This window comes from Anabrus simplex, chromosome 5 (genome assembly GCF_040414725.1).
Source record: "Anabrus simplex isolate iqAnaSimp1 chromosome 5, ASM4041472v1, whole genome shotgun sequence".
Lineage (NCBI taxonomy): Eukaryota > Metazoa > Arthropoda > Insecta > Orthoptera > Tettigoniidae > Anabrus > Anabrus simplex.
This window is the reverse complement of record NC_090269.1, coordinates 404,925,123-405,213,480: the sequence shown is the minus strand read 5'-3', so window position 1 is coordinate 405,213,480 and position 288,358 is coordinate 404,925,123. Positions and strand designations below refer to the sequence as shown.

The 288,358-nt window shown below is 39.0% G+C and overlaps 1 protein-coding gene across 2 annotated transcripts; it reads right to left on the bottom strand.

The window, feature by feature from the left end:
- Nucleotides 1-92,111: 92,111 nt before the first annotated feature.
- On the bottom strand, nucleotides 92,112-269,071 carry LOC136874575 (gastrula zinc finger protein XlCGF46.1). Of its 2 annotated transcripts, XM_068227956.1 has the most exons (6): nucleotides 268,815-269,071; nucleotides 252,688-252,808; nucleotides 226,512-226,594; nucleotides 133,441-133,569; nucleotides 108,169-108,251; nucleotides 92,112-93,249 (listed from the first exon to the last, which is right to left on the bottom strand). In XM_068227956.1, exons 4-6 carry the CDS (start codon nucleotides 133,504-133,506, stop codon nucleotides 92,250-92,252), a joined length of 1,149 nt encoding a protein of 382 aa, XP_068084057.1. In that variant the 5' UTR covers nucleotides 133,507-133,569; nucleotides 226,512-226,594; nucleotides 252,688-252,808; nucleotides 268,815-269,071; the 3' UTR covers nucleotides 92,112-92,249. The 2 variants fall into 2 exon arrangements, with proteins under 2 accessions (XP_068084057.1, XP_068084058.1); XM_068227957.1 differs by lacking the exons at nucleotides 226,512-226,594; nucleotides 252,688-252,808; nucleotides 268,815-269,071 and adding an exon at nucleotides 137,519-137,578.
- Between the last annotated feature and the right edge of the window lie 19,287 nt (nucleotides 269,072-288,358).

Genomic DNA, 288,358 nt, shown 5'->3' with positions numbered 1-288,358 from the left:
CTCGAACCAGCCCTCAGAGCCAGGTAAAAATCTCTGACCAGGACGGGAATCGAACCCGGGGCCCCCGGTAATAGGCAGGTACGCTACCCCTACACCGCGGGGCCGGCTGGTTACTTTTAGGTCTCCTTATTTTAGAATTTGACTTTAGGCATCCTGCATTGGATTCCCGGCACTGACAAAGTTTAAAAAAGCACGGGATGTGGAAGATACAGCCTTGTTTTTGGGTGCAGGAGAGTTGGCCTTGAATCTCCCGTAATCGAAATATCTACGACCTGGTAGTCACCTTCACGGGGTGTAGTACCAAAGTGGTTCCTTTTCTTAAGAAGACAAATTAAATGAAGATTCTACTTCCCCTCAAACGAAGAAAGATATTATCAATTTTACGAACAGTTTCAATAATGCAGCCGGTTTATATTAAGAGTGCAGAAGCTATGATTGTACATGGTAACAATTAAAACCATCAATAGCTAATGAAGATCCGTCACCGCACTCGGTAGGACAGGGTTTTTTCATATCCACCGGGCGAGTTGGTCGTGCAGTTAGGGGCGCACAGCTGTGTGCTTGCATCCGAGAGATAATGGGTTCAAACCCCACTGTCAGCAGCTCTAAAAATAGTTTTCCGTGTTTTCCCACTTTCATACCAGGAAAATGCTGGGGCTGTACCTTAATTAAGGCCATGGCCGCTTCCTTCCCACTCTTAGCCCATCCCTTTCCCATCGTCGCCATAAGACCTACCGTGCGACGTAAAGCAAATTCGAAATAAAAATTTTAAAATCGTTTTACAACTCCTTCCAAGGAAAATTTGTATCCACGCTACAGGCCTGAACTTACACCCCACCCACTGAAATTATTTTTTGGGTACGCCGCTGCATCCACTCGCCATTTAAGGTCCAAGGTAAGTCCGAAGAATGGTTGGATACTCAAAATACACCACCATAAATGATGTGGTTATGGCTCAAAAGTATAAACAAAAGGTAAGGGACGGGATCTAGTTTTTTAAGTAGAATCCGTATCAATAGAACGTGACTTCCCATTTTAAAAATGTTTCATGCATCGACTGCGATTCCAGCCTGGGCCGTCCTGATGAGACGATAGAACCATTATAAGTGAGTTATCACGCCCGCCAATTAGAAAATAATTACCCGCACTTTTGATGGTGTCATTCGAGGTTCCAACCAGTCCCCAGGTTGGGGACAGCACAAACACCCAGCCCCGGGCCATTGGAATTAACCAATGAAGGTTAAAATCCCCGACCCGGCCGGGAATCGAACCCGGGACCCTCTGAACCGAAGGCCAGTACGCTGACCATTCAGCCAACGAGTCGGACATCCGTTGCTAATTGCCCCTTTCCTCATGTCTTGACCTTTGTCAACACACGGTTACATTCCCAGTACTGAGGCCTCTACAGGGAAATATCCCCGCGCAACACAATCCTAAGTGTTTTCCATTCATTCAAGCAGCACAAATATGGAGAATTATGTATGGCCCTATTGAGCCTTAATAGTAGACTCTTTGTCGCTACGTTAATTTAACATTTCGGCGCAAGTTTTTAAGTTGTTCGTACTGTACGTAAAACTACGGTTGATCCTCGCTCTAGCCTCAGGATACATTTTGGGGCGCCCGCCCTGGGCCCCCCTTGGCTACGCCAGTCGTATAGAGTAATGAATAATTTATAGTACAATATTGTGAGTAACTGCAAAAAGGCCACGACAATATTGTGAGATAGACAGTAGGCGATGGTATGATGAATAACGGGGTTAAATGTAAGATGTGAGTATTGCTAATAGGACAAGTCCTCTGAGTCTTAATTACTGCGTTGATAGGTTGGAAGTTTCCCAATGGGGATCACTCTAGGTACCTAGGTGTTAATATAAGGAAAGATCTTCATTGGGGTAATCACATAAATGGTATTGTTAATGAAGGTTATAGAACTATGCACATGGTTTTGAAAGTATTTAGTGGTTGTGGTAAGCATGTGAAGGATGTGACATATAAGTAGGCCTATCTGGTAAGACCAACTAGAGTATGGTTGCAGTGTACGGCACCCTCACCAGCATTACTTGATTCGAGAACTGGAAAACATCGAAAGAAAAGCAGCTCGATTTATTCTTCGTGATTGACGACAAAAGAGCAGCGTTACGAAAATGTTGTAAAGTTTGGACTGGGAAGACTTGGGAGATAGGAGACGAGCTGCTCAACTAAGTGGTATGTTCCGAACTGTCAGTGGAGAGATCGCGTGGAATGGCATCAGTAGACGAATAAGTTTGAGTGATGTCTTTAAAAGTAGGAATGATCACAATATGAAAATAACGTTGAAGTTAAGGAACTCAACCTGGGGCAAGCATTCGTTTATAAGAAGAGGAGTCAGAAATTAGAATAATTTGATAAGAGAGATGTTCAATAAATTTCCAAATTTCTCTGCAATTATTTAAGAGAAAACTATGTAATCAACAAACACCGTACCGGTAGAGTATCTGCCACCTGGTTGACTAGCGTACAGTGGCAAAATATTCCTGCTTGAACTCTTGAAGCACTTATATTGTCCACATAGATTATTTTTAGCATTTTAAAAATAAAATCACGTGTCCAACTTACATAACTGTACTACTGGTATCGGATTATGTGCGATAACAGTACAATGAAAAGGGGATGTACGCCAACCAGCTATAACTAGAAAACACATACAATTGACTTAATATTTATATTTAGTCCTGTGCTGAACATTATGTCCGAAGGACAATGTTTGTAGCAAAAGCTTTACATTCCTCCAAAACATGCTTGCATATTTTACTGTTCGATTTTCCATTAGATTTATTTGTTGAAAATAATCTCTGTGGAATTTTTTTTGTGTTCCCGAGGCCAGTGATACTAGCTTCTAATCGCTCTGCATGTTCCTTGTTGCGCCTGGCTGCTGGATGCAGTGGTACAAAGTGGTTTTCTAAAGACTTGACTTCTTCTTCTACTTTTTCTATCAGATTTACTTCTTCTGGCGATTGTTTCTATACTAATTACTAATTTTAGTTCTTTTTTTCGTCGAGCGATGTGGATGTTCCCATAACTTTTTCTCAGAGATTATGTAAGCACTTCCAGTCTAGCTCGAGCAGTCGAGGAGAGAGGTTGCGTAGCGAAGTGCGTGCTGTAAACATGGTTGGCATTGAACAGTACCGGGCCGCTATTGGGAAATGGCAGGCAAGGCAGAAGAAGGAGGTCAGGAATGGATTGGTGACGGACGGATTGAAAATGAGTGAAGCGGTGCTGGTGGTGACAGTGATAGCAGTGTTACTGGTTATTGGGGGGGTGGAAGTGAACCCAGGCCCAAATACCAGTGGAAAATTTAGCGCAGAGGATTTAGCCGCACTCAGGGTGGTTGTAAGTGAAGTGATGCAGGAAAAGTGTCAATGGGATAAGGTGCAGGAAATAAAGGACATGATGGAGGAGCAGAGAAGGGAGATAGGGAACATGAAGAAATGGCTTGAAACGAAGACAGAGGAATCGAGCAGGAGAGTGGTCAATAACGAGAAAGAAATCGAGTTATTGAGAGGGGAAGTGAAGCATCTGAAAGACGAGGTGATGAAGATGAAGAAAGAAGCGGAGGGGTACAGGCAGGAGAGATTGAAAAAAGCCATATTTTTATATGGAATTGAGGAAGGGGCGAGAGAGAGCAAGATTGAGCTGATATTTAAGGTGGTGGAAGCTATACGGGATGTTATGAAGGTAAACTTTAGTGAGGTAGACATTGATGATGTAGAGAGAGTTGGTAGAATCAAAGGTCGGAGGCCAATTAGGGTTACATTGTTCTCAACCCTAATGGCAGATTCTGTGTTAAGAAACAGCAAGAATTTACAAGGGCGGAAAATAGGGGTGAAAGGAGACATGGGAAGAGAAGGAAGTGAAAACGCGAAGATCTTGAATAGGCACCTTTGGAGAGCGAGGAACCAGGGGCTAAAGGCCCGAATAAGAGGTCTGAGGTTGGAGGTGACGAACGGGCGATGGGTCAGAGTTCATTCAGTTTCTAAGCTAAAGGAAATGGACGAAAACGAGAGGGTTGAGAGTGGTGAGAGGTCAAGGCAAGATGGGAAGAAGAAAGAAGAAAAGAAGAGGAGGAGGGACGTGGCAGGAGAGCAAGGCATCTCGGAAGAGAATGGGCAGTGCAGCCGGGAGACAGAAGACCAAGATAGTGAAGTGGACGGTGAGAGTGGACCGCAAGAAACTGGGAGAGGAGATTGTAGTGGTGCAGTGAGTAAGAAAGGACAAAGGGAGATGGATTCAGAAGTCCAAAATAGTGAGGGGGAGAGTGGGGGTGAGCAGCAAGAAGAGGTGAGTGCAGGGTGCAGTGGTGTAGCGAAAAAGAAAGGTCAAGAGGAGACAGACCGACAAGAAGGTAAAAAACTTATGAGTAAAGTCAGGAGTAAGAGCTTAAAAGACATATGGGGAAAAGTACGTAAAGGGATGGAGGATACAGAGGGAGAGAGGTCGATAAATACTAGAAGTAAGAATAGAGTAGGAGACCTAGAAGGGAGGGAGGGAAAGTTATAACAATTTTGGAAGATAGGATGTGTGAATATTGAAGGAGTAAGGAGCAAATTAGGAAACAAGAAAGTTAGGGAAGTAATTGAAAGTTTCGATGTTGTGGCACTCTTAGAGACGTGGTTGGAAACAGGGAGGGAGATTACATGGAAGGGGTTTGAGATAAAATATAAATATAGAAGAAAAGAGAGGAATAAGGGACGAGCACCAGGAGGGATGATAGTTCTAATTAGGGAAGAAATTAGTGAAAGAGTAGAGGATATAGAGACCGATATGATGGAAACCATATGGCTGAGATTGAATTTGGGAGAGAGAGAGGGACGGAGGAAGAAAATAAATCTAGCTTTTGTTTACTGTCATCCTAGTAATTCAGAATATGCAAATAAATATTTTTTTGAAGAGTTATTGGTGGATATTGGTAGGATAAGGGGAATGTATCCAGGGGAGGAGGATATGTTGTTATTTGGGGATTGGAACGCGAGAATAGGAGAACAGAGCCCAATTTATAGTAGGGAGGATGGAATGTGTTTGTTAGAAAGCAGAAGGAGTGAGGACAAAATTACAAATAGTTATGGAGAGAAGCTCCTAGAGATGTGTGCTGTGGGAAACTTGTATATTCTGAATGGGTGGATAGAGGGTGACAGGACGGGGAAATTGACATATGTCACGGAGAAAGGGGGTAGTGTGATAGATATGGTTCTGAGCTCGGAAGGGATGATTGAGGAAGTTGTAAGTATGGAAATAGGAGATTGGATTGAGTCACACCATTTCCCGGTGAGGGTTATGCTGAAAAGAGAGGTAGAGAAGCGTACAATGAAGGAAAATGAGACAAAGGATAAACGAGGGAGGGGTTATAATAAGTACAAATGGACAGAGAAGGTAGGCCGGGATTGGAATAGGGTAGTAAAGGAGGAGTTACATCTTCTGAAATATGGGTGGGAAGGGGCGTTAGAAGAGAATGATACTGATAAAGCCTTGGAATTGTTGCTACATCCAATAAAGATGATAGCGCAGAAGGTGAAAGCTAGAAAAGGAAATAAGAAAGAGGGAGAAGAATGGTTTAATAGGGAGTGTGAAGGATTGCGGAGGAGGGTGATGGACGCTTTAGGAGAATATAGAAGGAAAGGTGGAAGCCAAGAAAGGGAGTTTTTCTGTAGATTGAGGAAGGAGTATAAAAAGAAAATTTCTGAGACAAAAAAGACGTGGTTAGAGGAACAAATGGAAGCCATAAATAATGACTGCAAGACTAACAATTTTGAGAGAGTCTGGGATAAGATTAATAGAATTATTAAGGGTGGAAGGAATATGGAGAGAACGAGTATTGAGGAAGTGCAATGGGTCAGGCACTTCGAGGAATTACTAGGAAAAAAGGGGGGTGATAGATGGAGAGGTTCGGGAGAAGAAGTAATTTGGTGTAATAGGGGAGTGGCAATTTATGACTTGGATAAAGAAATCACAAGAGAGGAAATCCGGGGAGTGATAAGTAGAGCCAGAGCGAAGTCGGCCGGGGGGTGTAATGGTATAAATAATAAGTTTTGGAAGGAAATTAGTAAAAATGAGATAATGATAGAGGGCATGGTGAAACTATTCAATAGGATATTCGAGGGAGGAAATTACCCTAGGGAATGGGAAACAGGAATTATATGCCCTATATACAAGGGAAAGGGTAGTAGGAACGATGTGAACAGTTATAGGGGTATATCTCTGTTGGATTCTCTGAGTAAAATATATACGGGGGTGCTAGCGAACAGAATAAGTGGGTGGGCGGAAGAAAATGGGATTTTGACAGATTACCAAGGGGGATTTAGGAAAAAGAAAAGAACAGTGGATAATATAATGATAGTAAAGACTATTTTAGAAAAGTATAAGAATATGAATAGAAGTACGGTTTATGTAGCAGCAATAGATTTTGAGAAAGCTTTTGATAAGGTAAATAGAGAGGCCCTACGAGAGAAATTAGGTAGGCTAGGGATTTCGGAGAAGATGTTGAGGGCAGTGGAAGGAATATACAGGGACGTCAGGTTTTGTGTAAAATTGGGAGAAGAGAGAATGAGTGGACCATTGGAGTCCAAGGTGGGATTAAAACAAGGTTGCAAGTTATCGCCCATACTGTTTATTTTATTTATAAACGATATTTTAGAGGGGTTTGGGGCAGGAAATTGGGCGGTACCGGTAATTAATGGTTTGGAAGTGCCAGGACTGATATTTGCGGATGATGTGTTATTGATGACGTTAACTTCAGGGGCGATGAATAGGGCCTTAGAGTCAGTGATGCTATTTGCGAGGAAATGGGGATTGAAAATTAATGGAAATAAGTCTAAAATATTGATAGTACAGGTGAACAAAAGAAGAAAGATGGAAGGGAATTGGGTAATACAGGGAGAAAGATTGGAACAGGTAAGGAAGCTGGAATATCTAGGAGTTATTTTTAATGATAAAGGAACTTGGAGTGACCAGATCAAAAGAATGAAATATAGAGGCTTGGCAGCCTTAGCCTCAGTCAGAAATTTGCTACTCAAGTTCCCGGGGATCAGTTATAAAACACTGAGACTCGTGTTCAGGTCGGTAATAGTGGGGAGGGTATTATACGGAGCAGAAGTTTGGGGGCTGGATGAAAAAAGAGAGGAACTAAGAAAGATTGTTAGTAGTTTTGCTAAGTTAGTGATGGGCTTACCGAGGTGTACAGCAAATGTAGGGGCGGAATTAATGTGTGGGGAGGATTTGGAATCAGAGGGTGTGAAAAGAATAGTTAGATATTGGATGAATTTAAAAAGACAGGAAGGTGGGAGAGTTTTACAGGCTGCATATGTACAGCAATTTAAGAGCATGTATAAGGGGGGATGGTTAGAAAAAATAAAAGGATATTTAGAGAGGATAGGATTAGGGCACCTGTGGGGGGAGGTTTGGTCAAAGACAGAAGTGAGAGGGATGAAAATACTAGAAAGGAGAATTAGGGATATCCATAGGCAGAAATTATTGGGGGAAAGCAGACTAAGAAATTCGCTGATTGTTTTGACGAAAATAGAGGAGATAGCAGGGTTGAATATTAGATACGTTGATAGGTCAAATCGATATGGGATGATGTGGTGGCTTTTAGGTCTGCCAAGGAATAAGGGCTGGTTACAGGGTAGGGATAAGACAAGGTGTGTACTTTGTGGAGATGTGAATGATGAGTTTCACTTGCTAAGAGACTGTGAGGGAACGAGGGGGTTAAGACATAGATTATTGAGTGCCGAGAATCGGGAAGTACTGGGGAGAGGGGATGAGAACGCAATACTGAGATGGATTCTTAAACAATGGGAAAAAGGGGGTGAATTGAATAGGTATTTTTGTGCGACAAAAAAGGCCTGCGAGAGTAAAATGAAGGAGAGTGAGTTAGAGGGTGGGCAGGGGAATAGGGGGGTAGAATAGTTATCTGTATAAGGGAAGGAGATAGTAGGTTAAAATTTTAATGGTTTAGTGTATATAGGGACTGAGTATTTAGTTAGGGGAGTTGGGTAAGAGGACAGGATGGCATGGTCTGTTTGTTTTATGATATGTCAGTAATTGTTATTCATTGTAATTTTATTAGGCTAGGATGGTAACTATTTGTGAAGACTGAAATATGGTAAATAATATGTGAAGGCTGAGACGTGGCAAGGGTGAAGTAATATATTTATTGTGATATTTGGAGTTGACGCTGATTGGTGAGTCTTACGATATGTCAGTAATTGTTATTCACTGTAAATTTATTAGGTTATGATGGTAATTATTTGTGAAGGCCGAAATGTGGCAATGGTGAAGTGGTATATTTATTGTTGATGTATATAAGAGAGAGGATAGCATGATAGTGTGGTATGAGATTGAGAGGTGGTATATGAAGCGATGTGTTGGTATTGAAGGGTAGCTGTATTAGATTTTGGTTGGGTAGGAGGTTTATTTAATGCTAACTAAGTGAGTGTTAAGAGGGACAAGAGTTTTGGATGGTAGAGATTGGAATGTGGTGTTGGTGAAGAGATGGTATATGAGTGTTTGGTATTTTAAGGTGAAGATGGCCTGGTATCTAGATACGATTAAGGTAAGATGTGTCATATTGCTGAAATGAGGTGTTGGAGAAGTGGTGGTATAAAATGGTCGCAGTTATTGAGGACTATGGTTGAAATATGGTGAGAAGCGGTGTTAAGCGGTGTTATTTTGTAAATCTGAGATGTTGTAAATTTAGATTTAGTGGTGTATTGTGGAAGGTATATGAGGTGGATCTGGAATGGAAATTGTGGATAAGAGGTGGTATCTGAATCCGGGAGTTGGTATGTAGATTGCTGAATTAGTTTAGATTTATCAAAAAAAAAAAAAAAATGTGGTGTGGGAGAAGTGTTGGTATAGGCGAAGATGGTTTGGTAATGAGATGGTTTAATTTATTGCTGAAACTTTTGGAGTTGGAGAGATGATTGTATTAAGTGCGGGTTGGTAAATGTAGTGTATGATGGATTGAAGGGCAATTGCGGAATGTTGGTTGTTATGGTTTGGACAGAGAGTAAGTTAGAGGACAATGAAGATGACGTATGTGCTGAATCCACAAGGACACGGAATGAGTGGTGGTTGCGATAGCAAATGTAATGCTGAGCATGGCTTGGGTTTTAAAATGAGATCAAGCATGGCTAAATAATGGTCAAGTTGCAACATGAGAGGTAGTAATGCATTGAAATAAAAGTGGTATTTAAGGTAAGTGTGGAGGGAGACCAGTGTTGAAATTTGATTGTAAGTTATTATGATTTTCTGCTGGGTTAGGATTGTGTTATTTATTGTTGTGAACGTGGAGGACTTTTGTTTGTGTTATGGCTGGTTAGAATGTAAGTGCTGACTGTCGATGTTTTGGTATTGATCGGGAGTAGGTCAGGGAAAAGGAATGTGACGAAAGTTGCTGTAGGCATAAGGACAAGTGATGAGTTTGCTGGATCCTCGAGCCGAGGACTGCTACAGAATTGTTATCATTTTTGTTATTATTTATTCCTATTATCTCTATTATCATTATTTTATTTTTATGTATTATATTATTATTATCATTATTTTATTATTATTTTTATTATTATTATTTTTTTTTATTATTATAATTATTAATATTGTGTCTTATTGCTTTGTGAACATGTAATGGGGCGGAAAGCCTGTTTGTTCATAAATAAATACTAATGTAAGCACTTCATGCTCATTCATTGCTGTGCCAGCTCCATCTTTTCAGCAAGGAATCCGTATTCACGCTGACTTAAAGCTGATTGGAATCATTCATGACACGGTGCACAAGATTAATATGTCTAGGTACACTTATTCCACTTCATTGTTGAATCAATACAAGTACTTGCGTACTGACGAGTATATTTTTACATGCGCCAAAAACTATTTGGCATTTGCAAAGTTCTGTGACCATCTCTATAAATTATACGCATATCTCGTTCACCTGCGAAGAATATGTTACATCTCACGAGTCACCATTTGGTAATAAAACATCACTCAACATAGAAATGTTGTTTCTTTTTGTGTAATGTAATTGTAAAAGATAGTCGTATTGAACAATGAAGGACATTCTTTCATGTGGTAAAAATTATTAACTCTTCGAAACGCATTTTGTGTGTGTGATTAGTTAAAAATAAGTGAAGGAAATACCATTTACCTTGGAATTGTGGAACAAAACTAAAACTAAGACCTTTAATTCAAAAGTACTCTGTGGATGACCATTGTGATAGTACTCTCGTTATCAAGGCTGTGCAAAAGAAAAAGAAGTTTGGAACTGGTTCTATGTCATGGACTTCATTAGAGTTGGAATTGGTTTTGAATTTTAACTGACTTCAGTCTATGTGATCTGTGTATTATGCGGAAGGTATGGGTGCTTGACATCAAAGTCAGTATTTCTGGTCGTTTAATTATGTGGACTTCATGAACAAATTTAGTTTGCTTCAAGACCACTACACTGGTAAGAGACTATGTTGGTGATTATATCTAGCTCGAGGGGAGGAGGCTGTTACCGAGGTAACGTCCTTGCCTACTCTATTTATGTTTTAGGACTGGCTATCGCTGTGGAAATTAGTGTCACATCATGCTTATCTTTCAAACTAGTTTTCTACTAATACTTCTAAGTTACTGGAGGCCATACTCATAACTTATTATTTCTAACTTGCCTAATACACTCTGTCTTGTTTTAATTCGGGAACTGTCTGTTGGTGTTTCCCGTTATTTGGTGCCAGCCAGCACTGAACTGGTATCTGCATTCTGCGCAGTCGAGCGTGACTGTTAGCCTGACTACGTCGTCGGTTTGAAGCTATCATGGCGAGCAGGAGCATGCTTCATTGTGGCTCTAGGCCAGCAATTAGTGCAACCATAGGTTACAGTTAATAAGAAGAATTGTGCGAGGATGTTGTTCATCCTCAAGAACTCCATTTCTATTTAATACACATTCCTCCCTTCTAGTGGATTAAGTACGGCTGCGGCGGATACAATTTTGTGAGTATGTAACAACGCGTCACTCCAACATGGAAACTACATTGGAACTGTAAGTTACCTTTTCCGCATCAAAATTTTCATCATCAAAGCCTCTGCGTCTTCACGTAAATATACCTCTCCGAAAGTTTTCTGAACTTTAAGTGGTTCGTTGGAAATCTTCTCATTCTTGAAATTAATGTAAACTTAAAAAAATAACTTTTCCGTCTGTTCAGTCCTACTGAAGAATGGGTTTCTCACTTGTAAATTTCAAAATGCTTACTCCCAAATTTCGATTTTGTGTTATTATTTAATGTTGAATGTAATGTTCTCGGGAGTAACGTGATGTTTCTGTTATGATGCTAATGAAAAGTTTTATGATTGGTGTAATTCCTGAATGAGTTCCCACAAGCGTTTATTTTCAGCTTTCGGTCCCTTATTGGTTCTATTTTTTGGGGTTATCCTTTCTCTTCATTTTATCTTATTTATTGGAGTTTCGTTATTCTTGTCTCTCTTTGTTCTTTCTCGATTTCCATTATTATGGGACCTTTGGGATTGGTGCCTTGTAAATTTTGCCTGCACCGTAACCATGCGATGTTTACTAAATTTTGATCACTGTTGATGATTGATTGACTAGATGTTCAGCGTGGATTTTTCTTTTGGAGCATGAATTCTGTATTCTGCACTATTATTAGGGTGTACTTGGTTTCTTTTCAAACGTTTTAATTTCCTTTTCCCTTAATCTCTGTTTATTTTTCGTCCTACTTCTGATGTTGTTTACTTGGCCTATTTCTGGCTCATGATTGAAACCTTTTAAATCTTTGACGCTTGTGAAAGCTCATCGCATTAAACTTGAACCTGCTCAAGTTTATCTAGAACATTTGAAGGGTAATTGCAAATTTTGGTGGAAATTGGTTGAGATTGTGGATCGGTAATTTAACTTCAGCAGTAGGCCAACTTAAGATACCGGATTATTTTTCTTAATTTAACCTATATGACGGCCGTTTTTGAATATTTGAATTAACTGTTAATTTTTCCTTTTCCTAGTAATCTAAGTTTAATTAATTGACTTCATTACGTTGCAGCTCATTGAGCCTATTTTAATTGTATTCTTCTTTCTAAGTTGTTAAACCCTTTCTAATACTTTAATATTAATTTTTTAACTCAATATCTGGTTGGTCTTTCTTTCAACTAGTTGTACCGGTTAATACTCTACCAGTTTTATTCTAAGTATTCACGGCAACTCCCTGTTTACTAAAGGTAAGTTTTCTTTGCTTGTGTAATTATGTTTGTGTGGAGTATGTGCCCAGTGATTAATTTCATCTTTATGTATTAATTTACCTCGTCATGTACTCGTACCAGCTCAAAGGACGGTACCGGCCGGTGCAGAGTTACAAAAATTAATTATATATTCTTGTAGTTCCAAGATTCCAAGTATAAACATAGCCTATATATTTACTGATGAACTTACCAAACAGTCTTTTCTAAACAATTCAATAGAAGGGACAGAGGAGGAAGCTCGAGTAGAAACAGATATCTGACATGTTTTCATAGTCCCTTCTTATTATAATTCTTAGTCTGGTAGCCCATATGACAGCATCGTTTCTTTCTTCCCAGTCCTGCTCAAGTCAATAAAAGCAAAGAACATATAATTTCTGGTATTACTTTATTTGTAGTTTTGGTTTTTATAATGTTCCATTTCCTCACTTGACTATAGCAACACTCGGCGCAAAAAAAGCAGAGTCATCTCCATACAGGCGATGAAGGCGTTTGGAGGGGCACTTAGTGGTGGAGAGCGATCAGCTCTACCTGGTACTCATTGTTGGTGTAGACGGAGTGAAGCCCGCGGTTATTTGCATTTCCGAAAATGAATATATTTCTTACATTGTTCGACTGACTGGGAATTGAACCGACGTTATTCTGGGTGAACCGAGCACGCCTTTACTGACTCTGCCCGCAGTGCAAATGTTGCCATGGATTGGTGTCACCAGCATCCCAATACTTCCTCGCTTTACACCAGAAATTAATGGTGTCTAGAGTTTGAGACTATTTTAAAAACTACAAATTTTTCCAACTGATAGGCCCATATCAATCTTTGCGCAGACGTCCAAGTTACATGATTCAAGAAGAGGAATCAACAACCTTCAGTGCATCTCACTTTGGAAGAAGTGACGTTTTGCTGTGTAAGAAAAAAAAAGACGCACGGATGTGTGCATTGCATTATTTTGAGGGTATTTCCTACACCACAGCTCCACCTACACTCTTCCCCAGCTCCCCTTTTGATTAGATCACCTCCTTCAACGTCAAGTACGTAAATTTTTACTACAGAAAAACCTGCCTTTAGCAGAAATTTTATAAATCGGAAAATTGTCCAGGTCCCGTGAATTATGGTTTAGTGCTCATGTAAATTTACTTGCAATTTTGCGGAATCAGTCTGACGCAGAAACGGAAGAAAATTTCGCTACTATAACGGAAATAATGTGTATATTTCCTTCCCAGTCCTCTTCAGGTTTGTATACGTGTATTCCGAAAGGATCTAATATGGCCGAGATAGCTTTCGACCAGTAAATGTCTGTCTGTGTGCTCGATGCTGTAATTTGTATGGCAGAAGCCGTGAAGAGGCGTGTCCCCAAATACGATATGTCAATGCTTTCACAAAGACAAGTTTGTCTTACACCCTGATTAAGGAACCATTGTAATTGAAAATAATGATGTGCTCCAACAACCTGTCTAACAGCGTATTTATGATTGTACCGGGCGGTACACCTCTACGACACAAGTTCAAATCTTGCGCCAATTGAAACTTCTCTATAGGAGAAACCTTGAACATTAACAACTGAATCAACTCTACGGTTTATCAGAAGATGTCACTGAGTGTTTTTGATTTGCTTTTGTTTTTCATTGATCAAGAAGTGTGGACATTCCCTAACAGATGACTCTACCAGAAAACTATGGTAATGCACTCTGGTGTGAAGGAATGAACTTTCTTGGAGAAATTTTGTGTTCATAAGTTTTGTCTGTACTAAATTTTCTTCTGTCATTTGTGGGTTGGCAATATTAAGCTTTCTTTCCGCCTATTTTGAATTTAACCAATCCTAAATTTCTGTAATTAATTTACCACCGATAACGTGTTTCTTCATCGCCTTGTGTATAAGTTTTTGCTGTTAGCCAATAAAACGTTTGTGGGCGGGTCTTAATCATTCATGAAAGGTCTCGAATTTTCCGCGAGGGTATAAAAACTGCTGATTTTCTTGTCTCCGGGCCATTCGTATAACATCTTTCTCAGTGTGTGAATATGTAGCAGGGGGCGGGACGCGCCTCTTTCTTCAGGCAGCAGCTCTTCAACAAGGTAATGGCCTTTTAACATCTTTATTTCTTGTTAGCTCAGCAGTTTAACTCTCGGAGAAGGTTCGAAACCTTTAATATGTAAACTATTAAACATGTAAACACTTTTCCTGGTAAACTTCACTTTTCTTGAAATTTAATTCGGGGATAGAGAGTGCTTTACCCTCTCGAGCTCCCCTTCATTTGAAATTGAGGTGACTACGTTTTCGAGACCGTTTCTTCTCTTCCTTAATGTATTAAAGTTTTCTCATACGAGTCACCTCCCTAGCTTGGGATTAGCCCCTGTGTATCGGCCTAGCGCCACTTAGGTTTTAAAATGTGTATTTAGGAGTGCAAGTTCACGCCTCCAGTCCTTTCTGTACTTTGGGCCAGTAACTTAACCTGATGTTTTTTTCTTCATGCGAAGGCCCTGTAGGTTGGGTACAAATAACCCTGTTTCTTTGTAAGTGTGTCTTGAGGGCAGTTAGAAGTAAAGTTTGTTGTGGCCTTTGATAGGCTTGTAAAATTGAGAGAAGGTCAGCTCTTTCTGGTATTTTGGAAGGTGCCTCTAGGAGGCTTGACATTACTAAGCGGGAGCAAAAGCACCATGCAATTAAGGGTTTTCTGCCCTTTGGTATTTTGTGGTTTTGAGCTGAGAGCTCAAGAATTGACGAATGTGGGCCCGTAGCCCAGAATTTGTAAAGACCCCTTAACTGGTACTTTCTTTGTAAAGTTGCATTGTACCTGATTTTCTTTGTTTCACCTAGTGGAAACTGTTAATTGTTAAAATTGTTATCAGTTGAAAATATAACCTTTATTTAAATTTTAAATTTCATCTTTCGGACTTGTAGTTAGACCAATTCCAGTCCGCACCTTCTTTCACCTCTGCTGTTCCACAGATACCTCGGAAGAAGTGGTAGCAAAGCGTGGTTGAGTGGGTCTCAATTTAGCCCCTTTTGACGGGCAAACCTTGCTTTTGTTTTGAACTCTAACAATTTTCTCAGTCGCTCGCATTTTTCGATTTTTCAAAATTTGTAAAGTTCTGTCATCTTGTCCGGCCATCGCGATGTCCTCCATCCCGGCTATTTGCGCAAGGAGAAATTGATCTATGAATTAACGATTAGAAATATTCAATCTGGAGGCACGGTTGCGGGCGATACCTCTAAGCTTAAAGATTCTCTTGATTTGCCGATTACCACCCCAACTTTGGGAGAGAAAGAGATTGACGACTCTCTCTCCACGATCACTGACAATACTACTGAGCTAGCATCCGTAGTTAGTTTTTTGAAGGAGGGGATCCATCCCCAAATCAACTCAAACGTGTACAAGATAGATTGTACCATTTTTCCAAGAGTGTTAACGATCTATTGTCTCTAAAGTTGAATGACATTCAAGGGAAGGAGGCTACTGCTCTTCTCGAAAACAATTCTAAACTGTCCAGTAAGGTTAGCCTATTGTTAACCGGAGCAGTACCCCCAAAACCGACCAACCCACTCTGGTAAACGTAGTTAGCGAGGAAGAGCCTTCTAAAGGAGAAGAAAATAGGAAATCAGTAGGAGCCCAACAAACCTCTGCCCTATTAGACAATGAATCTGAACGTCGTACCTCGTTGAATAATGCACCTTCTGAATCTGCTTCTCCGCCACTTAGGCCTCTATCTACTATGTCACCTGGCTTCAGCAGTTTGCCCCATCCTTTAGCAATGTTGCTCAGAGGTATTTCTAAGTTTTCTGTTAACTCTACCAGTGACGTTCTTTCATTCTTAAGGTTTTTGTTGAATTCCAAGATCATGCTCTTGTTTTTTCTCTTTCTCCGTGTCAAATTCTGCAGATTATTTATCCCTACTCCGTTGGTGTTCTCTCGGACAAAATAGTAAGAGCCATTGCTGAACAATCATCTATCGAAGACTAGTTAGATAACTTTATTCCAGCTAGGGCAAGGTCATCTCTAATACAGAAGTACTATTATAGAGTACAGCGGTTGGATGAAAACTTGGCAGACTTCATCCAAGATATTAAATTCTATACTAGGGTATTTGCTACACATTTCCCTGAAGATCAAATTGTACAGGCCACTGTGGAAGGAATTTCACCATCTTACAGGTCATATTTGTGCTTTGCGTCGCGTCCGCAAACCTTTGCCGAGTTGGAAGCTATGGCTGTTTCAGCCGAAGGGGTTAGATACGCCGACACCTTACGTGTCGCGAAAGAATCCCCTCCATCCTCTAGTAATGGACCCGTTACACCCCGTAAATGTTACGCTTGCGGGTCGCCTGACCATCTTCGGAACAAGTGTCCATTAACTAAATCTAGCGGGACAAGGAATGGAGCAGGGTCACCCCAAGGTTGTTTTAAATGCGGCACTTTCTCCCATATTGCCAAAAATTGCACGAAATCGAATAGCATTCCCTCCTGCTCAACTTCGGGTGCAACTTCCACCAACAATCAAAAATGACTAGTGGCTTCGGCTGAGTCGACTAACTCTTCTCTCAGAGGCTCAGCCCCAAGTAAACCTGCCGAAATCTCAGGGAAAACTCAGTCCTCTAATTTATCTTTTGAAGGTCCCAAAGAATGTCTTGGGATTGCGGCGGATACCCCCGCACCTGTTCCATTTCTCAAGATTGAATTGAATAATGAACCTGTAACTGCTCTACTAGATTCTGGTAGTGTTTGTTCCATTATTTCGGCCGAGTGGTACTCAAATTAAAATCTGTTTGTAAACTTCCGGATTATTGTTCGTCTTTGGTTCAATGCGTTTCGGCAAACTCCTCTCCATTAGAAATTTTAGGGTTCCTGTATGCCAAAATTAGAATTGCCAAATTTACTTGGAAATTTAAATTGTTTGTGGCTAAGCACTTGTCTTGCCCCATTATATTGGGAGCGAACTTCATGTCTCACACTGGTCTAGTGCTCGACTTTCAGACCAGGTCGTGCACTTTCAAATTTACTAGTAATTTCAAAATCCCTTTATTAAAATGTAATTATGTATCATGTTCATCTATTTCGCCTACCCAGGATGAGATGTTGTTAGATCTTAGACATCTACCTGAGGACCAGGCTGAGAGTATTCGCAAGTTGTGTCAGTCGTTCCCAGAAGTTTTCTCTGATACTCTTAGTGTTACTGACCTTATAGAATACAAGATCGAGGTTACGGATTCGATTCCAGTCCGGTTTCCACCTTATAGACTGTTTCCACCTAAAATGAAGGCTTTGAAGGAAATCATAATCAGATGTTGAAGGATGGTATAATTCGGCCCTCTAAGTCGGCGTATTCATCGCCTATTTTCCTTGTTCCGAAACCCCAAGGTGGCTTCAGGCCTGTGATTGATTATAGGGCTCTCAATCGGAAGGTGGTGTTACAATCTGTGCCCCTTCCAGACCTTCACTCTTGTTTTTCATAGTTTCGAAAGGCTAAATTCTTTACCATTTTAGACCTCAATCGGGCTTATAACCAGATCCCTCTGGCGGAAGAATCTAAACATCTTACAGCGTTTGCCACGGATTGGAACTTGTATGAGTACATCCGCGTGCCTTTCGGGCTCCCTACGGGAGCAGCTGTGCTTACGAAACTGCTAGATAGGGTCTTCTCCGACATCAAATTTGAGTACTTATACCATTATCTTGATGATGTCGTCGTATTTTCGGAGACCTTTGAAGATAATCTAGATCATCTGAAAGAGGTCCTTAATCGCCTTCGTAAGGCAGGGTTAACTGTGAAGTTATCTAAGGTTGCCTTTGCTAAACCTTCCATGTCATTCCTAGGGCATATTGTGTCACCCGATGGTGTCGCAGTGGATCATTCTAGAACACAGGCCATCCGTGATTTCAAACCTCCCAAGGACATCAAAGGTATTGCCAGGTTCATAGGCATGGTGAACTTCTTCAGGAAATTTATTCCAAATTTCGCTAATAGAGCGGCACCCTTGAACTTACTCCGCAGGAAAGGCGTCAAATTTGAAGGGGGGCCTTCTCAACAAGCCGCTTCCGAAGACCTCAAATTAGCCCTTTGTAATGCCCCTGTCCTCGCTATACCCGATTTATCTAAGAAATTAATCGTACAAACTGACGCGTCGTCGTCGGCGGTAGCTGCAGTCCTTCTTCAAGAGGCTGAACTAGGGAGGCGACCCACCGCCTGTGCCTCTAGGACATTATCGGCCATCAGAATTGATGCCTTCCAATTTGACGTTAGGCATATAAGAGGTACTGAAAATGTTGTAGCGGACGGACTAAGCCGTATGTTTTCCAATGATGTAGAGACCTCTGAACAGGAAGACAGTTCTTCACTTCCCGAGTCCATATCGCCTGGTGTAAATGCCATTGTAACGGATGCTCCCATGTTATTTAGGGATATTGAAAAATATCAACGTGAAGATCCAGTGCTGGCTCCTATTATGGAAACCCTTTCTTCTGGGGAACATGTCGTCCCTTATGTATTGAGGAATGGTGTTTTATGTTGCCAGTCGGGGCATGATAAGAAGATGAAAGTTGTGATTCCAGCTGTTCTTGTGCCCATGATCTTCAAGTACTATCATGAGACCCCATTAGGGGGCATTAAGGCACTTCAAAACTCGAGAAAAGATCAGAGAGATGTTTATTTGGAAGGGTATGGACGGAGAAATACGTGAATTAGTAAAGGCTTGTAAATCTTGTTGGCTTAGCAAACCTACTATGTCCACCAAGCTAGGCTTATTGTCCTCTCATCAAGCGTCGCGCCCCATGGAACGTCTTTACATCGACTACGTAGGACCCTTCCCCCTATCAAAGGGGAACGCCAATAAATATATTTTTGTGTGTGTAGATGGTTTCACAAGATTTTCCTGGTTATTCTCGACTAAGATGGCTACCGCTCAGTCCACTATTTCCTGTTTAAATTCCATCTTCGCTTCTTTCGGTCCTTGTCAATACATTGTGTCTGATAATGCTAAAGCTTTTACCTCCAATCTCTTCCGTAAATTCTGTTTCGATTTATCCATCTCACATGTAACAACCTCTGCGTACTATCCTCAACCATCTTTGGCTGAACGGGACAATCGTAATCTGAGGTCGGCTCTAATTGCCTGTCATCATGATGATCATTCTAGGTGGGACACGTCCTGCATTGGTTAGCTTTCGCTTTAAATTCGGCGGTTCATGAATCTCATAAGTTTACTCCAGCTTCCTTGATGTTTAATTTTGTTCCCAACACGCCGCTCTCTAACCTTTGGACTCTTAGTGATATTCTACCTGAGACAGTAGATCCAGATAATATTAGAGATCTTTGGAAGAAGGCTAAGGCGAACCTTAAAATTTCTCATGAAAAGGTTGGGGAAAGATATGATCGTGGACGGAGGCTCACCAATTTAAAGGTAGGAGACTAATTTATGGTCAAGAACTTTATTCCCGCTGGCAAACTTGCCCCCAGATTTCATGGGCCGTGCATTATTTTAGATTTTCTTACGCCGGTCACATTGTTAGTGATCAATCCAGCCACCAAGAGGATCTTTAGGGTTCACCTGTCTCAAGTGAAACATCTTTAACATCTTGTAAGAACCCAAAAGGTTATATTTTTTGGGGTTTTATTGTTAAGGCCTTCTGCTCTGTGTTTATTCATTTACCTTGTACAACTTTCTCCATAGTTACTCTGCTGCCCTGTCAAAACGGCCATTACCACGCTCCCGTCTCCTGCTAAATCACACAAGTGGCAATAAAATGAAATAAAATAAAATAAAATAAAGGTGTCCACGCTGTTGGCCCCTTAGCCTCGCCACCAAGACAGTACCCTAAAACATTAATGTCCAACACAAATTCTGCCGCTGAGATCTTACTGTTTCAGTGCCCCCACAGCCGTGGGGTACGGGCCCACTCCACTCCCGTGAGGTCAACCAGTGTACGGCGCGCTGGAGCCCTCCTTCCGGCCAAGGCTGATGTGCGGCGCACCAACCGCAAGCTATTCGTGGACTGTAAACAAACTTCGCATCTGCGGCGTGCTTCACCACGACTACCCCTCTCATAGTAGCGGGAGAGGTGTATCTCAGGGTACTTGAGGGGTCCGGGTGACCTCGGCTGGATTCCGGCAGCGGCGGCAGGTCGCGCCGTCAAAACTAATCGGCAGCTACTATACCTCAACAGTTACATGGACACTATATCTGCAATTAATACATTTTCGCTTCAAATCAACCTTTGGTGGACTTAGAAAAATATTACCCCCATGATTAATGTTTTTGGTTTCGCAATTCTACTACAACAAAGAAACTCTAAAGGTGGACTTGGACTAGTCCCATCCATCTATATCAAACAACTTCAGAGACCTCCGACTACTGAAAAGTTGTATTTCCTCTTCTAAATTCTTCTTCAACTAATCAGCAACAAATTTCGACTTTGTTTTGGAAAAAAATTTCTTCTGTGTCACCCCTTGGAAGGACTTTTGGGGGGGAGGTCTGTACCGGGCGATACATCTCTACGACGCAAGCTTAAATCTTGCGCCAATTGAAACTTCTCTATAGGAGAAACCTTGAACTTTAACAACTGAATCAACTGTACGGTTTATCAGAAGATGTCACTGAGTGTTTTTGATTTGCTTTTGTTTTTCATTGATCAAGAAGTGTGGACATTCTCTAACAGATGTCTACCAGAAAACTATGATAATGCACTCTGGTGTGAAGGAATGAACTTTCTTGGAGAAATTTTGTATTCATATGTTTTGTCTGTACTAAATTTTGTTCTGTCATTTGTGGGTTGGCAATATTAAGCTTTCTTTCCGCCTGTTTTGAATTTAACCAATCCTAAATTTCTGTAATTAATTTCCCACCGGTAACGTGTTTCTTCATCGCTTTGTGTATAAGTTTTTGCTGTTAGCCAATAAAACGTTTGTGGGCGGGTCTTAATCATTCATGAAAGGTCTCGAATTTTCCGCGAGGGTATAAAAACTGCTGATTTTCTTGTCTCCGGGCCATTCGTATAACATCTGCCTCAGTGTGAGAATATGTAGCAGGGGGCGGGACGCGCCTCTTTCTTCAGGCAGCAGCTCTTCAACAAGGTAATGGCCTTTTAACATCTTTATTTCTTGTTAGCTCAGCAGTTTAACTCTCGGGGAAAGTTCGAAACCTTTAATATGTAAACTATTAAACATGTAAACCCTTTTCGTCGTCTGTAGGACAGTGAGCTGAGCGGATGTGCTGAGTGGAGCGCGGAGCAATGGGTATCACGTTGACACAATATAGGATAACGATCGGCAGATGGAACTGTAAAAAGGGAAGCAGAATGGAAACAAGAATGGAGTTAAAGGGTGAAAAAAGGAAGATGGTGGCTACGTTACTGGTGGCAGCGGTGGTGATGGTGTTGCTGATAATAGGAGGAGTAGAGATTAATCCCGGCCCAGGTCCAGTAGGTTCCATTGGATGGGAAGAGTACGAGGCGATTAGAGAGATGATAAGAGAGGCTTGTCAGACGGAGCAAATAAAAGAAATTTTCCGAGAGTTATCCAGGGAATTTATGGACCTAAAATTGAGTGTCAAAGAAGATGTAAAGAAGATGTTGGAAGAGGAAGGGTGTAATAAAGATGAATTAGACCTATTGAAGCAGAAGGTAAGAAGTCTGGAGTGGGACCTAAGAGAAACGAAGAGAGCAGTCGAGAAGAGTTTACAAGATAACGTAAGAAAACATATCTTCATATACGGTGTCCAAGAAGAAGAAAGAGAGTCTAAAGTTGAACTAGTGTACAAAGTGGTAGAAGTGATCCAGAACAGGATGAAGATCAACTTCAGTGAAGTTGATATTGACGATGTACAGCGTGTGGGGAGAGTGAAAGGAAATAGACCAATTAGAGTGAAATTACTATCGACACTGGTGGCGGACATTGTAATAAGAAATTCGAGTAATCTAAAAGGAGAGAAAGTGTGGATAAAACGGGAGATGGACAGGGAAGCCATAGAGAAGAACAGAATTCTGAATAGACATTTAAGAGAGGCAAGAAAACAAGGTCTTAAGGCATATATTAGAGGGCAGCAGCTGGTGGTTGGAAACGGAAGGTGGAATCGAGTGTGGGGGTTGGGAAGGCTGAAAAAACTTGATGAAGAACACCAACAGCAGCAGAACGTGTCCTTGGCAACAGTGGAAGTAGCAAGGAAGGTCAGTGACGTAGAAAGGAGTGATATTACGGAAGTGAGCGAAGTCCACATCACATCAGGTGCGGGAAGTAGGGATGTGCTGAACAGCAGTGCCAGCAACCAGATGGGCGGAAATGGAGAGTCCTTGAAGAGTCATCACAACACAGAGAGGGAGGAAGCAAGTAATGTGCCACAACTGGTGAGGAGTACAGTGAAAATTGTGAATGAAGGTAACAGTAGGCAGGGTAAGAATGCATCCTCTCCGAGTAAAAGGAACATAGAAAATAAAATGGAAAAAAGACAGGCGCTAAATAAGGAAAGATCATTAAGTTTGAAAGATCTGTGGGGAAATAAAAAAGGCGTAGGTATGGAGAAAGGGAAGGATGACGGGAGAAAAGAGGACGAGGAGAGATCTGGAGAGGACTCACAGGGAAGAGTGACAAGGAGTAGAGGTGGAAATGGAGAAGCACAGGTGCAAAGAGTGGGAGGGAATAAATAACTAGAGACGGCGATAGGGTTGTGGAATATTGAGGGGTTGATAGGGAAGATAGGGAATAAAGAATTGGAGAAAACAGTAAAGGAGTATGAGATTATTGCCCTAGTAGAGACGTGGTTAGGGAAAGGGATAGAAATTGAATGGGATGGGTATAGAGTAGTCAACGTGATAAAAGAAAAAAGGGGGAGAATGGGAAGAAATCCGGGTGGGATAACAGTTTTAATAAAAAATGAGATAGTAGAGAGAGTAGAGAGAATACAGAATGAGGTAGAAGGGGTGGTATGGCTGAGAATTAAAATGGGAAATGATGCGAAGGAGGCAATTTGCCTGGCTTTATTATACAACCATCCTAAAGACTCAACTTATGCGAATAAAACATTTTTTGAAGAACTGATTGAAGAAATAAACAAAATGAAAGGATTATATGTGAAGATGGAATGATATTGTTAGGGGATTGGAATGCAAGAGTGAGTAATAGGGTACCCGATTATGGGAGAGAGGATAATGAAGTGAGTGAGTACAGAAGAAATAGTAAAGACAAAGATATAAATAGCTATGGGGTAAGATTATTAGAGTTATGTGCTATAGAAAAATTATATATTTTAAATGGATGGATGAAGGGAGATAGTAATGGTGAACTGACATTCATCACACCGAAGGGCGGGAGTATAGTAGATATAGGAGTTAGCACGGAAATAGCTCTAAAGAAGATAATAAGTTTTGAGGTGACAGAATGTGTGATAACAGAACATATGCCCATCAAGATAAAATTAAGAGGGGAGTATGATGGAGTGAAGAGAAGGGTAGGAAAAAGAGACAGGTATAAGGAGGGATGGAAGTACATTTGGAATGATACTACGATCGAGAGATTGAGAACAGAGTTAAAAGAGAGTGAAGAAAGTATAAGGGTTGAAAGTGAAAGGATGTTGGAAGGAGGGGATGTGGATGAAGTTTTAAAACTAATAGAACGCCCAGTATGGAAGGTGGGTAAGAAAGTGAGAATAAGGGAAGAGATAGACAGAAACATAGGCACGGGGTGGTTTGATGAAGAGTGTAAGAGGCAACGAGTGGTTGTAATGACAGCTCTAGCGGACTTCAAGAAAGGAGGGGAACAAGGGAAAAGAGAGGAATATTGTAAATTAAGAAGAGATTACAAGAAGTTACTAAATGAGAAAAAAAGTGCTGGAAAGAGGTGGAAGCTGAGAGAGTGAACAGGTATTGCAAAGAGAAAAGGTTTGATAGGGTTTGGGAAACTATAAATAAGATAAAGAGAACTAGATCGACAGGGGGAGGAACAATGATAACAGAAAATGAGTGGATAGGATATTTTGCAGAGCTTTTGGGTGGGAGGGGAGAAGGTCAGGGGGGTATGGAAAAGACGTATATTATAAAGGAAGTACAAACAGGAGTACAGTTACTAGATGAGGAGATAACAAGTCAGGAAATAGTTAGGGTGTTAAGTAAAGTAAAAACCAAAACAGCGGGTGGGGCAAATGGTATTAACAACCGGATATGGAAGGAAGTAGGAGCAAATGAAGTAATGTTGAAAGTGATGGTGAAATTTTTTAACAAGATATGGGAAACGAATAAATTCCCTAGCGAGTGGAGAAAAGGAGTACTTTGTCCTATATATAAGAACAAAGGAAGTCGAAGTGATCCAAACAACTATAGAGGAATAACACTCCTGGACTCGCTGTCGAAGGTATATACAGGAATTTTAGCTAATAGGATTATAAATTGGGCAGAGAAATATGGAAGGATTTCGGACTATCAAAATGGATTTCGAAAAGAGAAAAATACTGTGGACAATATATGGATTTTGGATACTTTAATTACGAAGTATGTGAAAATAGCAGGGAAGAGATTATATGTAGCAGCAGTAGATTTAGAGAAAGCCTTCGATGCAGTGAATAGAGAGGCGTTATTTACTAGATTAAGAGAGGTTGGGTTATCGGAAAAAAATGAGGCTGGCAATAGAAGGTATATATGAGAAAGTATTGGTGATGATTAAACTAAAAGGGGGTGGGTTGAGTAAGTGTATGGAATCGAAAAGGGGTGTGAGGCAGGGTTGTAAGCTATCACCGATATTATTTCTACTGTTTATAAATAATATATTGGATAGACATGGAGGCGAGAGATGGCAATGCCCTTGGATTGGGAAGAGGAAGATACCGGGGCTGCTATTTGCAGACGATTTATTGATCTTGGCATTAACAGCAAAGGGGTTGCAGGGAGGGCTAAATGAGGTAGTGGAATATACTAGAAGATGGGCACTCAAGATAAATGTACGGAAGACGCAGATAATGATATGTAGGAAGAGGAAAGCCAAAAAAGAAAAGAAATTCTGGACAGTCGAGCAGCAAGAAATCAGACCAGAAAAAAAATGGAGTATTTAGGAGTTATAATTAGTAGTAACGGCACGTGGGAAAATCAGATTAGAAGAGCCAGATATAAAGGGAGGGGAGCACTGGCAGTAGTGGGGATATTAGAAAATAAATTTCCGGATATATAGTATAAAATACAGAGATTGGTGTTCCAATCAATGGTCAAAGGAAAAATGTTATATGGGGTAGAAATATGGGGATTAGAGGAAAATAGAAAAGAACTAAACCAGGTGGTGGCGAAATTTAGTAAGATTATTATGGGAGTCCCAAATTGTTCTGCAAATGTGGGGGCTAGATTAGTATGTAAAGAATCGATAGACACTACTATAGCCAAGAGGGTGATGAAGTGTTGGATGAGATTGGAAGAAGGGAAGGGAGGGGATTTAGTACAAGACACATATAGGTTCCAGAAAAATATGGAGAACGAGAGGTATTGGGGTAAATAAGTGCAAAAATAAATTACGAAAACTGGGGTTTGGAGATATAGGATATGAGAGGTGGAGAGAGAAGAAAGAATGGGTATGGAGAAGGGTTATAAGGAGAGTTGCCGATATAGAGAGACAGAGTTTAATAATGGAATGTAGAGAAAGAGCCTCACTATCAGTATTAAACAAATTGTTAGAAATCATGAACCCGAAAATCGAAGTTGAGGACCGGAAGGGCAAAAGAGGTCTATACTGGTGGACTTTTGGAATTCCTAGAAACAGAGGGTGGATAGGTACAGAAAATGCAGGTAGATGTATTCTGTGTGGAGAAAGATGGTCGGACCTACATATATTCATCGAATGTAGGGAGTTAGAAGAGTTGAAAAAGAAAGCGTTGAGTAAAAAAGAGATAGAAAAAGTAGAAAAAATTGAAATGATGACGGTATGGCTGGCCAGAGAATGGGGAAGAGGAACAAATATTTCGAAATATTTAAATATGGTTAGAATGAGATTTATAAAGAAATTAAGAGAATAAGGGGCAAAAGAGGGTTACAGAGGAAGGAGAGGAAGGAGGTAGACGAAACTGCTAGGTTATATAAAAATTTATGACAATAAGAGGAGTTCGGAGTACAATCTGATTGTATGATGAAAAGAAGATTTGTATTTATTTGGAGAGGATTGCATGTGAGAGAGAACGGAGGTGGTAGTGAATGTTAGAAAAAATGGGATAATAAAGTAACGAATGCTGTAAGATGAACTGTTGGACTGTTTAGAAACGGAAATAAGCGGAAGAAAGAGAAGGAATAAGGGAAAGCCAGGTTTGATTGTTGGCAATTCGATGGTTTAAGATGTAAGTTAAAAACAAAAACAAAATTTAGAGAGTAGTTTTTAGTTTTAGTCTAAGAGTCGTAGGAGCTAGAGAATTGTCAACGAATACATTTGTAAACAGTGTTTGAATATTAACGATAGGGTTAGTGGACAAGAAAAGGTGTTTGGATAACATAATAGTAGATAATTTTAAACACTGGTTTAAAATTTTAATAAGTAATGAGTGGCCGTGAGGAAGAGGAACTGTTGGACTGTTTAGAGATGGAAAGGATTGATAAGTGATGTGAGGAAACAAGGAAAAGACAGATTTGATTTGTGGCAATTCGGTGGTTTAATATGTAAGTAAAACTATTTAAAAAATGCAATTAGGAAGTAGCTTTAGTCTAAGAGACGCAAGAATAAGAAAGAAAAGCGATGAACAAGGAACTGGAAATTGTCAACAAGTACGTTTGTATATAGAGTATAAATATTAACTATACGGTATAATGGATGAATATCTGTAAAAGTTAGCGAATAAGTATTATAAGAGAGATGGACAGAGGCAAGGAAGAGTAAGAGGGGAAGATTGCGGATGGAAGGGGGAGGGGTATAAGAGACAGACGGGTGGGATGGTACAGTCCCATCCCTAGGTGAAGGAGGAAACATATCCGCTCACAGAATAACAAGTGAATCAAGATGGTGGCAGGAATTGAAGTAAGACGACACGATTATAGGCGGAGCAGTAGATAAATGCGTGACGGATCGTATGATGGACCGGCATCCGCCTCTATGATTCGCCACGTAAAATGAGGAGAGAAGTATGAGTTATAGGCGGGGGTAATATCTAAGCCGGGAGGAGTGGCTGATAGCGGCCAGGGTGGGATGGCTCTCTCCTCACAGGGAATGCCACATGCAGCCAAGGTTTCTTTTTCTTTATGTTTAGTTAGCTGTAGAGAGTAGATATGGGTTAGCACATTAGAATTAAGGTAGGGGATGCCCTTACATGCGGAGGAGTTCCTCGCATACCAGAGGCATCTCAATAGTTTTAGACAAGTTGGTTCAGTGCTAGGCCGGATTCCGCCAGCATGGACACCACTAAATAAGCAGAGTAGTTAGTAAATTGTTTTGTTTGGTTTATATTATTTTGTGTGTTTTTTTGGGTTCATAGTTAATAGTTTTAGTGTAGATAGTTAGAGTTTTATATTATATATAATAGTATGTTAGTTTATATTGTTTGTTTGGTTTATATTGTTTTGTTTGGTTTTTTGGGTTCATGTGTATTTTATTTTCTTTATTGCCTGTAACCGATGGTGCAAACTAGGGTGGCAATAAAGAGTTATCTTATATCTTATGTAAACCCTTTTCCTGGTAAACTTCACTTTTCTTGAAATTTAATTCGGGGATAGAGAGTGCTTTACCCTCTCGAGCTCCCCTTCATTTGAAATTGAGGTGACTACGTTTTCGAGACCGTTTCTTCTCTTCCTTAATGTATTAAAGTTTTCTCATACGAGTCACCTCCCTAGCTTGGGATTAGCCCCTGTGTATCGGCCTAGCGCCACTTAGGTTTTAAAATGTGTATTTAGGAGTGCAAGTTCACGCCTCCAGTCCTTTCTGTACTTTGGGCCAGTAACTTAACCTGATGTTTTTTCTTCATGCGAAAGCCCTGTAGGTTGGGTACAAATACCCCTGTTTCTTTGTAAGTGTGTCTTGAGGGCAGTTAGAAGTAAAGTTTGTTGTGGCCTTTGATAGGCTTGTAAAATTGAGAGAAGGTCAGCTCTTTCTGGTATTTTGGAAGGTGCCTCTAGGAGGCTTGACATTACTAAGCGGGAGCAAAAGCTCCATGTAATTAAGGGTTTTCTGCCCTTTGGTATTTTGTGGTTGTGAGCTGAGATCTCAAGGATTGATGAATGTGGGCCCGTAGCCCAGAATTTGTAAAGACCCCTTAACTGGTTCTTTCTTTGTAAAGTTGCATTGTACCTGGTTTTCTTTGTTTCACATAGTGGAAATTGTTAATTGTTAAAATTGTTATCAGTTGAAAATATAACCTTTATTTAAATTTTAAATTTCATCTTTCGGACTTATAGTTAGACCCATTCCAGCCCGCACCTTCTTTCACCTCTGCTGTTCCACATATACCTCAGAACAATTATAATACTAATGCAGAAGATTATGTGGCTAGTGATCTAGATGTTGGGAGAGACACGGCGTTAGAAAACATCGAATAGTTCTTCACCCATCACCTCCATGTAAAGAAAGCAGAAATTGATTGCGATCATGACGGGAACGAAGACGACGGAGAAGCTAGTTTATGTAGGGTGAAGTTCTACCGACATGCCCTATCAGCTTAAAGGATGTTCAGTACTTTTCGCTAGCAAAAAATGACGCAAACTGATCGACATTATTTGCCGTGCCCGCATTTTAACTGAGAAAATTACTACCAAAGATGGTTGTGTCCAGCGTATAATTCTGGATAACTGAAAAAGTAAATTATTGTACAGTATTGTTATTGACGTTATTTATATGAAATAGATATGTGCATTAAATACGTGGACTGCTCTTTTTCAACCACCGATAATGCATATAAGTACATGCCAGATCTGTGAATCGTGTGATCACACAAATTCCCCTCCGCAATCTCTTGCCACTTTTGGCAAGCCAAGCTACGGGCAATGGAATATGGCTGACAAGACTGATACTCCCGCCAAGTGTGAGCCGCGAACTGCGATACGTTTTCTGCAGGCATAAGGATGTAGCGTTTCCGAAATCCATCGCAGAATGAGTGTACTGTTATGGTATGGTGGTGGTAGTGTACGGGAATGGTGACCGAAATATAAAGAAGGGCGAACAGACATTCACTACCGTACGCATGGTTGACCGTGTTGATGAGTTTGAAGGCATGTTTGGGCGGACAACCTTTCGCCTTCAACGAGGAACTTCAGGAGGCTCCCCAGACCGTACCTGACAGGCTGCAGATTTCCTTGCAGTGGGCAGCGCAATGCTGGGGTCATGATGCGACAAATGCCTAAACGATTTTGGCAATTATTTAGAAAATATGTACGAAACTACTAAAATGTTAGTAATAAAATCATTTTATATCAATGTGTCTTTATTTCATAGCCCATCGGAGGTTAAGAAATGCAGGCCTCGTAACAGTATGTTCTGTACTACTGTGCACTGTGAGGAAGTTCTAAGCAAGAACAGAGTTGTGTTAGTTCTGATTAACAAGTCTATTAAAATGCATGATTTCTATTATTATTGTATCCACAACCGCTCAAAAATCTACTGCTGGATTATCCAACGGAGTCATGTACTTATGACTTTTATTTTAATTTAACCACCTCTATAAAACGGAATCCTGCATACAGCGCAAATACCCCTACTTCTTGGGTTTCACTGCACTAATTTATTAAATTTTCCACCACGAAGCATAAAATATCAATCGCAATTCCACCAAAATATCCAATAACCTAAGCAGTAAAAGAACTAGATTTCTTACTGTCCAACGTGCATTAACATATAACTGCTGGCGAAGAGTAGATATAATGGGAAAACCTCCGTGTTGGCAACACTGACTCGCAAGATACTGATTATTTCAAGCAGCCCTAACATCACCCCGAATTCCTTCCAGTCAATGTTGGCAGCATTTTTATAACACTACATTTTTTGTCGGATATCACCAAAAACAAATCGTGCTGCTTTCTTTTGCTTATATCAGGTAACCCTGGAGTGAGTCCATTCTCTAACTGCTGTCAGTAGTGAACCATCCTATTCATTACTTAATAGGCGATATTTAACGCAGTTGTAATATTGCGCAACATGACGCCAAGTATAAGGGTGCAATGCAGAATAGAACGCGGGAGCTTGGAGGTGGTTCCCTAAGTAGGGTGTGACCATGCATGAGTGAAACAGAAGATATGTTGGAGAAGGAAAGAGAGATAAGAATTTTGTTTTGAGAAGTACCATGGCACCTTAACAACATTTAAAGTGGGAAAAGTCAGGTTCACCACATCACGGAAATCGAGTGATCTCTCTTCTACCTGAGGGTTTTCCAGGAAAATGAAATGATGAAAATTATCTCCAGAATTTTATGAACATAATGATATGCCTAACGACATTAATAAGTTATGAAATTGATATCTTCGCATTAATCCAACCACCGTGGGAAGCTGTTTAGTGGCTGCATACCAAACTCAAGAGTGTTTGGAGGGAGTTCACCCGGCGTGGCTTCCCCTTTTGCTCCCTATAAGAGATGAGAGATTGGCAGGGAGGCATATCATTCGACGGTAAGATGCTCAAACTTCAGTGTACATTTCTCTATTAATAATTAATTCGACGGTAAGATTGCTGCTGGTGCGTGTCGCGGTCTGTCTCTGTTATTGCGCCAAAAACCATTGTCTAAAACAAAGACCAAGATTACTTTTGAATGTTCGCGATAATCTTATTTGAACTACAGATATGTAAATAATATATTTTCTAGTGAGATTAGATTTGATTCGTTATAGCGTGGTCATGAGCGCGTAATTAATTAATTTTAAACATTGCCCATGGCATAGACTACATCACAGAAGTGATACGAGTCAGCTAGTAGTATGATTTAGATCGTCAGTAGATTGTAATCTGCGAGCTGAAACTATTTCTGTATTTTTGAAGAACGCACGTATATAGTTGGGTTAGAATTATCAGTTTAACTTAACAAACTAGGCTATGAACTCACGTATAAATAAGCCTTAACACACCTTAGTACGTGATGTTTTTAACGACACAGAAAGCTATGTCAAACGTTCAGTACGATTGATCCTGCTTAGTATACGCCGGAAACAACGTCTGTATGACGACTATGCTGTGTAGATAGATAATTGAATATTTCATTCTAGTAACTCGGAAACCGAGTTTCAAGACCATGTGGACAGGAACGTCAAGGCGGAGCCTCAAGACAATGCCGGTAATGGATCAGCCCGAAGATATCATTACTAGAGGACCAGCATCTATGAACAACGTCGTCACCATGTCGCCTGAAATGGTATAGCCGAGTCCTCAAGGAGGGAGGAGATGGTCACCGAATATGAGATAAGTGAACCAAACTTGTAAGCATGTGGTAGGATTAGAGACAGTTACGCAGAAAGTTAGCAATTAATTACGTAAATAGTGGTTTGTTAAGCCCTTTGGCAATTAGAGCAAGACTTTGTTAAGATGATATGAAGTATTTTAGGTTTTTAATGTACATAGCTTATCATTGGGGAATTTGCACCGTGTGTTATGTTATTTTATTGTTGGTTCAGGAGCTAGGAGTATCTGAAGGTTGTTTACCTTAGTATTAGGTCAGCATTTCTCTATGTTTCGTGTTTTATATTTTGCTGAACATGAGGGTCATCTAAGGAAAACTTGTCACACTTGGATATCAGATAGGATAGTAAGATTAACGTACCGTTGCAGTTGCATGTTGCATGTGCACGATTTATCTGTATGTTTCACTATGAGTAAAGTCTGTTGGGTGTATAGAAACCACGTTGTAGGCCACATCATCAAAATTTATGACCAAGTCAAACACTGCATAAGATATAACTCGAACCAAGGACTAGAGAGCATGGAATCGCGCCATGTGTGAAAGCGCTGTGTTGTTATGAAAAAAATTAGTACGGGATAGTACTATACGAATTAGACCCGCAAGCGGTCTGCTAATCAAGCCTGATCTTTAGAAAGGGAATTGGTTCGCTACTTGTTGTGAGAATTGTGTTTGTCGAGAGAAGATGAAAATGACAGCCTTTATGTGATGTCGAGTCCAGAAATGCAGTGGAGATGAGGTCAATGTTAGCGTTGTTTACGATTTTTTGTGCGGCGGGGGACCTTCACAGAAGAGACAGCCAGGTTATTGGCACAGATACTGCACCCCAGGAAGTGTCGGCCATTTTTAAAAGCCATAGGCTGTAATGCATTCATTCTTTTCAGGCCGATATTTATTCGTTACAACGAATTTTAACTTGCTTGTTCACATTGGTTTGTATTTGAATATGTGATATCTTCGTGTACTAGTAGATTTGATGTTGATTATTAGCTTGTCTGGTAAATATGAAGTTCACCTAGAGGATATGAGTTCATGCTCCTATAATGTTTAAGTGCAATTGGACCACAAGTAGCTTTAGTGTTTTGTTTTATTTTAGTTAGCATTTATAGCATTGAGTGTTTCTGTTTATATGTAAATATCTCCTAAATGTAAGGGAACCTTAATGGTAAATTATTTCTGCGAAACGTCCCTAATGCATTTATTTTTGTAGGTCCAATGGTGATGTTCATGGAAGGACATCTTAACCCGTTCATTTTTCCATCCGTCAGCACGTCGACATTGTGTTTTTGTTATTTGTAAATTATAAATGTAACCCGTTAATGGCATTTTATATTTGCACCACGAGTGTGGCATATTATAATGAAGTATTGTTTCAACAAGGATTCATGAAATGACTATGCTTTGTCAATTAAATAGCGAAAATAATTACAGAGTTCCTCATTTCTAAAATTAAAATTATTAGAGTAGAATCTCTGTCCAATTATACTCTCGTCATAAGAACCCGAAACGCCTATTCGCCGGTTACGGCTAGTCATATATAATTTATTTTTAGGACAGTTAAGTCATGTAACCGACTATTATTTATGTGTTTGATCCTTTCATTTTGCCCCGAAGGGTATATTATCTTAGAAGAGTAATTGATCAAGCGCTGATTGGCTGTTGTCAATCACGTAATTGATGACGTCAGGGCGCAAAATTGCTCCTGATTGGTTTGAGGGGGCGTGACTTCAAGGCGCGGCAAATTTTAAAAGTAGGTGTAGCTATATTTGACAGCTGTCAAGCCACGTCGGCGTGTGCGGGGCTCTCGTGGGTGATTTTCCATCTATGAAGCTACATGTGCAGGTGGGACAACCTGATAGAGGGAGTGCTAAACTTACAGACATTAATGCTATGCTTATAAGACTCCAGAATAACCCTTACCCACCTACTGAGCAAGATGACAGCTATATATTACCTTTATTATAACGTTCTCCCAAAAGTTTATTCAAGATTCGACGTTTTTACCTTTATTTTTTTACTTCTTGCTCCACTCCAGTTCACCATCACCTTGCGCTGATGATTGTCATACAACTGGACTTTGCGAACTCCCTATCACCTTGTAATGGATTTTGAATTACTCCTCGCCATGGTACGATGTATTTTGGAACTCATTCATGCCTTCATATAATTGTCAGCGTTACGGTGAGTTCGAACATCGAGGTTGTATTGCCTTTTCCTCCGATTTGGTGATGGTACGCCTTCTAGCGGTCGACTTGGTACTAGATTTACGAGGAGGCTAGTAGGTGCTGCTATCTAGCCGCGAGAAGATGAGCTTGCTATGTGATGAACTGTAACACGACAATGTAGGAGGTGGCAGTTGTTTCTTCTTCGAATTATTACATCGAAGCAGAGACATTGCAAGCTACGCTCTGGTTGTGCATTAAAGGATAAAATTAATCACTCAAGGACGTGAAGGTGGTATTGGGACTTGATCCTGGATGATGGATTATCCATCTGGGGCATAAGGGCCGAAGAGTTGGTTTTTATTTAGTTTAATGATTTGTTATTATCCGACCTTGTGAGTATACTTCAAACCGCTTTACTACTGGGTTAACCTAGCCAACGAAATCTACTATTTCATGGTGTTAAGAGACATGGAGACCATTCGGCGTTATTATGCGTAAGAAATTCTGCATCCAATCTTCCGGAAATTTGAAATTAGAAAATATTTGAGAAACAGGTCGTCATCGTAACTATGTAATGTCAACCAGCTTGGAGTTTCAATTTTAATTTATAACCTTCTCGATATAGTAATTTAAAGTTTAATGAACGTTAAAGAATAAATTTATATTAAGGAGCTCCTAACAAAAGTAATCATATATGTAGAGTCTGTATAACCTATACGGTGGTCTAATTTCATTTTTGGTTTATGCTAATAATCGTATTTATTATTTGAAGACTTTCAAACCACCATTTGAGTAAGTAAAATATTTCGAAGAAAGCTTTTCTAATGAACTACTCGGTACCTTCGAGTAGCCATTTTGATCATGGTGGTAGTCATGTGTTCACAGCCGTGTAATAGAATGCAAACGGTTGGGGGGGGCGTAGCTCTGTTGTATCTGACATGTGAGTAACAGTTTATTATTGATGACTTGACATTCATCTGATGTGGATATGTATTTTTCGTGCGTGCAGATGATTTTTCTGCAGTTATGAGATACTCACTTAATTAAAATAACGGTTGGATGTATGATGTTTGTTTATTTGACCTTCTTGTGGGTTCATTTGCAAGTTTATTGATTTACTTCTCCCAGTTAATTGAAGTTGGGGAAGTTGGTGGCTTATGACAGTTTTCATGTATCATTGATAACCGAAATAGTGTATTAGAAAGATTTTCAGGTTTTATCCTCTGCTTTGCGTTGAATTCTGTAACAATTGGTGTTAAGACTTTTAATTTTGAATTAATTTTCAATTTATCAATATCTCAAAAATTTTAGTCCTGTAGTTTTGGACATGGTCGGAAGCCTATTTTAAATAATTTTGCTTTTATTAAAGTTTTCTTTCAAAAATTTAATTGAGGATTTATTATAACGGCCAATTAGTAATTTAACTTAGTTTTAATTGATTAACTTGGCATCTTGTGCCCTTGCTTCTACAAATCGTGATGGCCTTTTCATTGGGATTTCGGGGTATGTATTCTGGTTATTTATTATTTCTTATTTGCTTGTTATTATCCCAGGTCGTGCTAAACACTCTTACTTACTGATTTTACTGTGTCGTGAGAGTATGTTTGGTTTTGGTATCAGAGCGAGCGTGGTTGACTGAATAACTGCGTCCTGATATCTTGTGGGGGCATATTTTCCTTTCATATTTCTTGTGGCTCTATAGGCTATTTTGCCAGGTCACAATTATCACATTGGCTGAATTAATAAGTGGTTTGAGACTAGAAATTTTAAAGTTGTGAAGAGAAAGGCAGGCTTGTGTTGGGTGGTAACTTCTGTGTTTTCTGTTGCATATTGATATGGGTGCCCGGTCTGTGTTGTTGCGGAAAGCTGAGCTGCTATACGAAGTCCAGGTCCGTGGGCTGGTGTCCACCGTATCTATGGAGGGTGTCGTTGCCTTACTACTGGCTTCTCTTGATTCTCCAGTTAAACCAGGTGACGTGAACATCGAATTGGGTGAGTCAATGAATTCCGTATCAATTTCAGTTAAAGAATTATTAGTTTTTATGAAGGAGATTAAGGAGTTTAGGGCATCTGATTATCAGATGAGGAGATTAAAGGCTAGAACTAATCACTTTATCAACAGGATTCAGTATTTAATTTCTCTTGGTCCTGAAGGAGAGTTGATGTCTCAGTGCAATTCATTGTTAACTTCTGTCATTAATGTTTCTGTTGAACTTGATCTTATGATTAGTGCGAAAAAAGTTGGTCAATTGTCATAGAGTGATGAGACTGAAATTAACGAACGTAATTGCCTAGGGGAAGCTAATGAGCCTATTACTCCTCAAACTGTTACCAACCCGTCATCTCATTGCTGCGAGTTTAGTCCTGTGTTAGAGAATTTATTAATGAAGTCATGTTCTACTCCCAATTCAATTAAGGATCTCTTCAAAAATGTAAGAGACTTCTCTGTGGATTCTATTGATGAAACGATCAGATTCATGCGCTTTCTGGTAGAGTTAACGGAGTCGGCTAATGTGTATTGCCTGGATGCAATTGGGATTTTAGAGTATTATTTCCCAACTGTGAAGGAGTTCTAAAAAGGGAAATTTCAAAGGCTATAAGTAATAATTTAAGTGTAACCGAATTTCATGAATTGATCCTGGCAAGGTTTATCCCGTCGCTTGCATTACAAAGTCTGGTTCCAAAACATTGTTTTAGGATACAGTTTTTGCATAAAAGTCTGTTGGCCTATGCCCTGGATTTAAAGTTTTACTGTGAAGTATTTAAAATCATGGTACCAGAAGGAGAGATGGTAGCTCGAATCCTTAAAGGTATTACACCTGAATATAGATCCTTTTTATCATTGACTAATTGCCCTAGTAATTTCGCTGAACTTGAGGAAGCTTGTACCTTTGCCAAGGACGTAAAACAGGGGGATGAGTCTCGGCACACTAGGTATCCACCTCCCTGTGTTTCTTATAAGCCTAATAATACCTCCACTCATACTGTCATCTCTTCTTCATCCAAGAAATACTACGCTTGTGGATCTAGAGATCACCTAAGGAATAATTGTCCTTCCGAGAGAAAAAGATGTACATTGATTCAAGGACAAAAGGTAGTTGTTATGTTTGCGGATCTAAGTCGTATATGAAAAGACAATGCCCTAAACTGAGGAATGGTAATTCTCAATGACCCATTGATGTACCCAGTGCAGTTAAAGAAAACTGGTTGGTGGAAGGTCAGGTGAATAATAAGGTTCCCTTTCCTCAAATGCTAGGTATTTCTAGTAATGTCGTTCCGAAAACTTCGACCATTTGCCTTGAAGTCAATAACGAACCTGCATTGGGATTGATTCTGGTAGCGTTGTATCAATCATGAGTGAGGCTTGGTATTTGAAGATGAAAAGTTGTTGTAATTTACCTGAAATTAGGGCTTCTAATCTTAATTGTGTGACTGCTAATGGAGGCAGACTGAGGATTCTGGGTTCCAATTCTGTCAAAATTATAATTGCTGAATTCAATTGGAAAACTGATTGTCTCGTGGCTTCTGATTTATCTTACCAAATAATTGTAGGTGCTGATTTTATGGGCAAGGTTGGATTGATTTTGAACTTACAAGATATAAATTTTAGCTTCAAATTTTGTCCTGGTAGAATTTCCAATTTTCATGAGGATGTAATGTTTTCAAAGTATCCCGCTTGTGCCTTGGATGAGGATATTGAGGAAAGCGAAAGTGATAAGTTAGATCTTGATCAACTGCCTCACGACCAAGCTTGAAAATTCGTGATCTCTGTGCGATGTATACTGAAGTTTTCACTGATAAGCTGGGGTTGACTAGTGTTCTTAAATACCACATTGATGTAACAGGCAAGATTCCTGTTAGATCTCCGCCCTATAGGTTAGCCCCACCTAAGATGGTGGAATTAAAGAAAATGATTGATAAGATGCTCCAGGATGGTGTCATTAGACCTTCTATCTCTCCATATTCGTTCCCGATGTTTCTGGTGCCCAAGGCATCTGGAGGTTACAGGCCAGTAGTTGATTATAGGGAATTAAATCGTAAGATCGTCATGCAATCAGTGCCTTTACCTGATTTGCACACTTGTTTCTCTTGGTTCCATGGTGCTAATTATTTTTCGACCTTCGATTTGAATCAGGCATACAACCAAGTGCCTCTAGATGAGGAATCTATTCCCCTCACTGCTTTTTCCACCGACTGGAATTTGTACGAGTACACTGTAATTCCCTTTGCATTGTCGACAGGAGCGGCCGTGTTAACACGATTACTAGATTCTGTGTTTGGGGATGTGAAATTTTAGTTTGTAATTATCTCGATGACTTGGTCATGTATTCAGCAAATTTTGAAGATCATCTCAAGCATGTACAGGAGGTAGTTGAAAGATTGAAGAAAGCAGTTTTAACAGTCAAGCTTTCCAAAACCAACTTTGCCAAATCTCAGATCTCCTTCCTGGGACATATAGTATCGTCACAGGGTGTTTCAATTGATCATGCCCGTACTCAAGCTATTCATGATTTCAAACCCCCTAAAGATGTAAAAGGGATTGCCAGATTTATTGGCATGACCAATTTCTTCAGAAAGTTCGTTCCTAATTATACGGAAATTGCTGCTTCTTTGAATTCCTTACGTAGAAAAGATGTCAAATTTGTGTGGGAAAATCCTCAACAAAGAGCCTTTGAGGCCTTGGAGAAAGCTCTAAGTAATTCTCCAATACTTGCTATTCCTGATTTCAATAAACGGTTCATAATCCAAACTGATGCCTCGGGGAAGGCTATTGCGGGAGCCTTAATGCAAGGGTCCGAAATGGGTAGACGACCTATCGCCTATGCCTCTAGATCCCTCTCTCCTCTGGAAAGGAAGTATTCTATCTACGAATTGGAGTGTTTAGCGGTACTATTTTCACTGGAGAAATTCCGTGTTTATGTGGAGCATGTTAATTTTGATTTAGAGACCGATAATGAGGCTCTTTCCTGGGTTCTGAAAAGACCCAAAAGAACTGGAAGACTAACGAGGTGGGCGCTGAGAATTTCTGCCTTCAATTTCAATGTTCGGCACATTCGTGGAACAGAAAATGTAATCGCTGACGGGCTTAGTCGCATGTTTGACGGAGATGAGGTTGGTGAAAACATGGAAGTGAAGTGTATATCTCAAGTTGGTTTGGTAACTGTGAATCCTATCTTGACTAATCTTCCCATGTATCAAGATATTCGTCTGCACCAAAATAATGATCCCCAGTTGAAAGAAATTCTGGAAAGAATTAAATCTGGTGAAATTATCAAACCCTATTCCTTAGCGAAAGGCGTACTCTGTTGTCAATCTCGTCATGATAAAAGGATAAAGATTGTGGTACCCAAGGTTTTAATTCCTGTCATATTTCAATATTATCATGATAGTCTCATTGGTGGACACTTGGGAAACTTCAAAACTAAATCGAAAATAAGGGAGTTCTTTATTTGGAAAAACATGGATCGGGAAATCACGTCCATGGTTAAGTCTTGCAAGAGTAGCGCCATTAGTAAGCATAACCTAAACAAACGTGTAGGGTTGTTGTCATCGACTCAAGATTCCAGAGCTATGGAGCGATTGTTTGTAGATCATGTGGGACCTTTCCCACATTCTAGTCGAGGAAATACTCATGCATTGGTATGCGTTGATGCTTTTACCAGGTTTTGTTGGATATTTCCAACTAGGTCGACTAATTCGCAGTCCACTATTTCCTGTTTAAATTCTATTTTCGCCTCTTTTGGAACACCTAAGTTTTTAGTTTCTAATAATGCTGCTGGGTTTATTAGTCACTTGTTCAGAAAGTATGGCCGGGTTTGATCTATCCTCTACAATGTGCCCCTCAGACACAACTATCAAACACTTTTCTTAAAGATCTGGACAAAATTATAAGAAGTTCTGTAGAAGAAATGATGATGCTGCCTGATGATACTCCAAATTCGATGCTGTATAGTGCCAGAAAGGTCAGAGGGATGGGAATAATTTGCGCAGAATTGGAAGCAAATATACAGCATTACAATATTTGTAATCGCTTACTCCATGTTCAGGACGTTCACCTACCATACGTAAGGAAGTTACCTGAAGAACAAGATATGGCACTCCACAGACTTGACATAAAAAAGAAAGTCTCCTCTCAAAGATTGACGGAAGGAAACTACGCGAAATTATGAGAAATCGATCCTTTCAGTGCTGGTGTCAGCTACCACATAAAGGAGAAGGAGTAGTGTTATATTCAGACTGCCCAAAAGCAAACTCCTGGATGACTCATAAATCACCTCTGTCCTCCTCTGAATACATGAATGCAGTGAAGATGACATGCAACCTCACCGCAGTCAGGTTGGTGCCCGGTAGGTCATTCAACACAACCCGTTGCCGCCAAAATGGCTGCAACGAGACAGAAACCCTTGGACATGTGCTGGGATTCTGCTGGAGCACTGAACTAATGCGCAACCACCGCCACCACCGTGTAAGATCGTCGATTGCTCAAGGCTTGAGACAGCGTGGATGGGAGGTGCACGAAGATGTTCACTGCGTCTCTACCGATGACTCTAATCGGAGGCCGGACATCGTAGCCATCAACAGAGAGGACATGAAAGCGATGGTCTTAGATCCCACCATTCGCTTTGAAACGGACCTGGATCAGGCTCGGGATGTGGACCTAGAAAAGTAAGCTATTTATATTCCATGCTTGCCTTACCTTTCATCTAAGTATAAAATACCTATCGATCGGTGGATTGCCAGAGGCCTGCTATTCGGAGCAAGAGGGGCCCTCCCTAGTCAGACATCGAACTTCCTACAAAACTTGAAAGTTCCATTCTGCGAGTTAGAAAATATAGTAATACAGATACTGAGGGACTCTCTGCAAATCATTCACTTCCATCTGTGTCTGAGAACGTGATTGACATTTCTCCCCCACTAACCCCGGGAAAAAAGAAGATAACAACTTCAACGATTAAATCTTCATTTCTTGATATTTTTAAACTCCGTGGAAATTGAAACTGTATTCCGGATCCAAATGGTCACCCTCATTGGAGGACGGACGATTTATTTCTTTAATAAATCTCTCTCTCTTTGACTTGTGTATCTCCCATGTGACTACTATTCCGTATTATCCCAATCCGTCATATTCCGAGAGAATGAATAGGAATTTAAAGTCTGCTCTCATAGCCTACCACCACTCGAATCATACCAAGTGGGACACCTCTCTTCATTGGTTGTCCTATGCTTTCAATACTGCTACCCATGAGTCTCATGGTAAAACCCCCATTGAATTGATGTTCAGTTTTGTTCCATTTTTTCCTCTATCAAATCTTCTTCGAATTGAGGAACTGCTACCTGAAGTGATGTGCGCAAAGTGTGCGATGAGGCCAAAGCAAGGTTGGCTGTGTCATAAGAAAAGGTACGAAAAAACTATGACAAGGGCCGAAGATCCACTAAGTTAAGTGTTGCGACCAAGTCTTCGTAAAATGTTATCCTGTCAGTAAGGCTATAAATAAATTTTCTTCAAAATTAGCTCCAGATTTCAGGGACCTTGTACGATATTACAGTTTTTGAACCCAGCATCTATGCTTGTCAGCGATCCTATTGCTAAAAGAATTCGGATGGTACATTTTTCCCAAGTGAAAGCGGCTTGATGTGTTGTGTGTCTTCGGGTTGAGTTCAAAAATCTTACCGGAAGTTTGGTGGTAATTAGTCTGTTAATTGTTTGATTGAACTGGGTGATGGAAGTGCGGAACTTGTCCTGTCTGTGTGAACATTGGAAACCTGTGTATTGGTGTAACTATATCTTGATAGTTTTATCTCCTGTGAGGTATGAATCTTGTTGAAGTGGCGAAGCATAAGGAAGGCTGCGTTAAATGGTTTCATCCTGTTAAAATATTGTATATCCGTGGAATTAACATTTCGGTGATCAATTGCTGGAAGTTTAACTTATTATTATTATTATTATTATTATTATTATTATTATTATTATTATTATTAATTATGGATTGGTGTGAATTTAATTGGGGACCTGTTATGGTAGAAGATTGAATTTTGAGGACTGGTGTGGTTATCTGTTTGGTAATGTGACTTTGGTATTATGATTCAGCGGTGTACATGTCTGTAAGAAAACCTTCCTGTGATTTAAAAAAATATTGGTGTTATTGGTATTGATATAGTAAGTGTCCAAAATCTTGGTGACATTATTTACCTATTTGCAATTGTCGTTTATAAAGAAGTATGGTCATGGTGGAATATGTAGACGATACCTAATTTTCTGACTCTGGGTGCGTTCGGTAACGTAGTACTGTAAAATGTTGGACGTATCTTAGAAATTAGATGTGATTTTTCTTCTGTGTGGGTACTTATCTGCTGTGACAACCTTATTATGTATCTTGCCTCATGTACTTCTCTGAAACTGTGGCCCTTGAATGGTATTGTCCATCGAAACTCTTGGTTGTAAGTGTTGAAATTGGGGCATACTCTGCTTTAATCCGAGTGGAGTTAATTGTAAAGGAGTACTGACGCCCGGAGCTGGGGAAGAGAGTTACTGTTTGCTGTGTGCATGAACCTTGTGTTCTTACTGTATCTTAATTCTTGGTTCCTGGGGGATGGACTTTTCAATTTAGATGGACTTCATGTTTTCTCTTAGGGGTCATTTGATTCTCAGATTGCATTGTGTTCTCTTCATGGGTCACCTGTTGCTTACACTATTTTATGTTTGGTATGCTGATTAGAAAGCTAAGTTGTCTGTTAGATTTTGGTACATTATTTCTGTAGTCTATACAAGTTTTGTAATGGTGTGGACTTCGTGTTTGAAAAGTGGTCAAGTATTCTGCCTGTACATCGCTGTTATCATTTTTCGCTGAAGTTTTTGGGTCAAAATTAAAATCTATTTTCCTGTGTATTGTTTGGTGTAGAGTTGGAGAATCATATAATGAACCTAGGCTTTGTTAGTTTCGTGTGTTATTTTGAGGTTAAGGTTGAGATAATGAAGGATTCATGACCTGAGGAGCGTAGGCGTCCTTTCACCTTTATGGTATGGTTTCTGATCCTTGTCTAAGGGTGTGAATTTTGGTATTATGGGATTGATTTTTGGGAATTATGTTGGGGTGGCATTATGGTTTCGTTATGAGGTGACTGCGTTCCTCTGAAGCTATGATGGTGGTTATTCCGATGATGATATTGGATAGGCACTCTGTGATTTGTTGGGTTGTTGTCGAGGATTGTGTATGTCCTTTACCCTTTCAGGCTGATGCATCTGCTCTGGTGGTCATTAGAGTGGTGTTGGATTGTTGTGGTGGTAATCTAGTTTGTTTGTAGTTGTGGTGTGGACATCAAGAGGAGGTTGTACATGGCCTTTGATCTGTTTACTTGGTGTCAAGTTGGATTTGGGGAAAACTCATCTAATGTATCTACAACTCCTTTTGGGAAAGATTCTTAGCTAATATGTTTTTCGTGCCTGTCGTCTTGGTCTTGGTTCAACTTCGTATGTTCTCTGCCATAACTTGTTCTTCTGTGGTCATCTTGTTTAATGTCTAGAATCTTAATGTTCATTTCGATTAACCTGTCGTTCTACGGCATTTTATCAAGGGAGCTTCATCTCGGTTAGTGTTGTTGGTATAATAACTTACCGTTCTGTGATGTAGAAGAATAAGTATGGGATTATTCTGCTCATTCGGTCGGTACTGGAGTCATGGATCCCCTATTTGGATATGGGGCCTTGTAGAGGCGTTCTCCGTTTTCATGGTCGTATTGAGCATTGTTCATCCATCGGACTCGTTAGCTACCATTTATAAATTATCTACCCCGTTCCTATGTATTTGGTTGGGTATCTGCTTGTTGCGAAGCTACAGTGTGGGTCTGCGGACATCACCTATGATTAGACCGGTGTTCTTTTTTCAGGCCGAGATTCCTTGTAATAACCGGTAGCGAATCGTGTCAGGTGTCTGCTCCTTATTCTTCATATTGGTCACTTAATTGAGGTGCATTACCTTACTTCTTCATGGAGTGATTTTTTAAAAGGTGGTATTTGATGAATGATTCTGTGAAAACTATGGGGACTCTGTGATTTCAGAATAGTTTTGTCTCCCGTGTTTCTTCTTGCCATTTTCTGTTCCGGTACTCCTTGGGTGTTGATGTAGGTGTTGATATTGAGTGTTATTTGCCTGGTAATTGCTGATAGTTCGGTTGTTGATGACTCACCTTAACGCGTACCCTCCATCTAATTAAGTGCATATGTCTCCAACTGTACCTAGCTTGTTGCCGTTGATCTGAACATCGATATCTCCTATTCTAGGTTATTTCCCTGTACTAAGCATGTTTGTTCCGTGTCTTTTCCATTTATTACTGTTACTAGTCGTTACCTTTCTCCTTTGGAATGAGATTTTGCGTAGTGGGATATGGAAGTTGAAGCTGTAAGTGGAATAATTAATTTTGACCAGAAAATGATTTTATATTTTCAAAGAATGTATTTCAACTCTTGATTGATGGGTTGTGATTTCACGGATGTGTGTTTAAAATTTAACTAGAATTAATATATTGTTTCATTCCTTATACTTACTCTTGGCATAATATTTGATTGTGCGTTCTCTAGCCATTCATGTTATGTTGCCTACTGCGGTATTCTGATCTGTATGGTAAAAAAACTGATGATAAAGCGATTAGTGTGGTAACGTCACTTAACGATTAATGTAGAATTCGTTGCACTGACTTATTTCTTGAAGATGCTTATGTTTCCTTATTTTCTTATTTTTCACTTTTCTTTTCCTTCTCTCTGTGTTTATTAAGTAAAGAATGTGGTGTAAGACGGTTATCATTCAAGGAGTCATGCCTTCCTCTGTAATTGAAGCCCCTGGATTAAGTTTAAGCGAGAATTAGTACTATGTTTTAAGTATTGTAAGACCTGTCTTCTTCATGTAGGATGTATCTGTGAAATTTTATTATGTTTGAGCGAGCTCCAATTACTTATGTGCTACTCGTGCTGCGTTAACTGTTTTGGTGTTATGAGAACATTTCAAGGAAAATAGGCGTCCTGGTTATAAGGTGTGTGGATCCATGGACTTAAATGAAGCTTAACGAACTGAGAGTGATCAGTATCACTTCATTATACATGACCCCAACTATACCTCAACTAACTTCGAGACATGTTAATGTTGATTACGGGAAGAAGGAACATTTTCTTATATATATTTTGAGACAAAATGTTTATTATCATCAGGCTTGCTTGTTATGCCCCACCCCATGTTGATCCTTTCGAAGGGGAGGCTGTAATGGAATTGGAATTACTCCTCGCCATGGTACGATGTATTTTGGACCTCATTCATGCCTTCATATAATTGTCAGCGTTACGGTGAGTTCGAACATCGAGGTTGTATTGCCTTTTCCTCCGATTTGGTGATGGTACGCCTTCTAGCGGTTGACTTGGTACTAAATTTACGAGGAGGCTAGTAGGTGCTGCTATCTAGCCGCGAGAAGATGAGCTTGCTATGCGATGAACTGTAACACGACAATGTAGGAGGTGGCAGTTGTTTCTTCTTCGAATTATTACATCGAAGCAGAGACATCGCAAGCTACGCTCTGGTTGTGCATTAAAGGATAAAATTAATCACTCAAGGACGTGAAGATGGTATTGGGACTTGATCCTGGATGATGAATTATCCATCTGGGGCATAAGGGCCGAAGAGTTGGTTTTATTTAGTTTAATGATTTGTTATTATCCGACCTTGTGAGTATACTTCAAACCGCTTTACTACTGGGTTAACCTAGCCAACGAAATCTACTATTTCATGGTGTTAAGAGACATGGAGACCATTCGGCGTTACTATGCGTAAGAAATTCTGCATCCAATCTTCCGGAAATTTGAAATTAGAAAATATTTGAGAAACATGTCGTCATCGTAACTATGTAATGTCAACCAGCTTGGAGTTTCAATTTTAATTTATAACCTTCTCGATATAGTAATTTAAAGTTTAATGAACGTTAAAGAATAAATTTATATTAAGGAGCTCCTAACAAAAGTAATCATATATGTAGAGTCTGTATAACCTATACGGTGGTCTAATTTCATTTTTGGTTTATGCTAATAATCGTATTTATTATTTGAAGACTTTCAAACCACCATTTGAGTAAGTAAAATATTTCGAAGAAAGCTTTTCTAATGAACTACTCGGTACCTTCGAGTAGCCATTTTGATCATGGTGGTAGTCATGTGTTCACAGCCGTGTAACAGAATGCAAACGGTTGGGGGGCGTTGCTCTGTTGTGTCGGACATGTGAGTATCAGTTTATTATTGATGACTAGACATTCATCTGATGTGGATATGATTTTTTCGTGCGTGCAGATTACTTTTCTGCAGTCTTGAGATACTCAATTAAAATAACGGTTGGATGTATGATATTTGTTTATTTGACATTCTTGTGTGTTCATCTGCATGTTTATTGATTTACTTCTCCCAGTTAATTAAATTTGGGGAAGTTGGTGGCTTATGACAGTTTTCATGTATCATTGACAACCGAGATAGTGTATTAGAAAGGTTTCCAGGTGGTATCCTCTGCTTTGCGTTGATTTCTGTAATAATTGGTGTTAAGACTTTTAATTTTGAATTAATTTTCAATTTATTAATATCTCAAAAATTTTAGTCTTGTAGTTTCGGACAAGGTCGGAAGTCTATTTTAAATAATTTTGCTTTTATTAAAGTTTTCTTTCAAAAATTTATTTGAGGATTTATAATTTCAGCCAATTAGTAATTAAACTTAGTTTTAATTGATTCACTTGGCCTCTTGTGCCCTTGCTTCTACAAATCGCGACGGACTTTTCATTGGGATTTCGGGGTATGTATTCTGGTTATTTATTATTTCTTATTTGATTGTTATTATCCTAGGTCGTGCTAAACAATCTTACTTATTGATTTTACTGTGTCGTGAGAGTGTGATCAATGTGTCAGTGCTACGCCTTATCCTGTCTACTTTCTCAAACAAACTGTGCATACTTCCAGCAACTTCCATACGCCCTATAGAAACTGAGGCTTTTTAACAAGTCCCTCAGTCCAAATTCGATTATGGCTTGTGTGGGGGGCTGAGGATACTGTTATGCTGCGTGCTAGTCACGTGCTATTTCCACCCTTACTATTGGACTTCACAGAAAGCCAATGAGCCAATGATATTCAAAATTGCCAGAACTTTGTAGCCCAGACAGGATCTTATTACTCACCTGTACTCAAGGGACCACGTATTGCCCTCTCACCGTCTAATGCCTGCGAGTGCTGTGATTGAAAATTTGTAATGTAAACTTTGGAAATTGAAACATCGTGATGACTGACTGTTGGAATATTCTGAGTATTATTTTCCCTCGATATTTCATATACTGTACTTTTATACCAAGTGGTGATAGTTCTCTTTCTATTCCGTGTTTTTGTTTGCCGGATGAATTCTTCGCTTCCCATTTCCGCCTGTGTCATTCCTTTCCTTTTATTCCATTGTATTTCTCGTGGTGTGACTTGTTCAATTTTGTTCTGATGTTTAATTCTGTTTTGTTGTCTAACTTCTTGAGGCTCTTGATTGTCAGTGTTTTTTGCCTTTTAAAGCATTAAAATCTGCGTGTTGTTTTCTTTCTACCTACCTCGCAACCTCTGAGTATCGCAATATCCTTGGACTTCATCATTATTTTTGCTCGGCCGGGTAGCCTTCATCTCTATCTGCTACTCAGCCGACCTCAATTAGCATATCGGTTGACGCCTCGTTGGCTGTCGACTTCCCCACGACCTGGCATTTCTCATCATTCCTGGAGTGGATCCTGCCATCCCCGAAGATGAGATCTTGGACGACATTCGCGCCGCTGACCTGCCGGTCCATAATGTCCATAGAATAAGTGATGGCCTCACCTCTACATCCTCCTGATGGCCTCACCTCTACATCCTCTTCACAGATTTTGGTACATCTCAGCCACGGGAACGCCATTCGCTGTCTCTACACTTCGGGCGTGACGATTCACTGTCACCACTACGCAGTGGTGCCAACCACTACGTACATTCAAGCTCAGATTTCTGCCAACCCAGCCCTTGTCCCAGTTATTCATGAGCCTCTATTCTCGACGATGTTTCTGCCCTCAACATCCACCTTCCCATCCACAGAGTTAGTAAATAATACACTAGAGGTAGCATTGACGCCACCGTCTACGAGAGAATCACTGTAGCGAGCGGAGCATGTTGAAATCGCAGCTGTTTGGCAAAAAGCTCACTCCGCCGTACTCATCAATGTAAATTGGGGACTTTAAAACTATGTGGATATAGATACGGTTACAATTTCTTACAAGTAAACATTCTCAGATATTACAGTATACTTGCGTGCTTCTCTCCGGTAAAATAGAAAGCCCTAAAAGCATAATTACAGGAGAAATGCGTGATAAAAGAGGACGGTGTTCAGTTGCAGTTAAGTAATATAAAATCAATTTCCTGTTATTATGTCTTCTAACAACATACGTTTAGAAAGAGGGCACGTATATTTCGCTATCTTTTGTGTAAATGGTCAGGACTTCGCTATAATTCTGCCCAATTACTGAAAATGTTCTCTCTCGTACGAAGCGGGTGAGAGAGTTTTTAGGCCTAAGATTTTGGGGTAAAGTAAACAAAATATTGTCATCGCCGGTTTAGACGCTGGCTTTCTGAGCACAAGTTGGCAGGTTCGAGCCTGACTTAGTACGGTTATACTTGAAGATGCTCAAATATATCAGGCTCTTGTAGATAAATTTACCAGCACATGAAAAAACTCCCGTAGGAAAAATTTCCGACAACACAGCGTCTCTGAAAACCGCGTAAGTAGTTAGTGGGACGTAAATCAATTATTATTATTATTATTATTATTATTATTATTATTATTATTATTATTATTATTATCATCATCGACGTTTTCTAAATGCGATTGCAAGTGAAAATATGACACTCGTTTGTGGTTTCCGCTTATTATGGAGTTTTTATTTAGCTGTTCCTGAAATGTATAATTTGCTTTAAGATTTTAACTTGTAAAATGATTTCTGTTAATGGAAAGGGAAAGCGGTAAATTATATGATTGAAGAGAACTGAAAAAATACAATAATTTTTACAATTTGCTTTACATCGCACCGACACAGATGGGCTTTATTGCGACGATGGGATAGGGAAGAACTAGGAGTCGGAAGGAAGCGCACATGGGCTTAAATGAGGTACATCCCCAGCATTTGCTTGGTGTGAAAATGGGAAACCACGGTAAACCATCTACAGTGCTGGCGACAGCGGGTTGTTAACCTACTATTTCCCGAAATCAAGCTTACAGCTGCGTGGGCCTAACCGCATTGCCAACTCACTCGGTCAATAATTTACATATTATGTTTGTATATAGACCTATATGCCATTTAAGGGAATAATATTCACGAAAGTAAAGGGCTCAGATGTTCACACGGTGTTGCACATTTAGGCTCTAAATTTTAAATGTGGTAAGGAATGAATGGGGACTGCTACATGTATTGTACGAAGAGAAAGCAACAAACTGTATATACAGAAAATATATTCATTAGTTTTTAATACTATAAATACACACAGAAACTGAAGAATGGAGCACAATTCCAGGCTATCATGCACAACTTTTCTTTTCTTATTTTCTTTTTTGTACCAATTTGCTTTACGTCGCACCGACACACATTGGTCTTTCGGCGACTATGGGACAGGAAAGGGCTAGGAGTGGGAAGGAAACGACTGTGGCCTTAATTAAGGTGTAAACATTGGAAACCATCTTCAGTGGGGTTCAAGCTGACAGCTACGTGACCTAAAGCCCGCAGCCACTCGCTCGGTATCATGCACATGATTTTTTCTGCATATTCGCTTTCAAAGGCATGGCCATTCAGTGAAAGGAAAATGTCATCCCTTATATTTCCTAAAAGTTTAATTTCAATCTTCAATATAAGATCTAAAGAATCTCATTCACGCCGACAGGGGAATCAGTCGCGAAGTCAGCCCAAGTAGGACAATTCACATGACAATAAGTGTCACGCAAAGTACTATTGTATACGCACGGAAATGAATTTCAACGAAACATACATGTGAAATGATAGGCCATTGCCCTTTATGAACCTCTCAATGCAGCCATAAACTGCACAGGAGATTGGCATTTTCCTTCAGAGAAGTATAATACTTCAATTTATCGGGAAGCTCCAGTAGTGACAGTGCCAAACAATCCAGCTTTTGCCAAACAGCGCGCTCGTTCAACTTCGCACGCGACTGCAGCGCCAATGCTACTTCTAGTGTATAATATACTAACTCTATGTTCCCAACAGCCACCACCATTACTACCACCATGCCATCCGCTTTTACCCCTTCTTCACTTCCTGTCACCACGGTTACAACTTGTCATCCTTCCCGTGTTATGTTGTCCTCTCTCCCAGTATCTACGCCCCCTACAATGCAGCAATTAACTGCTAGCTCGCCGGCTTCCACTGTCAACGTTTCGCCATCTCCGCCAGCTAACATCGCCCAGACGTCATCATCGACTCAGCCGCTTTCACCGCCCCTTCTGCTGTGTATAGCTGTGTGCTTCGTGGAATCACTCATGACTTCCCAACAGGGGCGTTCTCCAAGAACTTCGCGCAGCGGGCGTTCCCGTCTGTCGTGCCAGTCGAATCCGGAACGCCTACGGCCCAACTTTTATGGTGCGACTCCACCTGACTACTCCCGATGCAGTCCAACAGCTTATCAACACCGGTGCCCGTGTCCACGGACATTATTATCGTGTGGAGCCCTCTCATTCCCCTCCTTCACCTGATCGCCAACCCTACGATCGTCCATATCGTCGCCCCCGGCCAGCTCCTCCTCCAGTTTTTCAACCTCAACCAGTTCGGCCACCCTCTACTCTAACCGGTTTCATCCCTTCTCCCCTTCTAGCATAGGAACTCCTTCGTCTTCTCATCGCCTCTGTTAACCATGTAACTGCTTCCCTTCATCTCCTTACCTTGCACCTCTACCCCGGTACTTCCTTCTGAACTTCAACTTTCCCCTTGCATGTCCCCTCTTCCTTCACTTCTCTATTGTCTCATATTATTATTACTATCATCAAATATTACAGTATGGAAGCTTTTATGCTATTTTATGAACGAACCATTCTACTAACTGGTTATTGTTGATTTAATAGGAGCTGTGTAACATCGTGCTTATCATCCCTGTGTACTTATTGGTATGTAGAATTTGTTTGATAACCTGTGTTACTGTAGTAACTCACTTACGCATTACTTATACGTGAATAAATTTGGAGGGCGAACTCAAGGCTTCGGAGATGAGCTCTAAAATGGTAACTATTCATGGTTCTTATGTGATTAGGGATGTGTTATAAGGGCGAATACGTATGCGCTGCTTAGAGGGAAAAACGTTGGATGGCGACCTGAGGATCTCAGAGCTGAACTCTAAAATAGCTACGAAACATGGCTCGTACGGGACCAGAGAGGCAATGTGAAGTCTAATACTTATGCATTGCTTGTAGAGGAATTACTTGGGTCATCCTCCTGGCATCGCAGCTAAGCTTCGAATTAGGGACTAGATGGCGACTATACAAGGATCTTTGTGGGAGGCGCTGTAAGGTAAATGCATACATTACTGTTAAGTGTGGCTAAATCTGGAGAGCTAACTTAGGGACTCACAACTTGTTACTTCGAGTTAGAAACTCCAGGCTAAACTCGCAGACACGTAGGATATTGTGGGATTTGTTCTGTATATTATAGTACTTCCTTTGGGCATGATCGGACCTTCTTGCGTGCTGTATGACATCGCAGAGGCACTACGGAGCATCTGTTTTTGCTATTTGCTTTACGTCGCATCGACACAGATAGGTCTTATGGCGGCGATGGGATAGGAAAGGCCTAGGAATTGGAAGGAAGCGGCCGTGGCTTAATTAAGATACAGCCCTGGCATTTGTCTAGTGTGAAAATGGGAAACCACGGAAAACCATCTTCAGGGCAACCGACAGTGGGGCTCGAACCTACTATCTCCCGATTACTGGATACTGGCCGCACTTAAGCGCACTGCAGCTGTGAGTGTTCAGTTTTAAATAAAATAATAATATTATTGGCTTCACGTCCCACTAACTACTTTTACGGTTTTCGGACACGCCGAGGTGCCTGAATTTAGTCCCACAAGTGTTTTATGTGCCGGTAAATCTACCAACACGAAGCTGACGTATTTGAGCACCTTCAAATACCACCGGTCTCAGCCAGGATCGAACCTGCCAATTTGGGTTCAGAAGACCGGCGCCTCAACTTTCTTAGCAACTTAGCCACATTTCATGCTATGGGGTCTTAGGAGGATAAGAACAAAGCTTGTTTGGACGCTTTGAGTTTACATTTTGAATACATCACACTGACACCCAACTGAGAACCAAATCTCCCGGTGGAGATGGAGGTAAATGTGGAAGCGGAGGTAGTCGTTGAAGTGGCGGTGTAGGCGGAGGTAGAAGTGGAGTTTGAGGTGGAGGCGGAGGAGGAGATGGACGCTGACGTGGAGGCGGAACTTGAGGTTGAGTTTGGGGTTGAGATTTAGGTGGAGGTAGGAGGGATGAGACATAATTTAACCTATAAACGAGGTATAAATATAATTGGTTCATTCTAAGTACTCCTACCCTATATATTTGCAAATATGCGGATTAAGAGAAGAAGCATGTGCCACACCTCTTTATCTCCATATCTTGCTTTCGTATTTTACAGATATCACATTCTTCATGATATTATAGGTCAGTCTGTTATGGTTGCTTAGTACTCTTTTTGCCAAACGTGACTTGTAGCTCGTCCCGATTAGACAGATGACACCTCATGTGTCAGAGGATTGCCAAAGCATTTATTTCTAGCTTACATTTCATTCGAGTTATCTCTGGTCGTCTGACAATTATAAGTTTGAAGAAAAGATGGAGAGGTTGGTCTGCCAGATGGCTTTCGTATCGTGCAGATGGTACTATAAAAGATTTAAAAGTTATTTTAAATGGCTCTCTAAGTTTATAGTCGTGAACATGACTACTTCAGTCTCGAGGTATTTATCCTACTTATCCTTAGCCGGCTAGGCATAGTTATGCTAGTTTGTTTTCTGACAGATCCCTTCTGTAATGTATTATTATTTTATGATTTTCCTGCAGACTTATTTCACTGTCCTTCCCTTCTTTTCAAATCTGCTTATTTGTACTCGTTCTTGCAAAGAGTGAAAGGTGACAGCGATCAATTAGTTTGTGTGGGTGATGAGCTTGCTTGTTGTTTTGATTTGAGACTTTAATTAGTGTAATTTCAAAATCACTGTTTGAAGAATTGAAAAGAAGAGAGACACTTCCTGTTATTCCCGTATCCAACGTGAAAATTAAAGGGATAATTAATGATAGATCAGCTACATGCAAAGAACAGACCTTCCTTGACTTAATGATTGGCAACACTATATTCTCTCATCCATTGGTGGTCATGCCTAGAATTAATTTCAATGTTATCTTAGGATTCGATTTTGTAAAGGAGCACAATGTTATTATTGACGTTCCCAATAATGAAATCAAGTTCCGTGGATCAGGCAGTACTGAAATGATGTCCTTTACTATAGATAATTCTCTTGTAGGGGAGACCATTGAAATGGAACGCAAGGATTCGGAAGACGTTGATACCCAAGCCTTAAACGAAATACTTTTGTGGGACAGTGAGAACGACGATCAAGACCCGGAAGAAATCCTCGCTGCAATAGAGAAAGTAATGGAAGCCATGGGAGAATAGAAGAAATGGAGACGCACAAACCCCGTACGCTTGGCAGCTACAGTCATCGTGTAAACAAAACACCTCCAACTTTCACAGTCATTGCAAGGACTCACTTAATAACTTCACCTAGGAATTACCTGATGGATCTGAGACCAAAATGCCACATAATCAGACATTTGGAATCATTAAGTAAAATTTTATTGGGAATAAAATTTTAAACTAGCCAAGAGGTGGATGTGACATTTTGGTCTACTGTGATCGGCCGTGAATTTTATAAGACCGGACTGTACCCCAGGTGTCTCGCGCAGAGTGTCGACAGGGGGAATGCAGAGGGATGATTTTTTGTTTGTTTATCTTTTGTGTAACCTGCTGAGGAGTGAAAGACAATGTTATTACCACAAAAGAAGACGAGAATTTTTTTTAATACAGCTGAACTTTTCACCCCCCGACAAGTATTACATTTAAAATCTTTCGTCATATTATCACGTCAGATCCGACATCCTAATAGTCACTCTCCAACAAGTATGCATCAAAACCGTGATACCACACTTCAGGAAGGCACGAATAGTAATAATTGAAATTTAAGTTAATTATGGAATTAATTATATAATTATTTAACAAGAAATTAACGGACATCTCAATTACAACGCCGAGGAATTCAGGACGTCAATTGAACCACGAGGTGTGACGTCAGAGCTCGGAACATAGGTGGCGAGCTAGTACTGGAGTATTCTCATTCATTCTCTCACGTTTGTTTTCGCTTTCGTTCTCTGCTGGCTGCGTGATTGCTCGGGAAGCTACTACACAAGAAGGTCTCCTACAAGCCTGGACACAGCTGTTATTCGCTCTACGAGGGGAGTAGTGTTATTTCAGCGCAGCTTTAACAGATCATTTCAACATATTAACAGACGTCCATAGTGTTAGAAAAGAAGGCACGTATCATCCCTTGCTAATTGTGAAACCACGATTTCGATGCATTTGTGTTAATATTTTTGTGTGAAAGTTCCAGTGTACTGCAAGTAATACGAGTTCGATACCGGCCAAGGAAATGGAAGCCTGCAGTGTGAAGTTCGTGTGCCTTGGAGACATCGCTTGGATCATGATGCAGCATTAAAACCCAGAACCGAGGCCAACGGCGTCCTAATGCCTTGAATCCTGCCTAGATCACCATGGTCATCAAGACATCCAAGTTAAGTCGACATTTCATTTATACTGGGTATTATCTGTTCTATGTAGCTGTAATATGTAGTTAACTTTCTTCTTGAAGGGCTTATTAATTATACAGTAGTTTGAGTAGCTTTTTAGTATCTTTACCATGTTATTTTCTTGCATTATTGCACGTTGGATTTGCAGTTTCACTTACTACGTGATTCTAAGGTGGATGATGACAGGGTGTCAACATCATCGGCCATGCGGGTTTCAAATAGTTATGTCATCGGACATGTATCTGATTTAAATATCAGCCATCTACTAGCCTTTAAGGAATTTTACATTTCTATTCGATTACTATGATATTGAGGATTGTGGAGCCCTCATTTTCATTCTTCGAAATGTATTTCTCTTATATTTTGCCCAAAAGTGTTTGCTATATTTTACAAGAGGCAACAGGCTCATCTGACATATTAACGCTGTGCTAACGATACGGATAGCTTTCTTTGAATCCAATTTTATACTTTTAAGGAAGGATAGTGTCTTATTATTATATTTATATGTGGTTCAAGTCATTTATGTGAATTTTCCCGTAATATTTTGAACGGATGTTGCGATTTATTTTCACTATTTTTACCTCTCACATTGTGCCATGTTGTGAATTATGGCATGAATTATGCTGATTTTTTGTGCTATTCGAAGGCGACTATTCACGTCTCTATGGATAGAGGCACATTTAATATATTTTTGCGATATTGCGTGCATTGATGAACGTAGATTTTGGAATAATTTATCGTCATTTGACGTATGTGCGAGTTGTTGTTTGTGAGAGAATTATAGGCGATAGCGTCTTCATTAAATATTGAACCACGAGATAAACCACATGTCTTCCTTCAAAATACAATTTGAGTGTATGAGATAGTTATTTGTCATACTGGATGAGCGTCATCACCAATAATATTAAATCGAAGTTGTATAATATTATTCACTTCCTCAATATATGCTAGATGTTGGTAACGTCCTGAGTTCGATACAGATATTGGCGATATTTTTTCAGTCATCATTACCTAGGTTGTTTGTACCAGGTGGATTATTTACAGGTGCGGATCATTATTTACAGGAGTCTGCCATTCCCAGGAGATGAATGGAGAACGTGTGGACAGGAGTATATTTGTAAATAATACTCTTAGTTGTAGTTGGTTGCAATTGCTTTTCCTTGGTGGATGATGGTAATGAGAGATCATTTCGTGCATTTTTATGTTGTCATTCCACAGGTTGTGTGATTTAATTTTATTGTGCAATATCGATTTATGTGTGTAACCATCGTTGTTCCGAATTTCGGCGTTGTGTCAGAAGTGTGACACATGGTTAAGGATTTAATTTAAATTAATTTTTTTCTCTTTCTCTCATTTTCTTGCCTTCTTTGCCACGTAATATCACGTGTATTATGTTACACTGAGCAGATAATCATTGAAAGTCGATTTAAATTGGAAAAGTAATAAAATTAAAAAGTGAAATTAAGCGACAGAAGTAATTTGTTAAAACATTTCTTTTGTATTTTCATTTTTTTTTTTTTTGCTCACTCATATAACTTCAATATTTAAAATCTTGTTCCAGATTTTCCGGCATGAATTGACATGCGTGCGAGCATCATTTTCTAGAAAAATCAAAGATAACATTCAAAGTAATATTCGGAAAAATGTGACATGGACAAAACAATTTTGTCAGAATGAAATAGAATTCATTAACATGTACCATCCCATTTGTTTCAATTTTTGGATGTACAGCAAGAGTTGATATAAAATTAAAATTTTAGCGATCACTTCACATAATCATCATTCTGAGAAGGAAGGAATTATTATTATTTTTGGAATAAATCATCCACCATTTATTTGGATTTTGATGGTTCGTTATTTACGAATATCTGCCCATCTCCTTGATCCACACCCATTTTTCTTATGGAACATGTCAATCCCTTACTGAGCACCCCTGAGAGGGTCGCGTGCCTCCAGATGCTAGTCGTGGCTTAAACGGGCAGAGTATACCCTCTGCTTCACATCTTTGGTCTCTCTCTGTGTGTGTGTGTGTGGGGGGGGGAGTGGTTATCGGACCTGTGTTACTTTTCAATATCTTATGGATATTTTTTCTGTCATTATACTTATTTTATCTCGCTCTTGATTCCGGCTCCCTCAGCCGATTAATGTGTTTATTTTGGGATTTTGCTCTCATTTTACTTGTTTTCTGACTCACGTTTATTTGTTTCTGTAACTATGGCAACTCCTTTCTTACCCTCTTGTACGGTATTCCATATTTGTTTACTTTTCTGCAAGTCTTGATTCACTGGCGCCTTTGATGTATGGGGATGTAATCTCTATGGGGATTGTCGGAAGCCATTATTTTTTAAAATAACCTTGACGTTATCTGGAAAGCTGTTGTATTTTATTGTGTGAAGGCTGGTAATTTCACCTCAAGACAATAAATTATCCCCTTTGGATCAGATACAATAAAACAGACTGAGAAATCAAGTGATTTTACCATGGTTGGAGTATCGTTACATACTATGTATATGAGTATTTGAATCCCTGTATCCCCATTAATTTATTTTTATGCTAATATTCAGACCGTTTCCCTTAGCTTTTATGTCAATAAACTTAATTAATTTAAATTGAACTCCGCTCTACATATTTGTCTCTCTGTTTTGGGGACATGCCTTTTACACTTTGTTATTCAGTCTAAGAGGCCCGCATTCAGCTCCTGGCAGTTCTTAGCCAGTTTGGACCGATCCAAAAAGCAGGTAGTATAAATTGTATGCAGAACTTGGTTCGGTCGAAATGTTTCATCAAAAGATTGGATTTCGGTGAAGCAGAGCTGAATTCGTTCATAACCCAGATTACCTTCACGTAGCGTTTGCAGGTCTTAGTCTGTGATTCGTGTACTTCAATCCAACATATTTTCTCTGTACGTATTTTGGTTAAATCCTGCACGTAACCTTCGTTCACTGATTTTGGTTTCCATTATTCTTTTGAGATATTCCCCTCGTGTGCACCGCTTACTTTATCTGTGAACAATGGAGAAAGAAAATGAAACGATACCCAATAGTCCTCCAAGTTCTGAACCACGTAAGAATAACCATATGTCAAATGATTGTACCTCCCCTCAATCCAGTGCAAATCGCAGAGATGCCGAAGTTGACAGTTGCGGCGATGAACATACCCCTGATACAAATATTAATGTTGTAGACCAGATTTCCCATTCGGTTGCACGTAGGCCATCCCAATTCAGTCCTGCTTTGGACATAGTTCATAAATGGAACTTAAAATTCTCTAGAGAGGGAAAGGGACTTTCAGTCGTAGAGTTCTTAGAAAAGGTTGAAGACATAGAGGTATGTACCTCAATGTTCACAGAACTATTTTTCCCGCCATTCCTGGTATGTTACAAGGTTGTACCAGTAAATGGTTTCGGTTGCATAGATACAAAATTCGATGCTGGACTGATTTCGAAAAAGAGCTTACGGTTAGGTTTGGCCTCTGTGATATGGACTTCATCCTTCAGCAAGAGATACTTAGGAAAACGCAAGGTGAGGAATAACCTATTAACGAGTACGCTACTGGTATTATAGCCTTATTCAATCGCCTTGATGGTAGCCTCCACGTAGAAGAAACCATCGACACTTTCTACCGTAATTTAGCCCTCGGTACAAGTTGTTCATAAAGAGGTCTGAGGTAAATTGCATAGACGACATAATCAGTCTTGGTCATGAAAACGAGTCAACACTTCAACTGAACAATTTATATCAACTTCCTCCTCGTGTCGATTGCTTTTTTCCTGATGCCGCGTGCCGTACCGTGTCGAAAACTGTCTCCTTCGCTAGGTCGCCTACCCGTGTGCAATATACTGATAGGTCTGTTGATCGCTTTTTTTAATCACCTCGTTCCTCGAATCAAACCGCTAACGCCCTTCTGAGTCAGAATGTATCCCGTCGTAAGGTGGCGAATTCGGCAAGTGTAGGGACTGTGGGGGGATGGACATGTTTTTAGACATTATAACTCGAAGTCCCGTGTAAAATTCAGTCAATGTGGTTTGTTCGGTGTGTATCGCAACATACGTCCGCGGTGAAACGCAAATCAAGGAAACTGACTTCGCACCAACGTAACGGCCCACCGTCGGTGCTCAAAAACTGTTCAAATTGTAGAATTTGAGGACTTCCTTCAGCCTCATCCTGGGCCAAACTTATTTCTGGTTCAAGCTCGGTACACGCCCTACTAGACACTGGATCTTGTAGTTCCTTTGTAAATCAGTCTTTTTTAGATGTAATGATCTTAAAGTATCTTCGAGATTGTGATTGCTCCGAATCTTACATGCCTGCCGATGGTCATCGCGTACATTCTATAAAGTGTGTCAAAATTCATACGAAAAATCATAATTTCTCCTGGGAAAAGAATTTCAATGTTGTCCCAGAGTTGACTGTTCCTCTTGTACCGGGAGGTACACCCCTACGCCTCAAGTTTAAATATTGTGCCAATAAGTACTCCTCTACAGGAGAAACTCTGAACTTTAAAAACTGGATCAAGTCATTAGTTTCTCAGAAGATGTCACTACAGTAAATTTTGTGATTACGAAGTTGTCAATACTGTGTGGATTTCAACTTGTTTTGTTTTCGATTGATCAAGAAGTGTGGACATTCTCTTATAGATGTCTCTACTAAAAAACTATGACCATGCACCCTGGTACGAAGTGGAAGAACTTTATTTGAAGAAATTTTGTATTCATAAGTTTTCTCTTTACTAAATTTCGTTCTATCGTTTGTGGGTTGGCAATATTAATATTTCCTTTCCGCCTGTTTTGAATTGAGCCAATCCAAAATTTCTGTCATTAATTTTTGACCAATCATGTATTTCTTCTTCGACTTTGAGTGTATTTTCAAGACGGACCAATAAAGAAAGAGGGTGTGGCTTGATTATTCATGAAAGGTCTCGAATCTTCCACGAGGGTATAAAACTGCTGATTTTCTTGTCTCTGGGCCACTCGAACAACATCTAGCATAGTGTATGGAAGTGTAGCAGGAGGCGGGAAGCGCCTCTTACATCCGGCAGCAGCTCTTCAACAAGGTAATGGCCACTTAACATCTTTATTTCTTGCTAGCTCAGCAGTTTAATCCGCGGGGAAGATCCGAAACATTTTCTATGTAATAAACATGTAATCTCCCATCGTTTTTGTAAAACTTCAAATATCTTTAACTGTAATTCGGGGATAGAGAGTGCTTTACCCTCTCGAGCTCCCCTTCATACTAGTTTGAGGTGACTATGTTTTGTAACTGGTTTTCTTCCTTTCGGTAATGTCTTAAATTTTTCTTATACGAGTCACCTCCATAGTTTTGGAATAGCCCCTGTTTCATCGGCCTAGTGCCTCTTAGGTTTTTAAAGGTTTCATGTAGGAGTGCAAGCAACCCCTCCATTCATCTTGGTATTTTGGACCACTTACTTGATATGTTCCTTTTTCACTGAGGCCCAGTAGGTTGGGTACGAGATACCCCCGTTTCATTTGATGTAAGCTGTGCCTTGATGGCAATTTAGTGTAAATGTCTGGTAGTGCCTTTAATAGGCTGGAAAAATTGAGAGCGTGTCAGCTCTTTCTAGTATTTTGGATATGTGCCTCTAGGAGGCATGACATTGCTAGGTGGGAGCAAGTGCTCCATGTTATTACGGGTTTTCTGCCCTTTGGTAAATATGGGGTTGTGAGCGGAGAGCTCAGGAATTGTATAAAGTGGGGCTTGTAGCCCGGTTTGTTAAATTATCTCCATTTCTTGATTTTTCCTGGTCTTGTACCTGCTTGTTAACTTCTTGTTATTTGTTATACTCGGTAATTCTATGTGAAACTTGTTAATTTTTACTATTTTCGAAAATATAACCTTTAATAAAATTTTAATCAATATCTCAGCCTTGTAGTTAGACCCATTCCAGCCTGCACCTTCTTTCACCTCTGCTATTCCACGGGTAACTCCGTAACACCTCTCATTCTAGGTTCTGATTTCATGCTAGCCACTGAGTTATCTATCAATTTCATTAGTCGATCCTTTGCCTTTTAGATTCAATGAAATTCTCCCTTTTGGATATCCTTCCGGAAACAAATCTTTATGCGTTCTGTCAAACTGTAATCCCCTTATCGATCGATCTGATCTTCCTGAAAACCAAGCCCTAGTACTGATCAGTCCTCTTGAATATTTCCTCATGTGCTTACTGAAAAACAAGGGTGCGCTAAAGAGTTCTCTTACTGCAACGAATTAAAAAACCGTACGCCAGTCAGACAATACCCTCTCAACTGCTCACCTCCCAAACACGCTCTCATGAGTAAATGTATGAACGAGTTGTTAGAAAAGGGTCTCGAAGATCTCTTTTAAAAGCCCCACTTTCTTAATCCCCGAGAAAGACGGCCAACTTCTTCTTGTGATAGATTATAGATCTTTGAATCGCCATGTTGTGTTCGATAGTTTTCCTCTTCCCACTATCGAGACCGCTTTACAGTCCTTCGGGAAAGCCCACTTCTATTCGGGTTTTGACTTAAATTCGGCGTATTTTCAGATATCTCTTGATCCTAGTTGCCGTGAATTTATAGCCTTTGCCACTCCTATCGGCTTGCATCAGTTTAAAAGGGTACCCACGGGCATTTCTGCAGGTGGACAGGCGCTGAGCCGCATACTCGATTTGGTCTTTGGAGATCTGAAGTTCTCCGGTCTGTTTGCTTATTTGTACGACGTTCTAATTATTTCTAACACATTCGAGGAACACGTCACTCATCTTCGCGAGTTCCTCATTAGACTGAAGAAACATGGGTTCACTGTCAACCCTGAGAAAGTATCCTTGTGTCCTAGGCGGATCAAATTCATAGGGCACATTGTCTCCAGCGCTGGCATCTCCGTAAATCCAGCGAGAGTGAAGAGTATTCGTTAGTCTACCAAGCCTAAAAATCTCTGAAGTGTCCTCAGGTTTCTTGGCATGGTGGAATTCTACAGCAGATTCATCCCCAATATTTCCGATATTTTGGCTCCGTTAAACCTATTAAAGAAAACACTCGTTTCTGTTGCGGTGACGCTCAAGAACAAGTCTTTTGTAAACTTAAGGATGCTTTCTGTCAAGTTCCCGTGTTGCACAGTCCGGATATTAACAGTGACTTTGTTCTTCAATGCGATGCCAGCGACATTTTGGTCTCTGCCATGCTAAATCAGAGGTTAGAGGATTACAGTTTGGCCCCTATCGCGTACTTCAGAAAGAGGTTTCACGGCGCCGAAGTCAAGTATTCTATGTACGAAAAGGAATGCTTAGCTGTCGTTCTAGCCGTTGAAAAGTTCCACTCGTACCTAGAACATCGTCATTTTTGGGTACACACGGATAATCAAGCGCTATCCTGGATAGCACTAATGTCTAAAAACTAGGAAAGACGACTCGTTGGATTCTTCGCTTTTCGTCTTATAAGTTGACTGTGGTACATGTAGGAAGGCAAGGACAATACTGTTGCTGATTGTTTGTCACGTTTGTTTGAAGGCGTAGAAACACCTGATTATGACGTCGGATGTAGTCCCGACACTCATCATCCCGTCTTTATTCTTCAAAATTATCCTTTATCTTGACAGATCTGGCTGAATTTCGAAAGGAGGGTGATGGTGTGTTCGTATAATGGATGGAATATCTAGGAATGAACAGGAGTAGGAATCTTTCAAGATGAAGAAAGGTCTGTTATGTCATTGGAGTTCCCGAAAGAAAACTACAAAGTTATTCGCTCCCCGTGTCTTATGATCAATGCATTTAATTTAACACCATGATTCTCTTTTGGGTGCTCATATTGGGCAACTTAAAACCTTCCATAAAATCGCTAGGAACTATTACTGGCCAAATTTAAAGAAGGATTTTTTCGAATATGTTAAGACTTGTGACGGTTTTCAAAGATGCAAGACTGTTCAAAATGGTCAAGTCGGCTTTCACTCCACCGATGTTGCTAATTCCCCTGGGGAGAAAATTTTCATCGACGTTTTCGGGCCGTTAACGAAATCCCAAAACGGGAACATCGGTATATTATCTGTCATTGCTCGTTTCTCCTAGTTCATTTGGTTGTTTCCTGTTCGTAAGATTAATTCCAATGTCACTATAAACATGTTAACTAAACATGTGTTCAGCGTCTTTGGCCCTCCCAAGTCTTTAATATCAGACAATTCTTCTCTGTTTTTTGTGCTAATTTCTAAACCATCTGTTTCTCTTGGGGAGTTAAACACTTCCGTCTCAGCCCCCACAACCCCCAACCAAATCTCGTCGAGAGATTTCATCGTAATCTTAAAACATGTTTATCTGACTTTCACCATAATAATCAATCCCGTTGGGATTCCTATCTGTCTTTCTTTATTCCAGAGTTCAAAACAGCCATCCATGAGTCCAGCCGATTTACTCCTGCTGAACTGTTCTTGGGAAGAATCCTCAACGATCCGCTCGCACTGAAATGGAACAATGAATATCTCTCTCAAACTTCCCGCTACATGGATGCTAAAGTTAAGTGGAAAATAGCTCCCAACACCACATCAAGGCCAGAGAAAGGGTTGCTCTAAGATACAATAAGGGAAGAAAATCTGTTCCTTTCCGAGTTGAAGACCTGGTCCTAATCCAGAGATATAACGTTAGTTCTGCTACGGACCACTCAGCGGAAAGCTATGCCAGAAGTGGTCAGATCCTACGAAGATCGTTGAATTTCTGCGGCCTGTAACGGTCATTCTAGAAGACGTCGCCACCCATGTTTTTACAAGGCCCAAGTGTCCTTGTTGAAACTGTACCATTCTTGGTGCCCGTGATGTTTAATTTATCTATTTTTCCTGAATTATTATACAATTTTGATTCTATTGAATGAAATTAGAATAAGCCTGTAGTGAGAGAAAAATACCCTCGGACATTTTCTGTTTCAGGCATGGAAATCCTTTCATTCAAAGGAAAGTTATGATGAAAGGGATATAAACTGAGCCTATTTAAAAACTGGCAAAATTTAAAATAATAAAAATTAATCGGAGTAAGGATGAATTCGACACATTCAAGTTTTCGTGATTATAAAGGACTACAATAGCATTGTTGCCTGGAAATATTGCCTGTAAGTACATGTCATGGGTGACGGACGTGCGTAAGACCGGCTCCTCAGTTTCAGTGAATTAGAAGGTGCTATTCTAAAGGGAGCTATATAATAAGTGGTACACGAGTGTGTGATACAGTGTTGAATTAAACCAGCGAGTATCAGTCATTGTAACAATCAGTTCACCAATATTAAGTAGTGATTTCTCAGGCAATATGGGCCGTAGCAAGCGCAACACCAGTGACCCGAGCAGTAGTGCCAACCGCAGCAGTGCCAATCCTGTTGAAGAGGCAGTCACCAGGGTACTAAACGAATCCATCAGCTCTGGTAAGTCCCTTGAAAAGACAGTAGCCGCCATATCGGAGCGTGTGACAGAACTCGTCATAAAGGAATTAGAAAAATCTCTCCAGTTCAATTCTGAAATTGTGGCAGAATTGAACGCAAAACTCGAGAGCAGGGATAAAGAAATCCGTGAGATGAGGGAAGACTTTGCTGCAAGATGTGACTCACTGGAACAATACAGTAGAAGAGCTAACGTCAGAATTATTGGGGTACAGGAAAGTGTATGTGAAAATACGGACGAACTTGCGATAAATGTTTTTAGGGAGATCGATGTGAATGTGAATTTGCAAGACACTGATAGGAGTCACCGAGTCGGACCTAAATCTCCAGGGAAACCTCGGTCAATCATTGTCAAATTCACATCAAATCGAACAAGGCAGGAAGTGTTTCGCAATAAGCGAAAATTGAAAGGTACCCCAGTAACTATTCGCGAGGATCTAACCTCCAGCGGGTTGTCAATTCTTAAGGCAGCTATTGTCCGCTTTAATCAGAGCAATTGTTGGACCTCGAGTGGAGATATCATTATTAAGAAACCAGATGGCAGTAAAATTAGAATTAACCGGCTGAGTGACATTCCTAAGGACAGTGACAGCAGTTAAATGTAACAATTCACTGAAATGAGTGCACCGAACTGAGTGTTTATATTCCTAGATTAGTCCATATTTATTTCTCTCAAGATCGTTAAATTTTATCTTAGAATAGTTTAGTGAATTATCATTTATTTTCGTTTAGCTTAGTTAAAATTTCTTTTTTGCAACTATTTATCCATATATTTTACTAAATAATTGCATTTACTTTCTTATTTCCTTATGACTAATTTAATAACTTTCAATTTTAAATACTTTTAATTTTTATTTATTAATTTAGACACAACACCCTTAATTTAGTCGCGCTTTAAAATAATAGGTAATTCTAGGAACAGTTGATTATATTCCTGCACCTCACTACTTCAATTAACGTTAAATTCCTCCTAGCTCTTTGTGTCTATCTGAACATTTTGTTAACTTCCATCGTTCCAAGTTGGCAAGAGTTACAAGTGACAAAACAAATTCCTCTGACGTCACTAGTCGATTTCAACAGCCACCGTATGTCGCCTCAGACCAGCTACCCTCTCCCGTCCTTCCGCCGTCGCAACTCCCCTCACCATCTAGCGCAAACCTTGACCAAAGTACCGCTAGAATACTCAAGATTTTCGTCTCGCAACATCCCAGAGCCTTACACGTCTGTCATATAAACGCGCAAAGTATATTAGCAGCCATCCGAATGGACGAGATTGTAGAAATATTCACTCCACCTGTTTTCCATGTCCTGCTAGTGTCTGAGTCATGGTCAACAGATAATAGCCAGTCTTCTTTGTGTCATCTTGAAGGCTACTCGCTTCTGAGAAATGACCGCACTCACAAACGGGGTGGAGGGGTATGTGGCTATTTCCTAACTAGCCTCAAACATAAGCTGGTCGGTCATTCACCGGGCAGGTATGAGAGAAAACTAGAATACATGCTCGTAGAAATAACAACGAACGGGATTAAAGCGCTTGTAAGAGTAGTTTACAAACCTCCGAAAACAGGTCACTTAGAGGATTTTGAAGCTGACTTAACTAAATTACTGCCGGACTACCCTCACACAATAATTATGGGAGATTTCAATACGGACTTAACTGACGCAGCTTCTTCCGAATCCACACGACTCAAAACATTTTTTCAAGCCTATAATATGGAAATCTTACCTCTCTCTCTGACTCAACATACATCTCATTCGCACATACTATTAGATCTTATAGTTACCAGCAACTCAGACAGAGTTCACAATGTTGGTCAAACGTCCGTACCTGGTATATCTGCACATGACGCAATATACATCTCGTATAACCTCCGGCCACCGAAACCCTCCCAGAAATTTGTCACCTATCGACGTTGATCTGCGAGATGGCTTTCGTCCCGTACAGATGGTACTATAAAAGATTTAAAAGTAATTTTAAATGGCTCTCTAAGTTTATAGTCGTGAATATGACTACATCAATCTCGAGTTATTTATCCTACTTATCGTTTCCCGGATTGTCATAGTTATGCTAGTTGGTTTACTGAGAGATCCCTTGTTTAATGTATTATTCTTTTATCGCTTTGCTGCAGACTTATTTCACCGTCCGCCCTTTCTTTTCAAGTTTTCTTATGTGTACTCTTTCCTGCAAAGAGTGAAAGGTGACACCGATCCGATTAGTTTGTGTACATGATGAGCTTGCTCGTTGTTTTGATTGGAGACCATTTATTTCTGTGTATCTTCGACGTTTGGGCCCGAGCTTATGTTCTGCGTTGTGGTTTAACGCTGATACCGTACGATTCATGTTCGCGTGGATGTGTGATATGAATACGTGATGTGCGGCGTGCAAGTTATGTACGTTATGTGTTTAGACTGGGTGGGCCAGGGCTCTTTGCGGCGATCCAGGTTTCTGATCTGTGCTCACAGGTCAAGCTCATGAGCCGTTGACTGAATCATGTCATGCTGTTATGATTTTTGATGTAACGTGTCTTGCTATTATATTTTTATACCCTCTGCTTCAAATGTTTGGTCTCTCTGTGCGTGTGGGTGTGGAGTGGTTATCGGACCTGTGTTACTTTTCAGTATCTTATGGATTTTTTTGGCATTATAGCGTACTTATTTTATCGCGCTTTTGTTTCCGGCTCCCTCAGCCGATTGATGTGTTTATTTCGGGATTTTGCTCTCATTTTACTTGCTTTCTAACTCCTGTTTGTTTCTGTAACTATGGTAACTCCTTTCTTACCCTCTTGTACGGCATTCCACGAGTCTTTATTCACTGGCGTCTTTGATTTATGGGGATGTCATCTCTATGGGGATTGTCAGAAGCCAATATTACTCTTTTAATAACCTTGACATTATCTGCGGAGCTGTTGCATTTTATTGTGTGAAGGTTGTTACTTTCACCTCGAGATAGTAAATGGTCCAGTACAACTTGAGCAACCGACCAGAGTGAGTGTGTGGTAATGTGAGTGCAGTATAACATGATTGGCATTGAGCAATATCGTGCGGCGATCGGTGGCTGGCAGCGCAAGCAGAAGACGACAGGTCATGCGGCGAACAAGGGAGAGCTGGGGAAGATCGACAAGGCTATCTTGGCAGCGGCGGTGATAACTATGCTATTAATTATAGGGGACGTGGAGATGAATCCAGGCCCTGACATGAGCTGGGAGGACTGGGAGAGAATCAAGGGGCTGATAGGAGACGCCGTGAAAACATATACTGGAGATGCACTGGTAAAGGAAATGAGAAAGGAACAAGCCAAGGGATTTGAAGATATGGAGGCATGGTTCAAGGAACAGTGGGGAGTTACGGAAAAAAGAATAGCAGAGAATGAGAGAGCAACGGGAGTGCTAAAAGAGCAGGTTAAAAAATCTGGAAAAGGATGTGGCGCCTCTGAAGAATGAGCTCGGTCTCATCAACCAAGAAAGGATGAGGAAATGTATATATATCTATGGATTACATGATGAGCGGAGTGATAAAGTGAAGAGTGTATATAAATGGTGGACCTCGTCCAAAACAAGCTGAAACTTAACGTCAGTGAAATGGATATGGACGATGTCGAAAGCGTAGGAAAAGTGAAAGGTAGGAGAGCAGTGAAAGTGAAGTTAATGTCAATGACAATGGCGGATATAATGTTAAAAAACGCAAGGAACTTACAAGGTGAAAGGATTTGGATAAACAAAGACTTGGGAAAAGAAGGGATTGAGAATACGGAAAGCTTACGAAAACATTTAGGCAGAGCTAAATACCAAGGCCTCAAAGCATTTAAGAATCAAAGGTTGGTGGTAACAAATGGTATCTGGTGGCGTGTTTGGTCTGTAACAAAACTAAAAGGTATGGAGGAGGAGCTGAAACAGGAAGAGGAACGATCTAAGCAACCAAGAGATAGACAGGAGTACACTCAAGAGGAGGGAGGAAACGTGGTAACGAGGGCTGAAGCGCCGAGACAAGAAAACAGTGCAGGGCAAGATAGTGTGAGTGAAATATATGTGCAGGTTCAGGAAATGTTAAACAGACAGTGTTTCGAAAAGAGAAGAGTATACATTGATTGCCGACCTGGGGGAAGGGACAAGAAAGAGAGAGACCTTATGACCAAGGGGAATAATAATAATAATAATAATAATAATAATAATAATAATAATAATAATAATAATAATAATAATCGTATGGTCTCTCAGCTACCGTGTGCAGACATTTCAATCTGACGCCATCTGGCTGTCTGCTCGTCAATTTCGACGTTCCGTTTTACTCTAGGCCCACTAGATGGCAGACCGAGTAAACCGAAACTCTCTTGGGCGTCTATGGCTGAGATTTAATGAATTTTGTCGAGTAAACACCAAATGTGTCACCAGAGATCCTTTACATGCCGACATCGTACGACATGGAGTGTCGAATGGACTTTTTTCCGCCCTTCAAAAATCCGACTACCTCTGCCGGGTTTGAACCCGCTATCTTGGGATCCGGAGGCCGACACTGTACCACTGATCCACAGAGGCAGCCAAGGGGAGAAGCAGGATCATGAAGGACCTGTGGGGGGAAAGTATAAAGGTTCAGAACATAAAGAGAGGAAGGTTGATGATAAAGCGTCAAAGAATGATGGAAGGGAGGTACAGTAGAAGCTGAGAGCGAGAGGGTGACGAGAAGTAAGAATAAAGATGGTCGTTTGGAAGATAGGGGAAAAAGCTGTAACTAGGCTGGACGACAGGCTTCGTAAATATTGAAGGTGTATTGAGTAAAATATGCAATATAAAAGTGAAAATGTTAATAGAACGTTTTGATATTTTAGCGCTTTTGGAAACATGGCTAGAAGTAGGCAGGGAGATAACTTGGGAGGGGGGGGAATTCACGGTAAGGCACAAGTCAAGGAAGAGATTAAGTAAAATGGGCCGCGCGCCTGGAGGAATAGCAGTGCTAGTCAAAGAAGAGTTGAACGAATGTATAGAGCATATTAAGAGTGACATTGAAGTGGTTATGTGTATAAGATTTAACATGGGGAGAGAGGCAAGGAGAGAGAAACACGTGTGCTTGGCTTTTGCCTACTGTCATTCCAAGGAATCTCCACATACAAATGATAAGTTCTTTGAGGAATTATTATTAGAAACTAGTATAATTACAGGGAGGTATGAGGAGGGCGGGATATTGTTACTTGGAGACTGGAATGCCAGAATAGGCGAGCGATGTCCGAGGTATAGTAATGAAGAAGAGTCGATAGTAGGATCAGGAAGAAGTAGTAATGATAAGGTAATTAATAACTACGGTAGAAAACTTTTAGAATTGTGCGAAGTCGGGAATTTGTGCATTCTGAACGGCTATTGGGAGGGGAGCAGAGAAGGTAAAATAACCTATATTACTGAACAAGGGGGGAGCGTTATTGATTAGTAACGAGTTCAGAGGACTTGCTAGATAACATCAGAAGCATAGTGGCGGAGGACTGGACCAAATCGCACCACGCTCCGGTAAGGGTTAGTTTGGTGAGGAGAGAGGAAAGTAAAGAGGGAGAGAGAAAAAGTACGATAGAGTGGGGTAGTGGTTATATTAAATATATATGGACAGAGAACTCAAAGGGAGAGCTAGACGCATTTACGGATAAAGAAATACAATTAATTAGAATTGGTTGGGAAAGGGCGCTGAAGGAAAATAATATAGATAGAATGCTGGAGTTTTAGAATACCCTGTAAAGAGAGTGACACGGGCAGTCGAGCACAGCAGAAAGGAAAAACAGAAGGGGACGGTTGGTATGATAGGGAATGTGAGATCAGCAGAAAGGCAGCGTTAGGAGCATTAAAATATAGAGCAAAAGGAGGGAGCAAAGATCGTGATGCTTTTTGCAGGCTGAGGAAAGAGTATAAAAGTAAAATTGCAGAGGAGAAGAAGAAGAAATAGCAGTGGTTGAAGGACCAATCAGAGCTAATAAACTGGAAATGCAGAATGAATCGAACAGAAAGAATATGGGAGACAATAAATATGATCAATAAAGGAGGAAAGGGGCTGAAGAAAATGAATATTGACTATGTACAGTGGGTGACATATTTCCAATAACGCACCAACTATATTGGTATTATAAATTTACTCATTTGGGACAAATATTCCAGGTTCCCTGTGGGAGTCAACATCTATATAATCTGATGGCCAGGCAGGCATCAATTTTTGAAAATGAGACAAAGTCTCCCATAGAGCATTGGCACTGCCAATGGCTTCAGGTAGCCTACACAATGGCCTCCACAGTATGCACTACCAATGCATCTTGGTAGGTGTGCTATTTAGCAACTGATGATCCTAATTTGGCACGCTGGGGAGAAACGCTGGCAACTCGGAATGAGCTGGAAAATTTTTAATGTCCAATAACTGAACAACTATATTGGTATTAGCTGGAAAATTCATAATATCCAATAACGGACCAACATATTGCTATTATAAAGTTGCTCATTTGGGAAAAATATTTCAGGTTCCCTATGGGAATCAACATCTAAATCATTAAGAGGGGTGTCAAACAAGATGATCCCATCTCTCCAAAACGGTTGTCAACTGTCCTGGAGATGCCTCTGTCAAAGCTGTGCTGGGAAGAAACGGTAATTAGAATGGGAGAAGACTTAACAGCCTGAGATTGGCAGATAATATTCCCTTACTGGCAAATGTCTTTGATGGGTTACGTTCATTAATTACTCATCTCATATTGGAATGTCGGTGGGTTGGCTTAAGCATGATCCTTTCCAAAATGAAAGTCACGTAAAATAAAATGGGTCCAGACTCGAATACTGTAGTGAAAATTAAGGACAAACCATTAGAAGAGCTCAGTGAATATATCTACATTGGCCACATTTTAAATATAAAGGGAGACATAAAACCAGAAATCTATCTGCGCATCATGCTTGGATGGCAAGCTTTTAGGAAGAATTGATCAGTTTCCAAATTTAAAATGCTAGAAAATGGGAAGAAATAAGATTTGATGAATGCATTCTTCATGTTTTAACATATGGTTGTGAGAAAAAAGGAAAACTTAGGGAAGCTCAGAGAGCCATGGAAAAGGCAATGCTGGGCTATGCAAGGAAAGACAGGAAAAGAGCAGTTGACAACCGATTGATCATTAAGTTTAAGGACATCTTGGAGAGTGTACGGTATGCTCTTTAAAATGGCAGTGGGTTGGCCGTGTTGCACGACAAAATGATAACAAAAAATGGGCAAAGCTAGCTAGTGTTGGAATGGAATACAAATGAATATCAGAAGCCTACAGAAAGACCACCAGACATATGGGACAGAGATATCAGAAAGATTGCTGATATCACCTGGAAGAGAACCGCACAAAACCATACCACTTGGAGAAGGCTGTTACATGCCTATTTGGCTTTGATTAATTTGGCTGATAAAGACTGTGAATATTAACATATTCTCATATACTACATGCCTCATATTACAACCAGTAATAACTTAATGGAACTGTTTTTTTGCAAAGCTAAGAAAGGCATTTCTCAAGACAAAGAAGGTACAACTCTACAAAGATGTTGTACCGGAGGAAAATTTTAAAGTGCCAATGACGAATTCATTGAAGATTCTAAAAGTTACTGTAACACAGCTTAGGCTATAAAAATTAGGCTGAACTTCGATATCTGAAGGTGCTTGTGGAGGCTGAAAATCGTTTGCTATCAGCTATACCATTATTTCCTAATTTTTTATACTAATGCCATTTATCCTATCTGCATCTAAAATTTTCATATTAATAGCTATTGCATTAAGTATTGTCAGTGGAGTCTGAACCAGGTAGGAAACACTAGGAAAGAAGGAGAAGAGGCATTATTTTTTTAAACCAGTTTCATTATGACTTAATTATCAATCTTATTATATTAGGGCATTTAAATATTTGTATATTTGAGAAAAGGTCGATTGTAGTCTATTGCTCGTCAAGCAATGCACTCTGAAATGTAGAGAATGCTTATCCTTGTACAAGGAGATGACCTAAGGTAAGGTTTCTAAACAGGAAAAAGTTTTATGTTGGGATAATTGAGTGCACGCAAGTGTGAACTTCTGCATAACTCTGAGTTACTGAAACATATTTTATACCTTGGCTTAGAATATGCTTCGAGATATCAAAAAATTTATGTACTAGAAAATCAAGTTATATAAAACTTTGCATACTGTGGGAAAACGGACATTTCTTCGAGATATCGAAAATTTGAGTTATAGACCTTTTTTATGGAAGTTTAACTGTATTGAAACTGGTAGAAAGGTAACAAAGAAGCCAATACCCTTTGCACCAAATATGCTGAATGTAAATACTGCAAAAAGTAGTCTAAATTGAAGACAACCTTGGGCTGCTGGAGAAAAATGAGGATACATTTGCTGATATTCTGACTAATCATTGAAATTAAATGGCGTATGGCTTTTAGTGACGGGAGTGTCCGAGGACAAGTTTGTCTTGCCAGGTGCAGGTCTTTCGATTTGACGCCCGTAGGCAACCTACGTGTCATGATGAAGTTGAAATGATGATGAAGACGACATATACACCCAGTTCCCGTGCCAGCGATATTAACCAATCATGGTTAAAATTCCCGACCCTGCCGGGAATCGAGCCTGGGACCCCTGAGACCAAAGGCCAGCACACTAACCATTTAGCTATGGAGCCAGACTGAGTAACCATTAAGTACGAAGAACAATTGATATACATTTTATGTGGCATGAAGTTAACTAGTTAAGTATTAAAAATAGACAAAGAATTTGTATCTCAAAAACAAAAGGCCACTCTGGCCTCATGTCTTAAGCTGTATTTTTAATATTTTAATATGTCCATCCACTGAAACTGGTGGCTTCAGAGATCTTTGCACCCACCCGTTCCCCGCATAGATAATAATTATCAGTTTTGGAGCTACACGATTGCTAAGATCTGCTGGGGCAGCAGTGAAAAAACAAGTGGGCAGAGAAGCGAACACAAGAAAATCAAACAGCAAATCACAGAGAATTCACATAACATATTACCAAACAAAACATGAAACTTACTGTAATTACCACTTCTCCAAAATGCCCATGGTAGATGCCACAATAAAAGACAATAAAGAGGAAGGGAAGGACAAGGAACACACTTTGTGAGAAAAAGAGAAATATCAATGTACATAAATAATAACCAAAATTAACTTGATAAATATAATTTAAATTAAAACTGTAAAGGAAAGTTAAAAAAGGACCAACAACAAATTATCAAACTGTCAAACTTGACAAACCAGCAAGGAAACTTTACATTAAAATATTAGAACTAAATAATAATAATAATAATAATAATAATAATAATAATAATAATAATAATAATAATAATAATAATAATTTAAATGTTCATGTAATTTTTCTAACAGAAATGCAGTTCATAACCTGCAGATCCCACAATATCCAATAAGATCAAAATTAGTTACCACAACCTTAAAAGAGAACAAATTAGAATTGGACAAAATTAATTTAGTCTCAGCCAAGTTGTTGTGAAGCAAAAACCCTGCAAATACGTCACCCAAAATCAACATCAACTCACCATAATAAAAGAATTAAAAATTCACTGGAGGTAAAATTACATATCGCCCACAAAAAATATAAATCACAAAAGACATCCAAATTTTAAATTTAGGGGCAAACTCTCAAAACCTTTTGAAATAAAGTCAGGCATAAGACAGGGAGATGGTTTGGTACCTCAGCTTTTCAACTGCGCATTAGAGAAGATAGCTTGAGAATGAAGGAAAGCCATCAATACTAAAGGTTTTCAATTAGGAATATATCCAAATAAAATAACTGTAGATTGTCTAGCTTTTGCAGATGACATGGTGTTAATTACTGACTCACTGGATAATGTTCAAGAACAATCAGAGAATTAAAAAACAAGCAGCTAAAATAGGCCTACAAATATCACTTGGAAAAACTAAGTTCATGACAAATATCAATGGTGCCTCGCAAAATATGAAAATTCTTGAAAACACAATATGTAAAACAAATTGCTTTAAATACTTAGAAAAGTGGATAATGAATGACACAAAGAAAAAACCGCTACAGAAACTAGAGTGCACAAAATGGAATGGATGCTTCACATGACAAAAAATGTGTATAACAAAATATCCTTATCTTGGAACACAAAATTGAGACACTACGAAACAGTAGCCAGACCTGAAAATTTATATGCAGAATAAACACTTAAACTAACAAGAAAAAACTAGAGAAGGTTGAAAGAAGAATTTTGAGAAAAAAATGGGAGCTAAATGAAATAATAATGCAGAATACAGGTTAAGACCAGAGAGAGAGAGCTATATTTGAAAACTGAAAAACTGACGTAATAAGGAAAAGAAGATTACAATTTTTTGGACACGTTTACAGAATGGATGTCAACAGACTAACCAAACGCATCTTCAACTATCTGAATAGTTACACATCAAAACATACTGTGACCGTTCATAACGTCACCTATGGTATGTCATGATATCCAGGAGATGAAATATGCCGTTTTCCGCGTCATTCTACGATAAAAACTGCCCAAGTTAGAATTTTTCTGCCCGCACTAGGACTCGATTTGCAGTATCCAGAGTCGCGCGACCGAGCTCTAGTTGCTGGTAATTAGCAGCAAGGCGGTGCAAGAGCGCTTGTACTCGAAGTTTTCTCACTCCAACCACGAGCGAGATGAAAGGATACGCGTTGTCACGTGACAGAGGATCTAGCTCACTAGCTGAGCCCAGAGAGTATATCCAACGTGAAAACTAACATTATACCCTGTTTTCCTCGCTCATCCACCACTGCCAACTTATCGCGTTCAGCTGTTTTATTTCTGTTAATTTTTATAAATCGCAAAATACCCAATGGATAATTAAGCGCAAACATTCATTTGAATCAGGGATTTTACGCATAATTATGAGACCGAGAAGTGCTCTACTTAACTGACAGAGCGGTAACTACGCTGTAAACAAGGGCGCGTCTTAATGACTAACAGATGTTGGACCCTAACCGTAACAGCGAACACAAGGAATCCCCTGTGCTCGTCATCATTCACCGCCAGAGACAAAAGGACGCTTTTAAGATTGCTTGAGAATCTACGAAGCTATTTCAAAAACAGTCACTCAGTGGAGATGGGAATACAGGAGCTACATTTTGATATCCTGTTCGTTACTCTAGGTTGCATATTACCGGACCGAGTTCTGAGAAGAAATTGCATTTTCCCCCCACCCTCAGCATTCGAGCCTCTCGCGTAGCTCGCTTATATATTCCAGAGCTGGGAGGCAGACAGCCCAGTGCATTTTCAGTGAAATGCCAGTTCGGTAGTGGTTCGTCGTGATTAGTGCGTGAGAGTCGCCTGTGGAGAAATAATTTATATGAAGTGAGCAGTGAAACGTAATGATTTATTAAAGCCTGTGAACATCTGCGAAAATACCCACAATCTAAGTAAGCTTTTTGCGAGTACAGTGTGTCGCTAATTAATACAGTGGGAACAGCACGAAACCGTAATGACCGCTGTCCGTGTGTCGAAGAGGTCGTGCGTCGAGCCTCATATGTGCCTAAACTAATACGGCTCAATTAACCTCAATAGCCAGGTATCTCGGTGCGTGGAGTTGCGTGTGTGTTCTCGACATAAATGAGAGATACAAAGAAAGTGCGTGAACGTCTCAGTGTCGGCATAATTAAGGGTAGTGTCACGTCTATAAATCCATAATGCAGTTGAGAGCCTGACTTACGCATGACTAGGTGAAATAGGATATACGTGAAGTGCGGTCGTGTGAGACGAGAAATTTTAACCCAGTAGTAGCCTAACCAGTGACATTCTTTATTCAGGACCTAGAATAGCTGTATGCTGTTTATAAAAGAATAGGTACATGAGAAGGGAGCAGTGTCGGGCTACAGAGACAATACCGGCATTGGGTTGGAATGCTCGTGCTATTGAGCAGATCCAACCATATATTCAAATTGTGATGTGTATTAAACTAACGCATTCACTTGAGATAATTTCCCCTCATTAGATGTCTACGAGAACGCCGGAGTGAACGCCGACGTCCAGCTGAATGCTGAACTAAGGCACCTGGAACAAGGCATTGAGACAGTGGATATATTACATCCTTAATTAATTAGTTCGCGAATGCGCAAGTTAATTTGGACCCTGGTGGCAGGAGATCATCATTAAATCTGCATCGTGGTCAATGTACCGAGAGGAAGCGAGCCGGCTGGACAGGCTGTAGCCATAATATATATTATGTAATGAAAATGTGAAGTCCCGTGGAATCTGTTGTTAAGATACGCGATATGGATATCGCGATATGAATGTGCCGAGTATGGCTGAATATAAAGCCGGGATTTGTTGTGATGCCATTGTGGGCAGTATTGAAAGAAGTGAATAGATTATTTGCCGTGAAATAACTGTCTGGGAAGTGCTTGGCAGGGCCGCCCCTTGAAAGCGTGTCACGGGCAGCTAACAGCTGGAGTTTTATGAGCCCCTTTAAACGGGGGAGTGAAGGCGTTTTCTTCAGTGAAATAGAACAGATACAAGTGGCGAGTTTCTTTCCTTTCGGCACAGATATTACGTGTGTTAATTTAAATAGAGCCAACGTCGCAGAGATTCCAGATGAGCATTAAATGAAGGACCCCTCCAATTTATTTCTTTAATTATTCACAGCGTGTAGGGAATTCCAGGTCAGATATACCCTGTCTCAGAAGGTCCTGAGTTCATTGCAGGAGACAGTAAAGCTTACTGTCACAAGCGGCAGGTGACTAAGGCCACCTGTAATCCATTGTGTGTATGTGAAATGTATATATTCTTGTCCATTTGTTGCAGGTAGTGTTATAATACTTTGTTTATAATGTTTTGGTATTGAAGTCGCTAAATGCTTGTCCATAGGTAACATCGTTGAGTAAATAATGTCCTGATATATGTGTTGATAAAATCCTAATGAAATGAGTGTGTTTATTATACTGCATATTTGGCAACGTTTAACTTAAGGAAGGGTTGTAACGCGACTTTCAAAGGATTGGGAGTGTAAATTGCCTATTTCAGTTCATACGATACTAGCTAACTTATATCATAATTTGATGCAAATTGAATATATTAATTCTTGGCAGGTAAACAGATTTACAGCGGGGTGTGTCCATAATGATTAAATATGTGTTCGTAGGCCTATATCACAACCTGATATAGTTTGAATATATTAATTCTCGACAAACAAACAGAATTACAGCTGGGTATGCCTATGTTGAATAGATTTGTGTGTAAAGTGATTAGTGTAAGTGTAAAGTGAAATAATTAGAGAGAAAACTACCTCTCTAAATCTGAGATAGTGTAAATAACCCAAGAGGGAACGCCTTCTTAGGTTTGAATATTTAAACGTATGATGAAGTGTAGAAAAGGGACTACCGAACATTTAAACGTCAAGATCACCCAAATTACTGTATGTAAGGTGTTTGTATGGCATACCCATGTAAATAATGTGTTTCACTAGTATAAGTAAAATTTGTTATACAAGATATTGTCTCTCTTCTCATTAGTAATGAAATGGTATTCCTCTCATAATTAACATTTCCCCCTACTATAGAGACTATTACTAAAGAACTTACCGCCCCATCGGACAGTCCACAGACCCGAAAATGCGATACCGGCTCGGCTAGCGAATTATTCTAGTAGGGGAGGTGAAGCTTCGACAACCGGGCTGAGTTCGAGGCTCACCGATGGTGCTCCATTCTAACGTCATATTTATGAACAATGGTAACTGGTTCATGTACTGATGCCTTGAAAATGTACAATACATGGTTCACTGAAATTGAGAAAGACATAAAAAATGCTGGAATTAAAACAGATTCAATCTAACACATAACACTTTTTGGCGAAGCAGTTTATAAGGCAGCGTTTCAGAAGTGGAAGAAACTAACAACTAGAAGAAAGTGGACTCGAGAAGAGAAAGAACACCACTCTCGAAGGATGAAGAAAATTTTGATGCAAAGGAAATCAAACATAATGAAAAGTAACCGAAGTTGATTCATCGTACCCTCCAAATGGGTTATTCGAAAGAAGAAGATGATATAACAAAGTATGAGTGATCATCTCAATTAGAGACCGAAAAAAATGGTATTAGATATATAAAATATTAACGGACACAATTATATTGAGGGAAGAACTACAAACATACACACCCTTGAAGTTAAATAGAGGAATTTAAGTAACACAATACAATCTTAGCAATAATTTACCAGGTGCATTGTTGAATTGTAATTACCACACCAAACATACCTTGGGATATTATAGTTACTTATTTTGAAGCTATAGCTGAAGCATGATATTTCAAAACACAATGTATCAGATGAAGCACATGTTTTACATTGCACCCATTTTAAAATTTTCCAGTCAACATTAGAATGCATCTGTGGATGTAGTATAACTTCACCTGAAAGTGAGGATGGATTGCGATCACACTAAATCTTCTTGAGGTTCATAAATGTAGGTGGTAACCAAATACTCATGTAAATATCCAGCAGTAGGCACAAACAATCACATATGTTCCATCGCTGACCATCTCCTCAAACAGTTACATGATAAAAAATGACAAATCAAAGTATCCCTCACCACAATATTGCATCTTAGAAATAAAACTTAGAGTAGTAGATTCATTATGGGATCTATCCTATTTTATTTTATTTTATTTTATGGAATACTCCCTCTCATGCAGAGGCTGCCTTGCGACAAAATATACTTTTACATTTATATTTAGAAGAGAAATAGATATTCTGTAATGTTGAAGGTAACCTAATTGTAACAGTGATTTCTTTGAATTATCAGTGAGCCCCTTAAGGCTATGATGGCAATCTCCCGTAACGTTGTAACTGGCAGAGACATTTGTTTCCAGAAATTAGCGGCAAAAGCGGGAATCGTTCCCCTTGCTCCAATCATCAGACCTACTATGTCGATTTCCTCTAACTGGTATTTCTCCCTGTAGTAAGGAATTGTTGGTAAGTATATATTCCTTTTCTCTAGGTTAACATCTGAGGGCTGTGACTTATGGCTTTCAAAGCGAATTGTGGGGTCGATGATGTAACCTCTCTTCTTATTCTTGAAAGCAATGATGTCAATCCTTCTGTGGCTTCCGTTGTTCGCTAAGACATGAACCCCTTCAAATACCTGGAAACCATGCTCTTTTAGCGTCGCCGCAATTAACGAGCGGATGTTATGATGACGCGTATTCCCTAAAAGTTCACCATGAGGACAAGATCCCAGAACATTCGCAAGAGTTTCAATCTCCTTGAGGCAGCGCCTACAAAGAGAATCGTTCTGAGATCTTCCTGGTACCGATCTAACTGCTGAAATGTTTGCTGTCATCTTAATTGCTTCACGCCATTCACTACATGATAAGCCTTGATGGTCTCGAATCCAGGAGTTGGCAGGAGTGTATTCATTGTACAAACATACACCTCTTCCTTTCTGCTGTAAGTTGCACCACTCACTGAATGCCCTTTTTCTCAGTACTCTTCTCACATTCCTGGCATCTGTTATCTCTAGGTGTGGATGTAGTAAATTGTCAGATGGAGGGACATTGAGAGATTGTAGTGAGAGAGTTATTTCTTCTTTCAGATTTCTTGTAGTACGGATGTATTCGTTACCTGAACTTAATAGTACCTTACAGATGTTAATGTGCTGAAGATGAGCTTCCCAAGTGGCGCAGAAGAGTCCCAACCCCTTATATTTTTTCTCAGTGTAGACCATTCCATTAGGAATGTCTGCAGGTATTTGAAGAATTTCCTTAAGAGCACTTCGAATTAGTATGTCTGTATCAGCAAGGAACTTTTTCGGAATCTTCTCTGGCTTGATAGTTTGGAATGGGTATATGAGAGATGGGCATATAACTGTGTTTATTACTTTAAATTTCTGGTCAGCCTGTAATAGTGGAGAGGAAACCAATTTCTCCATTTTATTCTATAATTTTTTAAGCTCCTGTGTAGGTTGAACAATTATTTCATTTGAAAAGTTAACTCCCAGATAGCGGATTGTTTCCTCACGATGCAAACTCGATATATTATAGCTCTTAAATTCAGCTGGGTCTTCGATTAACTTTCCGCGTTCGATGCAGATTGCCGTAGATTTCACTGGGTTGATATAAAGCTCTAATTCATGAAATCCCCTTGTGACTACTTTCGAACCGGGCGAGTTGGCCGTGCGTGTAGAGGCGCGCGGCTGTGAGCTTGCATCCGGGAGATAGTAGGTTCGAATCCCACTATCGGCAGCCCTGAAGATGGTTTTCCGTGGTTTCCCATTTTCACACCAGGCAAATGCTGGGGCTGAACCTTAATTAAGGCCACGGCCGCTTCCTTCCAACTCCTAGGCCTTTCCTATCCCATCGTCGCCATAAGACCTATCTGTGTCGGTGCGACGTAAAGCCCCTAGCAAAAAAAAAACTACTTTCGAGAGCTCAAGTGCTGCTGTTTGACTATTTCCTATGACAACCAAGTCATGAGCGAAACTCATGATTGTTAAAGGTGGAAGATGTGGTACTAAAGAAAATCCATAGTGGCTTGTGAGAGAGTCTTCAGTTAGTTCGTTTAAAATATGATCTGTCGCTAGATTGTAGAGACAGGAAGAAAGAAAATTTTGAAGCAACATCGGGCAGTCTTTATCATCGACGGCATCTTGAGCAAGCATGTAAAGGTTACTCCAGACTGCTCAGTACAGCCACATATTTGTAACTGACGCTGATATAACAGACAATCGTACCCACTTCAAAACACAAGTCCAAGGTCCATGCAGTGGCATATGCTACAATCAACTGCTGCCAGGTGACAACACACTATGTACATAGTCATACAATGCAGGATAACCAAAATCTCGGTAAATAGAAGGAGGATGAGGACACACATGGTAAATGTTTGTGGGCTATAGAGAATATAACCGTTTGGTATATGAAGTTTCACAAGTGGTGAGGCCCATACCACAAATAAATACACTTATTGGGGGATAATAATGCCACATCTTTCCCTCTTCTTTCTGCTATCTATCTTCTTTCATTTTCATAGAAGACAACCATTACCTTCACCATTTCATTCAAAATTTTATATTGAATTCCACTTTATTTCACTTTGCCATTACTCTGACATCACGCTTTTATATCCTGATATCCAATTTCTATTGTTCATCTCCCTGAGGTTGCCATTGTCTTCGCACTCCTATACCACACACAGATTACAAACCTCAATATTTCTAATTGTCATTGATCGAAGCATGTTATCTCCTAAATCCTTTTACGGATTATCAAATAATGATTCAGATAAAAGTATTTTCTGTTGCAGTTCATGATATCATGTAACAAAAATATGGACACCAAAGATGCCCATTTATTGAACAGATTTAAGACAATTTTGTAATAAGTAACTTTCATCACCAACATAAAGTTAAGAGGTTAATTTGTGTTTATGTACATCAAGGAGCTGTAAATCTTTAGGTTAGTTAATGGTACTGAAATTATGATATTCAAATTCAAGAAAGGAAAAGACCTATATCAAATCTTGTATAGGCTCTAATCACAATTTTTTAGGTGTGTTGCTCTTCTCAATATATTCACATAAATCAAAAGAAAAAACAGCCTCAGTCAATAGGGAGCAGGGTGGAGAGCATTAAGGAGACCTAGCTAGACAAACATACTGTACAAAACTGGAAAACATTACAGCCCATCTAAAAACGAGTAGAGAAGTCTGGTTTAGGACAATTGGATTTAGAAAACATGAAATAAACACGATTGTTCATGTGAGTGAGCAGACAGCTGCCACTGATGATATCACCTCTGGGAAAATATGCTATTGCATATATCGCTTTCGAATGGCACTCGTCTAGAGAGGGATATTATAGGTGTGTAAGAAGATATAGGTTTAAAACCATGCGACCTGGCTGAAGTGGGGAAGCTTGCATGTCCCAATGTAGCAGAGAGCCAAGCTGCAGGTGCAACCATATCAGATGAGTATCTGACAAGAGACCTGACTAATGAATCGTTCATTGAAAGAGAGGCAGCAGCCTTTTGGAAGTTGCAAGGGTGGCAATCTGGATGATAGAATGATATGGCTTTGTAATAATATTCCACATGGCTTAACAGCTGAGTGCAATGGGAAATTACAGCTGTAACTAACTCCCAAGGACATGCAGCTCTCTCTGAATGAATGATGTACTTCCTTCCGGGTAAACTATTCCAGAGGTAAAAAAGTCCCCCCTTCGGATTGGGACAAAAGAATGAAAGAGGAAATCAGCAGTTGAATTCTGCACCGATCCTAACTCAGTCCCTGGTAATTCTCGGTTCAAACACTGCAAACGATGGCTGTATACGTGGACAAGACCTATAGACATTGGAAGGTATCAAAGAGGGGGCAATCATCAAGAAGATGGATACCGACATTCAACAAGTCGGAGCATGGAATTTTAGAAGTTTGAATCATTGTGGTAGGTTACAGAATCTGAAAACGGGGACGGATGGACTAAATCAAATGTATTTCATATAAGTGAAGTAAGTTGGCAGGAAGAGCAAATTTTTGGTCAGACAACTACAGAATTATCAACACAAAATTAAACAGGGAAAATGCAATAGTTCGTTTAGTAACAAATAAGAAATAGGGCAGCAGGTAAGAAACTACGACTAGCACAACAAAAGGATTATTGTAGAGGTAGACACCAAAACAATGCCCAACACAATAGTGCAAGTCTATATGCTAATTCAGCAGATGAGGATGAAATCAAAAGAATGTGTGAGGAGATAGAAGACTTTATACAACATGCAAATGATGACAAGAATCTACTTGTGATGGGAGATTGGAATGCAGTGGTAAGCCAAGGAAGAGAAGGTAACACAGTACAAGAAATCGGATTGGGACAAAAGAATGAAAGAGGAAGTCAGCAGTTGAATTCTGCGCCGATCCTAACATAGTCCCTGCTAATTCTTGGTTCAAACACCGCAAACAATGGCTGTATACGTGAACGAGACCTATAGACATTGGAAGGTATCAAAGAGACTTCATTATGACTGGGAAGAGATTCAGAAATCAGCAGTTAGGTTGCAAAACTTTTCCCAGGAGCAGACCTGGACTCTGACCACAACTTGTTGGTCATGAAATGCCATCCTGGAGTTGAAGAAATTGAAGAAAGGAAGGAATGCTAGGAGATGGGATCTAGACAAGCTGAAAGAAGAGGGTGTGAGGGATAATTTCAAGGAACATATTGCACAAGGACTGAATGTAACGGCTGAAAAAAACACAATAGAGGAAGAATGGGCAGTTGTGAAGAATGAGGTCTCTGGGGCTACTGAACAAGTGTCAGCAAGAAAGGAAAAATCAACTAAGGATCAATGGATAACTCGGGAGATACTAGACCTGACTGATGAATGACGAAAGTAGTGCAAGGATGTTGAAGGTTGTAATGTCCTAGGAAAGGTACATACTGAGTACAGGAAAATCAAGGAAACATTCCAAGAAAGGAAAATTAGGTGTATGAATATTAACAGCTCAGGTGGAAAACCACTCCTAGGGAAGGAAGATAAGCCAGAAAGATAGCAGGAGCATATCCAACAGTTGTATCAAGGTAAAGACATAGATGATATGGTCTTGGAAATATAAGAGGCTGTTGATTCTGATTAAATAGGAGACCCAGCTTTGAGGTCAGAATTTGACAGAGCTTTGAGAGACCAAAATAGGAACAAGGCACCTGGAACTGATGACATTCCCTTTGAATTACCAACTGTCTTAGGAGAAACCAATATCGCAAGGTTATTCCAATTAGTGTGTAAAAAGGAAGAAACACCCATCCAATATTTAGCAGAAAGTAGTTACACCTATTCCCAAGAAAGGCGGTGGTGCTGACAAGTGTGAAATCTACTGTACCGTACCCCAGGGTAAATACCCTCTAGGACGATGCCTCCATTCCTGTATGAACATCCGACTAACTCAGGGTTGGGCAGAGTGTGGGTTGGTTGTCGGTTGGGTCAGGATAAAAAGTCGAAATTCTACACTAAAGTATCAGTCAATGACAGGAAATGGAGGTATAACACAAATGAGAAACAATCATAGGGGGTAAGATGGATTTATTGATAAATATCCCCGTTCATATTACGAGAAAACAATTAAATCAAGGAATAATAATATGTCAAAATGAGCTCAAAAATATAGAAAATAAATGGAAATTAAAACGTTACTTGAATGATAATACAAAATTTGAAATCAAAATCAAATTCAACAAAGAACACTTATATACATCAAAACTGAGCTTCTTCTTATTGTCCATTGTTTATATTATATGGCAACAAGTGTACGCAAACACTGACATGTGGTATTTCCGTATGGAGTTACCCACTATCGCATTACAACGATACGGTTTCCAAAATTAAGTTAAAATGAGAGTCGCCGAAATGCTACCGTTAAATAAAAGTTACATTATAAAGAAAAGTTACGACGAAAAGAAAAATAATTAAGACGCTATGGGACGCTATGTAAGTTATGCAAAATACTAGATGCATATCCTATACTATATTTACAACAATTCAAATAATCAAACTAAACACATATATATACATCGGATATCGAGTAAAATCTTAAATGCTACACAGATTCTAATGTGAATCCCGGTTCACTGCAAAAGATCTAGACAGAACTAGATAAACCACCAATACTTCAGCACTCGGGATGTTCCCTTTTAAAACAACGAGACAAGGTATACAACCACAAATAACAATGTAAAACATCATCCTGTAAGGAAAAAAACATAAAAATAACCCTTGATATCACGAAGAAAGCAATGGGCAACATTGCCTCCTTCTGCTGCATTTGAGCGCTCAACAGCGCAGTCATCCATCATGAACTTCCGGGTAGATTACGAGCTGAAAAGAAATGTTGAACTCAACACTATGCTAAAGTTTGGATTCTGTCTCCCGAGCCTGTCACAAGGAAATATTGTGTCATTCGTGCCAACTAATAAACACAAGGCCAGAAATCAGCTTGCCATGAGATAAAGTCTTTCGCCGGCTACACGGAAACTCACGTATATTCATTCCTTCTTAGTATGCTTGTGCCATTTAACAACATCAGACTCAATAGTCTGGAATTAATACTGTCCATTCTGATCACAATATACACTCAGAAGACACTTGGCAGGTACACACATCTGCACAATATTCTTTCTCTTGTCAGGCATACAATCAGCCTGCACCATTACATTATAATTCAGCATGCAATCTTTATCTCTTATTTCTCATAAATCCCATTGGCCTTTCACATTATGAGACTCAGTTCGTGTCCTTTGCAGACCATCAAGCAAAACAGAGTCCAACTTAACTTCAAAGATCCTATTCTAACAACGACGTTCTGCAGCTCCTTCAGTCAGCTTCCGTAAAATCATGTATCATGCAGAATAGCTATACCTGTCTCTCTGAATAACCGAAATAAAATGAAATAATACGTATTTAATGTTGAATAAAGATGAACCTGTCAATCTAGCCCTTCTAGCATATATATAAGGAAAACTCGGAATATCCTACACTAAGTAACATGCATAAATAAACAACTAATCCTATCAATCCCTCATTTTCCCAATCATCTAATCATAATGCAAAATGAAAATAAAATAAACATGCATTATTCTCGTATCCGAATCTATCATAGTAACAAAATTAAACAAACACCTGCCGTCAGGCTTTCTTTACATGAAATTAAAAATCCTATCTACACTGCCCTAGTACCTTAACATAATTTACATATCATGCCATAAATAACACATGCGTCTTAACTGAATTTCACATGACGACTCTCGGGATACCAGGATAGCAACTTACATCCCCGCTGATTGAGGGAATTACACCATGTTAATCACAGCATTACATGTGGGAATGCACTTCCTTCTTCTGCATGCATAGCCATCATCTTGCTGGAAAATAATTCACTGGAACACAGAAGACTTTCGTTGACAATATCTTCGCTGCTCAATGCTACGAGCCGAAATATCTTTCTCTTTACCAGATCAGCTAAACACACTGATAAATTTTTTAATAATAAACTTCACTTAAAGGGTGAGAATACAGTTTTAAGAGCAGCACACGGTTCGCTACGAAAGTTCCTCGCGAAACGCGCCCTTCGCGAAGTACTGAAACAATAGCACGTCTCCTCTACACTTGCTACACAGCGGTCACTAAACACCGTCTTTATATATTGAAAGTAAACTCTGCCAAAATATACTCTTCCATTTACTCAAGAACAGTAAAATTTTCCAACTGCACAATTTAAAATATCATTTAGAACCAGTTACTGTTACTGGAATAACACTACGTTAATCACGATCACAAATCAGAGTTTGTGCTTCCGCACTATCCAAGCATTTAACACAGAGTGACGCTCTCCAGAGCTTGGGTTACTGAGGAGGCTTCGGTGACGCCATTTCAATACTGGGGTTCCCGGGTGTCTGAACGAACCACCAATCAGAAAATTCGTCGTATTTGATGACACAATATTTATTGTGATATATTTACAAAACACAACTCAAACATTAGCAAATCTCTTCCACCAATTTTTATATTACATTTCCAAATATATCTAACTTCTGAAACTGTGGAAAACCGATGAACGACAGAAACTGAATTTAGCAACTGAGCACGTTGGTGATTCTGGAATTAAGACTTGGCGCGGTGTAGCCTCCATGTCTGCCAAATCCTTAAGTTCCCATTGGCTGAAATATCTTGCTTGGTCAGCATCTAATACAAGTATTGATCCTTGCCAACGCTTGGTTATGCCACCCTTTCTCATGGTCACACGGAAATATGAAGCAATGTCCAGCGACTTACTGTCTTGCTCAACATCCAGTATCAACTATCTTGGGATACGATAATTTAACATATTAGACTGTAACTTGAATGAATAAATTTTACATATTTGGTGAAATAATACTCTAATTATTATTATGGGCCACTAAAACACCATTAGTTTAGTATCTTACACCTGCCAAATGTTAATATATATAACTTACAGAATAATGGAAAGACAAGTTAAAACTGAGTTGAGTGAAGATCAATTGAAGGGTCCAGGGAAAAATGATGAGGGTCCAATTTTTTTTGGAGATATTAATGCCATCAGTTACCTCAGCCTTGTACTTTTGCTATGCCATGCGCTAACAGGGAAAACAATGATGGTACTTCAATAAACACGGTGAAAGGTACAGGTTACAGGGGTAAAATGATGAGGGCCCACGCCCTTGTGGGGAAAAACGATGGCGTCCGCTTAGAATCACATGTTTACTTTATTGTTGTGTTCTGATCATCTATATTGTCAGTAGTTTTCAATAATTTTTTGATGAATATCGTTCCTCAACATGATTTCTATCAACATGGAAAGAGATTTCAGAGAAGTGAGTGATGAAGAATGTGAAGTCAGGTCAACAACTACCAAAAAAAGTATGGTCGCATGAGGGATGTTATGAAAAAATTGAGGTTAGGTTCGCATGAGTTAGACCCTGACTATGTAAAAGGTTATTGTGCTTCAATAATGTCGGCGAGAGTCAAGAAAATGCATTACCAGTGAATTTAATGCAATGGAAACATACAAAGAACAAAACTCATATTGAAGTGGCTTGATTATAGTTTTACCGTTAGATAGCGTCAGGCTCGCAACGACAAAAACAAGAGGTTTGACACGTTATTCATTTAGATTGCGCGTTGCAGAGGGTGGTTCCACGGTTGACGAGCAAGTATGTTATAAGGTGTTTATCCATGAAATAACAGCTCGTCGGGTGCAGAGCATTCAGATGTCACATGTCTCCAAATGGGTAAGCCCTTAAGATGAAAGATGTAAGCATAGCAATAGACCACAAAAAAGCTCAAGAGAAACTTGTGGGCATATTTTTGACTTTATTAAATCACATTATTCAATTTGAGACACCAATAAAAATTATCCTCCAGAGACTTTAAATATTGCAAAACTGAGCCATGTGTACAAGGAGTAAATACCAGGAAATAAAGTTTCTTATGAAACTTTCAAAAATATCTTTGAAAGCGACTTCAACATTTCCTTTAGATATCCGAGGAAGGATTACCTGCAGTATTTGTGACGAGTTTAAGGCAAAGAAAAACGCTGTTATTGAAGACATGAGGTCTGCTCCAGCTGAGAAGAAATAAGAGAAGGCAAAAGAACTTGAATGCCTGGAATTCTCTTAAAAACTTCATATAACAAAAGCTAATAAATTTTACTCCATCAAGAGGCAGTTTCGGAAAATGTAAGGTAGAATCCCTCACACCAATTGCCACAGAATTTCAAACAAAATTGTCGACACCAAAAACCACAAGAAACGATGTTTACTACAGGCTACAGCTAAATTATCACTATTTCAATACTCATATCCTGTTCAACAATGATACAGTTTTCTACACCAGAGGACCAGAAGGTGTTTGCTCCTTACTTTACCATTTTGTGACTGAAATTCTCCCCCAAACAATTCGTCAACTTGTGATTTTTGCAACTATTGCGGTGGCCAGAATAAGAACTTCACCGTATTTTGCTTTCTCCATCATCTAGTCATAGAGAAACATCAGTTTGATTGCTTGAAGGACTTCTTCCCAGTTTGGGGCCATTCCTACATGGAATGTGACCAGAATATGGCCATATTCAACCAGAAATCGAATGTCAAAACCCCAGGTAGTGGAGAGAATTGATTGAGAACAGCCGGTCTAAACAGTCTACTTTCAAAGTAATCAACTGCAAATGAGAATTCTTCAAAGGATGGACCAAACCCTTGGAAGCAGTCTATAAACCTAACTGCCCTTTCCCTACACGTCCAATTCATTGCCTGAAAGTCGAAGATGACAGTCCTGCTATGGTTTTTCACCATGACACTTAAGTGGAGTTTATAAAAGTTCCAAAGTAATGTAGCAAGCACAAAAAAAGGAAAAAATAAGGATAAATCACAACCAAGTCTACCATTTTAAACATATTATAATGGACCTTTATCACTTACGAGAGCAAAATACAATGATCTCCAAAATTTGAAAAGGTTTGTAGAAAAACTGAAATCCAGATATTTCTATGAAAATCTTCCACAAAGTGCTGAAGTTGATGAAAATGAAGAAGACATATATTTGTTTAACTATTGGATTAAATACAGTGTATAAAGGTGGTTAGTTTTATACTCCATTAGATATTAATCTTATTCTCCCAGTCATGTTACTAATTTTTAGAGTTGGCTATATTACTAATATTGTTATGAGAAGCTTCTATATAGTGCAGCATTTAGTGAAAAAAATGTATTATGGATAAAATTTTGGATTAACAAGACTGAAAGACGTAGCAGTAATTTCTTTACCTTGTCGAACTTAACTTTCTGACATTTTTAACAATAATATTATTAACAATGTCTTTTTCAAAAGTACTGACTATAAAGTATTAATGTACACAGGCATATGAAACATTTCTGGTACCAAATACCATTTGAAATTGATTATTACGTAACAAAAATGTATAAATATTAGATTTTACTGATGTTTTGAACAAACTGTGCTAATGGAGCCTCATCATTTTTTCCCTGAAAATATGTGCATCACAAAATGTTTTGAAAAACTTCATTAGATTAAGTTTATATTCTAAATTTTCTCTGTCATAAATGCTTTAAGTAGGGTCCATACATACTTTATATTGCTAAAAATCTGTATTTAAGTTGATACTTAAGTACCTCGGATATTTGAAACCTCCTTTTCTCAATTTCTGAAAAACTACAAACAGTGGACCCTCATCGTTTTGCACCTGCACCCTTCAATTTGGCTTCAGATGAAATGTAGGAACATGTGAAGCAAACCTGACTTTACGTTTGATCTTAGAGGATCGAATTCTGAAGGACAAACCCACATACATGGCATTCATAGATTTTGAAAAAGTGTTTGAAAATATTGATTGCACAAAGCTATTTGAGATTCTAAAGGTGATCGAGATCAGATACTGAGCACGAAGAATTATCCACAATCTGTATTAAAAATCAGACTGCAGTGATAAGAATCAAGGGCTTTGAAAAAGAACAAGCAATCCAGAACTGAGTGAGGCAAAGTTGAAGATTGTTCCCTCTCCTTTTAAATTTTTATATAGAACAGGCAGTAAAGGGAATGAAAGAGGAATTTGAAAAGGGAATCACTATCAAAAGAGAGGAAATCAAAACCCTGACTTTTCCTGAAGATATTATTTTATCTCAGAGTGAAAAAATCTAGAGAAATTGCCGAGTGGTACGAACAGAGTTTTGGGTAAGGGGAAAAAGAAAATAAATAAATCCCAAAAGAAAGTAATGGAGTGCAATAGAACAAAGTCAGGTGATGCAGGAAATATTACATTAGGAAATGAAGTCTTAAAGGAAGTAGATATATATTCTTACTTGGGTAGCACAATAACTCATGATGACAAAACTGAGGACATAAAATGCAGACTAGCACAGGCAAGGAAGGCCTCTCTTAAGAAATTTGATCAATTCGAACACTGAAATAGGAATTAGAAAGATATTTCTGAGGACTTTCATCTGGAGCATGGCATTGTATAGTGGAGAAACGTAGTTGATAACTAGTTCAGAAAGAAAGCGAATAGAAGCTTTTTAAAAGTGGTGTTACAGAAGAATGCTGAAGGTGAGATGGATACATCGAATTATGACTGAAGAGATACTGAATTGAATTGATGAAACAGGATCGATTTGGCTAAATTTAACCAGAAGAGATTCTTTTTCTTTATTCATGTCAGAAGTATCAACTTTACTTATAGATATTTAACAAAAAGCAACAAGATATCTACATTCCTACTATACAAATATACAAGTCTATTATACAATCACAGATAGAGCAACAATATCCGAGAGCTAGATGATGCTTGCCCAGTATTGGGCGACGTCAATAGCGCTGGGGGAGGCTGCAATCAAGTCTTTCATAGTGCACATTGAAGGACATAAAACACACTGACATAGATGTTGGATCGTCTGCTGCTCTCCGCAATCACAAAGTGATGAATCACTTGAGAAGCCCCACTTCCGCAAGTTTACTTTGGTTCTGCCGACTTCTGTATGGAGTCTGTTAAGGCCTTTCCATACTGTCCACTTCTCCTGGTGTCCACATGGAAGACTTTCCTTTGGCTCTATCCAGTTGGAAAGGTGGTGGATTCTTTCTTTCCACATTGTGACTCTAGCATTCTCTGCTTTCCCCTCAAGGTTAACTGATGTGCGGAGAAAACTTTTCCTAGATTTTAGCCTCTGTGTGGCTGGTTGGTATCCATAGAGAGGATGTGCTTCTGAAGAAGATGCCTGGAGCCTTTGTTTGTTAGCTGCTACCTCCCTACGAATCTCACCGGGAGCAATACCAGCTAAAAGTTGGACCTTCTCAATGGGTGTAGGTTTCAAACATCCAGTGATGACCCTGCAGCTTTCGTTTAAAGCTATGTCGACCTGCTTGGTATGAGCTGACCTGTACCAAACTGGGGAGGCATATTCTCCTGCAGAATAGCATAGAGCTAGAGCTGATGTTCTAATTGTTTGTGGTTGTGTTCCCCAACTTGTTCCTGATAACTTTCGTAGAATGTTGTTTCTGGCAGCTATCTCTTGTTTCAGGTTTTGGCAATGTTTCTTATATGTTAATGTGCGATCCAGCATAACTCCCAGGTACTTTGGTGTAAAGCAGTGTTCCAGTAAGTTCCCCTTCCATAGTACTTTGAGTTTCTGAGAGGCCTGCGCATGCCGCAAATGGAACGCACAGATTTGAGTCTTAGCTGGATTTGGTTTGAGTTGGTTTTTTCTCATAATAGGTACCTAGCTCTTCTAATGCAGCAGTTAAAGAGATAGTGAGATAGAACACATCATACAACATTCAAGACTAGTGCAATTCGGTTGCGAGGGAAGGACAGAAGGAGAGATCCATATGGGTAGACCAAGGTATGAACATGAGAAGCAGATCAGAGCAGATAAAGGAAGCAGCAGTTACATAGAAATAATTTTAAAAAGCCACACGATAAGGTGGTATGAGTACAGCATCAAACCAATGTATATTCCATTCATACAACACAAACAATTTAAACAACACCACAAGGTGTAACTCTAGAGGAAACGTGCCCTCGTACTCAAGCTGCGTTAACAGGTGTGTTTTAATATTAGAAATACCAGGTATTATTCGTTTTAATCAGTCACTTCAAAGGTGTCGCGGTTTACTAAATAGAACTAACGACGACGCTTATTATGTCTCTGTGACAGCTTCTTAGTGAGTGAGGATGTGGTCTTCCAAATGATCCTTCCTAGAAAAACAACGATCACATTCATTACACACGTATAGGGTATCCACAGAGTGAATTAACCTATGGCGGCTAAGAAAATATTTACTTGGAAATGACCGACCGCATTCATTACAGAGGAGTGGACCTTCATTCCTAAGGTGGACTTTCATATGCTGTCGGAGATTAGTCTTCGCCGAAAATGAAGCCCCACAGTCATCACAAATGAATGGTCGGTCTAAAGTATGCGTAAGAATGTGATTATCCAATGCTTCCTTGAGGGCGAATGTTTTCCCACAATAAGTACATGCGTTCGGCCGCTCTCCAGTATGTATTCGCATATGCCTTTTCAATGAAGACTTCTGCGAAAACACCCTACCACAGTCAGTGCAGGAAAACGAGCGTTCTCCGGTGTGTGTTAACATATGTCTCTTGATTTTGCTCTTAACGAACATACCACAAACCTTGCAGATATATCGCCCTATTCCCGAGTGACTACGCATGTGCTCCTGAAGACGATACTTCAAAGAAAACCTCATACCACATTGATCACAAACATGCGGCCTCTCACCGGAATTACGCAAAAAGTGTTTTTTAAGATTAGCTTTCTGAACGAACTGATAACCACAATCATTACACGAATATTTCTGTTTCCCACACTCGACTATCACAGGTTCCCTAACTTTCGACATATGGTGATTTCCATGTTCAGCATAACGTAGTATCATATCTCCTTTAAGATAGGAGGGCTCCATAGGAGGAGGTATTTTTTGTCCCTCAATGTTCGACTCAGGAGAAAATGTGCTACTGCATTCTTTATTGTTCATTGGAGCAACTGCAGAATGAGGAAACAGATCTTCACTGCAACTGCAGTGGTACAGCACTTCTCCATTATCAGTTGGTTGTACATGACCCGTTCTCACTATCTTGCAGCAACGAACACAAGAGCCCAAGGGAGTTCTCCTGTTTACCGCTATGCTCCCCACACTGAAATACACACAAGGTATTACTCTTTCCAAGGAACAGGACGAAATAAAATATAGAATTCACAATACAGGAACTGAAATGCGTCTCACATTATAAGAGAGTAACCTTGCCACAACTGAAACATATCAACAGCCATAACAAACAGTGAGTAGACAGATCAGCATTATGATGATCTTGTCAGGCAAACTTTTTATATTGTACATCCCCACATTTTTCTCCACAATAAGTAAGAATGTTGTTAAGAGATAACCTCACAGAGAGCAACATTTCAAACAACTGCTCTATAAACACTGATCACAACACACATGAATAAGAATCAGAGAGTCACACCTTGAATGGTCTCAGACTTTACCCTTAGTAAAACCCTTTACTAGTTCCCATACGATGGTAAAGAATGGCACAGATATCTCTACCACAGAGAATGTTTAGCTTGCTATTAGCGATTGTTACACCTTCAGGCCTTCATATCCTAGGAAGCCTGAAGTCATTGTGCAGATAGGGTCAGAATTCTCTAATATTAACATCATTAAATTTGAACCTAAAGGATTCATAACTTTCAGAGTATAAATGTTCAAAACTTCTGCATGACAAATAAACGGAAGCCAAAATTGATGGAAAGCATAAATGCTAAATTTCATTTACAGCAGTCCATGAGGTCATATTCGGTGCGAATGCATCTCTTGAGTCAGGAGCTTTAAGGCAAGACCTGAGTCCAACAACAGACATGGTCCAAGCATCTTTGGAAGAGCCTTCATAATATGATAATTGTAGGATTTCATCATAGGATTTACATCTGGCGAATGGCTATCAGTGCCATCCTTGAGATGCAGAAACAAGGGGAACAGTCTTGTGAACAGATATTCTCCAATAATTGCTGACAACAAAAAACCAAGAAAACAAACTTTTGGTATAAGCCCGACAATCAGAATGGGAAGATTCTGCATCACAACAGCAAAATCGTAGCAGATGATTCCAATGCCATCTAGGGAGAGAATCAATATATCAAGACATAACACATTCAAGGACAGAACAAAAGTGAACCAAAGGAAAGCATCTAATAAAACTGAATAGGCTGTACCACATGCGTTCATGTCCACAGATATTCTTTACTAAAAAGTCAAAATAGCACACCACCTATCAATCTCCGAACCCCATGTTTGTTTACTTCAGATAGCTCATGTTGTAATCAGGGCAAAATACAATCAAGGTTATAATGAATATCAGAGTTCACAGAGGCAGGATAATGGACTCTGACCATTTCTTCACAAAAGCTGTGGATTTTGGATGGAACTCTGTTGCCTTTTGACAGGTTCAGTGCAGGTGATCAACTAATGAAAGTTGTTCATCAGAAGTAGTCCCAAAATGACAAGTACCCACTAAAGTGCCCCACCATAAAGTGATCCTCAATTCATTCGTTAGTATAAACAACCGTTTACAACTGACATTTTGCAGAGAGAAATTAGTTACCGGAACAAATTGCAAGCAATGGTATGCCGAACTATCATTAATCTCAGGCAAACTTGAAGGAAGAGACATCACTAGTGGTAAAACGTTGAATGTGAACATGCAGTCAAAGAACATACCACAGCTTAGGTGAAATGGAATTAAAGTAAGTGACAGGAAAACTAGGAGAAGTTCACAAGAGTGCAGAAACAGTCATGCAAGACTATAAGCATGTAAAGAAATCTTAGGATTGGTAAAGTTAATGTTATTTTTATTTGCTTTATGTCTCACTAACTACATTTACGGTTTTTGGAGACGGTGAGGTGCCGGAATTTAGTCCCACAGGAGTTCTTTTACATCAGACCGGCCCGCGCAGCTGTGAGCTTGCAAACGGGAGATAGTGGGTTTGAACCCCACTGTCAGCAGCCCTGAAGATGGTTTTCTGTGGTTTTCCATTTTCACACCAGGCAAATGCTGGAGTTGAAGCTTTATTAAGGCCATGGCCACTTCCTACCCAGTCCTAGACCTTTTCTGTCCCATCATCGCCATAAGACCTATCTGTGTCAGTATGACATTCTTCTGCAGAACCCATCTAAAAACATGAAAACCACTTTAAAACTAAAAAGGGGTGAGGGACAGTAACACTGCTCTGCAATGTGTCAACTTCAATAAGACTTATGCCTCGATCGACGGACAGACACTCTTGTCTGTGCTGTGAAAACAAGGTGTGCACAATAGGCACCATGCATGCTGCTCTGTTCATGGCTGTACTAACAGCTGGTTGGATCACCAGTGCAGATTGAAGCATATAAGTTAAGCTGAAAACTTGGTTCCCAAAAATTATTAGAAATATGGATGGCCCTAAACAGTATAAGGGCAAGAGGATTTGTTGTGCTGTTGGATGTAGTAGGATATCATACATTGCTTTTTATTCATTCTCAATGAGAATAACATAAGGAGGTACAGCAAAAACTGTAGATTCAAACAAGATGCAGGTAAAAGGACATATTCTCGATATAAACATTATAATATCCTGAACAGACATTTAATATAGGCTACTTACTAAGCAATTTTTTAAGATAGCAGAAACAGTAACTTATGAATGAAAATGCAGTAAGCTATGCTATATGTAACAGTGAAAAATATGCCATATTGGTGTGTTTTAAGTAGATTTTAAGTAGCCAGGAGCTCACCAATTTAAGGGGTTTCAAAATGAGAACATTAAAATTGATTACCTTATAAACATTCTGGTATTGGTATGAAATGCTCAAGTTTTAGTCATGATGGCTCATCTTGGCAGCCAACACATGCACCAAGAAAACATAGTGCTCATTTCATAGGGAGAATGTCAGGACAACCTTAGAATCCAGTATATTCCCTGCACTATTCCACAGGATTATGAGACAAAAGGTTAGAGTGGGATGAAAATTTAATTTGACAAACAGAGGTCAGACTAGAAAGCAAAAAATTACACAAAGTTGCAAAGTTAAGGTTAGAAGAGCACAACAGTTGATCAAATGGTCAGGCGTGAAAGTAAAAAGTCAGACACAGATGCAAGTTTCGGGCTGAAAGAAAACAACGGTTGATTACATGTGAACACACCAAGGGTATGGAGTCAAGCTTGGCATTCAAATTTCATCATGGTCGCAGACCATACTAAAAATAATAATGTTATTTTGCTTTACATCCCACTAACTACTATTACAGTTTTTGGAGTTCTGTTATGTGCCAGTAAATCTACTGACATGAGGCTGATGTATTTGAGCATCTTCAAATACCACTGGACTGAGCCAGGATCAAACCTGACAAGTAGGGGTCAGAAGGCCGGCGCCTTAAATGTCTGACCCACTTAGCCTGGCAGAATAATAATAATTATAATAATTATTATTATTTATTTAAACTTATCTTCTACAATACATTTGCAAATGTTTAGTAAGATATTTTACATTATCTTTGCAAAAATTTACACCTGAAACATTTATGTGCCTATGTGCCGGTGAAGTTATTACGCACATTTATACACTATTGCAATCCTCCCTATTTACAACTTTATTAACACATTCGCTGCTATTGTTACACTGTTGACATTGAGCATGAGTGCATCAAGAGTCACCGATTTCTCCTACCGCACTTCACTGGTGTGCATCACGAGGCACGTGTGACTTGTCCTACGGAAGTAGTTCTATGGGTTGCCGGTGGATGGTGAAAGTATATTACTTCAAAATAATGAGGTTGGCAGCTGCAGGTCATGTCAAGTTCTCACATTCCTCAGCAGGGGCATCCATGGGTGCTTCGTTTAGCGGCAATAATCACTGAAGTTGACGAGTCACCTGTGCCTCGCGTAGCACAGGCCAGACCGATAACATCCCTTTCTACGTGTTTACATGAGCGTAAATGCATTTTTAGGCAAACAATAAATGCACATATTTATTTGCTTTATAATAAAGGCACTGCATATAGAATTTAAAATATTATTTCAAAATAATACTGTTCTCTATTTGAACCCAATTGCCTATTTCTTTTCAGTGATCTCAAAATTCCCTAAACTATTTACACTCGTAATCTCATTAATTTTATTACTATACAATGGCAAATTTTATTTTGAACACAGTAAGTTCAATTTCAGCATTTATGAACTTTATTAAACATCCAAAGCACATGAATGGTTTGTTTGGGCATTTCACGCAGTACGTTGTCCCCTGCTTTGTTTTATTGTCATCATCTTTTGGTGTGCCATATTCTCGCTGAGCTTTATAGCATACCACGCATCGTCTTCAAACTTTTCTGGCTGGTCCTTCCATCTTTCAGAGATTATGCGTGTGCGCACGTCTCCTCCCAGGACTGATCACAGGTTCTGTCTGTGGTCCAACCAAGCTCCTTGCGAACTTCTCTTGAAATTGCAGTAATGGCATTTTTGCAGACGTCATGCTGTGAAGTATCCAAGAATTAACGAAGGGCGTTCCCAGGATTACTTCTAGGGCTACTTTCCATACCATTTTGAACCTTTCCGCAGACCTGAATATTACGAAGACATTTGAACACTGAAATTGAGCCCCTTTTTAGTTCCATTGTAATCAAGAACAGAGAGAGGCTTTCTGACAGGTTCACTGTCTCTGTTTTCCTTTCCAGAGTATTAGAGACAGTCACTATGGCTCGGCAGTGTTGAAAGCATTAGAACAGGTTGCTGGTCAACCCACTTGATAACTCGAGTACCGTGCTGACACATCTTACCCACTACCTCACCTTTCTTCATTTCCTATTTCACTATCATCGGTAGTCCACGTCTATTGCTACGAAGGGTCCCAGACACAAAGGTTTCGTTCCTCAGAAGTTCTTCTGCCAGAGGTACACTGGTGTAGAAATTATCGGCATACAGGATACGTCCTTCATTTAGAAATCCATTTGGAAGCTCCATTACAACAGAATGAGCATGACCTACTCCGCTTTCACCCACATTGGATTTTCCTGCATAGATCTTCATTCCAAGAGTGTAGCCTTCTTTTACACAAAGTTTATTCACCTTAACTCCATATTTGTGAGTTTTGTAAGGAACGTACATTCTGAAAACTAAACGGCCTCTCCAAGCAACCATAGCTTCATCTATAACCATTTCTTTCCCCATTGTCAAGGCATTCTCGAAATGCGAAGTGCCAGAATTCCAAGAGAAGTAGGAAACAATCCTGTGGCATTACCCGTCTAATAAGTCGCACATCATATAAGTCATCCTTAGAGCAGTATGAGTTAATAGTTGGGTAAGGAACAAGACCCATCCACATGATAATTCTTAGAAACTGTTTCATTTCCTGAACATTAGTTTCTTTACATTTCAAACCTCTGATCTTGCTTTTCTCATTATGAGTTTGTTTAAATTGATTGGCATATCTGTTGGTTTTCTGAACCATCATTTCCAATACTGTAGGCTGTCATCCACAAAGTGAGCTGTCACTCTTCTAACTGCAAATGAACTTTTAATTGACTAGGAAAAACAGTGAAGCCTAAATCATTCCTGGTTTTATCACCCCAACTGCAGTCTGATTTAACTTATTGTGTTTTAATTTGTTCACTGTCACTTTAACTGTGACTACCATGTACCTCTGTGTCAGTTCCAGAGGACACTTGTGATGATGATTGAACTTGACAATGAAAAATTGGGAACCACAACATCACTACATTGGATATCTTCACCTCCTAAAGGATACTCAATATCCAACTCCTTTAATGGTTTCTCTAAACGAGATCTCCTGGTTCGTTGTGAAGAGTCCAAACTGGGACATTCTTTGGGTAGCTGGAAGTCTGCTAATCTACGTTTCATCTGAAACAATTCACACACTTTCCTTAGCTTTCTATGCTTATAGTTGAGAATAAGATGAAATCTGTATATAAGTAACATTCTCTCCGTGAGGCTGCATAGAAAAAATGCCCAATTGTAAATTATCATGATGACACGATGACAAGGATATTCACACGCTGTCACAACAGATTTCCGCCAGCCTATAATGACGGCTACCACATGATAATACTCCATCAACAATGTATAGCTCCTATTGTCCACCGCATTTGAGCGCGATGTCCAGTAAAAATGCAAGGCACAGTTGACTCGTATAGCGAATAGTAAAAGCTACATTACGTTCATGCATCATAAGTCACCTGTGCCTCACTGTGTACGGTAGTTGTTAAACATACACCTATTTCATAGAACAATGTAGATACCACCTGTGACTCGTTGTCATACTGTAACGCAAAGTTATCACCGTAGCAGCATAGGAATAAAATGTGTATTTTTGTCCAGCACAACATTTTTGAGCTGTATGAGACATGTGACTCGCAAAGCAGGGAACGTTTTAAAATAAATATTTTACATATGGTCATTTCATGCTGTATTACAAGATTATATCAATGATTTAAATGGATCCCTGAAATATATCATTCAAAATAGATAAATATACAATAAATTTTGCATTCAGAAACTAATATTTAAACTGTGCTTTTATTTTCTATGATCCACAGTTTCACATGTTTTTAAATTGATATTTAGTTTTCCTCCCCTCCCTCACGAATGACGTGACCTTATCGCAGTGGAGACACATGTGAATCCCAGTGTAGCAGATAGCGAAGCTGCATGTGCAACCATATAAAATGGGTATTTGTCGAGAGGTCAGACTAACAAAGGGTCCATCGATAGTGGTGTAGCAGCCTTTTGGAAGTTGCATGGGAAGCATTCTAGGTGATTGACCGAAATGCCATTGTATAATACTTAACATGGCTTAGCTGCATTGATACTCTTACTCAGCTGAAAGCAATGGGAAACCAGTGTCATAACCAAATCCTGAGGACAAGAAGCATTCTCTGTATGAATCATGAACTGATGATAGTTTCCTCTGGGGTACAATATTCTGGAGGTAAAATAGTTCCCCATTTGGGTCTCCAGGTGACAAAATTCACTCTCACCTTTTTTTTTAAATTGGAACCTATCAGCACTATTATATGATTAGCTCACTCGCTCTTTGAAACAAGTCTGGGAATTGGCCTAGAAAAATCTGTACAAAGCACAGCAATCACACCATAAGAAGTATAACTCTCAACATGTATCTTCAAAATTCAAACTTGGTGATTCACTTCTAGTATTAAACCATTCATAAAGTTCTACCATAAAGGATCAATCGCCATTCTTTTCCTATAATGGACAAGAAAATATTAGATTCTGGCCTTTCCTCTCCCATTAATGTTCTATTGCAAAATATTTCTAATCAGACTGATATTAAATGTACTTATTTAACCCCAATAAAACCCTTTAGTACTTAGCTCTCTCTCTCCCTCATGCAGTGTCCAACCTCAGGAACTCACCCAACATACTGTATATTACGTTGAATTTAAGACTAATTTCCCTCAACTATTAGGATAATGAATGTGTGCATGTGCCTTCTCTCCCCCCCTTTTTTGGAGAACTCCCATATTCCTTACTCTCTCTATTCTTCCTTTTCTTCTTCTGCTCTTTATCTTTAAAATTAGAAGAACTACAATTATGAGCCAACATCAGAACAACAATTATGAGCCAACATCATCAGTCGAGTTTCTTAGTCTAGTCTTGTTTTCGGTATAATTTCTTTTGATATCCATGCTGTCATTCTTGGTTGGTGCTGTGTGGATGCATCGCTGTGACTCGATGGAATCCATTTTAGCTGCTCTTCCACCTTACTGTTATTATTATCAACTATGAAAAAATAGATTGAAGAATGACATCTTCTGTCCTGCACCATCAAGACTGTTCTGTTGAAAGTTCTGTTGAAATTTAATCTCTTGCCAGAATAAATGAAACATCAGATATGTGAACTATATCGTACTGTAATATCTACATGTAAATTGTATCCTACATTAAATATTTCACCATCCCCACCAGGATATCACTGTTAAAATGTGTGCATTTCCTCCAGAACTTTGTCCACAAGGCTTGTCAACTACCCCTCTCTACACACCATTTTAGTACTATTATAACATCATAATGACATGCTGCAAATCTCCTGGCTTACCTGCAATCTGGATTCTTCTTGAACACTATCAGCTGATTTAAGTAGTACACCCATCTTCCACCAGCAGTTCTGCTGGCTTGGCACTCCGCAACTTGACTGAGCTGGTTCTCCTCCGACATCAGGATATAACAATATGAGGCGAATAAGAGAGAGGAATAACTTATTTTTAAGAACCCTTAGTTTTTTCAGCCCATTAGCCATGTTAACTAGCCTTAATCTGAAAATGAGACTCAGTTAAGCAAGCAGTTATTCCACCTCCTCTTGTCTCAAGGACTATCCGTTCTACATTTAATGGAAGGACCAGGTAAATTGTTTTGATTATGTAGGTCTTAGGCTGGAAATTGGTAGTACCAATATAACTGGTCCGTAATTGGACATTATAAAATTTCCAGCTAACTCATTCCTGGTTGCCAGCGTTTTGCCCCAGTGTGCTATGTTGGGCTCATCAGTTGGTAAATAGCACACCTACAAAGATATATGGCTAGTGAATTCTCTGAAGGCTACTGCGTAGGCTACCTGGAGCCACCAGCAGTACCAATGCACTATGAGAGACTATGTCTCATTTTCAAGAACTGATGTCTGCCTGGCCATCAGAAGATGTAGACGATGATTCTCATAGGGAACCTGAAATATTTGTCCCAAATGAGTAAATTTCTAACACCAATATAGTTGATATGTTATTGGACATTACATTAATTTTCCAGCTAACTTATTCCTGGTTGCCAGCATTTTGTCCCAGTGTGCTAAATTGGGCTGATTATTTGGTAAATAACACACCTACTACGATGCATGGCCAGTGCACACTGTGAAGGTCAATCTGTAGGCTACTTGGAGCAACCAGCAGTGCCAATGCACTATGAGAGACTTTGTCTCATTATCAAAAATTGATGCCTGCCTGGCCATCAGATGATTCAGTTGTTGAATCCCGTACAGAACCTGGTGTTATAAATTTACTCATTAAGAACAAATCTTTCAGGTTCCTTATGGGAATGAAAATCTACATCATCTGGAAATTGGTGTTACTCCATGTTCATTCGTTTGAGTAGTTTCATACAGACTAAAGTATTTCATGCAACGGACCATGCAAATATGTCAATTTTGTACGTAAAATTTTTATTTCTCCCAATAGCTTATGTTATTAATAGAGTTGAGTAAAATTTACAATGTTTGACATTCATGTCACTGAGTAGCATCTAGTTGATCTGTTTTTTTAATTCAAGAAATAATTACCATCCATCATCATGTTAATCTGTCAGCATGGAGTGCCGAGCACTGCTCATCATGCAGTGAACATCACGTGCGTTGGAGGGACGAGCACTGCTCGCACGGTACACATGTATACTGTACTACAATCTAGCAGTTATGATCGAAGTTGTTTGTGTTTTGACTCATTTTTCCTTGAAGCAGAAGGCTTGAGCTTTTGAACGATATACCTTGATCCGTATTTCGATAGTGTTTTCTCATTGACATTCGAGTGAAATTTCAAGGAATGTTTATCTCTACCACCAGGGCAAGCGCTGTTTTTGTCTGCTACCTGGCAACTACTATGCACACTTCTTGCATTATACCTTCATTTCCTAATGGGGAAAAACCTGACTGTCAATGCATTCATAAATTTTATCTATTCAGGGGTCTCGTGAGACTGTTTTTCTTTTGTCTTTCTCCTTATCACACGCTGTCTTGCATTCTGTTGGTTGTAAGTGGAGACGGATTCTACAGGCAAGTGCGGGTTATCCAGTGTGGAAATTGAGGATGTTATAGAACAGTTGAGTGATTCTGACGAAGGTTTGTTAGATTCAGATGTTGATTTGAGTAATGTGGATGACATCGCAGTATGCAAATTCCTCCACTCGGAATCAGCTATAATTAATACTGCGCAGAATGGTAATCTGCACGTCACGGCTAATACGTTTCGATAGGAAAACGTGTCTAATTACATGGGTCAAATAGAGCAGTTTATAGTGAACCCAGGACCTCACATTGAAGCTGTTGGGGGAATGTGATGGTGTGATGGTTTTCAAGATGTTCTTTATGGACGAGTTATTACAAATAATAGTTCGTGAAACAAATGTATATGCTGAGCAAAGAATCTGATATAGGGGCTTATGACCACTCCGTTCCAGAATGCGGGAATGTAAACCAGACGAAGCTAATTTACTAAAAGCTCTATTCTTACTATGCCAATTTTTGAGATTGTTATTTCAATGGATATATTTGAATCAATTAGTAATTTTGTGCATTTCAACAATAATGAGGCACTTGATAAATATCAGAGAAAACTCCAAAGTTTTCAAAATTTATCTGCTTATGTTGTGTGCTATAAACAGGAAATTTGGAGAGAGACAGTGTTTTGGTGTCCAGACTGCAAAGCGGGTCTCTGTGTTGAGGGATGATTCAAGACATTCCACACCTAACTCAACTATTAAGGTAAGATAGAATCATATTTTTCAAAAGAATGAAGTTTTGTATACATGCATGCAAAAGTTTTATTGAAATCCATAAAATAGTAAAGTTGTGTTGCTTTGAATAAAGCCTCGCATGAATCTGAGAAAGTTTAAATACCATGCTCCTCCCACGGCACAGAGATGACGGGGTATTTAAATCCACTATGCTGAGGGGTTAAACAAGATCCAACTGTGATTTGTATTTAAGATTAGGCATTCAAAACTTGATTATACTAGTCATCCCCCTTTGTCCATTTCTTTTATTTTCATGCTGAAATCCTTTTCACACTTACTCCACAGATTTAACCACTAGGCAGCATCCAGTATGCACAGACTTCTACTGCATTTTGCTTGATATCTTGTGCTGTATTTGGTCAACTTCAGAGATTGCAAGTTTTCCTTCAATGAGTGCAGTCCAGTTATATGACTGGTCCCCTTAGTCATAGTTTGGTAAGGTTAGCTTCGCTTTGCAAGCCACCTTGTCATTATACTTAACACTACCAGCAAGTGATATCTTATGCTGAACTGCGAGATTGGTGTATATTGTGGTTAGTGATTATTTCAAACAGGGTATGTAACGCTTCACGATTCCACGCAACGATACTCTCATGACACCAGGACACATCACTTACACGGTAGCTGTCCATTATAACTTGTGAACTTATGGTAACACCACAATTATGTCACAATTTTCTGACCACTTTTGATCAACTGCTCTTCTCTTCTCTTCTCTTCTCTTCTCTTCTTCTCTTCTCTTCCAACCCTCAACTTCCAACTCCAAGAAGTCAACCTTGTTCTTGATATACTTTTAGTGTGATTGATCTTGTAAGAGTGACAATGTTTGCCTTATTGCACCCTTTAACCCATACAAAAACCTCTAGCTCTTTAGCCAATATCAGCCCTTTAGCCATTTGGTGCAACTTAAATATATAAACCCTTTAGCCCAATTAGAGCTGGTTAGCCCTTTAGTGCCATTTAACCCTGTAGTGCCCGGTGGTCAATATGAGTTGTCTTTTTTTTTGCACATTAAAGCACATAGTCCTTTAGTGCTCTTTAGCCCATTGAAGCCCTTTAGCCCATTAAAACCCTTTAGCCTTACGAGCTGTTTAGCTTCTGATCTCCCTTTGCTCCAATTCTACCTCCACCTCAATTTCATCTTCAAAGATCTACTCCATCCCTGCCTCCGCCCCCACCTCTGACTGTTCCTCCACCTCCTAATCCACCACAGGCTCCTCTTCCACCACTAGCCAGGCTGAGTGGCTCGGACAGTTGAGGTGCTGGCCTGGCCTTCTGACCCCAACTTCGCAGGTTTCATCCTGGCTCAGTCTGGTGGTATTTGAAGGTGCTCAAATACATCAACCTCATGTCAGCAGATTTACTGGCATGTAAATGAACTCCTGCAGGACTAAATTCCGGCACCTCAGCATCTCCAAAAACCATAAAAGTACCTAGTGGGACGTAAAGCAAATGACATTGTTTTATTATATCCTCCACCTCCACTGGATTTGATTCTCAGTTGGGTCAGATGTTGGGTACTTGATTTGAATGTAAAGCACTCAAATGCAGTCCCATACCACTCATAAGAGCCCCCATAGCACAAAAGAAGTGAAGCTCCATAGTGCTCAATGGAGGCTCTATAGCAACCAAAAGAAAACCTACAGCACCAAAACAAAGCCCCATAGCACTCTATAGAGATCCTATTGTACCCTTGATGGCCTTGTAGTGTATAAAAGAAGCTACAAAGCACCCATAAACACCCACAGCTGCTGCAACCCCCAGAATGTTGTGAGCAAAAATATAAAAAACAGCAACTCACACTACCTACATACACCCTTCCCCACGAGCACTGAAAGGATACTCTATAGCAAGAAAGAAAGCCATCTAAAACTAAGATGATGTCTTATAGATCATGTAGCGGGTTTCTAAAATTTGAGTATCTTGAAGAATATCACGACACTACCAAAAGCAGGTTACACCTAGTGTCAAACTTAAAGCAGAGTGGCTATGACAGTAATATGCATGTTGTCATATTTGAGCGCTTATTGATAAAACATTGGAAATTTGTGGTATTTACCCTCTTATTTATTGTATAGGTGTTAATTGTTATTAAGATCCCTAATGCTCATCAATTTATATTGAATTTTCTGTTAGTAGCTGCACATGATCAATCAATGGGACACTGATAATTCACACCCAATGCCTTGGGCAGTAATATGTGGAAATGCAGTTCAAACACAGAGCAGGCAATTTGAATTTTGCTGAATAAATATTTTTGATCGGTTCACATGTCAGCAAAGTCAATAACTTCTGATGTCATCATGACATCACGAGGCCATGACGTCATAACCTAGCAGTCCTATCGTAACCTCAAGGACTCCAAGGAACAGCCCATCAGTCAGGTTAGTGGCTGCTTTTTGGGGAGAGGGGCCCTCCTGCACCATCCATCGATCCACTGAAAAATTGCTGTTGTCTTTAACAATCTCCCTCATGCCTCATACCCAAGGATGGTGGTAGACAAGGAGATCAGCAGTTGCCTCTTCGTCCATAGTGGACAGAGTGGAGTGTTGTTTCATGTGATTTTGTCTTTTACATGCTAATGCCAAGGAGGGAGTGAGGAAATGAGGAGGTGGAGGGCGTACAGAAAGCACTAGAAATCCAGGATGGAGGAATGGGAAGCTGGAGTTCATTTAGTTTGATGACAGATGGCAGCATGCATGTTGTAAGGTGGTGGTAAAAGTTTATTAGTTTGCAACTAGAGCATAGCAGCCTGTGTGGTAAGTGTTCTGGACACGTGCACATTTCAAATGCTGACAGCTGAGACAGTTTGCTGGTTGATAGAGTGCATATGTGTTAAAGATGACAGTATGCCTGAAACAGGAAATGCATATTTTGAATATCATGTTGATAAGAGAATGATTTAGTTAGCTGATAGAACGCATCTGAGATAACGATGGTGGTATGAACTTATATTTCAGAAAAGGGACCATTTATTTTGAATGTCAAGGAGTTCTTTAGATTGCTGATAGTGTGCAGCTCATAACAAAGAGGGCCAACAATTTGATTTACTTTGCACTGACACAGACAGGTCTTATGGCGACAAAGCAACCAGAAAGAGTTGAAAGTAGGGAGGAAGCCAGTTGGCCATTAACTGCCTAACTGAAAATGGGAAACCAAGGAAAACCATCTTCAGGGCTACCAGCAGTAGGGTTCAAACCCCTATATCCCAAATACAAGTTTATAGCCACTAGATCCAAGCCACGTTGCCACTTGCTCAGTAACAAAGAAGGTAGTATGAGCAAATGAGAGGCAGTGTTTTGAATGCTGACAGCCGTAAAGAGAGTGCGTAGTTTGAGTCTATGATGGTCATATATGAGAGCGTGCACACATTTCAAAAATTTGATAGATAATAAAACATTCAATGTAAACTCTCAAAGTGATCACTTGACCTGTTGTGCTAGACCCTAACTACCATGAGGAGGAGGAGAAGGAGGAGGATAAGGCTGCATATGTGCACACTACTAGATGTATGAAGAAGAGGAGGCTACATATGTGCATGCTACTAGGTCTATGGTAAGAGGGGGAAGATGAGGTCTTGCTTTATTATTCAATAATACTTGCATGATGTAATTCTGATCTATTTTATACCCTATTTGACTTATATATCAAGAGGAATTTAGCAGTTACATACATTCTATGAATATTTTTGGATTGTCCCAAATAAGTGTTATTGTGTTTATGTAACCACTATAAGTGGAAATAAAATATTGAATAGGTGGATCAATGAACACCTTTATTATTTTTTAATTGTTCCAGTACGTCACGCCTGTGTGTGGCAACAGAGGCTTGTAGATACCATTGAAACTGTGTGCTGGCAACTGATGTGTCCAGTGCATTTCACTAGAGCCAGGATTGAACCAGTTAACTTCAGTTTGGAAAGCCAACACTTCCAAGAGGTCAAAATGCCAGAATTTTGTCCTATTTATGTAAAACTATGATGCTAATGTATTCAAATACTAGCTACTTTGAGTTCAATAAGCTATGGATTCCAGGTGTTGAAATGCAGGAATGAGTTCTTTCATGCAAATATATGATGCTAACATATGTGATCAGCTTCAAATACTATCAGACTGCACAAGCTATTAGTTCAACATCAAGGTTCCTGAATTAATAAATAATAATCATCATCTTAATGACTCAGCTTCTAAGTGGTACCATATAGCTGCATTCTGATCACTGGAAACTTTCGCTAAGCTATTTTAATTCTGCAGGGTGAAAATGCATATGCCATGAGAATATTCTTACATTTCAGGAGCAAGCCCAATAACGTGGGATCATGAGTCACACGTAAGTGATAGAATTCGAGAATGACATGGATGAACCTGTACCAGGTTTGAAGCCATAATATTGAGATCCAGAGGATAACACACTCTAATTTGTCTATAGAGTGAGTGAGTGGACAGGTAAACAACGACTTCCATATTCCTATTAATCTAAACTGTACTTACGTGTCTTCTTCTTTGAAACATGGGACCAGTTCGCTAACTATGCGCTCTTCTATGAACATTTCATCCTTAACATCTGCAAAAAGCTGTAAGCAAAAGATATGAAGAGCAAAGAGGTAACTATAATACTGATATATTAGTAAACAAAACACAGATTCCCAAATAAATTTCATGCTTGTAAAATAAAACTATCATAATTAATTCTCCCAATGTAAAAATAGGAAAGATGGAAATGAACCAACAAATGTAATGACATAATTGCATAAGGAGACAGGTACAAAAACAGAAAGTCACAATGAGAGGACTTAACTGGAATAGAGAGCAACAGAAGAAGAAAAACTTTAAAGGACAATCTCCACATCACTTGTCTTCTCTTCCATGTCTTCTCATTGTGTTCAACATATCATATGTTTCTTAAATGACTTGTCACTTGTTTGTTCCTCATGTTTCCACAGATGACTATGATCATCAAGCAGACATACTTTGCATCTCTTTCTGGAGAAGGTCGACAGTTTGACTACCAAGTCAAATTTCAGTCTACAAATGATCAGTTGTTGGACATTTTTTGACTCTTACAAAAGCTTATCAATATTGACTTAAACTTACTTTTTCAGATGCTAAAGGAATCTGTGCTGCCCCTGTGGTCTAAAAGTAATGAGTCCACCACATACCCGGCAACCCATGATTCGATTTCTGGATAACTAACAGAATTTACCAGGATTTGAGGGTGAGATTCTGTCCATTTAGACTACATGAGAACCATTGATAAGCTGCCTGAGAGTGAGATAGCATCCCTGGTCTAAGGAAGCAGAGAACAACGGCCGAGAGGATTTGTCGTATTGACCACAAATCACTCCTAAACTGTAAGCATTCAGGCTGAGCAGCTGCTGCTTGGTAGGCTAACAACCATTAGGGCTGTAGCACCGTGGTGTTTGCCTTGGTTATTAAAGGATTCTGCTCATTGTAGTTCAAACCAAACTTACATGTTTCCTAAGACATGACCAGAACTGCCAAGAGATAATTTATAATATTCATTCAACAGACAAAGACTTGACTTTGTATACAATGTTCAGAGTTGTGGTATTTCTTGGCTCATGAAAGAGAGAAACTTTGCATTTTGGTTCCTCCGATATCAATCTTAACTGGTCGAACAGAGATGAAACCCTTCAATTTAGTTAAATGCCATCAAGCATTCCATCAATAGACCAATGGTCAACCGATTTCATCAACCAAAAACATACAAATAAAGTGTGAAGTAACACACCTAATGTCATATATTTTTAGGTTAATGGTAAGTAAAAGATAAGAAAATCTCAGTGGTGTGTTCAGGAAATGCAACAAAAAGATATCAAGGTTCACAGGTACCTGGGTAAAACTGCCCTTGAAACTGGTCATAGCTCAATTCCTCTCAAATGGGCCTCTTCAGGATTGGCTGAATCTATGGGTGTGTCCTCTAGCAGATGTTACATTGTAATAATTTTTATGTTAATCTTTATACAGGAAGGACAACCCAGTTATTTCACAATGGCAAAGCTTCAAGCAACAGCCTATAGTAATTTCACACTAAAACACCCATGCTTACGACTGGCAATTCTCCTGTTATATCACAAATAAGTTGAGGGAAGCAAAGGGAGCCAGCACATGTGATGTTTTCAATGCAAATAAAAAGATTAGGGATCACACATGGATCAAAACAGAAAATGTTCCAAGTGTTCCAAGCTATAATCAGTTATGAAAGTCAGTTGAAGGACAGGACGCCCATGACAAGTGCGTGAGCTAATCCAGCCACTTTTCCTTAACCCTCAACTGCATATTGTTGCCATGACACCAAATGACAAAGAATATCTATAAAAAAGTCTATGAGTATCGGGGCCAAGTACCGAGACTATAAAACAGTTGTAAAACCTGAGGGATTATATGCATCTGAAACTTTGACCTTAAGTAGTAAAGGTGAACCTGACCGGCTGGAAAAAGAGAGCTCAGGATACTAAGAAAAATCCTAGGTATTAGGTGGGTTGATGGACAGTGGCGAATGAGACCAAATGAGGATTTGTACAGCAAGACAGAACCTCTCACAGCGTCAATTATTTATGGTCATCTCTTGAGGATGACTGATAATCGACTAACAAAAAGAATATGGAATTTTATTCTATCTAAGGCAACAAAGCCGAGATGGTTCCAGGAATGCGAAAAAGATCTGAGGCAGATTGGTATTTCAGACCAAGAAATTCATGACAGGAATGCATTCAGAAGATTGGCAAACAACTATCAAGGTTTCAAAATGGCATCAACTTCCAGGAGACGGAAAGAACCATTGTCTGAAGAGCATAAACAGGCACTCGTTGCTGGGCTCAGATGATACTGGCAGGAAGTCAAAGCCGGAACAAGAACAAGACCTACACACTAAAATGAAGTTGGTTGTTATCACGTAGTCCATAGCGGCTCAACTCGATGTATTAAAAAAAAAAGCTGTTGCCGTCAGGCAACATATAACTTTTCACCTGTGTAAATGGATAGAGATTGGGGACATAGGTAGTTTTACAGCACACCTTCAACTGTACAGTCAATCAAACACATATACCTGTGATGCCTTGTTCTTTTTTACATCAAAGATGACAAAACAGCCCTACAACCAAAGGTAATCCTTCCACCCTGTCAACATTCACGCATAAAACCACCGTTTATTTTAAGTGAGCCCTCCCCATCACATTACCACAGGCTTCAGGAGTACCTCTGGCTTAACCTTAAAGACATTACCGAGCTATGGTCGTGCAAGTATACTTGCGCATTGCATTTACATATCCATGGCCAGTAGGCAGTAATGTCATTCTAGTCAACTATTTTAACCACATGAAGACAGTGATGATACCCTTAAGTTGAGAGGTCAACACTAGTATGAAGTAATGATTTTGATCTCTAGAACTGTCTGTGTGTCTACAGTAAGATACGTTGTAACATTCTAGGCAAAATTTTATTTAACTTTTTACATGATTTAATCTACATTCAGCATGATAAAAAAAGCCATACTGCAGTCTCTATATGATACCGTCTTGGCTTACATGTTATTTAGATCTTCTCAATGTCTAGAACATAGCATCATGTAAATACAACTCGACAAATTATTAGTACTACACAACAAGGTTTGAGACACAATGGGAAATGAATCATGGGAGTCAGGGCACATCCGGATTCGATGATCTCTGATGTCATCAAGGTTAAGATCCTGTGATGTCATCATTCAGTCATCATCATGATGTCATAACCTAACTTCACAGGCCCTATGGAGGAGCCTGTTATGATTTGTTTTAGAGAGGAGAGGAAGGCTAACCTCTACCCCCAGACTACAAAGCATAAACATAACACATTGCCAAGAAGCGCTGAGTGGCTAAGACGGTTGAAGCGCTTGCTATCTGGAGGTTATAGAGATGGATCGAATATGGTCACTATTTTCTGTTCAGGACATTTAATTTATGATTAGAACATGATATTATTGATTCTATATCAAGAGACATGTCATCAGGCTACTCTAGTGTTTAGAATAATTACAGATTGAAGAGTTGTGTTCAGAAAACATATGATCAATTTAAGATTATTAAAATTTTATTAGTCAACCTATTCAATACAAATTATATTTGCAAAGTTAGGACTTACATCCTATTAAACTAAGGTCTAAAGGGACATGTTTCGCCCTTTAAAAGGGCATCATCAGCCTTTGTACACTCCTGCTAAAGATAAAAATCAGAATCCTGATTGTCAATATAAGAAAAAATATAAAAAATATAAAAATGAGAATAAAAAGAATGAATATTATACAATATGTGCAGTCATCAGTTCTTAAATGACAATTGACAATTAAAATATCATTTAAAATGTTTGCGAAAAAATGGGAGTTGGTACGATAATTACATCAGCAATCTTAAAATGATCTTATAAAACTGAACAAACTAGGCCTTAACCAAATAAATAATAAGAAAGTCTATGACTAAAGTTGCCGTATCAAGGTTCGTGAAATTCGGCTGGAAGCAACCTGATTTTAAATGTAGAACAAATGGTTAATAGAATCCTATAGCCACTCAAGACAACATAAAACTTCACTCGTTGAAAAGTCGTAATGAAACTGTAGTATGGCACTTGTAGATTATAAAGTTGTATCCAATCAATCCATTAATTTCATATTTTACGAAGTGATATCGCGGTCTCAATATTTTTGTTGAAGGAGCTGTGAGAAGTTAATTAATAAGTGCCGCTGTACAAATTTTGTCAGCTCGTATACCGATGGTTAAATGGGAACATTCTTACGTGTTGGCTGTAGTTTTTAATGTGGATTGACTATTGAAGAAATATAGTGCAGAATCTGTAATGAAAAGGAGAATAAAAAGGTGAGAAGTTTAGAGGAAAAACGGTTAAATTAGGGGAATTGATATAAATTCAATTACTTACGTTCTCGGTTTTTTCGGTGTGAACTACTTGCCTGTGTGGTCTCAGAACGAGTGAGGTTTGAATGGCGTGTGTTGTATCTGTGTGGAACTGAGGGAGGGGGGTGTGATGGATGAACGGAAATAGGCGGAGCGTTGAGCTTGCGCGCTATTGGCTGTTGAAGATGTGGAGTTATGGAAGAGGAGTGTAATGGAGAAGAGGAGGTGGACGAGGGGTTAAACTTACATGCCGTTGGCTGTGGAACATTAGCAGGGGCGGGGACGGAGGGAGTTACTTTTAAGGGGAAGTTGGAATCTTTATGGAAAGTTAATTTAAGGTTTTTAAGGATTTTATTTAAATTTGGATTTAAAGATTGTAATCAATTGGGTAAAGTCTCGTATAGGGGATTTTTTATTTCAATGGGATCATTGAGATTTAGGTCTTTGTTGTAATGTTGATCCAGATATATGTAAATGTTTTCTAATTCGTTCATTAATTTTCCTTTGTCTACTATTTTAATGATTGTTAGGTCTTGTTCGATAGTTGTGAAATGATGACCTGTATCTTTCATATGTGAGCTCATGGCTGAAAATTTATTATGTCTGTTGGCATTATAGTGTTCCTGATATCTAGTAAGGAAGCTCCGGCCTGTTTGCCCAATGTATGATTTTTCACATTGCGTGCATTTGAGCCTGTATATACCTGAGTTTGAGTAAATACTATTGTTCATGTAGAGTGTATTGTGGTTGAAAAACAGGCTGTAATTGGTGTTGGTCGTCTTAAAGGCAATGTTATTGTTTTGTTTTTTCAGAGGGTTTGTTGCTTGGTAAATGCCTGGATTATTGTATGTAAAGGTGGCGAATTTAGATTTTTTAGGTTTTTTCAGGGACGAGGTTTGTTGTTAGTTTATATTTGATTTTATTAATTATTCGGTTGATTGTTTCAATTTTAAAGCCATTGAATTTTGCTAAGTTTTTAATATAATGAATTTCTGTTTTTAGATTCTTGGGTGATAATGGGATTTTTAAAGCTCTGTAAATTAAAGTATAGAAAGTAGCTTGTTTGTGGGAGTTGGGGAGTATAGATGAATTTTTGATTGTTGATGGAGTGTGGGTGGGTTTTCTGTAAATTTGGAAATCAAATGTGTTCTTGTCGCGTGTTATAGTTAAGTCTACAAAGTTAATGGATTTGTTGACCTCGTCCTCCTTAGTGAATTTGCTATTTTGATCAAGGGTGTTTAAAAAATCTAAAATATCGTTGCTATTGTTGAGATTACTGTCAATTATTGCAAATGTGTCGTCAACGTATCTGAGCCACAGGTTGAGTCCTTTTATTTTTGAAGTTATTTTATGATGTTCTAACGTGTCCATGTATATGTCTGCCAAGATGCCTGAGAAGGGATCTCCCATTGCCAGGCTGTCTTGGTGGCAGATTTTGCCATTGAAAGTGAAATACTTGTTTTTTAGTACGAAGTTTAAAATATTGATTAATTCGTCTATTTCGGGGGTGCTGAGGTTGCTGTGTTTGGATAGGTTGTCCTTGATAATGTTTACTGTTTGTTTTATTGGCACGTTAGAATACATGTTCGTGATATCGTAGGAGCACATGATGTGGTTAGGGAGTAGGTTGAATTTCTTTAAAAAAACGCAAAAATCAACCGAGTTCTTCAGAGGGGATTTGTTGTTGAAAGTGTAGTGTTTTTTAAGGAAATGGTGGATGTATTTTGAGGTCTTGTAAGTTGGGCTTTTTCTGCAATTAATTATGGGACGTATGGGTGTATCTTTTTTGTGTAGTTTGGGTAATGCTATGGCTGTGGGAATATTAGGATTCATGGTGAATAGTTTTTGTTGCTCTTGTTCATTAAGTAAAAAAGTTGAATTCTTTATCAGTGTTTCTAAATTTTGCTGGATTCTGGTGGTAGGATCTTTATTAACTATTGAAAAAGTCCCATCAGCAAAAAAGTTTTCTGTTTTTGTAATATATTCATTCTTATCTAATAATACGGTAGTCCCTCCTTTGTCCGCTTTAGTTACTATGATATTGTTGTCGATCTTCGTTTTTAAACTTTTTATTATGTTTGTATGATTGAAGTCGGAAGTTTTAATTAATTCTTTGGTGACTGTTGGTAGTTTCTTTTTTATTTCGTATCTGGTGTGTTTTGCAAATCTGAAGGGAGATTGGTAATGTTAGACTCGATCTCTGCTACAGTGTTGATTATGTCATTTTTTTTTTTTGTACGCTTGGCCAATTATGTTTTAGACCTTTGCTTAGTAGGTCGATTTCCTGTTCTGAAAAGTTTGTCTTTGTCGTTTTAACTATGACTGGTGAGTTGTTGAAGAGTGAATTGTTTTTTATTATTTCTACATTCCTATTGAATGATTTTAATTGGGTCTCCTTTAAGTGTGCAAGCTTTTTGTCCAAAGTTTTTTGTTTTCTGCTTAGGATGTCGTTTAATTTATAATCTACATGTAGCTGAAATGAGCTCCATTCTATTGGGGATACGTATTGAGATATTGCCAAATGTGTTCTGTATAACTGTGAATTTAAAAGCATTTTCTTTTTGTAGGATGTTTTGATTTCATGCTTGAGCCAAATTTCATTAGTTCTATTTTGAGTTTTGGTTAAACTGGATGTGGTTATGTCTTTTCTCTGAATATGTCTCAAAAATCTTGGAACCAACTTTAGTTTTAGACATTCTTTTAAATAAGCTAAGTCTTTACCTATTTTACAGATTTTTACCTTTAGGTTGAGATACTTGTTCAAGTTATAATTAGCCTGGTTAGCTTTAACATTACATGTTACAAACTTCATATTTGGTCCGTATTGAAAATATACATCAATTTAAGATTATTAAAATTTTATTAGTCAACCTATTCAATACAAATGATATTTGCAAAGTTAGGACTTACATCCTATTAAACTAAGGTCTAAAGGGACATGTTTCGCCCTTTAAAAGGGCATCATCAGCCTTTGAAGTTTGTAACATGAAAACATATGAATCGAGCCCCATACCTAACTAATGACAATCCTCTAAGTGTCACTCGTGACCGAGCTTGGTGGATTACAGAGTAGTCCATATAAATCCTGATCTGCGGGTTGATGCATTTATCAATGCTAACAAAGCATTTTGAACACTAATACAGTGATTGTATTGAATAGGTGGGACAATAAATTGATGCCGTTATGCATCAGTACACTAAGCGCCATTTGACGAAAATTAGATTTTAGTGCCATCTTGTAGAGGAAGGCTTGAACTATTTATTAAAAAATCCCAACTGCATTATAAGAGGCCATTAGTTGTTAGTAAACAGAAAACCTAAGCAACAAAGCGGTAATCAGTAAAAAAGTAAATTGCATCATTAGACCAAGCACCACATTCCTCACATTGCGCGCGGATGACAGCGAGGGAGCCCGCGTTTTCAATAGTGCTGACATTTTTACGTGGTGATACACTTAGTGGTTTATCAAGTGACGAAGTTCAGCAATGTATCAAGTACTTCCAAAAGTAAGGAGAAGGACAATGCTACTAACACAGCTTGCTAAGAAGGTTGCGTCTGAGAATCATTCTCTAGAATTTGATGGAAAATCTCAGGAAGTAAATCTAAATAAGTCAAGACATGGACGACCGCGGGAAACTAGAGTTCTCTTTCACCAGGCATTAATACCTTTGTGGCCAAAAGGAAAGCCTATCTCTGAAGCCAAACTAAGAGGCCTTGGTTTGCTGATACACCTAATACCTGCAGATGTCAAACAATTTCACCAGAATCTTCAAGCAGATTCTGACATCGTGGATGACGTAGATGGATTTAATGGAGATCCTGATTTCGAGATTGAATGAACTGAGAGCAACATTCTTATTACCTGTCCAGTAATTTGTGTGTATTCATGGGTAAAAATATCTTTAATCACATTTTCTGTCTCAAGCAGAACAAAACATACCAATAGGCTTAAAAATATCACATCAATACTGTACTCTCAGAATATAATAGGCCTATCGTGAAGGAAAATCCATTCAAAAATTGTATAGACAACAATGGCCCATGTCTTACCATTTGTATTTGACTCAGATAAGTTGAAATTCCTCAAATAAGTAAGTGGTCATACCAACAACTTTAGAGAATAGCTTCCCTTCTAGAATTTCTCCATCTAAAACTTTAATAATGTACAGGAGTTGTGGCGCGGCTCGCGGTGGATCAAGTACTTAGCGGGCCTTTCCAGACATAAGGAGATTCAGTTTTTAGCCATGCCTGCCACCATGTTATTTTTTTTTAAGTTTAACTCAGTAGATACTCAACTGTTAGGGGTTATTGGTGTAGCATTGTGATACATTATTCGCAAGTGAGAAAAACCTTAAATTGCATCAGTAGACTAAGCGCCATTTCTTCAAAAAAAATAAAAAAAATCTATGTAGTGCAAGTATAAAAATGTTGAAATTTGGTGAGAAGGTACAATCTATTATCCTACAACACCAGTAATATTATATTTAGCAAAATTATGTTCGCTTGAATTTACACATAGAACCAAATTTAAACGCGATTATCTCGCAACCAACTTTTGGTGCTTGGTCTAGTGATGCATAACTAAGTGAGATCACTGTTTTCAATATGGATCAAAAATGAGAGTGATGGTTTGTAACACTAATACTGCTGTGGAAATATTTATAGACAGGCAATAATGTGTTGTCATGATGGAAGCAATGCAGGTAAATGATTTTGCCTTTCAACTTGTTTTCAGAGAAAAGGTAGCATTTCTATTAAACTGGACAATTAACCAACACAGTCCACAAACAGGTCACGGAAATTTCTCACCCTAGCATGAAATACGAACAGGACTCCTCCAAGATTAATGTATTTGTGCAATACCAAAAACAAAATGTGTTATCGTAATAAAGAGGACTGTGACTGGTATGCAGGGGTGTCGGCGAGAGAGAGAGATGCACAGTGGGATGGATGCCCCTCCCATAACGTCAGATTTCGTATATTTTAAAATTATAAATTTGAAAGAGTAAAGTATAAAACAAATACACTACAAACCATCCAGCTCAACACAACTCTCCTGCAATACTTAGGTGGGACCAAACATATCTAACACTAGCAAAATAAACTGAAAGTTATTAATCAGTGTTTTACATTTGAAGAGTCCTCTCTCAGCTGAGCCTGTAAAATAGACCCTCAGTTTATATGTCAAATGTTTTTTAGGGGAATGATTATTTATTTTATGATCTAACACTCATTTGAACCCATACAGAAGAATTGGAATGTGTTAAACCCTATCTTATTTAATATCTAGGATGTAAAAATGCCCAACCTGAGAAATTTAATTTTGTACATTGAAAAGTAATGGAGGAATAAATGCCTGTCTAGGGGGTGAACATTTCTAATCATTTGTTAACAATTAGGATATAGAAGACCACCCTCCAAGTAAAATTTTAAGTTCAAGCCTGAAATGGTTTCAGAAGAATGAATAATATGTTTTTGAGAGTCAAAACCGCCTTAGGGGTGAAATATTTTGAAGTACGGTATACAATATTTTACAGCTATGACATAAAAGAAGAACCTTATTGCAAAACTACAACTTTGTTTGTCAAATGGTTTTGGAGGGATGAACAATTTTGTTTTCTGGAGCTAAACTCATTTAAAACTTTAGGGGTTGAATGTTTAAAAATATTTCCTATTTCACACCTAGGATTTAAAATATATACCACTATTTTGTATTTTGTCTTCATGCAATAAAACCATTTTAGAGGAAGCAATGAATATATTTGTTTTCATTAAACTCTCAGAAAAGATAAATTTGTTTCAAACCTTCTGTTATTTACCCCTTAGGTGTGTATTATTTCAAGACAACTTCTTATTTACAATCTAAGACAGAATTTTATGTTTATAGAGTGCAGCATCAATCTCTGATCAAAATCGAGAAGACACCTCCATTATTATTTAGGCCTAGTATATTTATTAAGCTTGTGGAATTTGATTAGTAATTTGAGAGGTTTAAATCTTAAAAATTAGACATTTAATGTGTTTAAGAATATGTAGGTGCCATTAATGGTATAAAATCACAAAAATTTTACATATATATATATTGCAATAAAGAAGAGAAATCAGAAATTTGGTTTTAATAATTATATTGTAAATTAGTAAATCAGTACTAAAGTAAGTAAAGTATAACTAAAGTATAAAGTATAAACTGGAACACATCACAATAAACAATCATATTCACTCTCATTCATGCATCCATTTCACACTCAAGAAAGACTGGAAGTGCTTCTAAGATGATGCTGGCAGAGGATTTTAAACTTTGTCTTAGATTTAGCTTCTCTGATGTCATATGGGAGTTCATTCCACAAGCTTGTGGTGGTGATAGTGAATGATCTGTTATAGGTTGCAGTTTGATGTACAAGAATTTCTAATGTACAGCCTGACAGGGTATTGAACAGGTGTAGTGAACTAAGGTAGCAAAATCTTGTGGATAGGTAAGGAGGAGTGTTTTCACAAAGCACTTGATACACCAAAGTAGTTGCATCGAGTCTAGGTCTGTCATTCAGTTGTAACCGTGATAAATGTCATTAGCATGGGAATACATGGGCATATGGATCTATGACAAATGCATACCTGGTGCATATATTTTGGGCACATTGCAGTCTCATGCATTGCTCATTATTAATATCAATAAAAATTGTATCACAGTAATCGAGAATTGGAAACAAAAGTGACTAAATGAGCTTTATTTTCAGGGACCAAGGAAATAAATTTTTAAACTGCTTCAGGGGATTTGGCACACTTTGATCACATGTTGTGAGAAGTTAAATATTATGCTTATACCACACCAAGATTCATAACTGTTTCACAATTTGGAATAATGGTAATGTTAAGTGCTGCAGGAGGAATTTCGTATTGTTTTAAGACATGTAAGTTACGTTTTAGGAGGATTAATTTTGAGACTGTTAATCAATTCAAAATTACTTATAAGACTTAAATCTGCGTTAACTTGTCATACAGCTCTCAGAATTTTATCAGTTTTTGAGTGGTGGTAGTTCTGCAGATCATCGGTATAAAGATGATATCTGCAGTGTACAATCGAATAGGCAACATCGAGTATGTAAATTGCAAATAGCAGTGGTCCAAGTACAGACCCTTGGGGGATGCCGAGGGGGTTGTTACGTCACTCAGACCTGTAATTATTTACTGTGATATACTAACGGCGATTTTTGAGGTACAAACTGAAAAAGTTTATTACGGTCTTGCTAAAATTTAATGGATCTAATTTGAAAATACCGCTGAGAAACAACAAGCACTAGAAAAATTGAGTAGAACCAGTACAGTCACTTGTCGAGTGTCCAGTGCATGTCGGATATCATCAGTTATTTTCAGTAAGGCAGTTGTCGTGCTGTGTCCTTTCTTGAAACCAGATTGTTAAGGGTCAAGCAGTGAGTAGTTAGAGAAGTAAGCAAGGACTTGTTCGTGCACCAAGTATTCTAGTACTTTGGAAAGGGGTGGGAGAATGGATATAGTGCGATAATCTGATGGTAAACTAGAAGAATCCTTCTTAAGAGTTGGAATGATGATACACTCCTTCCACACAGTTGGGATATTCCCTGTACGAGGCAATGAATAAATGTATGTGTCAGAATAGGTAATATTGCACCAATAATATTTTTTATGAAAGATAAAGATATGTCATCATTACCCGGAGCATCTGACTTGAGGGAGTAAATTACACGCATCATATTGTTCACACTAACTTTTCTGAATGTAAATTTTATTTGATTTACTCAGGAATGAGTATTCATGGTGCTAGTATCAGCAGCAGAAGTTAGGTTGTCAACAGTAGTAGTAGTAGTAGTAGTAGTAGTAGTAGTAGTAGTAGTAGTAGTAGTAGTAGTAGTAGTAGTAGTAGTAGTGGTGGTGGTGGTGGTAGTCCCTATAGTAATTATGATGATGATGCTTGTTCTTTAAAGGGGCCTAACATCAAGGTCATTGGCCCCTAATGGTATGAAATGAGACGAAATGTTATGACAAATTAAAAGTCCAAAATCCTCCACTGACCAGAATTCAAAGTGTGAGGACAAAGAATGAATAGATGGATATGAATTTAAAGCCATCAGTGGAACAGACCCACGGTTCCTCACATGCACAGAAGCTGGCACAAAACAATAGTATTACTGACCAAGGGACTGCTTCTATAGCACGATGATGAATCGATTATGCTTGTAGACGAAACGGGTAAAAAAATCCAGGTTATCGGCCCCTCATAACGGTACTTATCGCTAGGAAAGTAGAACCATGCTATTTGTCATCAGGCAGTACTAATCAAAAGTAGAGTAGACTCGCGGTATTCCACACAATATGGTACTATTCACAGGTAGTGTAATGTGCACATGTAACACAGACTGATGGTGTTTTGCACATTGTGGCGCTATTTACAGGCAACACAAACCTCTAAAGGCAACACAAACTTATGGCGCTCCTCACTTAAGTGGACTAACCACAGGGACCTGAACTATCCTGTGGTATTCCTCACATAGGGGGAACTAAGAATAGGCAAGGCAGAACCATGGTGTCACTCATCCCATGGTGTTGCTCATATAGGGGTACAAATCACAGGTACTGTAAGACCCTCCTCCTGATTTACACACGGTCGCTACCAATCACAAACTATTGCGTACCTAACATACTGGTACTACCCGCAAGTAAATGCGATCCACGGTGTTCCCTGCTTGATGGTACTAATTACAAGTAGTCTCATGGTTCTAATTTGAACATCCCTTGGTAGCCCCTTTTAGTCGCACTTACAACAGGCAGAGGATACCGCGGATGTATTCTACTTGTGCGTCCCCCACTTGCAGGGGTAATAGTTTTTATCATAGTCATTATTATTAGTAATATCATTATTAATGTATGCTGCTTTCATAAAATGAGAATTTAAATCATCAAGTGGTATAAGGGGTGCCAGCTTGATCAGGCTGCGACCTATGCCCAACTGGAACGAAGAATTAGGGAATGGTGGAAAGTTACAAGAGAGCAAATTTTAATTCAGAAGTGGAAGGTCTAAAGCAGAACCAATTTTCATTCTGAGAAGGATCGTGGAAAAGAAGTGGGAAGATGTGATAATAATGCTATTGGCTGTACATCCCTCTAAATACTTTTATGGTTTTCGCAGATACCAAGATGCCAGAATTTTGTTCCGCAAGAGTTCTTTTATGTTCCAGTAAATCTACCGACACGAGGCTGATGTATTTGTTTATTATTGCTGCTAGTGGCTTTACATCACACCGACACACATAGGTCTTATGGTGACGATGGGATAGGAAAGGCAAAGGAGTTGGAAGGAAGAGGCCATGGCCTTAATTAATGTACAGCCCCAGCATTTGCCTGGTATGAAAATGGGAAACCACGAAAAACCATCTTCAGGACTGCCGACAGTGGGTCTCGAACCCACTATCTCCCAGATTCAAGCTCAAAGCCGCGTGCCCGTAATCGCTCGGCCAACTCGCCCGGTCTGACATATTTGAGTACCTTCAAATACCACCAGAATGAGCCAGGATCGAACCTGCCAAGTTGAGGACAAAAGGCCAGGGCCTCAACAGTCTGAGCCACTTAACCCGGCGGGAAGATGTGAAGGATATAGTAAAGAATTTTATAGACTTAGGAAAGGCACACGGAAGCATCCGCAGAAAAATAGTCTTGGAAAACCTGACACAAGGCAATGGCAAGGAGCAAATAGCAATGATAAAAGCAATACATGATAATTGTTGCAGCTGTGTGAAGACAACAGTGGGTATATCACAACAGTTTGGAATTGAAAACAGACTACAAGAAGGGAATATGCTATCACCCTTAATGTTCATAATGGTGATGGATGACATACTCAAAAACAGAAGATTGTAGAACAAAAGGAATGAATGTAATTATGTTTGCAAAAGATGATGTGATCAGGGGAGAAGATGAAGAGGAGGTACAACAACAGTTCAGTGTACTGAATAGAAAGATTGAACAATGGGGGTTGAGGATTGATGTGGAGAAGAGCAAGATATTGGTGATAAGTAGAGAAAGTTGAAAAGGGAAAGAAGCTATAACAATTGGACACAAGAAACTGGAAATAGTACAACACTTCAAATACTTGGAAAGTGAACTGATAGAAATTCAAAGACTGGATATCGAAATTAGTGGAATGATACAACTGGGAAGTGCTTTCTACCAGCAGATACGGAGATTAATATGGAATAAAGATGTACCAATGGAGGCTAAAGAAGTAACATACAAGGGATATTACTTACCAATAATGACATCTGCAGCAGGAAGCTGGACAATGAGTCAAAGATTTGAGAGTAGGGTACAAGTAGCTGAAATGAAATTCTGAGGAGTGCAGTATAGAAGACAAGGAGTGATAGAGCAAGAAATGAACACATACAAGAGGAGTTAAATGTGCAAAAGGTAAGTGATAAACAGGAACAGAACAGATTGAGATGGTTTGGACATGTCAAGTGGATGAAACATGAAAGACAACACAACTGCTGAAACGACAGAGAAGAGAGGACGAGGAAGACCAAGAACAGCAGTTTACAACAGGTCCTCGTATAGAACACAGTTTTGGGTGAGGGATGGTGGAGAGACAGGATGAAGTATACAGGAACCACACTTGCCCCCACTCGGGATATGCTGGAAAAGGGTAAATAAGGATGATGATTATGATGATGACGATATGGTAAAATACCTTCTGGGGAAATACTGCAGCATCAGAGGTGATCAAGTCAGAGCATCCTCAATCTTTGCATCTCATTAAAGTGGTATTAGTTTAATAGAACACATGCCAATTAATGTGAGGTATGTTAATTTTGATGGTGAAATAAAGCACATAATAAAGAAGATTTTCTAGGTTCTGTTCAATTTGACTCTATGAGTCGGATGTTGAAATTGTTACAAAATCTATACTAAATGTTCTGTATCAATATGGATTTGAATTGCCTAAGTAGCAGCTGAGGGCTGTACAACAACATCTGACATACTTAGTTGTTTTGAGTAAAAATAAACAATATTCTAAGGCATTGCATGTGCATTGCACACTCTAAATTTAATGACAAATGATCTCAATAAATTGCAATTAGTTCAGAACTCTACAGCCACCATAATAACTGTGATTAAGTTCCAAACTCAAAGGTGTAACGAGCACTCACCTACTTTACCTCATACACCCGCTGCCGCTTTGCACATCGCCTGACTTGCTCAACACGCCACCACGTACTGAACTACCACTGGCTTATGTCACTCGCCATGACACAATGTGTTGTTTCTTTAAAACTTGACTGCTCCAGGAACCTTCTTTCACCCTATAAATTCTTCCACCAACCGCTCGATTTTCAGTCCAGCACTGACACTGGGTGAGGTTGGAGGGTCGTCGTATAAGTTCCAGTAGTTTGCTGGGAAACTCTACTTTGCTTTCTTTGATATAGGGTGAGCAACAGAGTGTTTTTATTAATATATTATTTGCACAGTGGAGTTTATTATTCGGGCGTAACATTAGCTGGGGAGTGTATTAATGGAGAATGCTCGACTGGATGCTGAGATCAGTAAAAGGATTCAAGCTGGAAGTTGTTTCTATCATAGTGTAAGAAACATGTTATGGGACAAAGATGTGCCAACGGAAGCAAAGGATACTATGTACAAGATGTATTACGTACCCATAACAACTTACGGAGCAGAAACTTGGACAATGACAAAGAAGGATGAGAGTCAAATACAGGCAGCCGAAATGAAGTTCTTGAGGAGTATGATACAGAAGAGTAGAAGAGACAAAATAAGGAATGAGAAAATACGAGAAGAAATTGGAGTGGAAAAATTGAATGATAGAATAGAGAAGAGCCGACTAAGATGGTTTGGGCACATAAAGCGAATGAGCGACGAAAGCATGCCAAAAAAGGTGATGGAAATGCAAATCCAAGGAAGGAGAGGCGGTGGACGACCACGATTGAGATGGAAGGATACCATCCAACGCAGCATTATAGAAAGAAACCTGGACGGGGACACAGTGTTGGAGGAGGAGTGGTGGAAAGACCGAAGAAAGTGGAGAGGAACCATATTTGCCCCTACCCGGCTACAGCTGGATAAAGGGAAATGATGATGATGATGATGAACATTAGCTTCATGAGCATGGGCAGTTTAAGTTATATATGAGTATCTTAACCTCAGTATCTCTTTTAAAACAAAACAAAGGCACTAAGATAATGCACTGAGTGATGAGGCTCGAATGATTGAATGAGGGTCTGAACTTTAGCAAGTAAACTTTGAAAAAACTTTGGCACTTCACATGATTATGTGGTTGGGTGACCCCTGGTATTGTGATTCCGCCCCGTTCCTTCCTGACCTTCTTTGTTACACGCTTTCCCCTTTTATTCTGTTCAAATGGCGTTCTCTCTCCTTGTTAGGCTGAGGCTTGGAAATTCGCAAGATTTTTTTTACCTGTCTTACGTAAATCTTTTGTAAATGGTCTAGGACTATGTTGTAATTACTTCATTTTCATTCAAATGTTGTTGCTGTATTTTTCAACACTGTGAAATATTGAGTTTATTTGGTTACTTTTCTGGTGGAAAGAATATACTATCTTGGTTAACTGTTACAATTATTCTTTTTTGTTCCCTCCACGGACATCTCATTAATCTCAGTTTGCTTAAAATTGGATTGCCCTTTGTCATATCTTTAAAAAGTCACAGGTGGGTACACATTCAAACATATTACAAATTGGCGTACGGTGATATTCTGTCCGACATACTCTAATCATAACAAATGGTAGCAGGGCAAATTTTCCTATTTATCTAGTGTTGTTTCTCTATTATTATTACACTATTTCTTTTCGATAGCCATTTTGCTTTACAATTGACTTTATCTTTTTCTGGTCTTCATAATATTACACTATATAACAAACAAACGACGCACCAGGAAGGCGTTGTCCGATTGTAAGGAAATTACGTATGCAAAGACATTCGGACCGAACATGCAAATGATTATCGTTTCGTGTCCAATGAATGAATGAATAGCGTGAGCTCCCACGCATCTGAACTACGCATGCATCAGGTGTATATAAGGCACGATTCTGAAGCGTATGCTCAAAGTAGCTGTTGCATTCGACTGCGCTATCTTAACGTCGGCTGTAAGAATGCCACGCCGGAGTATTCATGCTCATTATGAGCAGATGTCAGAGTTTGAAAAAGGTCATGCGATCGGATTGAAAGAAACTGGTTGGTCGAATCGAGCTGTCGCTGGACATTTGGGTCGAAGTGATGCGGCGATCAGACGATGCTAGCAAGCGTGGTTCAGCAACGGCAGGCATCAGCATCAGGATGGCAGTGGTCGACAGAGGGCCACAACAGCATGGGCAGACAGAGCAATTGTCAGAACAGCTGTCACTGCACCAGAGTCATCGTTATTAACGATCCAGCGTGTGAGCCGCACACAAGTGTCCAACATGACTATCAACAGACGGCCGAGCGAGAGGAATTTGCGCTCGCACCTCCCGTTACGCCGCTTACCACTCACGCCTGTTCACCGTCAAGCCAGATTACAGTGGTGCCACGCTCAAGCAATGTGAAACTGCACTGACTGGGGACGTCTAGTCTTCAGTAACAAGTCCCGTTTCTAACGGTGCCGTGATGACAACCGAGATGTGTTTGGAGACATCCAGGACAGCGTGGGGATCCTGCCTTGTAACGCTCTAACTCTGCAATAAATCATTCGATTGTTCTGCACTTTGATCTGGTTTATTTTTCTGTCTGTTCCTCACATCCACCGATTTTTATCGCCATCGGAAAATTCCTTGCTGGTGCATCTTTTTTTTTTTTTGTTATATAGTGTATGTAATTCTAACTTGTTAACATGGCAAATTTCTCTGATAATTTTCCATTACACCATTCTGATGACTATTCACCTTCACCCCCATCTTTTCTTTCTTTACCTAATCCACCTTACGCAGAATTAATTTCCTTTGATGGTACTTCATCCATTTCCTTAGACCCTCCACCTGCTAATTCTTCGTTTCCTCATTCCACCACTTCAGATTCACTAGAACATGACCTGAAACCGAAACATCCTACAACCACTCATTATCTACACTCTAAGGTTTCTCGGCCATTACCTATTTCCCCACCAAATCCTCTCACTAACTCACTTAATTTCAAAATGATCAAGCAATCTTTAACATAAGTGCCTAATCTAGCGGATACAGACCCTCGAAACTTAACTATTTGGCTATTTTCCGTCTGTAAATTCTTAAAAGCTCAACTAGCCTCATTTTCTCAGCTCATTAGCTTATTAACTTCCTAAACTACTGGTTATTTAACTAATTTTTGGCTTGAAAATATGATGTATTTTCAGGATAGGGATCAGTTTCGGACATGTATTCATAATTATTTCTTACCTTATGAAGTACGACACAAATTAAGTATTGAATTTGTTCAAAATCATCAACGCTCTGATGAACCTACACATGACTATTTAGATTCCATTCTTACTATTGGTGATGTACTTAACATCACTAATGACCCATCCGAACTGATATCAATTGTTACATTTTATGCTTTACCTTCTTTTCGACAGCTTCTTAACGTACATACCCCTCCCCCTTTACTACAACTGTATACTGCACCTCAAGCTCTTACGATTTACTCCTATGCTAATAACTCCTACTATACTCATGTACCGCCAACCACAAAACATCCTTTAGTTACCCCCACCCCTACGACGGTATCACAACCAAAGCCTAGTCCCCTTACGGTTAGTAAACCTTCTATTATTTGCTACCGTTGTAAAGGTACTGAACATACGGCTAAATATTGCTCTATTAACACTTCGGGAAATGCCTGCAACCCCCCGTCCACAGCCAGTGGATGAGTTCAAGGGACAAACCTGCCTATTCACGGGAACTTCTCTAATAATAATAATAATAATAATAATAATAATAATAATAACCACCTTTCGCAAACAAGTATTTTTTATACTAGACTATTTCCTCGATATACTACTTACTAGCCACCTCACTGAAACGAGACTAGAATATGGTTCTCATATTTTTCTTCCATTACCTAGGATTTCCCATATTGTAGCATTGCTTCACAATATTCTCACTCTTGCACTTCTATACTCTGGTTCTACTACTTTAATAGTTTAGAGCTTTTCCAATCTCTTCAGAATATTTTTTCTCATATTCAACTCTCTCTGTCTTCACTTGTCTGTACTTCTGCATCAAATAATGTACTTCAGACACTTGGCCAAGAAACACTTAATGTAAAATTTAAACATTTTTTCCTGGCAATATTCTTTCCATGTTGTCAAAAAAATCTATCAAATCCATTAAATTTGGGATATGATTTCTTTCATCATACTGGCTTGATACTTGATATTTTCAACTCCGCTATTCGTTTCCATTTTTCAGGCATCAGGGTCCCATTGGTAAATTATAATGATTTTTCTCTTCCATATTCCTTTTCTGTCTGCCAGGATTATGTTTATTGTAATCGTTCTCAGTCTGACCTACTTGTTCATTTATTACTTGAGTTTTCTGATGTTGTGACCCCTAAATTAGGGGCTGTTACCAATTTTAACACCCATATTGATCTCACTAACAGCACTCTTATTCGCTCATCTCCTTACAACTTGAGCCCACCTAGAATGAAAATACTCAATCAACTCATTGACAAAATGCTTGCCTATAAAATTGTTATACCCTCCAATTCTGATTATGCCTCTCCCACATTTATCGTGGATAAACCGGATAGGTTGATTATAAGAAACTCAATTCCAAAATTCTCTTAGATGCCTACCCTATGCCTAAAATTCAAACTGCTTTTCAGCATTTTACGAATGCAAAATACTTTTCACTCTTGGACTCTAATTCTGCATATAACTAAATACCTTGAGACGATATTAGTTTAAAGTATACTGCTTTCATTACTCCTACGGGTCTGTACCAATTAACAAAAGTACCTTTCCGTTTGAATCTCGGTTCAAAAATTATGCAAAGCTTTGTTGATTCCCTTTTTGCCGAAAGAAAATATCAGTAACTATTCCCGTATATAGATGACATTTTAATTTTCATACCAGATTTTGATACTCACATTAAACATTTACGTGAAGTGCTCTCTCGCCTAGGCTCTGTCCATCTTACCATCAATCCTTCCAAAGTTGTTTTAGCTCAGACCTCTATTAAATTGTTAGGACATATTCTTTCAGGTTACGGCATTTGTGTTGACCCTGACCGTGTTTCTGCAATTGATCGTATTACACCACATAAAAATCGGAAACAATTACAAACTTTCTTAGGAATCGTTGGTTTTCATAGCAAATTTATCCCCCATTTTTTGCAGATCACTGAGCCACTCAAATTATTTGAACGTAAACACATCAAATTTCACTGGCGAGACCAGCAACAAAATGCATTTCTCCCTCTCAAACCAGCTTTAACCAAAACTCCTATTCTTCAAATACCTGATTTTGATTTACCCTTTGAAGTTTCCACGGACGCCTCTGATGTTGCTGTTGGGGGAGTCCTAAATCAAAATTGAAATGGTAAACTCCTTCCTATTGCTTACTTTAGTCGTTTGCTCACACCCATGGAACAGAGGTATTCCATTTATGAAAGAGAAGCATTAGCATTAATTCTCACTAATAAGCATTTTTCTGAATATCCAGATCATCGATGATTTCTTGTCCAAACTGACAATCAGGGATTATCTTGGTTATTGAATAATGCTCCTAAAATAGGCAGAACTGGTTAATGGTTGCTTCGTCTCACTCGTTTTAAGTTTTCCATTAAATTTGTGTCTCACTATCAAAACTCAGGTGCTGATGCTCTTTCTCACCTTTTTGATCAACCCCGATGTTTACCATTACATCAATCTATCTCTAATGAATTTAACGCAACCTCCTCTTTAGTTGATTTTCCATTATCTTTTGATTTGTGTTATCAACACCAATCTACTGAATCGTACTGTAAAGAAATTCAGACTCCTCTTTCCAATCCTAACTATAATGGGCCCTTTCTCATCCTTAATAATTTACTGGTTTTTAAGCTTACTTCCAAATCTAGCCCTAGGGTTGTCCTTCCTTCACTTCTACGTTCCATGCTGTTTCAGGACTATCATGGTTCTCCTACCGAGGGATATTTTGGGCGCGCCAAAACTTATTCCCAGTTAGCATCTCAGTTTTTTGGCCGAATATGCGCAGAGACATCTTTGTTGTAGTTAGCCCCATTACAAAGTCCTCTAAAGGCAATGCTTATATCCTTACCATTCTTGATGGCTTTTCTAATTTTGTAATTTTAAGACAGTTGCATAAAATTTCTGCTCATATTATTATTTGGCTCTTGAATGATCAAATCTTTCCTATTACTGGTTTACACAAGTACCATGTTTCTGATAATGCTACCGTTTTTATTTCACGATCTTTTTATGATTTTTGCTTTACCAATGGTATCAAAGTTTTCACTTCACCCTACCATCCTCAACCCAATTTCATCGAATGATATCATAGGAATTTGAAGGTCTTGTTGTATATTCTTTCTTCCACTCTGAGAATCAACGCCATTGGGATTCTGAATTACCTGCTTTTGCATTAGCAGTCAATTCTACTGTAAATAACTCTACCCCGTTATCCCCTGGAATATTATTTTTAGGTAGAGATTTAAAAACGCCTTTGGATTTAACATGGGATTTACCATCTTTACTCGTTTCCTCGCCTAATAAAGTTTCTCAAGCCGATTGGAAAACAGCATTAACCATATTGCGTCAGGCACAGGAGGTTTATACGGATACACAACCGTGGGCATCGTCCTTCAAAAATTAAAGCTTTCTGACAATGTATTGTTAAAAAACTATCCTCAAAGTTCTGCTATTGATCATATATCTGCAAAATTTTGTCCTTTTTGATAATTCAATTCTCAACCCCTGTCAGGGTTTTATTACAGGATGTGGCTGATCCTTCCATTATTAAAAAGGCCCATGTCTCTCAGTTGAAACAGTATTTTCAAGAATCTTTTTTTAATCATCTTTTGCTCTGCACAGTCTGATCCTCCAACCACACTCGGATCAACTGGACTCTCCCATCCAGAAAAAGTAAGGGTATTTTTCAAAATGTGAATGGGATATTTTTTTTTTCCTAGACCATATTCACGTTTGTTTATTGTGTTACCACCTCCATGTTACATCTGTGAAACTGAATTCTCCCGATCTATCCCCCTCCCTCCTCCTTTCCTATTTCTCTAACTATTCTTCCAAGTCTGCTTTTGTTCCAGCCCTCCTTCTATGATGCTGCACTTCTTGTTCCCTCTTCATCTGTCACCACTCATTGGACCTGCACTGACTCTTTGCTCCCAGAATCCTTTGGAATCCCACCCCGTCGGGGAAATATGTAACGAGCACTCACCTACTTGACCTCGTACAGCTGCTGTTCTCCCGCACATCGCTGGACTTTCTCAACACGCTGCTACGTTATTTAATTGTAACAAGCAATCATCTGCTTGACCTCATATGCCCGCTGCTGCTTCGAACATCACCCAACTTGCTCAACACGCCGCCACATACTGAACTACCACTGGCTTACGTCACTCGCCACGTCACTATGTGTTGTTTCACAAAGACCTGTGTGCTTCAGCTACATTCTTTTGCCCTATAAATTCTTCCCCCAACTGCTCGTTCTTCAGTCCAACACTGACATCGAGTGAGGTTAGAGGGTCATCTTATGAATTCCCAGTAGTTTGCTGGGAAACTCTACTTTTCTTTCTTCGATATTGGGTGAACAACAGAGTGTTTTTATTATTGTTATTTGCCCACTGGACTTTATTATGTGGGCATAACTATAAATTCACGAGCATTGGTAATTTAAGTTATATATGAGTATTTTAACTTGAGTATCTCTTTTAAAACAAAACAAAGGCACTAAGATGATGCATTGAGTGGTGAGGCTTTTATGATCGAAATTGGGTCTGGACTTTAGCAAGTAAACCTCTAACAAACTCTGTGCTTGGGGAAACCTCCGGTTTTGTGATCCTGCCCTGTTCCTTCTTTTCTTTATTACATGCTTTCCCCTTTTATTCTGTTCAAATGGTGTTCCCTCTCCTTGTTAGGCTGAGGCTCGGAAATCTGCAAGATCTTTTTTTACTGCATAATGTAAATCTTTTGTAAATGGTCTAGGACTCTGTTATAATTAATTTTCATTCAAACGTTGTTGCTGTATTTTTCAACACTATGAAATATTGAGTTTATTTGCTAAAGAATATACTATTTTGGTTAAATGTTACACTTATTCTTTCTTGCTCCCTCCACGGACACCTCATTAATTACAGTTTGCTTCCAATTGAATTACCCTTTGTTATATATTTAAATAGTCACAGTTAGGTATATATTCAAACTCGTTACAAATTTTTGTACTGTGATACATATTCTGCCCGACATACTCTAATCGTAACAGAGGATGAATACAAAATATCATACAGTTCTGTGAAACTAGATGGACAGAGAATATAAGCATTCAGTATTTTAGTGAACATTTTATACATACCATCAATGAACTTGAGGTAATTTCCAGTTAAGTTGGAGATAATTCAGCTAAGCAGCAAGCACTGGCATCATAAATCACACTCACAAAGTCAAGTTTAATTTTGTGTGAATCTGTTATTGTAAAGTTTTCTCATATATTGGAGCAATTATCTAAAGTTCTATAGAGTGAAGAATTAGATATGTTAGCAAAGGAAAATCAAAACAAAGATTGAGGCAGTAAATGCATTAGCAGTTGACAGAATTTTTGAAAACATTTTTCATGCAAAACTCTGAGATGAAGCGAAGATCCAAAGAATTGCCACAAGAAGATTATACAGGGCTATTGCTGATATTACACATCCAAAGGATTATTTTCAAATTTTATTCTACCTTATTGAGATTCAATATTATCAAGTTTAATGTTATGCCATTCCATGAATATTCTATTCATGCTTTGTTAATACTACATCCTGCACAAATCTTGTCAATTTCATAAGAATAAGAATTATTTTACAAAACTTAATAATCTGAAAGTGAGAGCACTTACAGAAAAAATTATTTAGGAAGAGAGATGTTTAGAAAAGAAGTTAAGAATGTAAAATTACAGCTCTGGCTCTTCCTGTGACAATTTGCTACGAGGAGAGACCTTTCAGCATGTTAAAAAGGCTGGACACAACTCAAACAAGGAGCACTACTTCATACAATCAATTAAATGAACCTCGTTTGTGGAGTGTTTACACACAAAAAAAGGCGTCCCAAAGAGCACAGAGGAATTTCTGGAAAACGGTGACTACATTTCCTTTTTTTAATGTATCAATTATTACTCCACTCGATGTTATAACCTATGGTACTTTAAATGCAGTGGATCATTTAGAATAACTCTGGATATTTATGAACTACCGAGCTCGATAGCTGCAGTCGCTTAAGTGCGGCCAGTATCCAGTATTCGGGAGATAGTGGGTTCAAACCCCACTGTCGGCAGCCCTGAAGATGGTTTTCCGTGGTTTCCCATTTTCACACCAGGAAAATGCTGGGGCTGTACCTAAATTAAGGCCACGGCCGCTTCCTTCCCACTCCTAGCCCTTCCCTGTCCCATCGTCGCCATAAAACCTATCTGTGTCCGTGCGACGTAAAACAACTAACGGGGGATATTTATGAACTTAGAGATAGTGTAGGCTATTACAAGATTTCACTTCCAATTTTAGCACTAATTTCTTTAATATTGTACTTTGATATTTGTACAAGTTAACCACTATAACGTTATGAGAATATTAAAACTCAGTGTTCTTTAACATGAGTTAAAATCTAATCACTACAATGTAATCTAGAATGATACTTACAAATGATGTACTTGCTGTCCCTTCTGTCCAGACTGGCTCCTGTTTCAACTCTACTTTCTGATCCATTTTTTGTTTTTTTTTTACAGCATATGGAGTACTTATATGAGTTGGAGTAGTAAATTACTTCCACTGAAACAACAAATAGAGTATATTTCATTGTTGTTCGTAGACTAATCAAGCAAGCAATTAGCCCTGCAGCTTTCTGTGAATGTCAATTTCCTAATAGCCAACCTCTAGTCTTATATGGAATCCAAATCACAAGGACGTAGTTTTTATTTCAAACATCCCACATGCAATGACTGGGACTAAAGCATGGCTACCTTGATGAGAGACACTGAAAATGGCACTACATTATCAGTAGCCCCTTCAGGTCTGTGGACTAGTTTGAAACAGATCTCCATGTCACAGTACCCTGTGTTACCTCTAGGTCTGCAGACTGGTTTAATACAGATTTCCATGTCACATTACCTTTCACTAACATAATTTCTACATAACTACTCTAACCTGTCCCATCCCCCTACCAAATTTCTACCCCATATACTGCCTTGTGGAAACACCTGATTGAGTTCTGGGACTTTTAATGTGCATCCAATCAATCTATTCTAAGGTCCTATTTGGCCAAACCTTTCTCCTCTTATCAACCTTATTCACTCTCTTTACTTGTGACCCAAACTATCTACGTTACTTTTGACATATTTTGGTAACACCATATTTTACAGTTTACTATTATCCCTTCTCTTATGTTAGTTGTCATCTATGTCTCACTTCCATAAAGTGCATGGTCCATGCTAATTTGTTCATAAAGGTTTTCGTAATATAAGTATCTGTATTAGAGGTGATACCTGGTTTTCTGCTATTACTATTGACATTATCACAGTCAAAATTTCAACGATCAATACCAATTCCAAGTGCTATTCATGATCAGTGTCCCAAGACAGTGAGTAGGCCTACGTTTACTGAAATAGAGTGTGCTTTTGACGTAAATCGTTAGGACTCCTAATGCTCAACTTGGACAAAGTAGTTATTTAGCTTCCATAGATTGTACAATTACATATTTAGAAATATGCCAACAGTATAGTTGTCGAGTGATTTCTTAAAACTAACAATAAAGTATGCACTATAATGAACATTTTGAAAAAGAAGCAAAAGGAAAAAAGCAGAAATGCCAAATACCTCAATGTTAGGACAGCACACCTTAATTTTTTTAGTAATAATATTAATAACCAATATTTACAAGACAAAATAAAAAATAAAAATCTATAATTTTAAGTCTATATACTAGATACTAAGAACGTTTACAAGTTATTTTTTATTTTTTTTTGCTAGGGGCTTTACGTCGCACCGACACAGATAGGTCTTATGGCGACGAGTTTACAAGTTAATAAGTAATAGCATCATTACCAGCACTTCATCATGTCTTCTTCTGTACTATAGAAGAAGCTACTCAGCAATAGATGTTTAAAGCTGTAGTAAATGAACTGACGGGACCAATATCTTTAATCTTATTTGGAAGCTTATTATACAGTCTAATTCTAACAGAGTCTACATGTCTCAAGGCAATTGTTTTACTCTTGTGCTCAATCAAAATATTATTTCTTGTTCACGTCTGTTAATTGTGACTGTCAAAATTCTTTCTGAAGTGATCAATATTTTCTTTCACATGTAGAATGCATTGCATGATGTATTTGCTTGGTACTGGGAGTATCTTTACTCTCTTAAATAATGGTCTGCAATGATCTAACCTGTCACGTCTCGATATAATTCTGAAAGCTCATTTCTGTATTTGAAAAATAACATCAAGATTTGATTTGTAGCAGCCGCAAAGGCAATTGCATAAGTGATGAATGAATGGAAATATCCAATATATGCTATTCTAACATATTCTTCACTACAACTATTATACAAAATCCTTAAGGCAAAACAAACAGAACTCAGAGACTTCCCTATTTTTTTAATATGACAACCACATCTTAATTTTTCGTCCATATGGACACCTAAAAATGTTGTGGTCAACATATTTTTAATTGCATTGCATTTAATACAAGGTTGCGCTTTTTTTGCAGTTTTGTCATGGTAGTTTGATGCCTTGATTTCCATGTATTGGGTCATTTTTAGGTTCAATGTTAATTTGTTTTTCCTGAATCATTAAGTATGCATACCACAGTATCCCTGCTACTTGTGAATACACTAGTTTGTAATCCTTGTCAGTAGATGTCACACAGGAGCACTATTTGGTGAAACAACAACTTGCTGCAACAACAGCTGGGGAGAAAGTGACATCTCCTAACAAGCGCAGACATGATGTTATTAATGACTGAGACTCGACATCAACAAATATGCATTTGAAAAATTGTACAGGAATGGATAGGAGGTGCATAATCATACTAAGAGACGTTCATATCAATGTTCAGAGAGCAAGGCACAATTTTCTAATGGAAGAACTTATGTAACATGATGACAAGTACTACAATAACTCCTGCAAATAATTGGAAAAATAATGAAGTCATTCTGAAATCAAATAAAACCATTCATCATGACCCATTTTTACCTCTTCCACCAAAATAAATTTGGAAAGATAACGTTCTGATTCCTACCTTCAAACAGTAAAATTTACACACTCTACACCAACGGCATACTGTCTTATGCATGATCTTTTATACTATATTCCTTGAATGTAATTTAATTTCTAGTCTAGCGTTTTAGGTACCAGTAGGTATACTTGTGTTTTAAGAATGCAAACTATGGATTCAAAACTCACTGTCTCTTCATACAACTCTTCATTTAAACTGTAAATATTTTATTTCAGTATAAACTATTAATTTCCAGAGAGAGAGCAACTAAGCCTATTAATGATTTAACCTCTTAGATTGCCATACAGTCTTACAATACTACATATTATACACATCAGATCAGTTACCTAGGTATAGGCCACCACAGATCTCACACTATCTTAGTAATAATAATTAAATGAAATATGATGTTAATTCCAAAACTATTAATAAATACATTTAGGAAGTGGATTTGAAATGGAGTGATTGAAAGATGGCCAGTTTGAATGAAGATAATTGCAGTATAGTTTACTGATGCACATTTCAATGCATAAGACATTGTTTTGCAAACTGTTTGTTTCTTATGTGGTTCATTAAGTCAATGATATTGTTACTGTATAGTACATGCTTTCAAATTGTATTTTTTCCATTATTTTTGGACGAATGCTGTTGAATGAAGCTATTAAATACAGAAAATATGACTTAACATATTTGCTTATTTTGCATGCAAACATCAAGTAAATCCTAGTTTCCTGAATTATATTTACAAAGCATCCAATGTTGATTTCCAATACAAGAGTATATTCAAACCCTATTTCTGATGATGTCTGATACTAAAGAGATTAAAATTGGCGAGAGTTGATGAAACACTAACAACAGGTGGTTTTGCACATTAGAGGATATGTTCCCAGTGAAAGGTTCAAGAAATCACAACTCCTGAATGAAATGAACCATAGAGAAATAACTTAAATAACGGAATAGACGAGCACAATGTGTGGCGATACATCAGAGACGCATCTTAAAAATTACATTCATATCAATACTGAACAATATACCCGCCACTTCGAAACCAAACCGGTTATGAATAATTACTTTCCTCGGATATTTATAACCATTATAGTACTCCTTACGCATATCAGTAAATAAATCAGTCAATCAATCTTCATCGTTCTGCATGTAGGACTGTCGCCCAAGTGGCAGATTCCTTATCAATTGTTTAACTTTTCTGTTTTTTTAATGATTTCAAAATACTTAGAATTTTATCGAACATTACCCTTGTTAAATTATTCCAATCTGTAAAGTCTTCTTACAGACGAATATCTGTTCCAATTTCTCCTCTTGAAATCCAATTTTTTCTTTATATATAATAATCTCCATTCAAGCTTATTCGTCTACTAACGTCAGTCCAACTTGCGTCTAGACATACAGACATGGACAAAAGTATTCATACCCCTACCCATCCAATACAAAATGCTTTATTGCTGGACCAATACAGAGTACAGGTCAAAATTGCTAACCCAAACGTATACCTTGTACAACGGTGTCTTGTCTTGTCTTGTCTACATTATTTAATGGGCTTCGCATGAGAGCGGTATACCCAGCCACGTAACCGAACAAAGAAACCATAGTATGGAGGAGGTGGACAAATAAAGTCAAAAGTGTAAAAAAGGTGGGAAATGAAGGAATGAAACAAACACGACCACACAGGAAAAACACAAGGACACAAGGACACAAGGGGACTAATCTTCACGCCAAAGCAACCGATACTTGGCGACTTACTACTAAGCACAAACAGACCGGGTCAACACCGAGGGGAGAAAGAAAGGTATCGAAACTACTAGACCGGGTGGGAGAGAGAAAAGAAATGGATAAGGTACCGGTAACTACGGTTAGATATCGAGAATCGAACACGTCTATATGGTGGTACCGCGAAGTTGGAAATGAATATTATATGAGGTAGATAGACAACCATTATCAGAGGGAATACGTGTTATTTGGTTACATTACTACCGGCATTCCTGGTAGACCCATGCTGTGAAGCAAAAGAAGATTCGAGGTTGCGTAAAAGAGCCACAACTTCCTCCTGTAGAGTAAGAAGCCTTTTTGACCATGTGGCATCGTGCTCAGCTGCCTTAGCATACGCCCCAAGTTTATCGGAAATAGCTGGAATTAATTTCGAAACCGGGTTCAAAGCCCGGGATGTTTCTGGCTTTACGGTCGCAGGCGACACAGCCTGCTGGGAAGGAACGGGAGTGCTCGTCCCGGATACAGAGGCAGTGGAAGATATGGCAGTCATAGCCGAGGGAGGTATTTTGAGGAGTTCCCGATATCCCTGGACATCATACCCTGGTGACCTATCCGGACTCGGAGTGGGGGATGAGACAACCGCCGTAAATTTACGTTTTCTGGGCTGCTGATTCTGTAGAACCGGCGCAGATTTCTGGAGTGGAGGAAATTGTTGTAGGGTCAAAAGGGGGCTGAATCTATTGGACACTGGGGTAAAAAAAGGACTCGGGGGATAAAGGAGAAACTTCCAAAGCCTGCTGTTTTTTCATAGCCTGTTGTCGTTTATGTTCTGGGCATTGTAGAGATCCCACGGAATGCTCCCCGGAACAATTGAGACAAATTCTGGTAGGATTCTTACATACTGTAGTCTCATGATCTTGTGCGCAATTGGCACATCGAGGGAGTTGAGCCCTACAGTTTTTTTCTGGTATGGCCATATCGTTGGCATCGCCGACAGATAGTCGGTTGAAAGACAAACGGGTCGACCTGGGTTCGAACCCGATAAATGGAGACGAAGGCAGGTAAAGTCTGGCTACGAAATGTGAGTTTAATGGTGCCAGTTGGAATATAACTGACGCGGCCATCCTGAACGGAGCGGCGGTTCAATCTCTGAGCTCCAACGATAGGGGCGGTCGATTCAGCAACCTGACAAATTTCCTCTACGGACAAATCTTTATCAACCCCTCGAATAACTCCGATCTTATATAGTGACGCGGAAGGAATAAATGCTTTAAGATTTTTTTCCTTTAAGATAGGATTGGTGAGAAAGTTATTAGCTTTTGTGCTTGTCTGAAACTCAATTTGGATCCTATGGCGACCTAGCCGAGCAATTTGAGTAACACCTGAAAATGTACGGTCATAAAAAAGTTTTCCCAAAGCCATGGGATGTATACTGCCCAATTTCCTACTTACATCAATGGCCTCCACAAAAACTAGATAGGGGTCTTTATGGGTATCATCGTATATCTGCGTTTCAGGTTTAAGAGCATACACATCAACCTTAGTAGAGGAAGCACGGTTTCTATCCGATGGGGTTGGGTCATTTAACACAAGTGTATTGTCCATAGAGTACTCACGAGTATCAACTTCTACAGACTCCTCCTCCATACTCTGACCCCCACTCGACTCCGCCATGATGTGGGGAGTGAGTTAGAATTTAAGACATATAATACAAAACCTCGTACCGCTCCCAAGGAAGCTAAGTAAGACGAAACACTGAACACCCGAACCTACTCGCACCACACGGAGTAATATACTAGCACCGATAGTCACACATCCACTCTCCAACGTGCACTACAGGCAACTTTGTACAACGGTGGTCATTACAAAGCACAAAATAAACTGGAAATAAATAACAGTACACAACAAAGTAACAAATGCGTGTTCCATGACACTACTTGTCAGGACATAAGCATTCATACCTTATGTATAAAAATGGGGTTTGAACGAGTAAACAGAAACCTGTGTTGTTCCATGGCATTAGTTGTGTAATAGATGCAGACAGAGATGGGCGGGTCACAGACGGTACTAGTCCAATTTCGAGGAAACCTAGGGAAATATCTGTTGCAGTCAGACCACTTATTTTACGCCTTCACCACCAAGGAAAATCATATTTCGAGATCGGAAACATGATTGGAAGAAGTAAAATAACTGTGCAAAGCATCATACAATGATTAAAAGGACAGGATGTTCTTATAAGCAAGAAAAGAAGTGGACGTCCGAAGAAACTGACCGTACGAGAAGAGAGGTTCATAGTAACCACAATTAAAAAACAACCACACACTACATCTTTGGCAATAGTATCGCAGCTGGCAGAATATTTCCATCATGCAGTGTCATACAAAACAGTAAGGAGGGTCCTTCACTCCTTGGGTATCGATCTAGGGTCCCAAGAAAGAAACCGCACATAACAAAAGTGAATCGAAGGAAGAGACTACAATTTGCAAAATAATATGTGACGAATGATAATGCATTTTGGTCGACAGTGACATTAACAGATAAGAGTAAATTTAATATTTTCCGAAGTGATTGACGCATTTTAGTGTGGAGACACCCTAACGCAGAGCTCGATGAGCAGAACCTTGTTACCACTGTGAAGCACAACGGGAGTGGGGTTATGGTGTGGGGCTCAATGGCCACTTCGGGTGTCAGGGAGTTGGTATTTATCGAGGAGACCATGGGCAGATTTCAATATTTGAATATCCTGAAAGAAACGTTTGCAAAAAAAGCCAAAAAGCTTGGGATTTTCAATTAGTTTTACTTCCAACACAACAATGACCCCAAACATATGGCGGAAATTGTTCGTTTGTTGTTACTCTGCAACACACCGCACACATTAAAAACACCTCCCCATTTGCCGGATACCAAACCCATTGAACATCTATAGAAAAAATTGGAGTCCAGACTAAGAAAACACCACATAACAAGTAAAGCAAACTTGAAATAGTTACTACAATAAGAATGGGGGAACATCATCTGAACTAACACGAAAACTGGTGTTCTCATTGCCCAGCAGGTTAAAAGAAATAATATACAGGAAAGACAAACTAACGCACTGGTAATATCTGTTTCTTCATTGAGTTGTGTACTCTTCTGGGATACGGTATGAATACTTATGTCCAGACAAGTAGTGTAAGGGAGTACGAATTTGATGCTTTGTTATGTACTGTTATTTACGTCCAGTTTATTTTGTACTTTTTAATGTACACTGCCGTACAAGGTATCCGTTTGGGTTTGTAGTTTTGATCTGTACTCCGTATTTGGTCCAGCAATTGTTGTTGTTGTTGTTGATGAGTTGTGGGCTTTTACCGAGGTAATTTCACCCATTCTACAATCCTTCACTTCTGAAAAACACTAATACAAACAAACACTTTTGTCCATAACAAGTCGTCATTTTGAAGGGACCCACACCAGTATATTCCACTAAATCACTATCACTGAATACTCCAAAAATATGATGAACCACCCCAATGGAATCAGTAGTATCTGAATACGATCCACCATACACCACATAGAGATTTATAACGCAATATTTGCATCATCCAAAAACGTATTTAGAACTTTGATGATCTCAGCAGAAGGATTACAGAGCAAACAAGAAACACTGGTTGGAAAAACCTGCTTAAGTCGCATGAGACTACTAATAAGTTTCCTACGCGTATTGGCATATAGAGGGCACTGAAAAAGTAGATGAATCGCATTTCCATCACTAGCACCACACAAACAGTTTGGCTCCTGCGTCAACTGGAACCGAAATTTATATTGGGGCGTAGGGGCATGATTAAAACGCAACCTAATGATGTTAGTAATATGTCTTCTGGAATATGATCCTCTCATATGCAATGGTTTTACCGGGATAGATGTTTGTAGTTGATAATAAAAGGTACCTTTGACTCTTGCAGTCTGTCGCCATTCATCTTGCCATTCATTACGCGCAGAGTGTTTAATTACAGCTACATAATCTGACGAAAGAATGATATTATTAGAAATCGGAACAGGGAGGCGAAAAGCTTGTTATGCGAAGAAATCCGCTTGTTCATTACCCAAAATACCCATATGTCTGGGCAACCAGACTAATGTTGTACAAATACCGGAATTATCAAGCATATACAAAAGACTTTAAACGTTATATACATACCAGATATAAGATAGAGCATAAGAGGTCAGGGACTGCAACACGCTCAGCGCATCCGTATATATCGTAACTCGCTTATAGTCATGCCGCTGAACAAAGAGTACAGCTTGTTGGATAGGGAATAATTCCGCGGTAAAGATCGAACAATCACTAGGTAATCCATATTGTTTTTTGACATTTATTGAAGGTATACAGAAAGCGGCTCCAACTCCAGTGGTATTCTTGGCACCATCTGTGTACATATCTATGCTTGGAGAGATACAGGAAAATTTCAACCTTTTAGTGGGGAACTGATATGGCTCCTGTGCATGAATGACAGCAGTATAGCTACTGCGGGTAGGCCTGATTATCTGTGGCCGATAATGGAGAACAGAATACGGTAAAGTGTAGGCAATTAAAGTTACACTTTGCAGTACTGTACCTTGGAATGATTTTAAAGCATCGAAGGCATGATATAAAGCAGGCAGTCTTTGCAAACCTTGATGCCGTATGGAATAATACTCATGGAGGAGCTGCAATTTCGGGATTAAAGGATGCCTCGTAGGAGAAAATTTTTAAAGTAAATATTGCATAGAAAGCATTTTTCTACGAACATGTAAGGGAGGTTCGCAGGATTCCACCAAAAGTGCATTAGTAGGTGTTGATTTCAGAGCTCCTATACATGTGCGGAATGCTTTATATTGACATATATTAAGAGTATTCAAATTCGTACTCGCTGCCAAGTCAAAGATATGTGCTCCATAGTCCAGGATCGATCTTATAGTAGACTTGTACAGTATATTGCCACACACGGGTCAGCTCCCCAGTGGCTACGGGAGACAGATTTTAGTATCTGTATATAATGATCACTTTTCGAGTGTAAGTAGAGAAAATTCTGTTTCCATGTAAGCTTATGATCTATAAATAATCCTAGATATTTATGTTGATTAATGATGGGGATTTCATACGCATCAAAAGAAATCGGTGAGCGATCATAGGTACGATGGTGTGTGAAGATCATCGCTCGACATTTGGCGATAGAAAGATGAAGTCCACGAGCATCCAACCATGCCATGGCTTCTCTAAGCATGTATAAGATATGCTGTTTACAAACCTGTAAATTCTCGTGTGTATAATAAACCAAAAAATCATCTGCGAACGCCTGGATACGAGCATAGCGGAGGATGACTGTTTCAAAGTCCTTCATAAATATATCCACTCAGGATATCTCCCTTAGGCAAACCTGTACTCACCTGACGTGGCGGTATTTCATATTGCAATGTTTTAAAGTACAATGTTCGAAATGTAAGTAGATGTCTAAGAATGGTAATAATCCCCACAGGTATTTTAATAAATGCAAGTTTATCCCATAGGATATTCAGTGGTACAGAGTCGTAGGCCCGTTGGATATCTAGAAAAACCGCAATCGTGCTGTGTTTCCTGTGACGAGCTAGTAACAAGTCGATGACGAACATATTAAACGCATCATACGAACTTTGTCCCTTGAAACAGGCATATTGATACTGCGGCGTTAGACTATAACACTCTAATGCCTACAGTATATAATCCTCCAAAGTAAAATCTTTAAAAAGACTTTGCGAATACAAGAACCTAACATTATACTGCGGTAATTGTTCGGTTCAGAGGGTAATTGCCTGTTTTTAAGAATAGGAATAAGAGAAATTCATTCCACATAGGAGGCATAATAAAAGTTCGAAAGATGTCATTGTACATCTATAATAATACCTTCTTAGCTCTCAGGGGTAATAATTTAAGCATCTAATACGATACATTATCAGGACCGGGAGATGAATTCGAACAAGATTGAAAAATCGTTTCTAACTCCTGGTGGTCGCACGGCTGTAATAACACGGAAAAACGTGTATCATGCGTGTCTTGTAAGGGGACATAATGAGATACTACATAAACTGGAGTCTCACAGACAAGAAAATCTGATAACACCTGTCGTGGAATTGTCATGGAAGGGGAATGTTGCGTAACTCTTGTTAACGCCCGGATAGCATTCCACAAGTTGTGATAGAAACTTGACGAGTAAGGGAAGAGATGAACTCTCGCCAAGCTAAACGACGTTTTTTGTGCAAAACTTTCGAGTGTATGCTATATGATGTTTGAGCCGGAAATAATTGTGAGGTATGGAGTGTTGCCTATATTGGTGGAACAAAAGTTTACGAGTTTGTATCAATAAATGGCATTCCTCGTCCCACCATTTAACTTTCGGAGGGCGCCTATAAGTTGGAGGGGGGGCCTGCTATTATGGAATGATGCAAATTAATATAATCTTGTAAAATCTGAAGTAACGATTGATAAGAGAAAAGGTTATCAGGTATTCATCGTAATCTATCCTCAAGGTATGTGGTATATAACTGTGGATTAAATCTCCGTAACGAACGGACAACGTTATTGGCAAGTAAATGCGAAGGTGAGGAACTAGGTTGGCCTAAACCATATGAAATAACAATGGGCAAATGATCACTTGAGTAAGTGTCAGCTAAGGTGTGCCATGTGGTAATAGACAACATACTTTGCTTACACAGAGTTAAATCCACTGCACTGGGAGGAGCGGAGGGCGCAGTAAGACATGTAGGGGAACCGTCGTTCAATATTGCTAGAGAATGCTAGTTAACAGCATTGAGGAAATAATTACCTTGAGCTGTATCCGTACTTCCTCCCCACACAGTATGGTGAATATTATAGTCACCAAAAATAAAAAGATATGGCTCTGTGGCAAATTGCTGAAAAAATTGATCCCATTGCCTTTCTGTGATGGAAACATCTGGTGGACAGTAAATAACCACAAGCAGGATGTGCTTATAATATATTCCTATAACATAAATAGAGGGTAGTCTGAAGATTCGAATTACGTCTATACGTCAGGGAAGAGTGAACCAAAAAGGAAACTCCTCCATATCCTGGTCCGTCGTCGTGAACAACATTATAATTAGGATACGTGATGCGCTGTGAAGGGTCAAACCAGGTTTCTTGTATTGCTAAAAAATGCAGTACGGTTTCCTGAATCAGAGTAAATAGCTCATATTGTTTATTCACGATGCTGCTAGAGTTCCATTGCGTGATTCTGATCATAGAACTGTATAGAATTGTAAACCTTGTCCCTTAACTGATAAATATTATGGGCTAGTGTTGGGTTATCACCCAATAATTGCACCAATTGTGTGATGGGTTGGTAGATTCCACTTTGAAGGTGGTCTCTTTGCCTTTGAAGAGAAGACATCGGTTGCATCATCGAGGCGCTATTAGTGGAGGCAGGTACGTCTATTGAAGCCTCGACCCTCTGGCTAGGAATATTAGAAAAAGTTGATACTCGTGAAGTATCCATCCCATTGCTAGGTGTAGCTCGAATCAAGTTGTAGTACCCATCCCGATCATATTCCGGGGTGGGCACCGGTCAAGGTGATTGCAAAATTACTTGCATAAATTTTCTCTTTCGTGGATTCTCCGGAGTAGGAGATGGCATCTCCCTAGTTAATGGGGGGAAATGTTGGGAATTGGCAGAAGTATTTTATTCAACAGACTGGACTTTTTTACAGCGTCCTTGAACGGTACGTTATCAGTGCTCATGATCTTTTTAATGTGTACTTGCTGCTGGTGTGCCGGGCATTCAGGTGCACCGGTTAAATGGGTTCCCTGGCAATGAACGCATTGAAGAAATGTTTCTGTAGTTCGTAGTGATGTGGTGTAGAGCGCAACGCCCACACCTTGGACTTGTCGCCCTACAATGTTTATCCACATGTCCATATCTTTGGCATTTTTTGCAAATGATAGGGGCAAAAACATATGATTCATCTTCTAAATGTAACTGATAAAGTGAAACATACTGAGGAAGTTTCTGTGCCCTAAATACAACTTTAATAGATCCCACTGGGACATACTGTTTACCTCTTTGCTAACAATCCTACGATTCAGACGTTGAACTGATTTTATAGTTGCCGTAGACTTTAAATGTCGTAATATGGTAGCATCAGTTAGGGTTTTTTCGACTCTCCTTATAATACCCATGCGCAATACATTTGAGCTGGGTATATACGCCTTGAGATTAAGTTCAGCTAATAGAGGATGCTTAAGGAATGAATTCGCTTGTACCAACATTTTGGGATGCGGTAGACTCTACAAAAATAATAAATGGGCCATAATGTGAACTAGGGTAGACTTCTTGTGGCAAAGCCTTCGGAACCTGATCACCAAGTTCTTTATCCGCAAAATTATCTTGCTTTTCAGCATTATTAACTTTATCACTATGTTCACTTGAGCTATCTTCTGTATCTTGCTCAGTTTGAACTGTTTCTTCACGCTCGACTATTAACTTCGAGGGGTCAGGAGCCTCCTCACCCCCCACTGTTCGCTGCCATAGCCTACTTCTTACACTCGTACTATCACACGTCAAGAACGTGCACTGCACCTCGTCACAATGATTATCCACGCGACCACACGCTATCACTGCTGAGAGGGAACTGATCGGTCCAGCAATAAAGCATTTTGGATTGGATGGGTAGGGGTACCGGTATGAATACTTTTGTCCATGTCTGTAACTGTCAAGTCTTCAACTCATTTCCCGTACACGCTTCAGAAGGTTGATGTCATATATAAGATTTGTAGTTAAGCACAACTAATAGCAAGTAAATTCTACTTCCTTGAATGACTTTTACAAACGATCCAGTGTTGATTTCCAATACAAGAGTAAGTTCAAACCCTATTTTTGATTAAGTCTGATAATAAAGAGATTAAAATTGGCGACAGTTGATGAAACAATCACTAAGTTAAACAACAGGTGGTTTTGCACGTTAGAGGATATGTTCCCAGTGAATAGTTAAACAAACCAGATCTCCTGAATGAAGCGAACCATACATTCTTCTTTTCTTCTTCTTTCTTTGTGTTGTTGGGCGCTGCACACACGCAATTTACGCAGTCACCAATTGTACACTCGCTTGAACACTTTAGTCTCTATGTTTTATTATTATATGAAAAGTACATTTATACGATTAGAACAATTAATTATTAGTAACAAGAAAATGAATGTTGAAATTACGTAGAGCGAGATACATCACATTGAGGAATTTGAAGTGTGTGGAAGGATTCAAAGACAAATATTACATTGGTTTAAGTAGTCCGTGATGGCTAGTACAATTTCCGGTGTGGGATTGGATACCAGGCAAGAGACACATGTGGGAAAGGCAACCTTTTTTTCTAATAATCTACGAAAAAGAATATTTTGTTGTGAGTTAAACGTTTTACATTGAAGAATAATGTGATTAGCATCCCCAATAGCGTTACCACAGTTACATATCGGTGAGTCAGTTAATTGTAATTTAAATTTATAAGCTGGTGTTAGTACATGGTTGAAACGAAGGCGAATGATAGTGGTAACATGCCGACGTGTGCAGTTCCCTTTAGCAAACCATGGCCGTAAACAGATAGAAGGTTCACACTAAAATAAAAACCACCCTTAAAAGTCGTAGATCTTTTCCAATCATCCTGCCATTCCTGACAAAGTGCATGTTTGATGAGAGGTTGAATATCAGTAGCGGGAAGAGCAATGTTACAGTTGAACCCATGTCCTAATGCGGCGTCTTTGGCAAGAAAATCAGCTTTAAGATTACCATGAATATTAGAATGTCCTGGAATCCAGACCAACGTTATATCCTGATGGTTTTGATCTAGGTTAAATAATAGTTTCTTTAATATTGAGAACATACCACGAACTGTGATTTTGAGTTGAATGTATGCATTTCAGAACACCCAGTGAATCAGAAAATATGATGGTTTTGGGTACAGCATGAAGTTTGACATATAATAGGGCCTGCCGAATAGCCAATGCTTCAGCAGTGAAGATAGAAGCATGTTTGGGGAGTGAGAATTTACCGGATGTATTGGATGAAGGTATATAGTAGGCTGCTCCAACACCTTGGTCATTGCGAGAACCATCCGTATAAATGCTTAAGGTATCCTGGTGAGGAGATAGGCATACTGGGAAGGGAAAAGAAATATTATGAGATGATGGTATACGTTGGTGGGTATTGAATCCGAAATGGGAGATAATAAGTTGTGGTTTGTACAATGATATAGAGTATGGGAAAGAATAATGAGGCAAAGAGGGACATTTAATGTCTTGAGTGTTATAATCCCAAATGTTTTCAAATGCTGTTAAGAGAACAGGTGGTTTTAATTTTGTATTAGGGTATTTTTGAAAATATTCCGAAAGAAGTTGTAATTTAGGAAATAACAAATAGGAGGTAAGCGAAATTTTTCTTAGTAAGAACTTGTGTGCTAGAAACTTTCTACGTAAGAACAACGGCATTTCTCCAGTTTCAACCAGCAACGCGTTAGTGGGGGTTGATTGCAATGCACCAATACATAACCGTAACGCTTTGTATTGAATTACGTCTAATTTATGAACAAGTGTGGCAGCTGCCATGTTAAAAAAGAAGCAACCGTAATCTAACCTGGATCGTATGGTATTCTTATATATTGTCAACGCTATGACTGGGTCCGCCCCCCAGTTCCTCCTGACGATAGCTTTGAGAATATTTTAAAAAAGGTTTGTTTTATAAGATAGGGATTCAAAATGATATTTCCATGTTAACTTATGATCTAAATATATACCTAAATATTTATAGGTTGTACGAATTGGAATGCTTAAAGTACTACTTTGTATTGGTGATTGATCATAATGTCGTTTATTGGTGAATACCATGGCAGCACACTCATGCTGTGAAACTTCAAATCCATGTTCATTGAACCACTGATGTGCATTGTCTAGTACATGCGAGATGGTTTGTCTGGCTACCAAAACGGTACTTTTAGTAACATATATTAGGACATCATCAGCATACGTAATTATACGAGCATCACGAGTAATGAGTGTTTCTAGATCCTTTAGGTATAATGCGAATAAAAGACCACTTAGGACATCACCTTGGGGTAGGCCCTTGGAAATATAACGAATGTTAGGAGGCTGCCATGATGATTTAACGTGTAGGCATCGATAGTATAAAAGTTTCCCTATGATAGTTATAAAGTTGTGAGGGAAGTTCATAGCCGTTAGTTTTTGTAGTAATACATGAATATTAACATTATCATATGCCTGTTTGATATCTATGAAAAGGGCAATAGTATCATGGTTGCGAAATCTAGCTAAGGTAAGATCAGTTAAGAAAATGTTGATAGCATCAAAAGTACTTCGTCCTTTGATAAGGGCAAATTGGTATTTGGGCAATAAATTATGATATTCTAAACACCATAATAAGCGACTGAGCATTATACGTAGAAAAACTTTCCTAATACATGATCCCAAGGTTATGCCTCGGTACCGTGCATATACTTGTCATTCAGTGGGGGGTTTCTCTAATGACACTAGAAGAAATTGATTCCAGTCCTGGGGAATTGTGACAGACGTTAAAACCGAATTGAAGTACATGATTGGAATTTTTTGAGCTTTGTGAGGAAGATGATATATCATTTTATAGGTAATGCAATCCGGACCTGGGGAAGTGGAAGTCTTACCTTCAACAGCGGTGAGGAATTCAATGAGTTCAATAGGTTGCAGAAGTGTGTCAAATTGAACATTATGTACGGACGTAGACAACGGAAATTGGGGCATTACAAAATCTGGAGTTAGTTCATTATAAAATGTTTGGAGATTATCATGATGAATGGTAACAGTATTGTGTCGTCGGGGAATATGACCTATGGATCGAATAGCAGACCACATAAGTTGAGGATTAGTATTTCTATGAATAGTAGAGATGAATTTTTTCCAGGATTCCTTTTGTTTATGATTAAAGGTGCGTTTCATAAGTGCAGTATACTTCTGATAAAGGACATAGTTATAATAGGTGAAGTTAGTTCGAAGTTTTCGAAAGAGAATTTTGCGGCGTTTGACCATTGCCTCACATTGTTTATCCCACCATCTAAATACAATTTGTTCAGGCTTAGACTTGAATGTTGTGGGGTGTATAGGATGATACATATTGAGATATTCGGTAATTGCGGTAAGAAGGGATGAATATTGCATGATAGGGGAAGAACTGACTTTGAGCTGGGCATTCAAATAGTTATTAAACATATCGAAATCAAAATCATGGAGGGACCTATCAATCCGGTGTTGGTTAGTTGTAGAGGAATCAAAATGTAGAGATCCAATATTCCCACTAATTGAAAGAAGTATGGGGAAATGGTCACTGAGATGGGTATCTTTAATGGTTTGCCAAAAACTTCGGTGACCCAATGAGAGACTACAAATAGAAAGATCGACAGCGCTTTTAGCTTGCCCCGGTGCTGTGAGTCGTGTTGGGGAGCCATCATTTAAGATCAGGAGGTCTAGGGTTTGTGTTACATGAAGAATTTTCCTACCCTTTGTAGAAATGTGGGGATATCCCCATGCAGTGTGATGGGCATTTATATATCTCCGGCAATTATAAATTGAGAATAAGAAGTAAACTGATAGAAAAAAATTATACCATTGTGTGACTGTACCCTGTATACGCGGGGGACAATAAAGATTCACAATGACTAATTCATTAATTTTCACTACTACAAAAAAGGTGCCTGTTATACATTGAGCAACCTCCAACCGTTGATATGTTATTCCAGTGGCAATAAGGGTTAGCACGCCACCATATCCACCACCATCCATACGTTCCGCCTTATAACCAGCAAATCTAAAAGTATACATGGGTTTCAACCAAGATTCTTGAATTAATATGATATGGGGATGATATTCAGTAATAAGGTTAACTAACTCATGTCTCTTACCTAGTATACTTTTACAATTCCACTGGAGAATCGAAATTGCCATGTTCGAAAAGACTATTGACTTTATCATTGATACTCTTAACTAAGTGACTCCACTGGGGGTTACCCCCTAATAATTCCATGAGTAGTACAAACTCAGCACGTAGGGCTGATTGTAGTTTACTCGGGTAAAAGGATAATGAATTATCCTTCTGGGAACTACTTCCAGGTTCATTATTAGAGGATGAAACTGTAGACCGAATCCCGGAACCACTCGGGGCGTGTGTAGTAGGAGTGATGTGATATGAACGATGTTCAGTTCGGGGAGTTCCAATTAATTGAAGATAACTGTCCCTATCATAACCAGGTGGGGAGGGACCCGAGGTTCACGAGAGATAACTTCCGTAAATTTTCTTTTTCTAGGAAGCTTAACAGTTGGGTTGGATTCAGAGGAGTGTAATGGGGGAAACTGCTGCGTAACTGAAATTGGGTTATATACCTTTGGCTGCACTTGAGTTTGTGCCTCTTCGAAAGATATATTTTGAATGCACATAATTTTTTTAATAGTAACTTGTTTGTGATGTACTTCGCATAAATGTGATCCCACTGAATGATTAAGATTACAGTGCAGACATTTTAACATTGTTTGCTGACAGTCCCGTGTGGAATGGGATAGAGAACATCTCCCACAACGGGAACTGCTGGCCCTACAATTTTTGGCACTGTGACCATATCGCTGACAATGTTGACAGATAATAGGATTATAAATAAATACTTCAACCTCTAAGAGCACATTAAAAATAGAAACATGTTCCGGTAGGTGTTGAGATTTGAAGAAGCGAACCATACAGAAATAACTCAAATACCGGAATAGAAGAGCACAATGTATGGCGATACATCAGAGACGCATCCTAAAAATTTACATTCATATCAATATTGAACAACATACCCGCCACTTCGAAATCGAAACGGATATTGGTAATTCATTTCCTCGGATATTTATAACGATTATAGTACTCCTTAAATAAATAAATAAATAAATAAATAAATAAATAAATAAATAAATAAATAAATAAATAAATAAATAAATAAATCAATCAATCAATCAATCAATCAATCAATCAATAAATAAATAAATAAATAAATAAATAAATCATCAGAAACTGGCTTTAGTTACTCATACTATCGGTCTGACTTAAATATTTATATCACTGGTGTATTTACTTAAGTACGTAGAAATTATTTATTGTCTTTGGAATTATAGTGTAAGTACCTTCCCTTTTTTTCTTCATGGGGGCCTCTAAATTTAGTTCTTAATTAGCATCAACCTCTAAGATCTTTTGCTACCATGTTTTTCCTTCATTCCCACCTATAGAGCGTTCCAACCTTAAATTGCAGTACAGCAGTAACGGGATGATTCCGTCTCTCTCCTTCTCTCATGTTTAGCGGGTAGTGCTGTCCTACTCTAATGCAGCGGGTTTGCCAAATATCCGTAATTCAGAATGTTGTCAGTTAAAATGGGTGAATATCGTGTAATGTACAGAATTTCAAGGCGCATTTGATGCCGTTAACAAAAAAAAAAAAAAAATGAAAAAATAATTTAGTGTGAAAATGGTAATATAATGGAAAGTTTCGCCAAATGCAAAATCTACATTGCATAGTACTTATCATGTCATAACTCCTACTCTATATTCATTATTTTCCTAATTTTCTCACTGCTGGTAAAGGAGCATTTCAGCTCGATGCAGATAAGTTTATTTTTAAATTTAAATGGTAACAAAATGCTGTATATGCGTTTATTTTCAGTCATGTTCAGGAAATTTTATGTGCAGGCACGAAAAAGTCAGTCGCTGGCCAGCGTCTTTTCTATTGAATTTGCATGGGGGGTCAAAGCGAGGCAAATGGTCCTCAGATATGGAAGTTATTTTAAAAACAATTCCGAAGTTCTTATCTTGCTTAGTTCTTAAATTTTGGTTTCGCGCGTGACTCGGCTGTCTGTCTGGCTGACTGGCTGAAGTACCGGTAGTGATCTCCCAAACATGCGCTTTTAACATTTCCAGACAGTCGCATGCAGTGCAGTGCTCATTTCGTCAGTGGTATGTATAATAGTGATTAAATACATATCAGTGACATATGTACAATTCTTGAGGGAAAGTGTATTTCGTTTGTGTGGTTCGTGAGTTCGTGCTCGTGCGTGGGGATCTAATTTCGAAGGAAAAGTGCAGAAGATTCATGGCGTGGTTAAAGCAAAGCAAACGGTCTTCGGATATGGAAGTTATTTTTAAATCATATTGTCCCCTTCAAAATTGGTAAAAGAAGGAATATTTTAATATCTCAGTGCGTTAAAATATTATTTCATCAGCCAGGGTGTAAATTTTCCCAGTTCAGCATTACCGTGAGGCAAGCAGCCCGGAACCGGAATTTCCAAGGTGAGAGAGGAGAGCTGGAAATTTTTTATACGCCTGATAGACAGCTGTATGCCACGTGACCGGCGGGGGAGATATCCAAACCCAGTAGATCGATAATGTCAAGGCCGTCCTACGTCTAACTGTACCAACCAATAAAGTTATAACACCAGCTCGAGTGCAAGCTATGAACTAATCAGAAAGGATTACGGCAACACACCCTCATCTCAAGACAATTATAATGTGGTGTTTCCCAAAAGAACTGTTCATTCTTCATTCTGCATTCTTCATTGTTCATTCGTCATTCTTCTACTGTGAATTCTCGTCTTAGCATGCGTCTAATTCTGAATGCTTCTTATGACTGCTGCTATTTGGAAAATCTGCTGATGTTAAATTAATAGACCTCCCTGGATTCGATTATTTGGCAGTTCAGATTATTATAAAAGTTTGATCTACGAATTTATAAGACCATCAGAAAAGATACGTATTAATTCATAACATTTATCATCGCGTGTGTGTTTTGGACACGTTTTAAGACTTGTTTGTTAGTTTCAGCTTATTCTTTACTGGAAAAACAGAAGAGGAAGACTCTGTGGAGCTCGAAATAATTTCAAGATGCCAGCACACCAGCCAATGGAAGTCCACTGTTATTCCATGTTCGTCCTCGCAGCTGCTATGATGTGCTAAAATGTCAGGCAACGTCGGACATGAGGGGGACGGAGTTCGATGGTGGGTGATCTGTCCCATGTCTAAGGTCATCGGTCAAAATCCAGCTTCAACATTGACTTAAGTACCATATTAAAATTAAATCTGTAAGTCTGTGTACCTAAAACGTAGACATTACTCTTCCTTATTCATTTGCTTTGATTTATGTTAGTGTTGCAGTAGTTACACATTTCATTTCTTTTTTCCTGGGTGCGAGATAGTTTGATATTGTGTGTGTATTGGACTCTATTTGATAGTCATTGCTGTGTGGATGTCTTCGAAATGTATTCTTACTGTCCCAATTCAGTAGTTCAGGAGTATATTAAAAATAACAGACCTCTCCGATAATTATGAATAAATTTAAAATTAAATAATAATTTATTTAAAATCATGTGGAACAGAATATTAGTATGTTTCTTTACGTCATATTTTCCTCGATGATATTGCGATATTTGGAGGGATTTCTAACATGTTAGAGTCATCAGATAATTTCATCAATAATAATAATAATAATAATTTAACTTCATCTCGTGTTAAAAGATAAAATAAGGTCATGAGTGTAAATTTTGTTTGCTCTTATATGATGTTAATATGCGCTCTAATTAAGCAGATGCGAGCCTGGAATACGGCCGAATCCTGACGGATCATTTACTGCATTTTTCTGCGTTTACTGTGTTTTTGCATTGTTGCATTTACTGTACTTGTTACAGTTGTGGTACTTGTGATATTTGTGGACTTGGGAGATGGATCAATTATTAGGTGTTTTATTTATGGATCCATTAGTTGAGTCTAATGAGAAGAGAATATGTTACTAAACATAATTTCTTCAACTGGAGCACGTGTTAATTGATAGTCATGATATTAGGAGAATAATAATAATGTCGCAACTCATGGACCATAGACGCGAATATTTATTTTAACCTGCGATAAGGGCGTGATATATAATATTTTCGGATGATATTTATCTCTAACATTCTCTTGAACATCGTTGTTGAATTTAATTTCATTATTGAAGTGATAATCCTGACGTCATCACAGTCCAATTCGTCGCAATGGTATTCCTTTAGCCGATACCGTCATCTGAAATCTTCCGTGATTTAGATTAACATTTAAAAATAATAATCAAGGAATAGTATTCGTTGTAAATATTATTTAATATTCCCCTGTAGCCTAGTGTGAGTGTGGTGTGTTTGATTTATCAATATTTTGTGAATTGTGATATTTTCCTTGACGACATTTGACTTGATCTCTTATCCACTGCGTGTGTTCTGGTCGATTTTTCATGATTTTGTGTCGATCATATCTTATGGAGATGTGAATCTTTAGTAAATTTTATTTCAAAATCAAATAGAATCAGAAAAAAGTGAATAAGCACGGGTTATGCCCGTAGATGGAACTCACGAAGTCAGAAATTGTAACCTTTACATAGTTAAAATTTTTCAACGTAGGTGATATTAATGAAAGACGCTGCGTCCAATTAATGTAAATTTTAGGAAGAATTTTATGATGATAATTGTAGAAATATTCTAATTAATGAATTTAAGATTTGAAAAAAAAATATTGTGAAAAGAACTTCGACAGGAGAATTTTATTTTGATATTTTTCATTAATGATAGAAAGAATTAATCCTATTATTGTCAATTATTGAGTTGAAGAAATATTTATTTAATTTTTAAAATAATCTTATTTAATCAGAGAAGGCCTTCTCATAAAATTTAATTTATCATTGATTTATTCAGTCAATGTAGGCTAATATTTATCTATATAATTACAGATATTCATATTCGTTGATTTGGGGAAGAGATTCCGAATTTTCAAAGAAACCGGCTGAGAAGAAACAAAAATATAATACCAGATATTGTTAAAATTTCAGTTCTTGTGAAGAGTGCTAGTTTTAATAAATGCTAAAACCTTATTTTAGTGTTTATCTTTATTGCCGCTAGTCCTTAAGCGAACCCTGCCCTTAAAAATTTTTGCATAGCCAGAAAACGAACGGTCCGCGACTGAGACTCTCGTTCTCCGGCTGAGTAGCCAGGTAAGAAGGGGGCAATACCTCAAGTCCTTATCTCGTTATCTCTTAATTTATGAGAGGGAGAACGTCTCGTTTGTTTACGTTTCACGAGTGACTCGGCTGGTTGAGCTTTTAAATATACTGACAGCCGTGTGCAGTATTATAAGATTGATTAAATAAAGATCAGTGATATATATAATATTTAATGGCGTGTGGCTTCCGATTGCAGGTCTTTCGAGTTGACGCCGCATAGGCGACTTGCGCGTCTATAAGAATGAGCCCTACATGTGATGAATTATAATGCTGAAGACGGCACACGCACCCAGCCCCCGAGCCATTGGAATTAACCAATGAAGGTTAAAATCCCCGACCCGGCCGGGAATCTAAGCCGGGGCCCGCTGGAACAAAGGCCAGCACGCTAACCATTTATCCATGGAGCCGGACAAGATCAGTGATAAATGTATAGTTCTTGAGGACAAGTGGATTGTGTTTGTAGTGTTTGTGTAGTCTGTGTAGTGTCAGTTCGTGCTCGTGCTCGTGCGGGGGGTTCTTAGTTCGAAGAAAAAGCGCAGAAGGATGTACAATGGATCGCCAAATTAAAATGAAACGTTCCGTAGGTAAATTCAGGGGAAAAGAACGCAATATTATAATGAGTGTCCTGGATTATTTTTAAAGACTATGAATATGAGCAGCGCAGTCAGTGAAACAGCTAAAGCTACAAGTTGTTCCGAAAGAACAATCTATGCTACAAGGAAGGAACACACGCATGGTCCTTTGCGAACTCCCGCAGAAGAAAAGCAAAACGGAGAAGGACGGCAGAAAAATGCAAGGAAAATTGAATATGATGAAATTGTGCGAAGTGGAGTGCGTCGGGTGGTTCACTCTCTTTTATTTGCTAACATACCACCGACATTGAACGTTATTTTGAGTCGGGTAAATAGTGAAGATTCTTTGCCACGATTTTCCAAAACTACGTTGTATCGCTTCTTACATCATATAGGCTTCCGTTATTTAAGACGGGGTAATAAAGCAGCTTGCATTGAAAGCGATGAAATTATTAATTGGAGGCAAAGATATCTCAGGGAGATAAAACGTTTGAGGGCACAAAATAAAGCTATAATTTACACAGATGAATCGTCTGTAAATATTGGGCAGACAGTGACAAAAGAATGGAAGGATACGACAGTGAAAAGTGCACGGCAGGCCGCCATTGAATGGGTGAGTTCAGGACTTAGGCCACCGAAAAGCCGAGTAACGTGATTTGCCTTACTCCACGCGGGTAATGAACATGGTTTTGTTCCAAATGCTGAACTAACATTTTTATGCCATAAAAACGTAAGACAATTAGGCAAATTACGTGAACGAAGTAAAGGAAAATGAAAGAGATTTGTGGAAAGCAGACGGATTATAGGACGATGTCGACGATAAAAAGTTTTTAATACGACTTTCTTCATCGTCCGGATCATCCTCAATTCATCTCCCAAACCCGCTTCACCCAAAGCGGGAAAATCAGGCCTTGCAGATATCATAGAAGGTCTACGTCCAATGTCTGAGAGCAACGCCAGTGATTAAGATATGTTGTATTTATTTTACCATCCTACAATATTCATTTAAGATTGAATGAACTCAAAATTAGAAACGAAAAATGTGGAACTGTGACGCCCTGTATGAGTCACACTCGAGCGTGATCTTCGCGAGTCGATTTCACAACAGCGCGCTCCATCAAGGCTGTACTGCAATTTAAGGTTGGAACGCTCTATAGATATACATGCTCCCTTCACAAAGCTGCAGCTTTAGTGTAAGTATACTTCCGCTAGATAGAACCACAAATATGAATATTATTGAATGTATTTGTTTGATCCGACATTTCGTAACTATTACAAAAGATCAAGGAAATACGCGATGCATAAAAACTACTATAATTATCGAGAATTATAATTCTCAGGACTTGTCACTCATGTCGCACATCATAAAATAAATCTGAATATAAATGTTGAGAAATTTATTTAAGTCATGGGCGCACCATCTTAACAATTGTACAGTGTTTTCATGGTTACAATGATCGTAAAAGTTTACCAAAATATCGGCAGTAATAATATCAGTGATCCTACTACTCCATGATTTGATAGAAAATAGTTTAAAAATATAGGTAACAGACTCCGCAAAATGCTGAAACCTAAGCCAGTACGTAAAAAAGGAGGCCCGTCGGCAACCGCTGGTCGCTGTACTCCGGAGATCTCCGGGGCTTTTATTTTTATACTTCACTCCCTATCCATCCCCGCTCAAAGGAGTGCTATGAGCGTCTTAACCAATAATTTATTTTTCCCAGATAGTAAGTCATATGTGTATCAATTTTGGTTGGCAGCTATGCCCAAACGTACATGCATAATCTAGCTGCTGTAGAATCCTGGAGCTGACGTTGCCATGGTTACGGCCGTTCGTTTCTTTATCCGATTCGTAGAGCAGGGGTAGTGTGGTTCCAACACATCCACAATGGTTGGTTTTAGGGCCTAAAAACATTGTTTACGGACCCGTAGGGTTTACCGAGTTTTGTTTTTTGCGTCAAGGAGCTTAAAATGAGCTTTGTCTCGTCCTTGATAATTTATGGATTGGAATAATTTATCAAGGGTAATGTTCGATTAATTTCAAGGTCCTTTGAAATAATTTAAAACTTTGAAATAATTTAAAAAAGGAAAAGGTAAGCAATTGATAGGGAATCTGCCATCTGGGCGACAACCCTACATTCCCCTCCGTTAATACTTAAGTTATTTGGCGATATTCCAGATAGCATTTTACGCACAAACATAATAATTATGTAACAGAACCTCCGATTGAATTACAAGCGCGTAGTGTGAACTTGGTACGGGAGAAATGAACAAGCATTTTCGAAGGAACTTATAACTTGTCGCTACTATTCTGCGAAAAGTTTGAAGACATAGTGGCATGTACCTCAATGTCCACAGATCTATCTTTCCCGTCATTCCTGGTATGTTACAAGGTTGTACCAGCAAATGGTTGCATAGATGCAAAATTCGATGCTGGACTGATTTCGCAAAAGAGCTTAAGGTTAGGTTTGGCCTATCTGATAATGACTTCATCCTTAAGCAAGAGATACTTAGGAAAACGCAAGGTGAGGAAAAACCTATTGACGAGTACGCTACTGGTATTATAACCTTATTCAATCGCCTTGATGGTAGCCTCCACGAAGAAGAAACCATCGACACTTTCTACCGTAATTTAGCCCTCGGTACAAGTTGTTCTTAAAGAGGTCTGTGGTAAATTGCATAGACGACATAATCAGTCTTGGTCATGAAAACGAGTCAACACTTCACCTGAACAATTTATATCTACTTCCTCCTGGTGCCGATTGCTCTTTTCCTGATGCCGCGTGCCGTACCGTGTCGAAAACTGTCTCCTTCGCTAGGTCGCCTACCCGTGTGCAATATACTGATAGGTCTGTTGATCGCTTTTTTAATCACCTCGTTCCTCGAATCAAACCGCTAACGCCCTTCTGAGTCAGAATGTATCCCGTCGTAAGGTGGCCAATTCGGCAAGTGTAGGAACTGTGGGAAGATGGACATGTTTTTAGACATTGTAACTCGAAGTCCCCTGTAAAGTTCAGTCGATGTGATTTGCCTGGTGTGTATCGCAAAATACGTCCGCGGTGAAATCAAATCAAGGAAACTGACTTCGCACCAACGTAACGGCCCACCGTCGGTGCTCAAAAACTGTTCAAATTGTAGAATTTGAGGACTTACTCCAGCCTCAACCTGGGCCAAACTTATTTCTGGTTCACGCTCGGTATATGCCCTACTAGACATAGAATCTTGTAGATCCTTTGTAAATCAGTCTTTTGTAGATGCAATGATCTTAAAGTATCTTCGAGATTGTGATTGCTCCGAATCTTACATGCCTGCCGATGGTCATCGCGTACATTCTATAAAGCGTGTCAGAATTCATACGAAAAATCATAATTTCTCCTGGAAAAAAAATTTCAGTGTTGTCCCAGAGTTCGCTGTTCCTCTTGTACCGGGAGGTACACCCCTACGCCGCAAGTTTAAATATTGCGCCAATAAATAACAACTCCTCTACAGGAGAAACTCTGAACTTTAAAAACTCGATCAACTCATTAGTTTCTCAGAAGATGTCACTACAATAAATTTTGTGATTACGAAGTTGTCAATACTGTGTGGATTTCAACTTGTTTTGTTTTCCATTGATCAAGAAGTGTGGACATTCTATTATAGATGTCTCTACTAAAAAACTATGACCATGCACCCTGGTGCGAAGTGGAAGAACTTTATTTGAAGAAATTTTGTAGCCATAAGTTTTCTCTTTACTAAATTTCGTTCTATCAGTTGTGGGTTGGCAATATTAGTCTTTTCTTTCCGCCTGTTTTGAATTGAGCCAATCCAGAATTTCTGTAATAAATTTTTGACCAGTCGTGTATTTCTTCTTCGACTTTGAGTGTATTTTCAAGACGGACCAATAAAGAAAGAGGGAGCGGCTTGATTATTCATGAAAGGTCTCGAATCTTCCACGAGGGTATAAAACTGCTGATTTTCTTGTCTCTCGGCCATTAGAACAACATCTAGCATAGTGTATGGAAGTGTAGCAGGAGGCGGGAAGCGCCCCTTTCATCCGGTAGCAGCTCTTCAACAAGGTAATGGCCACTTAACATCTTTATTTCTTGCTAGCTCAGCAGTTTAATCCGCGGGGAAGGTCCGAAATATTTGCTATGTAATAAACATGTAATCTCCCATCGTTTTTGTAAAACTTCAAATATCTTTTAACTGTAATTCGGGGATAGAGAGTGCTTTACCCTCTCGACCTCCCCTTCATACTAGTTTGAGGTGACTACGTTTTATAACTGGTTTTCTTCCTTTCGGTAATGTCTATAATTTTTCTTATACGAGTCACCTCCATAGTTTGGGAATAGCCCCTGTTTCATCGGCCTAGTCCCTCTTAGGTTTTAAAAAGTTTCATGTAGGAGTGCAAGCAACGAATCCATTCATCTTGGTATTTTGGGCCATTTACTTAATCTGTTCTTTTAACACTGAGGCCCAGTAGGTTGGGTACGAGATACCCCCGTTTCATTTGATGTAAGCTGTGCCTTGATGGCAATTTAGTGTAAAAGTCTGGTACTGCCTTTAATAGGCTGGAAAAATTGAGAGCGGGTCAGCTCATTCTAGTATTTTGGATATGTGCCTCAAGGAGGCCTGACATTGCTAGGTGGGAGCAAGTGCTCCATGTTATTAGGGGTTTTCTGCCCTTTGGTAAATGTGTGGTCGTTCGCGGAGAGCTCAGGAATTGTAGAAAGTGGGGCTTGTAGCCCATATCTTGGTTTTTCCTGGTCTTGTACGTGATTTCTTAACTTGTTATTTGTTAAACTCTGAAATTCTATGTGAAACTTGTTATTTTTTACTATTTTCGAAAATATAACCTTTAATGCAATTATAATCATTATCTCAGCTTTGTAGTTAGACCCATTCCAGCCCGCACCATTTTTGACCTCTGCTGTTCCACGGGTAACTCCGTAACAAGTGGTAGCAGAGCGTGGTTGAATGGGTTTTAATTTAGCCCCTTTTGACGGCTAACATAATCTTTAATTTGAACTCTAACAATTTTCTCTGTCGCTGGAATTTCCCTTCTAAAGTTCTAAATTCGTCTACCTTTCGCCATTATGTCCGGCCCTCGCGAAGTCCTCCATCCCGGCTACTTGCGCAAGGAGGAATTAATTTATGAATTAGCTATTAGAAATGTTCAATCTGGAGGCGCGGTTGCGGCCGATACCACCAAACTTAAGGATCCCCTTGATTTGCCGATTAGTATCCCAACTTTGGGAGAGAAAGATATTGATGAGGCTCTATCCACTATCACTGACTATACTACTGAGCTAGCATCTGGTGTTAGTTTTTTGAAGTAGGTGATCCATCCCCAAATCAACTTAAAAGAGTACAAGCTAGACTGTTCCATTTTTACCAGAGAGCTAGTGACCTATTGCCTCTCAAGTTAAGTGGCATTCAGGGGAAGGAGGCTAGTGCTCTTGTTGAACACCTTTCCAAAATGTCTGGTAAAGTTAGTGAATTGTTATCTGGATCTGCTACTCCCAAATCCTACCAACCCACTGTTGTAACCATAGTAAATTAGGAGGATTCTTCCAAGGGGGAAGAAAGTAGAAAATCCGTAGGAGTCCAACAAACATCTGCCCCATTAGACACCGAGTCAGGTCGTCGTACATCCATTCCTCCATTTGTTTTGAATAATGCACTCTCTGAAACAGCTTCTCCACCCACTAGGCCGTTACCTACTATGTCACCCGGGTTCAGTAGTTTGCCTCATCCTCTAGCGATGTTGCTTAGGGGTATTTCCAAGTTTTCCGTTAACCCTACTAGTGATGTAATTTCATATCTAAGTTTTTTGTCGAGTTTCAGGATCACGCTCTTGAGTTTTCGCTTTCCCCGTGACAAATCCTTCAGATTATTTACCCTTATTTCATTGGTGTCCTCTCAGACAAAATAGTTAGAGCAATTGCGGAACAATCCACTATTGAAGATTTTCATGCACACCTTCTGGCAAACTTCATTCCGGCTGGAGCAAGGTCCTCTCTAATACATAAGTATTATTACCGAGTACAGCGTCTGGATGAAAATCTTGCCTACTTCATCCAAGACATTAAATTCTATACTAGAGTATTTGCTCTTCATTTCCCAGAAGATCAAATTGTGCACGCCATTGTGGAAGGAATTTCACCATCCTACAGGTCATATTTGTGTTTCGCGTCGCGACCGCAAACCTTTGCCGAGTTAGAGGCTATGGCTGCCTCAGCCGAAGGCGTTAGATATGCCGACACCTTACGCGTCGCGAAGGAGCCCCCTCCGTTGTCAAGTAATTTTCGACCTCCACCTCGCCGAACCATCACACCCCGCAAATGTTATGCTTGTGTGTCGCCTGACCATCTCCGGAACAAGTGTCCATTGATTAAATCTAGCGGGACAAGGAATGGAGCAGGGTCATCCCAAGGCTGTTTTAAATGCGGCTCGTTTTCCCATATAGCCAAGAATTGCCCTAATACTAATAGCACCCCCTCCTGCTCAACTTCTGGTGCAACTTCCACCAATAATTAAAAGTGCTAGTGGCTTCGGCTGAGTCGGCTAATTCATCATTCCAAGGCTCAGCCCCAAGTAAACCATCTGAAATCTCAGGCTCGGAACATGGTAGAAAGTCTTCTAACCCCACATTTGAATGCCCCGAAGAATGTCTTAGGATTGCGGCGGATTCCCCCGCACCTGTACCATGTCTCAAAATTGAATAAAATAATGAACCCGTCACCGCTCTATTAGCCTCAGGCAGTGTTTGTTCAATTATTTCGGCTGAATGGCACTCTAAATTAAAGTCTGCCTGTAAATTTTCTGATTATTGTTCGTCTTCGGTTCAATGCATTTCGGCCAACCTTTCTCCATTAGCAATTTTAGGTTTTATCTTTGCCAAAATTAGGATTGCTAAATTTACTTGGAAATTAAAATTGTTTGTGGCTAATCATTTGTCTTGCCCCATCATATTAGGAGCGGACTTAATGTCTCACACCGGTCTTGTGCTCGACATTCAGAGCAAGTCGTTCACTTTCAAATTCGCTAGTAATTCAAAAGCCCCTTACTAATATGTAATTCTGTGCCATGTTCATATATTTCGCCTACCCAGGATGAGATGTTGTTAGACCTTAGACACCTACCTGAGGAGCAGGCTGAGAGTATTCGTAAGTTCTGTCAGTCGTTTCCAGAGGTTTTCTCCGATACTCTTGCTGTTACTGACCTTATTGAATACAAGATTGAGGTTACGGATTCGATTCCAGTCCGATTTCCTCCTTATAGGTTATCTCCACCTAAAATGAAGGCTCTGAAGGAGATCATAGATCAAATGTTAAAAGATGGTATTATTCGACCCTCTAAGTCGGCGTATTCATCGCCTATTTTCCTAGTTCCGAAATCCCAAGGTGGCTTCAGGCCTGTGATTGATTATAGGGCTTTAAATCGGAAGGTGGTGTTACAATCTGTGCCCCTTCCAGACCTTCACAATTGTTTCTCATGGTTTCGGAAAGCTAAATTCTTCACCATCTTAGACCTCAACCAGGCGTATAATCAGATCCCTCTAGCTGAAGAATCCAAACATCTGACAGCTTTTGCTACGGATTGGAACTTGTATGAGTACAACCGCGTGCCTTTCGGGCTCCCCACGGGAGCAGCTGTGCTTACGAGACTGCTAGACAGGGTCTTCTCCGACATCAAATTCGAATACTTATACCATTATCTCGATGGTGTCGTCGCATTTTCTGAGACCTTTGAAGAACACCTAGATCATTTGAAAGATGTCCTTAATCGCCTTCGTAAGGCAGGGTTAACGGCGAAGTTGTCTAAGGTTGCTTTCGCTAAGCTTTCCATGTCGCTTCTAGGGCATATTGTGTCGCCCGATGGTGTCGTAGTGGATCATTCTAGAACACAGGCAATCCGTGATTTCAAACCTCCCACGTACATCAAAGGTATTGCCAGATTCATTGGCATGGTGAATTTCTTCAGGAAATTTATTCCTAACTTCGCTGATAAGAGTTGCGCCCTTGAACTTACTCCGCAGGAAAGGCGTCAAATTCGAGTGGGGGCCTTCTCAACAAGCCGCTTTCGAAGACCTTAAATTAGCTCTTTGCAACGCCCCTGTCCTTGCTATGCCTGATTTCTCGAAGAAATTCATCGTCCAAACCGACGCGTCGTCGTCGGCGGTGGCTGCTGTCCTTCTTCAAGAGACTGAAATAGGGAGGCGACCCGTCGCCTATGCATCTAGGACATTATAGGCTCAAGAAGCCAAGTATCCCATCTATGAACGTGATGGTTTGGCTGTCTTACTTGCGCTAGAGAAGTTCAGCCTCTATCTGGAACACGTCAAGTTCGACTTGGAAACGGATAACCAAGCCTAAAGTTGGGTCTTAGCTAGGCCGCGTCGTACTAGTCGCATAGCCCGCTGGGCCATCAGAATTTCTGCGTTCCAGTTTGATATTAGGCATATAAGAGGGTCTGAAAATGTTGTGGCGGACTAAGCCGTATGTTTTCTAACGACGTAGAGAACTCTGAACAGGAAGACTATTCTTTACTTCCCGAGTCCATACCACCGGGGGTTAATCCCATTCTATCTGATGCCCCCATGCTGTTTAGGGATATTGAAAAATATCAAAGTGAATCCAGTGCTGGCTCCTATTATGGAAACCCTTTCTTCTGGGGAACATGTCGTCCCTTATGTATTGAGGAATGATGATTTATGTTGCCTGTCGAGGCATGATCAGAAGATGAAAGTTGTGGTCCCAGCTGTTCTTGTACCTATGATCTTCAAGTACTACCATGAGACCCCATTAGGGGGACATTTAGGCACCTTCAAAACCCGGGAAAAGATCCGAGAAATGTTCATTTGTAAAGATATGGACGGTGAAATTCGTGAAATGGTAGAAGCCTGTAAATCTTGTTGGCTTAGTAAACCCACCATGTCCACTAAGCAAGGGCTATTATCTTCTCATCAAGCGTCGCGCCCCATGGAACGCCTCTATATCGACTACGTAGGACCCTTCCCCCAATCAAAGGGGAATGCCAACAAATTCATTCTTGTGTGTTTGTAGATGGCTCAGTCCACCATTTCTTGTTTAAATTCCATCTTTGCTTCTTTTGGTCCGTGTCAATACATCGTTTCTGATAATGCCTAAGCCTTTACCCCCAATCTCTTCCGTAAATTCTGTTTTGATTTATCCATCTCACATGTAACAACCTCAGCGTTCTATCCTCAACCATCTTTGGCTGAACGGGTCAATCCTAATCTGAGGTCGACTCTTATTGCCTATCATCATGATGATCATTCTAGGTGGGACTCATCCCTGCATTGGTTAGGCTTCGCTTTGAATTCGGCGGTTCATGAATCTCATAAATTCACTCCAGCTTCATTGATGTTTAAGTTTGTACCCAACACGCCGCTCTCTAACCTTTGGTCTCTTAGTGATATTCTACCTCAGACAATATGTCCTGATAATATTAGAGATCTATGGAAGAAGGCTAAGGCCAATCTTGAAATTTCTCATGAAAAGGTTAGGGAAAGATATGATCGTGGACGGAGGCCCACCAATCTAAAAGTAGGAGATCAAGTAATGATTAAGAACTTTGTTCCCGCGGGCAAGCTTGCCCCCAGATTTCATGGGCCGTGCATAATTTTACATTTCCTTACTCCTGTCACATTATTAGTCTCAGGTGAAACCTGTGTAATGTTATTGTTAACTTAGCCATCTACGTTGTGTAATAGTGGGAAGGTTATATTTTTAAGAGGCCTTCTGCCCCAATTTATTTTAATGGTTATAGAAATTAGTATTTGATGTAAGATTTTCCCCTCTGGTTACTCTGCTGTCCTTTTCCGTGCGGCCATTACCAAGCTCCCGTCTCCTGCTAAACCATACCAGTGGCTAACCAAATTTCAACGCCGCTGTCCCCTCTGCCTCACCAACAAGTTTGTACCCTAAAATAACCAATCACCAACAACAATTCTGCCGCCGAGATCTTATTTTTCAGGGCCCCACAGCCATTCGTCGCCTTACCGCCACCGTTGTTTTGTTTTCCATTGATCAAGAAGTGTAGACATTCTATTATAGATGTCTCTACTAAAAAACTATGACCATGCATCCTTGTGCGAAGTGGAAGAACTTTATTTGAAGAAATTTTGTATTCATAAGCCTTCTCTTTACTAAATTTCGTTCTTTCATTTGTGGGTTGGCAATATTAACATTTTCTTTCCGCCTGTTTTGAATTGAGCCAATCCAGAATTTCCGTAATTAATTTTTGACCAATCATGTATTTCTTCTTCGACTTTGAGTGTATTTTCAAGACGGACCAATAAAGAAAGAGGGTGCGGCTTGATTATTCATGAAAGGTCTCGAATCTTCCACGAGGGTATAAAACTGCCGATTTTCTTGTCTCTGGGCCATTAAAACAACATCTAGCATAGTGTATGGAAGTGTAGCAGGAGGCGGGAAGAGCCTCTTTCATCCGGAAGCAGGTCTTCAACAAGGTAATGGCCACTTAACATCTTTATTTCTTGCTAGCTCAGCAGTTTAATCCGCGGGGAAGGTCCGAAACATTTGCTATGTAATAAACATGTAATCTCCCATCATTTTTGTAAAACTTCAAATATCTTTAACTGTAATTCGGGGATAGAGAGTGCTTTACCCTCTCGAGCTCCCCTTCATACTAGTTTGAGGTGACTACGTTTGTTAACTGGTTTTCTTCCTTTCGGTAATGTCTTAATATTTTCTTATACGAGTCACCTCCATAGTTTGGGAATAGCCCCTGTTTCATCGGCCTAGTGCCTTTTGGGTTTTAAAAGGTTTCATGTAGGAGTACAAGCAACGCCTCCATTTATCTTGGTATTTTGGGCCATTTACTTAATCTGTTCTTTTTCCACTGAGGCCCAGTAGGTTGAGTACGAGATACCCCCGTTTCATTTGATGCAAGCTGTGCCTTGATGGCAATTTAGTGTAAATATCTGGTAGCGCCTTTAATAGGCTGGAGAAATTGAGAGCGGGTCAGCTCTTTCTAGTATTTGGTTATGTGCCTCTAGGAGACCTGATATTGCTGGTGGGAGCAAGTGCTCCATGTTATTAGGGGTTTTCTGCCCTTTGGTAAATATGTGGTTGTGAGTGGCGAGCTCAGGAATTGTATAAAGTGGGGCTTGTAGCCCAGTTTGTTAAATTATCTCCATATCTTGGTTTTTCCTGGTCTTGTACGTGATTTGTTAACTTGTTGTTATTTGTTAAACCCTCAAGTTCTATGCGAAACTTGTTAAGTTTTACTATTTTCGAAAATATAACTTTTAATGCAATTTAAATCAATATCTCAGCTTTGTAGTGAGACCCATTCCAGCCCGCACCTTCTTTCATCTCTGCTGTTCGACCTCTCACTCTAGGTTCTGATTTCATACTAGCCACAGAGTTATCTATCAATTTCATCAGTCGATCCTTTGCCTTTCGTTTTAGATTCAATGAAATTCTCCCTTTTGGATATCCTTCCGGAAACAAATCTTCATGCGTTCTGTCAAACTGTAATCCCCTTATCGATCGATCTGATCTTCCTGAAAACCAAGCCCTAGTACTGAAAAATCCTCTTGAATATTTCCTGATGTGCTTACTGAAAAACAAGGGTGCGCTAAAGAGTTCTCTTACTGCAACGAATTTAAAAACCGTACGCCAGTCAGACAATACCCTCTCAACTACTCACCTCCCAAAATCGCTCTCATGAGGAAATGTATGAACGAGTTGTTAGAAAAGGGTGTAATAAGTCCCTCGAAGTCCTCTTTTAACAGCCCCTCTTTCTTAATCCCCGAAAAAGACGGCCAACCGCTTCTTGTGATAGATCTTTGAATCGCAATGTTGTGTTCGATAGTTTTCATCTTCCCACTATCGAGACCGCTTTACAGTCCTTTGGGAAAGCCCACTTCTATTCGAGTTTTGACTTAAATTCGGCGTATTTTCAGATATCTCTTGGCCCTAGTTGCCGTGAATTTATAGCCTTTGCCACTCCTATCGGCTTGCATCAGTTTAAAAGAGTACCCACGGGCATTTCTGCAGGTGGACAGGCGCTGAGCCGCATACTCGATTTGGTCTTTGGAGATCTGAATTTCTCCTGTCTGTTTGCTTATTTGGACGACGTTCTAATTATTTCTCACACATTCGAGTTCCTAATTAGACTGAAGAAACATGGGTTCACGACATTCGAGGAACACGTCAATCATCTTCGCGAGTTCCTAATTAGACTGAAGAAACATGGGTTTACTGTCAACCCTGAGAAAGTATCCTTGTGTCCTAGGCGGATCAAATTCATAGGGCACATATGTCTCCAGCGTTGGCATCTCCGTAAATCCAGCGAGAGTGAAGAGTATTCTTTAGTCTATCAAGCCTAAAAATCCCTGAAGTATCCTCAGGTTTCTTGGCATGATGGAATTCTATAACAGATTCATCCCCAATATTTCCGATATTTTGGCTCCGTTAAACCTGTTAAAGAAAAAACACTCGATTCTGTTGCGGTGACGCTCAAGAACAAGCCTTTTGTAAACTTAAGGATGCCTTCTGTCAAGTTCCCGTGTTGCACAGTCCGGATATTAACAGTGACTTTGTTCTTCAATGCGATGCCAGCGACATTTCGGTCTCTGCCATGCTAAATCAGAGGTTAGAGGATTACAGTTTGGCCCCTATCGCGAACTTCAGAAATAGGTTTCACGGCGCCGAAGTCAAGTATTCTATGTACGAAAAGGAATGCTTAGCTGTCGTCCTAGCCGTTGAAAAGTTCCACTCGTACCTAGAACATCGTCATTTTTGGGTTCACACGGATAACCAAGCGCTATCCTGGATAGCGTTAATGTCTAAAAACTAGGAAAGACGACTCGGTGGATTCTTCGCTTTTCGTCTTATAAGTTGACTGTGGTACTTGTAGGAAGGCAAGGACAATATTGTTGCTGATTGTTTGTCACGTTTGTTTGAAGGCGTAGAAACACCTGATTATGACGTCGGATGTAGTCCCGACACTCACCATCCCGTCTTTATTCTTCAAAATTATCTTTTATTTTCACAGATCTGGCTGAATTTCGAAAGGAGGATGATGGTGTGTTCGTATAATGGATGGAATATCTAGGAATGGACAGGAGTAGGAATCTTTCAAGATGAAGAAAAGTCTGTTATGTCATTGGATTTCCCGAAACGAAACTTCAAAGATATTCGCTCCCCGTGTCTTAAGATCAATGAATTTAATTTATCACCATGATTCTCTTTTGCGTGCTCATATTGGGCAACTTAAAACCTTCCATAAAATCGCTAGGATCTATTACTGGCCAAATTTAAAGAAGGATTTTTTCGAATATGTTAAGACTTGTGACGGTTTTCAAAGACGTACGACTGTTCACAATGGTCAAGTCGGCTTTCACTCCACCGATGTTGCTAATTCCCCTGGGGAGAACATTTTCATCGACTTTTTCGGGCCGTTAACGAAATCCCAAAACGGGAACATCGGTATATTTTCTGTCATTGCTCGTTTCTCCTAGTTCATTTGGTTGTTTCCTGTTCGTAAGATTAATTCCAATGTCACTATAAACATGTTAACTAAACATGTGTTCAGCGTCTTTGACCCTCCCAAGTCTTTAATATCAGACAATTCTTCTCTGTTTTTGTGCTAATTTCTAAACCATCTGTTTCTCTTGGGGAGTTAAACACTTCCGTCTCAGCCCCCACCACCCCCAACCAAATCTCGTCGAGAGATTTCATCGTAATCTTAAAACATGTTTATCTGACTATCAACATAATAATCAATCCCGTTGGGATTCCTATCTGTCTTTCTTTATTCCAGAGTTCAAAACAGGCATCCATGAGTCCAGCCGATTTACTCCTGCTGAACTGTTCTTGGGGAGAATCCTCAACGATCCGCTCGCACTGAAATGGAACATTGAATATCTCTCTGAACCTTCCCGCTACATCGATGCTAAAGATAAGTGGAAAATAGCTCCCAACACCACATCAAGGCCAGAGAAAAAGTTGCTCTAAGATACAATAAGGGAAGAAAATCTGTTCCTTTCCGAGTTGAAGACCTGGTCCTAATCCAGAGATATAACGTTAGTTCTGCTACGGACCACTCAGCTATGCCAGAAGTGGTCAGAACCTAAGATCGTTGAATTTCTGGGGCCTGTAACGGTCAAACTAGAAGACGTCGCCACCCATGTTTTACAAGGCCCATGTGTCCTTGTTGAAACTGTACCATTCAAGGTGCTCGTGATGTTTAATTAATCTATTTTTCCTGAATTATTATACAATTTTGATTCTATTGAATGAAATTAGAATAAGCCTGTAGTGAGAGAACAATACCCTCGGACATTTTCTGTTTCAGGCATGGAAATCCTTTCATTCAAAGAAAAGTTATGATGAAAGGGACGTAAACTGAGCCTATTTAAAAACTGACAAAATTTAAAAAAATATAAATTAATCGGAGTAAGGATGAATTCGACACATTCAAGTTTTCGTGATTACAAAGGACTACAATAGCATTGTTGCCTGGAAATATTGCCTGTAAGTACATGTCATTGGTGACGGACGTGCGTAAGACCTGCTCCTCAGTTTCAGTGAATTAGAAGGTGCTATTCTAAAGGGAGCTCTATAATAAGTGGTACACGAGTGTGTGATACGGTGTTGAATCAAACCAGCGAGTATCAGTCATTGTAACAATCAGTTCACCAATATTAAGTAGTGATTTCTCAGGCAATATGGGCCGTAGCAAGCGCAACACCAGTGACCCGAGCAGTAGTGCCAACCGCAGCAGTGCAAATCCTGTTGAAGAGGCAGTCACCAGGATACTAAACGAAACCATCAGCTCTGGTAAGTTCCTTGAAAAGACAGTAGCCGCCATATCGGAGCGTATGACAGAACTCGTCATAAAGGAATTAGAAAAATCTCTCCAGTTCAATTCTGAAATTGTGGCAGAATTGAACGCAAAACTCGAGAGCAGGGATAAAGAAATCCGTGAGATGACGGAAGACTTTGCTGCAAGATGTGACTCACTGGAACAATACAGTAGAAGAGCTAACGTCAGAATTTTTGGGTGCAGGAATGTGTATGTGTATGTGAAAATACGGTCGAACTTGCGATAAATGTTTTTAGGGAGATAGATCTGAATGTGAATTTGCAAGACACTGATAGGAGTCACCGAGTCGGACCTAAATCTCCAGGGAAACCTCGGTCAATCATTGTCAAATTCACATCATATCGAACAAGGCAGGAAGGTTTTCGCAATAACCGAAAATTGAAAGGTACCCCAGTAACTATTCGCGAGGATCTAACCTCCAGCAGGTTGTCAATTCTTAAGGCAGCTATTGTCCGCTTTAATCAGAACAATTGTTGGATCTCGAGTGGAGACATCATTATTAAGAAACCAGATGGCAGTAAAATTAGAATTAACCGGCTGAGTGACACTCCTAAGGACAGTGACAGCAGTTAAATGTAACAATTCACTGAACTGAGTGCACCGAACTGAGTGTTTATATTCCTAGATTAGTCCATATTTATTTCTCTCAAGATCATTAAATTTTATCTTAGAATAGTTTAGTGAATTATCATTTATTTTCGTTTAGCTTAGTCAACATTTCTTTTTTGCAACTATTTATCCATATATTTTACTAAAAAATTGCATTCACTTTCTTATTTTCTTATGATTAATTTAATAACTTTCAATTTTAAATACTTTTAATTTTTATTTTTTTAATTTAGACACAACACCCTTAATTTAGTCGCGCATTAAAATAATAGGTAATTCTAGGAACAGTTGATTATATTCCTGCACCTCACTACTTCAATTAACGTTAAATTCCTCCTAGCTCTTTGTGTCTATCTGAACATTTTGTTAACTTTCATCGTTCCAAGTTGGCAAGAGTTACAAGTGACAAAACAAATTCCTCTGACGTCACTAGTCGATTTCAACAGCCACCGTATGTCGCCTCAGACCAGCTACACTCTCCCGTCCTTCCGCCGTCCCAACTCCCCTCACGTTCCAGCGCAAACCTAGACCAAAGTACCGCTAGTATCCTCAAGAATTTCGTCTCGCGACATCCCAGAGCCATACACGTCTGTCATATAAACGCGCAAAGTATATTAGCAGCAAACCGAATGGACGAGATTGTAGAAATATTCACTCCACCTGTTTCCCACGTCCTGCTAGTGTCTGAGTCATGGTCAACAGATAACAGCCAGTCTTCTTTGTGTCATCTTGAAGGCTACGGTACTCGCTTCTGAGAAATGACCGCACTCACAAACGGGATGGAGGGGTATGTGGCTATTTCCTAACTAGCCTCAAACATACGCTGGTCGGTCATTCACCAGGCAGGTATGAGTGAAAAACAGAATACATGCTCGTAAAAATAACAACGAACGGGATTAAAACGCTTGTAGGAGTAGTTTTCAAGCCTCCGAATACAGGTCACTTAGAGGATTTTGAAGCTGACTTAACTAAATTACTGCCGGACTACCCTCACACAATAATTATGGGAGATTTCAATACGGACTTAACTGACGCAACTTCTTCCGAATCCACACGACTCAAAACATTTTTTCAAGCCTATAATATGGAAATCTTACCTCTCTCTCCGACTCACCATACATCTCATTCGCACATACTATTAGATCCTATAGTTACCAGCAACTCAGACAGAGTTCTCAATGTTGGTCAAACGTCCGTACCTGGTATATCTGCACATGACGCAATATACATCTCGTATAACCTCCGGCCACCGAAACCCTCCCAGAAATTTATCACCTATCGGCCATTGAAAAATATAAATAAAGATACTCTTAGAGAACGCAGCCAAAATACCCTGGCATGACATAACGAACTATAACAATCTAGATGACAAAGTTGACTTCTTTAATAGCAAAGTAACGGAACTATTTGACAAGCATGCCCCAAAGCGGCGAGCGAGAATATCGAAAGGACCCTCCCCATGGTTAAATGACGAAATTAGACAACTTATGAAACAAAGAGACTGCGCTCACAGACAGTACAAAAATGACCCTACCGTACAAAACTTTGACGAATATGTGAAGTTACGAAATAAGACAACACAACAAATACGAAATGCTAAACTGCGACACGCTTACAGTTTAATTACGCCTGACGGTAGAACAGCGACGACATTTTGGAAATATATTAATAAGCTTGGACTTACGAAGAACAAGACCAGAGAAGAAATTACAGTACTTTCGAGACTCTTAACGAGTACTTTACTGCTAACTGCTCCGCAGTACGACATGACGACAAACAGAGACTTATGAATTATTATGGTACACACCCTACTCCTGACAGAGAGAAATTCTATTTCAGTCACGTGACGCCCCTCCAAGTCAGAAAAGCAGTCCTCAGAATAAGCACGAAAGCAAAAGGGACTGATGACATTGGGACTGACATGGTCAAACTAATTCTCGATTGTATATTACCAACCTTAACTCATATAATCAATTTTTCTCTCCTATTCTCCACATATCCAACTCTCTGGAAGAAGGCTATTGTGCTACCTCTTCCGAAAATTCAAACGCCTTCGAACGAGGGAGACTATCGTCCAATCTGTATTTTATCAGCTTTATCAAAAATCTTAGAGTATGTAGTCCATACACAAATGTCTGAGTACCTTCGAACGATAATCTCCTTAATCCTCTCCAGTCCGGTTTCCGACAAGGAAATAGTACAACTACAGCCTTACTTAAAGTGACTGAGGATGTTAGACAAGCAATAGACAGAGGATGATTCACAGTTCTGGTACTACTGGATTACAGTAAAGCTTTCGACAGCGTAGACATTCACATTTTACTTGTACAGCTGAGGGCTCTACATTTTTCTCAGAGTACGATTGCTTGGATGCATTTTTATCTTCACGGACGTCAGCAATGTGTGAATGGTAATAATGGAATCGTTTCCTCGTGGCGCCACGTGAAGAGAGGAGTCTCTCAAGGCTCTGTACTTGGTCCTCTTCTTTTCGCACTCTTTGTGAATGACATAACATCCAATTTAAGGCACTGCAAATACCATATGTACGCTGACGATCTTCAACTCTACACCGACTCTACAGCACAAGACCTCCAGGAAAATATCGACTTACTAAATATTGACTTACAGTCTGTTAGTGACTGGTCTGCTGCGCACGGCCTGAAATTGAACCCTACAAAGTCGCAAGTAATCCTTCTTGGCCATCAAAGTCAAATAACAAGTATAACCAAACGTCCGTTGCCAAGAGTAACCCTGCAGGATGTTCCAATTCCTTTTGTATCACAAGTAAAGAATCTCGGTGTTATCATGGACGAACGCATGACTTGGTCTGCGCATGTCTTACATATCTGTCAAAACGTTTACTTAGCTTTACATTTTTTATATAAATATAAACAGATATTTCCAATAAAGCTTAAAAAGAAATTAATTGAAGCCCTTGTAATGCCACATTTTGACTATTGTGATGTTGTTTTCAATGACGTCAGGCCGCAATTCTCCCTAAGGCTACAGTGCGCTCAAAATGCATGTGTGATATATACAGTATATTGTACCGGTTACGACCTGTACATAAGTATTTTTTGAGCATAAGTTACGTTTATTTACCACGCGTAATGTTCCGAGCGCGTCTGGTTTGTGTAAAAGCAGCGAGGACCAGCTAGCGAAGTGTATGGCGACTGTGAGCTGTGACGTAGCCACAGGGGCTAGCTAGGCCGCCCGCTCGTCTCAACACGTGGTACCAGCCTTGACTGGTATTTTCTGGATTCCACGTCACTTGTTCTAGTGAGTTCGATGGAGAAAATTTTGAAATTTCTATAATAATTGTGCTAGCGAATCGAGCGATATGTCATCTTATTTGGGATCACCTAAACGTCCCAATGCTCGAGTTTCAAGCAAATTCATCGAGGGATTCGGGAGATATTCAATCAAACCGTATTATGACGTAGACATCCCAGATAGAATAAAAAGGGGACCTACTGTAGCCTATACACACAGTCTCAGCTGAGTAGTCAGCGAGGACACTCTTGCTGCTACTATCATCGTGGAACTCTGTCATTATACAAGTGTGGGAAGACGATTCTTCCAAGTTTTATTAAGTGGACTCATAAGACTTCGAGTGTTGTAGAAATTTTTCTAAGTCTTCGTAATTGAACTTAGAATGTTCACAAGTGTTCATTGAATGGACTTGTATTGTTTACGTGTCTTCGAAGCTGGAATTTTCTAACTGTTCACTAAATGGACTTGTATTATTTCCATGGGTTCGAGACCCGAATTCTTCTAAGTGTTCACTGAACATTATTTACGTGTGTTCACTGAACGGACTTGTATTATTTACGCGTAAACGAGATTGGAACTTTTCTAAGTGTTCGTAAAATGGACTTGTGTTTTTACGTGGAATATTTGCAACTGTTGAGGAACTCATTCTTCTAATAGACAGTGATTGATTAACATTGCCAGTGATGAACTTTAACTTTCCAACGGCTTTGAACAAAGTTAGGATTTCACTTGCATTTACTCAAAGACTTGTACATTTGCCAGTGTTGGTTTAAAGTACTTATAAATTTCGTCAGCGAATTTATTTATGCGAATGGACTTGTGTTTGCGTCAGTGGTCACTCAAAGACTTTATGAATTTTACCAGTGATTAACTTTAAATATATTCAGACTTCCAAGTGAATGGACTTGTGTTTTTTCGTTCGAGTTTAGTCAAAGACTTGCACCTTCGCCAGTAACGAACTTTGAGTTTAACTATAATTTCACAAGAAGGGACTTGTGTTTTTTCGTTGCCAAAAGTTATACAGGGAAGGGGATCTTCCTAGTGATGAACTCTAAAATTATTAATACCACTCATATCATTTTAGGAGTGTTGGAAGTCTTGATGTACAATTATCAAGATCTCTGCTTATACGTTGATCATCCAAGGTGTTCATGGACTCAGTGCTACTAGTGACCTTGGGAACATCAATCCTCTCAGTCTCATTGGGCTGAGGCAGTACATGACTATCTACAACATCGCCTGGATCATCGGGGTTCAACCCGGGCCTCAGAGTTCGAGACATCTCTACTTGCCGTCAATCCAGACAGTCCAGCTGCCTCTGTCTGGAGTATCTGGAGTCCCTGGAATCCCTGGAGTCTTCTGGAACGTGCTTCAACCAGCTTGGCTTAGTGAGCTGGGGAACCCAAGCAATACTATTGGAATACGAGGAAGACAGTCCATTTCCACTTAGAGGTGATGTGCAAATTCATGACTTATTTGAATAAACTCTTATACAATCAGAGTCAAAGATTTTCTGCAGATAGGACCCTACCTCCTGTACCGAGCCCTAGCTACGATTAATCCAGTTTTTCGCCCTGAGATCTCTATTTCATGCCACTATCAAATTTAATCTGAGAGTCGGGCTCTTTTACTGGTACAGAGAGGGAGTAGTATACGTGGCACCCTACACGTAGGGGCTCGATAGCTAGGTCAACAGTGCTTTCAATTAAGAGACCATTATAACACCCTGGACGTGGTGTTCCTTCTTTTCTTATTTATTTGCAAAGTGAAACTTATGCCCTGGACGTGGCACATAATTTGTGTTTTATGTGTTCTGTGTCATATGGTTGATTTCTATGTGCTGATATATGATGAACTGAGTGCTTTCGAACTTTAAAGCCACCGATATTTTAATTTATATTTGAAAATTTCTAAGTGTCACATATTGAAATATTTTCATTACTCTCAACATGGAAAATATATTAGCAGCAATTGAAGCCCTTAGGCTTAATATGAATGAAGTTAACACCAATTTAGAGACTAGGCTTACTGCAACATGTGCTAGCTTAGAGCGACGCCTCACTGAAACTAATACTAATCTTTCTAGCTTGGCTGAGGCTAACGTTCAAACTAATGCTAATCTTGCCAATGTAGACGAGCGTTTAAGTAACTTAGCCCAAGCAAATGTTGAAGCTAATACTGAAACTAAAGCCACTCTTGCCAACCTAGATAAGCGAGTGATGGAATCTAATACCAACTTAGATAGGCGATTAGCTGAATCAAATGCTAAGCTAAATAATCTGGCAGAGTCAAATACCAACCTAGATAGGCGATTAGCTGAAGCTGACGCCAGGTTAGATAAGCATCTACATGACGTGGTTCAATCCCAATTTACGGAAATGAACACAAAATTAGAATCTCGTTTTGAGCAGGCAAGTGTTCGAATAGAAGAAAGGTTCACTGAGATTCATTCCCAATTTATTCGCAATATCGAAGAAATTAAAACCACTATTAAAGACCAAGTCTTAGAAGATGTTAAGGAAGATTTAAAGAAGGTTGCTCCTTCCGTTCAACAACTTTCACAGGGTATTGAGGAATTCAAGGCCGAATTTCAGGAGTCTCATGGTCAGCTTTCGCAAATGCAGGCCAAAATTGTTTCCGTCCAAGATACCTTAAGAGAGACAGTTAAGAATGACATTTCCAGAGTTGGAAACGAAGTTGCTGTATTAAAATCTAAACAGGGCGAGTTCGACAAACGATTCACTCAGCAAGCAGATAATACGACCACACAAATTAGTCGTATTTGCAAAGATGTGGGTGAACTTAAAACCGAATTGAAGAACGATGTCAAACAGGTAGAAGGAGTAGTCCAACTCCAATTAGGAGATGTCAAAAGTAATCTCGAACAATTAGCTACTAAGGTCGTTAGTCTTGAATCTCGAGATACTTCCAGACCTATCTCTAGTTCGATAGAAGGAGTCGAAGGAACATCGTACCAGACGACTATTGTAAAAATCCAAGAGGAAAAACCTCCTAAATTTTCCGGTAAAGAAGACTATACTGCTAAGGAATTTCTGATTAATGTAGCAGAATATTTTCAAGAACATAAGATTGGCGAAGACAGAAAGCTAAGGACAGTTGCCCGACTACTAGAAGGCAAAGCTCTTTCTTGGTTTTCTGTATTCAAGTCCAATTTCAAGGCATATTCTGATTTTGAGAAGGCGTTAATTGATCGTTTTTGGAATGCAGAAACGCAACACCTTATCAAACTTCAACTGTACTCGAGAAGGTATAACACCTCCATCAATACTTCTCGATACGCAGATTTTCTACTATCCCAGTTGAAGAAAAAGCAATACCTAGATCCTCCTTTGCCTGAGAAGGAACTTATTCAGGTTATTACTTTGCAATACCCTTCTCACGTCCAAGAAATTTTAGTAGCTGCTAACATCCAAAACTTGGATCAATTCGATGCTGTATTGCGACGTCTGGATACTGCTCATGCACAGGGTACTTTAAAACCGAGCAAGAATAAAGACATAGCTGCTCACCCAGTGCAGGTTAATGCTTCTGAGCAACCACGCCAGAGTCCAGAACGAATCGATAACAAGGAAGAGAGAGATACTCAATCATCACCTCCGCGGTATAGAGGGTATAGAAAACGCCCATACCGTAGCCAGATGCCATACCCAACCAAACCTACTTGGTTGAAACAAGAAAGAAAACAAGAGAGTAGAGACTCAAACAGTCCGGACTTACACAAACGATGGAAGGAAACACAGGACTACCTCCATCAGTTGAAACAAGAGGGTCAGCAACCTGGAGCGACTTCTCTTGAATATCAAGAATATAATAAGAGAAACAACACCTTTGGACAAAATCCCGAATCCACGGGTGCTGTTACCAAAAAAAATCTTAAATTTTTCCAAAACAAGATTGCCTGAAAATGAGGAGGTCGGGTCATTTCACGTCGATATAATAAATTATTGGCACATCGATGATGACTTACTGTTTGAGGACGAGTCACCTATTCGTCAACAGGTCCAACGAGGTTTACCTATAATTAATATTACCATTGGAGGAGTCCAAGTATCGTCATTGGTGGACTCGGGAGCGCAAGTGACCCTGATTGCTGACAAACTGGTAACATTGTTTAAGGATAAATGTGATCTTCTGATTTTGCCAGTTGCACAAATGAAGATTAAGGGCATTATTCCTGACCGGAATATAAAGTGCAAGCAACAAGTATTCCTTGAGTTTACCATTAATGAGGAAGTGTGTGAACATGTCCTTTTGACAGTTTCGCCTATGAAATTCAACCTTATCTTAGGTTCAGACTTTTTGTCTAAGTATAAGGCTACTATTGACTACTCTGCCAACACCATTCATCTATGTAGGATTGGGTCTGTAGAGTTGCAGCTGGTGGATGGTGAAGACTTTAGGCTTCAAGGGATTGATTTACCCTATACCCAAGTCGATGGTGTGATTGGCGATGCCGCCCCAGTCGACCAGGTATTGAGAGAAGAGGGTGATACCGAGGAAGAAGAGGGACCCGTGTCAGAAGAAGAAGGAGATCCCGATGAAGAGCGACCCATTTTGGAAATTTTACATGACAAAGGGCCCGATTTTCTCACTTATATCTCCAGTGTAACTGAAGCGCCAGATCACCACCCTGACATAGCAGCGGCAGAGGAAGAAATCTATCAGACTTATTCGGACGTTTTTGATGAAAAACCCGGAGAAATTAAGAATTTTCAGCACCACTTCCACGTCAAGGATACTTCGCTTTATAAGCGCAAACCATATCCAGTGCCCGAGAAGTACATGGAAGAAACCAGGACACTGATTCGCCAGATGGAGGCTGATGGAATTATTTCCAAGTGCGTCACACCTTATATTAATCCGCTCACCATAGTAAGGAAACCCGATGGTAAGCTTCTTTTGTGTTTGGACGCTCGTGCCTTAAATGACCGACTGATCCTTGAGTATGACCACCCTCCTCCGCTTAAAGATGTCATTAAGCGATTTTATGGAAAGAAATATTTTTCAGGATTTCTAGATCTTTGGACAACGGTGCTTATGAGATCACAAGATTAGATGGCAACCTTGAAGGCATTTACAATGCTTCTAATCTCAAAAATACTTTGAATAAGGTTCATTAAAGAAAATCCTCATCGTATTTTCTTTTCCCTGAGAGGGAGGGATATGTACCGGTTACGACCTGTAAATAAGTATTTTTTGAGCATAAGTTACGTTTATTTACCACGCGTAATGTTCCGAGCGCGTCCGGTTTGTGTACCAGCAGCGAGGACCAGCTAGCGAAGTGTATGGCGACTGTGAGCTGTGACGTAGCTACAGGGGCTAGCTAGGCCACCCGCTCGTCTCAACACGTGTTACCAGCCTTGACTGGTATTTTCTGGATTCCACGTCACTTGTTCTAGTGAGTTCGATGGAGAAAATTTTGAAATTTCTATAATAATTGTGCTAGCGAATCGAGCGATATGTCATCCTGTTTGGGATCACCTAAACGTCCCAATGCTCGAGTTTCAAGCAAATCCATCGAGGGATTCGGGAGATATTCAATCAAACCGTATTATTACGTAGACATCCCGGATAGAATAAAAAGGGGACCTACTGTAACCTATACACACAGTCTCAGCTGAGTAGTCAGCGAGGACACTCTTGCTGCTACTATCATCGTGGAACTCTGTCATTATACAAGTGTGGGAAGACGATTCTTCCAAGTTTTATTAAGTGGACTCATAAGACTTCGAGTGTTGTAGAAATTTTTCTAAGTCTTCGTAATTGAACTTAGAATGTTTATAAGTGTTCATTGAATGGACTTGTATTGTTTACGTGTCTTCGAAGCTGGAATTTTCTAAGTGTTCACTAAATGGACTTGTATTATTTCCATGGGTTCGAATATTGACTTACAGTCTGTTAGTGACTGGTCTGCTGCGCACGGCCTGAAATTGAACCCTACAAAGTCGCAAGTAATCCTTCTTGGCCATCAAAGTCAAATAACAAGTATAACCAAACGTCCGTTGCCAAGAGTAACCCTGCAGGATGTTCCAATTCCTTTTGTATCACAAGTAAAGAATCTCGGTGTTATCATGGACGAACGCATGACTTGGTCTGCGCATGTCTTACATATCTGTCAAAACGTTTACTCAGCTTTACATTCTTTATATAAATATAAACAGATATTTCCAATAAAGCTTAAAAAGAAATTAATTGAAGCCCTTGTAATGCCACATTTTGACTATTGTGATGTTGTTTACAATGACGTCAGGCCGCAATTCTCCCTAAGGCTACAGTGCGCTCAAAATGCATGTGTGATATATACAGTATATTGTACCGGTTACGACCTGTACATAAGTATTTTTTTGAGCATAAGTTACGTTTATTTACCACGCGTAATGTTCCGAGCGCGTCTGGTTTGTGTACCAGCAGCGAGGACCAGCTAGCGAAGTGTATGGCGACTGTGAGCTGTGACGTAGCCACAGGGGCTAGCTAGGCCGCCCGCTCGTCTCAACACGTGGTACTAGCCTTGACTGGTATTTTCTGGATTCCACGTCACTTGTTCTAGTGAGTTCGATGGAGAAAATTTTGAAATTTCTATAATAATTGTGCTAGCGAATCGAGCGATATGTCATCTTATTTGGGATCACCTAAACGTCCCAATGCTCGAGTTTCAAGCAAATTCATCGAGGGATTCGGGAGATATTCAATCAAACCGTATTATGACGTAGACATCCCGGATAGAATAAAAAGGGGACCTACTGTAGCCTATACACACAGTCTCAGCTGAGTAGTCAGCGAGGACACTCTTGCTGCTACTATCATCGTGGAACTCTGTCATTATACAAGTGTGGGAAGACGATTCTTCCAAGTTTTATTAAGTGGACTCATAAGACTTCGAGTGTTGTAGAAATTTTTCTAAGTCTTCGTAATTGAACTTAGAATGTTTATAAGTGTTCATTGAATGGACTTGTATTGTTTACGTGTCTTCGAAGCTGGAATTTTCTAAGTGTTCACTAAATGGACTTGTATTATTTCCATGGGTTCGAGACCCGAATTCTTCTAAGTGTTCACTGAACATTATTTACGTGTGTTCACTGAACGGACTTGTATTATTTACGCGTAAACGAGATTGGAACTTTTCTAAGTGTTCGTAAAATGGACTTGTGTTTTTACGTGGAATATTTGCAACTGTTGAGGAACTCATTCTTCTAATAGACAGTGATTGATTAACATTGCCAGTGATGAACTTTAACTTTCCAACGGCTTTGAACAAAGTTAGGATTTCACTTGCATTTACTCAAAGACTTGTACATTTGCCAGTGTTGGTTTAAAGGGCTTATAAATTTCGTCAGCGAATTTATTTATGCGAATGGACTTGTGTTTGCGTCAGTGGTCACTCAAAGACTTTATGAATTTTACCAGTGATTAACTTTAAATATATTCAGACTTCCAAGTGAATGGACTTGTGTTTTTTCGTTCGAGTTTAGTCAAAGACTTGCACCTTCGCCAGTAACGAACTTTGAGTTTAACTATAATTTCACAAGAAGGGACTTGTGTTTTTTCGTTGCCAAAAGTTATACAGGGAAGGGGATCTTCCTAGTGATGAACTCTAAAATTATTAATACCACTCATATCATTTTAGGAGTGTTGGAAGTCTTGATGTACAATTATCAAGATCTCTGCTTATAAGTTTATCATCCAAGGTGTTCATGGACTCAGTGCTACTAGTGACCTTGGGAACATCAATCCTCTCAGTCTCATTGGGCTGAGGTAGTACATGACTATCTACAACATCGCCTGGATCATCGGGGTTCAACCCGGGCCTCAGAGTTCGAGACATCTCTACTTGCCGTCAATCCAGACAGTCCAGCTGCCTCTGTCTGGAGTATCTGGAGTCCCTGGAATCCCTGGAGTCTTCTGGAACGTGCTTCAACCAGCTTGGCTTGGTGAGCTGGGGAACCCAAGCTATACTATTGGAATACGAGGAAGACAGTCCATTTCTACTTAGAGGTGATGTGCAAATTCATGACTTATTTGAATAAACTCTTATACAATCAGAGTCAAAGTTTTTCTGTAGATAGGACCCCACCTCCCGTACCGAGCCCTAGCTACGATTAATCCAGTTTTTCGCCCTGAGATCTCTATTTCATGCCACTATCAAATTTAATCTGAGAGTCGGGCTCTTTTACTGGTACAATATGCAATTTAAGAAAATATGACCATGTGTCACCATCTTTCCTAAAATTAGAGTGGTCGCGACTCCACGTTCGTCGTAACCATCATACTTTTTCTCTCCTCCAACGAGTTCTTACTACATCTTCCCCATCTTACCTTTCTTCACGTTTCCATTACTTCTGAGAGTCATACAAGGGCTCAAACATCCAACCTGTTCATCATCCCTCACCATCGAACTGCCGCATATAACAGCTCCTTCTCGGTGTCTGCCGCACGAGTATGGAATCGTTTACCGGACGACGTCAGAGGAATGCCAACTACAGTGTCATTTAAAAGAGCGTAAAGAGGTATAACAGGATGCGAGTGACCTGTGAATTTCTGGCCTTTCAGTGATCGTGCTACTACAATATCATTACTAGCTATTATTATTATTATTATTTTTATCATTATTGCTGTTGTATGTATGTCTCAATGTGGTGGAAATTTATTTCAGTTGTATTTTGATTGTGTTTTAATTGTGTCTTCTAGTATTAATTACGGTAGTATTACTTATGACTTTAATGTATACTAATTGGTTTAGTGTAAGAGAAGGCCCAATGGCCTTAACTACGCCAATAAAGACATTTATCTATCTATTATGTTGGCCTTAGTGAACGAACGCTCATACCAGCATCGTATGAGTATAATCAGCTTTCCTAAATGCCCAGATTGTCCATTCGTGTAAGTTTAGTTATAGATACGCGCGTGCATTTAGCTGTACGTCTTGACCCTTATGTAAAATGACTCCCCCTTGCTTGATCACCAAGGAAAGGGCTCATTTTGCAAGGGGTGGTTGGAATGTTGTGCCGCACCAATTACCTCCATATCTTGCTTTTGTATTTTACAGATATCACATTCTTTACGATATTATATTGCACCCGCTCAACTTTGAGTCGCAGACTAGCATTACTCTCAGGGGTGATCAGTTCTTAATAGATGTCAAAATTTTTACCATAAAATATAGGCGCACAAAATAAACACAGAGATGAACGGGGCATGCCAATTAAGGTAGGGGGAAGGCTCATTCATAGACACAAATTATAGGACTCCACAATAGGACCGGAAGTAACAACTTATATTCAATGGGCAGACTAGAATAACTACAATAAAAAGATGAAAACTGTTTTCTATTGAAATTGCAATAAGGAGCAATTTATTAACTTAATTCGCAAACTGCAACTGATGACAATTATTACACGTTAGAAACTTCCATCCTGAAAAAGAACACATAAATATGGATTCACCTCACTACCTTCGTAGTGTGAATAACATTTGGTGAATTCGCCCCATTGGTCATTGGAGATCGAAACCACGTCCGTATGAGTGGACATTTCACCTCTGGAAATCTTCTTTCGGAGACGTGGGCATGAGAGTAAACCTGATTTACCACCATCTCTACGTTCCGTAGGATATGAGTCACTTCCGGGTATTTACACTCTATTGGGCGGATTCCCACCGTGGAAATGTTATCGTATCTAAAACGGGAACTAATGGGATGGACGAACCCTAGCCTAATATAACCAGATTTTCAAACATGCCAGAGATAGCTCGTAAACTCAAAGCTTAGCTCAATATTTACAGTTGTCAATACGACAATAACGTACGCGAAGGTTACATGTTATGCTCTCCCAATTGTGACATGTGCCGTCCGTGGGTTATTCCGCACATACTGTCAACTATCTCCCATGTGGGGTACCAATGATGGTTCCCAGTAATCCGACACAGGACGACTGTGTCTATAATATTAACCTATGATTATTATCACTTATTTTATTATTATCATTTATTTCGATTATTATCATTTATCATCTGGGATGATTATATGCTAACCTTCGCCGACGTTTCAACGAAAGGTCGTGTTTACTTGTAATTAATCCGCACAAATTAATGATCAGTTTTATAATAAATTAATATTATTATTATTAGTGGAGATCATTTTCGTAACACTGAATCATCATCTATTAAATATTTTAATTTCATTTCCCCATTATTACTATTCTCAGAAATAATATACTACGTTCTTCTTCTTGTCCAATTATTATTATTATTATTATTATTATTATTATTAATGCATAAGCTTTTACAATTTCGGTCTAGTTTGGCACTCAGCAATCAATTAAGACATGATTTACGTGGATTAATATTCTTATTATTAATTTGAAAATTTTATATTTTAATTTGCAATCTTTAGAAATTAGTCAGATACCTTAAATCCCAATATGAACCAGCAAGATACGATTTCACATCAGTCGGGACATAATAACGGTATTCGGAACCGCAACCTACATTTCGTACTGCCGTTAATTTATGGGAACACCATGTTCTCCCAAGACAAATCTCAAATCCCATGCTACCTCGCAAACTGAGAATTTCCACCCAGTCGTTCCGGGTGCTAAATTATTCCATCCTTTTCATTTGAAGTCCATATATTCCACTGGGACTCAGCAAACATTTAATTAATCCTCGGTGCGCGGACTCTTATGCCACTCATAACACCGGAATAGGCATATTATATCAACGTAGGCATTGGGATTAATCTGTTTCCTCATCAACGTCAGTAGGCTCAATTTTCACCTCTGCTGGATTTTTGTCCCGCACGAATTCCAACATCAAAAATGGGCTCAAACCAATTTGGGCCTTTAACATAGCGTGACCAACATATATTAGGGCCTCTATCGCTTCTAAACAAATATTTATGATTATTATAGAGTCCAAAAACGTTAAATCAACAATTAATTTTAAAATCCAATTTATTGCACGAATTAAATTCTTCAACGCCACATGTTATTTAAATATTTAAATTACATTAACTTGCAATCATTCTATCAAACTAAGCCCATACCTTTATTCACCGATTATTATTTAACTAGCTAACTCACAAAGCATTATTATTATTATTTCTCATGACCTTCCGTACGCAAACACATAATTACACACCCTGGCACTTTCATATATCTGGATGTCTGGTAACAATTATGCCTAACTACGGAACAAATAATCGCCGCAGTGATTGAGAACTCAAAATAAACTGGGTAAGCATTTTAAAAAACCCGACACTTGAAATGAACTTCAATCGATGTATTACAAACAGCATGCATTATTTGAAAGATATAACCCATATTTACATTATATACAACAAACAAATAATCAATTAATCTAACCCACAATTACGTTAATGTAAATTAGTTCATACATCTATCTTAATAAAATCATGGATTCGTGAAGCGATCCATGCATTACGTTAAGTAACCATGATTAATTTACATTTATCCCCGTCTAATCGTGATAGCATCCCGAAATATATCGAATATGTGTACTCATTCCTGTGTCGAATTCCATTGCCTCGTGGCGGTTGAGAATCCTCATGGCCCCATATCCGTCTACTCGTTCATCTTGCGGAACTTTATAACACTAACATAAAAAATCACTCCTGGGCGATTACCCATTACTAAAACCTTAATTCTGAAGTTACAATAATTTATACAACGAAACACTTATAGGTGCCTAAAACCCATTACACTTTCACAATTCTTTTCTTTGCTTACGCTCGGGTATTTTAAATATCTCTCCTCGACAACTTGACAACAATATGCCTGGAGGCACTGGCAAATTTATTGCGACATTTCTCCGTATTGGTGATGTATGGGTTGCAGCCTTGTTCAGAAATAAGCGCTCCGTCACTTCCTCGTAGCAATCAGCCCTCTTGTTATGAATGCTCGATTTAATCCTCTTAACTTTCGTCATGGAAATATATCACTCACTATACAGGTTTAAATCTCCCGGTGCTAGCCTGTCGCAGAACGTCTGACAATGTTGAAATCTTTCCGTCCACTCAAGACTTATAGTATGTATTTCAATGTTCTCATATCCCTGAATTTATTTTATCATACCAAATCATGATACCTATGGCCCATCTTACGCGGGTACAATAGGTCAGTCTGTTATGGTTGCTTAGTATTATCTACGCCAGACTTAACGTGTATTTCGACCCTCTTAGACAGATAATAATAATAATAATAATAATAATAATAATAATAATAATAATAATAATAATAATAATTATCATAATAATAATAATAATTGTTCCAGGGATACCCGTGGAGCAGAAAGAGGTTAAAGAAGGTGCCGGGGTGAATGGGTCTATCTACAGTATCAAGAAATGATTTAAAACTTTAACAAAGGTTATATTTCTTTCTTTATAAAAAACAAACTTAACAAATGTCCACAAGGGAAAAAACAATCCAAAATGTAGTGATTTTTATAAAACCTGGGCTTCAAGCCCTTCGCTTTACGATTCCTGAGCTCACAGCTAAAATTTACTAAGAGCACCAATTTATCAAGGGCAGAAATCCCCTAATTCATGGAGCAATTGCTCCCAAAATACAATTTCTAACCTTCTAGAGGCACTCTTTACAATTACAATACTTGAAAAAGAGCTAACAGGCTCTCCGGTTTCTTTCAGCCTCCTCGAGGCAACCTAAAAAATCTTACACTCTCTGGCCTTCCATGGCCCAACTTACAATTTGAAACAGGGGTACCTCGTACCTAACCTAGAGGGCCTTTGCGGAAAAGAACAGGTTAAGTAAATGGCTCGAAACACAAACTGAAAGAAGGCGTATACTTGCACTCCTAGATGAACGCCAAAAAACCTAAGGGGCTCTAGGCCGATGAAACAGTGGCTATTCGCAAACTACTGAGGTGACTCGTATAGAAATTACTTAACACATTACAGTAGGAAAAACAGTTAGAGGAAAATGTGGTCACCCCAAACCAAGATGAAGGGGAGCTCGAGAGGGTACTTCACTCCCTATCCCCGGTTTACAGTTGAAGATTTAATGAAGGTTTTTACATTAGCCGAAGAAGATTTACGTTTTCGAAAAGTTTGTTACATAATAAAAGAGTCAGACCTTTCCCTCGGGTTAAACTGCGGCGGACGCAAGAAAGAATAACATTATGTGGTCATTACTTTGTAGATGTTCTGTTTACCGATGAAAGAGGCCGCCCGCCTCCTGCTTTGACACACACACTCAGTAAGATGACGATCAATTGGCCAAGAAACGTGAAAAGCCGCAGTTTACAAACCCTCAGGGAAGGTTCGATCATTCACAACTAATCAAGACACACCCTCTTAATTTTATTGGTTAAATTCAAAAGTGACACTCAGAGTCGAGCAAAAAGCCTGTGATAGGTTGAAAATTAATTACAGAAATTATTGATTGGCTAGATTCAAAACTGGCGGAAAGAAAAAGGAAATATTGTCAACCCACATCAATCAGTTACAACAACCTAGAAATACAAAACTTCTTTAAATAATAAGTTCTTACACCTTGCGCCAGGGTGCATGATCATAGTTTTTAGTGGTGTCATCTGTAGAGAAATGACTTCTTGCTGAATATCAAAACAAAACGACGGGAAATTCACTCAGTTTAGGAAACTGCAAAATAACAAAATTACTCAATATTTTAGTGGTGACTTCTTCTGATTAAAGTTCCAAGTTGGTGGAGTTTCAGTTTCACCGTTTTACCAATAGAGGAGTTCATTTAGGCGCGGCGTTGAGGTGTACCTCTCGGTACAGTAATAATATGTTCCATTTATTCTGGCAAGGTTAAGGATGTGCTCCCTTTCTTACACTTAACCTGTCTTAACCTAGAACACTTAATAATAACTACTGATGATCATAATATAATAATGTTAACAACAGAAACCGTAATGGTATTAATAAAAGTAACCACACTTAATAAAAAGAAAAAGAAAGAAAAATCATAGATATATATATATATATATATATATATATATATATATATATATATAATACACATCGTACGTAGAGTACATTAAAAATATATGAATAATGAGTACTATAACTACAGATGGCACCTCATGTAACAGAGGATTGCCAAAGCGTTTTTTTTTTTTTAGCTTAAATTTGATTCAAGTTATCTCTGGTCGTCTGACAATTATTATAAACATGAAGAAATGATGTAGACGTTGATCTGGGAGATGGCTTTCGTCTCGTACAGATTGTACTATAAAAGATTTAAAAGTTATTTTAAATGGCTCTCTAAGTTTATAGTCGTGAATATGACTACTTCAATCTCGAGTTATTTATCCTACTTATCGTTTCCCGGATTGTCATAGTTATGCTAGTTGGTTTACTGAGAGATCCCTTGTTTAATGTATTATTCTTTTATCGCTTTGCTGCAGACTTATTTCACCGTCCGCCCTTTCTTTTCAAGTTTTCTTATGTGTACTCTTTCCTGCAAAGAGTGAAAGGTGAAACCGATCCGATTAGTTTGTGTACATGATGAGCTTGCTCGTTGTTTTGATTGGAGACCATTTATTTCTCCGTATCTTCGACGTTTTGGCCCGAGCTTATGTTCTGCGTTGTGGTTTAACGCTGATACCGTACGATTCATGTTCGCGTGGATGTGTGATATGAATACGTGTTGTGCGGCGTGCAAGTTATGTACGTTATGTGTTTAGACTGGGTGGGCCAGGGCTCTTTGCGGCGACCCAGGTTTCTGATCTGTGCTCTCAGGTCAAGCTCATGAGCCGTTGAATGAATCACACTCATGCTGTTACCAGTTTTGTCGTAACGTGTCTTGCTAGTATATCTTTATACCCTCTGCTTCACATGTTTGGTCTCTCTGTGCGTGTGGGTGTGGAGTGCTTATCGGACCTATGTTACTTTTCAGTATCTTATGGATATTTGTTTTTTGTCATTATACCGTACTTATTTTATTTCGCTTTTGTTTCCGGCTCCCTCAGCCGATTGATGTGTTTATTTCGGGATTTTGCTCTCATTTTACTTGCTTTCTAACTCATGTTTATTTGTTTCTGTAACTATGGCAACTCCTTTCTTACCCTCTTGTACGGCATTCCACGAGTCTTGATTCACTGGCGTCTTTGATTTATGGGGATGTAATCTCTATGGGGATTTTCAGAAGCCAATATTACTCTTTTAATAACCTTGATATTATCTGCGGAGCTGTTGCATTTTATTGTGTGAAGGCTGTTACTTTCACCTCGAGATAGTAAATGGTCCAGTACAACTTGAGCAACCGACCAGAGTGAGTGTGTGGTAATGTGAGTGCAGTATAACATGATTGGCATTGAGCAATATCGTGCGGCGATCGGTGGCTGCCAGCGCAGGCAGAAGAAGACGACAGGTCATGCGGCGAACAAGGGAGAGCTGGGGAAGATCGGCAAGGCTATCTTGGCAGCGGCGGTGATAAATATGCTATTAATTATAGGGGACGTGGAGATGAATCCAGGCCCTGACATGAGCTGGGAGGACTGGGAGAGAATCAAGGGGCTGATAGGAGACGCCGTGAAAACATATACTGGAGATGCACTGGTAAAGGAAATGAGAAAGGAACAAGCCAAGGGATTTGAAGATATGAAGGCATGGTTCAAGGAACAGTGGGGAGTTACGGAAAAAAGAATAGAAGAGAATGAGAGAGCAACGGGAGTGCTAAAAGAGCAGGTAAAAAATCTGGAAAAGGAAGTGGCGCCTCTGAAGAATGAGCTCGGTCTCGTCAACCAAGAAAGGATGAGGAAATGTATATATCTATGGATTACAGGATGAGCGGAGTGAAGATAAAGTGAAGAGTGTATATAAATAGTGGACCTCGTCCAAAACAAGCTGAAACTTAACTTCAGTGAAATGGATATGGACGATGTCGAAAGCGTAGGAAAAGTGAAAGGTAGGAGAGCAGTGAAAGTGAAGTTGATGTCAATGGCAATGGCAGATATGTTAAAAACGCAAGGAACATACAAGGTGAAAGGATTTGGATAAACAAAGACTTGGGAAGAGAAGGGATTGAGAATACGGAAAGCTTACGAAAACATTTAGGCAGAGCTAAATACCAAGGCCTCAAAGCATTTATTAAGAATCAAAGGTTGGTGGTAACAAATGGTATCTGGTGGCGTGTTTGGACTGTAACAAAACTAAAAGGTATGGAGGAGGAGCTGAAACAGGAAGAGGAAGGATCGAAGCGGCCAAGAGATAGACAGGAGTACACTCAAGAGGAAGGAGGAAACGTGGTAAAGAGGGCTGAAGCGCCGAGACAAGAAAACAGTGCAGGGCAAGACTGTGTGAGTGAAATATGTGTGCAGGTTCAGGAAATGTTAAACAGATAGTGTTTCGAAAAGAAAAGAGAATACACTGATTGCCGACCTGGGGGAGGGGACAGGAAAGAGACCTTATGACTAAGGGGAGAAGCAGGATCATGAAGGACCTGTGGGGGGATAATATAAAGGTTCAGAAGATAAAGAGAGGAAGGTTGATGATAAAGCGTCAAAGAATGATGGAAGGGAGGTACAGTAGAAACTGAGAGCGAGAGGGTGACGAGAAGCAAGAATAAAGATGGTGGTTTGGAAGATAGGGGAAAAAAGCTGTAACTAGGCTGGACGATAGTCTTTGTTAATATCGAAGGTGTATTGAGTAAAATATGCAATATAAAAGTGAAAATTTTAATAGAACGGTTTGATATTTTAGCGCTTTTGGAAACATGGGTAGAAGTAGGCAGGGAGATAACTTAAGGGGGGAGGGGGATTCACGGTAAAGCACAAGTTAAGGAAGAGATTAAGTAAAATGGGCCGCGCGCCTGGAGGAATAGCAGTGCTAGTCAAAGAAGAGTTGAACGAATGTATAGAGCATATTAAGAGTGGCATTGAAGTGGTTATGTGTATAAGATTTAACATGGGGAGAGAGGCAGGGCGAGAGAAACATGTGTGCTTGGCTTTTGCCTACTGTCATCCCAAGGAATCTCCATATACAAATGATAAGTTCTTTGAGGAATTATTATTAGAAACTAGTATCATTACAGGGAGGTATGAGGAGGACGGGATATTGTTACTTGGATACTGGAATGCCAGAATAGGCGAGCGAAGTCCGAGGTATAGTAAGGAAGAAGAGTTGATAGTAGGATCAGGAAGAAGTAGTAATGATAAGGTAATTAATAACTACGGTAGAAAACTTTTAGAATTGTGCGAAGCCGGGAATTTGTGTATTCTGAACGGCTATTGGGAGGGGAACAGCGAAGGTAAAATGACCTATATTACTGAACATGGGGGGAGCGTTATTGATTTAGCAATCAGTTCAGAGGACTTGCTAGATAACATCAAAAGCATAGTGGTGGAGGACTGGACCAAATCGCACCACGCTCCAGTAAGGGTTAGTTTGGTGAGGAGAGAGGAAAGTAAAGAGCAAGAGAGAAAAAGTACGAGAGAGTGGGGTAGTGGTTATATAAAATATATATGGACAGAGAACTCGAAGGGAGAGCTAGACGCATTTACGGATAAAGAAATACAATTAATTAGAATTGGTTGGGAAAGGGCGCTGAAGGAAAATAATATAGATAGAATGCTGGAGTTTTAGAATACTCTGTAAAGAGAGTGACACGGCCAGTCGAGCACAGCAGAAAGAAAAAACAGAAGGGGACGGTTGGTATGACAGGGAATGTGAGATCAGCAGAAAGGCAGCGTTAGGAGCATTAAAAGAGTATAGAGCAAAAGGAGGGAGCAAAGATCGTGAAGCATTTTGCAGGCTGAGGAGAGTATAAAAGTAAAATTGCAGAGGAGAAAAGGAAGAAGCAGTGGTTGAAGGACCAATCAGAGCTAATAAACTGGGTATGCAGAATGAATCAAACAGAAAAAATATGGTGGAGAATAAATATAATCAATAAAGGAGGGAAGGGGCTGAAGAAAGTGAATATTGACTATGTAAAGTGGGTGACATATTTCCAATAATGCACCAACTATATTGGTATTATAAATTTACTCATTTGGGACAAATATTTCAGGTTCCCTGTGGGAGTCAACATCTATATCATCTGATGGCCAGGCAGGCATCATTTTTGAAAATGAGACAAAGTCTCTCATAGAGCATTGGCACTGCCAATGGCTTCAAGTAGGCTACACAGTGGCCTCCACAGTATGCACTAGCAATGCATCTTGGTAGGTGTGCAATTTACCAACTGATGATCCCAATTTGGCATGCTGGGGAGAAATGCTGGCCACTCGGAATGAGCTGGAAAATATCCAATAACTGACCAACTATATTGGTATTAGCTGGAAAATTCATAATAACCAATAACGGACCAACATATTGCTATTAAGAAAGTTACTCATTTGGGAAAAATACTTCAGGTTCCCTATGGGAATCAACATCTAAATCATTAAGAGGGGTGTCAAACAAGATGATCCCATCTCTCCAAAACGGTTGTCAACTGTCCTGGAGATGCCTATGTCAAAGCTGTGCTGGGAAGAAACAGTAATTAGAATTAATGGGAAAAGACTTAACAGCCTGAGATTGGCAGATAATATTCCCTTACTGGCAAATGTTTTTGATGAGTTACAAACATTACTTACACATCTCATATTGGAATGTCAGTGGGTTTGCTTAAGCATGATCCTTTCCAAAATGAAAGTCATGTAAAATAAAATGGGTCCAGACTCAAATACTGTAGTGACAATTAAGGAGAGCTCAGTGATTATATCTAATTGGCCACATTTTAAAAATAAAGGGAGACTTAAAACCAGAAATCTATCAGCGCATCAAGCTTGGATGGCAAGCTTTTAGGAAGAATTGATCAGTTTCGAGATTTAAAATGCTAGAAAATGGGAAGAAATACGATTTGATCAATGCATTCTTCATGTTTTAACATAGGGTTGTGAGACAAAAGGAAAACTTAGGGAAGCTCAGAGAGCTAAGGAAAAGGAAAGACAGGAAAAGAGCAGTTGACATCCAATTGATCATTAAGTTTAAGGACATTTTGGAGAGTGTATGCTATGCTCTCTAAAATGGCAGTGGGTTGGCCGTGTTGCACGACATAATGATAACAAAAGATAGGCAAAGCTAGCTAGTGTTGGAATGGAATACAAATGAATATCAGAAGCCTACAGAAAGTCCACCAGACATATGGGACAGAGATATCAGAAAGATTGCTGGTATCACCTGGAAGAGAACCGCACAAAACCATACCACTTGGAGAAGGCTGTTACATGCCTATTTGGCTGATAAAGATTGTGAATATTAACATATTCTCATATACTACATGCCTCATATGACACCAGTAATAACTTAATGGAACTGTTTTCTTGCAAAGCTAAGAAAGGTATTTCTCAAGACAAATAAGGTACAACTCTACAAAGATGTTGTACCGGAGGAAAATTTTAAAGTGCCAATGACGAATTTATTGAAGATTCTAAAAGTTACTGTAATACAGCTTAGGCTATAAAAATGGTGCTTGTGGAGGTTGAAAATACTTTGCTATCAGCTATACTGTTATTTCCTAATTTTTTATACTAATGCCATTTATCCTATCTGCATATAAAATTTTCAAATAAACAGATATTGTATTAAGTATTGTCAGCAGAGTCTGAACCAGGTAGGAAACACTAGGAAAAAGGAGAAAAGGCATTAATTTTTTCAAACCAGTTTTATTATGACTTAATTATGAATGTTATTATATTAGGGCATTTAAATATTTGTATATTTGAGAAAAGGTCGATTGTAGTCCATCGCTAGTCAAGCAATGCACTCTGAAATGTAGAGAATGCTTATCCTTCTACAAGGAGATGACCTAAGGTAAGGTTTCTAACCAGGAAAAATTTTTATGTTGGGATAACTGAGTGCATGCAAGCATGAACTTCTGCATAACTCTGAGTTACTGAAACATACTTTATACCTTGGCTTAGAATATGCTTCGAGATATCAAAAAATTTATGTGCTAGAAAATCAAGTTATATAAAACTTTACATACTATGGGAAAACGGACATTTCTTTTAGATATTGAAAATTTGAGTTATAGACTTTTTTTTTTTAATGGAAGTATTGAAACTGGTAGGAAGGTAACAAAGGAGCCAATACCCTTGGCACCAAATATGCTGAATGTAAATACTGCAGAAAATAGTCTAAATTGAAGACAACCTTGGGCTGCTAGAGAAAAATGAGGATACATTTGCTGATATTCTGGGTAACCATTGAAATGAAATGGCGTATGGCTTTTAGTGACGGGAGTGTCCGAGGACAAGTTTGGCTTGCCAGGTGCAGGTCTTTCGATTTGACGCCCATAGGCGACCTACGTGTCATGATGAAGATGAAATGATGATGAAGACGACATATACACCCAGTCCCCGTGCCAGCGAAATTAACCAATCATGGTTAAAATTCCCGACCCTGCCGGGAATCGAACCGGGGACCCCTGAGACCAAAGGCCAGCACACTAAGCATTTAGCCATGGAGCCAGACTGAGTAACCATTAAGTATGAAGAACAAATTATATAAATTTTACGTGGCATGAAGTTAACTAGTCAATTAAGTATTAAAAATATACAAAGAATTTGTATCTCAAAAACAAAAGGCCATTCTGTCCTCATGTCTTAAGCTGTATTTTAATATGTCAATCCACTGTAATTGGTAGCTTCAGAGATCTTTGCACCCACCCCTTCCCCGCATAGATAATAATTATCAGCATTGGATCTACACGATTGCTTAGATCTGCTGGGGCAGCAGTGAAAAAACAAGTGGGCAGAGAAGCGAACACAATAAAATCAAACAGCAAATCACAGAGAATTTACATAACATATTACCAAACAAAACATGAAACTTACAGTAATTACCACTTCTCCAAAATACCCATGGTAGATGCCACAATAAAAGACAATAAAGAGGAAGGGAAGGACAAGGAACACACTTTGTGAGAAAAACTGAAATATCAATGTACATAAATAATAATCAAAATTAAGTTGATAAATATAATTCAAATTAAAACTGTAAAGGAAAGTTAAAAAAGGACCAACAACAAATTATCAAACTGTCAAACTTGACAAACTAGCAAGGAAATTTTACATTAAAATATTAGAACTAAATAATAAAAATAATAATAATAATAATAATAATAATAATAATAATAATAATAATAATAATAATAATAATAATAATAATCTAAATGTTCATACAATTTTTCAAAAAGAAATGCAGTTCATAACCTGCAGATCACACAATATCCAATAAGATCAAAATTAGTTCCCACAACCTTAAAAGAGAACAAATTAGAATTGGGCAAAATTAATTTAGTCTCAGCCAAGTTGTTGTGAAGCAAAAACCCTGCAAATAGGTCACCTAAAATAAACATCAACTCACCATAATAAAAGAATTAAAAATTCACTGGAGGTAAAATTACATATCGCCCACACAAAACATAAATCACAACAGACATCCAAATTTAAAATTTAGGGGAAAAATCTTAAAGCCTTTTGAAATAAAGTCAGGCATAAGACAGGGAGATGGTTTGGTACCTCAGCTTTTCAACTGCACATTAAAGAAGATAGTTCGAGAATGAAGGAAAGCCATCAATACTAAAGCTGTTCAACTAGGAAGAAATCCAAATAAAATCACTGTAGATTGTCTAGCTTTTGCAGATGACATGGTGTTAATTACTGACTCACTGGATAATGCTCAAGAACAATCAGAGAATTACAAAAACAAGCAGCTAAAATAGGACTACATATATGACTTGAATAAACAGAGTTCATGACAAACATCAGTGGTGCCTCACAAAATATGAAAATTCTTGAAAACACAACTTATGTAAAACAAATTGCTTTAAATACTTAGGAGAGTGGATAACAAATGACTCAAAGAAAAATCTGCTACAGAAACTAGAGTGCACAAAATGGAATGGATGTTTCACATGACAAAATATATGTATAACAAAAAATCCTTATCTTGAAACACAAAATTGAGACACTACGAAACAGTAGCCAGACCTGAAAATTTATATGCAGAAGAAACACATAACTAACAAAAAAACTAGAGAAGGTTGAAAGAAGAATTTTGAGAAAAAACCTGAGAGCTAAATGAAATAATAATGCAGAATACAGGTTAAGACCAAACAGAGAGCTACATTTGAAAACTGAAAAACTGACTAATAAGCAAAAGAACATTACAATTTTTAGGACACATTTACAGAATTGATGTCAACAGACTAATCAAATGCATCTTCAACCATATGAATAGTTACACATCAAAACACACATGGTTCACTGAAATTGAGAAAGACATGAAAAATGCTGGAATTAAAACAGAATCAATCAAACACAGAACACCTTTTGGCGAAGCAGTTCATAAGGCAGCGTTTCAGAAGTAGAAAAAACTAACAACTACAAGAAAGTGGACTCAAGAAGAGAAGGAATGCCACTCTCGAAGGATGAAGAAAATTTTGAAGCAAAGGAAATCAAACATAATGAAAAGTAACCAAAGTTGAATCATTGTACCCTCCAAATGGGTTATTTGAAAGAAGAAGATGATATAACAAAATATGAGTGATCATCTCAATTAGAGACAGAAAAAAATGGTATTAGATATATAAAATATTAATGGACACAATTATATTGAGGGAAGGAACTACAAACATAGAGGAATTTAAGTAAAACAATACAATCTTAGCAATAATTTACCAGGTGCTTTGTTGAATTGTAATTACCACACCAAACAAATCTTGGGATATTAAAGTTACTTATTTTGAAGCTATAGCTGAAGCATGTTATTTCAAAACACAATGTGTCAGATGAAGCACACATTTTACATTGCACCCATTTTAAAATTTTCCCGTCAACATAAGAATGCATCTGTGGATGTAGTATAACTTCATCTGAAAGTGAGGATGGATTGCGATCACACTAAATTTTCTTGAAGTTCATAAAATGTAGGTGGTAACCAAATACTCGTAAATATCCAGCAGTAGGCACAAACAATTACATATGTTCCATCGCTGACCATCTCCTCAAACAGTTACACGATAAAAAAATGACAAAAAAAGTATCCCTCGCCACAATATTGGGTCTTAGTAATAAAACTTAGAGTAGTAGATTCATTATGGGATCTATCCTATATCTACAGCAATTGCTCAACATCGGGCAGTCTTTATGATCGACGGCACCTTGAGCAAGCATGTAAAGGTTACTCCAGACTGCTCAGTACAGCCACATATTTGTAACTGACGCTCATATAACAGACAATCGTACCCACTTCAAAACACAAGTCCAAGCTCCATGCAATGGCATATGCTTCAATCAACTGCTGTCAGGTGACAACACAATATGTACATAGTCATACAATGCAGGATAACCAAAATCTCGGCAAATATAAGGAGGATGAAGACACATACGGTAAATGTTTATGGGCTATAGAGAATATAACCGTTTAGTATATGAAGTTTCATAAGTGGTGAGGCACATGTGACAAATAAATACACTTATTGGGGGATAATAATGCCACATCTTTTCCTCTTCTTTCAGTTTCATAGAAAACAACCATTGCCTTCACCATTTCATTTAAAATTTCATATTGAATTCCACTTTATTTCACTTTGCCATTAGTCTGACTACACGCTTTTATATCCTGATATCCAATTTCTATTGTTCATCTCCCTGAGGTTGCCATTGTCTTTGCATTCCTATGTCACACACGGATTACAATCCTCAATATTTCTAATTCTCATTTATTGAAGCATGCTATTTTCTAACTCCTTTTACTGATTATCAAATAATGATTCAGGTAAAAGTATTTTCTATTGCAGTTCATGATATCATGTGACAAAAATATGGACACCTAAGGTGCCCATTTATTGAACAGATTTAAGACAATTTTGTAATAAGTAATGATACAGTACGTTTCATCACCAATATAAAGTTAAGAGGTTAATTTTGTTTATGTACATCAAGTAGCTGTAAATATGTAGATTACTGAATGGTACTGAAATTATGATATTCAAATTCAAGGGAGGAAAAGACCTATATCAAATCTTGTATAATCACAATTTTTTAGGTGTATTGCACTTCCCAATATATTTACATAAATCAAACATAAAAAAGAGCCTCAGCCAATAGGGAGCAGGGTGGAGAGCATTAAGGAGACCTAGCTGGACAAACATACTGTACAAAACCGGAAAACATTACAGCCCATCTAAAAACGAGTTGAGAAGTCTGGTTTAGGACAATTCGATTTAGAAAACATGAAATAAACATGATTGTTCATGTGAGTGAGCAGACAGCTCCCACTGATGATTCCACCTCTGGGAAAATATGCTATTGCATACATCGCTTTGGAATGACACTCATCCAGAGAGGGATATTATAGGTGTGTAACAAGATATAGGTTGAAAACCATGCAACCTGGCCGCAGTGGGGAAGCTTGCATGTCCCAATGTAGTAGACAGCCAAGCTGCAGGTGCAACCGTATCAGATGAGTATCTGACAAGAGACCTGACTAATGAATGGTTCATTGAAAGAGAGGCAGCAGCCTTTTGGAAGTTGCAAGGGCAGCAATCTGGATGATTGACTGATATGGCTTTGTAATAATATTCCACATGGCTTAACAGCTGTGTGCAATGGGATATTACAGCCATAACTAACTCCCGAGGACATGCAGCTCTCTCTGTATGAATGATGTACTTCCTCCTGGGTAAAATATTCCAGAGGTAAAAAAAGTCCCCATTTTGGATCTCCAGGTGAGGACTAATGATGACTACATAAGAGGGAGCAATCATCAGGAAGATGGATACCGACATTCAACAAGTTGGAGCATGGAATTTCAGAAGTTTGAATCATTGTGGTAGGTTACAGAATCTGAAAAGGGGGATGGATGGACCAAATCAAATGTAGTTCACGTAAGTGAAGTAAGTTGGCAGGAAGAGCAAATTTTTGGTCAGACTTCTACAAAATTATCAATACAAAATTAAATGGGAAAAATGCAATAGTTCGTTTAGTAACGAATAAGAAATAGGGCAGCAGGTAAGAAGCTACGACTAACACAACAAAAGGATTATTGTCAAGATAGACACCAAAACAATGCCCAACACAATAGTGCAGGTCTATATGCTAATTCAGCAGATGAGGAAGAAATCAAAAGAATGTGTGAGGAGATAGAAGACTTTATACAATATGCAAATGGTGACAAGAATCTAGTTGTGATGGGAGATTGGAATGCAGTTGTAAGCCAAGGAAGAGAAGGTAACAAAGTAAGAAAATTCGGATTGAGACAAAGGAATGAAAGAGGAAGTCAGAAGTTGAATTCTGCACCGATCCTAACTTAGTCCCTGCTAATTCTTGGTTCAAACGCAGCAAACAATGGCTGTATACGTCGACGAGACCTATAGACATTGGAAGGTATCAGACTTCATTATGACTGGGAAGAGATTCAGAAATCAGCAGTTAGGTTGCAAAACTTTCCCCAGGTGCAGACGTGGACTCTGACCACAACCTGTTGGTCATGAAATGCCATCCTGGAGTTGAAGAAATTGAAGAACGGAAGGAATGCTAGGAGATGGGATCTAGACAAGTTGAAAGAAGACAGAGTGAGGGATAATTTTAAGGAACATATTGAACAAGGACTGAATGGAAAGGCTGAAGAAAACACAATAGAGGAAGAATGGGCAGTTGTGAAGAATGAGGTCTCTGGGGCTACTGAAGATGTGTCGGCAAGAAAGGAAAAATCAACTAAGGATCAATGGATAACTCGGGAGATACTAGACCTGCCTGATGAACGATGAAAGTAGTGCAAGGATGTTGAAGGTTGTAATGTCCTAGGAAAGGTAGATACTGAGTACAGGAAAATCAAGGAAACATTCCAAGAAAGGAAAACTAGGTGTATGAATATTAACAGCTCAGGTGGAAAACCACTCCTAGGGAAGGAAGATAGGGAAGAAAGATAGCAGGTGCATATACAACAGTTATATCAAGGTAAAGACATAGATGATATGGTCTTGGAAATGTAAGAGGCTGTTGATTCTGATTAAATAGGAGACCCAGATTTGAGGTCAGAATTTGACAGAGCTTTGCGAGACCAAAATAGGAACAAGGCACCTGGAACTGATTACATTCCCTCTGAATTACCGGCTGTCTTAGGAGAAACCAATATGGCAAGGTTATTCCATTTAGTATGTAAAATGTATGAGACACCCATCCAATTTTTAGCAGTAAGTAGTTATACCTATTCCCAAGAAAGGCAGTGGTGCTGACAAGTGTGAAATCTACCACACCATTAGTTTAGTATCTTACACCTGCAAAATGTTAATACATATTATTTACAGATGAATGAAAAGACAAGTTAAAACTGAGTTGAGTGAAGATCAATTGAAGGGTCCAGGGAAAAATGATGAGGGTCCAATTTTTTTTTTTTTTGAGATATGAATGCCATCTCTTAGCACAGCCTTGTACTTTTGCTTTGCCATTTGTTAAAAGGGAAAACAATGACGGTACTTCAATAAACACGCTGAAAGGTACAGGTTACAGGGGTAAAATGATGAGGGCCCATGCCCTTGTGGGGAAAAATGATGAGCATCCCCATAGAATCACATTTTGTTTACTTCATTGTTGTGTTCTGATCATCTATATTGTCAGTAGTTTTCAGTATCTTTTGGTTGAATATCGTTTCTCAACATGTTTTGTATCAACATGGAAAGTGATTTTAGAGAAGCGAGTGATGAAGAATGTGAAGTCGGGTCAAGAACTACCAGAAAAAAAGAAGTATGGTCACATGAGGGATGTTATGAAAAAATTGGGGTTAGGTTCGCATGAGTGAGGCCCTGACTATGTAAAAGGTTATTGTGCTTCAATAATGTCGGCGAGAGTCAAGGAAATGCATTACCAGTGAATTTAATGCAATGGAAACATTTGACGAACAAAACTCATATTTAAGTGGCTTGATTATAGTTTTACCGTTAGATAGCGTCAGGCTCGCAACGACAAAAACAAGAGGTTTGACACGTTATTCATTTAGATTGCGCGTTGCAGAGGGTGGTTCCACGGTTGACGAGCAAGTATGTTATAAGGTGTTTATCCATGAGATAACAGCTCGTCGGGTGCAGAGCATTCAGATGTCACATGTCTCCAAATGGGTAAGCCCTTAAGATGGAAGAAGCAAGCATAGCAATAGACCCCACAAAATCTCAAGAGAAACTTGTGGGCATATTTTTGACTTTATTAAATCACATTATTCAATTTGAGACACCAATAAAAGTTATCCTCCAGAGACTTTAAATATTGCAAAACTGAACCACAAGTACAAGGAGCAAATACCAGGAAATAAAGTTTCTTATGAAACTTTCAGAAATATCTTTGAAAGCGACTTCAACATTTCCTTTGGATATCCGAGGAAGGATTACCTACAGTATTTGTGACGAGTTTAAGGCAAAGAAAAATGCTGTTATTGAAGACATCAGGTCTGCTTCAGTTGAGAAGAAATAGGAAAAGGCAAAAGAACTTGAATGTCTGGAATTCTCTTAAAAACTTCATATAACAAAAGCTAATAAATTTTACTCCATCAAGAGGCAGTTTCGGAAAAAATGTAAGGTAGAATACCTCACACCAATAGCCACAGATTTTCAAAAAAAATTGTCGACACCGAACACCACAAGAAACGATGTTTACCACAGGCTACAGCTAAATTTTCACTATTTTAATATTCATATCCTGTCCAATAATGATACAGTTTTCTACACCAGAGGACCAGAAGGTGTTTGCTCCTTTCTTTACCATTTTGTGACTGAAATTCTCCTCCAAACAGTTCGTCAACTTGTGATTTTTTGTGACTCTTGCGGTGGCCAGAATAAGAACTTCACCGTATTCTGATTTCTCCATCATCTCGTCATAGAGAAACATCGGTTTGATTGCATGAAGGCCTTCTTCCCAGTTTGGGGCCATTCCTACATGGAATGTGACCAGAATATGGCCATATTCAACCAGAAATCAAATGTCAAAACCCCAGATGAGTGGAGAGAATTGATGGAGATCAGCCGGTCTAAACAGTCTACTTTCAAGGTAATCAAATGCAAATGAGAATTCTTCAAAGGATGGACCAAGCCCCTGGAAGCAGTCTATAAACCTAAGTGCCCTTTCCCTACACATCCAATTCATTGCCTGAAAGTTGAAGATGACAGTCCTGCTATGGTTTTTCACCGTGATACTTCTGTGGAGTTTACAAAAGTTCCAAAGTAATGTAGCAAGCACCAAAAAAAAAAAGGAAAAATAAGGATGAACCAAAACTAAGTCTACCATTCGAAACATATTATAATTGACCTTTACCACTTACGAGAGCACAATACAACAATCTCCAAAATTTGAAAATGTTTCTAGAAAAACTAAAATCCAGATATTTCTATGAAAATCTTCCAGAAAGTGCTGAAGTAAATGAAAATGAGACATATATTTGTTTAACTGCCTACTGGATTAAATACAGTGTATAAAGGTGGTTAGTTTTATACTCCATTAGAAATTAATTTTATTCCCCCAGTCATGATACTAATTTTTAGAGTAGGCTTATTGTTATGAGAAGCTTCTATAAAGTGCAGTATTTAGTGGAAAAAGAAAAATGTACACTGACTGACAGAGCAAATGCAACACCAAGAAGGAGTGGTCAGAACTTTATGCCAATTGCAGGGTAGACTGACGTCACTGAGGTATGCTCATGATGTGAAATGCGCCGCTGTGCTGCGCATGTAGCAAACGATAAATGGGACACAGCGTTGGCGAATGGCCCACTTCGTACCGTGATTTCTCAGCCGACAGTCATTGTAGAATAATACCAATATAATGGTCAGTTATTGGACATTATAAATTTTCCAGCTAACTCATTCTTGGTTGCCTGCGTTTCACCCTCGTGTGCTAAGATAGGCTCGTAAGTTGGGACTTAGCATACAACCCAAGACGCAAGGCTAGTGCATACCGTGGAGGCCACTGCATAGGCTATTTGAAGCCACCAGCAGTGCCAATGCACTGTGAGAGCTATGTCTTATTTCCAAAAATAGATGCCTGCTTGGCCATCAAATGATGTAGATGTTGATTCCCATAGGGAACCTAAAATATTTGTCCTGAATGAGTAAATTTATAATACCAATATAATGGTCCGTTATTGGACATTATAAATTTTCCAGCTAACTCATTCTTGGTTGCCTGCGTTTTGCCCTCGTGTGCTAAGTTAGTCCAATAACGGACCATTATATTGGTATTATAAATTTACTCATTCAGGACAAATATTTTAGGTTCCCTATGGGAATCAACATCTACATCAGTCATTGTAGAACGTGTTGTCGTGTGCCACAGGACACGTGTATAGCTAAGAATGCCAGGCCGCCGTCAACGGAGGCATTTCCAGCAGACAGACGACTTTACGAGGGGTATGGTGATCGGGCTGAGAAGGGCAGGTTGGTCGCTTCGTCAAATCGCAGCCGATACCCATAGGGATGTGTCCACGGTGCAGCGCCTCTGGCGAAGATGGTTGGCGCAGGGACATGTGGCACGTGCGAGGGGTCCAGGCGCAGCCCGAGTGACGTCAGCACGCGAGGATCGGCGCATCCGCCGCCAAGCGGTGGCAGCCCCGCACGCCACGTCAACCGCCATTCTTCAGCATGTGCAAGACACCCTGGCTGTTCCAATATCGACCAGAACAATTTCCCGTCGATTGGTTGAAGGAGGCCTGCACTCCCGGCGTCCGCTCAGAAGACTACCATTGACTCCACAGCATAGAGGTGCACGCCTGGCATGGTGCCGGGCTAGAGCGACTTGGATGAGGGAATGGCGGAACGTCGTGTTCTCCGATGAGTCACGCTTCCGTTCTGTCAGTGATAGTCACCACAGACGAGTGTGGTGTCGGCGTGGAGAAAGGTCAAATCCGGCAGTAACTGTGGAGCGCCCTACTGCTAGACAACGCGGCATCATGGTTTGGGGCGCTATTGCATATGATTCCACGTCACCTCTAGTGCGTATTCAAGGCACGTTAAATGCCCACTGCTACGTGCAGCATGTGCTGCGGCCGGTGGCACTCCCGTACCTTCAGGGGCTGCCCAATGCTCTGTTTCAGCAGGATAATGCCCGCCCACACACTGCTCGCATCTCCCAACAGGCTCTACGAGGTGTACAGATGCTTCTGTGGCCAGCGTACTCTCCGGATCTCTCACCAATCGAACACGTGTGGGATCTCATTGGACGCCGTTTGCAAACTCTGCCCCAGCCTTGTACGGACGACCAACTGTGGCAAATGGTTGACAGAGAATGGAGAACCATCCCTCAGGACACCATCCGCACTCTTATCGACTCTGTACCCCGACGTGTTTCTGCGTGCATCGCCGCTCGCGGTAGTCCTACATCCTACTGAGTCGATGCCGTGCGCATTGTGTAACCTATAAATCGGTTTGAAATAAACATCAATTATTCGTCCGTGCCGTCTCTGTTTTTTCCCCATCTTTCATCCCTTTCGAACCACTCCTTCTTGGTGTTGCATTTGCTCTGTCAGTCAGTGTATTATGGATAAACTTTACGATTAACAAGACTGGAAGACGTAGCAGTCCTTGTCAAACATAACATTCTGGCAATTTTAACAATAATATTTTAACTCTTTCCGGTCTAACTGCTGCTCACAGTGGCCGAAATTACGTTCAGGACGCTCTGCGGGCATAGCCGGTAGTAAGGTTTGACAATTCCCTAAAAATCGAGAATGAGCTATGCACGCATTCTGATGGTTACATCGTGTTTCTTCATGTATTCGTTAGTAGAGTATTTAAGCAGATGGCAATGTTATATGACTAAGTCTGAGAATTTACAATATTTTCGATCAACATGCATCAGTAGATGTTACTCAGCGGCTCTAAGACATGGTTTCTCGCGGTAAACATGTGCTTGACGAAAGGGATATTTTCGATACTTTATATTATAAGTTTATGCGCAAATGAACATATTATTTACATGAATTCGAAACAACTTCTTACACGTCATTATGACTGGAGTTTGTTTTACGGCCTAGCGCATGTTCCCATGTATTTCATATTTGCGTTAATATGTAAGATTGTCTATATATTAGTAAAGTTATCTGTTCAGAAGACTGTATTTTATCTTTCTCAGAAGTCTTCTGTGGTAAATGGAAAAATAATTTTACATTTGAGTAACTTTTCACAAAAATTTTCAATTAAAATACAATTTAATAAGAGCTCCCATTTTCGTTAAGTAATTATTACAATAATTATTGTAATATTGAAAAATTATTATTTTTATATCATATTTTGTTGTTTTGTAACTGCAATGCATTTTTTTATATTAGCAAAATAGGGTAAATATAACAGTATTTCAGGAAACTGTTCTTGCTTAGTTATCAGTCAGATCTTTTCTCCATTCGCATAACATGGTATAATATATCAAATGACATGATATAAAAAGCGTTTTTCAAAACTAGATGCTGAAATAAGCACAAAGAAAAAAGAATCATGCAAAAATCTTCTACAGCTACAGAGATACAATGTTTTAAAAATCCTGAAACATGCCCAGTCCAGAACATTTGTAAGGTATATTAAGGCCCACACTGGAATGGTTTAACAATGTCTTATTGAAAAGTACTGACTATAAAGTATTAATGTACACAGGTATATGAAACATTTCTGGTACCAAAAACCATTTGAAATTATTACATAACAAAAATGTATAAATATTGCATTTTACTGATATTTTGAAGAAACTGTGCTAACGGAGCCTCAACATTTTCCCCTGAAAATATGTGCATCACAAAATGTTTTGAAAAACATCATTAGATTGAGTTTATGTTCTAAATTTTCCCTGTCGTAAATGCTTTAAGTAGGGTCCATACATACTTTCTATTGCTAAAAACCTGTATTTAAGTTGATAACTAAGTAACTAGGATATTTTAAACTTTCTTCTCTCAACTTTTGAAAAACTACAAACGGTGGGCCCTCATCATTTTGCACGTACACCCTTCAATTTGGCTTTAGATGAAATGTAGGGACATGTGAACCAATCCTGACTTTATGTTTGATCTTAGAGGATCGAATTTTGAAGGACAAGCCCACACACATGGCATTCATAGATTTTGAAAATGCGTTTGAAAATACTGATTGGGTGAAGCTACTTGAAATTCTAAAGGTGATCGAAATCAGATACCGAGAACGAAGAATTATCCACAATCTGTATTAAAAATCAGACTGCGGTGACAAGAATCGAAGGCTTTGAAAAAGAATCAGCAATCCAGAACTGAGTGAGGCAAAGTTGCAGCTTGTTCCCTCTCCTTTTAAATGTTTATATAGAACAGGCAGTAAAGGGAATGAAAGAGGAATTTGAAAAGAGAATCACAATCAAAAGAGAGGGAATCAAAATCCTGACATTTCCTGACTATATTGTTATTTTATCTCAGAGTGCAGAAATCTAGAGAAAATACCAAGCAGTACGAACAGAGTTTTGGGTAAGGAGAAAAAGATGAAATTAAATAAATCCCAAAAGAAAGTAATGGAGTGCAATAGAACAAAGTCAGGTGATGCAGGAAATATTACATTAGGAAATGAAGTCTTAGAGGAAGAAGATATATATTCTTACTTGGGTAGCACAATAACTCATGATCACAAAAGTGAGGACATAAAATGCAGACTAGCACAGGCAAGGAAGGCCATTCTTAAGGTAAGAAATTTGATCAATTCAAACATTGAAATAGGAATTAGAAAGATATTTCTAAGCACTTACGTCTGGAGCATGGCATTGTAAGGTGGAGAAACGTGGTTGATAACTAGTTTGGAAAGAAAGAGAATAGAAGTTTCTTAAATGTGGTGTTACAGAAGAATGCTGAAGGTGAGATGGATAGATCGAATTATGACTGAAGGGATACTGAATTGAATTGATGAGATGAGATCGATTTGGCTAAATTTAACCAGAAGAAGAGATAGAGTGATAGGGCACATCTTACAATATCCAAGACTAGTGCAGTTCGGTTTTGAGGGAAGGACAAGAGAGAACCATAGGGGTAGACCAAGGTATGAACATGAAAAGCAGATCAGAGCAGATAAAGGATGCAGCAGTTACATAGAAATAAACATGTTGCCACAGGACAAGGTGCTATGGAGTACAGCATCAAACCAATATATATTCCATTCATACAACACAAACAATTCAAACAACACCACAAGATGTAAGTCTAGAGGAATCGTGCCCTCGTACTCAAGCCGCGTTAACAGGTGTGTTTTAATATTAGAATTACCAGGTATTATTAGTTTTAATCAGTCACTTCAAAGGTGTCGCGGTTAACTAAATAGAACTAACAATGACCCTTATTATTACCCTGTGACAGCTTCTTAGAGTGAGTGAGGATGTGGCCTTTCAAATGATCCTTCCTAGAAAAACAACGATCACATTCATTACATACGTATAGGGGATCCACAGAGTGAATTAACCTATGGCGGCTAAGAAAATATTTAGTTGGAAATGACCGACCGCATTCATTACAGAGGAGTGGACCTTCATTCCTAAGGTGGACTCTCATATGCTGTCGGAGGTTAGTCTTCGCCGGAAATGAAGCCCCACAGTCATCACATTGGAAAGGTCGGTCTGTAGTATGTGTAAGAATGTGATTATCCAAAGCTCCCTTGAGGGCAAATGTTTTCCCACAATCAGCACAGGAGTACGGTTTCTCTCGAGTGTGTGTTACCATATGGCTCTTGAGACTACACTTTATAGAGACAGAGAAACCACAGATATTACAGGCGTACGGCCGCTCTCCAGTGTGAATTCGCATATGCCTTTCCAGTGTAGTCTTCCGGGCAAACTTCCTACCACAGTCAGTACAAGAAAACGAGCGTTCTCCGGTGTGTGTCAACATATGTCTCTTGAGTTTAGTTTTGACGAATTTACCACATACCTTACAAAAATATCGGCCTTGTCCCGAGTGACTATGCATGTGCTCCTGAAGACGATACTTCAAGGAAAACCTCTTACCACATTGATCACAGAGATGCGGCTTCTCACCAGAATGACGCACTAAGTGTTTTTTAAGTGTAGCTTTCTGAGCGAACTGATGACCACAATCATTACAGGAATATTTCTGTTTCCCACATTCAACTATCACAGGTTCCCTAACATTCGACATATGGAGATTTTCACGTTCAGCACAATGCGGAATCATACGTCCTTTAAGGTAGGAGGGCTCCATAGCAGGAGATATTTTTGGTCCCTCAATGTTCGACTCGGGAGAAAATGTGCTACTGCATTCTTTATCGTTCATTGGAGCATCTGCAGAATCAGGCAACAGGTCTTCACTGCAACTGCAGTGGTACAGCACTTCTCCATTATCAGTTGGTTGTACATGACCCGTTCTCACTATCTTGCAGCAGCGAACACAAGAGCCCAAGGGAGTTCTCCTGTTTACCGCTATGCTCCCCACACTGAAATGCACACAACATATTACTCTTTCCGAGGAACAGAACAAAATCAAATACAGAAATCACAATACAGGAACTGAAATGCGTCTCACATTATAACAGAGTAACTTTGCCACAAGTGAAAATTATCAATAGTCATAACAAGCAGTGAGTAGACAGATGAGCATTATGATGATCTTGTCAGGCAAACAAACTTTCTTATATTGTACATCCCTACATTTTTCTCCACAATAACTAAGAATGTTCTTAAGAGATAACCTCACAGACAACAACATTTCAAACAACTGCTCTGTAAACACTGATTAAAACACACATGAATAAGAATCGGAGAGTCACACCTTGAATGGTCTCAGACTTTACCCTTAGTAAAACCCTTTAATAGTTCCCATACGATGGTAAAGTGGCGTAGATATCTCTACCACAGAGAATGTTTAGCTATCTGTTAGCGATTGTTACGCCTTCAGGCCTTCATATCCTAGGAAGCCTGAAGTCATTGTGCAGATAAGGTCAGAGTTCTCTAATATTAACATCATTAAATTTGAACCTAAAAGATTCACAAACTTTCAGAGTATAAATGTTAAAAACCTCTGCATGACAAATAAATGGAAGCCAATATTGGTGGGAAGCATAAATGTTGAATTTCATTTACAGCAGTTCATGAGATCATATTCAGTGACAATGCATCTTGAATCAAAAGCTTTAAGGGAAGACCTGAGTCCAACAACAGACATGGTCCAAGCATCTTTGGAAGAGCCTTCATAATATGAGAATTGTAGGATTTCATCATTGGATTTACATCTGGCAAATGGCTATCAGTGCCACCCTTGAGCCGCAGAAACAAGGGGAACAGTCTTGTGAACAGATATTCTCCAATAACTGCTAACAACAAAAAACCAAGAAAACAAAAACTTTTGGTATAAGCCCGAGAATCAGAATGGGAAGATTCTGCATCACAACAGCAAAATCGTAGCAGACGATTCCCATGCCCATCTAGGGAGAGAATCAATATATCAGGACATAACACATCCAAGGACAGAACAAAAGTGAACCAACAGAATGCATCTAATAAAACTGAATAGGCTGTACCACATGCGTTCATGTCCTCATATTTTCTTTACTAAAAAGTCAAAATAGAAGACCACCTATCAATCTCCGAACTCCATGTTTGTTTACTTCAGATGTTGTAATCAGGGCAAAACACAATCAACGTTATAATGAATATCAGAGTTCACAGAGGCAGGTTTAATGGACTCTGACCATTTCTTCACAAAAGCTGTGGACTTTGGATGGAACTGTGTTGCCTCTCGACAGGTTCTGTGCAGGTGATCAACTAATGAAAGTTGTTCATCAGAAGTAGTCCCAAAATGACAAGTACCCTCTAAAGTGCCCCACCATAAAATGATCCTCAATTCATTCATTAGAATAAACAATCATTTACAACTGACATTTTGCAGAGAGAAATTAGTTACCAGAACAAATTGCAAGCAACAGTATGCCAAACTATCAATAACCTCAGACAAACTTGAAGGAAGAGATATCACTAGTGGTAAAATGTTGAATGTGAACATGCAGTCAAAGAACGTACCACAGTTTAGGTGAAATGGAATTGAAGTAAGTGACAGGAAAACTAGGAGAAGTTCACAAGAGTGCAGAAACAGTCATGCAAGACTATAAGCATGCAAAGAAATCTTAGGATTGGTAAAGTTAATGGTAATTTTATTTGCTTTATGTCTCACTAACTACATTTACGGTTTTCGGAGACGGCGAGGTGCCGGAATTTAGTCCCGCAGGAGTTCTTTTATGTCAGACCAGGCGAGTTGGCCGTGCGGTTAGGACCATGCAGCTGTGAGCTTGCATTTGGAAGATAGTGGGTTTGAACCCCAATGTCAGCAGCCCTGAAGATGGTTTTCTGTGTTTTCCCATTTTCACACAAGGCGAATGCTAGGGTTGAACCTTTATTAAGGCCACAGCCACTTCCTTCCCATTCCTAGACCTTTTCTGTCCCATCATCGCCATAAGACCTATCTGTGTCAGTATGATGTTCTTCTGCAGAACCCATCTAAAAAAATGCAAACCACTCTAAAATTAAAAGGGGGTGAGGGACAGTAACACTGCTCTGGAATGTGTCAACTTCAAGAAGACTTATCCTCGATCAACAGATGGACACTCTTGTCTGTGCTGTGAAAACAAGGTGTGCACAATAGGCACCGTGCATCTGCTCTGTTCATGGCTGTACTAATTAACTGCTGGTTGGCTCACCAGTGCAGATTGAAGCATATAAATTAAGCTGAAAACATGTTTCCAAAAAATTATTAGAAATATGGATGGCCCTAAACAGTGTAAGGGTTAGGGAATTTGTTGTGCTGCTGGATGTGGTAGGATATCACACATTGCTTTTTATTCATTCTCAATGAGAAGAACAAAGCAAAAAATTGACTACTTTATAAACATTCTGGTATCGGTATGCAATGCTCAAGTGTTAGTCATGATGGCTCATCTTGGCAGCCAACATATGCACCAAGAAAATATAGTGCTCATTTCATAGGGAGAATCTCAGGACAACCTGTGCCGAACCAAGTCTGCCTTGGTGGTGCACTTCCTTTATTCCTACTTCTCCTTGACTGACGTTGTCGCCATTAGCGATAATATTACCCGAATGTGACGTGAAACTTATAGTTTCTCATTGAAGATGGCGCTCTAGCCATCTGTGTTTATACACAGTCTCTTTGACAGAGTCTGTCTCTCGCTCTCCGAGTGTTAAGTTGGTCTGCTCGCGATGCCAACAATGGTCGGATCGAACGTGATAAGCAGACTGGAATTTAATATGTGCTTCTTGATCTGCGAATTGCTATTATCATGGATTTATTTGTTTCAAGGCTCGATTCTCTGCTTGAAGTTATTATTTTGAGTGAGATATATTTCAGACTCCTGATTGCTGCTCCCAGGTATTCATTCATTTCATTTCATTTTCATGCCAGTTACAAAAACTGTTCTGTATGATTGTATTTCGGTAGTCTTTTATCACCTGTCTTTGCAGGCTCTTAATTACTTCATTTTATGTGTGTGTTTTAATTTTTTCTTTCTTTGTGTGCACACGCGTGGGAACGGAGAGTGGTATTTACCTATCTGTTTGTTTGGGCCTGTGTGTGTTTGTGGGTTTTGAGACCATGCATTTTTGTTTACTCATCATTTGAAATCATGGCTGAGCATTGGTGTATTGTGTGATTTGACACTACGGGGTTTAATCCATGTTTGTCCACGTGAGGCGATTTGGATGCCCCGTGTAGCGGGTCGAAGAGTGTTGTGATTGCTACGATTATATTTGGATCAGCCTTGCCTATATTTTGCGGCGGTCCAGCATTGCATCTACGGTGTTCGAACCATGCTCGTGAGCCCATGATATCCTTCGCTATCCTGTGCGATAGTATATGTCGCGTGCCTTTACACTCCGGCCTGATCTGGGTCGATTTTATATTGGGTCTCTCTTCTTGTTCATACGTGTGTGTGTGTGCGTGCGTGCCTGTGCTGTCTGCTTGTGTACGGTCTATAGTACTCTCCGTATCTCGTAATTTTAATTTTTCTTTATTTCATTTTATTTTTCGTTTTAGTTGGCCGGTTTGGGCCATGTGTAGTATGCTATTTTATATTTCTAGGCCGTTATTTGGTCCATTGTCGGCGATTAGTTTTTGTTTTTGTAACTCTGGCAACATCTTCTCCTTCTCTTCTGCTCCTTTTTGGGAGGCTGTGCTTTGCTTCGTTGGAACGCGCTACCATCGTATGGACGCTCGCTGGGAGCGCGGATGCAAACTGTTGATGTGTGCGCGGCCCGTATTACCGCGACTGTATCATTCCTTTAGTGGTTCCATTTTCTGATTCCCTCGATAATGTGTTTCACGTCACATTATTTTTCTCAAACCAATTTGTAAGTTCTATGTTGTCATACGTAAGAGTGTATAGTGCGATCGTGTGTGCTGGTGGCCTGTTACACGAATCTTACTATGTCATTGGACGGGATACTACTTGATGTTTCAATTTTCTACAGTTATGTAAGTAACTTTTAATGCAGCCTCACATTTCTGTTTTCATTCTTATATTATGTGTGTTTATAATAAACCCCAGTTTCCTTGATCCATTCTTTTATTCATGGGGGTTACGGGTTCATGCCTTTCTGTCCTTTCGCTTCCCTTTGTCTACGCACGGATCCAGCTCCGAGCTGTTTTAGCTCGTTCCAGTCCATCCACGGCAATTTATGAAGAGAGGTGAGCGAGGTAAGTATCTACGCGTATTTATCGAGTACTGTGTTGATGTGTAACGGTAGCAGGGTAAAAGGGGTGGTGCAAACCTTAGAATCCAGTATATTCCCTGCACTATTCCACAGGATTATGAGACACAAGGTTAGGGTTGGATGAAAATAACATTTGATAAACAGAGGTCAGACTAGAAAGCAAAAAGTTACACAAGAATGCAAAGTTAAGGTTAGAAGAGCACAACAGTTGATCAAATGGTCAGATGTGAAAGTAAAAGGTCAGACAATGCTGCAAGTTTAGGGCTGAAAGAGAACAACGGTTGATTACATGTGAACACACCAAGGGTATGGAGTCAAGCTCGGCATTCAAATTTCATCATGGTCACAGACCAGAATAATAATAATAATAATGTTGTTTTGCTTTACATCCCACTAACTACTATTACAGTTTTTGGAGACGCCGAAGTGCCAGTAAATTTACTGACATGAGGCTGATGTATTTGAGCATCTTCAAATACCACTGGACTGAGCCAGGATCAAACCTGACAATTTGGGGTCAGAAGGCCTGCGCCTCAAACGTCTGACCCACTTAAAGTGGCAGAATAATAAGAATAAGAATAATATTATTTATTTATTTACAAGTTATCTTCTACAATACATTTGCAAATGTTTAGTAAGATATTTTACATTATCTTTGCAAACGTTTATGCCGAAACATTTATGTGCCTATGTGCCGCTGAAGTTATTACGCACATTTATACACTATTGCAATCCTCCCTATTTACAACTTTATTAACACATTTACCGCTATTGTTACACTGTTGACACTAAGCGTGAGTGCGTCACGAGTCACCGATTTCTCCTACCGTACTTCACTGGTGTGCGTAACGAGGCACGTGTGACTTGTCCTACGGAAGTAGTTCTATGGGTTGCCGGTGGATGGTGAAAGTATATTACTTCAAAATAATGAGAGTGGCAGCTGCAGGTCATGTCAAGTTCTCACATTCCTCAGCAGGGGGATCCACGAGCGCTTGGTTTAGCGGCAATAATCAGTAAAGTCAACGAGTCACCCGTGCCTCGCGTAGCACAGACCAGACCGATAACATCCCTTTCGACGTGTTGGTAAAGATAGATTTACACGAGCGTAAATGCATTTTTAGGCAAACAATAAATGAACATATTTATGTGCTTTATAATAAAGGCACTGCATATAGAATTAAAAATATTATTTCAAAATAATACTGTTCTCTATTTGAACCCAATTGCCTATTTCTTTCCAGTGATCTTAAAATTCCCTAAACTATTTACACTCGTGATCTCACTAATTTTATTACTATACAATGGCAATTTTTATTTTGAACACAGTAAGTTCAATTTCAGCATTTATGAACTTTATTAAATATCCAAAGCACATAAATGGTTTGTTTGGGCTTTTCTCACAGTACGTTGTCCCCTGCTTTGTTTTCTTGTCAGCATCTTTTTGTGTGCCATATTCTCGCTGAGCTTTATAGCATACCACGCATCGTCTTCAAACTTTTCTGGCTTGTCCTTCCATCTCTGAGTGATTGTGCGTGTGTGCACCTCTCCTCCCAGGACTGATCACAGGTTCTGTCTGTGGTCCAACCAAGCTTCTTGCGAACTTCTCTTGAAATTGCAGTAATGGCATTGTTTGCAGGCGTCATGGTGTGAAGTATCCAAGAATTAACGAAGGCCGTTCCCAGGATAACTTCTAGGGCTACTTTCCTATACCATTTTAAACCTTTCCGCAGACCTGAATATTAGGAAGACATTTGATCACTGAAATTGAGCCCCTTTTTAGTTCCATTGTAATCATGAACAGAGAGAGGCTTTCTGACAGGTTCACTGTCTCTGTTTTCCTTTCCAGAGTATTAGAGACAGTCACTATGGCTCGGCAGTGTTGAAAGCATTAGAACAGGTTGCTTGTCAACCCACTTGATAACTCGAGTACCGTGCTGACACATCTCACCCACTACCTCACCTTTCTTCATTTCCTTTTTCACTATCATCGGTAGTCCACGTTTATTGCTATGAAGGGTCCCACACACAAAGGTTTCGTTCCTCAGAAGTTCTTCTGCCAGAGGTACACTGGTGTAGAAATTATCGGCATAGAGGATACATCCTTCATTTAGAAGCTCCATTACAACAGAATGAGCATGACCTACTCCGCTTTCACTCACATTGGATTTTCCTGCATACATCTTCATTCTAAGTGTGTAGCCTTCTTTTACACACAGTTTATTCACCTTCACTCCATATTTGTGAGTTTTGTAAGGAATGTACATTCTGAAAACTAAAAGGCCTCTCCAAGGAACCATAGCTTCATCTATAACCATTTCTTTCCCCATTGTCAAGGCATTCTCAAAATTTTGGTTTAATTTAGTAAGGAGGGGTTTGATTTAATAAAGATGATCACCTGGCTGTTGGTTAACTTTGTTGTCTGCGAAGTGCCAGAATTCCAAGAGAAGAAGGAAACAATCCCATGGCATTACCCGTCTAATAAGTCGCACATCATATAAGTCATCCTTAGAGCACTATGAGTTAATAATTGGGTGAGGAACAAGACCCATACATATAATTCTTAGAAACTGTTTCATTTCCTGAACATTAGTTTCTTTCCATTTCAAACCTCTGGTCTTGCTTTTCTCATTACGAGTTTGTTTAAATTGATTGGCATACCTGTTGGTTTTCTGAACCATCATTTCTAATACTGTAGGCTGTCATCCACAAAGTGAGCTGTCATGCTTCTAACTGCAAATGAACCTTTACTTGACTAGGAAAAACAGTGAAGCCTAAATCATTCCTGGTTTTATCACCCCAACTGCAGTGTGATTTAACTTATTGTGTTTTAATTTGTTCACTGTCACTCTAACTGTAGCTATCACGTACCTCTGAGTCAGTTCCAGAGGACACTTGTGAAGATGATTGAACTTGACAATGAAAAATTGGGAACCACATCACTACATTGGATATCTTCACCCCTAAAAGATCCTCAATATCCAACTCCTCTAATGGTTTCTCTAAACGAGATCTCCTGGTTCATTGTGAAGAGTCCAAACTGGGACGCTCTTTGGGTAGCTGGAAGTCTACTAATCTACGTTTCATCTGAAACAATTCACACACTTTCCTTAGTTTTCTATGCTTATAGTTGAGAATAAGAAGATGAAATCTGAATATAACATTCTTTCTGTGATGCTGCATAGAAAAGATGCCCAATTGTAAATTACCATGATGACACGTTGACAAGGATATTCACACACTGTCACAACAGATTTCCGCCAGCCTGTAATGACGGCTACCGCATGATAATACTCGATCAACAATGTATAGCTCCTATTGTCTACCGCATTTGAGCGCGATGTCCAGTAAAAATGCAAGGCACTGTTGTTTTTTTTAAAGTTAAAAACTTCATTATTGTTCCGTATTGAATAGAGAAATAAGATGTACAATATTATAGGTTAGGATCCACCTTTCAATACTCCGTAATAAGATGGTAAAAAGTAGTTACAACCTGTTTAATGGGACCGGTTTCAACACATTTTAAGTGTCATCATCAGCCAATTTGCGAAGATCTTAAAACAATTAGCACATTGAATACAGGCAAAAAATTAACATTGTATCATAACGTAGCAATTCAGTAAATTCAGTAAATGACACTTAAAATGTGTTGAAACCGGTCCCATTAAACAGGTTGTAACTACTTTTTACCATCTTATTACGGAGTATTGAAAGGTGGATCCTAACCTATAATATTGTACATCTTATTAGGCACTGTTGTCTCGTATAGCGAATAGTAAAAGCTACATTACATTCATGCGTCATAAGTAACCTGTGCCTCACTGTATAAGGTAGTTGATAAACATACACCTATCCCATAGAACAACATAGATACCACCTGTAACTCGCTGTCATACAGTAACGCAAAGTTATCGCTGTAACAGCATAGGAATAAAATGTGTATTTTTGTCCAGCACCACATTTTCGTGCTGTGAGACATGTGACTCGCAAAGCAGGGAACGTGTTAAGACAAATATTTTACATATGGTCATTTCATGCTGTGTTACGAGATTTTATCAATGATTTAAATTGATCCCCAAAATATATCATTCAAAATAGATAAATATACAACAAATTTTGCATTCAGAGATTAATATTTAAACTGTGATTCTATTTTCTTAAATTTTGCATTCAGAGGCTAATATTTAAACTGTGCTTTTATCTTCAATGATCCACAGTTTTACATGTTTTTAAATTGATATTTAGTTCTCCTCCCCTCCCTCACAAGACATGACCTTGTCACAGTGGAGACACATGTGAATCCCAGTGAAGCAGATAGCAAAGCTGCATGTGCAACCATATAAAATGGGTATTTGTCGAGAGGTCAGACTAACAAAGGGTATATCGATAGTGGTGTAGCAGCCTTTTGGAAGTTGCAAAGGAAGCATTCTAGGTGATTGACCGAAATGCCATTGTATAATACTTAACATGGCTTAGCTGCATTGATCCTCTTACTCAGCTGAAAGCAGCGGGAAACTAGGGTCATAACCAAATCCTGAGGACAAGAAGCACTCTCTGTGTGTATCATGAACTGATGATGGTTTCCTCTTGGGAACAATATTCTGGAGGTAAAACAGTTCCCTGTTTGGGTCTCCAAGTGACAAACTTCACTCTCATTTTTTTTTTTAAATTGGAACCTTCTAGCACTACTATATGATTAGCTCACTCGCTCTTTGAAACAAGTCTGGGAATTGGCCTAGAAAAATCTGTACAAAGCACAGCAATCACACCATAAAAAGTATAACTCTCAACATTTATCTTCAAAATTCAAACTTCGTGATTCACTTCTAGTTTTAAACCATTCATAAAGTTCTATCATCAATGATCAATCGCCAAACTTTTCCTATAATGGACAGGAAAATATCAGATTCCGGTCTTTCCTCTCCCATTAATGTTCTGCTGCAAAATATTTCTAATCAGACTGATATTAAATGTACTTATTTAACCCCAATAAAACCCTTTAGTACTTAGCTCTCTCCCTCCCTCATGCAGTGTCCAACCTCAGGAACTCACCCACCATGCAGTATATTACACTGAATTTAAGATTAATTTCCCTCAACTATTAGGATAATGAATGTGTGCGTGTGCCTTCTCTCCTCCCCTTTTGGAGAACTCCCATATTCCTTACCTCTTTATTCTTCCTTTTCTTCTGCTGCTCTTTATCTTTAAAATTAGAAGAACTACAATTATGAGCCAACATCAGAACTGCAATTATGAGCCAACATCGTCAGTCTTCGTAGTCTAGTCTTCTTAATTTCGGTATAATTTCTTTTGATATCCATGCTGCTATCCTTGGTTGGTGCTGCGTGGATGCATCGCTGTGACTTGATGGAATCCATTTTAGCTGCTCTTCCACCTTACTATAATTATTATCAACTATGAAGAAATAGGTTGAAGAATGACATCTTCTGTCCTGCACCATCAAGACTGTTCTGTTGAAAGTTCTGTAGAAATGTAATCTCTTGCCAGAATAATTGAAACATCAGATATGTGAACTATATCGTACTGTAATATCTACATGTAAATTGTATCCTACATTAAATATTTCACCATCTCCCCCAGGATATCACTGTTAAAATGTGTGCATTTCCTCTGGAACTTTGTCCAAAAGGCTTGTCAACTACCCCTCTCTATACACCATTTTAGTACTATTATAACATCATAATGACATGCTGTAAATCTCCTGGCTTACCTGCAAACTGGATTCTTCTTGAACACTATCAGCTGATATAAGTAGTACACCCATCTTCCACCAGCAGTTCTGCTGGCTTGGCACTCCGCAACTTGACTGAGCTGGTTCTCCTCCGACATCAGTAAGGCAAGTAAGAGAGAGGAATAACTTATTTTTAAGAACCCTTAGTTTTTTCAGCCCATTAGCCATGTTAACTTGCCTTAATCTGAAAATGAGACTCAGTTAAGCAAGCAGTTATTCCATCTACTCTTGTCTCAAGGACTATCCGTTCTACACTTAATGGAAGGACCAGGTAAATTGTTTTGATTATGTAGGTCTTAGACTGAAAATTGGTAATACCAATATAACTGGTCCGTTATTGGACATTATAAATTTTCCAGCTAACTCATTCCTGGTTGCCAGTGCTTTGCCCCAGTGTGCTAAGTTGGGCTCATCAGTTGGTAAATAGCACACCTATGAAGATATATGGCTAGTGCATTCTCTGAAGGCTACTGCATAGGCTACCTGGAGCCACCAGCAGTACCAATGCACTATGAGAGACTTTGTCTCATTTTCAAGAACTGATTCCTGCCTGGCCATCAGAAGATGTAGATGATGATTCTCATCGGGGAACCTGAAATATTTGTCCCAAATGAGTAAATTTCTAACGCCAATATAGTTGATATGTTATTGGACATTATATTAATTTTCCAGCTAACTTATTCCTGGTTGCCAGCATTTTGTCCCAGGGTACTAAGTTGGGCTCATTATTTGGTAAATAGCACACCTACTATGATGCATGGCCAGTGCATACCGTGAAGGCCAATCTGTAGGCTACTTGGAGCAACCAGCAGCGCCAATGCACTACGAGAGACTTGGTCTCATTTTCAAAAATTGACACCTGCCTGGCCATCAAATGATACAGTTGTTGAATCCCATACAGAACCTGGTATTATAAATTCACTCATTCAGAACAAATCTTTCAGGTTCCTTATGGGAATTAAAATCTATATCATCTGGAAATTGGTGTTACTCCAAGTTAATTCGCTTGAGTAGTTTCATACAGACTAAAGTATTTCATGCAACGGACCATGCAAATATGTCATTTTTGTATGTAAAATTTTGATTTCTCCCAATAGTTTATGTTATTAATACAGTTGAGTAAAATTTACAATGTTTAACATTCATGACACTGAGTAGCATCTAGTTAATCTATTTTTTAATTCAAGAAATAATTACCATCCATCATTATGTTAACCTGTCAGCATGGAGTGCCGAGCAGTGCTCATCATGCAGTGATCATCACGTGCGTTGGAGTGACGAGCACTGCTCACACGATACACATGTATACTGTACTGCAATCTAGCAGTTACGATTGAAGTTGTTTGTGTTTTGACTCATTTTTCCTTGAAGCAGAAGGCTTGAGCTTTTGAACGATATACCTTGATCCGTATTTCGATAGTGTTTGTCTTTGATATTCGAGTGAAATTTCAAGGAATGCTTATCTCTGCCACCAGGGCAAGCACTGCTTTGTCTGCTACCTGGCAACTACTATGCATACTTCTTGCATTATACCTTCATTTCCTAACGGGGAAAAACCTGACTGTCAATGCAATCATAAATTTTATCTATTCAGGGTTCTCTTGAGACTGTTTTTCTTTTGTCTTTTTCCTTATCACACGCTGTCTTGCATTCTGTTGGTTGTAAGTGGAGATGGCTTCTGCAGGCAAGTGCGGGTTATCCAGTGTCGAAATAGAGGATGTTATAGAACAGTTGAGTGATTCTGACGAAGGTTTGTTAGATTCAGATGGTGATCTGAGTAATTTGGATGACATCGCTGTATGCAAATTCCTCCACTCAGAATCAGCTATGATTAATACTGTGCAGAATGTTAATCTGCACATCACGGCTAATACGTTTCGATAGGAAAACGTGTCTAATTACATGGGTCAAATAGAGCAGTTTATAGTAAACCCAGGACCTCACATTGAAGCTGTTGGGGGAATATGATGCTGTGATGGTTTTTAAGATGTTCTTTACGGACGAGTTATTAGAAATAATAGTTCGTGATACAAATATATATGCTGAGCAAAGAATCTGATATAGGGGCTTATTACCACTCCATTCCAGAATGCGGGAATGTACACCAGACACAAAGGATGAGATCGTTCCAATTGCCCTTTTTATGTTAATGGCTATAATATAAAAGCTAATGCTACGAAGCTATTTTACTAAAAGCTCTATTCTGTCTATGCCAATTTTTGGGTATGTTATTTCAATGGATATATTTGAATCAATTAGTAATTTTATGCATTTCAACAATAATGAAGTACTTGATAAATATCACAGAACTCTCCAGTTTTCAAAATTTATCTGATTATGTTGTGTGCTATAAACAGGGAATTCGGAGAGAGACAGTGTTTTGGTGTCCAGACTGCAAAGCGGGTCTCTGTGTTGAGAAATGATTCAAGATATTCCACAACTAACTCAACTATTAAGGTAAGATAGAATCATATTTTCCAAAAGAATGAAGTTTTGTAAACATGCATGCAAAAGTTTTATTGAAATCCATAAAATAGTAAAGTTGCGTTGCTTTGAATAAAGCCTCGCACGAATCTGAGAAAGTTTAAATACCATGCTCCTCCCGTGGCACAGAGACGACTGGGTATTTAAATCCACTGCGCTGAGGGGTTAAACAAGATCCAACTGCGATTTGTATTTAAGTTTAGGCATTCAAAACTTGATTATACTAGTCATCCCCCTTCGTCCATGTCTTTTATTTTCATGCTGAAATCCTTTTCACACTTACTCCACAGATTTAACCACTAAGCAGCATCCAGTATGCACAGACTTCCACTGCATTTTGCTTGATATCTTGTGCTGTGTGTGGTCAATTTCAGAGATTGTAAGTTTTCCTTCAACGAGTGCAGCCCAGTTATATGACTGGTCCCCTTAGTCATAGTTTGGTAGGTTAGGTTTGCTTACCAAGCCACCTTGTCATTATACTTATCACTACCATCAAGTGACATCTTAAGCTGAACGGCGAGATTGGTGTATATTCTGGTTCCTGATTATTTCAAACAGGGTATGTAACGCTTCACGATTCCATACATTGATACTCTCATGACACCAGGACACATCTCTTATACGGTAGCTGTCCATTATAACTTGTGAACTTACGGTAACACCTCAATTATGTCACAATTTTCTGACCTCTATTGATCAACTGCTCTTCTCTTCCAACCCTAAACTTCCAACTCCAAGAAGTCAACCTTGTTCTTGATATACTTTGTGTGATTGATCTTGTAAGAGTGACAATGTTTGCCTTATTGCACCCTTTAACCCATACAAAAACCTCTAGCTCTTTAGCCAATACCAGCCCTTTAGCCCTTTGGTGCCACTTAACCTATATAAACCCTTTAGCCCAATTAGAGCTGGTTAGCCCTTTAGTGCCCTGTGGTCAACATGAGTTTTTCAGCACATTAAAGCACATAGTCTTTTAGTGCTCTTTAGCCCATTAAAGCCCTTTAGCCCATTAGAACCCTTTAGCCTTACGAGCTGTTTAGCTTCTGATCTCCCTTTGCTCCAATTCTACCTCCACCTCAATTTAATATTCAAAGATCAACTCCATCCCTGCCTCTGCCCCCACCTCCGACTGTTCCTCCACCTCCTAATCCACCACAGCCCTCTCCTCCACCACTAGCCAGGCTGAGTGGCTAGGACAGTTGAGGTGTTGGCCTGGTCTTCTGACCCCAACTTCGCAGGTTTCATCCTGGCTCAGTCTGGTGGTATTTGAAGGTGCTCAAATACATCAACCTCATGTCAGCAGATTTACTGGCATGTAAATGAACTCCTGCAGGACTAAATTTTTGCACCTCGGCATCTCCAAAAACCATAAGAGTACCTAGTGGGATGTAAAGCAAATGACATTGTTTTATTATATCCTCCACCTCCACTGGATTTGATTCTCAGTTGGGTCAGATTTTGGGTACTTGATTTGAATGTAAAGCACTCAAATGTAGTCTCATACCACTCATAAGAGCCCCCATAGCACGAAAGAAGTGAAGCTCCATAGTGATCAATAGAGGCTCTATAGCAACTAAAAGAATACCTACAGCTCCAAAATGAAGCCCCATAGCACCCTATAGAGATCCTATAGTACCCTTGATGGCCTTGTAGTGCCTAAAAGAAGCTACAAAGCACCCATAAACACCCACAGCTGCTGCAACCCCCAGAATGTTGTGAGCAAAAATAAAAAAATCAGCAACTCACACTACCTACATACACCCTACCCCTCAAGCACTGAAAAGAAACTCTATAGCAAGATAGAAAGCCATCTAAAACCAAAATGTCCTATAGATCATGTAGCGGGTTTCCAAAATTTGAATATCTTGAAGAATATCACGACACTACCAAAAGCAGGTCACACCTAGTGTCAAACTTAAAGCAGAGAGGCTATGACAGTAATATGCATGTTGTCATATATGTGAGCATTTTTTGACAAAAGATTGGAAATTTTTGGTATTTACCCTTTTATTTATTGTATATGTGTTAATTGTTATTAAGATCCCTAATGCTCATCAATTTATATTGAATTTTCTTTTAGTAGTTGCACATCATCACTCAATGGGACACTGATAATTCACACCCAATGCCTTGGGCAGTAATATGTGGAAATGCAGTTCAAACACAGAGCAGGCAATTTGAATTTTGCTGAATCAATATTTTTGATCAGTTCACATGTCAGCAAAGTCAATAACTTCTGATGTCATCATGACATCACAAGGCCATGACATCATAACCTAGCAGTCCTATCATAACCTCAAGCTCCAAGGAACAGCCCATCAGTCAGGTTAGTGACTGCTTTTTGGGGAGAGGCGCCCTCCTGGACCATCCATCGATCCACTGAAAAATTGCTGTTCTCTTTAACAATCCTCCTCATGCTTCATACCCACGGATGGTGGTAGACAGAAGGAGATCGGCAGTTGCCTCTTCGTCCATAGTGGGAGTGTTGTTTCATGTGATTCTGTCTTTTACATGCTAATGCCAAGGAGGGAATGAGGAAACGACGAGGTGGAGGGCATACAGAAAGCACTAGAAACCCAAGATGGAGGAATGGGAAGCTGGAGTTCATTTAGTTTGATGACAGATGGCAGCATGCATGTTGTAAGACGGTGGTAAAAGTTTATTAGTTTGCAACTAGAGCAAAGGAGCCTGTGTGGTAAGTGTTCTGGACAAGTGCACATTTCAAAATGCTGACAGCTGAGACAGTTTGCTGGTTGATAGAGTGCATATGTGTTAAAGATGACAGTATGCTTGAAACAGGAAATGCATATTTTGAATGTCATGTTGGTAAGAGAGTTCTTTAGTTAGCTGATAGAACGCATCTGAGATAACAATGGTGGTATGAACTTATGTTTCAGAAAAGGGACCATTAATTTGAATGTCAAGGAGTTCTCTAGATTGCTGATAGTGTGCAGGTCATAACAAAGAGGGCCAAAAATTTGATTTACTTTGCACTGACACAGACAGGTCTTATGGCAACAAAGCAACCAGAAAGACTTGAAAGTAGGGAGGAAGCGACTGTGGCCTTAATTAAGATACAGCCCCAGTAACTGCCTAAGTGAAAATGGGAAACCAAGGAAAACCATCTTCAGGGCTACCAGCAGTAGGGTTCAAACCCCTACCTCCCAAATATAAGTTGATAGCCACGTGATCCAAGCCACGCTGCCACTTGCTCAGTAACAAAGAGGGTGGTAGGAGCAAATGAGAGGCAGTGTTTTGAATGCTGACAGCCGTAAAGAGAGTATGTAGTTTGAGTCTATGATGGTCATACATGAGAGCATGCACACATTTTAAAAATTTGATAGATAATAAAACATTCAATGTAAACTCTTAAAGTGATCACTTGGCCTGTTGTGCTAGACCCTAACTACCATGAGGAGGAGGAGGATAAGGCCACATATGTGCACACTAACTAGGAATATGAAGAAGAGGAGGCTACATATGTGCATGCTACTAGGTCTATGGTAAGAGGGGGAAGATGAGGTCTTGCTTTATTATTCAATAATACTTGCATGATGTAATTCTGATCTATTTCATACCCTGTGTGACATATCTCAAGAGGTATTTAGCAGTTACATATGTTCTATGAATATTTTTGAATTGTCCCAAATAAGTGTTATTGTGTTTATGTAACCACTATAAGTGGAAATAAAATATTGAATAGGTGGATCAATGAACACCTTTATTATTTTTGAATTGTTCCAGTACATCACGCCTGTGTGTCGCAACAGAGGCTTGTAGATACCATTGAAACTGTGTGCTGGCAGCTGATGTGTCCAGGGCACTTCAATCGAGCCAGGATTGAACCAGTTAATTTCAGTTTGGAAAGCCAACACTTCAAGAGGGCAAAATGCCAGAATTTTGTCCTGCTTTATGTAAAACTATGATGCTAATGTATTCAAATACTAGCTACTTTGAGTTTAATAAGCTAAGGATTCCAGGTGTTGAAATGCAGGAATGAGTTCTTTCATGCAAATATATGATGCTAACATATGTGATCAGCTTCAAATACTACCAGATTGCACAAGCTAGCAGCTCAACATCGAGGTTCCTGAATTAATTAATAATAATTATCATCTTAATGACTCAGCTACTAAGTGGTGCCATATAGCTGCATTCTGATCACTGGAAACTTTGGCTAAGCTATTTTAATTCTGCAGGGTGAAAATGCATATCACACGAGAATATTCTTACATTTCTGGAGCAAGCCCAATAACGTGGGATCATGAGTCACACGTAAGTGATAGAATTCAAGAATGACATGGATGAACCTGTGCCAGGTTTGAAGCCATAATATTGAGATCCAGAGGAGAACACACTCTAATTTGTCTATAGAGGGAGCGAATGGACAGGTAAACAAGGACTTCCATATTCCTATTAATCTAAACTGTACTTACGTGTCTTCTTCTTTGAAACATGGGACCAGTTCGCTAACTGTGCGCTCTTCTATGAACAATTCATCCTTAACATCTGCAAAAGGCTGTAAGCAAAAGATATGAAGAGCAAAGAGGTAACTATAATATTGATATATTAGTAAACAAAACACAGATTCCAAAATAAATTTCATGCTAAAAAATAAAACTATCATAATTAATTCTCCCAATGTAAAAATAGGAAAGATGGAAATGAACCAACAAATGTAATGACATAATTGCATAAGGAGACAGGTACAAAAACAGAAAGTCACAATGAGAGGACTTAACTGGAATAGAGAGCAACAGAAGAAGAAAAACTTTAAAGGATAATCTCCACATCACTTGTCTTCTCTTCCATGTCTTCTCATTGTGTTCAACATATCATATGTTTCTTAAATGACTTGTCACTTGTTTGTTCCTCATGTTTCCACAGATGACTATGATCATCAAGCAGACATACTTTGCATCTCTTTCTGGAGAAGGTCGACAGCTTGATTACCAAGTCAAATTTCAGTCTACAAATGATCAGTTGTTGGACATTTTTTGACTCTACAAAAGCTTATCAATATTGACTTAAACTTACTTTTTCAGATACTAAAGGACTCTGTGCTGCCCTGTGGTCTACAAGTAACGAGTCCACCACATACCCGGCAGTCCTGGGTTTGATTTCTGGATAACTCACAGAATTTACCAGGATTTGAGGGTGAGATTCTGTCCATTTAGACTACATGAGAACAATTGATAAGCTGCCTGAGAGTGAGATAGCATCCCTGGTCTAAGAAAGCAGAGAATAACGGCCAAGAGGATTTGTCGTATTGACCACACATCACTCCTAAACTGTAAGCATTCAGGCTGAGCAGCTGCCGCTTGGTAGGCCAACAACCATTAGGGCTGTAGCACCGTGGTGTTTGCTTTGGTTATTAAAGGATTCTGCTCAGGTAGTTCAAACCTAACTTACATGTTTCCTAAGACATGACCAGAACTGCCAAGAGATAATTATAATTTTCATTCAACAGACAAAGACTTGACTTTGTATACAATGTTCAGAATTGTGGTATTTCTTGGCTCATGAAAGAGAGAAACTTTGCATTTTGCTTCCTCCGATATCAATCTTAACTGGTCGAACAGAGATCAAACGCTTCAATTTAGTTAAATGCCATCAAGCATTCCATCAATAGATCAATGGTCAACCGATTTCATACAAAAAACAAAAACAAATAAAGTGTGAAGGAACACAGCTAATTTCATATATTTTTAAGTTAATGGTAAGTAAAAGATAAGAAAATCTGAGTGTTGTGTTCAGCAAATGCAACAAAAAGATATCAAGGTTCACAGGTACCTGGGTGAAACTGCCCTTGAAACTGTCATAGCTCAATTCCTCTCAAATGGGCCTCTTCAGGATCAGCTGAATCTATGGGTGTGTCCTCTAGCAGATGTTACATTGTATTAATTTTTATGTTAATCTTTATACAGGAAGGACAACCCAGTTATTTCACAATGGCAAAGCTTCAAGCAACAGCCTATAGTAATTTCACACTAAAACACCCATGCTTACGACTGGCAATTCTCCTGTTACATCACAAATAAGTTGAGGGAAGCAAAGGGAGCCAGCACATGTGATGTTTTCAATGCAAATAAAAAGATTAGGGATCACACATGGATCAAAACAGAAAATGTTCCAAGTGTTCCAAGCTATAATCAGTTATGAAAGTCAGTTGAAGGACAAATTCCTACAATGGTGGGAGAAGGGGCTGAACACTATTTAACAGATACTGAGAAAGCAAACCTCTTTAGTAGGGAATTTAGAGATTCAGTAGATGATTATCAGGAGTTGGAAACCGAAACAGAAGTTACAGAGGGACAGACACAGAGGGAAACAAGAAGCTTCTCGTTCACAAATGAAGATATTTTCAGAGAAATCCAACTGCTTCAGCAAGGAAAAGCAGCAGGAAGTGATCAAATTACTGGGGAGGTGATAAAGACAATGGGGTGGTACATAGTGCCTTATTTAAGATTTCTCTTTGACTATGTCATAAATAATAGTGTAATACCAAAGGAATGGAAGGAATCTATAATAATACCAATTTATAAAGGAAAGGGTGATAAAAGAAAACCAGAGAACTACAGACCAATCAGCCTGACCAGTATAGTTTGTAAAATACTGGAGAGTTTAATATCAAAGTACATCAGAGGGATATGTGATGATAAAAATTGGTTCATGAGGAGCCAGTATGGATTTAGAAAGAAATTTTCTTGTGAGGCACAACTGGTGGGATTTCAGCAGGACATATCAGATCAGTTAGATTCAGGAGGCCAGTTAGATTGCATAGCCATAGATCTTTCCAAAGCCTTTGATAGAGTGTAACATGGAATATTATTAAAGAAATTGGAGGGAATAGGATTGGACGTAAGGGTTACACGTTGGGTAAAAACATTTCTAAATTCAAGGGTTCAGAAAGTCAAAGAAGGAATTAACGTACCGCAGGAAGAGAAAGTTTGGAAGGGAATTGCACAGGGTAGTATAATCGGTCCGTTACTTTTCTTAATATACGTAAATGATTTAGGGAACAATATAACATCAAAAATAAGATTGTATGCAGATGACATAATTGTTTATAGGGAAATAAACAACATTGAGGATTGTTCAGAATTACAAAGGGACCTTGAGAGTATCCAACAATGGGTTGAAGAGAATAATATGAAGGTTAATGGAGGAAAATCAACTGTTACAACATTTACAAACAGGAGTTTTAAAACTGAATTTGAATATACTTTGGATGGGGTAGTTATCCCAAAAGATGGCAAGTGCAAATACTTAGGTGTGAGATTTGAAAGTAATTTGCACTGGAAGGGTCATGTGGATGACATTGTTGGGAAAGCATACAGATCGTTACATGTCATAATGAGGCTACTTAAAGGATGCAACAAAGAATTAAAAGAGAAAAGTTACCTAAGTATGGTTCGTCCATTATTGGAATATGTAAACAGTGTTTGGGATCCTCACCAAGAATACCTAATAAAAGAAATAGATAGTGTGCAGAGGAAAGCAGCAAGATTTGTAACAGGGGATTTCAGGAGAAAGAGTAGTGTGTCAGAAATGTTAAAGAAACTAGGGTGGGAAACTTTAAGTAAGAGAAGGGAGAAAACTAAACTTATAGGTTTATATAGAGCCTATACAGGAGAAGCAGCATGGGGAGATATCCGTGAGAGGCTTCAGTTGGAAAATAATTATATCGGCAGGACTGACCACAAATATAAAATTAGAAGGAATTTTAGCAGAAGCGATTGGGGTAAATTTTCATTCATTGGGAAGGGTGTGAAGGAGTGGAACAGTTTACCAGGGGTAGTGTTTGATCCTTTTCTAAAATCTGTACAGATATTCAAGAAGAGAATAAACAGCAACAGAGAAAATAAATGAAATGTTAAAGGGCATTCGACCAGTGCAGGTTAATGTAAATAAAAAATGTGTGTGAATAAATTAATTCCATCTCCTGGTATAAGGAGTTTGGACAGCCAAAGTAGGGGACTGCCTGTAGGGGTGAAGTACAGTGGGGACTTCGAGGGCCCTGGGACCGCTAAGGTAGCTGTGAAGGCCCTTCAGGAACTCTGAAAAGTGGTGGTAAAAGGGGCTCTGGTTAAGACGCAGCAGGTCGTTATGCTACTTAGGTTCCAGAATGGGTAAAGAAAAGAAAAAGTAAATAAATGCAATGTAAATTTTAATCTTATACCAGTTGTACAGTATCATTTGAAGTAATTCCACGTGCTGTATATCAGATGACTGTATTTGTAAGTAGTACAGGAGATATAAATAGAATTTTGTAAACAAGGTAAATTCATTAAGGTTGAGCTGTGTGTTTAATAGAAAAAATTGCTAGCGTAAATTATATAATATTGTATTTTAGGAAAATTTTATTCTCTTGTTAATTTAATATTTAATGCTTGACAATAATGTATTTTAGTGTACCATTTGCCACCGAGGTAAACACCTCATTTGCAAATAAAGAGATTTTGATTTGATTTTGATTTGACAGGATGCCCATGACAAGTGCGTGAGCTAATCCAGCCACTTTTCCTTAACCCTCAACTGCATATTGTTGCCATTACACCAAATGACAAAGAATATCTATTAAAAAAGTCTATGAGTATAAGGGCCAAGTTCCGACACTATAAAACAGTTGTAAAACCTGAGAGATTATATGCATCTGAAACTTTGACCTTAAGTAGTAAAGGTCAAGCTGACCGGCTGGAAAAAGAGAGCTCAGGATACTAAGAAAAATACTAGGTAATAGGTGGGTTGATGGACAGTGGCGAATGAGACCAAATGAGGATTTGTACAGAAAGACAGAACCTCTCACAGCGTCAATTAAGAAGAGACGGCTATTATTTTACGGTCATCTCTTGAGGATGACTGATAATCGACTAACAAAAAGAATATGGAATTTTATTCTATCTAAGGCAACAAGGCCGAGATGGTTCCAGGAATGCGAAAAAGATCTGAGGCAGATTGGTATTTCAGACCAAGAAATTCATGACAGGAACGCATTCAGAAGATTGGCGAACAACTATCACGGTTTGAAAATGGCATCAACTTCCAGGAGATGGAAAGAACCTTTGTCTGAAGAGCATAAACAGGACTCGTTGCTGGGCTCAGAAGATACTGGCAGGAATTCAAAGCCGGAAGAAGAACAAGACCTAGACACTAAAATGAAGTTGGTTGTTACCATGTAGTCCATAGAGGCTCAACTCGATGTATTAAAAAACAAAAGTTGTTGCCGTCATGCAACATATAAATTTTCACCTTTGTAAATGGATAGAGATTGTGGACAGAGGTAGTTTTACAGCACACCTTCAACTGTACAGTCAATCAAACACACATACCTGTGATGCCTTGTTTTTTTTTTTTTACATAAACGATGACAAAACAGCCCTACAACCAAAGGTAATCCTTCCACCCCATCCACATTCATGCGTAAAACCACCGTTTATTTTAAGTAAGCCCTCCCCATTACATTACCACAGGCTTCAGGAGTACCTCTGGCTTAACCTTAAAGACATTACCGAGCTATGGTCGTGCAAGTATACTTGCGCATTGCATTTACATATCCATGGCCAGTAGGCAGTAATGTCATTCTAGTCAACTATTTTAACCACATGAAGACAGTGATGATACCCCTAAGTTGAGAGGTGAACACTAGTATGAAGTAATGATTTCGATCTCTAGAACCATCTGTGTGTCTACAGTAAGATATGTTGTAACATTCTAGCCAAAATTTTATTTAACTTTTCTCATGATTTAATCTACATTCAGCATGATAAAAAAAAAAGCCATATTGCAGTCTCTATATGATACCATCTTGGCTTACATGTTATTTAGATCTTCTCAATGTCTAGAACATAGAATCATATAAATACAACTCGACAAATTATTAGTACTGCATAACAAGGTTTGAGACACAATGGGAAATGAATCATGGGGGTCAGGGAACATCCGAATTCAATGATCTCTGGTGTCATCAAGGTTAAGATCCTGTGATGTCATCATTCAGTCATCATCATGTTGTCATAACCTAACCTCACAGGCCCTATGGAGGAGCCTGTTATGATTTGTTTTAAAGAGGAGAGAAAGGCTAACATCTACCCCCGGACTACAAAGCAAAAACATAACACATCGCCAAGAAGTGCTGAGTGGCTAAGATGGTTGAAGCGCTCGCTATCTGGAGGTTATAGAGATGGATCGAATATGGTCACTGTTTTCTGTTCAGGACATTTAATTTGTGATTAAAACATGATATTATTGATTCTACATCCAGAGACATGTCATCAGGCTATTCTAGTGTTTAGAATAATTGGAGATCGAAGAGTTGTGTTCAGAAAACATACGAATCAAGCCCCATACCTAACTAATGACAATCCTCTAAGCGTCACTCGTGACCGAGCTTGGTGGATTACAGAGTAGTCCATATAAATCCTGATCTGCGGGTTGATGCATTTATCAATGCTAACGAAGAGCATTTCGAACACTAATACAGCGATCGTATTGAATAGGTGGGACAATAAATTGATGCCATTATGCATCAGTACACTAAGCGCCATTTGACGAAAATTGAGATTTTAGCGCCATCTTGTAGAGGAAGGATGAACTATTTATAAAAAATTCCCAACTGCATTACAAGAGGCCATTAGTTGTTAGTAAACAGAAAACCTAAGCGGTAAAGCGGGAATCAGTAAAAAAGTAAATTGCATCAGTAGACTATGCAACGGTCCAGTTTGCATCATTAGACCAAGCACCACAATCTACATATTGCGCGCAGATGACAGCGAGGGAGCCCGCGTTTTCGATAGTGCTGACATTTTTACATGGTGATACATTGAGTGGTTTATTAAGTGACGAAGTTCAGCGATGTATCAAGTACTTCCAAAAGTAAGGAGAAGGACAATGCTACTAATACAGCTTGCTAAGAAGGTTGCGTCTGAGAATCATTCTCTAGAATTTGATGGAAAATCTCAGGAAGTAAATCTAAATAAGTCAAGACACAGACAACCGCGGGAAACTAGAGTTCTCTTTCACCAGGCATTAATGCCTTTGTGGCCAACAGGGAAACCTATCTCTGAAGCCAAACTAAGAGACCTTGGTTCACTGATACACCTAATACCTGCAGATGTCAAAAAATTTTAACAGAAAGTTCAAGCAGATTCTGACATCGTGGATGACGTAGATGGATTTAATGAAGATCCTGATTTTGAAATTGAATGAACTGAGAGCAGCATTCTTATTACCTGTCCAGTGATATGTGTGTATTTATGAGTGAAAATATCTTTAATCACATTTTCTGTCTCAAGCAGAACAAAACTTACCCATAGGCTTAAAAATATCACATCAGTACTGTACTCTCAGAATATAATAGGCCTATCATGAAGGAAAATCCATTCAAAAATTGTATAGACAACAATGGCTCATGTCTTACCATTTGTATTCAACTCAGATAAGTTGAAATTCCTTAAATAAGTAAGTGGTTATAGCAAAGACTTTAGAGAATAGCTTACCTTCTAGAATTTCTCCATCTAAAACTTGAATAATGTACCGGAGTTGTGGCGCAGCTCATGGTGGATCAAGCACTTAGCGGGTCTTTCCAGACAATAGGAGATTCACTTTTTAACCATTGCTGCCGCCACGTTATATTTTTTGAAGTTTAACTCAGTAAATACTCAACAGTTAAGGGTTATTGGTGTAGCATCATCATACATTACTCGCAAGTGAGAAAAACCTAAAATTGCATCAGCAGACTAAGCGCCATTTCTCCAAAAAAAAATCTATGTACTGCGAGTATAAAAATGTCGAAATTTGGTGCGAAGGTACAATCTATTATCCTACAACACCAGTAATACCATATTTAGCAAAATTATGTTCGCTTGAATTTACACATAGAAACAAATTTAAACGCGATTATCTCGCAATCAACTTTTGGCGCTTGGTCTAGTGATGCATAACTAAGTGAGATTACCGTTTTCAATATGAATCAAAAATGAGAGTGATGGTTTGTAACACTAATACTGCTATGGAAATATTTACGGACAGGCAATAATGTGTTGTCATGATGGAAGCAATGCAGGTAAATGATTTTGCCTTTCAACTTGTTTTCAGAGAAAAGGTAGCATTTCTATTAAACTGGACACTTAACCAACACAGTCCACATACAGCTAATGGAAATTTTTCACCCTAGCATGAAATACGAACAGGACTCCTCCAAGATTAATGTATTTGTGCAATACCAAAAACAAAATGTGTTATCGTAATAAAGAGGACTGTGACTGGTATGCAGGGGTGTCGGCGAGAGGGAGATGCACAGTGGGATGGATGCCCCTCCCATAACGTCAGATTTCGTATCTTTTAAAATTATAAATTTAAGGGAGTAAAGTACAAAACAAATACATTACAAACCATCCAGCTCAACACAGCTCTCCTGCAATGCTTAGGTGGGATCAAACATATCTAACACTAGCAAAATAAACTGAAAATTATTATAAGTGTTTTACATTTGAAGAGTCTTCTCTCAGCTGAACCTGTAAAATAGACCCTCAGTTTATATGTCAAATGTTTTTAGGGGAATGATTATTTATTTTATGATCTAACACTTCTTTGAACCCATACAGAGGAAATGGAATGTGTTAAACCGTATGTTATTTAATATCTACGATGTAAAAATGCCCAACCTGTGAAATTTAATTTTGTACATTGACAAGTACCGGTAATAGAGGAATAAATACCTGTCTAGGGGGTGAACATTTTTCATCATTTGTTAACAACTAGGATATAGAAGACCACCCTCCAAGTAAAATTTTAAGTTCAAGCCTGAAATGGTTTCAGAAGAATGAATAATATGTTTTTGGGAGTCAAAACCCCCTTAGGGGTAAAATATTTTGAAGTACAGTATACAATATTTTACAGCTATGACATAAAAGAAGAACCTTATTGCAAAACTACAACTTTGTTTGTCAAATGGTTTTGGACGGATGAACAATTTTGTTTTCTGGAGCTAAACTCATTTAAAACTTTAGGGGTTGAATGTTTTAAAATATTTCCTATTTCACACCTAGGATTTAAAATATATACCACTATTTTGTATTTTGTCTTCATGCAATAAAACCATTTTAGAGGAAGGAATGAATATATTTGTTTTCAGATTTTACCCCCCATTAAACTCTCAGAAAAGCTAAATTTGTTTCAAACCTTCTGTTGTTTACCCTTTAGGGATGTATTATTTCAAGACCACTTTTTATTTGAAATCTAAGACAGAATTTTATGTTTATAGAGCACAGCACCAATCTCTGATCAAAATCGAGAAGACACCTCCATTATTATTTAGGCCTAGTATATCTATTAAGCTTGTGGAATTTGATTAGTAATTTGAGAGGTTTAAATCTTAAAAATTAGACATTTAATGTGTTTAAGAATATGTAGGTGCCATTAATGGTATACAATCACAAAAATTTTACAAATATATACTTTTGCAATAAAGAAGAGAAATCAGAAATTTGGTTTTAATAATTATATTGTAAAATAGTAAATCAGTACTAACTAAAGTAAGTAAAGTATAACTAAAGTATAAAGTATAAACTGGAACACTTCACAATAAACAATCATATTCACTCTCATTCACGCATCCATTTCACACTCAAGAAAGACTGGAAGTGCTTATAAGATGACGCTGGCAGAGGATTTTAAACTTTGTCTTAGATTTAGCTTCTCTGATGTCATTGGGGAGTTCATTCCACAAGCTTGTGGTGGTGATAGTGAATGATCTGTTGTAGGTTGCGGTTTGATGTACAAGAATTTCTAGTGTACAGTCTGACAGGGTATTGAACAGGTGTAGTGAACTAAGGTAGCAAAATCTCCTGGATAGGTAAGAAGAAGTGTTTTCACAAAGCACTTGATACACCAAAGTAGTTGCATCGAGTCTACGTCTGTCATTTAGTCGTAACCGTGATAAATGTCTATAGTATGGGAATACATGGGAATATGGATGTATGACAAATGCATACCTAAAATGCTAGAAATATCTATAAGATCCTCTTTTTCTCTCTCAAGTATATTTGTTATTAACATTATCGGGGGTTTGTATATCAATAAGTTATTATTAATTAATGTACCTTTTCTATATGTAATTATGTATGTATGTACATATATTTTGGGCACGTTGCAGTCTCATGCATTGCTCATTATTAATATCAATAAAAAATGTATCACAGTAATCGAGAATTGGAAACAAAAGTGACTAAATGAGCTTTTATTTTCAGGGACCAAGGAAATATATTTTTAAACTGCTTCAGGGGATTTGGCACACTTTCATCATATGTTGTGAACAGTTTAATGTTTTGCTTATACCACACCAAGATTCATAACTGTTTCACAATTTGGAATAATGGTATTGTTTAGTGCTGCAGGAGGATCTTCGTATTGTTTTAAGACATGTAAGTTACGTTTTAGGAGGATTATTTTGAGACTGTTAATCAATTCAAAATTACTTATTGTCATTAAGCTCTCAGAATTTTATCAGTATTTGAGTGGTGGTAGTTCTACAGATCATCGGTATAAAGATGATATCTGTAGTGTATAATCGTTGTTGTTGCTAGTTGTTTTACGTTGCACCGACACAGATAGGTCTTATGGCAACGACGGGACAGGAAGGGCTGGGAGTGTGAAGGAAGCGGCCGTGGCCTTAATTAAGTTACAGCCCCAGCATTTGCCTGGTGTGAAAATGGGAAACCACGGAAAACCATTTTCAGGGCTGCCGACAGTGGGGTTCGAACCTACTATCTCCCGAATACTGGATACTGGCCGCACTTAAGCGACTGCAGCTATCGAGCTCAGTAGTGTATAATCGATTAGGCAACATTGAGTATGTAAATTGCAAATTGCAGTGGTCCAAGTACAGACACTTGGGGGATGCCGAGGGGGTTGTTACACTACTCAGACCTGTAATTATTTACTGTGATATACTAATGGCAAGTTTTGAGGTACAAACTGAAAAAATTTATTACAGTCTTGCTAAAATTTAATGAATCCAATTTTGAAAGTACCGTTGAGAAACAACAGTATCAAAAGCACTAGAAAAATTTAGTAGAACCAGTACAGTCACTTGTCGAGTGTCCAGTACGTGTCGGATATCATCAGTTATTTTCAGTAAGGCAGTGTCCTTTCTTGAAACCAGATTGTTAAGGGTCAAGCAGTGAGTAGTTAGAGAAGTAAGCAAGGACTTGTTCATGCACCAAGTATTCTAGTACTTTGGAAAGGGGTGGGAGAATGGATATAGGGCGATAATATGATGGTAAACTAGAAGAATCCTTCTTAAGAGTTGGAATGATGATACAATACTTCCACACAGCTGGGATATTCCCTGTACGAGGCAATGAATAAATGTATGTGTCAGAATAGGTAATATTGCACCAATAATATTTTTTATGAAAGATAAAGATGTCATCATTACCCGGAGCATCTGACTTAAGGGAGTAAATTACACGCATCATATTGTTCACACTAACTTTTCTGAATGTAAATTTTACTTGATTTACTCAGGAATGAGTATTCATGGTGCTAGTATCAGCAGCAGAAGTTAGGTTGTCAACAGTAGTAGTAGTAGTAGTAGTAGTAGTAGTAGTAGTAGTAGTAGTAGTAGTAGTAATAGTAGTAAGCCCTATAGTAATTATGATGATGATGCGTGTTGTTTAAAGGGGCCTAACATCGAGGTCATTGGCCCCTAATGGTACGAAACAAGACGAAATATTATGACAAATTAAAAGTCCAAAATCCTCCCCTACCAGAATTCAAAGCGTGAGGACAAAGAATGAATAGACGGATGGATATGAATTTAAAAGCATCAGTGGAACAGACCCACGGTGCCTCACATGCACAGAAGCTGGCACAAAACAATAGTATTACTGACCAAGGGACTGGTTCTATAGCACGATGATGAATCGATTATGCTTGTAGTCAAAGCGGGTACAAAATCCAGGTCATCGGCCCCTCATAATGGTACTTATCGCTAGGAATATAGAGCCATGCTATTTGTCATCAGGCGGTACTAATCAAACGTAGAGTAGACTCACGGTATTCCACACATTATGGTACTATTCACAGGTAGTGTAATGCGCACATGTAACACAGACTGATGGTGTTTTGCACATTGTGGCGCTATTTACAGGCAACACAAACCTATAAAGGCAATGCAAACCTATCGCGATCCTCACTTAAGTGGACTAACCACAGGGATCCGAACTATCCCGTGGTATTCCTCACATAGGGGGAATTAAGGATAGGCAAGGCAGAACCATGGTGTCACTCATCCCATGGTGTTGCTCATATAGGGGTACAAATCACAGGTACTGTAAGACCCTCATGCTGATTCACACACTGTCACTACTAATCACAAACCTATTGCGTACCTAACATAGTGGTACTACGCACAAGTAAATGCGATCCACGGTGTTCCCTGCATGATGGTACTAATTACAAGTAGTCTCATGGTTCTAATTTGAACATAACATCCCTTGGTTGCCCCTTTTAGTCGCCACTTATGACAGGCAGGGGATACCGCGGGTGTATTCTACTTGAGTTTCCCCACTCGCAGGGGGTATTACTTTTTATCATAGTCATTATTATTAGTAATATCATTATTAGTGTATGCTGCTTTCATAAATTGAGAATTTAAATCATCAAGTGGTATACTGGGTGCCAGCTTGATCAGGCTGCGACGTATGCCCAACTGGAAAGAAGAATTAGGGAATGGTGGAAAGTTACAAGAGGGAAAATTTTAATTCAGAAGTGGAAGGTCTAAAGCAGAACCAATTTTCATTCTGAGAAGGATCATGGAAAAGAAGTGGGAAGATGTGATAATAATGCTATTGGCTGTACATCCCTCTAACTACTTTTATGGTTTTCGGAGATACCAAGATGCCAGAATTTTGTTCCGCAGGAGTTCTGTTATGTGCCAGTAAATCTACCAACATGAGGCTGATGTATTTGTTTATTATTGTTGCTAGTGGCTTTACATCACACCGACACAGATAGGTCTTATGTTGATGATGGGATAGGAAAGGCAAAGAAGTTGGAAGGAAGAGGCCATGGCCTTAATTAATGTACAGCCCCAGCATTTGCCTGGTGTGAAAATGGGAAACCACAGAAAACCATCTTCAGGGCTGCCGACAGTGGGTCTCGAACCCACTATCACCCAGATTCAAGCTCAAAGCCGCTCGCACGTAATCGCTCGGCCAACCCGCCCAGTCTGACATATTTGAGTACCTTCAAATACCACCAGAATGAGCCAGGATCGAACCTGCCAAGCTGCGGACAAAAGGCCAGTGCCTCAACAGTCTGAGCCACTTAGCCCGGCGGGAAGATGTGAAGGATATAGTAAAGAATTTTATAGACTTAGGAAAGGCACACGGAAGCATCCGCAGAAAAATAGTCTGGGAAAACCTGACACAAGGCATTGGCAAGGAGCAAACAGCAATGATAAAAACAATACATGATAGCTGTTGCAGCTGTGTGAAGACAAGTGGGTATTGTGCCCTTCAATTTTGGTTATATTTTATTCAGAAGTAATATTTTATTATATCAGTGGGTAGAGGCAGTATTGCAACAGCCAGGACAGGAATTTTATCATTTCCGTGTCGTCGAGAGGCGAGCTACTTGGAGCTGGATTTCCCGGTCGAGCAAGCAAAGTGTGAGTTATGAATTTTTTATGTGTCCTTCAGTCAGCTGTGTACCATGTGACCAGTGGGGGAGAGCAGGAATGCCGATCGGTAAATTCAAGGCCGATTCACATCTAACTATTATCAGCCAATAAAAAGATAACACCCGCATGAATGCAGGTGATCAACCAATCAAAAATGATTAAGAAGGCACACCTCTGTCTCAAGACAATTATATTGCGGTATTTCTGAAAGAATTGATTATTCTGAACTTGGACTCTGACTGCTTCGTTTGCTGCTTTTTGACATCTTCACTTCACTGGGGAAGTTTACTTCGCCGACCTCCTTGAATATTAAATACTTGGCAGTTCAGACATGTTATAAAATCTGTCTACAAATTTTAGAAGAATATCAAAAAGTTACGTATTCCAACCAAATTATTAATCATCGAGTGTGGGTTCTGAACATATTCTAAGGCTTGTTTATCAGTTTCAGCTCATTTTACTGGAGAAATAGAAGAGGAAGACTACTTGGAGTTCGACAATATTTCGAGATGCCAGTACACTTGCAAGCTGAAATCCACCGCTGTTTCCTGTACGTCCTCGCAGCTCCAATGAGTTTCTAAACATGTGAGGCATCTTCAGACATGGAAAGGGATGCAGTTCGATGGTGGGTGACTTGACCAAGTCCTAGGTCATCCACCAAAATCCAGTCTTCAACATTCACTTCAGTACCATATTTAAAAATTACTTTCTATCTATTTCTGTACACTTACTGTAAACATAGTCCTTTCTTACTCATTTACAGTAACTTCTCGTAGTATTTCAGTAGTTAGAGATTTCATTCCTTCTTTCCATGGTGCAAGGTAGCTTGTGATGTTGTGTAAATGTGTATTGGATTCTATTAGTTAGTTAGTTTGAGTGAATGTCTTCGAGATTATTCATGACTGTCCCAATTCAGCATAATGGGAGCATTAAAATTAATTTGACCTCTCCGATAATCTATATTTAATTTTAAATGATATTATAATTAATTTGAAGTCAGATGAGACAGTATACAAGTGCATTTCGTTACGTTAGATTTCCCTCAGTGGTACTGCGGTATTTTGATGGGTTTATGACATGCTAGAGTCATCTAAAAATTTACCGTACAGTAGCCTACACGGATGTGACCATGCACAGTCAATAATAATAATAATAATAATAATAATAATAATAATAATAATAATAATAATAATAATAAAAATAATTCAACCTTCATTACAGGTTAAAAATATTAGTAAGGTCATGAGTGTAATTATTATTTATTCTTGTATAAGATTAATGTGTGCTCAGATTATGTAAATGTGAGCCTGGAACATGGCTGTATCTTGATGGATCGTTATTACATTTATTGCACTGTGATATTATTTTGGACTTGGAAATGGATCTATTATTTGAGGATTATTTTGTAAATCCATTAATTGAGTCTAGTGGGAAGAGAGTATGTTGCCCAACATAATTTCTTCAGATGGAGCACGTATTAATTGAAAGCCATAATATTTAGGGAGTAATAATAGTGTCGCAACTCGTGGACCGTAAGCGCGTATGCTTAATTTTGACCTGTGTTATAGGCGTTTTTGGAGGATATTTTTCTGATGATATCTATCATCAACATTCTCTTGGACATCGTTGTGAACTCAGTCTCATCTTTGAAATGATAATCCTGACTATCACATTCCGATTCGTCGCAATGAAATTTAGCCGATACCGTCATCATAAAATTTTCCTCGACTTAGATTAAAATCTAAAATAAAAATCAAGGACTAGTATTCATGATAAATATTTGTTTAATATTAGCGTGTATCCTTGTGTGAGTGTTGTGTGTGATTTATCCATATTTTGTGAATTGTAATATTTTTCTTGTCGTCATTCGACGTGATATCCTTTCCGCTGCGTGCGTATTTTTGATCGATTTTGTGACATTTTGTTGTGGTCATAATTTATTCAGTTATGAACCTTTAGTGAATTTTATTGAAAAATAAGCTAGAATAAGATCTTATTTCTTAAAAAAATGAATAAGTAAGGTCCATGTCCGTGGATGGGAATCACTAACTGAGTATTGTTAACCTTACACAACCATTAATTTTGGAGTCAATGAGATACATTGTGATTGACGCGGCATAAAATTATGCAAATATTGAGGATAATTATCACAGAATAATTGTAAAAATATTTTTGTTAATAATTTTAAAATCTGAGGAAGATGATTTGAAAATAATTTCATCGGTAAATATTTTATTTTAATTTTCAATCACTGATAGAAAGTGATAATTCGATTATTAATAACAAATGAATTACAGAGGAAGCTAATTTAATTTTCAAAATAATTTTATTTAATTTGAGAAAGGTATTCTCAAAAATTTATTTGATTATTCTACCTAGTCAAAGTAGGCTAATACTTGTTCATGTATTTTCAGATTCGCGTATCTGCTGGCTTTTTTCTGAAGAAAGGAAATTCCATTTAATGAGACCAAGGGAGAAGATAATGATTGAAAACGAGAAACCCCGAGATTTTGTAAAATTTTAATTTATTTGTGGAGATTGTTAGTTGTAATAAATGTTAAATACCTACTTTTAGTGTTTCTTTCATTTGTCACTAGTACTTAAGCTATTCCTGCTCTTAAAAATCTTTGCACAGCCTGAAAGCGAACGGTCTACCTCTGAGACTTTCGCTCTCCAGCTGAGCTGCCCGGCAAAAATGGGGCAGTATATCACAACAGTTTGGAATTGACAACAGGCTACAAGAAGGGAATATGCTATCACCCTTAATGTTCATAATGGTGATGGATGACATATTCAAAAACAGATATTGTAGAACAAAAAGAATGAATGTAATTATCTTTGCAAAAGATGATGTGATCCGGGGAGAAGATGAAGAGGAGGTACAACAACAGTTCAGTGTACTGAATAGAAAGATTGAACAATAGGGTTTAGGATCGATGTGGAGAAGAGCAAGATATTGGTGATAAGTAGACAAAGTTGAAAACGAAAATAAGCTATAACAATTGGACACAAGGAACTGGAAATAGTAGAACACTTCAAATACTTGGAAAGTGAACTGACAGAAATTCAAAGGCTGGATATCGAAATTAGTGGAATGATACAACTGGGAAGTGCTTTCTACCAGCAGATACGGAGATTAATATGGAATAAAGATGTACCAAGGAGGCTAAAGAAGTAATATACAAGGGATATTACTTACCTATAATGATATATGCAGCAGGAAGCTGGACAATGAGTCAAAGATTTAAGAGTAGGGTACAAGAAGCTGAAATAAAATTCTGAGGAGTGCGGTAGAGAAGACAATGAGTGATAGAGCAAGAAATGAAATACAAGAGGAGCTAAATGTGCAAAAGGTAAGTGATGAACGGGAACAGAACAGATTGAGATGGTCTGGACATGTCAAGTGGATGAAACATGAAAGACAACACAACTGTTGAAAAGACAGAGAACAGAGGATGAGGAAGACTAAGAACGGCACTGGACAACAGGTCCTCATATTGAACACAGTTTTGGGTGACGAATGGTGGAGAGACAGGACGAAGTATACAGGAACCACACTTGCCTCCACTCGGGATATGCTGGAAGAGGGTAAATAACAATGATGATTATGATGATGACGATATGGTAAAATACCTTCTGGGGAAATACAGCAGCATCAGAGGTGATCAAGTCAGAGAATCCTCAATCTTTGCATCTTATCAAAGTGGTATTAGTTTAACAGAACACATGCCAATTAATGTGAGGTATGTTAGTTTTGATGGTGAAGTAAAGCACATAATAAAGAAGATTTTCTAGGTTCTGTTCAATTCCCCTCTATGAGTTGGATGTTGAAAATTGTTACAAAATCTATACTAAATGTTCTGTATCAATATGGATTTGAATTGCCTAAATAGCAGCTGAGGGCTGTACAACAACATCTGACATACTTAGTTGTTTCGAGTAAAAATAAACAATATCCTAAGGCATTGCATGTGCATTGTTGAGGTCACACTCTAAATTTAATGACAAATGATCTCAATAAATTACAATTAGTTCAGAACTCTACAACTGCCATAATAACTGTGATTAATTCCAAACTCAAAGGTGTAACGAGCACTCACCTACTTTACTTCATACACCCGCTGCCGCTTTGCACATCGCCCGACTTGCTCAACACGCCACCACGTACTGAACTACCACTGGCTTATATCACTCGCCATGTCACTATGTGTTGTTTCTTTAAGACTTGAGTGCTCCAGGAACCTTCTTTCGCCCTATAAATTCTTCCCCCAACCGCTCGGTCTTCAGTCCAGCACTGACACTGAGTGAGGTTGGAGGGTCGTCGTACAAGTTCCAGTAGTTTGCTCGGAAACTCTACTTTCCTTTATTTGATATAGGGTGAGCAACAGAGTGTTTTTATTAATATATTATTTGCACACTGGACTTTTATTATTCAGGCATAACATTAGCTTCATGAGCATGGGCAGTTTATCTTAACTTCATATATTTTAAAACAAAACAAAGGCACTAAGATGATGCACTGAGTGATGAGGCTCAAATGATCGAATGAGGGCCTGAACTTTAGCAAGTAAACTTTGAAAAAACTCTGGCACTTCACACGGTTATGTGGTTGGGTGACTCCCAGTATTGTGATCCCACCCCGTTCCTTCCTGACCTTCTTTGTTACATGCTTTCCCCTTTTATTCTGTTCAAATGGTGTTCTCTCTCCTTGTTAGGCTGAGGCTTGGAAATTCGCAAGATTTTTTTACTGTCTTACGTAAATCTTTTGTAAATGGTCTAGAATTATGTTGTAATTACTTCATTTTCATTCAAATGTTGTTGCTGTATTTTTCAACACTGTGAAATATTGAGTTTATTTGGTTACGTTTCTAGTGGAAAGAATATACTATTTTGGTTATATGATACACTTATTCTTTTTTATTCCCTCCACGGACATCTCATTAATCCCAGTTTGCTTCCGATTGGATTGCCCTTTGTTATATCTTTAAAAAGTCGCTGGTGGGTATATATTCAAACTTATCACAAATTGGTGTACGGTGATATTCTGTCCGACATACTCTAATCATAACAAATGGTAGCAGGGCAAAGTTTCCTATTTATCTAGTGTTGTTTCTCTATTATTATTACACTATTTCTTTCCGATAGCCGTTTTGCTTTACAATTGACTTTATCTTTCTCTGGTCTTCCTAATATTACACTATATAACAAAAAAACGACGCACCGGGAAGGCGTTGACCGATTGTAAGGAAATTACATATGCAAAGACATTCGGACCGAACATGCAAATGATTATCGTTTCGTGTCCAATGAATGAATGAATAGCGTGAGCTCCCGCGCATTTGAACTGCGCATGCATCAGGTGTATATAGGGCACGATTCTGAAGCGTATGCTCAAGTAGCTGTTGCATTCGACTGCGCTATCTCAACGTTGGCTGTAAGAATGCCACGCCGAAGTATTCGTGCTCATTACGAGCAGATGTCGGAGTTTGAAAGAGGTCGTGCGATCGGATTGAAAGAAGCTGGTTGGTCGAATCGAGCTGTCGCTGGACACTTGGGTCAAAGTGATGCGGCGATCAGACGATGCTAGCAAGCGTGGTTCCGCAACGGCAGGCATCAGCATCAGGACGACAGTGGTCGACCGAGGGCCACAACAGCATGGGCAGACAGAGCGATAGTCAGAACAGCTGTCACTGCACCAGAGTCATCGTTATCAACGATCCAGCGTGTGACTGCACACATGTCCAACATGACTATCAACAGACGGCCGAGCGAGAGGAATTTGCGCTCGCGCCTCCCGTTACGCCGCTTACCACTCACGCCTGTTCACCGTCAAGCCAGATTACAGTGGTGCCACGCTCGAACAATGTGAAATTGCACTGACTGGGGATGTATAGTCTTTAGTAACGAGTCCCGTTTCCAATGGTGCCGTGATGACAACCGCAGACATGTTTGGAGACATCCAGGACAGCGTGGGGATCCTGCCTTGTAACGCTCTAACTCTGCAATAAATCATTCAAATGTTCTGCACTTTTGATCTTTTTTTTTTTTTTTTTCTTTTTCTGTTCCTCACATCCACCGATTTTTATCACCATCGGAAAATTCCTTCCTGGTGACTCTTTTTTTTTTTATTATATAATGTATGTCATTCTTACTTTGTTAACATGGCAAATTTCTCTGATAATTTTCCATTACACCATTCTGATGACTATTCACCTTCACCCCCATGTTTTCTTTCTTTACCTAATCCACCTTACGCAGATTTCATTTCCTTTGATGGTACTTCATCCATTTCCTTAGACCCTCCACCTGCTCCTTCTTTGTTTCCTCATTCCACCACTTCAAATTCACTAGAACATGACCTGAAACCAAAACATCCTACAACCACTCATTATCTACACCCTAAGGTTTCTCGGCCATTACCTATTTCCCCACCAAATCCACTCACTAACTTACTTAATTTCAAAATGATCAAGCAATCTTTAACATAAGTGCCTAATCTAGCAGATACAGATCCTTGAAACTTAACTATTTGGCTATTTTCCGTCCGTAAATTCCTAAAAGCTCAACTAGCCTCATTTTCTCAGCTCATTAGCTTATTAACTTTCTAAACTACTGGTCATTTAACTAATTTTTTGATTGAAAATATGATATATTTTCAGGATTGGGATCAGTTTTGGACATGTATTCATAATTATTTCTTACCTTATGAAGTACGACACAAATTAAGTATTGAATTTGGTCCTCATCAACGCTCTGTTGAACCTACACACGACTATTTAGATTCCATTCTTACTATTGGTGATGTACTTAACATCGCTAATGACCCATCTGAATTGATATCAATTGTTACATTTTATCGCTTTACCTTCTTTTTGACATCTTCTTAATGTACATTCACCTCCCCCTTTACCACAACTGTATACTGCACCTCAAACTCATACAATTTACTCCTATGCTAATAACTCCTACTATACTCATGTACCGCCACCCACAAAACATCCCTTAGTTACCCCCACCCCTACGGCAGTATCACTACCACAGCCTACTCCCCTTACAGCTAGTAAACCTTCTATTATTTGCTACCGTTGTAAAGGTACTGGACATATGGCTAAACATTGCTCTACTCCCACTTCGGGAAATACCTGCAACCCCCGTCCACAGCCAGTGGATGAGTTCAAGGGACAAACCTGCCTATTCACGGGAACTTCTCTAATAATAATAATAATAATAATAATAATAATAATAATAATAATAATAATAATAATAATAATAATAATAATAATAATCACCTTTTGCAAACAAGTAATTTTTTATACTAGACTATTTCCTCGATATACTACTAGCCACCTCATTGAAAAGAGACTAGAATATGGTACTCATATTTTTCTTCCATTACCTAGGATTTCCCATATTGTAGCATTGCTTCACAATATTCTCACTCTTGCACTTCTAGACTCTGGTTCTACTACTTCTTTAATTAGTTTTGAGCTTTTCCGATCTCTTCAGAATATTTTTTCTCATATTCAACTCTCTCTGTCTTCACTTGTCTGTACTTCTGCATCAAATAATGTACTTCAGACACTTGGCCAAGAAACACTTAATGTAAAACTTAAAAACATTTTTCCTGGCAATATTCTTTCCATGTTGTCAAAAATCTATCAATCCATTAATTTTGGAATATGATTACTTTCATCATACTGCCTTGATACTTGATATTTTCAACTTCTCTATTCGTTTCCATTTTTCAGGCATCAGGGTCCCATTGGTAAATTATAATGATTTTCCTCTTCCATACTCCTTTTCTGTCTGCCAGGATTATGTTTATTGTAATCGTTCTCAGTCTGACCTACTTGTTCATTTATTACTTGCGTTTTCTGATGTTGTGACCCCTAAATTAAGGGCTGTTACCAATTTTAATGCCCATATTGCTCTCACTGACAGCACTCTTATTCGCTCATCCCCTTACAACTTGAGCCCACCTAGAATGAAAATACTCAATCAACTCATTGACCAAATGCTTGCCTATAAAACTATTATACCCTCCAATTCTGATTATGCCTCTCCCACATTTATCGTGGATAAACCGGATAGGTTGATTATAAGAAACTCAATTCCAAAATTCTCTATGATCCTACCCCATGCCTAAAATTCAAACTGCTTTTCAGCATTTTACGAATGCAAAATACTTTTCACTCTTGGACTCTAATTCTGCATATAACCAAATACCCCGAGACGATATTAGTTTAAATTATACTGCTTTCATTACTCCTAGTGGTCTGTACCAGTTAACAAAAGTACCTTTTCGTTCAAATCTCGGTTCAAAAATTATGCAAAGCTTTGTTGATTCCCTTTTTGCCGACATAAAATATCAGTACCTCTTCCTGTATATGGATGACCTTTTAATTTACAGAGCTGATTTTGATACTCACATTAAACATTTACATGAAGTACTCTCTCGCCTAGGCTCTGTCAATCTTACCATCAATCCTTCCAAAGTTGTTTTAGCTCAGACCTCTATTAGATTTTTAGGACATATTCTTTCAGGTTACAGCATTTGTGTTTACCCTGACTGTGTTTCTGCAATTGATCATATTACACCACATAAAAATCGGAAACAATTACAAACTTTCTTAGGAATGGTTGGTTTTTATAGCAAACTTATCCCCCATTTTTTGCAGATCACTGAGCCACTCAGTTTACTTGATCATAAACACATCAAATTTCACTGGCGAGACCAGCAACAAAATGCATTTATATCTCTCAAACCAGCTTTAACCAAAACTCCTATTCTTCAAATACCGGATTTTGATTTACCCTTTGAAGTTTCTACGGACGCCTCTGACATTGCTGTTGGGAGAGTCCTAAATCAAAACTGAAATGATAAACTCCTTCCTATTGCTTACTTTAGTCGTTTGCTCACACCCATGGAAGAGAGGTATTCCATTTATGTAAGAGAAGCAATAGCATTAATTCTCAACAATGAGCACTTTTCTGAATATCTAGATCACCGACACTTTCTTGTCCAAACTGACAATCAGGCATTATCTTGGTTATTGAATAATGCTCCTAAAATGGCAGATCTGCTTGATGGTTGCTTCGTCTCACTCGTTTTAAGTTTTCCATTAAATTTGTGTCTTGCTATCAAAACTCGGATGCTGATGCTCTTTCTCGCCTTTTTGATCAACCCCGATGTTTACCATTACATCAATCTATCTCTAATGAAGTTAACGCAACCTCCTCTTTAGTTGACTTTCCATTATCTTTTGATTCGTGTTATCAACACCAATCTACTGATTCTTACTGTAAAGAAATTCAGACTTCTCTTTCCAATCCTAACTATAATGGGCCCTTTCTCATCCTTAATAATTTACTGGTTTTTAAGATTACTTCTAAATCTAGCCCTAGGGTTATCCCTCCTTAACTTCTACGTTCCATACTGTTTCAGTATGCCTACTATCATGGTTCTCCTACCAAGGGATATTTTGGGCACGCCAAAATTTATTCCCAGCTAGCATCTCAATTTTTTGGCCGAATACGCGCAGAGACATCTTTGATGTAGTCAGCCCCATTACAAAGTCCTCTAAAGGCAATGCTTATAACCTTACCCTTCTTGATGGCTTTTCTAAATTTGTAATTTTAAGCCAGTTGCATAAAATTTCTGCTCATATTTTTATTCGCCTCTTGAATGATCAAATCTTTCCTATTACTGGTCTACACAAGTAACTTGTTTTTGATAATTTTATTTTTATTTCACGATCTTTTTATGATTTTTGCTTTACCAATGGTATCAAAGTTTTCAATTCACCCCACCATCCTCAAGCCAATTTCATTGAACGATATCATAGGAATTTGAAGGTCTTGTTGTATATTCTTTCTTCCACTCTGAGAATCAACGCCATTGGGATTCTGAATTACCCGCTTTTGCATTAGCAGTCAATTCTACTGTTAAAAAACTCTACCACGTTTTCCCCTGAAATATTATTTTTAGGTAGAGATTTAAAAACTCCTTTGGATTTAACATGGGATTTACCAACTTTATGCGTTTCCTCGCCTAATAAAGTTTCTCAAGCCGATTGGAAAACGGCATTAACCAAATTGCGTCAGGCACAGGACGTTCATACGGATACACAACCATGGGCATCGTCCTTCAAAAATTAAAGCTTTCTGACAACGTATTGTTAAAAAACTATCCTCAAAGTTCTGCTATTGATCACATATCTGCAAAATTTTGTCCTTTTTGATAATTCAATTCTCAACCCCTGTCAGGGTTTTATTACAGGATGTGGCTGATCCTTCTATTATTAAAAAGGCCCATGTCTCTCAGTTGAAACAGTATTTTCAATAATCTTTTTTTTTAATCATCTTTTGCTCTGCACAGTCTGATCCTCCAACCACACTCGGATCAACTGGACTCTCCCATCCAGAAAAAGTAAGGGTATTTTTCAAAATGTGAATGGGATTTTTTTTTTCCTAGACCGTATTCACATTTGTTTATTGTGTTACCACCTCCATGTTACATCTGTGAAACTGAATTCTCCCGATCTATCCCCCTCCCTCCCCCTTTCCTATTTCTATAACTATACTCTGTTTCTTCCCAAGTCTGCTTTTGTTCCAGCCCTCCTCCTATGATGCTGCACTTCTTGTTCCCGCTTCGTCTGTCGCCACTCATTGGACCTGCACTGACTCTTCACTTCCAGAATCCTATGGAATCCCACTCCATCGGGGGAACATGTAACAAGCACCCACCTACTTGACCTTGTACAGCTGCTGTTCTCCCGCACATCGCTGGACTTTCTCAACACGCCGCTATGTTATTTAATTGTAACAAGCAATCATCTGCTTGACCTCATATGCTCGCTGCTGCTTCGAACATCACCCAACTTGCTCAACACGCCGCCACGTACTGAACTACCTCTGGCTTTCGTCACTCGCCACGTCACTATGTGTTGTGTCTCGCAGACCTGTGTGCTTCAGGAACCTTCTTTTGCCCTATAAATTCTTCTCCCAACCGCTCGTTCTTCAGTTCAGCACTGACACCGAGTGAGGTTAGAGGGTCATCTTATGAATTCCCAGTAGTTTGCGGGGAAACTCTACTTTTCTTTCTTCGATATTGGGTGAGCAACAGAGTGTTTTTATTATTGTTATTTGCCTACAGGACTTTATTATGCAGGCATAACTTTAAATTCATGACCATTGGCAGTTTAAGTTATATATGAGTATTTTAACTTCAGTATCTCTTTTAAAACAAAACAAAGGCACTAAGATGATGCATTGAGTGGTGAGACTTGAATGATCGAAATTGGGTCTGGACTTTAGCAAGTAAACCTTGAACAAACTCTGTGCTTGGGCAAACCCCGGTTTTGTGATCCTGTCCCGTTCCTTCCTGACTTTCTTTGTTACATGCTTTCCACTTTTATTCTGTTCAAATGGTGTTCCCTCTCCTTGTTAGGCTGAGGCTTGGAAATCTGCAAGATCTATTTTTACTGCCTTATGAAAATCTTTTGTAAATGGTCTAGGACTCTGTTATAATTACTTAATTTTCATTCAAACGTTGTTGATGTATTTTTCAACACTATGAAATATTGAGTTTATTTGGTTATGTTTCTAGTGGAAAGAATATACTATTTTGGTTAAATGTTACACTTATTCTTTCTTGTTCCCTCCATGGACATGCATTAATTCCACTTTGCTTCCTATTGAATTACCCTTTGTTATATATTTAAATAGTCGCAGTTAGGTATATATTCAAACTCATTACAAATTTTTGTACGGTGATACATATTCTGCCCGACATACTCTAATCGTAACAGAGGATGAATACAAAATATCACACAGTTCTGTGAAACTAGATGGACAGAGAATATAAGCATTCAGTATTTTAGTGAACATTTTATACATACCATCAATGAACTTGAGGTCATTTCCAATTAAGTTGGAGATAATTCAGCTAAGCAGCAAGCACTGGCATCACAAATCACACTCACAAAGTCAAGTTCAATTTTATGTCTTTTTGTTATTGTAAAGTTTTCTCATATATTGGAGCAATTATCTAAAGTTCTATAGAGTGAAGAATTAGATATGTTAGCGAAGGAAAATCAAAACAAAGATTGAGGCAGTAAATGCATTAGCAGTTGACAGAATTTTTGAAAATATTTTTCATGCAGAAATTTGAGATGAAGCAAAGATCCAAAGAATTGCCACAAGAAGATTATACAGGGCTAATGCTGATAATACATATCCAAAGGATTATTTTAAAATTACTTTATTCTACCTTATTGAGATTCAATATTACCAAGTTTAATGTTATGCCATTCCATGAATATTCTATTCATGCTTGTTAATACTACATCCTGAACAAATCTTGTCAATTTCTTAAGAATAAGAATTATTTTATAAACTTAATACTCTGAAAGTGAGAGCACTTATAGAAAAAAATATTGAGGAAGAGAGATGTTTAGAAAAGAAGTTAAGAACGTAAAATTACAGCTCTGGCTCTTCCTGTGACAATTTGCTACGAGGAGAGACTTTTCAGCATGTTAAAAAGGTTGGAAACAACTCAAACAAGAAGCACTACTTCATACAATTAATTAAATGAACCTTGTTTGTTTTACACCCAAAAAAAGGCATCCCAAAGAGCACAGAGGAATTTCTGGAAAATGTTAACCACATTTCCTTTTTTTTTAATGTATCAATTATTACTCCACTAGATGTTATAAACTATGGTACCTTAAATGCAGTGGATCATTTAGAATAACTCTGGATATTTATGAACTTAGAGATAGTGTAGGCTATTACAAGATTTCACTTCCAATTTTAGCACTAATGTCTTTAATATTGTACTTTGATATTTGTACAAGTTAACCGCTCCATTTCTTTAACATGAGTCAAATTCTAATCACTACAATGTAACCTAGAATGATACTTACAAATGATGTACTTGCTGTTCCTTCTGTCCAGACTGGTTCCTGTTTCAACTCTACTTTCTGATCCATTTTTTTTTACAGCATATGGAGTACTTATATGAGTTGGAGTAGTAAATTACTTCCACTGAAACAAAAAATAGAGTATATTTCATTGTTGTTCTTAGACTAATCAAGCAAGCAATTAGCCCTGCAGCTTTATGTGAATGTCAATTTCTTAATAGCCAACCTCTAGTCTTATATGGAATCCAAATCACAAGGACGTAGTTTTTATTTCAAACATCCCACATGCAATGTCTGGGACTAAAGCATGGCTACCTTGATGAGAAGACACTGAAAATGGCACTACATTATCAGTGGCCCCTTCAGGTCTGTGGACTAGTTTGAAACAGATCTCCATGTCACAGTACCCTGTGTTACCTCTAGGTCTGCAGACTGGTTTGATACAGATTTCCATGTCACATTATCCTACACTAACATCATTTCTACATAACTACTCTTACCTGTCCCATCCCCCTACCAAATTTCTACCCCATATACAGTCTTGTGGAAACACCTGAATGAGTTCTGGGACTTTTAATGTGCATCCAATCAATCTCTTCTAAGGTCCTATTTGGCCAAACCTTTCTCCTCTTATCAACCTTATTCACTCTCTTTACTTGTGACCCAAACTATCTACATTACTTTTGAAATATTTTGGTAACACCATATTTCACAATTTACTATTCTCCCTTCTCTTGTGTTAGTTGTCATCTATGTCTCACTTCCATAAAGTGCATGCTCCATGCTAATGTGTTCATAAAGGTTTTTGTAATATAAGTATCTGTAATAGAGGTAAGAACTGGTTTTCTGCTATTAGTATTGTCATTATCACAGTCAAAATTTCAACAATCAATACCAGTTCCAAGTGCTATTCATTATCGGTGTCCCAAGACAGTGAGTATGTTTACTGAAATAGAGTGTGCTTTTGACGTAAATCGTTAGGACTCCTAACACTCAACTTGGACAAAGTAGTTATTTAGCTTCCATAGACTGTACAATTACATATTTTGGAATATGCCAGCAGTATAGTTGTCGAGTGATTTCTTAAAACTAACAATAATGTATGCACAATAATGAACATTTTGAAAAAGAAGCAAAAGGAAAAAAGCAGAAATGCCAAATACCTCAATATTAGGACAGCACACCTTAATTGTTTTAGTAATAATATTAATAACCAATATTTATAAGACAAAATAAAAAATAAAAATCTATGAGTGTGGTGTTAATAATACGTACATAATCAATGTGCCATTAACATATTTTTAAGTCTATATACTAGATATTAAGAACTTTTACAAGTTAATACATAATAGCATCATTACCAGCACTTCATCGTGTATTCTTCTGTACTATAGAAGAAGCTACTCAGCAGGAGATGTTTAAAGCTGTGGTAAATGAACTGACGGGACCAATATCTTTAATCTTATTTGGAAGCTTATTATACAGTCTAATTCTAACAGAGTCTACATGTCTCAAGGCAATTGTTTTACTCTTGTGCTCAATCAAAATATTATTTCTTGTTCACGTCTGATAATTGTGACTGTCAAAAATCTTTCTGAAGTGATCAATATTTTCTTTCACATGTAGAATGCATTGCATGATGTACATGCTTGGTACTGGGAGTATCCTTACTCTCTTAAATAATGGTCAAATGATCTAACTTGTCACGTCTCGATATAATTCTGAAAGCTCGTTTCTGTATTCGAAAAATAACATCAAGATTTGATTTGTAGCAGTCGCAAAGGCAATAGCATAAGTGATGAATGACTGGAAATATCCAAAATATGCTATTCTAACATATTCTTCACTACAACTATTCGACAAAATCGTTAAGGCAAAACAAAAAGAACTCAGAGACTTCCCAATTTTTTTTATATGAGAACCACATCTTAAATTTTCGTCCATATGGACACCTAAAAATGTTGTGCTCAACATATTTTAAATTGCATTGCATTTAATACAAGGCTGCACTTTTTTTGCAGTTCTGTCATGGTAGTTTGATGCCTTGAATTCCATGTATTAGGTCTTTTTTAGGTTCAGTATTAATTTGTTTTTCCTGAATCATTAAGTATGCATACCACAGAATCACTGCTACTTGTGAATACACTAGTTTGTAATCCTTGTCAGTAGATGTCACACAGGAGCACTATTTGGTGGAAAAACAACTTGTTGCAACAACAGCTGGGGAGAAAGTGACATCTCCTAACAAGTGCAGACATGATGTTATTAATGACTGAGACTTGACATCAACAAATATGCATTTGAAAAATTGTACAAGAATGGACAAGAGGTGCATAATCATATTAAGAGACGTTTATATCAATGTTCAGAGAACAAGATATGATTTTCTAATGCAAGAACTTATGTAACATGATGACAAGTACTACAATAACTCCTGCAAATAATTGGAAAAATAATGAAGTCATTCTGAAATCAAACAAAACCATTCATCATGACCCATTTTTACCTCTTCCACCAAAATAAATTCGAAAATATAATTTTCTGATTCCTACCTTCAAGCAGTAAAATTTACACACTTTACACCAACGGCATACTGCCTTATGCATGATCTTTTATACTATACTAGCAAGATACCCGTGCTTCGCTACGGTATTATACTGAAATTTATAATTGAATGCTTATTGTTTTAGATATATAATCCGCCGAAATTCGCGATCTGACCGTTTTCTGCGAGAATCCGCCAAAATTCGCAATCTGACTCGTTTTCTAATAGATTACGGCAAGTTTCCTCCCATTTTTCAATCTTTCTTTCCAGCAAACGATTTCGTACTTCCCGGGCTAGGTCCAGGTATTCCACCCAGTTAGTTGGGTCCCTAAATCTTTGCCATCTTTTCCTATAAGCATTTTTAATATGGATCAAATCCTTCAGCGGATCTGTCGTGGTGTCGTCTTGGGTGCCTTGGCGGTAGCCTACTGAACCCGCGGCCGGACTGCATTCTTAGTCATTAGCCGTCCAGGACCCGTTTCCAGCGTGGTCCGCACATGTGACGACGGTCCAGAACATTATTATTATTATTATTATTATTATTATTATTATTATTATTATTATTATATGTTCTGGACCCCACAGCAATATGCAAGACCCCTACTTGGCGGTAAATTACATCTGCTGCCATTGTCATTGTTGACAATGTGGCCAGCACCACTGTCGCGCGTAGGCAAGTGTGCGGGATTTCTGGCGATACGAATGACACACCTCCGTGTATTAGTGACCTTATTATAGAGGTGAACAATTTGACGGTCAATATCATTCCTATCGTTTATTTCAAATGTGTTTAAATTTTTATTTATATGCCAGGTGAATCTACTCTAATCTAAGAACGTTCTCCGAAGGAAAAGATTGCTGTTGAAAAAGAACCCAGGAAAGATTAAAAATGATCGGTTTATGAACAGAATAAGTACATCGAAAGTCAACAGGCTGTTTCCTATCATTCGACAGGATCAGGGATGGAATGAATAAAGCCCCATCTAGCGGCGACAATATGAATTGTGCCGGCTGCCGAAGCTCCCCTCTGGGGCAATGATCGATGAGTGACAAATGAAATGAAATATTGGGCAGTGTTGCTGGAATGAATGATGACAGGGAAAGCCGGAGTATCCGAAGAAAAACCTGTCCCGCCGCCATTTTGTCCAGCACGAATGTCACATGGAGTGACCGGGATTTGAAACACGGAACCCAGCTGTGAGACGCCGGCGCTCTGCCGCCTAAGCAACGGAGGCTCCTTATAAGTACATTATGAACAGTAAAATCAATTGGTCTCATCGCCTTTTACACCCCACTGCCGTTAAGTTTATTTACCCCACCCCCCAAAAAATGATAAGAAGGTGTGTTTCTTTATGTTTAAAGGAGATTCCAAATACCAATGTTCACCGGGCGAGTTGGCCGTGCGTGTAGAGGCGCGCGGCTGTGAGCTTGCATCCGGGAGATAGTAGGTTCGAATCCCACTATCGGCAGCCCTGAAGATGGTTTTGCGTGGTTTCCCATTTTCACACCAGGCAAATGCTGGGGCTGTACCTTAATTAAGGCCACGGCCGCTTCCTTCCAACTCCTCGGCCTTTCCCAGCCCATCGTCGTCATAAGACCTATCTGTGTCGGTACGACGTAAAGCCCCTAGCAAAAAAAAAAAACAATGTTCACGTTTATTACCTTCAGTTTTGAGATATAAGTATCCCCTTAAAAATAATTCACTTTTTTAACTTCCTTTCACCCCCCCCCCCTCACAAAGTGATATTAAGGCAAAAAATACTTGTTCCTTTAATAGTAAAGGATCTTCTAAGTACCAATTATCACCACTCTAACCTCTTTAGTTTTTGATTTATGTGTCCTCGTGAAAGGAATTCAGCTCCTTTTCACTCCGCCCCCCCCCAAGATTGTTTACCCCCCCCCAAAACGCGCTTTTCTTTGTTTTTAAAAGAGATCAAACTACCAATTTTCAAGTCTGTAACAACTTTAGTTTTTATTAGATGTATGTATTCTCATACAATTAAGTCAATTAATTTTTTCAATCCTTTAACCCCCCAAACCCACTTCATTGGATTTTCCGAGAATACGTGTTTGTTTACGTTTAAAGCAGATTCCAAAGATCAAATTTCACGTGTGTAACATCTTCATTTTTGAGATATCAGTAGCCTAATTAAAAGAATTCAACACCATTTCCAGTCACTTTTACCCCCCCCCCACTTCCCAAGTGGTATTTCCGAAAACTAAAAATACACGTTTCTTTATATTTAATAGAATTAAAAAATTACCATTTCTCACTTCTGTAACATGTTAAGTTTTTTGAAATATACTGTAGAAATTCTCATTTTAAAATTTCACCCCTTTTTTTTTTTTTTTGCTAGGGGCTTTACGTCGCACCGACACAGATAGGTCTTATGGCGACGATGGGATAGGAAAGGCTTGGGAGTTGGAAGGAAGCGGCCGTGGCCTTAATTAAGGTACCGCCCCAGCATTTGCCTGGTGTGAAAATGGGAAACCACGGAAAACCATTTTCAGGGCTGCCGATAGTGGGATTCGAACCTACTATCTCCCGGATGCAAGCTCACAGCCGAGCGCCTCTACGCGCACGGCCAACTCGCCCGGTCACCCCTTTTTAGTTCCCCTTAAGTGGAGTTTCCAAAGACAAATCACCTATGTTTCTTTACACTTACAGGAGATTCCAAATACCCACTTTTTACGTCTGTAACATTTTACGCTTCTCAGATATTCTGTAGATATAGTCTTTCAAAAAATTCACCCCAATTTGCCACTCCTGTTTAACCGCCATTAATTGAATTTTCCAAAAGCAAAAATATACGTATTTCTTTATTTTTAAAGGAGATCCCATTTACAAATTTTCAGTTCTGTAATATCTTCAGTTTCTGAGATATATGTATCCTCATTAAAGGCATTCAACCCATTATTCACCCTTTTACACCCCTCCTATTGGGATTTAGAGAAAACAAAGAAATACGTGTTCCTTTATTTTTAAGGGAGATTCTAAACACCAATTTTTACATCCGTAAACGTTTAGAGTTTTAAGATGTAGACACACTCATTTTAAAAATTCACCCCCCTTTTCTCCCCCCATTATTTGGATTTTCCTAAAACGAAAACATACCTGTTTCTTTATTTTTAAAGTAGATCCCAAATACCAATTTTCAGGTCTGTAATATCTTCTGGTTCTGAAATATAAGTAGCCTCATTAAAGGCATTCAACCTCCTTTTCACCCTTTTCCACCCTTCCTATTAGGATTTTCCGAAAACAAAAAAATACGTGTTTCTTTATTTTTAAAGGAGATTCTAAATATTAAATTTTACATCCATAAACTTTAAAAGTTTTGAGATATAGATACACTCATTTTAAACATTTCATCCCCCTTTTCACCCCCCATTATTTGGATTTTCCCAAAACGAACAAATACCTGTTTCTTTATTTTTAAAGTAGATCCCAAATACCAATTTTCAGGTCTGTAATATATTCAGTTTCTAAGATATAAGTATTTTCTTTAAAGGCATTCAACCCAATTTTCACCCCCTTTTCACCCCTCCTATTGGGATTTTCCGAAAACAAAAAACTACGTGTTCCTCGATTTATAATGAAGATTCTAAATACCAATTTTTACATCTCTAAACTTTAAAACTTTTGAGATATAGATGCACTCATTCTAAAAATTCACCCCCCTTTTCACCCTCGCATTAATTGGATTTTCCAAAAACAAAAAATATGTGTTACTTTATTTTTGAAAGCGATCAAAAGTACTAATTTTGAGGTCTGTAATATCTTCAGTTTCTGAGATATAAGTATTCTCTTTAAAGGCATTCAACCCATTTTCACCCCTTTTTACCCCTCCTATTGGGATTTTCCGAAAACAAAAAAATGCGTGTTCCTTTATTTTTAATGAAGATTCTAAATACCAATTTTTACATCTCTAAACTTTAAAACTTTTGAGATATAGATGCACTCATTTTAAAAATTCACCCCCCTTTCACCCTCGCATTAATCGGATTTTTCAAAAACAAAAAAAATATATGTTTCTTTATTTTTGACAGCGATCGAAAGGACCAATTTTGAGGTCTGTAATATCTTCTGTTTCTGAGATATAAGTAGCGGTATCCTGATTAAAGGCATTCAACCCCTTTTTCACCCTTTTTCACCCCTCCTATTGGGATTGTCTGAAAACAAAAAAATACGTGTTTCCTTATTTTTAAAGAAGATTCTAAATACCAGTTTTCACATCTGTAAACTTTTAAAGTTTTGAGATATAGACACACTCATTTTAAAATTTCACCCCCCTTTTCACCCCCTTAGCGACAGAATATCCAAAAATCCTCTCTTAGCGAGCACCTACATTACAATATGAATATATCCCCAAAATTTCATTTCTTTATATCCAGTAGTTTTGGCTCGGCGATGATGAATCAGTCAGTCAGTCAGGACAAGCTACTTTATATATGTATATATATAGATTCCTTGAATGTAAAGCAGTAAAATTTACACACTTTACACCAACAGCATACTGCCTTATGCATGATTTTTATACTATATTCCTTCAATGTAATTTCATTTCTAGTCTAGTGTTTTAGGTACCAGTAGGTATACTTGTGTTTTAAGAATGCAAACTATGGATTCAAAACTCACTGTCTCTTCATAGAACTCTTCATTCAAACTGTAAATATTTTATTTCAGTATAAACTATTAATTTTCAGAGAGAGAGCAAGTAAGCCTATTAATGATTTAACCTCTTAGATTGCCATACAATCTTACAATACTACATATGATACACATCAGATCAATTACCTAGGTATAGGCCACCACATATCTCACACTATCCTAGGAATAATAATTAAATGAAATACCGGTATGATGTTAATTCCAAAACTATTAATAAACACATTTAGGAAGTGCATTTGCAAATGGAGTGATTGAAAGCTGGCCAGTTTGACTGACAATAATTGCAGTATAGTTTACTGATGCACATTTCATTGCATAAGACATTGTTTTGCAAACTGTTTGTTTCTTATGTGGTTCATTAAGTCAATGATAATTGTTATGTATAGTACATGCTTTGAAATTGTACTTTTTCCTGTTAGTTTTGGACGAATGCTGCTGAATGAAGCTATTAAATACAGAAAATATGACTTAACATATTTGCTTATTTTACATGCAAACAGCAAGTAAATTCTATTTCCTTGAATTATATTTACAAAGGATCCAATGTTGATTTCCAATACAAGAGTATATTCAAACCCTATTTCTGATGATGTCTGATTCTTAAGAGATTAAAATTGGCGAGAGTTGATGAAAGAAACACTAACAACAGGTGGTTTTGCACATTAGAGGATATGTCCCCAGTGAAAGGTTCAAGAAATCACAACTCCTGAATGAAATGAACCATACAGAAATAACTTAAACAACGGAATAGAAGAGCACAATGTGTGGTGATGCATCAGAGACGCATCCTAAAAATTACATTCATATCAATATTGAACAATATACCCGCCACTTCGAAACCAAACCGGTTATGAGTAATTACTTTCCTCGGATCTTTATAACCATTATAGTACTCCTTACGAATATCAGTAAATAAATCAGTCAATCAATCTTCATCGTTCTGCATGTAGGACTGTCGCCCAAGTGGCAGATTCCTTATCAATTGTTTAACTTTTCTGTTTTTTTAATGATTTCAAAGGCCTTAGAATTTTATCAAACATTACCCTTGTTAAATTATTCCAATCTGTAAAGTCTTCTTACAGATGAATATCTGCTCCAATTTCTCCTCTTGAAATCCAATTTTATCTTTATATATAATAATCTCCATTCAAGCTTATTCGTCTACTAACATCAGTCCAACTTGCGTCTAGACATACAGACATGGACAAAAGTATTCATATCCCTCCCCATCCAATACAAAATCCTTTATTGCTGGACCAATACGGAGTACAGGTCAAAATTGGTCATTACAAAGCATAAAATAAACTGGAAATAAATAACAGTACACAACAAAGTAACAAGTGCGTACTCCATGACACTACTTGTCAGGACATAAGCATACATACCTTATGTGTAAAAATGGGGTTTGAATGAGTAAACAGAAACCTGTGTTGTTCCGTGGCATTAGTTGTGTAGTAGATGCACACAGAGATGGACGGGTCAGAGATGGTACTAGTCCAATGGCGAGGAAAACTAGGGAAATATCTGTTGCAGGGAGACCACTTATTTTACGCTTTCACCACCAAGGAAAATCATATTTCGAGATTGGAAACATCATTGGAAGAAGTAAACCAACTGTGCAGAGCATTATACAAGGATTAAAAGGACAGGATGTTCTTATAAGCAAGAAAAGAAGTGGACATACGAAGAAACTGACCGTATGAGAAAAGAGGTTCATAGTAACAGCAATTAAAAAACAACCACACACTACATCTTTGGCAATAGTATCGCAGCTGGTAGAATATTTCCATCATGCGGTGTCATACAAAACAGTAAGGAGGGTGCTTCACTCCTTGGGTATCGATCTAGGGTCCCAAGAAAGAAACCGCACATAACGAAAGTGAATCGACGGAAGAGACTACAATTTGCAACAGATTATGTGGCGAATGATAACGCATTTTGGTCGACAATAACATTTACAGATAAGAGTAAATTTAATATTTTCCGAAGTGATGGACGCATTTTAGTGTGGAGACACCCTAACGCAGAGCTCAATGAGCAGAACCTTGTTACCACTGTGAAGCACAGCGGGAGTGGGGTTATGGTGTGGGGCTCAATGGCCACTTCGGGTGTCGGGGAGTTGGTATTTATTGAAGAGACCATGGGCAGATTTCAATATTTAAATATCCTGAAAGAAACGTTTGCAAAAAAGCCGAAAAGCTTGGGATTTCCAATGAGTTTTACTTCCAACACAACAATGATCCCAAACATATGGCAGAAATTGTTCGTTTGTGGGTACTCGGCAACACACCACACACATTAAAAACACCTCCCCATTTGCTGGATACCAACCCCATTGAACATCTATAGAGAAAATTGGAGTCCAGACTAAGAAAACACCACATAATAAGTAAAGCACACTTGAAACAGTTACTACAATAAGAATGGGGGAACATATCATCTGAACTAACACGAAAACTGGTGTTCTCAATGCCCAGCAGGTTAAAAGAAATAATATACAGGAAAGACAAACTAACGCACTACTGATCGAGTTGGTAATATCTGTTTCCTCATTGAGTTGTGTACTCTTCTGGGATATGGTATGAATACTTATGTCCAGACAAGTAGTGTCATGGAGTACGAATTTGTTGCTTTGTTATGTACTGTTATTTACGTCCAGTTTATTTTGTACTTTTTAATGTACACTGCGGTACAAGGTATCCGTTTGGGTTTGTAGTTTTGACCTGTACTCCGTATTTGGTCCAGCAATTGTTGTTGTTGTTGTTGTTGTTGAGTTGTGGGCTTTTACCAGGGTCATTTCACCCATTCTACAATCCTTTACTTGCTGAATAACACTAATACAAGCAAACACTTTCGTCCATAACAAGTCGTCATTTTGAAGGGATGCACACCTCTATATTCCACTAAATCACTATCACTGAATACTCCAAAAATATGATGAACCACCCCAATGGAATCAGTAGTATCTGAATACGATCCACCATACACCACATACAGACTTATAACGCAATAATTGCATCATCCAAAAACTTATTTAGAACTTTGATGATCTCAGCATCCAACCATGCCATGGCTTCTCTAAGTATGTATATGATATGCTGTCTACAAACCTGTAAATTCTCGTGCCTATAATAAACCAAAAATCATCTGCGAACGCCTGTATACGAGCACAGCGGAGGATGACTGTTTCACAATTTTTCATAAATATAGCAAAAATAATGCCGCTCAGGATATCTTCCTGAGACAAACCTGTACTCACCTGATGTGGCGGTATTGCATATTGCGATGTTTTAAAGTACAATGTTCGGTATGCAAGTAGATGTCTTAGAATGGTAATCCCCACAGGTATTTTAAGAAATGCAAGTTTATCCCATAGGATATTCAGTGGTACAGAGTCGTAGGCCCGTTGGATATCTAGAAAAACCGCAATCGTGCTGTGTTTCCTGTGACAAGCTAGAACAAGTCGATGATGAACATATTAAATGCATCATACGAACTTCGTCCCTTGGAAAAGGTATATTGATATTGCGGCGTTAGACTATAACACACTTATGCCCATATAATCCTCCAAAGTAAAAACTTTAAAAAGACTTTGCGAATACAAGAACCTAACACTATACTGCGGTAATTGTTCAGTTCAGAGGGTAATTGCCTATTTTTAAGAATAGGAATAAGAAAAAAATTCATTCCACGTAGGAGGTGTAATAAAAGATCGAAAGATATCATTATACATCTCTAATAATACCTTCTTAGCTCTCAGGGGTAATAATTTAAGCATCTGATACAATACATTATCAGGACCGGGAGATGAATTCGAACAAGATCGAAAAATCGTTTCTAACTCCTGGTGGTTGCATGGCTGTAATAACACGGAAAAACGTGTATCATGCATGTCTTGTAAGGGGACATAATGAGATACTACATAATCTGGAGTCTCGCGGACAAGAAAAGCTGATAACACCTGTCATGGAATTGTCATGGAAGGGGAATGTTGCGTAACTCTTGTTAACACCCAGATAGCATTCCACAAGTTAAGATAGAAACTTGACGAGTAAGGAAAGAGATGAACTCTCGCCAAGCTAAACGACGTTTTTTGTGCAAAACTTTCGAGTGTATGCTATATGATGTTTGAGCCGGAAATAACTGTGAGGTGTGGAGTGTTGCCTATATTGGTGGAACAAGAAGTTTACGAGTTTGTATCAATAAATGGCATTTGTCCCACCATTCAACTTTCGGAGGGCGCCTGTAAATTGGAGGGCGGGCTTGCTATTACAGAATGATGCAAATTAATATAATCTTGTAAAATCTGAAGTAACGACTGATAAGAAAAAAGGCTGTCAGGTATTCGTCGTAATCTATCCTCAAGGTATGTGGTATATGACTGTGGATTAAATCTCCGTAACGAACGGACAGCGTTATCGGCAAGTAAATGCGAAGGTGAGGAACTAGGTTGGCCTAAACCATATGAAATAACAATGGGCAAATGATCACTTGAGTAAGTGTCAGCTAAGGTGTGCCATGTGGTTATAGACAACATACTTCTCTTACACAGAGTTAAATCCACTGCACTGGGAGGAGCGGAGGGCGCAGTAAGACGTGTAGGGGAACCATCGTTCAATATTGCTACAGAGTGCTTGTCAATAGCATTGAGGAAACAATTACCTTGAGGTGTATCCGTACTTCCTCTCCACACCGTATGGCGAATATTATAGTCAACAAAAATAAAAAGATATGGCTCTGTGGCAAATTGCTGAAAAAATTGATTCCATTGCCTTTCTGTGATGGAAACATCTGGTGGACAGTAAATAATCACAAGCAGGATGTGGTTATAATATATTCCTATAACATACGTAGAGGGTATTGTCTGAAGATTCAAATTAAGTCTATATGTCAGGGAAGAGTGAACCAAAAAGGTAACTCCTCCATATCCTGGTCCGTCGTTGTGAACAACATTATAATTAGGATATGTGATGCGCTGTGAAGGGTCAAACCAGGTTTCTTGTATTGCTAAAAAATGCAGTGTGGTTTCCTGAATCAGTGTAAATAGCTCATAACGTTTATTCATGATGCTCCTAGAGTTCCATTGTGTGATTCTGATCATAGAACTGTATAGAATTGTAAACGTTGTCCCTTAAATGATAAATATTATGGGCTAGAGTTGGGTTATCACCCAATAATTGCACCATTTGTGTGATGGATTGGTAGATTCCACTTTGAAGATGGTCTCTTTGCCTTTGAAGAGAAGATATCAGTTGCGTCATCAAGGCGCTATTAGTGGAGGCAGGTACGTCTATTGAAGCCTCGGCCCTCTGACTAGGAATATTAGAAAAAGTTGATACTCGTGAAGTATCCATCCCATTGCTAGGTGTAGCTCGAATCAAGTTGTAGTAACCATCTCAATCATACCCCAGGGCGGGCACAGGTCGAGGTGATTGCAAAATTACTTGCGTAAATTTTCTCTTTCGTGGATTCTCCGGAGTAGGAGATGGCATCTCCCTAGTTAATGGGGGGAAATGTTGGGAATTGGCAGCAGTATTTTATTCAACAGACTGGACTTTTTTCACATCGTCCTTGAACGGTGAGTTATCAGTGCTCATGATCTTTTTAATGTGTACTTGCTGCTGGTGTGCCGGGCATTCAGGTGCACCAGTTAAATGGGTTCCCTGGCAATGAACGCATTGTAGAAATGTTAACAGTTCAACAGTAATAAAGGTGTTTTAATTTATTCCACCTATTCAATACTTATATTTTCACTTATAGTTGTTACATAATTAAATTCTTAGTTACATGGGACATGTCGTTGGCTTTTTATTACTACCACTTTGATTTTCCAATATTTTATATGAACTGTTTTAATTAGAATTTTAATAGAAGTTTTAGTCTCCGACAAGATTATAGTTTAATCATAAGACAGTTTTCCATTAGCATCTTTTTATTTTATCATTTTTCACATTTTAATTGTTCCGAATTTTAATAACAGACTAAACTTTTAACTTCCACTTTTTATTTTAGTTGTATTTTTGATGATTGTATTTAACTTCCACTTTTTATTTTAGTTGTATTTTTGATTATTGTATTTAGGCTGAAGACGCCCTTAATTGAGGGCGAAACATGTCCCATGTAACTAATAATTTAATTATGTAACAACTATAAGTGAAAATATAAGTATTGAATAGGTGGAATAAATTAAAACACCTTTATTACTGTTGAACTGTTAAAAATTTTTCAATACGGACCTAAAATGAGGTTTATAACATGTAATTGTAGAAATGTTTCCGTACAGTTCGTAGTGATGTGGTGTAGAGCGCAATGCCCACACCTTGGACTTGTCGCCCTACAATGTTTATCCACATGTCCATATCTTTGGCATTTTTTGCAAATGATAGGGGCAAAAACATATGGTTCAACTTCTAAATGTATCTGACAAAGTGAAACATACTGAGGAAGTTTCTGTGCCCTAAAGACAACTTTAATAGATCCCATTGGGACAGGCTCCTTACCCTCTTTGCTAACAATCCTACGATTCAGACATTGAACTGATTTTATAGTTGCTGTAGACTTTAAATGTTGTAATATGGTAGCATCAGTTAGGGTTTTTTCGACTCTCCTTATAATACCCATGCGCAATACATTGGAGCTGGGTATATACGCCCTGAGTTTAAGTTCAGCTAATAGAGGATGCTTAAGGAATGAATTCACTTGTACGGCATACACAAATTCAAGTTGTACTCTGTTTCTGCCCTTTCATGCCACAGATTTGATCCCCGAGATTTTATGCCCGTAAAAAATTCTATCCAAGGTCATGGGATGCATATGACCAACATTTTGGGATGTGGTAGACTCTACAAAAATAATAAATGGGCCATAATGTGAACTAGGGTAGACTTCTTGTGGCACAGCCTTCGGAACCTGATCACCAACGTCTTTATCCGCACACTTATCTTGCTTTTCAGCATTATTAACTTTATCACTATGTTCTCTTGAGCTATCTTCTGTATCTCTTGCTCAATTTGAACGGTTTTGTCACGCTCGACTATTAACATCGAGAGGTCAGGAGCCTCCTCACCCCCCACTGTTCGCTGCCATAGCCTACTTCTTACACTCATACTATCACACGTCAAGAACGTCCACTGCACCTCGTCACAATGATTATCCACGCGACCACACGCTATCACTGCTGAGAGGGAACTGATCGGTCCAGCAATAAAGTATTTTGCATTGGATGGGTACGGGTACCGGTATGAATACTTTTGTCCATGTCTGTAACTGTCAAGTCTTCAACTCATTTCTCGTACGCGCTTGAATTACTTTTACAAACGATCCAGTGTTGATTTCCAATACAAGAGTATGTTCAAACCCTATTTTTTATTAAGTCTGATATTAAAGAGATTAAAATTGGCGACAGTTAACAAAAAAATCACTAAGATAAACAACAGGTGGTTTTGCACGTTAGAGGATATGTTCCCAGTGAATAGTTAAACAAACCAGATCTCCTGAATGAAGCGAACCATACAGAAATAATTCAAATACCGGAATAGAAGAGCACAATGTATGGCGATACATCAGAAGACGCATCCTAAAAATTTACATTCATAATAATATTGAACAACATGTATGGGAGTCCTAGTTTGGATTTGATATCCTCTATATAGAAAGACTCCTTTGCCAGTTCATATACCCGCCTCGTTTGTGTGAATTTTGACACGCACAGAGTGCGTTTGAGAAAGCTTGCTTTCACTCTTTCTATGACTGCCAGGTCTGCAGTTGTTAGAGAAATATATAAAAGAGAGATATGAAAAGAGATCAAGTATTTGGGAAGATTTTTACAGCACTGGAGCCATGATGAACAGAGCTTGGACGATGGCAAACTATGAGCTCAGGCATATGGTAACCCGTTACGCGGTCAATGGCCTCCGTCATAAAATATGCGTGATCAAGTCATTCCATACGCCAGGTGATAAGTGTAAATGTGAACTTTGCAACAAAATATGTAGGCCTACAAGATACCATCTACTCAGTTGTGCAAAAAGAGTGAAATCTCTCATAGAGTACAGCAAGGAGAACTAACTATTTAAAAATGCACAAATGTGCGCATTTGTTATATTATTATTATTATTATTATTATTATTATTATTATTATTATTATTATTATTATTATTATTATTATTATATTGAACAACATACCCGCCACTTCGAAACAGAAACGGATATTGGTAATTAATTTCCTCGGATATTTATAACGATTATTCCAAACTTCAGGCAGCTGAAATGAAATTCCTACGCACTATGATCCAGAAAACCAGGAAAGACAAGATTAGGAATGAGAAAATTAGAGAAGTAGGAATAGATGATTCTCTCCTCAGAAAGATTGAGATATCAAGACTGAAGTGGTTTGGTCACATGAAGAGGATGCCAGTAAACAGAACTGCAAGGAAGGAATGTGACAGAAAGGTAGAAGGATGACGACCCGTGGGAAGGCCACGAAGGAAATGGATAGATTTAGTTAAGAGCGATGTACTGCTGAGAGGTCATTATTGGGACAAGTTGGTGGAGGAAGAATGGTACAAGGACAGGATGAGATGGAGGAGGCTCATATACCACACGCGGGAAACTGGAGATGGTTTAGGATGATGATGATGATGATGATTTATAACGATTATAGTACTCCTTGACTAAATAAATAAATCATCGTTCTGCATGTAGGGTTGTCGCACAGACGGCAGATTCCCTATCAATTGCTTACCTTTTCCTTTTTTTAATTATTTCAAAGTTTTAAATTATTTCATAGGACCTTGAAATTAATCGAACATTACCCTTGATAAATTATTCCAATCCACAAGTTTCTCCTTATAAACGAATATCTGTTCAAATTCGTCCTCTTGAAATCCAATTTTATCTACATATTATGTTTCCTACCTTTAAAATCTCCATTCAAGCTTATTCGTCTACAAACGTCAGTCCAACTTGCGTGTAGACATAGCAGACAAGTCTTCAACTAATTTCCCATACACGTTTCAGAAGGATGATGCCAGCTGTAAAAGACCTGTTTACTCGCGGACAGTAATTTAGCAGTAACTAAATTTTAAACTTAATTTTAAGTGACTTGCAGCGTGTGAACTTCGACTTTAGTGGTAAGGAAACGATTAAGTAACAATTTAGTCAAGTGGAATAGAATCCCATCTACTTTTCCTTTCAAGTAGACCTCCCACAAGCCGCGCGCGCACCCATCGGACTAGTGGGGGAAGCACTGTACCAAGGTTAACTTGCTACTTACCACGTGTGATTAGAACAGGCGCAATTTAGTAAAGTTCATAAGTTGTGGGTGAAATTACAGAGTTGATCATTCCTGTGAGTTCGTTTTTCTTTCGATCGCTCTTTCTGATTGCTGAGAACAATGGCTACATTATATAAGATACATACATACATACCGGTACATCATCATTATAGACCGTTATGCAAAGATACATACATACATACATACATCATCATTATAGACCGTTATGCATTTCAGCGATCAGTCTGCAAGCCTCAGTAACACTCTAAAATTCATTAGTGAATACGTTCTTCACGAGTAGCTTTGAAATACTAAAATGCACTGCGCATGATAGTATCTCTCTTTTGTATCAAAGGTTCACCTTTATGCGATACCTAATTAAATGTTACTTCTGACATTCGCTTGATGATGATGATGCTTGTTGTTTAAAGGGGCCTAACATCGAAGGTCATCTGCCCTCTGACATTCGCAAGGTTAACAAATAAATTATGTTATTCGCTTTACGTTCCACCAACTGCTTTTACGGTTTCCGGAGAGCCGATGTGCCGGAATTTTGTCCCGCAGGAGATCTTTTACGTGCCGACACGAGGCTGACGTATTTGAGCACCTTAAAATATCAATCATTCACTACTGATCTGCATTTAGGGCAGTCGCCCAGGTGGCAGATTCTCTGTCTGTTGTTTTCCTAGCCTTTTCTTAAATGATTGCAAGAAATTGGGAATTTATTGAACATCTGCCTTGGTAAGTTATTCCAATCCCTAACTCCCCTTCCTATAAACGACCACCGGATTGAGCCAATATGGGTTCGGAAGGCCAGCGCTCTACGATCTGAGCTGCTCAGCCCGGCTATTAACAAATATTCCTGTCGATCCTCCTCGGCTAATTATTTAAAAAGAATAATTGTACTTGTTCGGACATAATTCCGTCTGGTTACCTGTTTTCACTCCTAAGTTCGGTCACCTAATCCTCATTTTCCTCTAAAATGTCTTCTAACGCGCAACGAATAACGTCACTAACAAGTTTTACTCGCTGTTGATGGCCGATCATCTTACTCTGATCTAGTTAACGACTCAAGAACGACTGAATCAACTGACTTATGTGACAAATTGCCATTTGTCACTGTCCTAAACGCTGTCTTATGTTTAAACTAGCCAACGTGAGTTTCGAGCTGTAGCTAGCAGTTTACTGGCGAGAGGTCGGAGGGGGTGGGAATTGATAGAATGGCCCGTTGATCATTGTTTAAACTCATAACTCAAGTGAACAATGAAATGCCAAATAAACTTTACAGCATAACGCTTAGCAATTAAGCCACACCATGCAAATGAAGAGAAAACAGTCCTTGTTGCTATTGTAGAGATCGGGCCAGCTAGGAGGACACCCGGTGAGGGGAAGTCGAAGTGTACGAGTGGGAAAGCAGAGCCGTGGGAGCGAGAACGCTGACTTCCCCTTCTCGCTCAGTGTTGCGGCGACGTACAGTTGACCCGAAAAATACCTTATAACTGACATGTAACACTCCGCAGATTTTCAGTTAGTGCAATTCCCTTCCAGCTGTAAATTACAGACATACCTAGTCGAAATGAATGTATTTAGAAGTGTTACAGATGATAGATAGATTTAAGCAGTTAGAACATAATTTAACCTCTTATTATAGTAGCTGTCAAAATCGTTTTCGTGTATCAAGTTGCGTAGTCCTTATTTTAAATTGTAATTTGATATAAAATTAACTTTACGACGCTGTAGATGTACAGTGTAGAATATGGTTTGCTATAACACCAGGTTTCATAACTTGAGCCACGTCATGTAAAATAACTCGATAATAATATTAATAATAATAATGGCGTATGCCTTCCGGAGAAGCCTGCTGCAGGTCTTTTTCTAGTAGACGGCATATTAGGCGACCTGCATGTCTGTGAAGATGAGGGCCCTACCTAGGATGATTTCTAATGTTGAATATGCCACACATACCCAGCCCCCGAGCTATTGGAATTAACCAATTAAGACTAAAGTCCCCGTTCCGGCCGGGAGTCGAACCCGGGACCCTCTGAACCGAAGGGCAGTACGCTGACCATTCAGCCAACGAGTCGGACACAATAACAATAATAAGATAATATGCATCAAGAATGAAACACGCTACAAGAAAATTGAAAAACTCTCACATACAATGCGAAGAAGGATAATGTTTTACGGTTATCTCCTCAGAATGAACTCTAATAGATTAACCGAACAAATCTTTGACTTCTTCTGAGACACAAAACAAAACCGAACTGGTTTTTAAAAAACTGAAAAAGACCTGGTAGAATTAAAAATTACAAAAAATTCATTATTGGGTCGAACAGCTAAAGTAATAACTAAAGAAGAAAATATAATGTTCCAAAACAAATCTACAGTACATTAAAAGCCAAATCTATTATCTCGGAAGATGAGAGGAAAAGAAGATCAGAAAGAACGAAGAAATACTGGGCGCTAAGAAAAGAACAACACGCAGAGAAAGAATTGATTCAACATACCCCAAAGAGGGTGAAACGAAATAATAATAATAATAATAATAATAATAATAATAATAATAATAATAATTTCCGCCTCTGTGGTGTAGTGGTTAGCGTGATTAGCTGCCACCCCCGGAGGTCCGGGTTCGATTCCCGGCTCTGCCACGAAATTTGAAAAGTGGTACGAGGGCTGGAACGAGGTCCACTCAGCCTCGGGAGGTCAACTGAGTAGAGGTGGGTTCGATTCCCACCTCAGCCATCCTCGAAGTGGTTTTCCGTGGTTTCCCACTTCTCCTCCAGGCAAATGCCGGGATGGTACGTAACTTAAGGCCACGGCCGCTTCCTTCCCTCTTCATTGTCTATCCCTTCCAATCTTCCCCATCCCCCACAAGGCCCCTGTTCAGCATAGCAGGTGAGGCCGCCTGGGTGAGGTACTGGTCATTCTCCCCAGTTGTATCCCCGACCAAGCGTCTGAAGCTCCAGGACACTGCCCTTGAGGCGGTAGAGGTGGGATCCCTCGCTGAGTCCGAGTTCTAAGGCGAGAAAGCAGTGTTAGATTATATGATCGTTCGTCCCTAGCTCCTTAATGGCAATATTTTGTTGCTCTCTTGTAAAATAAGAAATGTGACTTAACGATATGACATATATAATTACCATTGTTCTCAGGTATAGAAACAAAATATAATTCATAAAAAGGCAACAACGTATATATACAAAGATAACTCTGTGGCTTGGTTCTAAAAGGGCCAATGTCAAAAAAACCTGTTTTTGAGCTATGAGCATTTGAAATTTTGCTTATAGTTTTCCAACTACTTTTTTCAACAACTAACTTTAAATAACTTTATACTTTCTTTGTGGAAATCACCTGATTGAACACTAATTTTTTCTATCGCATTCTTTAAAAATCACCAGGTCTCTGATCTTTATTAGTAATCTAACATAAAATCAAAATCTCTTTATTTGCAAATGAGGTGTTTACCTCAGTGGCAAATGGTACACTAAAATACATTATTGTCAAGCACTAAATATTAAATTAACAAGAGAATAAAATTTTCCTATAATACAATATTATATAATTTACGCTAACAATTTTTTCTATTAAACACACAGCTCATCCTTAATAAATTTACCTTGTTTACAAAATTCTACTAATATCTCCTGTACTACTTACAAATACAGTCATCTGATATACAGTACGTGGAATTACTTCAAATGATACTGTACAACTGGTATAAGATTAAAATTTACATTACATTTATTTACTTTTTCTTTTCTTTACCCATTCTGGAACCTAAGTAGCATAACGACCTGCTGCGTCTTAACCAGAGCCCCTTTTACCACCACTTTTCAGAGTTCCTGAAGGGCCTTCACAGCTACCGTAGTGGTCCCAGGGCCCTCGAAGTCCCCACTGTACTTCACCCCTACAGGCAGTCCCCTACTTTGGCTGTCCAAACTCCTTAGACCAGGGGATGGATTTAATTTATTCACACACATTTTTTATTTACATTAACTTGCACTGGTCGAATGCCCTCTAACATTTCATTTATTTTCTCTTTTGCTGTTTATTCTCTTCTTGAATATCTGTACAGATTTTGGAAAAGGATCAAACACTACCCCTGGTAAACTGTTCCACTCCTTCACACCCTTCCCAATGAATGAAAATTTACCCCAATCGCTTCTGCTAAAATTCCTTCTAATTTTATATTTGTGGTCAGTCCTGTCGATATAATTATTTTCCAACTGAAGCCTCTCACGGATATCTCCCCATGCTGCTTCTCCTGTATAGGCTCTATATAAACCTATAAGTCTAGTTTTCTCCCTTCTCTTACTTAAAGTTTCCCACCCTAGTTTCTTTAACATTTCTGACACACTACTCTTTCTCCTGAAATCCCCTGTTACAAATCTTGCTGCTTTCCTCTGCACACTATCTATTTCTTTTATTAGGTATTCTTGGTGAGGATCCCAAACACTGTTTGCATATTCCAATAATGGACGAACCATACTTAAGTAACTTTTCTCTTTTAATTCTTTGTTGCATCCTTTAAGTAGCCTCATTATGACATGTAACGATCTGTATGCTTTCCCAACAATGTCATCCACATGACCCTTCCAGTGCAAATTACTTTCAAATCTTACACCTAAGTATTTCCACTTGCCATCTTTTGGGATAACTACCCCATCCAAAGTATATTCAAATTCAGTTTTAAAACTCCTGTTTGTAAATGTTGTAACAGTTGATTTGCCTCCATTAACCTTCATATTATTCTCTTCAACCCATTGCTGGATACTCTCAAGGTCCCTTTGTAATTCTGAACAATCCTCAATGTTGTTTATTTCCCTGTAAACAATTATGTCATCTGCATACAATCTTACTTTTGATGTTATATTGTTCCCTAAATCATTTACGTATATTAAGAAAAGTAACGGACCGATTATACTACCCTGTGCAATTCCCTTCCAAATTTTCTCTTCCTGCGATACGTTAATTCCTACTTTGACTTTCTGAACCCTTGAATTTAGAAATGTTTTTACCCAATGTGTAACCCTTACGTCCAATCCTATTCCCTCCAATTTCTTTAATAATATTCCATGTTCCACTCTATCAAAGGCTTTGGAAAGATCTATGGCTATGCAATCTAACTGGCCTCCTGAATCTAACTGATCTGATAAGTCCTGCTTAAATCCCACCAGTTGTGCCTCACAAGAAAATTTCTTTCTAAATCCATACTGTCTCCTCATGAACCAATTTTTATCATCACTAGACCTGGGATTTTAAGTCAAATGCCTATTTCGTTCCTTATGAAATAACATGATTTTTGTTAAATATGTTGACGTTTCATGATAAATCCCTTACATTAAAAGAGTTTTATAGTGCCCTAAAATGCCTATTTGGACCTTTAGAGCCTATTTTACTAATTTAGTGCCTAAAATGCCTATTTTCTATATTTAAAATAAAATTCAACTTCTGTAATTTTTACAATCACCCAATGGACATCCGGGGGAATGAGCAGAACACCAGAGGGTGGGTTTTTCGCAGAAATGTCGTTCTTCCCAGACAGCTGTCACCAAAGGAATGCTGAGTGAAGTGTGGAGGTGGAGGATTAGCTCAGAAGAACAACGAGCAGGTAGAAAAGGACGTACTGTGTCGAGTGACAGGGTGAGGGGGAGGATTATCTAGGAAGAACAAGGAGCTGGTAGTAAGAAGGGACATACTGTGTCAAGTCGCCAGTGAAAGAAAATCTGTTTAAGTGAATATAGTTCATCATGCCTAAAACGAAATCATCTAAGAGTGCTCTTATACAACAATGGCTTGTACAATTTCCAGGGATGACTTTTGATGGCAAGATTATTTTCTGCCAGTACTGCAATAAACAGGTATGTGCATATATCTTAAATTTCATATTAATCTAAAACTAAGGTTGTGATATTGGCTCCTCTAATTAATTGTAGAGACCTAGTCCAAGCGACCTGGGTTCGATTTCTAGTATCGGCAGTAATTTAGAAATCTATGAGGTCTGGAACAGTGTTGACCCAGCATCGTGAGGACAACCGAGAAGCTACAGTGAGCAGGAGTCACGGAGGCAAGGCAATATGGCTGAGGGATGTATCGTGCTGACCACACGCCACCCAATATCTGCAAGCCATGAGCTGGGCAGCAAGCGTTATTGAAAGCCAAGGCCCTTCGGGGACTGTAGTGTCTTGTTCTTAATGAACTTTAGAGTAATAATGGCTTAATTTAAATAGTTCAAAATTACACATTTTATTCAATAGCTCACCTTTTCTATTCATCATCTTAGTTTCTGATTGACATCACTTTATCGTGTTTTAGATTTCACATGAGAAAAAATGCCACCTTCAGCAGCATGCAGATACTGCCAGTCACAAAGCGAAAGCAGCCATGAAAAGTAACATTAGACAGACTCTGCTCACACAAACTATATCTCCTACAACCCATAATGGTTTCTATGCTGATATGTGTAGAGCCCTATTTGCAGCAAATATCCTCAGGAATGCTGTGCATAATCCTGTTTTCTGAGATTTTTTACAGAAATACACCAAGCAGCACATCCCATCAGCATCTACATTAAAGAAAGCTACTTACATATTTGTTACAATGGGGTCATTTTGTCAATCAGGGAGGATATTCAGGAGTCTTGCATATCGTTATGTGTGGACGAAACCACCGACTCTGTGGGCACGTACATTGCTAACCTTATAGTAGGAAAACTGGAACCCAGTCAGGCATCTACCGCTCACCTCCTTTGCTCTAAACAGCTTGAGAAAGTCAATAGTCAAAGCATTGCATACTTCATCAACAAGGGGTTGCAATTATTGTATCCTGGGAGTGTTGATGATTCTAAAGTCCTTCTCCTTGTCTCCCATGCTGCTTCCTACATTATTGCCACTGCACCTCTCCTGAAAACTTTCTATCCTTCTTTAATTCATGTTACTTGCATGTCCCATACCTTACATAGACTCGCAGAAACAGTTAGGGCCGAGTTTCCTGCAGTAAATACTCTTATTTCAACAATGAAGAAAGTGTTCTGTAAGGCTCCATCAAGAATAGCCATCTTTCGAGAGAAACTCCCCTCTATTCCCCTTCCACCACAGCCAATCATCACCCGTTGGGGTTCCTGGATGGAAGCTGCCCTGTATTATGCAGAACATCTTAAGGAAAACATGACTGTGATAGGCAAATTGCCTTTAACGGACAACTCTGCATGTGTGTCGTCTGTCGAAGAGCTGTTAAATGATCGTTCCAGTGTTCAGAGAGACATTGCGTATATTCAGACAAATTTTTCATTTCTTCCAGTCACCATTACAAAAATGGAGGAAAAGGGAAACAGTCTCAAACAGAAATTTTCTCTAATTGAGGGAGCTGAGAATAACAGACAAAGTGCTAGGGGCAAGGTACGGGATAAAATAAGAGACAAGTGGTCTATTGTACTGCAGAAGAACCCAGGTTATTCAGTGCTGAAACGGGTACATTAAGTAATGGATGGGGGAAAGGTAGACTTACCAAGTGAAATTGAATTGAAAAATGTAGGTAAATTTCCCTATGCCCCTCTAACATCTGTGAGTGTGGAGCGCTCTTTTTCTGATTTCAAAATGATTTTAACAGACAAAAGATACTGCCTTACTGTGGAAAATTTGGAGAAGATTATTGTTATGTACTGTAAAGCAAACCACGAATGAAAGTACTGTAGGAATGTTCCTCACAAATACTAAACACATACTCCATTCACGTTTACACCATTATTGGATGCCTACAGTGCTGTAATTGTGTACAGTGATTTTAGTATTAAGATTTTAGATCAGTACTGATAATGATATATCATATAATCCATAAGTTTTTTGACACATGACTTTTTTATATTGTTTTTGATAAATGTCTTCTTTATTCTGTCCTAATTTTGCAGGTATTTCGGTTAAGAATAGGGATACCACGTTTGTTAAAGTAAAAGAGTATAACGTTACACTTTAAGTGTATATTGTAATATTTTAAAGTCTATTTCCTGCCTATCCACACATTTTAAAAACATATTTTAAGTGCCTATTTTCTGTTCTAAAAGCCTGTTTACTTGTTTTAAAAGCCTATTTTAGGCTCCTAAAACTAATTTTTTTAGAGCCTAAAATCCCAGGTCTAATCATCACATATCCCTCTGATGTACTTTGATATTAAACTCTCCAGTATTTTACAAACTATACTGGTCAGGCTGATTGGTCTGTAGTTCTCTGATTTCCTTTTATCATCCTTTCCTTTATAAATTGGTATTATTATAGATTCCTTCCATTCCTTTGGTATTACACTATTATTTATGACATAGTCAAAGAGAAATCTTAAATAAGGCATTATGTACCACCTCATTGTCTTTATCACCTCCCCAGTAATTTGATCACTTCCTGCTGCTTTTCCTTGCTGAAGCAGTTGGATTTCTCTGAACATATCTTCATTTGTGAACGAGAAGCTTCTTGTTTCCCTCTGTGTCTGTCCCTCTGTAACTTCTGTTTTGGTTTCCAACTCCTGATAATCATCTACTGAATCTCTAAATTCCCTACTAAAGAGGTTTGCTTTCCCAGTATCTGTTAAATAGTGTTCACCCCCTTCTCCCACCATTGTAGGAATTAGGATTCCTTTTCCTTTTTGATTCCTGATATATGAATACAGCTTTTTTCCATTTCCCTTTGTGGTCATTACGCTCTTGAAGAATGCCATTCATATAATTCTCTTTTGCTTCCTTTTTCACTCTATTCAGTTCCCTCATTAGCTGTTTTCTACTTTCTCTACTCTCCCTACCTTCTTTGATTTTCCTGTTTATTATTCTACATTTTCTTTTTAATTTTCTTATTTCCCTTGTATAATAAACAGGGTCTGAGGTCATTTTACCCTTCTTAACAGGTACAAATCTCTTCTCTCCTTCCAAAACGATTCCTTTGAATTTAGCCCAAAGTGTATCCACATTACTCCCTTCACTTATCCAACAACTCAATTGTGATTTAAGGTAAGTCCCAAATTCATCAACTTTAGTTTTTCTGTACAATTTCTTGCCTTGTGTGACCCTCTTATTAAGCCTTTTTGGTACCAGTCCTACATCCATTATTGCAGCCTTATGGTCACCTATTCCTTCAATTACATCAGTTTTATCAACAATTTCCCATGGTTTAACCAAGAATACATCTAGTAAGTTATTGAGACGAGTCGGTTCTTGTACTACTTGTGTAAATCCTCCCTCCCAAATTAACTTATTTGCCAGTTTCTGTTCATGGGCTTCACTTGCAGCTCCATTCCATTCAACCTCAGGCAAGTTTAGATCTCCCCCAATTATTACCACATCATTATTATTGTTTTTATGAGTATAATCTATTATTTTCTCAAATATTTCCATGTCTCTTTCCTCTCTTCCAGGCCTGTATGTTCCTATAATTCCCACCTCCTTCATATTATCACAAATTAATTTTATCCCTAATATTTCATCCCTTTCATCGGTAAACCATTCATGTGAACAATATGTTTCCTTCACCAGAATAAACACCCCCCCTCCCTTTTTATCTCCTCGGTCACTACAATAGACTATGTACCCTTCTGGAAATACTTCTCTATTACCCACCCCTTCTCTCAACCATGATTCCACTCCTATCACCACATCAGTCTCATAAGTTTCCATCAGTGTACTGAATTTTAATTGTTTATTTACTACACTCTAACAGTTTACCAAGAGCAATCTCAGACCCCCTTCCTCCCTAAAAATTGACTGTTGCAATTGGGTAACTTGAAATTCCTTAATTTCCTGAGTTTCATTTTCTAGTTGGCTGAGCCAGCTTGAAGTACAGCTGGCTCTTTCTACTAGTTTTCCTGGTCAGTATTATAACTCAAGGGAGTTGCCTTTTTTACAGTACATATCTTATGATTAATAAAATCTAGAACAATATTTGCTATCTTTCGTTTACCTGAATTGTTTAGATGAAGGCCATGCTTTGTGTAACAGTGTCTCTCGAAACTGCTGCTATCAATTACCTGTGTATTACGAAAATGTTTACAAATTTTAACCACATCTGTACGGTATTAACTTTGTCCACTTCAATGTTCACACACGAGTCTCTAATCAAATCATGCCTGTGGGGCACGTTCACTACAAAGATGTTAGTGTGAGTCAGCTTACCTAGTGTACATTTAAGTTCAGAAATAACATTCTTAGCGTCGTTGTGAGCTACGTCGTTCGTCCCGCCGATGATCACTACTGCATCACGACTTCCGAGATTTCTTGCCGCCTGCTCCGTGTTTTCCAATACCTTCTTCATCGGGGCCCCAGGATAGATGATTGCCGATGCTGCAATATCTTCATTGACCACTTTCTCCGCAATTCCCCTCGCCTGGCTACCGGTATCACCAAATATAAGAATGTTCGACACTTTCGCCGGTGCACTGTGTGGGATTTTAGGCCTAACTTTGCCGCTTCTCGTAACGGATTTTGCGCTATACGTTTGACTGCTTCCTATACGGATACCTTGCGTATCGCTTACTTCCCTCAGGGCTGAAAATCTATTTTTGGTGTCAATTAAAAAGTTGTCCTTATTAAACTGCACACTTTTCCTCCTAGAATCTGAAGCAACTTGACACCACGCGCTAGAATTCTCGGAGCCACCTGTGTTCTGAGTGTTTACTGGTACCGGTACTTTCGATTCCAGTAAACGTACCTTTTCCTTTAAAATCTCATTCTCCGCTTTTAATGCTTGTAAATCCTGTTGCAATAAAGAGAGAATTACAAGTACATTATCATTACCGGTACCTCCATCCTCCAAGTAATGAGACGCCAGCGATTCGTTGACCGTTGTAGGCCTAGGCGCCTAGGTTTGCTACCGCTATTCAAATTGCTCTCGCCACAGCTAACACAAGTCCAAGTATCTTCATTTTTAGCAAAATGTTGTTGGCAAGGGCTTATTTAATTAAACGTTAACTGTTCGTTCAGTATTTAACAGAGACATTGGCCCTTTTAACATGTTGCAAGCCAGGATAAATCGCGTTTGTATCAGTTAATATCTCAATTTCGATTTTTAAAAAATTATATTGGCCCTTTTAGAACCAAGCCACAGAACTTAAATGGCACTTGAAACAATAAACAATAAAATAACAAAATTCACAATATTCACAAAATGAGCACATACTTGTTTTATAATGTCCACTACAGCTCTTAAATTCCACTGAGTCCTCCGTCATCACTTCAGTCGTCCTCATCGGATGACGTGTCGTCGGCTCCCAACTGGATCGCCAAAGGACTCCATAATGTCTTCAAGATGTTCCTCATCCCTCATGGAGTCTTTCTCCACCCTCTTTGTGTGATCACCAGTGGCGTATGCTGGGATTGAGTAATTGGCTACAACTAGACTTAGGTTACCTCTTTTCTATGGTTGGTTTAGTGAACGTCAAGCCTTCAGCATTTTGAGCTGCAGCCAGTAGCCAACGGAGAAGCCTGCTGTGTTGTCAAGGCTGCTTTAGAGAAGGCTGCTTTACAGGCTACTGCCCCGGCCTCTGCTACTGCCAATGCTCAACCCCTGACCAGTGGAGATGGTAGCCTAAGGTCTAGCAAATGAAAGTCCGGCTTTGTGGCTAAATGGATAGAACATTTGATTTTGGTCCGATGGCCCCGGTTCAGTTTCCAGAATCAACCCCCTCTTACTGTTAATTCCCCTGGCTTGGGGACTGGGTGTTTATGATGTCGCCATTCATTTTATCCCCATTAGGTCAACACCAAGCCTATATAGATGCCATGCCCCCATTATTATTATTATTATTATTATTATTATTATTATTATTCTTTCTTCGTTATGCCCGTTTAGAGAGCCCGTTGGAACTTGTTAGCTTGATGAAGGTTTTTCTTTCTTCTTCGCCTCCCAAAATCTCTTCATGAACTCGCTACGCTGTTTCTTGCGCTCATCCGTCCATTGTTTCCCTGTGGTTCTTTTAGCCTCTTCTGTGAACGTGTGCTTTTCAACCTGATTCTCAAAAGCCTTGCGATCCCTGATGATATCTTCTGTGATGTTCATTTCTTTTAAGTCCTGCTTTATTTCCTCAAACCAGCTTATTTTGACCTTCTTTGAATTAATTATACCAAGCAGTTTTTTCCATATCTATTGTCGTCCATTCTACAGATGTGGCCATAGAATTTAAATCGTCTCCTGCGTACGGTATCGGTGAACTTGTCGACTGCTTTGTACAAATCTACAGTTTTCCTTTTGATCCATATACCATTTACATGAACGGAGCCATATATTTTCCTCAGAATTTTTCGTTCTTGTTTTTCAGTTTCATCAATTTTAGAGTGGCGTCCTAGAGATGTGGTTTCTGAGGCATACAAGGCTTCCGTAAGAACAACAGTCTTGTAATGCCGAAGTTTTGCATTTCGTGACATCACTCTTTTATTGTAGTGGTTCCATGTTATTCGGTATGCTTTCAGGAGTTAGGTGGCTCTTTCTAAATTAGCTTTCCTGTCCAATCCGGATGGTACAATGATTTCTCCTAGATATTTGAAGAAGGGGACCTGTGTGATTATTCCATAATTTGTCTATGGTGAAGTACAGTGAGAAGGCAGAGATGAAATGGCTTCATAGAGTAGTAAAATTAGCGTGGAGTGTTGGTAAGGTACCTTCAGATTGGACAAAAGCAGTAATTGCACCTATCTATAAGCAAGGGAACAGGAAGGATTGCAACAACTATCGAGGTATCTCATTGATTAGTGTACAAGGCAAAGTATTCACTGGCATCCTGGAAGGGAGGGTGCGATCAGTCGTTGAGAGGAAGTTGGATGAAAACCAGTGTGGTTTCAGACCACAGAGAGGCTGTCAGGATCAGATTTTCAGTATGCGCCAGGTAAATAAAAAATGCTACGGGAGGAATAGGCAGTTGTGTTTATGTTTCGTAGATCTACAGAAAGCATATGACAAGGTACCGAGGGAAAAGATGTTTGTCATACTGGGGGACTATGGAATTAAAGGTAGATTATTAAAATCAATCAAAGGCATTTATGTTGACAATTGGGCTTCAGTGAGAATTGATGGTAGAATGAGTTCTTGGTTCAGGGTACTTACAGGAGTTAGACAAGGCTGTAATCTTTCACCTTTGCTGTTCGTAGTCTACATGGATCATCTGCTGAAAGGTATAAAATGGCAGGGAGGGATTCAGTTAGGTGGAAATGTAGTAAGCAGTTTGGCCTATGCTGACGACTTGGTCTTAATGGCAGACTGTGTCAAAAGCCTGCAGTCTAATATCTTGGAGCTTGAAAATAGGTGCAATGAGTATGGTATGAAAATTAGCCTCTCGAAGACTAAATTGATGTCAGTAGGTAAGAAATTCAACAGAATCGAATGTCAGATTGGTGATACAAAGCTAGAACAGGTCGATAATTTCAAGTATTTAGGTTGTGTGTTCTCCCAGGATGGTAATATAGTAAGTGAGATTGAATCAAGGTGTAGTAAAGGCAATGCAGTGAGCTCGCAGTTGCGATCAGCAGTATTCTGTAAGAAGGAAGTCAGCTCCCAGACGAAACTATCTTTACATCGGTCTGTTTTCAGACCAACTTTGCTTTACGGAAGCGAAAGCTGGGTGGACTCAGGATATCTTATTCATAAGTTAGAAGTTACCGGTAACAGACATGAAAGTAGCGAGAATGATTGCTGGTACAAACAGGTGGGAACAATGGCAGGAGGGTACTCAGAATGAGGAGATAAAGGCTAATTTAGGAATGAACTTGATGGATGAAGCTGTACGCATAAACCGGCTTCGGTGGTGGGGTCATGTGAGGCGAATGGAGGAGGATATGTTACCTAGGAGAATAATGGACTCTGTTATGGAGGGTAAGAGAAGTAGAGGGAGACCAAGACGACGATGGTTAGACTCTGTTTCTAACGATTTAAAGATAAGAGGTATAGAACTAAATGAGGCCACAACACTAGTTGCAAATCGAGGATTGTGGCGACGTTTAGTAAATTCTCAGAGGCTTGCAGACTGAACGCTGAAAGGCATAACAGCCTATAATGATAATGTATGTATGTATGTTGTCTGTAGTGGAGATCTTTGGATATTCTGGTGTCCATTAAGCCATGATATAAGTCTTCTCATGCGATATTTGGAGGCCTGTCTTTGATGCTATCTCATGCAACTTCTCTATGCATACCTGTTTTTTTTTACACTATTCTTGGTAAAGATAGCTAGACCATCTGCAAAAGCTAGGCACTTCACGTTGTCCCCGAGTACCAATGTTTATACCTTCGATTTATTTTCTCCAGTCCCTGATGACTTTGTCTAACACTAAGTAAAAAAGGATTGGGGAAAGGCCATCTCCTTGTCGAACTCCTGTATACACTTCGAAAAGCTCTGATAGTTCACCTAGAAACTTAACTTGAGATGTTGTGTCTGTGAGAGTCTGGCGGATTCATTCTGTGGTCTTCTTGTCCACACTGAGCTCTCCTAGGATGTCCACAACAGTTTGTCTGTCGATAGAGTCATACGCCTTCTTAAAGTCCACAAAGGTGACAAATGTGGTGGTACTGCGGCGTATCCTTAATATCGTCTTCAGACTCCAAATTTGCTCAGAACACGATCTACCTTTTCTGAAGCCTGCTTGGTATTCACCAATCAAATGATCTGTTTTGTTGTTCTACTCTGTTTAATAGCGCTTTAGATAGAACCTTGTATATAACTGGTAAAAGGGATATGCCTCTGTAGTTGTTGGGGTCCGCTCGATCGCCTTTCTTATGTAACGGATGGATAGTGGTATTCTTCCAGTCCTTCGGAATCATCATGGCCCCCCATATTTCTGTTAAGAGCGTATGAATTCTTCTGATGAGGTAATCTTCTATTTTCAACATTTCTGCAGTTATGCCATCATTCCCAGGAGCTTTATTATTTTTGAGCGATTGGATTATCTCTTTTATTTCTTGAGTTGTTGGGGGCTGTGAGTCTGGGTTTGGTGGAGGTTTTTCAAACTGTAGTCTTTCAATTGGTGGATCGCAGTTCAGTAGATTTGGAAATAGTCAGCCAGTATCTTGCTGTTCTCTTTACTGTTTGTCTCTAGTGATCCGTTAGGTCGACGAAAACTTAATGTTGGTGGTTTGTACCCTGATAAGTCCTCACGAAATGTCTTATAGAAACTCCGAGTGTTGTTTTTCTGGAAATCCTGTTCTATCTCTGCGAGTCTGTTTTTCTCGTATGTACGTTTTTCGCGGTGGATTGTTTTTGAGGTCAGTTTTTTAATCTTATAATTCTGCCATCTGTCGACTGTTCTATGTCCATTCCATTGATTCCATGCTTTGATTCTGTCATTGATAGCTTCATCACAGGTTGTGTTCCACCATCTGTGTTTGCGTTTCCTGGGTGGCTGTCCGAATTTCATTGCTGATGACAGTATTGTGTTGCGAATATCTGGCCATACCTTAGGATATTGATCGTGTATATCATGTACGAAAACGTCAGCGTTCTTCCTCAGGCAGTCCGGACCCACTCTCGGAAATCGGTTGCCTTTAGGTCTGGATCTGTTTGGTTGGAACCTAACCTTGATTTGCATAAGGTAGTGATCTGAATAAACAACTCCCTTCCGTACTTTAACATTCTGAATCTCAGCATATTCTTTACGGAAATAGCAACATGATCAATCTGGAATTCCCCTAGCAATGGGTTCGGTCAGGGGGGTGTATCCCGGCTTCCCACGCATTTGATGACAAACGAGTCCAGTCTAACGTGACGCCACTGGGAAGATAGAGTGAGCTTTGAACTCGCCACTCGCTTTGAAGCCTTGGTTGTGATGAGTTTGTGGGTGATAAATAGTAAAGTCTATGTTATAAAATCTAACTTGCCGGTGTAAACACTTCGTTTCTCATTTCGTTTCTTTAGTGTTCTACGTATTTAAGTAAAATGAGTAAAAATAGAACTAACTGTGCCATTGCTCTGTGAAATAATATTGTTTACAAAACTGAGGTCATAGTTTACCATCGATTCTCAAAGAATGAGGCACTCCAAAATACATGGGTAGCTCGGTGCAAGCGAATGGACAAGATAAATATTAATAATGCAAGAATATGACCAGAACATTTTCTTTCGGATGATTATGAACGAGTCTTGAAAAATGAATTACTGGGTCTCCCAAAACGGAAGATATTGACTCGTTCCATCCCAGAAAATACCGAATTGGCATGGAAATAAAACTGAGGTCCGCCTCTGTGGTGTAGTGGTTAGCGTGATTAACTGCCAGCCCCGGAGGCCCGGGTTCGATTCCCGGCTCTGCCACGAAATTTGAAAATGGTACGAGGAATGGAACGGAGACCACTCAGCCTCGGGAGGTCAACTGAGCAGAGGTGGGTTCTATTCTCACCTCAGCCAACCTTGAAGTGGTTTTCCGTGGTTTTCAACTTCTCCTCCAGACAAATGCCGGGATGGTACTTAACAAAAGGCCACGGCCGCTTCCTTCCCTCTTCCTTGCCTGTCCCTTCCAATCTTCTCATCCCTCCACAAGGCTCCTGTTCAGCATAGCAGGTGAGGCCGCCTGGGCGAGGTACTGGTCATTCTCCCCAGTTGTATCCCCCGACCCAGAGTCTGAAGCTCCAGGACACTGTCCTTGAGGCGGTAGAGGTGGGATCCCTCGCTGAGTCCGAGGGAAAACCAAACCTGGAGGGTAAAGGGATTAAAAAGAAGAAAAATAATAAAACTGAGGCTAGCGCAGTAAGTCACATTCACTTTCCTTAATCTCGGCTTTTATTTTCATATTTTTAAATTTAAAATTACATTTCAGACTTGAAATGCTTGTTATTAATAGTAACATATACCGGGCGAGTTGGCCGTGCGGATGAGGGCCGCGCAGCTGTGAGCTTGCATCCGGGAAATAGTGGGTTCGAATCCCACTGTCGGCAGCCGTGAATATGGTTTCCCATTTTCACACCAGGCAAATGCTGGCGCTGTACCTTAATTAAGGCCACGGCCACTTCCTTCCCACTCTTAGCCCTTTCCTATCCCATCGTCGCCATAAGACCCCTCTGTGTCGGTGCGACGTAAAGCCAATTGTAAAAAAAAAAATAGTACCATACTCAGAAACCACAATACCTTTCTTTTCTGTTTAGGTTATAACGGAGGGAGAACACCGTAGTGACACGAGATCAGTTAGGAAAAGGGCCGTAACACCATTAGACTCTTTATCTCCGAAGAAACTGAAACTAGACTAGACAACCAACACAGAAAGCGCTCCTGATCCAGATATATTAATGAAGGACCAGAAATTAAACATATTTTACATAATTTCGATGTATTGAACTGCAGGGTCCCTAACAACGAAAAAGCTCCCCTTAGAAGTGGTTATGGCCTCAAACATCGAAGTCAAGAAAACACTTTTAAAATATTTTTTTACATTTGCTCGAATATGCGGCTGGGGAAAAGTAGCAGTCTCCTTCCGTTCCAGAAAGGGTTTTTAATATCTATAAACTCCCTTATTGGACTCTTTGGAGATGTGAAAGGCATTAGGGCAAAATACATTTTGGCTTCCAGACTGAATCAGACTGTCTGCAAAATTATTTTTCTAGACTTCGGGGGTCTCGGTATATTTTATAACAATCCCACTCCTTTCGAAGTGAAGAACAGAATACGACTCTTAATACTAACTGGGAACGCGAACGACATACCTCTATCAAGTGGAGCCTCTGTTGCTCAGGACAGAAGTTAACTTTCTACATTCTCTGACTCTCTCACACCTGACGAAGGAACTGAAGAAGATTTCCAGAATTACCTTTCCAGCGAACTTTGCATCGAAGTGACTGACAACCTGTCGGATGTTTTGAGTTTTGATAGAAGTGAAGAAAACTTGCTACTTGATACTGACCTAAGCAGTTTAACGATTCCCAATGAAGATGTAACAGACGATGCTTTAAAATACTTGGCAGGTTACGTCGCCTACAAGTGTAAAAACATTGACAGTTCGCTGATAACATAAACGGATATATGCCGTCTTGATCCGAAACTATCCTCTGAAAAAGACTGGAACACTATTATTTCTAAAGGTGTCCGGCTCCATGGCTAAATGGTTAGCGTGCTGGCCTTTGGTCCCAGGAGTCCCGGGTTCGATTAACCATAAGTGGTTAATTTCGCTGACACGGGGGCTGGGTGTACGTGTCGTCCTCATCATCATTTCATCCTCATCACGACGCGCAGGCCGCCTACGGGAGTCAAATCAAAAGACCTGCACCTGGCGAGCCGAACATGTACTCTGACACTCCCGGCACTAAAAGCCATACGCCATTTCATTTCATTTCATTTCTCCTTCCCCTGAGTGGTTGGCTACGACAATGGCGTTTGGAGTTATTTCAAGGTGCTACAAAGTAATGGAAACATCAACTATACACTCGGAAATTCCCGACGGAAAATCATTGCCTTATGTGGAAGGACAAGGACTTTCATTCGTATGAGACATTTGAACAAAAAGGCCAAATGGGAAGCAATGAAGAAGAATGCAGTAAAGAAGAACCTACTCTGAGTTGTATCTCCTTAACAGCCATAGATTACATTTCCTGCCTTAACATAAAAAAAAAAAAGAAGCTTTAGCCGGTGACAGTGTCGCTAACTTCAACTTTTGAAGGATATTTAAAACATATGGTACCATGGCAAAAACAGCCTACTGAGCGCCGTAGCCTGCTAAGTCGTGGTAGCCTGCAGATAGTGGAAGGATAGCCTTGCGAAATCCACATCCGTCTTTTCCGATAAAGAAGAAAAATGTTGAAACAATTTTAAGAACTACCTATTGATTGTACTATGATTACAAACGAAACAAAACATGCCTAACTAAGGCTTACGAGGTTGGCACATACATTATGCACTATAATTTGCCTTACGATAAATATTGTCTATTTTTCTCTCATTCATTAAACATATTCATGATTTAAACATATGTTCCAAGTCAAGAAAGAAAAACACTCCAGTTTGAAAGCGGAAAAGAAAGGATAAATATTACTTTGCATTCAGCATTTAATGCAAGAGAATATTACAGACCGCAGATGTGTTTTTCCCGATGACGTCACAAGCCGCTGACCAATGGCAGCACACATGCCCGGAATGGCCTACCTGTTGAGTATTCTAAGTTCCTTGGGGTTAGGTGATCTCCAAGTTTTCTCTTTATGTAAAGGTTTCTTAAGTGCGTGGACATGAGTCTCAGCGTGAATGATGAACAAAA

Coding starts and splice junctions, on each gene's coding strand:
- LOC136874575 (XM_068227956.1), bottom strand. CDS start 133,506: ATGGATCAGAAAGTAGAGTTGAAACAGGAGCCAGTCTGGACAGAAGGG. Junction 108,252..133,440: donor GGACAGCAAGTACATCATTT/GTAAGTATCATT, acceptor TTTTGCTTACAG/CTTTTTGCAGATGTTAAGGA. Junction 93,250..108,168: donor TGTTTCAAAGAAGAAGACAC/GTAAGTACAGTT, acceptor TGTGTATTTCAG/TGTGGGGAGCATAGCGGTAA.